General features: G+C 50.5%; 1 protein-coding gene across 2 annotated transcripts; it reads left to right on the forward strand.

Moving 5' to 3' along the window:
* The first annotated feature begins 117,585 nt into the window (after positions 1-117,585).
* MAMLD1 (mastermind like domain containing 1) lies at positions 117,586-236,370 on the forward strand. Of its 2 annotated transcripts, XM_055338493.1 has the most exons (6): positions 117,586-117,794; positions 178,396-178,554; positions 197,535-199,382; positions 226,715-226,958; positions 233,182-233,266; positions 234,436-234,574. In XM_055338493.1, exons 2-5 carry the CDS (start codon positions 178,459-178,461, stop codon positions 233,220-233,222), a joined length of 2,229 nt encoding a protein of 742 aa, XP_055194468.1. In that variant the 5' UTR covers positions 117,586-117,794; positions 178,396-178,458; the 3' UTR covers positions 233,223-233,266; positions 234,436-234,574. The 2 variants fall into 2 exon arrangements, with proteins under 2 accessions (XP_055194468.1, XP_055194467.1); XM_055338492.1 differs by lacking the exon at positions 226,715-226,958 and having other exon boundaries at positions 234,436-236,370.
* Positions 236,371-268,444: the final 32,074 nt, after the last annotated feature.

A 268,444-nucleotide genomic window follows, 5' to 3' on the forward strand; every position in this document is an offset into this window, starting at 1 on the left:
GGGTCCCCACCCTGGCCTCAGGATGAAAGACCCCGGAGGAGTACTACCCTGTCACTTCAGGCCACTTTACTGAGATCTGCGCGAGGTGTGCCTGAGCCAGTGCGAAGCGGCACAGAGCGGGATGTGGAGGCGTTCTGCGACCTGCAAAGGGCCCTGCAGGAGGCATTCATTGAAATGCGGGGCCATTCCTCCCACCTGTGTGGCCAAGGGGCCAGGACTGATCTGTCTCAGGCCTAGGATGGGGCTAACCGCCGCCCCTCCTGCTGGGAGGGCTGGAGGTGGAAGGCACTGGGAGGGGAGCCCATGCGAAGCTTGGCCCCCTCAACTCATTTCTGAGAAGTAGTGATGGAACAGAACAGGAGAAAGACCATGTCTTTCACCAGAGGGGGGAGGGGACAACCCAGTGACCAATTTCGGTGATTAGCTGCAAGAAGAGGGCCCTTTATTCCAGGCGTGTGTATGCCTTTTAATTTCCTCTTGTGGGCTCCTGAGGGGGCCTGGTAACCATGCAATTGGTATTCCTCGCAGGCCTCAGAGGATGCGGGCACTCTCTCGGAGACGGCTCCAGGTGGTACCGAGTGCCACCTGCACTCCCCGCTTCCCCATTAAGTGCTCCGCACAAACCTGCCCTGGGCAGGGGAGGAGAGGTGGCGGGCGGGGACTGGGTCTGCCCAGGGGCTCGAGCGGGTCTCCTCCCGGTCTGGAGGCAGCGGCGGCAGCAGCAGCAGCAGCAGCAGCAGCAGCGAGGTCCGAGTTGAAGTTGGCACCTTCTAGCTTTGTGGGAAACAACATAAAAACGTACTATTAGTGGTAAAGGGACCTGGTCCCCTTAAGCAATTGAAGGCACACAAGTTACAAAGCAGACCAATTAAGGGCTGGTGATTTGCATTACAAGGAGACCCTTTGCTCCAGAAAAGGAGTTCTCCGGGGGCTGCAGTAGACGGAGCCCCAGGGGGCTTGAAGATGCCATTCGCTGAACCGGGTTTCTGCCCACAACTGGGCCGCTGGCTCCGCACTCTGTGGTGTCCACCCCGCGCCTCTGTATGACTTCTGACCAGCCTCCCGGGTCCAAGATGTGCCCCACGGCCTGGGCCCCGCCAGCCCCCTGGCCAGCATACTGGCCAGCATGCACACACCCCTTCTTCGCCAGGCCCTGGCAGTTTCTCCAAAACAGACAGTGTGGTTCCTCCCCGGGCTGGCACCTGGCTTTGCAGATGAACAGAGTGGCCAAGCGTCGGGGGGCCTGAGCAGGTAGGGGGCTGGGGGGCTGCAGGAGTGGGGCAGGGGACACCTGAATTTCTGTGCCCCTGAGCCACCTGCAAGTGGCAGGGCATGTTCCCTCTTTGAAGCCTTAGTGTCCACCTCTGTAGAACGAGGGCACTTGCAGCTTCTCCATTTCAGAAACTCCACCCCTGAGCTGGTGGGGTGGCCCTGGGGATGTCCTTGGCCTACTAAGTGGGAGAGGGACATTGCCCTGGGTCATGCCTGGACTAACAGTGACGGGGAAACATGAAATGCATCTGGAAAGTCATTTCGAAATTGTGATGTTTACAGACGCTGGAGACATGGAGGGAGGGTGGTGGCCCGTGTCCTCCTAGAAAGGGCATCTTAAAAGTTACCTGTGCGCCATCTAAGCACTCAGATGGTCTGAAATCTAAAAGCCGGTCTGAAAGCTCAGTGGGTGAGGTGGTTCACCGATCAGCTTGGCGGGCTCCGAGCTGTTTCCAGTCCAGTCACTGCTCTGTGAAGAAAGCTCCTTGCCCTGCGGGGTAAAATTCAGGAACCAGTAGATTCCCAACATGCAAAGCTTGAGTGTCACAGAGCTTGAATGGACTGGAGATCAGAATGTAGTAGGGGCTTAAGAGAATGACTTGGAAGTGCCACTAGAAATAGAATTTTCGAATAAGAGTTAATTTTGGGGGGCGCCTGGGTGGCTCAGTCGGTGAAGCTTCCAGCTCTTGATTTCCGCTCAGGTCAGGATGTCAGGGTCATGGGACTGAGCCCCGCGCTGGGGGCTCCATGCAGCACATGGAGGCTCCTTAGGACGCTGCTTAGGACTCTCCTTCCACCGCTGCCCACACCCCCCCTGCTTGTGCATGTGTGCTCTAGCTCTCTCTCTCTAAAAAAATGGATTATTCAAACTTGCCCATGTTCTGGGACTCACAAAGTAAAGATGCTGGGGTTACTGGGGGTGGCGGTGGTAGCAGTGTTTTCTTTGTCCCTGCTCCCCCTCACCATTGCTGAAACTGAGCAGTTCGTAGACACTCTAAGGATGCAGACACCTGTCAAAGTTGTTCTGGCAAGTTCTGAAATCCAGGTGTCAACCAGGGGGTTGTCGGAGCTAGGAATGTGAGGGCTAAAAAATGGGCCAGGAAAAAAAGGCCAAGGAGGAAAAACAAGAACAGAGAAAGAAGCTCAGAGGAGGGGAGACCGGGAGGTGAGAGTGGAGAAGGAATGCCGTCAGTTCCTGGTGATTTTAATTTTCACATCGCCAAGTGCCACCCGGCTGTCTCCCATGACACTTTCCCGTGCCACTTACTGTGGCTCCTGGGAAGGACCTCAGGGAGGGAAAAGTGAGTTAGGGAAGAGTGTGGAACTCATAGGGAAGACTCTTCCCTCCCAGCCCGATCTGCCGATGTGCCTCTGTTAGGCCACAGAGGAAGGAAGAGCCTCCAAGAGTTGCCAAAGGTCTCCTCTCTCCGAGGGCAGTGGCTGATTTCCACGGCCACCAGAGCGAGAACGCTGTCCCTAGCTGCCCTCCTGGACCGTGCTCACCTCAGTGCCACGGGGCCCGGAGTCAGACGGAAGCTGCCTTGGGTTGGTGGGGACACCCAGGCAGGGTTCGAGGAAGAAGGCAGTGCCGGAGTCCAGAAGTCACTGGTCCTGTCTGGGTCAGCAAGGGCCTGACTCTCCCAACTCCTCGTGCCAAAGGACATGCCACGGCCTCCAGGCTTCTAGTCCCTTCCTTGAAGGATCGGCAAGTCACACGCGGAGCCTCAAGCAAGGGACTTCCAGCCGGTGGCTTCCAGCAGCTTCCTGCTCCTGAACCACCATCGTCTCCCCCTGAAGTCCCGCCATCCTTCGCCCCTGACCCACGCAGGCCCTGGGGAGGCTCTGCCTCCATGTGTGGGGGGAGCCCTGGCCTCTGCCAGCTTTGCCACTAGGCAGCCCTATTGGTTTCCCTCGGCCGCTGTAACAAATTACCACCCGCCTGGTGGCTTCCCACAAGGCAGATTTACTCGCGGACAGTTCTGGAGGGTGGAAGGCCACAGTTGGTCCCACTTGGCTAAAGTCCAGGTGTCAGCTGGGCTGCTTGCCTCTGAAGCCCATCAGGAGAGAATCAGTCTCCTCGCCCTTTGTGGCTTCATGGATGTGCGTCCCCGCTGTCTCCGCTTTTGGCATCACAGGCTCTTTCCCTGTCCTCTCTGCCCCTCCCCATGAGGATGCTTGTGATGGCATTTAGGGCCCACCCAGAGAGTCCAGGGGGATCTCTCCTTCTCGGGATCCTTCGTCATATCCACAGGGTCCCCTTTGCTGTATAGTATCCGTGGCTTCCAGAGACCGGGACACAGACCTTTGCGGAGGCCAGCCTGCCACACCAGGTGTGGGTCTCTGGGCAACTGAGTCAGCTCGCCTCTCTGACCCAGGCTTGTTTGCGGACCTCTTGGTTCAGGGAAGACAGCAGATGTTGGCACTTTAGAGACCTTCGAGTGAAGACTCCTGTAACTGGGGGCTGCTTCTTCTATGAAGCTGAGGGCCACTCAGTTGGGCCACCCCCGGCCTCCCCAGGTTTGCCTTGATGAGTGCACTCCAGGTGGAACTCAGCCCCCCGACGACTGACTCCTTCTGCCCTGTCCCAACGAGTGACAGTGCAGACTGGAAGGTCCTTGGGTGGGTGGCAGCCATTCTGGCTGTGATCCCAGGCACTGGCAAGTGATCATCTCGGTTGTCCAAACTTTCTCTTCCCAATGTGCCGTGGGGTGGTTCCAGGGAGATCCACATGGATATAAATAGGATCAGGAGTGCCAAGCCCTGTTTGTCCTCTGAGTAGCACTCAAAGCAGTCTGTGCTTGTCACCCCTTTGCTGCCTTGGGACCCGGCCACAGCAGCAAGGCACAAGTGCCCCTTGGCATTGGTGCTATCCCGAGCCTCTGCCAGTTTCTGGTGGATGGGACCCAACCATCAGCCCCAGGGACCAGGCTGCTGGTGTGGGGTGGGGGGAAGGTCACAGTTTGTCCCGCAGCTGATAGGAGGTAGGCGAGGGGTGACAAAGGCTCCGAATGGAGACATTGGTAAAAAGCCCCTGGGTGTGTGGCCACAGCTGGCTCCCAGAGCTTAGCGGAGGCCATGGAGATTACCAGCAAGCTTTTCAAGGGAAACAGTTTTCTCTTGAACCAAACCCAGGGAAGTCATGTCTACTGCCACCTTGGTGGTGGTGGGGGGGAGGGATTGGGTGCTTCAGCTAAGCCTATGAAAAACTGGGAACAGAAAGACCCACTCTGAACTTGGCCTTCCCACCCGCTCATTGTACCAGCATGGACACGGGACCCTTGGGGAGTGGGTGGCAAGGAGGAGGATCGGTGGGGGGAATGTGGCCGCTATTCCCCAAGGCAGCCTGGCTTCCAAGGAGGTGGCTTCCACTTGGTGTGCTGCCCTGCCTGGTTCAAGTCTGCAGCCTCTTCCCGAAGGGCTGTGATGTCTTCGGAGCATCCCACGATTTCCCAGGGCCTTCTCCAGCCATCTGCGTGGCTGGGACGCCTGAAAGCCCCAAGGAAGGGCAGGATGGTGACACTCTTTCTATTTTATAGATGAGAGGATGGAGCCAGGGGGAACTAACTTGCCCAGGTCTCTCTCTCTCTCTCTCTCTCTCTCTCTCTCTCTCTCAGACACACACACACACACACACACACACACACACATATGGGGAACTGGAAGCAGAAGCCCCCCTGCCCAAACTCAAGTCTTGGGATTGCAGGCTCTGCACTCGAGGTACCTCTACCCTCTCTCTGAATGCAGGAGGCTACACAGCAGTGTTGGCCAGGCATTATCGGATTATTCTCCTGTGTCCTTCTGAACACAGTTCCACGGCAGACCCTTAGGCACTCCACAGAGGCCCCGCTGCTTAGAAAGCCCACTCCACGTGCCATGCCAAATGACCTTGATGTAGGAATTGGTCACTCTGTTTCTCTAACAAGAATCCGAATGCACATTTTGCGTACCTATTTGCCTGTTTCCTTTGGCTCTTGCTTTGTTTTTTCTTTGTGAACTATATAAGGCCCATCTGCACCAGTTACAGAACCTGAGCTGGTAGATAGACACGGTCATGTCTCATGTTGGTGGCCTGACCCCCAAGGCAGGTAAGGATGCTGGAAATAAAATGACCCACTTCCCTCAGGATTTGGGGGTGAGAAAGCAGCCCCCTCCCGAAGCAAGTTTAAGCATCAGTGTCCAGACACACCTTGAGGGATGCCAGGACACCTGGTCTGGGACCTGATCTAGTTAATTCCAGAGCAGCAGTTTACGCACTGTAGGCAGGGACCCCTAAGGGCAGCTGCCTTTTCTATTCGCCTTCAACAACTGCACGGTCAGCTTTTTCTAGAGGCAGCACAGGGAATATCACAGCAGCCTGGATGCACAAGCAGATACAAGAATGCAGCCGTCTTCTGTTGAGCATGACATTGAAGAGATTTGCAAAAATGTAAAATGATGTCACTTTCCTCAGTGGTCATTTTCCTTTTTGGATAATATAATATTTATGTTAACATTCAATGGGTACATTATTGTTTTTTTAAAATGAGTTAATAGATAATTTAAAGTTTGCTCAATCTAAATTCTGAAATTCATAAATATCGAGAGAGAGAAAGAAAGAATCGTCATAACCAAGAGTCCTGTGAAGTCCTTGATAATTGTTGGAATGTAAAGGGACCCTGAGGCCAATAAGTTTGAGAACTGCTCTCCTTGAAATCAAGTGACACTCTCATTGGACATTTGGGGACACTATGTGGAGCAGGAAATATCCGAAGGCCTCCTGGTGCCTTATTGACAGAAACAGGATTCAATCCAGGTCTTTTGAGTGCCCAAGCCTTGATTTCCAGGGCATTTTTGTCAAAAGCTTCAGCAACTTGGCTTGAGGGCAAAGGCCTAGCTAAACCAAGGTTTCCAGGTATTTGAATCTCCAGTGAGTCTAAGCTCTCTAGCCACACACACCACCTTGAAGAGTTAAGGTAAGGAGAGAAACTCGCTTAAACCATGCGACGAGCCAGGGGCCTCGTAGAACCAGGATCGAGGCTTCAATTGCTCTTATACCAGGGACTCTGGCCAAGCAGAAGAGAGCCTTCCCAGGCCAACAAAAAGTATTAAAGTTAGCCAAGGCTCATCATTGAACTTTGCAGATTCTTGAAAAGGTTGAGTGCCCAGACATCGGCCAGCTCCCCAACCCTGTCCACAAGAGATTTCAGTTCCAGCTTACCTCCCATCTTCAAGTTGCTCCTGCACCTGCACAGAGTACCTCATGGTACTCAGAGTGTCTGAAACCCAGGTAGTTCCCCTAACCACCCTTGTTCTTTCATCACCATCCAGGCCACCGCGATGCAACCCGTGTGCACAGACTATTAAAAAGTGCTGTCTTCATGCTCCATGGGCCCTTCAATCAAACCCCATTTTTTTATTTTAGTAGCACTGGTGCCCTTGTGTTATTCCAGACATCAGATTGTCTGAGCTATGGAATTGACATTCGTTCTCTATGAATTGATACTGGAAAGTGAGAGGGGAGGGGCTGTGACTTGGGTGCTGTTGGTGGGTGTTAGTAATGAAACCCCAGCCCCGCACTCGTTACACACAGTGGCTTTCAAACAAGCTTGACATTGCTCGCTGGTGCTCTTCCAACCCATTTGCAAACTGAGAAGGGAGCTGTTGAATCTTGCTTTGCAATAGACTTCTGCAGCATCCTTTTCGGGGAGTCTCCAATTTCCCAGTCCTGGCAGTGGGTCAGGTAGAGGGCTCAGCACTGCTGGGAGGGCTAGCCAAGGAAGGAAGGAGAGCAGGCTCTGGAGGAGGAGGGCCCCACAACTCTGCTCTTCACCCTCTCCCCGACACGTATCATTAACTATTAACCAAGAACCATCATTTTTGTGGATTTGTCACAATTGCCTTCTACAACTGGCTTCCTTGGTGCTGTGCTAATTATCCATATGTGCTCTGAGGCACATTTGTGAATGCCAATCATTTATTTTCAATTTACATAATCACGGAGGGCTGTTGATAACATAGAAATACTTTGGAGTCAATGCATTAGCATTTGCCTCCAGATCATTTTACGCTCTGGCTTGACAAGTTCATTCCTCTCATAAATGAATTTAACCTTTTGCATCCCTGGAGCAGCCAGGGAAACTGCCCGTGTCTCTTCAAGGGCCATTTGTCTCACATGACGTCTCAAGTTAGGTGCTCCCTTGTGCTTAGAGGTTTTTTTGCTTATATTCAACCCCCCCCCAAAAAAAAACAAAAAAGTGACAACTTCCAAAGCTGACAGAAGAAGAAACAGAAAATTTGAGTAGTCCAATATCTATCAATGAAGTTGCAAATTAGTTAAAAACCATCCTGCAAAGAACCCCCACTTGTGTATCCTTCTAAGCACTTAAGGATGAAATAACTCTAGTTTTACATAAGCTCTTGCAGAGTATAGAAAAGGGGGAGGACCTCCTTTCCTGATGAGATCACTGTGACCTTGACTCCAAGGTTAGAGTGGCACCCAGCCAGAGGCACCTGGCTGGTTCAGTCACTAGAGCATGTAAGTCTTAGTTTCAAGGTCATAATTTCAAGCCCCATGTTGGGCGTGGGGCCTACTTAAAAAAAAAAGAAGAGGAAAAAAATGTTAGCTCATCAAATCCAATATATATATATATATATATACACATATAATATGAATCAATATATGTGTTTATATACACACATAAATATATACATATAGATATATCCCCATTTAAATTACACTTGTGTATATATATGTCCATGCATATGTATTCATATATATTTATTGTCCCATTTGTGTGTGTGTGTGTGTGTTTGTGTAGACAGAAAAAAAGGAAAAGAGGGAGCACTTCATATTCATGATGTTTTCAGGAATCACCTCCTTGTACTCCAATACTTAACCCTGTGTCTGCTTCTAGGGAAAAATATTTTAATTCAACAACCAATTGAGTTTTATTCTAGGTATGCAAGGGTGGCTTAATATTAGAAACTCAATCCATCTGATTAATCATATTAACAGGAAAAAGGGAGAAAATCATAGAATTATTTAAATAGACCCAGAAAAGCATTTGACAACATTCACAGGTGTCCATGGTCAAGCAAATGAACAAACAAAAATCTCTTCACAAATGAGGAATAGAAGAGAACTTTCTAGTCAGATAAAGGGAAGCTACAAAAACTATAGCAACCATCATAATCAACAGTGAAATGTTAGAATCTTTACCCATAGATTGGGAATGAGAAAAAGTTGTCCACTATCCTCACTTCCATTCTACATTGTACCAGGGGTCCAATCTTGTTTAATAGAAAATAAATAAATCGGGCAAAAGACATGAAGAGAAATCTCACAGAGGAAGACATAGACATGGCCAACATGCACATGAGAAAATGCTCTGCATCACTTGCCATCAGGGAAATACAAATCAAAACCACAATGAGATCCCACCTCACACCAGTGAGAACGGGGAAAATTAACAAGGCAGGAAACCACAAATGTTGGAGAGGATGCGGAGAAAAGGGAACCCTCTTACACTGTTGGTGGGAATGTGAAATGGTGCAGCCACTCTAGAAAACTGTGTGGAGGTTCCTCAAAGACTTAAAAATAGACCTGCCCTATGACCCAGCAATTGCACTGCTGGGGATTTACCCCAAAGATTCAGATGCAATGAAACGCCGGGACACCTGCACCCCGATGTTTCTAGCAGCCATGTCCACAATAGCCAAACTGTGGAAGGAGCCTCGGTGTCCATCGAAAGATGACTGGATAAAGGAGATGTGGTCTATGTATACGATGGAATATTCCTCAGCCATTAGAAATGACAAATACCCACCATTTGCTTCAACGTGGATGGAACTGGAGGGTATTATGCTGAGTGAAGTAAGTCAATCGGAGAAGGACAAACATCATATGTTCTCATTCATTTGGGGAATATAAATAATAGTGAAAGGGAATATAAGGGAAGGGAGAGGAAATGTGTGGGAAATGTCAGAAAGGGAGACAGAACATAAAGACTTCTAACTCTGGGAAATGAACTAGGGGTGGTGGAAGGGGAGGAGGGCGGGGGGTGGGGGTGAATGGGTGACGGGCACTGAGGGGGACACTTGACGGGATGAGCACTGAGTGTTATTCTGTATGTTGGTAAATTGAACACCAATAAAAATTAATTTATTAAAAAAAAGAAAATAAATCTATTCACAAGCTACATGATTGCACACATAATAAATCCAATAAAATCTATAAACTATTAGAATTTGTAAAATAGCAGGATACAAAGTCTATATATAGGACTTTCCTTGATAGGAATCAGTTACATTTTCATATATCAGCAACAAGTAAATAGCAGATAAAATGAGAAAAGAGGGCAGCCTGGGTGGCTCAGCAGTTTAGCGCTGCCTTCAATCCAGAGCCTGATCGTGGAGACCTGGGATCGAGTCCCACATTGGGCTCCCCGCATGGAGCCTGCTTCTCCCTCTGCCTGTGTCTCTGCCTCTCTCTCTCTCTCTCTCTCTCTCTGTCTCTCATGAATAAATAAATAAAATCTTCTAAAAAATTGAGAAAAGATGCCACTTACAATATCAAAAAGCATCAAATACCTAAGAATAAACCCTAGAAATAAATGAAAGATGTCTGAAACTTCTCCACAGAAAATAAGAAAACATCATTGAAAGACATTAAGAAAATCTAGGGATCCCTGGGTGGCGCAGCGGTTTGGCGCCTGCCTTTGGCCCAGGGCGTGATCCTGGAGACCCGGGATCGAGTCCCACATCGGGCTCCCGGTGCATGGAGCCTGCTTATGTCTCTGCCTCTCTCTCTTTCTCTCTCTGTGACTATCATAAATAAATAAAAATTTAAAAAAAAAGAAAATCTAAATAAAAGGAGGGATATGCTATTGGTAAGGGGCTGGAACACCAAATACGGTAAATATATACACTTTCCTCACATTACCTCATAGATTTGACTCAATTCTAATAAAGATCCAAGCCCACTTAAAAGTTCTTTTTAACATTGCTAGATATCAAAAATTCTATAATAATAAGACAATGTAACATTGATGCAAGGACAGTTAGAAGTCAATTTGAAAATGGAACAGAATGGAGTCCAGAAACAGACCCACACATAGATCATTAGTTGATTACGAAGAAGAGCGTCTCTTCAATAAATGATTATGGGCCAATTGAATGTCATATGGAAAAAGTACAGTGTGACTCCTTCTTCATGTTACGTACCCAAACCAATTCTAGGTGAAGTGTAAACAGTAGCTCACATGGGACACTGAATGCACAAACCATATTAAATATATAATACATTAGACTGCATTAAAATTATCAACTTTTGTTTATCAAAACAAAACATTTAGAGTGGAAAAGCGGTGAGAAGGTATTTGTAATATATATATATTTAGGTTCTTTGCCAATTTTTCTATTTAAGTGTCTGTCTTGAGGTGCCTGGGTGGCTCAGTAGGTTAGGCATCTGCCTTAGGCTCAGGTCCTGATCCCAGGGTGCTGGGATCGGTAGCCCTTCATTGTCAGGCTCCCTGCTTAGCGGGGAGTATGCTTCTCCCACTCCCTCTCTTGTTCATCCCTCCCACCCATCCCCCTGCCACTTGTGCTCTCTAGCTCTCTCTCCTTCTCTGTTAAATAAATAAATAAAATCTTCTTTAAAAAATAAAGCAAAATTTTTTAAAAAAAGAAGTGTCCGTATTTTTCATATTGATTTATAGGCATTCTTTATATATTATACATTTTTTATTTATCAATGAGAGACAGAGAGAGAGAGAGAGAGAGAGAGAGAGGCAGAGACACAGGCAGAGGGAGAAGCAGACTCAATGCAGGGACCCTGATGAGGGACTCAATTTTGGGACTCCAGGATCATGCCCCGGCCCAAAGGCAGGTGCTAAACCACTGATCCACCCAGGGATCCCCTATATTATACATTTTGGAGAGTTCTCTGAGCTATATGTCCAGAATATATATCCAAACAACTTTCTAAAATATATAAAGAGATCCTACAAAGTAATAAGAAAACAGAGATACCCCAATAGAAAATGTGGCGAAGGACCTGAATCAACATTTCACAAAAGAGCCAATCCAAACGACCACAGGATGTGCAACCTCTGGATCCAACAGAAAATGCAAATTACAGCTCCCGTAGGATACCAGTAGTAGACTCTGTAGTGTGCTTCCCAGATTCCCCTTCAGGACTGAAGCACTCAATCAGAGTGTTGACAGTTGGCGGCTCTCAGATGAGGTTCCCCCTCCCAGTGATTGCTTTCAGCTGAAAAGAGCCACCAGGCCTGAGACCACCTCATCTCCCCAGGAGAAGTGTGCATCAGATGACTGGTTGCGATGAATTGCAAGACTCCACCCCTGGCCCCAATTTGGGACAATTCTGAAGGGTTATCCTGGCTACATATGTAGACCAATCGGGCCACTCATATTCTGCTGGTGGAAATGTAAATTGTAGAACCACTTTGGAAAACACTATGGCGATACAGCCATGTCTGCTACAGCTGGACATACACGGTGCACCAATTCCACCAACAGTAATGCGTATGTGCGCTCACCAGGAGACATGGACACAAATGTTCATAAACAATGTTCATACCACCCAAACTGGGAATGACCTAAATATTCATCAGGTGCAGAATGGGTAAGTAATCCATGAGGTATGCATGGACAAATCTCACAAACATAAGGTTGAGTCAAATAAACCAGGCACAAAAAAAGCAAGTTCTTTCTGATTCCATTTAAGTGAAGTACAAAAATAAGCAGACGCTGGTAGGATTCGCATAGGGGTTACCACTGGGGGGGGGTGGAGTGGGATTAGTGATCATGAGGGGGTACCACGGGGGCTTGGGAGGAGCACCCGCGTTCCACTTCGCAATCTGGTCTTGGTTCCACAACTGTGCTTACGTTGTAAAATGTATCTAATACACACCCGCTATGGGCACTTTTCTGTTTATAGTACTTTAAGAAAACAATCTTGGCCTTCTCCGATTGACTTATTTCACTCAGCATAATACCTTCCAAACATTATATGGTCTCATTCATTTGGGGAATATAAATAATAGTGAAAGGGAATAAAGGAGAAAGGAGGAAAAATAAGTGGGAAATATCAGAAAGGGAGACAGAACATGACAGACCCCTATCTCTGGGAAACGAACTAGGGGTGGTGGAAGGGGAGGTGGGGGAGGTGGGGGTGACTGGGTGGCAGGCACTGAGGTGGGCACTTGACGGGATGAGCACTGGGTGTTATTCTATATGTTGGCAAATTGAACACCAATAGAAAATAAATTTATTAAAAAAAACAATCTTGGAAAACATAAGGAGCACATGTATATGCACACACGTGTAGCAACTGGCAGAGGCACAGGTTCCCCGAAGTGGCCTTTCGCCTGTTAACATTCAGTCTTCATTCATGGAGCCCCATGAGCCGCGTCCAGGTCAATGTTGGAAGCCCACCATGGTTCAAGGCAGGCCAGCGTCAACAGTTGAGATTGTTCGGGCTCCCTCCCCTATGCACCCTGACTCCTGAGGCCTGGGCTGAGCTCTGGCAGTCGGAGTGCTTGGCTGGCTGGGGGTTAGGAGAGATACTTGAACCAAATCAGAGGTTATCTATTTACCTGCCTTGGCCTTTTGGTGGGCGACATGGTGGAGGGCAGGGTGGGGGCAGGCATGGTTTTGTCGGTACTGAGTGGGTGTTAGCTTGGGAGGGGAGACAATTGTCCCTGATGAGTCAGTCGAGATACAAGCTGGGCACTTGGTGTTGATGAAAATAAAAAGCCTTCTTCTCTGCCTATTGGAAAGGTTCAGCAGGTACGCTCTTTGATAAATGGTCACAGTAATGAAATTCACACTCTTTAATCACAAAGGGCTATAACTTAATTAAAAACACATCGAGGATTGATTTGGGTTGGAGAGCTCTCCCAGTTCCTGGGCTTTATTAAATTTGGTGTTTCTTTGCTCAGCCTCATATGACATGCTTAAGTACGGAAGTCGATGGCTGAGGAACTGCCACTGTCCTGATGGGATGAACCCAGCTCTGGGTCCTCGGCAGACCAGGCTGAAAGGAGAGGGGGCCTGGCTACCCAGTAAAGGGGGGTCCAGCCTTGCAGCCTCTCCCTGCCTTTGCCTGCAGAGTGCTCCATGCAGGCTAGAAGAAACTGAAGTGGTCACTAATCTGAGTCCAAAGACGAGGCTCTCCTTGAACCCGCTGACTTGGGGCCCTCAGGAGAGCTCTGATGCTGGGGAAGCCAATGCTCAGAGCCATCTTGTGAGATAAGAACTGTTGCTGTTCCCATTTTACAGCTGGGAAAACTGAGGGAGAAGAAGAATGAGTAATGACTTGTCCAGAGGGCTGTGGGTGCAAGGGCCCAAGCCGACACTGTCCAGACTCCACCCCCAGGCAGACACTCCCCCGAACACACACATACACACAGATGGACTGCCCTCATCTCTACACCTCTGCAGGTATGCCTGGATATAGGCATGTCTACACACCCATGTGCACTCCCAACACACACACACCCCTGTGCAGATAAATCCCCATGTGGACACACATTCACACATTCAACTGCACTCCCAACAGACATGCACTGAAATGCATGCACCTTCACACACCCAAACATACATGCACATACCTGTGCACATCCACCTGGATAGGACACGTGTCCATACACCCACGCATATCCATTCTCCCCTGACCCCATGAACGCCCTCCCCACACTCATATTGTACAGATATGCTTAGTCACAGACATACATCTACAGACTGTATGTGTTCACTGCCCCCCACACATGTGTATACAAACATCAGCACCCATGCAGATGGATGAACACACACATACTGTGCATCCCCTACCCACACCCATAAAGATATATTTGATACAGACACGCAATCAGCTACTCATCCACATCCACATCACACACACATCCATACTCAGACATGCAGATGCCACCTGCTCTACACATCACGCAGATGACACCCAGATACAAATACAAACCCATCTGCGTATCCATACCCATCCACATACCTGCAATGCATTCATTTACATAAACTTTTACACACACACACATTCACACCCAGGCAGATGCACCCAAATATAGACACATACCCACACAACCGTATACATCTGTACCCCTCACATACATACATTCATATACTACATACACCTAAACACATACACACACATACATACACACCTGTGCAGATCAACTCAGACACACATCCACACACCCATGGACATGCGTAGCCATGCATACACACCATGTGTAAATGTCCATCTATGCCCAGATACGAACACACACGTACACACATATACATGCACATGTGGCATATATACACACTTCACACACACATATTGATACACTCAGGTAAAGAGAAGCACATACATATACACCCATGCACCCACACATATACATGCGCATACACAACAAGCACATGTATGCGTGTGGAGGGTGTCTGTGCATATATGCAGTCACTCACATATCTAGACACACACACGTACAACAAACACATATGTGCTCGAGAACATGTACACACTCACACTCTTGCTTCCTGGGGCCATCTGTTAATGCCAAGCCCTCACTGTGCTTGCACTTTCTAGAAATCTGTGACTGAAGGAGTGAACTAGAAGCCAAGTCTAATTAGCATAATACATGCTCCCTGCCTACCTCATCCCTAGAAACCTTGCTCATGCCCTGGCACAGCCAGCTGGCTGAGGGGGGCCCTCTCACTGCTCCCCTGAGAAAGCAGGGGGAACAGGGGCTTCCTTGGGCTACCAGCCCACTCGTCACACCAGCGGCGCTTCCTCCCGCAGAACCCATGTCACCATTCCAGGGGGGCCTGGGAGCTTTCCCGGATCAATGACATCAAGTGACAGGAGGCCAGAAGAGAACACTGGAGAAGGTGAAGCAGCTTTGGTCACACAGGGTCTTGTGGCCTTGGGATTCAGAGCCATCAGATGCCACCCAAATGTGGCAAGTAGAGGAAATCTGCAGTCAGATGTGTGCTTGTAAAGGACCCCTCTGGGGCCCCATGGAGAACGGTGAGGGGGTGCCAGCTGGAAGTGAAGAGGCCAGGACAGACGCTGGCACAGTCATCCAGGCAGGAATGGGGAGCTTAGGCCAGAGTGGACGTAGAGCAACAAGCAGTGAGCTGGCTGAGTCGCCAGTGGGATGGGGCCTGAAGGGTGGGTATGAAGGGTAACATCCAGTTTCCTGGGGTGGGGGATAGGGTAGGGGCGGTAGAGATGGGCAGGCCCCTCTGGCCTTGGAGATGCAAGGGGTTGGGCTTTATTTGGAGACTGAGGAGCCATGGCATGGGCTGTGGAAGGCCTTGTATTGCATTTATGGACATCAGAAGGTTCCTGGGAGGGGCCAGATGGTTGACTCAGAGAGGCAGGTGGGCCCTCAGGGACACTTCCCACCAGCCTGAGCAAGGGACAGGGCTACAGGACCCAAGACTGCAAAGCCAGCGCTCGCCTAGCACCTCAAGGCAGCTCACCAGGGGTGGAACAGCCCTGCCAGTTCTGCAAGCTAGAAGTTCGAAATCAAGGTGTGAGCAGAGCTGGTTCCTTTTGGGCGCTGGGAGGGGCTCTCGGTGCCAGGCCTCTGTCGTGCCCTTGAGCAGCTCCAGGAGCTCCTTGGTGTGTGGATGGTGCTCTGCTCACGTCTTCATGTAATCTTTTCTCTCTGTGGATCTCTGTGTCCAAAGTCCCCCCCTTATAGGGACGCCAGTCATAGGCTAATGACCTCATCTGAACTTGATCACCTCCATAAGGATCCTATGTCCAAATCAGGTCACATTCACAGGTCCTGGTGACTCGGATTTCCACATCTTGTGGAGGATACACGATTCAAGCCATAACCCATGAAGGCTCAACTGCAGGAGAGAGCTCCTGGAGCGCACCCAAGGGCAGGACAGCAGCAGCGGGTGGGAAGCCACCTGCTCCAACCAGGCCTTCCTGTGGAAGAGGGGACCCGGTTCCTAGGAGCAATGGTCTGGGACTGCCCTTCCCCTGAGGACCGGGCATGTCAGCGCAGGGCAGGAGGTGTGGAGGGAGAGCAGGGGTTCTGGGCAGGCAGGCCTGCAGGAGGGAGGGAAGGATGAGAGAGAGGCAGCGGGATCACCTCTGACTCGGCCTTCTCAGGAGGGAACGGGGTGTGCTCTATGATTGGGGATTTCTGGGCCAGTGGGCTAGGGACACTGGCAGAGGGAAGCCCAGGTCATCGGGGTGCTGGGGTGCACACGAGTATGTGTGCGGGTCCAAGGGTCCGTGTGCGTATCCCGGCATACAGAACCATCCAGAACTGCGAGCGAGTGTCTGTGTGCGAGGAGGGGTGCAGGTGGTCAGGGAAGGTTTGCTGGGGAGCTGTTACCTGAGCTCCAGCTAAGCTTGGCTTTTGAGCCCTCATCAAAGTATCAGGTGGCCTCCCGTGTCGCCCCTCAGCCCCCTTAATCCATCTCCACCTGTCCCAGGCCCCCCGCACTCCGTCTCCCCCAGAACCGTCTCTCCGCAGGCTGCTGCGGCGGGCGGCGGAAGGCCTGCTGGGTCCAGCCGGCCGGGCGTGTGGTTGCTAAGCCTTCGAAGGACACATTTCAATCGGGCACATGCTAGCAGCTTATTTGCTATTTGTTTTCTCACTCATAATCCAGAAAGAGTCTGGCTGCTAAACTGTCCATGCTCATCGGGAGTAGAGGTTACCTGGGGTCTGGGCAAGATGCGGCCGGGGGCAGCGCCACTTGCTTTCTCAGCGAAGGGAGCAGGTTGGGGCGGCGTGCCTGTCAGCCCAGGTCTGGGTGCAGACAGTGAGAGTTCAGAGACACACAGACACTGACAGAGACAGAGAGACACAGAGACAGAGACAGAGGGAAAGAGACAAGAAGCACCATGAGTTGGCATCAGTGAGATTTTGGATTCGGCCTGGAGCCTGCCTTTGGGGAAATTCCTGCAACTTCCTCCTACCTTTCCTCTTTTTAGGAAGCACTGGGGAAGGGGGGGGTCAAAGCTTCCCGGATTCCCAGCCCCAGCCTCCCCTCAGAGGGCTTTGTGAGTCTCCTGGGGATAGGGATTCCCCATTTCCTGAGCATGACCATCCCGCAGCCCTGGGACTCCTGCGGCACCCCCCATAAAATCCTGGCTCTTGAGGCTCCAGGCTAGGGCATCTGCCTCTCTTTCCTCCACAGGGCTTCCTACCACCGGCTGCAAATCCCAGGTTTGTCTCCTCTGCGGTCCCTGGTCCCTGCAAAAGCAGGGGGAAGCTGAGCTCGTGCCTGTTGATGACACTTCAGTGTGGACAGGGGCCGGGTGGTTAAAGCCACCATCAGTCTCTCTAATGTGGGCTTTACCTGTGAGTCAAAGTCCGTTAAGGCTCAGTGCTAGGGGACAAGTACCGTGGGGACCAAGAAAAGAGAGTAGCCCTGGGTTCAAGGCCCTTCTCAGGGGCCTGTTTCCCATCCACAGGGCCAGCCAACTTCCATGGTGTTGGGGGGTGGCGGGGGGCTGAGAGGGCAGACCACAAGGGCTTGAGAAGCACTTTGCAAAGCTCTCAGCCCTGGGAGCATAGAAGGACTCTTCGGGTTTTTAAAGGAAATATCAGTGCTGGAGAAGAAAGCCGAAGCCCAAATAAGCAAGTATTTATAAGTTTACAGCAAGGTTCACACTTTCCTTCTCCAGCGACACTCTGAAAGCCCCTTATGTTGTCCAGAAGGTCAGAGAGAAGCAGCCACTTTGAATGCTTAGTAACAGTTATTTACCAGGTTGCTAGCAAAATTGTGGCCCTATGGCACCACTGCAAACGGTTACATCGCTATCTCCATTTGGAAACGTTTTATCAACCTTCAGACTGTGTATATGCCTGATTGGAATGCTCCATGGGTTCTGGGTTCTCTTTGTACGTGTGTATTTATATGTATGTGGAGATAGATTAGATAGATGATAGATAGATAGATAGATAGATAGATAGATAGATAGATAGATAGATGATAGAGAATCCATCAGAAAGGAGAGCTCTCTTGGGCTGGGGTGCCTTGGGAGTAGCTTTCAGGGGTCCATGCTTTTTGCCCCACACTTCTCCTGCCTGCCATCAGAAGTGACAGGACAGAGCCACAGGCTCACAGGGAATCAGGCTATGCCTCTAGAGGTAAGATTGATGGGAAAAAAGCCAAAAGTCAGTGTTGGGGCATGGTCTCCACCATCTGTAATAGTGATTATCTGAGAGCAGAGATTCTCAAATATTCTGACCTCTGGATCCCCTTTACATGATATCTATTGATATTCAGTATGTCAGAAGTTAAAACTACAATAATCTAAAATATGATTCAGTTCATTTAAATGTGACAAAATAATAAATCCATTTGTGATGGTTGATTTTCTGTGTCAACTTGACTAGGCCTTTGAATACCCAGATATCCAGTCAAACATGACTCTGGGTGTTTCTGGGATGATGATTTTGGATGAGATGAACATGTATTTCTTTATTTTTTAAAGATTCTATTTATTTATTCATGAGAGACACACAGAAAGAAGCAGAGACACAGGCAGAGGGAGAAGCAGGCTCCCTACAGGGAGCCCGATGTGGGACTCGATCCAAGGACCCTGGAATCATGACTTGAGCCAAAGGCAGACTCTCAACTCCTGAGCCGCCCAGGTGCTCAGATGAGATGAACATTTAAATCAACAGACTGAGTCAAGCAGATTGTCCACCCTAAGGTAGGTGGGCCTCATCCAAACAGTTGAAGGCCTGACTAGACCAAAAGTCTGACCCTCCCCCAAGTAAGAGAGTTCTTCCTGCCAGATTGCCTTCCAATCACAAGATAGGCTTTTTCCTTTCTTCAAACTTGTACCGAAGCATCAGCAACCACTAGTACTAATACATAACTATAACCACCAACTGACAAGGATGGAGGCGAGAGAGAATAGAGTGATAAAAAACCATCTAAGAGAAGGAAGAAAGAGAAGGACTTGTAAGACTTCTTTATATGTCTTAGACATAAGTGATTTGCCAATATTTTCTCCCATTTTGTAACTTGTCTTTAGTTTTCTTGCAGTGTCTCTTGAAAAGTAGAGCTTTTTAGCCTTCGGACTGGAGCTGCCACTATATGTTCTGGTTCTCAAGCCTCCAGACTCGGACTGCAGCTACACCTATACCTCCAGCTTGCCGACTCATCCCACAGATCTTGGGCTTGATCAGCCTTCATAATCACGTGAGCCAATTCCTTGTGATAACTCTACCTCCCTCCCTCCGTACACACGTGTGTGTGTGTGTGTGTGTGTGTGTGTGTGTGTGCGTGTGTCTTGTTGGTTCTTGGCTCTATTTGTCTGGAGAACCCTAATACATACTACGTGTCAACACAAATCACATTTGTTTTATGAAAAATGACTATATCCTTCTAAATCAGAAAATGTAACAAGAAGCGTGGGACTGTTTTACAATTTCTTAAACCTCTTTAATGTCCAGCTTAAGAGACGACAGCTGGATTCTCACATCTGTCCCTGCATTCCATCTGTTGTGATGTCACATGTCACGTAGCCTCTGGAAACCTCTGCCGTATACGTGTGAAAAAGAGAGTGGCAAAGTCAACTCTCATATTAGTGTTATGAAAATAGTTTGCCTCCTTCAGATGGGCTGAAAGGTTCTCGGAGACTCCAGGGGTCCCCAGAGAGTATAACACTCATCCTTGACTTAGCAAAGTCTAATGTTAATTTTTACCTTGAGTCTCTTCCTGGGCAATGCAACGTCTTTATGCTTTAATTCTACTTCCCTTCTTCCAACACGTATGCCTTTGTACTAGCGCGTTTCAATTCTACATATACTCTGAAGCTCCCAGAAGATAGCATTCTTAGTCTTTTCTGCAGCCTGTGTTCACTCAGCTTCACCCAAAACTTTACCATTTCATATACCTTTTCAAGTTTTCCTTGAGAATGATCCAGATCACCCTAGTTCATGATCACAAACAGAAATCAGTAGCTCTTGGAAGCTGTTTACCCCCTTCACTATTTACCAGAGTCTTAGCCTTCAAAGTCCTTTTGTTCCTTCCACATTCAGAAGACACAGGTGCCCACCACGTACCAGGCACTATTCTCGAGCTGTGCTGCCCAACAGAAACTTCTGTGGTTGGTGGACGCGTCTGATGTCTGAGCTGCCCCAGAGAGTAGCCATCATGCAGCTCTTGAGCACGTGACATGTGGCTAGTACAACAGAGGAGCTAAATTTTCAACTTTATTTCTTTTTAATGAATTTACATTTAAATGGCCACACACGACTAGTAAGTAGCTACCCCACTGAGCAGCACAGTTTTAGCTACTGCAGTGAAAATGGCTCAAACTGGAAAAACTCCCTGTCATCAGGGGGCTGATGCTCTAGCAGAGGCAAGTGGCAGGGAACAGGTTCTAGTCTAACGCTGAGCCCCCACCCTTGGCTTGTGCAGCCCGGAGGCGGGGGTGGGGGGTGGGGGGTGGGAGGGGGCCTCAATAAGCAGGGCTTGAACTGAATGAAGGATGAGGAGGAGGGGGAGGAGGAGGAAGAGGAGGGGGCGGAAGGGTCTGATGAGAGGGTTTGTTATCCAACAGGAATTGGAACAAACAGTGCCCTTTTTTTAAGATTTTATTTTATTCATGAAAGACACACAGAGAGAGGCAGAGACACAGGCAGAGGGAGAAGCAGGCTCCCTGCAGGGATGCGGGACTCAATCTTGGGTCTCCTGGGACCATGACCTGAGCTGAAAGCAGACGCTCTATCACAGGAACAGGGGCTTTTAAGGTTACAGTTCTGGTTAGAACTTACTATCTCGGTGATGTGGGGCAAGTCGCTGGATGTCTGGGAGCTTCAGAAACCCCATTTAGAAAGGAGCTGTGCAGCGGGGGGGGGGGGGGGGGGGCTAGAACGACTGCCTGCTGGCACTCCCAAGGGGCCCCAGTGTTCCTCTGCCTCCCCCCGCCCCAGGCCGTTCACTACTTGTGATTGCCCGATGCCCCCGGGCTGTAAACCTGCAGGCCATTAACTGGACCAGGGAAATTACACTGGCTGCTTCAAAGTCACAGAGGAGATGGGGCCCAGTAGGGACAGAGGGGTGCAAATGACAATGAGAGGAATGTGGCTTTTTTTCTGCACTGACCTCTTGCCTCAGAGTGTGAAGGGCCCAGGCACTTGCCCCCTTGACCCGGTCTCCGAATGCGGCTCAGAGCGCACACAACCAGCCGGGCAGGAAGCAAGCCAGGGCCCAGGGCCTTCCTGCTGGCATCTGTGTGGACAGGTGTGGGCAGGAGGTACCTTTTCGTGGACACTCCTTTCCTTCTCTCCTAGCACAGGGATCTTTAGGGAAAGAAGAGTCTCAGTCTTTCTTGTGGGTATAGCCTGGGGCCTCGGAAAGTACTCTGTGATCTGAGGGTGCAGCCCCAGGCTGTGGGAGCTGACCTGGCTCTTCCCTGAGGCCCTCCTCTGGCTGTTTCAGGGGAGTCCCAGGGCTGAGTCAGGCCAGGCTCGCAGAGAAGGCAGTGAGCTAGGTGGTGGGCATTCCCAAGCCCCTGGAGGGAGTGCAGCCCAAAGCATTCTGGGAGGGGGAGAGGTCAGGCTGTAGTGGAAAACAGAAAAACTGGTTTCAAAATCCGAGTCCATAAAACAAAAAGGAACAGCTTGCATTTGAGTGGGGCTTATGGCAGTGACCTCTTCCCACCTCTGTACCCCTTGATCAGAATGCCTTGATCCCCCACCTACTGCAGCCCCCAGTGCTTCCCTACCCCCACCCCACCCCTGCTTTGCTGGCACTCCACTGGGGCTACCCCTGGTGGGCCCTCCCTTGTATCTGCACCCTCCCTCCACCCCAAGAGCTTGCCACCTGGAGATGGACAGCCCATGTGCCTTCCAGGGTTTGCATCCTGGAGCCCATGCCAGGTGCCCAGCCCGACACTGGCAAGAGCCGGGGTTCGGTGGCTGATGGCTAAGTGTCCCCAGATATCTGCCTTCCAAAAAGGAGAGCTGTGGGCTTGATGTCCTACAGATTAGATCCAAGGGAAGGGAGAAGAAATGTGTGGGAAATATCAGAAAGGGAGACAGAACATAGAGACTCCTAACTCTGGGAAACGAACTAGGGGTGGTGGAAGGGGAGGAGGGCGGGGGGTGGGGTGAATGGGTGACGGGCACTGAGGGGGGCACTTGACGGGATGAGCACTGGGTGTTATTCTGTATGTTGGCAAATTGAACACCAATAAAAAATAAATGTATTAAAAAAAAAAAAGATTCGAGGTGGGGAGCTCCCAGGTAATGCGGCTGCCCCAGCCCAGGAGCCCCTGGCCTGGAAGCGCCGTGAAGGAAGAGCCTAGGTCTGCTCCACTTCTCACCGGATCTCCGGTGCAAGGCAAACTGTCACTTGGGCGACATCTGGCAAGAGCAGGTAAAATCGCCAACAGGGGTGGGCCTCCCACATCAAGATGTGAGACTCCAACAAGGTCATGGGCACTCAGGGGTGTGGGGTGTGGGGGGGGGAGTTGCTATTTGAGGCCTGCCTGGGCTCTCTGGCCTTCTCCCCTCCCCCAGTGCTTCTTGCTGGTTCTGCTGAAGGGCCTGACACCCCAGCCACGTACCCCAGTGCTCAGGACACCCTGGCCAGCTGCAGGGCTCCACCAGCTGCTCACGCTGCTGGGCAGCAGGTGTCCCTGGCACTTTCCACAGGAGGGAATGGAGGGTCAGAGAGCTTCCAGCCCTCATCCCAGGTCCCCGCCCCCGGTCCCCCCCCACAGGGAAGTGGGGGGCTGAGCCCTGTTTGGAAGTGGGGGGCTGAGCCCTGCTTGGCCAAGTCCAGAGCAGTGCCTGAGTCAGAGGGCACACAGAGGACCTGACGGAAATGGCACAGGGAGCCAGGCAGACCCCAAACCGGACTCGAACACGTGCCTATGGGCCCTGCAAATGGGCAAAGAGCTTGGCAAGGCTCCAGGAGGGAGCACAGCGGGACGGGCCGTAGAATTAACCTCGCAGTCACTCCCTGAGACAAGAAACCAAGCCCGGCCAGGCCTCTCCTGACTCAGGGGAGAATGAGGCTCTGTGACCCCCCACCTCCTGCCTCCACTCCACCCCCCTCCACCTGCAGTTTATTCATGGAAGTCCAGGGCGAGATCCAGATGGGAGCCTCGTGTCATGTGGGGTCACACACTGGGCAGGGCAGGCCAGGATCTCAGGGAGGCAGAAAGCCCAGGTCTAAATCGGGGTCCTCCTCCTCCCAGCGGGGTGGCCCTTGGGCAAGCTGCTTCAGACTCACAGAATCTTCTTAGTCCCAGCCCAGTCGCCCTCTGCTTCCTGGAGAATGCTGAGTTCCTTCTGGGTAAGTTCTTGCTATAAGAAGAAGCCGATCCGGCTTGCGATGATGCCAGAGAGAAGAGGGCAGAGTAGGGTGGGTGTTCCCCGCCAGCCCGCAGGCACCCTTGCCCACGACAAACTTGCAGCCACCCACCGTGCCCAAACCCGTGGGCACCCCCCGGGTCCGTGGCGAAGGCCAAACTGGCTTTGGGTCTCCGAGGTAGGGTCGTAGGGCAGAGGTTGTGCCCCTTGGGCAGAGGGATTATTTTGAGCTCTTATTTTTAAGAAGCAGCAGACATAGTCCTAGAAGCTTGGTAAAGGAAGCCGGAGTCACCCTTTTGCAAGACACATTTACATGGATAAAGCAAATCTCCATTTGTAAGGGTGTCCCTCCCCGTCAGAGGAAGTGGGGGAGGCTCTAATATCTAGAAACTCCGACCAATGGAGAGGAGAAGGCCTCCAGTTTATCTGCATAACAACCTTCGCCTTGTTTACCAGGCTTTCCCCCATCACCTCCTGGGACTGGCTCCCCCCACCCATCCCCTGCACCTTTACTATATATAAACTTCAATAAAAATATATTATATATTTTATATAATATTTATAATATTTTATATATATTTTAAAAATATATTTTATTGAAGTTCGATTTGCCAACATAAAGTCTAACACCCAGTGCTCATCACCTTCTTTTGTCTTCAGCTGGAGATGCTATTCTAGGTGGTGGCCGGGGCCACTTCAGAGAGTGGTTCCGTTTTCCTGGGTCTCTCCCTCGGATTACAGGAGGGATCCAGGTTCTGAAGCTGCTGTTGGGTTTTCTCCTATTAATCTCTCCTTTTATTGCCAGAGGGTCTCAGCCAAAAGCCTGGAAGGGTAGAGGGAAAATGCACTTTCCACTCTGACTGCCAAGCAGCACCCGGGCCTTTGGTTAAGGGCTGGAGCCTCCCTTCCTCTCTCGGGCCTGGCCTGCCTCCGCGGTGCTCCCTGCACGACCTGCCTCGGATCAAGTGCTCCTCTCCTCTCGTTGTCAGCTGGTGGGGCAATCTGGCTTTCCCACCGCTCATGTGATTTGTGTTGTGAATGTTTCTTTGACATGACCTGATGTGGAACTGGGGGTGACGAGACTGCAAGCTGACATCTGATTTCTCGGCAGGGAGCGGGAGGCACCAGATGACGGATCCCGGGTACTGGGGCCTGCTGGCCTGCGCTGCCCGTGGGGGAGTGGGTGGCTGGTGGTCCAAAGTCACTAAGCAAGGGGCTGTTAATTGAAAAGTGTCTGACACACGGCACTTGCACTTCCACGGGGCTTCATCCTTCCAACTGTGGCATGATGAGTGTGTTGGCACAGGAATCCAGCCAGCCCTGGGTGGCTTCCACTGCCTCTGGACCAAGGCAGATTTCCTCAAGCAGGGCAAAGCACGTCCTTGCCACCCTTGACTTTAATCAGTTGCAGGATGGGAACCGATGGTAAAGGGACTAATGTTCATTTACAGACGCCGTATTGATTTCTGAGACCGGATCTTCCGCTTCCTTAGCTGGGATTGCGGCAAAGAAGTGGTTCCCTCTAAGACCCAGCTGGGTCAGTGTGTGTTTCAGTGGTACCTGGTGACAATTCGAAGTGTGCCTGTCCCATCTCCCATCTGTGCACATCACCCCTGATGTCCCTGCGGCGTGGACACCGAGCTGACCAGGCCGGGAGCCTCACGAACTGATGAGATACCAAATACTTTCAGTCACTTTGGAAGGAAATCACTTAAAAGACTACAACTGTTGGGACGCCTGGGTGCCTCAGTGGTTGAGCGTCTGCCTTCAGCTCAGGTCGTGATCCCAGGGTCCTGAGATCAAGTCCCGCATCAGACTCCCCACAGGGAGCCTGCTTATGTCTCTGCCTCTCTCTGTGTCTCTCATGAATAAATAAATAAATAAATAAATAAATAAATAAATAAATAAATAAAATCTAAAAAAAAAAGACTGCAATTGTTGCCTCTTCTGCTTGGCCTCAAGTTGCTTTATATGTCAACTTGGTGATCTTTATTTGCCACGGATAAGTGGTGACTGTGGCTACCTTGGGGACCCCCTCTCACCTAAGCCTGGGTGGAGAGGTGAGGTAAGATGATGGCTCATGGGCTTTCCTAACTTTTAACCCAAGTGGGAGCTCAACCAAGCCTTTCCTGAGGAAGAGGGGGCCCACCAGGTTCCAGGCAGAGTTAGAAGCCCCTAGGTTGCTCTGTGCTGTGAGATTCCCAGGCAAGTAGAGGTGGAGACATTGGGGTAGAACTTAAAGCAACCCAAATGGGGGCAAGAGGTGGACACTCGGGGCCCACCACACATACCCAGACACCAGGGCCAATGAGGAGAACCACAAGTGGGCTTGTGACACAACGGGGAAAGCCAAGAGGAGCAACCCAGCGTCTTTGAGTGGGGGCGCATTGCAGGCATCAGAAGGGGGTGAGAAGTGGCTGCTGCAGAAGTCCAAGGTGGAGCAGAGTGGCCTTTTTGGCAAGAGGAGACATGGACACTGGAATTGCCTTTTGCTTTTTTCCTTCTAGCTTAGCTTGCCAAAGAGATTTCTAAAACATGTGAGAGGGACGCCAGGGTGGCTCAGTGGTTGAGCATCTGCCATGGCCTCAGGGAATGATCCTGGGGTTCTGGGATCGAATCCCACATCGGGCTCCCCGCAGAGAGCTTGCTTCTCCCTCTGCCTATGTCTCTGCCTCTCTCTCTGGGTCTCTCATGAATAAATAAATAAGATCTTAAAAAAATGTAAGTAACTAGCAACCGTAGTCAAGAGCTTTATTCTGTCTAGGGAATCCATGTCCTCTTCTAGCTGGTTGTCCCCGAGGTCCCCCCAGATTTCTCATGTTACTAGTTGAGGTTGTGGAACCGATTTACATGGGAACCTCATGGCTGGGAGCCAGAGTGTGGCCACCTCTGGGGCCACTCTTATTTCTGAGCACCCAAACTGTGTGCTCTGTTGGGGCACAGCTTTGGAGGCTGAGAGGCAACATATGTGTGAGCAGTGCTAGAAATTTCCGAAGGAAATAAGAGTACCTTTCCAAGCATTAGTGCACTTAAGTCTACAATCCATTTTCCCCACTTTCAATATGGACTTTGACAAGAGAGATTTGTTTATGCTCTCATGACTCAATCTCAGTAAATTAGACTTGTCAAAATGACTTTTTTCAGCACAATAGAGTTTGCTGTATTTTTGACACCTGTTTTGTGGGGGGACTGTTGTATGTAAATAGCTGGGAAAACCAGTTATAAAGCAATATGATCACTGCTTTCTTTGAGATGGCATTTGCCTTTATAGGCACAGGGTTTCTTGTGGGAATTGGAGCCTGGATTTTCCCTACAGCCCCTGGGGCCAGCCCCACCACTCTAGCCTCCTCTCTGGTCCCCCTGGGTCCAGACTGGCATTCAGAGAGCAAGGTGCCTTGACCCCCACATTTGCCTGTGCTACTTCCCTACCTAGAACCCTTCCATTTATTTCCACTGTTTATGGGTTAAAGGCTGAGCCCTGCCCCCCACGGAGAGTCATCCCTAACCCAGTTCCACCCAGCCAGTCTGGCCATACCATCCTGCTTCCTCTATTGTTAATCGCAGCAGAGCTGGGTCTCTCAGGTGCCTTGGTCACAACAGCTCATTAGGCTGTCTCAACTGAGCACCACCTGTCACCACGCACTCCACAGGGGCACTGGGACCCTGAGTGTTCTCCACCTCATCCTCCAGGAAGGGAACCCGATCAGATCACAGCAGGCCAGAAGCAAAGAGCTCATTTTGCTCAGAAGTGTGTCATAGTCCCAAAGAGGTGGGTATTGACAAAAGAGCCGTGGTGTAGAAGCCAGAAGTCTGGGGTTCTAGCCACCGTCTTCTGCAAGTAACTCCTGGGGAGTTGGGATTGGGGGTTACTGGGATACCCCTCAAGGTAATTCCCTTCTCAGTGCCTGTTTCCTCATCTGTGAAATCAGAATATAATAACAGCACTTACCTACAGGGGTGTTGCCCTCTCCTCTTCCTGGACGGGTTGGATGAGTAGTCACGGAGGCTCAAGGATTCTTTTCCCTTCACTTTATGCTATATTTTGGAAAGGGGAACCTAAGCAAGGGGTTCCTGGAGGAATATTAATAACACATACACACAAATGTGCACAAGCATGCACACACACAGACCCATGTCCGCATGTGCACACACTTGCACACCCACACTCTGGCACACATGCACGTGTGTCCACGTGCACATAGACTCACAGATGCTCTTGCACACAGCCGTTATCATCTCTGCATTTCTGGTCTCCGCAGGCTGGCGGCTACCTCCCTGCCCACCTTCCAGTCCACCATGCCCCATGGCAGGCCCCAGCCTGCAAGGGGAGACCAGTGTGACGGCCTCCTCTGCCTCTTTGCGGGGGCCCCAGTCCTAAAAAGCCTGGCCTGGGGCTTGATTCTTCTCCACTGTTCCTTCAGTTATTTCTCTTGTTCTACTTCTGCCGTCAGGCGGGGCCCCATTGGGCAGAATCAGGGGACTGCTGGGATAGCCCAATGTCGTCATGCAGCCATTTGGTGCCACATTGGAGCGTGGGCCCCTGGAGCTGCTGCTGGAAAGGCTCAGGGCGGCACCCCCAGCCCTGTCACTTGCCGCCCAGGTGATCGGCTGGAAACGGCGCCTGCTCCCTCCTCCCTGGTGCCCACCAAGGGAAGCCAAGAAGAGGAACAGTCCAGCCATTCCTAAACCATTGTGTCACTCTTGGAAATGTAGTCAATATGCCCATTTGAACCTCTGACTCTTGGTCTTTTCCTTTTTGTAGCTTGGAAAAACATTTTGGGTTCCAAGCCAAACACTTCTCCCACAGCCGTCTTTGTGAAGCATACATGGGCTTGGGTTTTTTTGGTTTTGTTTGATTCGTTTGTTCTAGCTTTTATTCCAACCTCACAGCAGCCTCTTCCACTTTGGTGGGGCTTTGGGGGCAAGCGTCACTGGTGGCCTGGGCATCGTGAAGAGCACTGGGTTTGAGTCCTGACTCTGCCACAAATCTTACGACCTGAGGCAAGCAAGGAGGCAGATGCTCAGGGTGCCCGGGGGACTGGGTAACAGAATGCAGGTGCAAGAATGCTATAAACCCTGTCACCACCTTTTCGGTTGTCATTATCACTCTTTTGGTGTTCACTGTGTTTGGGGTCTAGTCCTCTGGGATCCATCAGGAGAAGCCTTCCACCATCCCATGGGCAGGGGGAACGTTTTTGGCTGAAGAGATCGCTGCCCCCAGACCGTGGTCTCCTTTGAGCGGCCTGCCCCAGGCACCCTGATTGGGCTCAGCCCAGTGTGGTTCTGACTCTTAGAGCTGAGCTTCCACCAGGGGCTTTTGCTCTGTTCTCTGAGTTCATGCGCTAGTTGCACCTAATCGTCAGCCCCATCCCCTCAGAGCCCACGGGGCCCTCACCGGGAGCACTGGTGTCAGCACCCACAAAGAGGCTGGGCTCCCGTTCCTTGCCTGCCTCGGCCTTCAGTCCAGCTTGCTATCTGCCTCGATGGGTCCACAGCCCTCAGTTTCCCTTATTTCTTTTTTGAAAAAAGCAACAAATGGTTTCAAGTGCTTTCACAAGAGAATATAGGAGGGACATTAGGTTGTACTAGTATTATGTATTTGAGAGGCATTTTAACATTGAGTCCAGAAAATTCCTCCGGATGTTTATTTTTTTATTTTTATTATTTTTTAAAGATTTTATTTATTTATTCATGAGAGACCCAGAGAGAGAGGGAGAGGTATAGCCAGAGGGAGAAGCAGGGTCCCTGCAGGGAGCCCGGTGTGGGACTCGATCCCACGACCCCAGGATCATGCCCTGAGCCAAAGGTAGACGCTCAACCACTGAGCCACCCAGGCGTCCCTACAAAGAGAGTTTCAATGTAATCCCTTCAGATCAAAATGCTTTGCACACATTTGAAGAGAAGCTCTAAACAGCTTGTCAGCCTTCCTGTCCTCTCTGACCAAGGTGGCTGGATTTGGCTGAGATGCTCAGTGCAGTGTCTGCTGGGAAACAATTCTCTGATACCTGCTCATCCGCCTGCTTTCCCACGAAAGAAGCCATTGTCCACAGCCTGCTAATATCAAGCGAACACCAGGAAACACAAGCTCTCCAAGATGGGTGCAGGCCTGGCTGGCTCTACTGCCTTGGATAAAATAGCTCTTTCTGGAACTTGAGCAGTTTCTGAGTGAGATTTGGAAATGGTTCCTCCAAACCATTCTAAGGTGGTCAGGATGATGGTGTTTTGTTCTTCTTTTTTACGACTAACAGAGCTGAGATGGCCTTGCTGGCAAAACTTTGGTCTGAGCTCGGAAGACAGCCAGCACTGGCTCCGCTCTCACACTAATGGTGCTCGTGGTGGCATTTCTCCTTCCCCTGGGACAGACTCAGGAAGAAGGTCTCCTCATCCTCTCAACGGTGGGACTGAATTTGCTCAGTCCCTGTCCCTCCTGACCCATTCTGGCCATTTGGCACGGTGCAGGATGAACAAGACACCTACAAGTCATCTCAGAACCAAACCAGCAAGTGTAATCTCTCTGTGACAGAGGTATGGCTCTGGAAGGAGGCTCTAGGGGGCATCTTTGGCAAGACACCAGCCCTACTGTGCCCTCGATTCTGGCTGAGATGGGATGGCCCTACACCCTTCAAAGCACAAACACATACCGTTGCACTCTACAGGGGCCAGTCCAGGCCATGGCAAGGTCTGTGGCAGCAAAAGGCCCAAGTCTCTGGCTGATGTGAACTCCGGCCTTTCAATCTTTGCATTAACCAGGGAGGTCTGGCTAGAGGTGAGCGTGTGCCAGGATGCAGAAGTGACTTTGGTGGACAGGTATTACCCAGGTACTCCAAGTGTTTTACAGGTTGCAGCACAAGGCTGAGAGAAATATGCTCATATCTGGTGCCATTTGCCATCAAGCTCGATACTGACCAGAGTCTGGGCTCTGGGCACAGTCAGTGGGATCTTCTTATCATCAGGGTACTACTGTGCTTACTCTGCTTGGAGGCTTGTCTGGCAGCTCATGTTCAATGCAAGTGCCTCTACCCTCAAATAGGCCCCCTTAGAGCCTGACCATTCTTGTAACAAGCTACCGAGTGGCCCTGCCAGAAGCCACCTGCCCTCTTGATTCTAAACTCAGCCATTCACTAAACTCAACCTGTGGGGACGAACTCCCAACTCCGGGCCGACTCCCATCCAGCTGGAGCCAACCCACTGTCGAAACAGGCTAAGCCAATTTGTTGAGGCTTTGCTGTGACTGAACACGCCTATTTTGAATGAGATTTAATTTAAATTTAAATCTCATTTGTAATGTCTCGGGGAGTAAGATTTTTCCAAACTGAGGAGATAAACGAGGTAGCCATACCCTGTATGACAAATGGAATCACTGCTCTGAGTGATGCAGACTTGGCTGGGTGGACTGTTTGTTTGTTGAAGGTGGCTGTCTCTGGATGATTGCTTGCTTTGTTTTAATCTCTTTTCCATAGCAGACTGGGGAGAGGTTACTTTTGACTCAAAATGTTTTTTTTTTTTTTGAGAGCAAATTGCTATTACCATCAGTCTATACCCTGCGTCTACCTGGTTGCCATGACAGCAGCTGGTACTCTGGAAGGGACGTTCTTCAAGTACAGGGGGATCAAGAGATCCAAGTGATCCCAGAAGATCGTCCAAGCTCCGGTGTTTCTGAACTGTCTGAACCAAAATCAGTTTGTGGGAGAAAATGTTTGCAAATTATAAATTTGATAGGCACTTGTATCCAGCATACGTAAAGAATCTGACAATAAAAAGACAAATAATCCAATTAAAAATGAGCAAGAGATCTGAATAGACATGGCTCCAAAGAAGATATGCCTGTGACCAATGAGCATACAAAGAGATGCAACTCAAAACCACAGGGAAAGAACACTTCACACCCACTGGGCTGGCTCGAAGTTTTTAAAAAGGAAAACAAGTAGCATGAGGATGTGCAGAAACTGGAACCCTCATCTGTTGATGGTGGCAATATAAAATGGTGCAGTCACGTTGGTAAAAGGTCTGGTGGTTCCTCCAAATTTACATGTCAAGTGACCGGATGGCCTAGCAATTCCACTCCAGGGCATAGACCCCAAAAGAACTGAAAACCTATGGCCACGCAAAAAGCTGTATGCAAATGTTCATGGCAACGGGATTCATAACAGTAAAGAGTAAAAGCAACTGAAATATCCATCAGCCGAGGAGTGTATAAACAAAATGTGGCTTATCCGTACTACAGAATATGAGTCAGCCATGAAAAGAATGAAGTGCTGGCACAGGCCGCAGAAGCTGAATGAGTCCCTTTATGCAAAATGTCAACCGTGGGGAATGCGCGGAGACACGAAGCAGACAGGCGAGTGGTTGCCCAGGCGCTGGGGGTAGGGAACACGGGGAGTACCTGATAATGGGTGCAGAGTTTCTTTTAGGGGTGACGGAGATATTCTGGAATGAGACAGTGGAGATGGTCCCACCACCTTGTGGACAGAGTAAAAAAAACTGGGTACACTGCAAAGGGTGAGTTTTGCGGTATGTGAATTCTATTTCGATCTTTAAAAATTGAATAAGCAAAGCAGAAAAAAGGAAAAAGACCAGTTAGGGACTCCTCACCGCCTATTGAAAACAAAAAATGCATGTTTGCTATTAACCTTGGTGACATCTGGGGCTCTGTGCCCTTTGGCCTCTGTTCTTTTCCACCTTCTAAACCTTGCTTTCTAAGGCCTTTTTGACCTTGATCTTTGCCTTCATCTGGGGGTGGAGGAAGGAATAATATACAGGACTGTGCCTCCGATAACTCGGGTGGGGCCACAGGGAGCAGTAAACCAGAGGGCTTGGTTGAGGAGGTTCCAGTCATTTCTGTCACTCACTAGCTGTGACCCTGGTCAATCATCTCCCCTCACTGATCCTCGGTTTCTCCTGTGCAACACTGGATACTCGTCCTGCTTTGTCACCTTATCATGCTGCCTCTGGACCCTTTTTACTGAAAAAGGGGAGGTGGTTTGGGTTTCCTATGGCTCAAATTGTCCTTCCCGGGCCAGCATCTGCCTTCTTGTCTGGCTACTCTGTTCCAGTGGAGCCTGGCCTGGCCCAAATGCCCAAGGAAGGGCACTCTAGCCAAGCAATCCTGCAGCCCCGTGGTGTAGACGGGGTTCTGTCCACACCTTGCCACCGACTCTGTGGTCTTGGGCCTGGCCTCCTGCTTTCCCACTCCTCCCAGCTTGGGGAGGGCCGGGCTGGGGTACAGCTGAGCCTGGAGCGCCAGCGGCTTGTTTGTTTGGCTCCCCTATGGGGATGGGTGATGAGGAGCTCACTTGTACCACTCTCCTGTGAGCACCCCCGTCCCGCCCAGCCCCCAGCGCCCGGCCCACTGAAGAGTACTTGCAGAAAAGTGAGTGTGCTAGGGGTTGACCTAAATACAAGCTAATTTTCCAGTCCCTCTTTCGTGCCTACAAGCAGATCCAAGTGGGGCTCTTTCTTGAAAATGTTGTCTTGTTGCAAAATATACCTAACATACCATTTAACATTTTACCCACTTTAAATGTCCACTTCACGGGTATTAAGTCCATTCCACGGCTGTACAACCATCCTCACCGTCATCTCCACAACTCGTTTCAATTTCCCAAACTGAAATTCTGTGCCCATCGAACAACAAATCCACCTCCCCCTGCCCCAGCACCTGGCCCCCACCATTCTACTTCCTGCCTCTGTGAAGCTGATGGCTCTAAGTACTTCATCCAAGTAGGATCTTCAGCATTTCTTCTTTGGGGGACTGCTTATTTTACCGCGGCGCTGAGTATAATGTTCTCAAGCTTCATCCGTGTTGAAGCACGTGTTAGAACTTCCCATTTTTCAGGCCGAATAACATTCCATATATATAGATATATCACATCTGGTTTATCCGTTCAAGCTGCCGTGACATTGGGGTGGTTTCCAAAGTAGGTCTTTTTATAGAAAGAGTGCAATGGTGGGGGGAGAAGACACAAGGAAAATGGAGGGACCTAGGGCATCAGCCTATCCCGGGGCCCATCCCCTTCCCCTGCCTCTCTGTCTCCTTGCAAAGATGGGCCTTTGCTGAGGAAGAGGGAAATTGGGAGAGAAGAAAGAGAAGGATGTGAGGGACTCTCTCACATCTGTCCCTAGCCAGGCAGCAGTCACAGAGGCGAGCCTCCCTCTGGTGATCCTTGCAGAAAGAGGCCTGCTGTGATCCCCTCTATTCTGGAAGCAATGCCCCCCAAACCTACCCTTCTAACCCTCCGTCACAGAAGCTTCGAGGCAAGGCAAGTGGCCTGCCTGCCAATCAGAGAGCAATTTGGGAGGACAGGAAAGTTTCCCTCTGCATCTGACTCTACAAAGGTCTGTAGTATTAGCCCACTGCTGGGCTGATGCTGAGGTTCAGAGGATGAGAACAAAGCTTCCCAGGTCGGTCTGTGTTAATACATCACAGCCATTACACAATTGGCGATGGACTTTGAAAGTAGCCCATTGGCCAAATCAGAAACATCCAATTATATCCACTGTTGTCAAAGGGCAGCCTCCTCTAAAACTATCAGCCCAGGGTGCCGAATGTACACATACTTGTGGTGTCGCAACCCCACCCCTCTTCTTCAATCTCAGCCCACTTCCAGCACTGCGCGTTGACCCCCACCTCCACATCCACAACTGATGGCCTTCCTGAAACACTTGCTGACCATTCCTGAGCCAGAGGACTCTGCCCTCAGTGGGTCCGTCCTGTGTCCTAGGGCCCCCTTTCCCATGTTCAAGACAGATGGGGAAGTGGTGGCTCCAAGGTCCCAGTGTCACAGCTCGCGTGTTCATAAAGCACAGTTATTCTGCCCTGGGGGGTATTTCAGTTCATCTGGGAAGACTTTCTATCATGGACTGTGAGTGGCATGAGCACTCTGCCTGACGGGCCCAAATCCAGACGCGAGCTGCTAATTTTCTGATGAAGCCATCAGAGTCGAGAGCTCTCGTAGCTCCCCTAGTTCCTCAAGTTAATCATGCTTGAAAAAAGAGGGTTCGAGACACAAATTTGACAAATCTGCACGTGGCCAGGCCTCTGGGTAAAAAAAGCAAAATGCTTCTCTTCTTCAGAGTAACGGTTTGATGGAAATGCCCATCAGCGGCTCCCATGGCTAGTGATTCAGATGGTTCAGCCTCCCCACCGGGAAGGACCAGAAGGAGGAGGATGCACTTTAAAGGTCAGAAAGCAGAGATCCAGGTCTCAGGAGGTGCTTCTGAGGGGGACCACTTAACTCAGTACCATTTCCTAAGACCCTGGTGTGGACCCAGCACCATGGTGGAATGGTGAGAGGCAAGACCAACTCGATGTATTGGGTGAAGACTTGGAAGCAGACTGGGGGATGAGCAAGTGGGAGAGGCACCCCTATGCTCTAGCTGGCCAGGGACGCTGAAGAGGGCCTCAGATAGCCCAAGCTGGGGACAAGAGCCCTGGAGATTTCATTGGGGCTCGCCCTTTGAAGACAGCCACTTTTATTCTTCCTGGCCTGGTGCTGGCCCAGGACACAGATGGTGACAAGATGTGGGTTGCCACTGGGAGTCTCCTCCAGAGATGGAGGATCCTAATGCCCACACCTCCCCTGCTGTCTCCCCACCTCCCGCCCAGGACCTTGTTTCTAGGAGCCAGAAATGAGATAGCATTAGAGAACAAATCTCCAAAGTGGGAGCTTTCTCCGGCCCCTCTCTGGGGATGCTGATGGGGTAAGAGAAGAGGAAATGCAAGTTCAAGGGTCCCTCGGAACCTTTTTAAAAAATAAATAAATAAATAACAAACTATTGAGAAGTACTGGGGAGGGGGCTAGTAGTTGCAGGAGAACCAGATAAGGGGACCCCTAAAAGGAGTACAAAATCACCCCGTTAGGCTAAAATGTAAATATAAGCCTCCACATTAATAAAACACTCAGTGAAATGAATAATTCAGTCTAGCCACGCCTTTTGTTTTGATCCTAAGTGGGAAGACTGTGGCAGCTCTTACCAAATGGCCCCCAGTGACTTCCTCTGTGGCCAGGACGTGCCCCGAGTGGTGGCCTCGGCCCCCGCCCAAGCCAACTGCATTCCCAATTAACACTTTTCAAAATGAAATTTAGGGTGCTTTTTTTCCTTCTTCCTAATGAGGTTTCTTCCTTCCCTGCTGTCTTGCTACAAAGCTTGATGCTGTCTGAGTGTGTTCATATGGTGCTCGAGTGCGTTATCTGACCTTGATTGGTGTTTGGGGAGCCAGTTAAATAGATTACATGGGGGTTACCTTGGCAACTGTCTTCGCTGATTTAGCAATGCAGTTCATTCTTGGACACAGGACTCTCAGGCAACTCTGCGATCCCACCGCTGTGCGTTAATCATTAACACAGAGTTGGACATCGGCTCTGCCAGCCAGCAGCCAGGACGGGGCTGGGGAAGGGCTGGACAAGTCTATTTAGCTATGAGTGAGGTGGTCACCGAGGGGGCCCCCAGAAGAAGGAGGGGGCCAGGAGCTCTCCTTAGATCTCTCTATCCCTTTGCCCATAGTTCTCAAGGGTGTTGAGGAAGATCACACAGATCCATCCATCGGGCTGTAGATAGGTTGGTCAGGGAGAGGCTGCCCAGGCTTACTTCCTCCCTAAACCAGCAGGGTGGCTGTGCTGGTTCTGGTTGTGACCTGTGGCCAGTATGTGCCTCTGGCCCCACAGGGCTGTGCAGAAGCAGCGACCGAAGCTCCGAAGCATTGGGGCACTGGTGCCGCTCTGCTCCTCACACATGGTATGACTTTGGACAAGTCACCTCACTCACTGGAGCCTCGGTTTCCTTTTCTGTGTATAATGTGGGACTGCAGTAGTGCCTCCCTCCTAACACTGGTGAAGACACATGAAGCACCTGGCACCTGACCAATGCTAGTGATGATTATTACCTGGCTCTGTGGCTCACAGAGTGGATATCCAGTCATTGTATGCTGAAATAATTTTAATTATTTCATCTGAAGCCAAAACTCACCCTGTGCCAAAGTAATTATTAAGTCTATTTTATGTTTGAGGCTAAGGCTCTGAGTGGCTACCTTGTCCAGGTCGTACAGCTGGTAAACTGGGATTAGAACTCCAGTCAATCTGATCCCTATCTTGGGCTCCAGAGGGGTGTCTGCCCAGGAGTAGTCAGGTTGCAGAGCCAGAGGGGCCCGCTGCTCCCCCCGGAAGGTGCATTAGGAAAGTGGCCCCTCCTAGAGCTGATGGTTTGAGGCCCAGGGTGGAAAGCGACTAGAGAACTAGCCCCCCAGCATACAACCTGTCTAAGCTAATAGACTTAGATCACAAGGGAGACATCACCACCCAGGCAGAGACCTTCACCACCCCAAATGCTCTGGCTGCTGGGACTGTTCCTTGTCTTCTCAGCCCCAAAAGGAAAACGAGAAGATTATGCTCAATAAACCCACATATCTGTAACGCACTTTGTGGTTTGCTAAAAGGTTCATATCCACTTTTTCCTTGACCAATCCAAAGCCTCAGGAGGGAACAGAGCAGAGAATCATCCTCCCATGTCATTAGCGAGGGGCTGAGGGCAAGCAAAGTTACCTCTTTGGGCACCACCCGTGCATGCAACTTACATTTCATTATGAGTAGTAGATGCCTCAGTGTTAGTGGAGCTGAAAATGGGCTTCAAGGACAAATCGGCAGACCAATGGCTTCCTAAGTGTTGGAGTTTGTGCCTGTCCAAGCTAGGAGCATCCTTGGAGAGTCCCCATCTGAGCCCTGGATTCTCTTCCTTGCTTACCTCCATGTCAGGGCAGCCGGGGAATGAGCTAGATTGAATGCGGTTTAGGAAAGAGCTTGCATTGCTTTGGCAAAACTCACATGCCTGCTGCCCCCTTAACCCATGTGGTACGGGTAAAGAGCATGGGCTTTAGATCCACGCAATGCTGAATTCAAACTCTGACTTTGCTCTGCACTCACTGTATTGTTTCCTCCCTGTGAATCAGTTTCCTGGGATAATAGCTACTTTCCTAGGTTGTTAGAAAGAATGGAGGTAATGTATGCAAATTACTTTATAATGTAGGTAATGGAATACTCTTGAACATTTTTTTCAGTAAAAGTAGCATGAGATGTGTGTGTTAAGAGCACATGAATTGCTACAAAGAGCATAGAATGCATGGGGGAAGGGAGGTTTGGAATAATCCTGGTAAAAAAAGATGATGGCTTGGACCAAGTCAGTAGCAGTGGGCCTGGAGAGAAGTGGGTGTCTTCTGTATTTTTAGGATGTAGAATGGAAAGGACCAGATGAGGAAGGGAGAGGAATCAACGGTGACAGCTTTCTGCTGACCTGACCCACGGTGGGGGTTGTGGCGTGATGGTGCCGGGTACCAGGATGGGAAGACCTGGGGAAGAGGCAGGTTTGAGGAAGGGGAAGGGAGGTGATGAGTTCCACTTGGGACAAGTTGGTTTGAAGGCTCTGTAGTATGTCCAGGAGAGATGTCTAGGGGACAATTGATTACGTAGACACTGAGGCTTAGAGTTGTGGATAAATTGTTCAGAGAGAGTGGGAACATCAGGGACCCCCAGAAGCGTTCCAGGCCGGGGCATAACATGATTTTATGTGCAACTCAGAAAGGTCATGTCATGAAATGTGGAGGATGGATCAGAGGGAGAGACTGCAGGCAGGGAACCAGTCAGGATTTATTGTAGACCCAAGATGGTGCTGGCTGAGGGCCCAGGAAAGATGAGATGGCTCCCCGACATGGAAGAGTAGAATGGTCGAGACTTGGTAACTGGTTGACTATGGGAAATCAGAGAGAAGGTATCCATCTTGGGTGATAGGGAAGAGGAGGGGCTGTTTACTAAGATGTTGAGCACTGGAGGAGGGGCAGTTCTCAGGGGATGCTGCTAGTGTGAGAGGACCTCCTGGAGGAAATGTCCATAGCCAACACCCAGTACCCAGGAGAGGAGGGCTGGTGGTAGGCATGAGGGTAGCCTGCAGCATCAGCATCCACCCTCATCTGGGGACTTGAAAATGAGGCACCACCAAGAGAGAGGCTTGCCCATGGCAGGTGTTGGCAGCATTGAGCCCATGGTCCAGGATACCCCTCCAGTGACCCACAATGCTTTGCCATCTTGAGATCCCAGTTCTCCCAAGGAAGAGGAGACAGTCTGTTGGGATGTCCATGTCGCTTTCTGGTCAAAGACCAAGTGAATTGGTGGGTCGGTTACCAAAAGTGAAAGTGTGAGAGCCCTGCTTTAGGTAACATTGAGAGAGGCCCAAGAAGTTGAACCCCTGAGCCCTGTACCTCCCCTCCAGAGGTACCTGCTATGTTCAGAAACAATTCTTCAAAACTTCCAGCAGGTTATGAGGCCTTCATGGCCAAGTAGCTTGTGGTTGCTTCCCAGAACAGCCATGTTTTAAATATTGGGGCAGCCAGAAAATGCCACAAAGAAGTTTGGCTGGCAAGAGAGTGAAGCAGGTTGTCACCGGCAAACATAGGCAGGTTTAAGGAAGAACACAGGGAGGTGTTGTGAGCACTTAACATGGAGGCAGGGGGAAGGCAAGGAGCCTCCCTCATGTGCAGAGCACCCATGTTTTCTGTACACTTCCCTGGCCATTGGCTCTTGACATCCCAATGCCTTTGAAGCAGGCCCAAGGCAAGGACTATTCTCATCATTTGACAGCTGGGGAAATTGAAGCTCAGGGTAGAAAATGTACATTCACAAGGACAATCCAATGAATCCCGTCCCATGAACTAGTCTTGGATCCAGAACTCCTGCCTCTCAGCCGGGTGGAGGTTCCATTTCATCATTTGGCTGCATCCATTTTCGGAAAACTTAGAGCCAGCTGACAGATGACATCACATTGGTAGTTTGAAATCAGCTATGATATGAATATTTACACCATAGGAATCAACAAATACTACCAGCACATAACTTCCTCAAGATCACTGCAGACCCATCTTCCAACACCTATGGCTGTACCTACTGCCAGGGGTTGTGAGTTATGGTTTGGTAGCTGTGTGCTAAGAATGTCCACCCTGGAATTAGATGACAAAGGGATTTGGGGTCAGCACTCAGTCCTGGGCCTTACAAAGTGTTTCTAGCACCTGCCCCAGGGATATCCAACTAGTCATGCTGATTTACTGCTGAGATCAATAACCAAATGAGAATTTCCACTCCCTCTACTTGCCACTCTGAGTCCTATTATGAGTCAGAGCAAAGGGGTCTCATTTCACTTCCACTGTATTATTTTGAATATTGAACACATCTGTCTTGGCCTCTTAGCCTGGCTTAGATCATTACGGAAAAGGAGAAACATGTCAACACCAAATCCCAAGGAGGAAGATTCAGGGATGTAAGAATCTCAAGCGATGAAAGACACCATTTAAGAAGGAAATCAGAGCTCCACAAAAATAGGTATATTATTCGCCATACATCATCTTATTTCATATGGGAAAGCAAAATGAATTGGAGGGTTTGCAGGCGCTTGGAGTAAAAGGAGTTACAGAGAAGACAGTTTCTGCTGTTCACCCTTAAATAAATAGCTGCTGTTCTTGCTTGTTAAAATGTAAAATTTCCAGATCTAAATGTCAGAGAATTCTAGGAAAAATTGCAAAACCATTACTTCATAAACATGTAATTGTGCTATTACTGCTAAATGCGATGACATTCTATAAATATCACAGTTCAGGCCTCATAGTCTATAAATAGACCCAGTTAATCACCGGAAATAGATTTTATTTCTTGAATTATAATGGAGTAAATTACAGAGTCTCCATTTTCCAGTGGCAGAGTCCACTCCCAGTTTTGGTGGTATCTTTCCCTCTGCTTGGGCTCCTCCACAAGCTATAAATATTCTCCAGTGAATATCAGGACAAGGACAATGGGAGGAGGGGATCGGTTCCACTTGCCAGAGCCCTGGTCTAGAACCCTAGGAAGTGTTTAGGCTACCCTGCTGAAGCCTGTCACCCAACGCTGGGATAGATGAGTCTTGGCAGGACTGAGTGCCCAGCTCAGGGTGCCATTGTTAGGGGTGCCTGCAGCTGATTAGATAAGCATGGGATGCTGTGGACTCAGAAGTGGATGGAAGGGTAACCTGGAATTCTTTCTATTCAGCACCAAGATAGGCTGGAGGATCCCAAGTGGTTGAAACCAAAGGCCTACATCTGTTGTTGATGCTTTCCCAGAATCCCCTGCTTATATCTGGCTGCTAGAAACCCTCACTAGGCCACAGATTTGGCTATTTTGTAGCTTATACCATGCCCCTACTTACACAGTGAAGACTGATGTATGGTTCACTACAAAAAATAATGTGTTCTCTCTTTTCCCCTTGCAATACACACATCAACGCCATAATGGGATTAGGACAAGAAGTTGGATATGCTTTGCGGTCTCTAGGATTCTGCGGCCAAGTGGAGTTACTATCAACTACTTGCCTTTTCTGGAGCTCAGTTTCCCCTTTTGTTAAACTGGAGGGCGAGATGAATGTAGCAAGATATGGCAGTAACTAAGTCAGGAGATATTTGTTCCAATTCTGACTTCACCTTGGGCCATGGCCTTGGGCAAATCTTCTCTCTTCTCTTGGATTCAATTTCCAACTGTATTATGGAAAGGAAGAGAGAGAATCTTGGCCGTTTGGTCAATGCTTCAGGCCTGCACATTGGCTCAGTCAACCCCCTCTTCTAAGGGAGCCCCTGTTCTCTGAGCACACAGCTGGGTTACAATTATTATTACAGAAAGACTCTCCTGAAAGTATGATTTGTATATCGGTACCCCGACTCTATAAAGGATTGAGAGTAGGGTGGGCATTGTCCAAGTTAATAAATCAGGAATACTGAGAAAAAATAATCAGGGGGAAAGGAAAGAAACAAACCTGATATTTCCAAGAGTTAACATAATTTGGGGACTAATCATAACATTTAACCAGGAGCTTACTGGCAGCCAGAGCAAAAAAGAAAAGAAACAAAACAAAACAAAACAAAACATGTGGAACTCCAGAGTTTTCATCGTCAGAAAAAAGAAAGCATATTTTTATCCTCAGAGGGGCATATGTTTCACCAATGGCCCCAAATTCAGAAAGAGAAGAAATGTTTTAAACTTGAAGATTTAGACTTGAGATACTCAGTGGAACACTAGTCAAGAGTTTCAAAGTAAATTCAGAAGATATTCATAAGGTTGTTTCTTTTTTTTCTTTTTTTTTTATAAATTAATTTTTATTGGTGTTCAATTTACCAACATACAGAATAACACCCAGTGCTCATCCCGTCAAGTGTACCCCTCAGTGCCCGTCACCCATTCACCCCCACCCCCCACCCTCCTCCCCCTCCACCACCCCCAGTTCATTTCCCAGAGTTAGGAGGTTGTTTCTAAGGCCCATTTTTAACCAAGCCTTAGGTTTAGTATTCAAGCAGAGCTTCATGGGTGCATGGCCTTTTGGGCTTGGGGTCAGATGTGTTGAGGAATGACTATCTTTGTATGGCGCCCTCAAGTAGGCAATTATTTCCCCTTGAACAATGTAGCCCCTTCACTTTGGGTTGGTGACTTGTAGCAGTTTGTTTCAATGACTGGAGTCAGTCTGCATTTGAAAGGGTCAGCACCTGGCCAGGTCCTATGGGCTGAGAAGGGGAAGGAGACACAGGATCAAACCTCAGGGAGGTTTATGCTCAAGGCAGAAGACTTCTTCCAGGGAGCCGTCCCATGGTGTCCTGAGGGAAGTACCTGCCTCCCTCTGCCCGGTGCTGACCAAAGCCAGAGGGGAAAGGAAAGGCTGTCAGAAGTGTCAGTAGTACTCAGCATTCCACACAGCACGAGGATGAGCAAGGACTTGGCCGAGGATCTCACTCATGATGGACAGCAACCAATGTCCACAGGTTTCACTCCGCTGCCTTCGATTGGCACCATCTTGCAGGGCACGATAGTCGTCCTTGTACACAGGGCGCTCAAGGGCTCAGGGAGTCCAGGCTCCAGGGGTCTGAATTTCTTGTGTGTCAATGATGTCCCAAGCCCATGGGGCTGGAGAGGTGATAGGAACAGCAGCCCTTCAGTGACACGACCCTGTACTGGGCTCTTTTCTTGTGTCACTCAATCTGTGTCCACAGGGAGACATGGTCCCTGAGATTCATTCCACAAAGCTGTTCTGAGCACCAACTCCATCTCTGTGCTGGGCAAAGAAGGGTCCAAGCGTAAATGAGGCCAGTCAGTGCCATCAGACTTCACAGTCTAGTGGGGAAGACAGCTGCAGGAATGGTGTGGGAAGAAACGTGAGAAGAATCCTAAAGAAAGAGGGGCAGCCAGATGACGAGGTGGGCTTGGTGGCCAGGTAGTGGCAGACCATCAGGGCCAAGCTGTTGCAGGGCCAGATCCTACAGGGCCATGCAGGTCATTCCAACGGACTTTGAATTTATCCCAATGACAAAGGGAACCAATGGACGTGGGGGGGGGGCGTGTTGGAGCAAAGAAGGGACATGTGCAGGATGTACCTCAGCTGCAGTGTGCAGGATGAGCTGGAGGGACAAGACTTCCTGAGGAAGAATACGGAAGGGGACCCTAAGAGATCCTGCAGGGGATGTGGCTCTTCTGTTGGTTGAATGGGTAGGAAGTAAGAAGGCACCACTGGTCTTGTATGGACTTGAACCATACTTCGCTGGGTGCCCTCAGGCAGCCATTGATGGTCCTGAAATTCCTGTATCCCATTGGCCCAGCCTTTAGGGCTCCCCAAATGTGTCATGAGCCCCTGTCCCTCTGCTCCTTACCAAAGCCCCAGGAATCTGACTGTACAGAGTTCAAAGCAGACATCAAAGGCCCTACCAAAATCACACAGCTAATCAGGACAAGGGAAGGGATGGTGGAGCCAGGCAAAGTTCACTTCCAGGTCGTCAGACACCCCAGCCAAGCCTCTGGGCCATTTTGCCCTGCCAATAGGTGTCAGCCTTCTCCTCACTGGGTGTGCCTGTGTGTGTGAACCCAGAAGAGCTGTGAAGCAATTATTTAGAAAATATTTAGAGGATAGTTTTTAAAGTCAAGGAGCAGGGTGCACCCACTACTGACAATGTCCTCCCTCCTTGTCCTCCCCCATCCCTCCCCGTAGCCTGCCTGCCCTTCTCATGCCCTGCTCATGGAGGATGGTGCTGTGGGCGTGGGTCTGCTCACTTTCATCCAACCTGATGCACTTCTCAGTTAGAAAATATGAGTGTCCCTGGAGGCCCAGCTGGCTCTTTGTTCTCTTTGTTTGGAAATTAGCTTAGAGATATCAGCTAGCAGATTAAAAAGCCCATATCAGATCTGCTAAAATCTCTTCCCTTCCAGATTTCATTTCTGCTCCTTCAGGAAATTTCTGCTGTTCTTTTAGAATGATGGATTTTCTTTCTGTTTGACTTCAGGAGAAGATGGCTCTTCTTCCAGAGAGGGTCTGGTGAGGCTCTGTGCTGGGGGTGGTGCAGGGCTGCAGCAGGACTCACTGTGCTCCCCAGATCTGGTGCCTCAGTGGGCCTGATCTCTGAAATGTGCAGTCCCCCATCCTCCATCTCCCTCCTCAGTTGGCTCTGCTTCCCAGCAAGGCTGTCCCGGGTAGCAACCCCTTCCTCTCACCTCCCCTATCCCTGCCTACCCCTATAAAGTCCTCCAGGGCTGGTACAGGGTCTCAATGTCTTTGCCCCCAAGGATCTGACAGGCAATCTGGACCTCTGCTGGAACCACCGTCCATGGTGCGGGGAGTGAGAAATGGCTGGGCATGATGCATGCTACTTTCTAAGCCTTTCAGCAAACTCACTTCATAATGTCCCAAGCACTGGAGTGTCTTGCTAGCTGGACAAATGTCCTTCCTCTCAGCCGATTTCTGGGGATGGTGATGGAACAAGGTTTTACTGGCCACAGCTGTTTCTTCCATCAACTGTCCCCTCTACCGAGTGGCTCCAGCCAGGTATGGGGTTCATAGGAGAGACCTAGATGCCTTGAAGTTTGCCGTTCTGTCTGAGAACCATACTTAGAGGGATGGGGTATATTGATTGACCAAGAACTCAGAGCAGGTAAGATGTCAAGCTGTGATTCACACCCAGGTCTGCCTGGTACCAAAACCTGGCCTTGTTCCATTATTACCACAGCTGGACCCTGGTAACCATGGGATGGGTGCCAGGGTCTGTTTGCAGACTGGGTGGGCCTTCTGAAAATTCAGCATTGAGGAACACCTAATGCCAAGGAATAGTAAGGATTTGTGGATGAAGTCCCCTTGTGGACTAGATGCATGAATCTCCCCAGAGATCAGGGGGCCAGTGGGGAAGCTGGGTGCAGAGAAGCCCCGAGTTTGTAAGTTTGCTAAGAAAGGTGCTGATGGAAACTGGTTACTTTTTCCAAGGAGATTCGGAAGTGGGAGATAGCAGAGGTTGGGGACCTTGTGGGGGAGGTGAGGGAAGGTGCCCAGTGGAGAGCCAGTCAGAAAGGGGTGGGAGAGCCTACTGGGCAGACACATAAGCCAAAGGTCTGAAGTTCAACTGCACCCAGTGCATCACCTTCCTACTGAACGGCTTTGGCTTGCTCACCTGTAGAGGGGAACTGGAAGCCCTGACTGGCAGGCTGTGGGAAGGTTCAGATTATAGAGAAATATACCAAACGTGGGAATACATGCTGCCAGTTTGCAAGGCAACTAGCCAATCAGTCACTCAAGGAATCTATTTTTGAGCCCCTGCTACACACCCTAGGCTGGGCTTGGGGGACACTTACAGCTCTTGGTCCTCCATTCTCTCTGTAAAAGAAGATATGCCCCTTGGCCAGGGACATTGAACAATGCAGGCAGAAGTAACCAAAGGCTGCGGCAGGGATTTGGGGTTCTTTGGAGGCTCCTTCTCCCCCTCCCTTGGAGTGGCAGCATGTAAGGGATTGGCGCTGGAGTGGTGCTGAATCCAGGCCCACTTCTGCATGGGCTCTGAGCTGAGTAACCTGGATGTCCCCCACCCCGACTCCCCCATCAGCTTTGCAGTTCTTTTCCCCCTTTTCTTTCCAGGAATTATGCCTTTCCCAGTGTTCAGGCCTGTTCTTTCAGTAATCTGAAATTATCAGATCTAGTCCAAGGTTTAATATTATGTATTCAGGAACTAAATTCTTCAGCTTATACAAAATTGCATTTCTCAGAAGCCGCAGGCAAGAAGACAGGCATGCAGCTACCCACAGGGCCATCTTGACCTTGCATCTGACCAGGACACATCGTCCTTGCCTTCCCATTGTCCAGGTGCACTCAGTCTAAGCACCTATGCCTGGCACTCAAGGCCCTCTGCGACTTTGTCTTGCTTCACTTCTCCAACTGCATTTCCCCATGTTCCAAATGCTCTAGGATGGTCTTCATTCCCTGAGTTCTTCCAGTGCTTTCCAGACTCTCTGACTTGGCTCATGCCGTTCCATCTACCTCTAATTTCTTTCACTTCTTTCTTTGCCTGTAAGAATCCCACTTATCTTTTAAGGCCCAGTGCAGTGTCAACTCTTCTGGACAGCCTTCCCTGATGGCATGACATGCAAACTGATTAATACAGTGCTTAAGCTAAAGTAGATGCCCAAGAAATGTTTGTGCCCACCCCCTTTGCTGACTGCTGCTCTTTCCCTAGGAATTATTCATCTTACTTTCCTCTCTGTTCCTGCTGCAATTTGCTTGTTGTTGGATCTAAGAAGGCTTTCATTGTAGAGGTTAATGACAGGGCTCAGGAATCAGATAACTCTGGATCACCAACTAGCTGTGTAACCTTAGGCAAGTAATCTCAACCCTGAGACTCAGTTTTCTCATCTGTCAATGAAAACGCTAATACCTGCTTCACAGGCATTGCATATGAATGGAATGAGAGAATATACAGAAAGCTTTCAGATGACAGAGTACCTGGTCTATAGTAAGTATTTAGTATGGGTTTGTCATTATTATTACTGTGATAAAATATAGGGACTTCCGGATCCAGCAAAGATGGAATAGTGCCATTCCTCCCAGCTGTTCTCTGTGACAACTAGTGAACTTTGGCCATAATGCAATAAAAAGCATAGGAAGACCTCAGAAGCAGAAAGAAGATAGAGGACTGTCTAGGGACCTCAGGACTTGAGGAATGGTATGGTGGTGAATTCCCTGGGTTTCCTGACTGCTTCTCATGTATCCCTGATAGCACTCTATAGATACTTCCAACCTGCAACTGGTAATAGGCATGGATGAAATGACCCAAGAAAGGTCTTCTTCATCTAGCCAAAGAACTGGGAAAAGGTGACCCAGTGGAACAGAAACATTTTTTATGTTACCTGTCTTACTTGAGCCAAACAAGAAAGAATAAACCTACTCCCTCCCTGTGGTATCAGCAAGGTCAAATGGGAAACAGAATTTCTGGCCCCACCTCAATAGAAAAGAGGTGAAATGAGACAATGAGAGGTGGTGCTAGTTAGCACTAAACTGTTTTAGACATGGTAGTGTTGGTGGAGTCCAGCAAGAAGATGGACTTCTACTTCTACCCTATGGCAACAAGACAATGCCAAGTGGTATAATTTGGCACTGAACTTTTGCAGGGATGGTATTATTATGGCCCATTGGTGAGTAGAGCATCCACCACAAGCTAGACCCACATACTACACCTCAACAGGGTGACTCTGCAAAAATGAAGATTAAATAGATCCAAAGTCTCACATTATGATAACTAAAATATCTGGAATACACTTGAAAATCAGTTGTCATACCTAAAACTAGGAAAATCCCAACTTGAATGAGAAGAGACCATTGGCCAATGTCAACACCTAGATGACAAAGATGTTGGAATGGTCTGACAAGGATTTTAGAGCAATCATAGTAAAAATGCTTCAATGAGAAGTTATGAATATTCTTGGAGCAGATGAAAACTAGAAAGTCTTAGTAAAGAAACAGAAGACCAAATATGAACAAAATTAAAAATTTAAAACTATAAAATACAATAACTGAAGTTTAAAAAAATCCCCTCAGTAGATGGGCTTAACAGAAAAATGGAGAGCACAGATGAAAGAAACAGTGAATTTGAAGATAGAACAATAGAAATTACCTAATCTGAACAACAGAGAGAAATAGATTCCCCCCCAAAAATACACAAATGAACAACACCTTAGGGATATGTGGGAAAAGACAAAAATGAAACACTTTTATCATCCAAGTCCCAGAAGGAGAGGGGAGAGAGAGTGGGACTGAAAATATTGGAAGAAATAGTGGATGAGAAATTCCCAGATTTGGTGAAAGATATAATCCTCCAGATTCAAGGAGCTGGACAAAACCCAAGCAAGATGAACTCAAAGATATCCACACTGACACATCATAGCCAAACTTCAGAAAACTAAAGGCAAATGAAAAAGAACTTTAAAAATAGAGAGATGATTCATGACCTATAAAGGTATGTCTTAGGCTGCTCGGTTTGCTATAACAGAATACCATAGGCTGCATTGCTTAAATAACAGAAATGCATTTCTCACAGTTCTGGAGGCTGGGAAATCTGAGATAAGGGTTCCAGTATGGTCAAGTGGGGCCCTTGTCCTGGTTTGCAGATGGCTGTCTTCTTGCTGTTTTCTCACATGGGGAAGAAAGAGATCATCACTCTCATGTCTTCTCCTATAAAGGCACTAATCTTATTTCAGAAGGCTCCAACCTTATGACATGATTACCTCATAAAGGCCCCACCTCCTAATATCATCACCTTGGGGATTAGGATTTCAACATATGAATGCAGGTGCACATAATCAGCCTGAAGCAAGGTACACGGATGTGAATGGCAGTGTATTTCTTTTCCAAAATTGTGAAGGTGCAAAGAAGGTGGCACAACATTTTTCCAGTGCTAAAAGAAAAGAACCATCAACCTAGAATTTCATACTCAGAGAAAATAACCTTAAGGACTTGAAGGCAAAAAGAAAAAATTCTCAGATGAAGGAAAACTAAGAATGTATCACGAGCACACTTACCCCTAAGAAATGGCTAAAGGAAGTTTTCTAAACAGGAAGTAAATGTTAAAAATAAGAAAGCTTCGAACTCAGGAAGGAAGAACAACAAAAAGAATAAGAAAGTTTAGGTTTTCTAAATGATGTTAGATGATTGAAGCAGAAATTATGACACTTACTGATGGGCATCTAAACATATATAGAGAAAATATTTAAGACAAGTATACTATAAAGTGAGAGAAGGCAAAGGGACATAAACAGGGGTCAGATTTCTATACTTTACTCAGATTGTTCAAGTGTTGATATCAGTAGATGGAAATACAGCCACTAAGAAAACTCTACAAATAGATACCCTCAAAAACACTATAGATAAATCAAAATGGAACTCCAAAAAGACAGATATTGGCAGAGTGGATTGAAAACCATGACCCAACTCTATGAGGTCTACAAGAAAATCATGTCAATACAACGATATAGGCACATTGAAAATAAAAGGACAGAAAAATAATATCATGCAAACATTTATCAAAGGAGAGCAAGTGACTATGTTAATATCAGATAAAGTGGATTTCAGAGCAAAGAAAATTACCAGAGACAGAAAGGAACATTATATAATAATAAAAGGGTCAACCCACCAAAAAGACATCACAATCCTAAATATGTAGACACCAAACAATAGCACTTCGAAATATGTGAAGCAAAAACTAATAGAACTGAAAAGAGAAATAGACAAATCCACAATTATAGTTGAAGACCTCAATAGCTCTCTCTCAGTAATTGTTAGAATGACTAAACACAAAATCAGCAAGGGTCTTGGAGAACTCAACAATACCATTGTGCAGCAGGATCTAATTGACAGTTATAGAACCCTTCACACAACAATAGCGGAACAGGCATTCTTTTCAAGTGCCTACAGAATATTCACCAACATAGACCATATTCTGGGCTATAAAACAAACCTAAACAAATCTAAAAGAATGGAAAATATACAGAAGGTGCCCTGTGACCACAATGATATTCAAGTAAGAACCAAAATAAAACATCTTGAAATTTGTGAGACATGGCTAAAGCAGTGCCCAGAAGGAAATTTATAGCACTAAATGCATACCCTAGACAAAAGGAAGACTCTCAAATAAATACTCTAAGTTCCTACTTTAAAAGCCTAGAACAGAAGAACAAAATAAACCCAAAGCAAGCAGAAGGGAGAAATAATAAATAACAGAAATCGATGAAATTGAAAACAGAAAACAAGATAAAAATCAATGAAGCAAGGAGCTAGTTTTCTGAAAAGATCAGTAAGTTTGACAAACATCTAGCAATACTGACAAAGAAAAAGATAAGAAATAGGGGATATCGCTGTAAATCCCACAGGTGTCAAAAGAATAACAAGGGAATAATACTGTGAACAAGTTCACACACTTATATTTGATGATTTAAATATAATGGACCAAGTCTTTGAAAAGCACAAACTACCAAAGGTCACCTAATATGAAAAAGAGAGAATGAATATGATCATTAAAGAGACTGAATGCACAGTTTAAAAAAAAAAGCATTCCTAAGAAAGAGATCTCCAGACCCAGATGGTTTAATTGGCACATTCTACCAAAGGTTTAAAGAAGAATTAACACCAATTTTACACAGTCTCTTCCAGAAAATAAAAGAGGAAATAAACTTCAAACTCATTTTATGAGGTCAGTCTTACCTTGATACCAAAGCCAGATAAAGACAGTACAAAAAAATGAAAACCACACACTGATACCCCTCATGAATGTAGTGAGAAACATTCTTGAAACATATATTAGCAATAGAATTCAGCAGCGTATAAAAATAGCTATGTACCATGACTGAGTAGGGTTTATTACAGGTATGTAAAGTTGGTTCAATATTTGCAATCAATGTAATCTGTTAGATCAACATGCTAAAGAAGAAAAGTCACATTGAGCAATGCAAAAACATGTGGCAAAATCCAACAGTCCCTCATGGCAAAAAAAAGAAAAAAAAAAACAACTCATAGCAATTCAGGAATAGAGGATATTAGGGACTGAATTATGTCCCCCTAAAGTTTCTTCATTGACATCCTCACCAGCAATGTGACTGTATTTGGAGATGGGGCTTGTAAGGAGATAATTAAGGTTAAATGAGATCATAAAAGTGGGACCCTAATTCAATAGGATTGGTGTCCTCATAAAAAAAGAGACACCAGAGATCTATCTCTGTCTCTGTCTCTCTGTCTCCCTACCCTACATGTGCATAGAAGAAAGTCCATGTGAGGACCCATTGAGAAGGTGGCATCTACAAGCCAAGGAGAGAGCTTTCACTAGACACTAACCCTGCTGGCACCTAGACCTTGGACTTTCAGCCTCCAGAACTGTGAGAAAATACATTTTTGTTGGTTAAGCCATCCAGCCTATGGTATTTCTGTTATGGCTGCTCAAGCACACTGATACAGAGGGAAGCTTTCTCAACTTGATAAAGAATATCTATGAAAAACCTACAGATAAGATCATCATTAATGGTGAAGGAATGAGGATTTTCCATCTAAGATCAGGAACAGTTAAACTTTTATTCAACATAGTACTGGAAGTCCTAGCCAGCTCAATAAGACAAGAAAAGGAGGGACCAGGACTATAGGTAAGTAAGTAAGAAATAGAACTGTCCCTATTTGTAGGTGATTGTCTACACACACAAAAATCCTAAGGCATTTACAGAATGAGGAATCAGTAGGTTCAGCAGTATTGCAGGATACAAGAGCAAGACATAAAAATAAATCCTAGTTTGACATATTAGCACCAAGCACGTGACAACTATAATTAAAAACACAATACTGGGCATCTGGGTGGCTCAGTTGGTTAAGCATCTGCCTTCAACTCAGGTCATGTACCCAGGGTCCTGGGATGGAGCCCTGCATTAGGGGGGGTTCCCTGATCAATGGGGGGTCTGCTTCTACTTCTCCTCTGCTACTCCCTCTGCTTATGCTCGCTCTCTCTCTGTCAAATAAATAAAATCTTTAAAATAAAAAAAAAACCACAATGCCATTTATAGTCACTCCTAAAAAAGAAAGAAATACTTAGCTATAAACCCAACAACAGAAGTGCAGGACTTTTATGCTGAAAACTAAGATCCAAATAAGTGGAGAGACATACCATGTTCAGAGACTAAAGGACTCAACGTCTTAAAGATGTCAATTCTTTCCAAGTTGATATGCGGGTTAAATGCAAGTCCAATCAGAATATAAGCAGGACTTTTTTGTAAATATAGACAATATTATCCTCAAATTTATATGCAAAAACAAAGGAACTAAAATAGTTAAAACAGTTTTGAAAAAGAATAAAGTTAGCAGGACTTGCTCTTCTTGTTATTAAGGCCTGTTGTATAACTTCAGTAATCAGGACAGTGTGGTTTGGGAATAGACACATGGATCAGTGGAACAGAACAGGGAACGCAGAAATAGACCCACTCAAATATGCCCAACAGATTTTTGACTAACTTGCAAAAGCAATTCAACGGAGAAAGGTTAGTCTTAAAAAATGGTACTGGAGCAATTGGACATCCATGGGCAAAAAAAAAAGTAAGAGAAGAAATCTTGATATAATCTGCATAACGTACAAAAATGAACTCAAAATGGATCACAGACTTAAATGCAAAATATATAACTATGTAAAATGTTCAGAAAAGAAGATAGAAGAAAATCTTCAGGACCTAAGGCTTGGTGATGAATACCATGCTATACATATCAGAAGCACAACTCATAAAAGAAAAAACAGATCAATTGAATTGCATCAAAATGAAACACTTAGTTTATGAAAAACCCCATTAAGAGTATGAAAAGACACATTACAGAGTGGGGGAAAAACATTTTCAAGCTATATATTTAGCCAAAGACTTTTATCTAGAACATATAAAGAGCTCGAAAAATATCAACTAACCACTGCCATTCAAAATATATAAAGAGTGATTCCATGGAGGAGAAGCCGCAGGTGGCCAATAAACACATAAAGAGATGCTCAATATCATTAAGCATCAGGAAGTCCTAATTAAAACCACAGTCGGATATCTTTGCACACCTATCTGAATAGCTAAAGCAAAAAACAGCGATCACACCAAGTGCTGGAGATGATACTAAGAAACTGGATCACTCATACATTCTTGGTGAGAATGCCGAGTGGAACTGCCACTCTGGAAAATAGTTTGGCAGTTCCTTTTAAAACTAAATAAGAAACTACTGCATGACTCATTTGGCCATTAATCCCAGAGGAATGAAAACTTATTTCACACACACAAAAATCTATACACAAATATTTGCAGCAGCTTTGTTTCTTTTTAAGATTTTTAAAAGTAATCTCTACACCCTACATGGGACTCAAACTTAACAACCCAGAGATCAAGAGTCATATGCCTTGACTGAGCCAGCCAGGTGCCCCATAACAGCCTTGTGTATCATGGCTGGGAAACAACCCAGCTATCCTTCAATGAGTGAATGGTTAAACAAACTTTGTCCATCCGCACCATGGGGTACTGCTCAGCAAGAAGCAAAAATGAACTAATGATACATGCAGCAATTTGGAGAGATCTCAAGGGCATTACTCTGAGTGAAAAGACTCAATATATTTACATAAAATTCTCAAAATGAAAAAATTATGGAGATGAAGAACAGATTAGTGGTTAGGGATGGTAGGGTGGAGAGGAAGAGAGAGAAAGGGAGAGAGTGGGGGGGCACTCATGTGTACGTGAAGGAGAAGCACAAGAAAGATGTTCGTAGGGAGAAATAGCTCTGTGTCTGGATTGCAGTGGCAGTTACAGGAGTCTACACGTGTGACACGATGACCCCAACTATACACAATCTGTAGCAATACCAACCTCCTGATTTGGTTACACAAAATGTAACAACAATCGGGGAAACTGGGTAAAGCATCTAAAGGATCTCTCTGTGGGTAGCATCTTTGTGGCTTCCTGTGAATCCATAATTATGGCCAAAATCAAGGTGAAAAAGAAAAAAATGTAGGCTCCAAGGTATGCTATTGTAGGAAGAGCATGGACTTTGAAGTTAGCCACGCCTGGTTGGAAGCCTGTGTGGATTTCTTTCAAGTTGGCTGTGAATTTGAAAAAGGTACTTCATTTCTCTGAGCCTTGCTTTTCTCCTCTGCAAAATAGGGCTGATACTAGGACCCACTCGACAGGATTTTTGAGGGGACCCTAGTGGATGTGAAAGTGCTCTGCTCAAGGCCTGACCCTCATGGGAGCCTGATTTATTGTGACTTGCATTTGTTTCGTTTGTCTTGGCTTGAAGAGATTGGATGTCTGGGCCACCCCTTGCCACCAGACAGAAAGCGCCTTAGATGTTCAGTGGGCACTGATTGGTTTTGTGTGCTGCCACCCAGGCCATTGGCCAGGCCCTGCCCAAGGCACCCGCACCAGGGACCCTAATCCTGTGGCGTGGCCAGGTGGCAACGAGTATGGAGCCATGGGACAGGAGACATGGCCCACTCAGAGACATGGACAAGACCTGGTGTGGAATGTCCGCTTCCACAGATTCCCTCGGGATCTGCATCCCGGACTTTCTCAGGCCCTTGAATCGTGGCAGGGTTTCAGATGGCTTGTGTAGAAATATACAGTGATCACAGATGCTATCGAAGTGTTTTCATGCGGAATGACGGGAAGTAGCAAATAATCCCACTGTCTGCTTACTCTGGTGACATTGCCCCCCCCAACCCTGATACCCACTTTTGCTCAAAAATGCCACCTTTCCCAGAAGACCCCTTCACCCAGCCTTGGCCTTGCAGATCTTCTCCATTGAGGCACCAGCCTCTGCCCACCACTGCACCCCTCACATGACTACTCTCTCACTAGGTTCTGCGCCTGTCCCTCCCCCAAGTGTCCCCAGCCAACTGAGTTGTGCTTCTAGATGCTCACGTGTCCCTGGGTCCCCCTCCCCACCCCAAGCTGGTAAGCTCCTGGGCACCTAGTGGCTTGTCAGTAAATGTTTGCAAAGCGAGTGCCCGATGCCCACAGCTTGTGCACAATGAAGAGTGGCTTGGGCCCTGCCAGCCAGCAACTATGCTTGCAGTGTCCCCACTTACGTTGTGGAAGATGGAGACTTTCCAGTCAACGTGAAGGGGGAAGCAAAGGCCGGAGAGTGTGAACTCTGTCATTGGCTTGGCAGCTACCCAGCATGCCCCTGGCCAGGAGGTGGCTGGGCAGCCCTGGGCTCACAGACGGCCATTGAGCAAGCCTCATAAAGGGGGTCTGTGTCCACAGGCCTGACACATCTGGACCGGGTACTTGCAAAGCCAGTTGATATGCTGGATGGCACAGGGAGTTTCCTGTGAGTTGTTATGGCCAAAGACCTCTCCCTGCCCCCACCCCTGCAAGCTTCAGGCAGACTCACAGATATTCCATCAGGCTGCCTCAGGCCAAGAGGCAGCAGCTGGAGAAAGAGCACTAGATGGAAGAGTCCAAAAATTCCATTCTGTAGGCAGCTCGGACTTTTCTAGAAGCCATGTATCGTTCATATCTGTGAGTGCCATTCAGCTGAGTCCTTTCACCTTGGGGCATTTATCTCAGGAGTAAAAGCGGACCTTCACACTTGTGTTCTGTGGTTGTATTTGTAACAACCCAAGACTGGAGCATCCCTCAGTGGCAATGGTTAAACGAGCTGTGGTACGTCCATCCATATCATGGAATACTACTCAGCCATAAAGAGAAACTAAGCACTGATACAGACAATTCAGAAGTCTCTCTGGTGAGAAAGACATGGTGAGAAAAGCTCCCCAGGCTGGGGCGTGGATCAAAGGCTCTGATCCTGCCCCGGAGATAGCACGTCCTGTCCAGTGGGAAGACCCTGGCTCAGTGGCCCATCCATGCCCCGTGGAGGGAGAATGAGGTGGTTTCAGGTCGGATGACCCACTCAGCGTCACTCTACTTAAGTGGCGAGATTGAAGGCCATCAAGGGCTTCCCCGCCAAGGTTCCCTGTTCTTTAGCCGGGCTAAAGAATACCAAATAATACCAGAACGTATTATTTATCCTGAAAAGTCTTCTTTTCCCTCCCACAGGGACTGCACATGTAGGTGTGGAGCTGTAGTCAGGGAAATTAAAATATGCAAATGAAAAATGCAAATGCAAAAAGCTAGGCATTGCTCGCCCTGGTGTTCCCAGGGTTTTCTTGAATAGCAACAAATTAAAGAAATGCTATGTAATCAAAGTTTATATCAGGCCTTAAGAAAGAAAAATTCCATTATCTCTAAATATAGCGACATGTTTCAATGTGTGCCGTTGCGTCCTGAAATTGTGTACGCCTCGCCTCGCCGAGCCAGTGCACACACAGCATTGGGTTTCTGGGAGTGTTGGGGGTGGGGAGTCTCCCCCCCCTTTCCACTCTTTTTTGAATGTAATTAACAGATTACAATTAGCAGAGAAATGTAATTTGCACTACAAACCCTCTTTGGCCCAGATTTGGTCCCAGTTTTTCTCCCATGCAACTGGGTTTGCCAATTCCCACTTGAAATTTCTGATCTAAGGGAGGGGCTGCAGCAGGAGCAGGGAGAGGGAGTTCTCCACGAGCTTGTCTTCCTCGGTTTGGTCCTTGCCTGGCACAAGTGGGTCTTCCCTGCCACCCTCCCGGGTGCACCGGGGCCACCCGGACTGCCCCGGGCATTGGCGCAATATCATGTTGACTTGGAATTTGCAGGTGTTACACTGAACGAGCCCTGTGTTTTGCTTCACACTGCACAGCCAAGTTAACCCAGATTTTCACCTCCAGTATCTCTTATCAGGGAACCTGCACCCCGAAGGCTGAGCCACAGAATAGCTCAGCCACCAGTTCACCCTGCCTCCCTGGAACATTTGCTTTGGGCATTTATTTGGTGAGGCCCGATCTAAACAAAGTTGATGTTTTGACTAGGGCTTGAAGTGTCAGCAGCTCAGGAGAGGACTTTCCATGCTGCACTGGCAGGAGTAGCTTTGGGTGCAAGAGGATGGAGAAGTGATGGAAGGCTGGAGAACAGCCACCATTGCCAAGCATCTTTCCACTTACCCAAAATAGACAACACAGCCCTTCTGGAAGGGTTTGTACAGCTTCCTGATTGTCGGAGCAAACTTGGGTGATCTGTCTGCAAGTCCTTTTATTTGTTTGTTTGTTTGTTTGTTTATTTATTTAGCTGCTTCTCCACATCCACGGCAAAACTCTTAACTCATTTATGTTTTGCTTAACCCAGGCTCACATAGCAATCAGTGTGTGCACAGTGCTACTCCAAAAGCTTTCCAAGTATTAACTCATTTAATCCTCGCGGTGACTGTACGAGATGAGCCTTGTCATCACCTAGGTCTGCGACGCGAGGCCCTGCTGAACAGTACAAAGTGTAGTCCCTCTGGCCCATGGAATACTACGAAAAGGAATAAGTGATTGACACTCAACAAACTTGATGGAGTTCTGGAGAATTCTGCTGAATGAAAAGAGTCCATCGCTAAACATCACCTACCCTGGGATTCCACCAATGTAATAATATTGTTGAGGCAGCAAACTGACAGAAGCGAGGAAGGAGCATGTTAGTGGTTGCCAGGGGTTAAGGAAGCCAGGGAAGGGGGGGAGCAGGGGAAGTAGGTGTGGTGACAAGAGGATCCTTGCAGTGGTGGAAGTGCTCTGTGTCCTGACTGCAGGCACACGGGTAGATGTGTGAACCTACCATTCTCTCAAAATAAAAAGTTTACTTTAAAAATTCATCTCAAAATGAGTGAAAATATCAGTGAGGGTGACAAAACATGAGAGACTCCTAACTCTGGGAAATGAACAAGGGGTAGTGGAAGGGGAGGTGGGCGGGGGGTTGCGGTGACTGGGTGATGGGCAATGAGGGGGGCACTTGATGGGATGAGCTCTGGATGTTATGCTATATGTTGGCAAATTGAACTCCAATAAAAAATGAAAAAAATGAAAATTCATCTTGTGTGTTGTCTCTTCCATAAATCTTATCTGTGAATGCTCGGTCCACTTTCACTCATTGCTTGATGCTTAATCCCTCTGTGCCTCAATGGCCTCATCTGCAAAATGGGAATATTAGTAGGATCTACCTCAGAGGAATGGCCGTGAAGCCCTGTGGGATACGGCTTCTTCCTCAAGTGCCAAGAGCTGGTGACAGGACTGTGCTCATGCAAGGGTGAGTGGAGAGCAAAGATCTGCTCCACTGCCCTTTCAGCCTTTGCTAGAGTATGCTCATGGTGGGACCATGGACAAACCCCTTCCTCTCTCTGGGCCACAGATTCTCCCTCTGTAACAGGAACACAAGGGCATTGGGCGAGTCACTAGCATGGAAAGGAAACTGCTTTGCCCAGAGCAGTGCTTGTCCAGGGCTCATGCCGGTCGTCTCATCTGTCTACCATCTTGCCAGAGGACTGCCCCCTAGCCTGGAAGGGTTGGCTATGTCTAGGCACTTGAATTGTTCATCTGGCTCAAGTGACCCTTATAAAGATTACTTACGTTTTTATTTTTATCAGTGCAACACTTGCAAATGGTTTAAAAGGCCAAATAGATCACCACGTTGATATAAAAAATGCCCCCCCAGCCTCCTATCGCCAATTTCTACTCCACAGGGGCAGCCACTCCCCACCCTTGTCGCTCTTCACCTTCTAGTGTGTAGTTCAATAGCTCTGTATAACATGTTTACACTGTAGTTTCTTGATTCTACCATTTTAGAAAATTATTTGACGCCCTACTATGGAAAATAAGGATTTATATCTCTTGGCCCATCCCTACATACATACTCTAACTTTGCCTACCCCAAACTCCCAGTATAAGCGTATCACCGTCTTTACTTAAATCAGGGTTTGGGATTCTCATCATGGAACTGGCCAGTTCCCTCTACCTGGCAATTGGCCTTCTGGAGTCCAAGCAGGGAAGAGGCTGGGGGTCTTCTCACCACCAGTTACCGTGCCCTCTGACTAACCTCAGTTCTCATTTGAGCTCCTTCGCCTGCGTGCTCAATGATATGCCTCTCCAGCAAGTCAGTCTCCCGTCCCCTGTCGGAATGGCTGTGCCCTAGTTCAGGGAGGAGATTCGAGGGCCGGCTACTCTTGGTACCCATTCTGAACCAGTCTTCTCATCCTCAGCCCCATCTCATGCTCTGCATTTACAAAGACCCTGGTGCCTGCAATCCCTGAGTCCTCACAGCTTGCCTTCCCACTCTCCTCACTCTGCAAATTCACGCAGCACTCATCCATTCACTTTCCAGAAGCACCTCTGGCTTGTAGTTGCCTACGTTCCCCCTTTTCTGCCCCTTTGGGTGTAGGCCCCTCTTTATATCTTTCCTGTCATCTGAGTGGGCTTTGGGGAGGGAACAAGATAAATGTGGGTTTTAAGATTCTTGAGGTCTAGAGTTTGGCTAGAAAGGGGAAAAATTTTACCTTTTGGTCTCAACAGCTGCTCCTGCCTCCACACACCACACGCCCCCCCGCACCACCACCCCCCCCAAGGTCCTACACTGGCATCCCCTTTCGGTCGAATGTAATGCATTCAGGCCAGACTGGTCACTTGGCCTTTGGGACGTCCTAGGCCACAAACCTGGCTGATCACAGCAGAATCACCAGGCTAGGGGTCAGCAGGGGCAGCCACTGAGAGGCTTTTGATCAGGAAAAACAATGGTTTCAATCAAGGGATAATGATCCTCTTTCAATTCTAAGAAATAACTTTGACCTCAGTTGCTACAGAAGACGGAGGCCACAGGGGGATATGGGAAGAAGCATCTTATTGTGATAACTCAGTTTTCTTCCCTGCAGAAAAATGCCAACCCTCTTGCCTGGTGTCACTGTGCCTTTGGGGCCTAGAGCCACCGCTACCATAGAGATGAAAACGCAGACCCATCTGGCATTTTTGGAAGCAAGGATTGCTGGTAAACACCTGTCTCCCATTTGCTTCCACCACAGAATGACTATGGCTTGGGAAGTGGTACTGGGGGGCCCAGGCAGCCTGGCCTAAGAAGGCTAATGAGATTTTTAAGCAAAACCTGTACCATCCTCCTCTTTTCCCTCCTTGCCATTACTGCACATCCCTATGAACTCCCCTGACTGGGGATGGCAAAAACCCAAAACACATGCCCTCACCCCTTTCCTGCTGGCATGCCAGACATTGTTAATCAATCATGGTGTTCGTCCCACTGAGCCTGGACCCAGTCACTTCCAGCCTGTCAATGCTGGAACACAAACAGAAATCCATGTGCCATTCTTGTCCCAGAGTCTACCAGTCCTAGTCGCTGAGAGGACCTGCCCCAGTTGGCAGGTGAAGTGCCTCCGGAATGTGTGGGGGCTGCACATGTCTGCCATGTGGTCTGTCTGCCCTCCGCTCCTTCAAGGCTGAGCCACACCAGGGCCAGATCATCGTTGAAGTCAAATGGGAGTGGATTCCTCTATCATCTCAGCCTCTTGGACAACATGGGTCCTGAACCCCCAAATCTGGGTGGGGTGGAGTGACGAAACACACTCTCTGATACCAGCTCTATGCCCTCAAGGACTTAAGAGGTAAGTTAGAGATACACACCACGTCCATATAAAAACACCCATCTGGGATGCCTGGGTGACTCAGCAGTTGAGTCCTGGGATCAAGTCCTGCCTTGGGTTCCCCGCAGGGAGCCTGCTTCTCCCTCTGCCTGTGTCTCTGCCTCTCTCTCTGTGTGTTTGTCATGAATAAGTAAATAAAATCTTTTTTTTAAAAAAAAGACCCATCTGTGCCCTGACCAAGCTTGTCAATCTCTGGGGGCTATTTTTTGTCAAGAGTACAGCCAAGACCTCTCCATGTCACTGTGTGGCCCTAAGATAGTCACCAGCAATTCCCCAGGCTGCTGTGGTCAACTTTCTTTCTTTCTTTCTTTCTTTCTTTTCTTTCTTTCTTTCTTTCTTTCTTTCTTTCTTTCTTTCTTTCTTTCTCTTTCTTTCTTTCTTTCTTTCTTTCTTTCTTTCTTTCTTCTTTTTCTTTTATTTCTCTCTCTCTTTCTCTTTCTTTCTTTCTTTCTTTCTCTTTCTTTCTTTCTTTCTTATGTATTTATTGTAGAGAGAGACAGCGCTCATGCTCAAGCTGGGGGGAGAGGCAGAGGGAGAGAGAGAGAGAGAGAGAGAGAAGCAGATTCCCCACTGAGTATGGAGCCTGATGCAGGGATGTGGGATTCGACCCCACAACCCCAAGATCATGACCTGAGCCAAAACCAAGAGTTGGACGCCTAAGTGACTGAGACCCAGATCCCCCAGTGGGTTCCTTCTGAAACAAAAATCTTACCTCTGAGTCCCAGATGGTATTCCTGCCTCCGTGGGTGTTTGTTGTTTTTCTTCTGAGACACAAGTGGGAGCCTACCTGCCAAGCATGAGAGGGTTCCTAGCTGGAGGACCGGAGCCAGAAACAAGATGAGAAGAGTGGCATGTTGCTTCCCACATTCTCTCTCATCCTCTCTGCTTCCCAGGGCACCTGAATGCAGGTGCATGGAGGGATCCTGCAGCACTGGGCATGTGCCTGCCTCCCCACAGACAGTGGGCTCCAGCAGGCAGGGGCCCCAGGGACCAGGAGGCCTGGCCTCTGTCACAGCTACAGGCACCAGGCCAGAAGTGCGAAACTGCCAGCTAGTGAGTCGGCCCCACGCCAGGGGGCATTAGCAAGCTGGCCAGCCAGGCCACCCAAGCTTCCCCCTGTGTCGGGAGCCAGGGACACAGCCCAACAGAGCCTAGGGCTGGCAAATGGGCATCCCAAGGCCAGACACAGGCCAAGAGCTAGCCCAGAGCCCTGAGGTTTCTTTGGTGGCATGGCTTCTCAGCCTGGTCCCCAGCTCCTTCTGGGCACCCATCCTTGATCCGAGGGTGCAGCAGCGAGAAGACTTCTGATGGGTCTTGGCTCCTTCCCTCAGTGCAAGCTCATGGCCCACACAGGGCCGGGCCCAGGAGAAGCCCCACATTCCTCGAGGCTCCTCAGCCATGGCGGGCTTCGCCCTCGGGGTTTGGCCAAGGCTGCCAAGGGAGCCAGGGGTGGCCTGGTTGCTGGGGCTCCATGCCCTCAGCAATCCTGTCAGGTTAGCCTCTTCTTGGAGTCAGCCCCGAAAAGGAGAGAAGCTGTCAGCGGATCAGGCAGGATTCAGGCATTGGGAAGGTAAGGTGGGGCAGAAGCTCCAATTTCTTTTCCATTTCCTGTATATTCTGCGCTGCTTTCAGTGTTTTAATTGATTACATCAACTGTGCTCATTTCCCTGGACAAATTGGTCTTTACACAGAAGAGGCAATTACCTGGGCTTGTTCCATCCCAATCAGCAGAGCAGGCAGGAGCCTCTTTGGGGCCCCACAAGATTATATTATCTGAAAAGACTCTGAGATTCAAAATGAGGGCAATCATTTCAGCCTTATAACCTTTTTTCGCTCAGTTTTGTTTACCTAAAAATATCTGGTTGCCGCTGTGGGTCCTCCAGAGCGGGAGGAGCAGTGGCCTAGGTCTACCTGAAGGCCCCGCGCTCTAGGGGCCTTACCTAGCGGCTGTGGGCAACGTGGGCAGATGGCAGCGCTGGCAAGGACAGGGACGGAGGACGAGGGAACAGGGCAGAGCGAAGGGCTGGCGTGGCCTTGGACCAGCTGCTGGCTGTCTCGGAACCTCCCCTGCCCAATCTAGGACCGGGTGCTAAGATTCTCTGCCTTGCGATCATGGGGGTCAATGCATTTTGTCGACTCCCAGTGCTCTGCCCCGGGGAGGGTAGCCCAGGCACCCAGAAGCACCTGTGGGAGCAGGAGGCCCCAGGTCTGATGGAGGAGCCCTCAGAACAGACATGGAGGCCACTGGCACTTGGGTCTGGGGTGGGGCTAAGGAGGCCTCACCTCAGGGTTGTACAAGTACAGGGTCAGCACCCAAGCCTTGAGAAACTGCACTCCACACACCTCACTGGCCTCACCTTGCTCCCAGCACTTTCCATCATCTTAGCCAGGCTGGGCTTGAGCTGAGGCAGATATGGACCATTTGCTTTGGATCCTGATTGATTTTTATTTTTATTTGTCTTTTTAAAGGTTTATATTTGAGAGAGAGGAAGAGCAGGAGGGGCAGAGGGAGAGAATCTTCAAGCAGACTCCCTGCTGAGCATGGAGCCTGAGGTGGGGTTCAGTCTCACGACCCTGAGATCATGACCTGAGTCGAAGTCAAGAGTTGGATACTCAACCGACTGAGCCACCCAGGTGCCCCAAGATCGTGATGGTTCTAGAAAGACTTCTGGGGGTCCATCAGTGCCTCCATGGTAAGCAGATACGGCCCTTGGGAAATGAAGCAGGGACTAGCAAGAACACAGAGGGAGCACTAGGCTGGGAGGAGGGGGCTGGCTTCCAGGTGACCTTTTCCCATGGGTTCACATCATGACCGTGGTCAAGTACACACCTTCTCTGGGACCCAGTATGCCCATAGTACTGTTAGGAGCCTCACTTGGGTCATCTCTAAGACCAGTTCTAACTCTGACATTCTCTAGAAGGATGACCTTGAGGGTTGCAAAAAATCCCAACTTGAGCCACGGCCCCAGTCTGATGCAAACTGGTTAACAGGCAGCACACCCCTTCTCTGACCACTGGCTGTACTTCTCTGAGTAAAGTGCTGTGCCCATGGCTGGGTGGGATTGATTGTTTTGTTCAGATCAAACTGAGTCCAAAGCAGATGCTGAGTTTGGGGTCTGGGATTTTCAGATTCTTAAAAGAAACAAGGCCATCTTAGGTATGACTCATTGCCCAATTTTCTTTGTGAAAAGAAAGGCTTTCTTATTAAAAAAAAAAAAGAGATACTATTTAATGCAGACTTTAATGCAAATGAACATGTGGAATTTGGAAATTATTTTATGGAGTTTATTTTTAAAAGGTTTTTGTGACCACACCAACGTGTTACAGGTCAGGGCCCTTCGAACCACACTTCACATGAAAGTTAGAAATCTTGGAAAAGCAAGATCTCGAAACCAAGTCTCCAGCATTGCTTGCCCAGACAATGGCCACATCTTCCTATTTCCTGCTTCCCCACTTACTCCTTCAAATGTACTTCCCTTCCTGCAACTCCAGTGGATGTCTGAATCCTCGAATCTGACCCCTGCATGCCTCTGCTTATAACCCTGCCATAGCTCTCCCATTGCCTTCAGGACCATGTCAAAGCTTCTAATGGTGGCCAGCAAAGCTTGTCCTGCTTCTCTAGTCTCCTCTCCCACTGCTCCCTCTGGTCACCCCCACACAGCCATCCTCAACCACTCCAGGCTCTGTTGGTACTTCAGCCCTATCATGTCTGTAGACCATTGCCAAAACTGGTTCCTCTGCTGGCAAGGATGTGTGTCTGAAGACACTGCTCTTCCTTCACAGCCCAGCTCCACTCGGCCATACTTTGGAGCCTCCACAGGTCACAGTGGGTAGGCTCCATTAATGTCATCCTCCCAGCTCTAGGATAACTTGAACCCAGAGCTAACATAATACACCCAGCTGAACTGTTGGTGGCAGTGCCTGGGTCTGCCTCCCACATTAGCTTATGATGAACATTGCAGATCGGGTCTGGTTCATCTTGAGTTGCTAGCTATGGCCATGTCACTGGCCCAGGGTCTCAGCTCGATGGTTAATAGTACTTGGGAGGACCCAACCACAATTGTCTTTAGCCCTGGGCCTGACACCATGGAAACCCTTGTGAATGCAAGCCACCATCACTGTGAAATCCTAGGAAATAGAACGGGTGCCACTTGTCTACTTCACAGATGAGGAAACAAGGCTGAAGAGGTGAAGTTGCATGTCCAAAGTCACTGTCTTAGTCTGCTCGAGCCACTGTCACACAATAGCATGGGCCAGGGGCCTTGCAAGCCGACTGTATCTCCCACAGTTGTAGAGGTTGGACGTCTGAGATCAGGGTGCTGGCACAGTTAGCTCTAGTGAGAGCTCACTTCCGGCTTGCAGATGGCTATCTTCTTGCTGTGTTCTCACATGGCAAAGAGCAAAGCTCCCTCAAGCTCTTGTGTCTCTTCTTCTAGGGGCACTAATCCCATTTATGGGAGCTCCACCCTCATGACCTGTGGTCCTCCCGCAGGGACACTTCCAAATACCATCACCCTGAGGGTTAAGTTTCAATATGTGAATTTGGGGTGACTCAAACATTCAGCCTGCAGCAGTCCCACAGCTAGTAAGAGGTCTCACCTCATCCCTATGCTGTGAGCCTCACACTTCCCACCCAGGGTTCCCTGTGGGCCCAGAGGCATGGCATTCTGTGGGACTTTGCTTGGCATCTACTCACATACAGCCTCAGAAAAGGGGGTGGGGGAAAAGCCCTGTAGGATGAGCCCCTGACCAGTGGGAATAGGGGGTCTGTAGGCACACTCTTTCCCTTCCTGCTCTGAGACACGAGGCCCTGAGATGCCACTTACACAGGGTTGAGTGGCAGTCACAAACAGCAGCAAGCACCTACGTCTGATTTCGGGGATACCCGGAGGAAGGCACCTGGCATCTGGCACAGAACCCAGCACACAGTAGGTGCTCGCTAAACGTCAGGAGGAGGTCAGGTATACCAGGAAGGTGACCTTGCAGAAAGCCCTCCATGGGGCTTGCATGGTCAGGGGTCAGCCAGAGAACTGGGCCGCGTTCCTCACAAGGTCTGGGACTGGCCTTGGCCCTTCTGCCGTATGGTATCCTGCCAAGTTGCGGCAGCTGGGAGCACCCTGACCTCAGGCCTATGGTGGTTTGGACCAGAAAGATCGGGAGTTAGGCCGCCTGCAAAGCGCAGCAAGTGTGAGAACGGGAAGCTCACCTAGAGCTTTCTTCCTCTTGCTCACGCGCTTCCTGTCGGCCTGCTTCGGGCAGCTCTCCAGTGCCTGCGGGTGTGTGTTTTTTGGTTTCTGCTTTGGTCCAGAATCTACAGTTGTTGTCTGTGGGAGAGTTGGTACCAAAGGAGCTTACCAAGCATGAGTAGAAGTAGAATCCCCACCAACCGCGCCCTCCCAGGCCCTGGATGGTTTAGAGTCTGTCTTCTCTGGACCCAGGCCTAAAGCAGAGTGAGGAATAGTCCCCATGAGGAGGGCATGGCCAATAGAGGGTCTGGGCCAGGGACTCTGTCTCACAGGCGATTCTGGGTACCTGCCCCCTGTTGGTTTGTCCACAGTTGACAATGCTGCCCATACCCTGTGCTGCCCCTGCCACGGATGCTTGGCTTCCAGTCCCTTCTTGGTGAGTGCTTCTGGCCACAGGTTGGCTGACCACTAGCTCCCTGCAGTCCCTGAGGCTTGGAGAGCATGACTGGCCTGCCTGCTAAGTGGCCTAGGCTCACCTTCCTTTGGAGATCTTTGGCACTGACCAGCATCCATCCTCACCTGGTTTCTAGAAGTCCTTCTATGGGTGCACTGCTCTCTTCTCCCCCTCAGCTCTACACGTCTTCTTGGGAGGATGTTTCTCTCCTTGTGGGCCCTTGACTTATAAGCAGAGTGGGGAAGGATGGGAATTGGTGGCTGGGGCTTGCCCCTCGCCTTTGGGGTAGAAGACACCCAGTCACAGGGTGGAGGCAGGGCTGAAAGGGGGAATCTTGCACTAGGTGGGGACAACTTGGGGTGTGGCCGATACAGGTGCTGGCCAGGGACAGAGCCTGACACTATCTCTGGAAAAGGGGCAGGTCGAGCCAGCCCCAGAGGGCAGCATGGACGTGGAACTGTGTGTTAGTCTCCTGTGGCTGTGGTAACAAGTCACCACAGCCTTGGTGGCTTCAAACAATGCACATCTGTTCTCTTACAGATCTAGAGGTCAGAAGTCTAAAATCAAGGTGTCACTAAGCTGGTTCCTTTTGGAAGCTCGAGGGGACAATCTGTTTACTTGCCTTGTTCAGCTTCTAGAAGCTCATGGCCCTTCCCCCATCTTCATAGCAAGCAGTGGAGTGTCTTCAAATCCCTCTTTGCTGCCTCTCTCTTTCTCTGATAAGGATCATTGGGATCACATTGAGCCCCTTGGTTACTGCGGGATGATCTTCCCATGTCAAAATCCTTAACTGAATGGCACCTGCAAAGTCTCTTTTGCCATGAAAGGTCACCTTCAAAGACTTCAGGGATTAGGATGTGGACATCTTTGGGGGAAAAGGGTATTATTTATTCAGTCTGCCACAGGCTGGGAGAGGCTGGGGCCATAGAGCTGAGGCCCCGTCTTAGTCTTCTTGGGCTGCCATAATGAAACAACACAGATTGGGTGGTTTTAAATAATCGAACTTTATTTCTCATAGTTCTGGAGGCTAGAAATCTGACATCAAGGTGCCAGCATGCTCAGGTTCTGGTGAGAGCTCTTTCTAGCTCCTGGCAGCCTTATGTGGCACAGAGCCAGAACAAGCTCTCTGTGCCTCTTCTGATAAGGACACTAATCCCAGTGCAGGGGGGCCCCATCCTCATCATCTCATCTAACCTGAATCACATCCCAAAGGCCTCATGCGCCAATACCATCACATTGGAGGTTAGGACTTTAACATGGGAATTTGCCAGAGAGGGACCCATTCAGTCCACAGTAGCCCCCCAGCAAGCCACCTATGGGCCCAAAGAGGCCCAGCAGGGTAGGAGCAGAGGCTGAACCCATTGCAACAGGTGGGTAAAGAGAGGCCAGCAGCAGCTCATGAGCAGGTCACATGCCAATATCTGGACATCGGTCAGCAGGGCTGGACCTCCAGCACCTGGGTCAAGATAGAATGAGCTGGGCTGGGCTTCTATGAACTCCAGGCCCCGGGGATGCTCACAGGTTCCTGAGGTTGAGCCTGCAGGTTGGGGGCAAGCTGCTCCAGATGTGGGGAGAGGAGGAAACCAGCTGGGAGCCAGGCTGGGCCTGACCCCAAGCCTCATCCTCATTCCAAGAGAACTGCAGCTGTGTCTAATTGGGGCATGATTTGATTTGAGAAAGGTCACTCGATCCCTCAGTCAAGTCCATTTTGCCATCACTTATTGAATACCTGCTGCATTCTAGGCCTCAAGCTGGGAGGGCAATGCAGTGAGGAGCAAAGCTTGGTCTCTGTCCTCAAGCTTGCAGGAGAACCAGCACACACACACACACACACACACACACACACACACACACACACTTACCATGCAGGGGTGGTTAGAGGGCCAAAATGAATTAAAACAAGTTCTAAAGGAATCAGGAAAGGCTTCCTGGGTAAGGCAGCTCTCAGAAAGACAGGAAAGATTTGACTCAACAGAGCAGAAGGCATCCCCATGTGAGAGGTCATCAGGTGCAAAGGCTCCAAGGTAGAACCAGCATGGCATTGTCTAGAAGACCTTCAACTACCAGTCTGGCCAGTGTGGAAGATTGGGGTGGGGGTGAACCTAGGAAAATCACACTGATTAGCCGCAGCAGGCAGAGACAACACCCCTTCCATAGGGCTTTCTGTTCCTCTGTGAGGATTCAGGACTGCAAAGGACTGGCGCCTCCTCAGTGGTGCCTGGGTGCTGTGGCTGGAGTCTGTGGCCAACTGGTACACCAGCACGGCCTTGAGAGCCAGTGCCCCGTTTGATAGCTCAGACACTCTTCTGTGTCTGCGTAGCCTCTGCTGCCGCCAGCTCTGGTCACTGTCTAGGTGACCCACACATCTAAAAGTTTGAGAAGGACCCCTTTCCATAATGAGGAACGGAGTGAAAAGAGTCCGAGAGTAAAGAAATAAGCTACCAAAAGGTTTTTCTAGTATGCTGGTAGTGGGGTGGGGGGATCCTGGAAACCCAACAGGAGGGTCTCCCACTGATCCAAGGTAAGGAGTGTGAGTGAGGGTTCAGAGCAGCTGGCTTCAGAAGGGAGCGAAAGACAAGACCAGAGTCTTGATTCCTTGTCTGCATAATGGGACAGAGTTCTACAGGAGGCAAGCCCCTGTAGGCCAAGTTCAACGCCATCTATATCTTTCTTTTAAAATATTTTATTTAAAAATAAAAATAAAATATTTTATTTATTTATTCATGAGAACACAGAGAGAGGCAGAGACACAGGCAGAGGGAGAAGTAGGCTCCCTGCGGGGACCCCAATGTGGGACTCAATCCCAGGACCCCGGGATCAAGCCCTGAGCCAAAGACAGGCTCAACCGCTGAGCCACCCAGGTGCCCCAATGCCATCTATATCTGAAGAGTTGCTTAACTTCATGTGCTGTACGGACTATTATTATGGCCTCCAGTTCTTGGGTGTGATGCTTTGGGGGCAGCACTCCGAATGCCTTGAGTCTTCTGCTGCTGTATCACGTTGCAGCCCATGCTGCATTCCCTCTTGCTTTTAGAGCTTACGTGTCCATTAATAAACTCATGTTCTTTTCCAGCCTTGGGCCAGTTGTCATTTAAAGATGGACAGTCACTAATGCATGCCTCTCAGACAGACATCCTCCTGTTGACTGTACTGGACCTATACCACATTCCCTCCTGGCCCATCCACCTGGCAGCCCAGCAGATGCCAACCAGCCCATGGCAGTGTCATGCTATAGTCTCAGTTTGGGTGGTGGTAGGCCCCTTCTGGAAGCCGTGTATTTGGCAAGTGGAACCAGGGCTTTCCCAGCATTGCAGCCAGGGCCTGGGGCCACTGGGTGAGCCTGGAAGTATGCAGTGGGCTGAATGGTGGCCTCTAGAACACGCCCAAGTACTAATCACTGGAACTTGTAAATACTGTGTTATATGGCAAAAGATGTGATTTAGTTAAGGATTTTGAGATGAAGAGAATACCCTGAATGACCTGGAGGGGCCCTGAATGTAATCATGTATGATTGTAATATGTATCTTTGTAAAACAGACACGCAGAGGGAGACAGGCATGTGAAGACAGAGGCAGAGACCTGAGTGACGGGGCCACAAGCCAAGGAAGCCTGGGGCCAGCAGAAGCTGGAAGAGGCAAGGAAGGATCCTCCCCTGGAGCCCGCAGAGGGAGCACAGCCCTGGCTGCAGCTTGATCTCACATTTCTGGTGTCCAGAACTGGGAGAGAATACGTTTCTGTCATTCTAAGCTCCCTGGTTTGCAGCACAGTGTTACAGGAGCTCCAGGAAACTAATAAAAGGTGGAAAGTTCATGCCGACGAGATACAGACCTGTCCCCGGTCCCAGAACGAGGTCCCCTGGGACAAGAGCCCCACCCTCCCCCAATCCTGACCAAAAAAGGGCTTTCAGTTTCGACAACTAGAAATGGGGCAGCCAGACAAGCCATGGTGTGCATGAGAGAGGTGGAACCTCCACGGTGGAGAAGTCAAAGTCCCGACATCCCTTGGTCTCTTGGCTCCGCTCACCCCAGGTCCCCTGCTGTAGGAGGCCTGGGAACAAACACTGGTGTTTGGGGGGAGCAGACTCCAGATGGGAAGGAGACATGAGCCCACAGCAGCTGAAGTGGGCACGGGGGGTCATGTCCGAAGCTCTCCGGAGGGTGAGCCTGAGGGACCCAGGGCCCAGGGCGGGACCACGAGGCCTCAGAGGCTAGAAGAGCTGTGGAAGTGCCCAGAAGCAGAAGAGCACTCCCCACATGGAAGCACTTGATGGCAGCAGAGCTACCAAAAGGTGAAAGGTTCTGCAGTCTTGTGAGTCATTTTTGAGGACAAGGTGAGCCTGAGGTTTCATCACCTTCATTTCTGGGGGTCCGGGCTGTGTTATCTAAAATCCCAAGAAGCGGGATGCCAATCCTTAACAGGACGGTTGATACCTTACTTAGGAAATGGCACTTATTTTCAAATGAGCGGTGGTCCCCTTTCTATCTATTCTTGGGGGTAAATATAGAAAAGGTCAGGTGTGGACCCCTGAGTGGCTCAGTGGTTAAGCGCCTGCCTTCAGCTCAGGGCATGATCCGGGGGTTCCAGGATCGAGTCCCACATCGGGCTCCCTGCAGGGAGCCTGCTTCTCCCCCTGCCTGTGTCTCTGCCTCTTTCTGTGCCTCTCATGAATAAATAAATAAAATCTTAAAAAAAGAAAAGAAGGGCCTGGTGCTGGCATGCTGGTGGCTGAGGGTGCCAGTGCTGAGTACCTGGAGGCTGAACCGTGTTAAGAGGGTCCAGCTCTGGATCTCCAGCGACTGCTGTCTGCGGAAGGCCTGCTGCCTGGCACGCTGCCTGGGAGCTGGAGAGGCCACCTGGTGGCGAGGGGGCAGACAGAGTGCCAGCCTGCCTGCCAGTCTGCTCTCTGGGTATTCGGGGGGGGGCGGTACTAGAAGGCCCACAGCCTACAGACTGTGAGGCTGGCCTCTGCAGAGGCTCAGGAGCGCCACACACTCCTCGAGGCTGCAGACAGGAGCTGTCTTCTGGGGATGTCAATGCTGGTGTCATGAAAGTGCCTTCTGGTGTCAGCGAGACATTGCCTGTGAGGAAGGCATGCAGCCTGGGGCTCGGGGAGTGTTGGGCAACCTGGAGTCAGGCAGAAAGAAGTCTGGAGGCCAAGGGAGTCAGTGAGCCCTGGAGAAACGAAAGGATCAGAGACAGAGGAGGTGGAAAGCCAAATCTCTTGAGAGGAACAACAGACCAGTGACAAGGACACCACCCCAGGAAGCAGGAGACTGGGGTCCATGTCAGCTGGTGGCCACCACTCCACCATGGACGGGGCCTCAGTTTCCCCATCATCAAGCAGCCTGATCCAGAAGATTGTTCTCCTCCCATCCCACCTGGCCAATTTGTGATCTTTCCTCCTTTTCCCACAAAAGGGCACTCACGTCAGTTTTCTAGGGCTGCCATAAGAAAGGAGCATAAACTTGGCACTTAAAATTTCAGAAATGCATTCTCTCATGGTTCTGGAGGCCAGAAGTTCAAAACCAGGATCACTGGGATGAGATAAAGGTGTCGGCAAAGTCATGCTCCCTCCAGATGCTCTAGGGGAGGCTCTGTGCCTCTTCCAGCCTCTACCGCCATCCTTACCTGGCCTTCTCATCTGTATCCGTGCAAAATCTCCCTCTGCCTGTCTCCACTAAGGACATTTGTGGCTATATTTACAGCACACCTGACTAATCCAGGGAAATCTCTCATCTCATTATTCTTAATCCCATCTACAAAGTCCTTTCCCCACCATATAAGGTAACACAGGTTCAAGGGATCATGACTTGGATCTTTCAGAGGACATTGTTCAGCCTACCATACCACCATTTGGGCCTTTCTTGTTTTTTTTTTTTTTTCTACAACCTTCCCATATTGACTCAAATGTTTTCATAGGATTTACTTATTCTGAGCCATCAAGATTGATGGAAAAACGGCCAGAACTCCCTCTCTCCACCCAACACTCAGCCATGTCCTGGTATATGAAAACATAAGTCTCCTGTGGCCCACTTCAGACCTCGCCCTTCAGCTGGAACCCAGCTGCACCTGTCACAGAATCCAAGTCCAAACACTCTGAGGGCCTCCACACATTCTTTATAGCATCTGGCAAGGCTTCGTGCGTGTGTGTGTGTATGTGTGTGTGTGTATGTGTGTGTGTGCCTGGGATGGGTGGGGGCAATGAACTGCAGAGAAAGTTTTGAAAACTCTGAGGTTCTGGATGTCCATTGGCCTCTTGATCTGCAAGGAGCCCTCCAGATCTCAGGTCTGGGACCGAAGGCTGACACATTCTGAAGCCAAGCAATGCCGGATCACATGGCTGTGGCACCGACAGTCTGCACTGGAGCCACGTGAAAGAAAGAGGATAAATCCAACACGTGTTACCTGAGAGCAGGAGGCTGAGAGATGTCAGAAAGTGCCTCCCAGGTTAAGGAGTGAAAGGGGGTTGCCAATAAGGAAAAGATGGGGAGCCTAAGAGCCCAACACTCATGCCTGCCTGTGCCCCCACCACCACCACTTAGGGAAAGCGTGCCCAGGAAGGCAGAGTTTAGAGTGTGAATGGAAATTCACCCTCCACCTTCTGCCCACCTTGTGGCCATGTGACTTCAGCGTCACCAAACATACTGGCATAATCTCACTTCAGAAAAGCAGCACCCAGGCTCCTGGGATTTGCTTCTCTGATCCTAAAGTTGGCCTTGACCAAAGGTTGAGGGCAGCAGGGGACACTGCAGAGTAGCCAAAATCGAGATGTTTGTGATGGTTAATTATATGTGCCAACCTGGCTAGCCCACGGTGCCCAGTTGTTTGGCCAAACACCAGACTAGATATCACTGTGTAGGTATTCTTAAGAAGTGATGAACATTTATTTATTTATTTTTAATTAATTGCTTAACGTTTAAATCAACTGACTCTGAGTAAAGCAAATGACCCTCCATAGTGTGGGTGGGCCTCATCTAATCAGTTGAAGGCCTTCAGCGCAAAGACTGAGGTTTCCTAAAGAGAAAGGAATTCAGCCTCCAGACTGCAGCATAGAAACCCTGTCCGAGTGTCCAGCCTTCAGCCCTGAGGCAGCAACATCAACTCTCACCTTCGTGTCCAGCCTGCCAGCCATCGCAACCGTGTAAGACGATTTCTTAAAACAGATTAGATACATGATGGTGGTGGGGAGGGAGGGAGGGATGGAGAGAGAGAGAGATGAGAGAGAGATTTTCTCCTATTGCTTCTGCTCCTCTGGAGGGCCCTGTGGTCCCGAAAGGCTTCTGAATTCCCAAGGGGAAGCGAGTGGGTCTTGGACACAATGTGCACAACCCACTCTGTAGGGAGAGGAGGGGTCCTTCTCCGCCTTGGCCCTGCGAGCAACCCACCTGCTCCCTGGCTCGGCCCCCCCTCGTGAACACACCTGTCCTGCCCTTGAAGACTCCCTCCCCCAGGCAGCTCACACCCGTGTTGGGACACGTCCTCCACTGCCAGCCCCAAGGTTCTCCCTGGAGGGCCCCCGTCCTGGGGAGCCCACCCTCCTGGCTCACTTCCAAGAGCTGGAGGTCCAGTTCCAGCCACGCCCGGATCTAAGGTCCGACGGGGGACCACTCCACCCAGGCTGCCCGGCGAAGAATACGGGAGCCCTGGAGGTTGGGTGGCTTGCCTGCAGTCACACAGCTGGGATGGAGGTGGCTGAGAGCCCAGCGCCTTTCTGCTACCCCTGCCACCCACGATCACCGTGCTCTGCAAACGTGGCTTGGCAGTTAGGCAGGCTCAGAGAGAGGCTGCTCCAGAAAGGAGCTGCCTTCCAAGTCATGTGGGGGCCCAGGCTCCACCAGGGGTGTCATCGATGGGCGGCGGTCACCTGCGTGCCGCTGAAGGATGCTGCTGGTGGGAGTTTGAGACTCCTGAAACACAGAAATCGCTTTCAGAAGTGGGACCTGCCATCGGGAGGGACGGATTACCACTGCTCAGACTGACCAAGTTGAGGACGAGTCTACATAGAATGGAGCATCTGAGGAAGAGAGAGAGAGAGAGAGAGAGAGAGAGAGAGAGAGAGACTTTCTTCCAGGGACAGTGTTGTCATTGAGCTTGAATTTCAATAGGGGTGGTGAGGGGGAAGAAAAGCCTGAATTCAGCTCCGGCCAGGACATCAGCCACGCTGGAGGGGAGATCGGGAGAGGCCTCCCCACCGGGGCTGCGGGGGGAAGCACAGAAGCCTGGCCAGTGCGGAGTGGGGGGAGATGGGGGGACGGGGCGCCCGTGAAGCTGGGCCCCGGGGCCGTGTGGAGAGACGAGGGCGGCTGCCCAGCTGGCATCTGATCTCCATCCTCGCCAGGCTGGTGAGCGGAGCTGAAGAGAGTGTTGATTGTCCTTCCAAAGGCATTTCGGCTCTGAATCAGAATCAACAAGCAGAGCAAATGAGAAACATTGGGACGGAGGGGAGCCTGACCTTGGCTGAAGGGACAAAGCGCTCCAGGAGAAATGCAGCTGTCCCGATTCCGGGGACAGGCAGACAGACAGGACAAGGGGCTCGAGGGCGCTGTGGTGAGGCCCATCGGCCCCCCATTGGTCCAGTGATCCACCCATCCCGCTGTCTCGCTCTGTTCCTCCCGCCTGAACACCACTCAGGGCTCAGGCCCGGGGCTGGGCTCTTCAGTGGGAAGCATGGAGAGGACTCCAACATGCGGCCTGATTCCAGGGCAGGACACTCTGTCCCTGCAACCCCTGTCCTGACCTGGCCCCTCCACACCAGTGATGTCCAGGTGCTCGCAGCTCTATCCTGCCTCTAGCTAGAAGCCAGGTGGGAAATGTCACCCTAAAGCTATCAGGCCCTAATCCCCAGAACCTGTGAATGTTCCTTTAATCTGGCCCAGAAAAATACAATTACTTTTAGGATCTTGAGATGGGGGTAATGATTCTGGATTATCCAACTGAGCCATAAATGTAATCACAAGTGTCTTTATAAAAGGGTGATCTGATATACAGAGAAGACCAGGTGATGTGTCCACAGAGGCAGAGCGGGGAATGATGTGGCCACAAGCCAGGGAGAGCCTGGAACCACCAGAAGCTGGAAGGGCCAAGGAACAGATCTCTCCCACTAGAGCTTTGGAGAGAATGTGTCCCCTTTGGACACCTTGATTTAGCCCCAGTAATAATGGCCTTGGGAATTCTGGCCTTCAGACTGTGAGAGAAGAAATTTCTGTTGTCTCGAACCACCAAGGTTGTGGCCATTTGTTAGAGGAAACTAATACACCCTGGCAGCTTGGGTGTAAAGGTTCAAGAAGAGCCCATGTTTACGTGCAGGCTCTGGCATGTGGTATTTGCTCAGTGAATGGTCACTTCACTGAGCATTAACAGAACATGCCGGGCCAAGGGGTTACGCATTAAGAGTCCAGTTGAGAATTGTAAGCTCTCCAGCCTCCACAGGCCTGGTTACGTGGAAATCCTCACTGTTCTCTGAGGAGAATTAAGAAACATGGTTGATTTGATTCATAAGTAGAAGACTTTCTTCTGTCTCAGGGCGCCTTTGCCACCAAGCCTAAAAATGTCTCAGGGTTCAGGAAGTAGCAGTACTGGATTTGGGTCACATTCGGTATCTTTGGGGAGGTACCTCCCAGGACATAGTGAGGCTCCATTGGAAAGATAGTGGCCAGGACGTGATGCAGATTTGGGTCACTGGGACCCAGCCAGCCTTGCCCCCCCGGCCCCCACCACCTCTGTAGGCTTCCCACTGCCCAGGCTCCCAAAGGAAGGGGCTCTCTGAACCCACAAGCCTGTAGGCCTAGCCAGTTTATCCCAACCTGCCAGGTGGCAAGCCCAGAGCCTCAGGGTGAGTAGGCTGTAAGGATGGTCTCAGTTTCCCATGTGGCCATGCCAGCCTGGCTAGCCCCCTCTCCCGAGCACGGTTCCACCCAGGCCCTGCTTCTGGAGCCCTGACCCTGGCTCTGGTAACTGGAGTGCAAGGAGAGAATGAGGGCTTTGTCCTCCCTGGGACTTCAGGCCAGGTTAGCAGGCCTTGGTCAGTGGGAAGCACCTGCCAGGGCCTGTCCCACTCAAGACAAGCCTCAATGGCCTCTCATTGAGGTCACCCACTGCCCTTCGTGTGGTAGCACTCACCAAACCAAGTCACTGCGGGTCCCATCACCACACAGCCATTGTATGATGCAGCAAAATAGCTCCTCTCTTCCCCGATCACAGAGAAAACCTACGTCAGAGAGCTGATATGTGTGTGTGTGTATGTGTGTGTGTGTGTGTGCGCACGCGCATGTGTGGCCATGCACAACAAATTGCTGGGGTTATGAGATGCTACCAAGAGCCTCATTGTGGAGAAGCCAGATGAATCTTCTGCCCCAGTCTCCTAAGCAGCTTCCTGCTCAGTCTAAGCAGCAGTTTATTATGAATCTTATCCGATAGCAATATTTCTATTTAGCAGCACATATATAAGCTTGGCTTGGTCCACAAAGATGTAACATGAGATATGTCTGCTCAGCCACTGTCTGGGGCCTTGTAATTGAAGCCTTATAATTAGCATGAAGTCACCAGCTTGGTCCTGCTGAAAGGGCACAGGGTGGGGTGTGAAAGGAGGATGGCTAAGGGCTCGTCCACAGGAAACATTTTCTAAACACTAGAGAGGAGGCAGCCAAAGAGCTCCTTTCCCCATCGCCCATGGACCCCACTGCTATGCTGGCCATTCCCCTTTTGGTTAATATCAAGCCTTGGGTTGTCCATGCCCTGGTCTTTCTGGAATGAGAGGTCAGGTGTCAACAAGCCCCAAGGCCATACGGGCTGGTTAGAATGGGCTATCCCCTTATTTTTGCCTTCTACTCACACCCCCAGCCAGGCTTTCTGCGTAGGAGTGACAGTGGGGACTGCCTGGTGAGTGCCAGCCCCCAACTGGACCCCATCCACAACAGAGCCAGGGTAGGAGGAAATCAAAGGAAGTTCAGAGTCACCTCTGTGCCGGGCACTAAACTAGATGCTGGTGACTATCTGAATCAGGTAAAGGATCCCCACTCAAGGGGCTTCTCAATCATGAGGGAGTCAGATGCACAAGCATTTAGAAGCTACAGAACTTTCAGCAAGTCACTTCACCTCTCTGGGCCTCAGTGCCCACACCTGTAAACTGGGGCTAATACGAGTAACAGAAGTTGAGTCTCTAAAGAGATAAGACATGGGCAAGTGCTTCCAAGACCATAAAGAGGCAGTGAGAGTTACAGTGAGCCCCTGGCCCACCATGCCCACCATGCCCACCATGCCCAAGGAGCAAGGGGAGGGTCTGGGAATGTTGCCACACATCTGGTTTGTAGAAATCCCTGTTGGGCTTTCTCTTGGCTTTCAACCAGATGTTCTCATGGCCTGTTCATCTTTGTCCTTCTGGCTTGTGACCCAGGACTTTCTGCTGAGAAATCCAAACAGGAGCCACACTGTCCACAAAGGTGGGTGTGAGAGAGGTTCCCATTCCCTATCCTAAGAAGGCATGGGAAAGCAGAGCCAGGGCCTCCTCCAAACTGGCACCAGAAAATACGATGTTTTGTGTCATAGAATAAATTCTGAGCCAGGAACTCACAGCCCTGGCTCTAGCACGTGGTATCTGTATGATCTCCTCAGGCCTCACTTGCCTCATCTGTAAAATGGAAATAAATTAGTACCTGCCTTACAAGGTTGTTATGAGGATTGAGAGAAATTGCAGCTGGCATACAATGGTGTGGACGTACTTGTCCTTATTCCTCTCACTAAATGTAGCAAACTTCCCAAGCATTACATATAAAACAAATATAAGTAGACTTTGAAAGGTAGAAGAAGCAGACCAGCTGGGGACCAGGGGACTGGGGAATGACACAGTAGAGAGGTCCCTGGGGTTTTGTTTTGTTTTGTTTTGTTTTGTTTTTTTCATTATAGTTTCCAGACTTGGAGTTGAAGAAGTAGAGTGCGAACCCTGTACTTCCACCCTCACCAGGCTATAACAAGGCATCTCTACCTCCCTCTGCTTCAGGAGAGTATTGGCAAAGGCCAAGGAGGGAGCTGAGGTCTTCATTCCCCTCAGCACTAAGGAGATCTCTACCCTTTGTGCCATGGAGGCCACATGAGGAGCGGTAAGAAGCTGTCCCACCTCCCTTTCAGCCAGGCAGGTGGCACCGGAGGCCCACTGGACAGCGAGAATTCCTACTCCCACTCAGCAGTAACAAGGCATCCCTTCCTCCTTCTCTCACCCCAGGGCATCAAAGGAGTCTAAGCACAGAGGCTGGACTTCCAACCCCACCTGGCGATAACAAGGCAGCACTCTCCTTCACCCACCGGACAGTGTCAGGTGAGGCCTGCTGTAACAGATTTCAGTGAAACCCAGAGCCTCACAACATAATACCTAAAATGTACAGGATATGTTCAAAATTGCCCGTCATCCCCAAAACCAGAAAAGTCATAACTCGAATGACAAAAGACAACCAACGGACACCAACACTGAGACAAATCAAGAAGTTGGCATGATCTGACGAGAATTTTGAAGCAGCTGTCGTAAAAATGCTTCATCCCTCAATTACAAACATGCCAGAAACAAATAAAAATATAAAAACCTTAGCAAAGAGATAGAAGATATAAAAAAGAGCTAAATGAAATTTGAGACCTGAAAAATGTAATAACTGAAGTGAACTTCTTTCTGGATGGACTCGGAAGTAGATTAGAAATGACAGGAGATCATCAGTGAACTGGAAGCTAGAACAATAGAATTTCCTCAATCTGAACAACAGAGAAAATTGACTGGAAAGAAAGTGAGCAGAGCCCAAGGGACCTATGAGAGTATGATGAAAGATCATTATAATGAAAGATCACTAAAGATTCCTGTCATTGAAGTCCCAGGAGGAGAGAAAAAAGAGTGTGGGTCTGAAAAAGTATTTGAAGAAATAACAACTGAAAATGTCCCAAATTTGTCAAAAGACACAAACCTACAGATTCAAGAAGCTAAGTAAGACCCGAATGGAATAAATTCAAAGAAATATATGCTGAGACACACCCCAGACATGAAAAATCTTGAATGTAGTGATGCGTTCCTTCCCTCTAGGGGAAGAAGAAGATTCTACCTTCCCTCTAGGGGAAACATTTGAACGATGGGTGGATTGTTCCACAGAAACCACGGACGCCAGAAGAAAGTGACGCAATATTTTTCAAAGGACTGTCAATCCAGAGATCTAAATTCAGAATATATCTCATTTGTAGGGAAAACTAAGAGGCTTCGTCACCAAAGGACCTGCTCCTAAAGAATGGCTGAAGGAAGGTCTCTAGAGCACAAATGATAAAAGGAGTCTTGGGACATTAGGAAGGAAGGAAGGACAACAGAAAGAGTAAGATCACGGGCAAATACGCCCAACTTCCCTTCTCTTGGGTTTTCTGAGTTACGTGGATGGTCGCAGCAAAATTGATAATGTGAAGAGGGCTCTGCTTTAGGGCACCCCAACAAATGGAAAATGCAGCAAGCAGGATACGAACGTGCATCTACAGCAAGGAAACTATGTGTGGGAATCTAACTGGAAAGAAATATGGCAACGTCTTAATAGTAGTTGTTCCTGGGAGAGGGAATTATGGGTGGGTTTCCCCCTTTGGCTTTTTTCTCTGGATGCTTTTCTATTTTTGCCTGAATTGTTTCCATAAGCATAAGCTAATCAGAAAAAGAGAAAGCATACAGCAGAATGACAGTCACATTTGATAAAAGCATGTTGCTTCTGTAGAGTTGAGAGGAGTGTGAGTCATTGCCCTCGGGAGAATTTAAGAGGACTTCACGAAAGAGGTGGCATTTGATTTGCCACTGGAAAGACGCCCAGGGTGGAGAGGGCTGGGGAGGATGCGCCAAGTTGGAGAAATAGCACGAGGAAAATCACAAAGATCAGAAAGTGGAGGACACATCAACAAGGATGGAGTCGTCCAGTGTGACCAGCCCTGAAGGACACAGGTGAGTCACTCCAGTTCCTGAAAGGGGGCCCCCAAGAGGGCCTTCTCTACTTGGCGGGTCCCCCAGAGTGAAAGGCAGAGCGTGGATTCAGCTTGTGGGCTGGGAAACCCTAGGACCAGGGGGCTTCTGATGAGTCTGGGCACCCACCACTGGGGCAGGAACTTAATGCTCCCCTAACCCATCTTCGTTCCCAAAAGGAAACACGGAGGCTGAGTCCCAGCCCGTGCATGTCCTCCTTCCTTCCTTCCTCTTCTCCTGAGAGTGTCGCTTCCCTCTGGGGAAGGATGAAAAACGACTCGATTGTTCTCCCCATCTGCCCCCCGACCTGCAAACCAACACACATCTTCTCTCCACCACCCCCTCCCCACCACCACCAACATTCTTTCCCACACTCAGGCACACTCATTCTCAAATCTGTGTCCTCTTCTCCTGGTTCACTTGTGTGTTTGTGTGCACGTGTGTGAGCCCCTCTCTCTGTCTCTCTCTGTCTCTGTCTCTCCCTCTCTCTCAATTTTGAGATCAACAGCTAAATCAGGTTTGGGCCTTACAGCATAATGAATGCCATTTGTCTTCAGGCGCTGAGGTTTCCAGTGGGATCACCCCTGAGTAATCCTTCTCTGCCAGCAGAACTCTGGCCTCAAAGCCAGGGTGAGGCTGTCAGTGGCAGCGACAGGGGCAAGGCCCCGAGGCCGGGCATCCCTGACCCCAGCCTCCGTCCAGCCTTTGGGGCCACCAGGGCCTCTCACAGGCCATGCTCCTAAGCCATCCTGCGGGGGACTTGGGGGCTTCCCAGGCCTGAAGCCCAGCCCCTTCCTTCTCCAACGGTGCCTCAGGGGAACCAGCTTCCCCGGCCATCAATCTTCCCAAACTTGCGACTGAAGTGGTCATCTTGGGGATCTAGGCAGGGTTTCCTGTTTCCAGCCATTGTCAGGGACCGGGGAGGCTGGATGAGATGGGGAGCTGGCTCCTCTGGCTTCCCGCTCTCGGCTCCTGAGGCCTGGAGCGGCCTCGGGGTGCCAGTCACCCAGCCCCAAGGACCTGGGAGGTGGGGTTCCCTACCCCCGACCACCCACCCCCACCCCTGGCCAAGTCGTCCCCCATCCTCCTCCACCCTGTTATCAACCTGGCAATTTGTATACTTAATAGTATGACTAAGTGACAATTACATAACACGCCGGCCTGCAGTCGAGATAGAGAATGTTGTGGCTGAGGTATTTTTGTTTCTTACTTTCCAAGCTTGCCAGGATGTCCACATGTAAGAGCTCTCACTCTATTTCGGGTCGGTGCTTCATGAATAAAACAGGAGATTCTTCCAAATCCAGAACGCACCTTTCCTCAAGCCCTGGGAGGGCAGGTGGGCCTGCCTGTCGCCTCCCGACCTCCCGCGTCGGCAGGAAGGCCCTGCGCTACCCGACTTGCCTCGTGGCACCAAACACACTTCCGTCGATGACAGGCGACCTGGATGCTGATAACAGGGGCTTCCTGCCTGCTTGGCTTCCAGGCTCCTCCTTGGGCGCTGACTGCAGAGCAGAGCCGGGGCTGTGGGGTGGTGCCCACAGCCCCCACCCCTGGCTCCTCTGCCTTGTCCTGTGGCCAAGGGTGCCAAACCCGGGGCTCCTCTTCCTTCTGACACCCCGTGTTTCTGAGACCCTGGGGTAGCTTTGCCACGAGATAGTTGGGTGGCTTCAGACAGAATCCTTTGCCTCACTTGTTTCCATCTGCTCTCTGTGAAAGGGAGGAAACGCCTACCTCACGGGCCTCTGTACAATAACAAAGAGACGCCCTAGGCGCATGGACCCCGATCCGCCTCTACGGGCTCTAAATCGGAATGCTTCATTGTGCTTGGTTCCATCTACTATAAACCCAGAGCTGAGACCTGAGCTTTCTTGTTGGCAAGGGTCACCCCTCGTTGGGATCCCTACCTTGTGTTTTTCTGCCTTGAGTGGTTGGATGTCATTCCCCAAGTTTGGGTTCCAGCAAAAGTCCTTGGCTGAACACACTTGCCTTATTGATCCTCAAAGTTGGACCTCAGGAATTTCGAGGGAGGCCCATTCCTTTTCCCAACAGTCAGGCCTCTTTGCAAAGGGTCCAGGACCAGAGATTGGCCATCCAACCCTCATACCAACCATGGCCATGTGGAACACTCCACCAGTATGGAAGCAAGCCCTGGGGGCTCCTCCCTGAGGAGCTGACATGGAAGAGACCACACGGGGCAGGGCACTTACAGCTTCAATCGGTATCATTTTGTTGGTAGAAAGTCTCAGGCTTCTTCCAGAACCACTGAGCTCTGTCATGAGGATGGAAATTGGTGCGAGAAGTAGGCTGTGTTTTTCCCGGCTGCAGGCTGTAGGGTAAACGAGGTGTGGTTAAGTGCTGCAGCAGGTATGGGTGAGAACAGAAAAGAAGACTAGATATTTCTGTAGAGAGGTAAGTATGTCTATGAAGCCTCAGTGCAGAATAAATTAGAGGTTTATTAAAGGCTGCTGTCAGGAGGAGTTTTGAATAATTAATTCGTACGGAAGCCCGAGATGGTTCCAGGTCCTGAGTCCACAGAAGGCAGGTGTGGGCCTGAAGACCTCTGCGCCCTCCCACCTCCCCCAGGTCTTCCCACATGTCTATTCAGCAGGATCCTCCTAAGACCCATACTGTTTTGCTTGCTGCCCTGCAGAGAGACTTCAAGGCTCCCACGGCCTTCAGAGGCCCATCCCAAGAGTCTAGAGAAAAGTCAACAAGGATTCACAGATAAAGGAGTTCTGAGGTCCAAGCAGTTGTAAAACGTTGCATATCCTATCCCCATCTTGGAGGATCCTAACACACTTAACACAGAAAAGGCCCTGAGAAGTTCCGTGGTTTAACTTTGAAGAAGGTAGCATTTCTCAAACATATCTGAGTGGAAACACTTTGGTGCGACACCCTTATTAACAAAGGGTCCGTGGTCTGTGCTGTGGGAAGCAGAGATAGACGCCGCTTGCAGGGGCACCAGAAGGAGCATGGAGCGAGGAGTCAAGAGACTTCGAGTCCCATCCTGGCCTCATCACTGCCTTGTGGGGTGCCCTTGAGTGAGTCCTCACCTGTGTGGGCCTCTGTTGGATCTCATGGCCCTGAGCATCTCTGCCAAAGAGGGAAAGGAAAGAGACATTCAGCCATGGAGCAGCCATGGCGGCCCAGAGTACCCAGTCCCAGGCCCACCTGCCACCAACTTGTTCTGTGACCCCAGGCAAAGCCTTTGCCCTCCTTGGGCCTGAGCTTGGTCTCTAAAAAAGAAGGGGCTAAGCTATCTGGGCTCGAATCTGTGCTCCTTTGGTCTTGCTGGGTGTCATGCCCTGGAGGGGGCCTGTGGTGACCTGGTGGCCTGAGGACCCTGGCGCAGGCCCTGCAGGCTGGGGCAAGCTCCACCCCACACCCACTTCCACGTAGCGACTACTGGTCTACCTGTAGTGTCCTAAGAGCTTCTGGGGCTGTGGTTTGAAAAAGAGTCCTTGCCTTGTTCCTATTGATTCTATGGAGGCGCAGAGCCTCAGGTAGGGCCTCCTGTGTGGCCTATGATCCCACTGTTAGTACTGAATTTTGTCCCCTCCAAAGTCCTAACCATCAGTACCTCGGAGTGTGGTTTTAGTTAGAAACTGTGTCATTGCCGCTGTGATTAGTTACTATGAGGTCATACTGGAGTAAGGTGTGCCCATCATCCAGTGTTTCTGGTGTTCTAACGTAAAGGAGAAATTTGGAGACTTGGACACACATACAGGAGATGCCATGTGAGCATGAAGGCAGAGGTCAAGGTGATGCTCCTATGAGCCAAGGAGCACCAGAGATGGCCAGCAAGCCAAAAAAAAAAAAAAAATCAAGGTGGGAGGCCAGGAATGGATTCTCTCTTATGGCCCTCAGAAGGAGTGTGCCCGGCCAACACCTTGACCTCTGACTTCCAGCCTCTAGGACCTTGAGACAATAGATTTCTGTTGTGGAAGCCCTCTGGTGTGTGGGACTTTCTGATGACAGCCACAGGAAGCTCATGCTTTCATGTTCCCATCCCCTGCCTCTGACTCGGCCCACCGCTAACTCAGTGGGTGGTATCCAGGCCATGCTTCCTTCGCCTTTAAGCCAAGAGAGGCTATCCATTGGTCGCATGCCATTGGCCTGACCAGCCAGAAGCTGATCTGTTCTCCTTTAGACAAGTGCAGGATTAAGAGCCCTGAAAAGGCTCACCATTTTGACTCGTTGATTCTATCTCTGAGATTCTGTCCTGGGAAATTCACCTGCGTGCAGAAAAGTTTCACACCAAAGAGAGACCCACCTCGGTGTAAAATGGAGGAAAACCAGGAGCCAACCCACAAGTAAGAGTGGTTAAGCCAATAGTGCTCCATCCGCTTAATTGGAAGAGTATTATCTTAGCTTGTGTTCGCCCCAAAAGGAGAATCTGACACGTTTCCTCTGGGAAGTGGTCCCAGGGAATCAGACGGAGGGGCTGGGAGGAATGGAATAGGTATGCTTTGAGTTGGTCACTGCTGTGGGCCACTGGGGTTCAGACTTACTGAGGACACTCCGAAGACCCGACGGAGCATGCCTCCAATTGTCTTGAGTGTCCAGATTTGCACACGTGCCAAGAAAGGTGAAGTAGACCGCTGTGGTAAGGTAGTTGTGGGCAGAAAGTAGGCACGCCACCGCCACAGAGCAGACAGGTGGGGGACAAGGCCTCCGAAGCTGCGGGCCAGCTGACACAGGTGGGGAGCCGTTCCAGATGCCACGGCCAACCAAGTGGTTACGTGGACGATGCTTACAGTAGCACATTAGAGAAGAGAATGCTCAGGGGTGTATATATAAAGATCCAGAAACTGCACTCTGAAAGAAGGCAGGAGGAAATACGAAAAGTTAACAGTTGATTATCTCTGGGTAGCAAGATCATTTGTGGTTCTTTTTAATTTTCTTCTTGGCCTCTTTCTCTATTTCCTACAGTCTCTTGAACTCGTAGGTATTACTCTTAAAATGAAAATGCATTGGGATGCCTGGGTGGCTCAGTGGTTGAGCATCTGCCTTCAGCTTGGGTTGTGATCCCAGGGTCCTGGCATCGAGTCCCACACAGGGAGCCTGCTTCTCCCTCTGCCTCTGTCTCTGCATCTCTCATGAATACATAAATAAAATCTTTTTTAAAAAATGAAACGCATTAGAGCAGTGGTTCTCACAGGGGAACAGGCATTGAAGGATTTGAGAAAACAGAGTCTATGGGCCCAAGGCCAGGTTCATGGGCACGTGACCTGGGCAGTGGCCTGGGGCCCCATGTTCAGAGAGGCCCGGTGCTTGCTTTAATGAGTCGCTGTCACCGTCCTGAAATTCTTAAGAAATTTGAAAGAAAGGATCCAGCATTTTCGTCTTGCGCCAAGCTCCACAAATTATGTAGCCAGTCCTTGCTGAGCTGTACTCCCAGAACGTCTGCTCCGATCAGGGACAGGGCCCGAGAATTTGCATTTCTAAGAAGCTCCAGGTGATATTATTACTACTGGTTTGTGAACTGCACTCTGGGACAAAATAGCTCCCAGGTGCACTTAAGAAACCGTTTACAGACCATTAATTCCTTTGGAATAGAGAAAATATATTGAAGATCAACCAGAAATGAAGATATGGCAGCTCCCAAGTGAGAGTGCGAGTCAATGAGAAATCGCAAAATGGGATTCCGGGACAATGGGACCCCCTGGAGACGCGTGGCCTGTCCAGCACGTGGCTTGGCACTGGCTCAGATCCACTGTCTGTGGGTTCCCATCTGTGGTCAGCGCCTTTCCCAGCGGCAGCAGTGGGCAGGCCGCTTAACCGGGCTCGGTCTTCTATCCTTTGTGAAGTGAGATAGTAAGAGGTGCTTCATAGTGTTTCCAGGAGTGGCTGAGGCCTTGAGGCCCTAACTTAAGGTTCTTGGGGACATATAGCCCTGGGGAGGACCTTGGCTCCCCTGTCTCTCCTCCACTAGATCATGAGTTCTCCCTGGGGGTGAGTCCCCCGGTCTGACCTTCTGGGGTCCACTGGTCTGGATTGCTCAGAGGCTCCAGAGGACAGAGCTAGGACCTCGGAGGAGAGGAGGGGGCTGGGGGTGCAGAGGTACCTGGCACAAGGCCAGGGCTTCCTGTAGTTAGAATCTGAGGAAGACCCCGTGGAGTCCCCAATGGGCCCGAGCCAAGAAAAAGTGACCGCTCCCGTCTTCTAGTGTTACTGTCCCAAATATGAATCCACCTCTGACATCTCCCAAAAGGGGGTCCTGGTAGCAAGAGGAGAGGACAGGACACAGGTGTGTGTGTGGGGGGGTCTGTCCCCCATCCCATTCCCTGGTCTGCTCCCCCCCCAGACTCGAGTCTGGTGCCATGGGATCCCACGCATCTCTCCTCTGCTCTGGCTGCTGTCCCCATGGGGGTGTCACGCAAAGGTGAAGATGGCATGGTCGGCCACGTAAGCCAGGCTGCCTCGCAGCCACTGCTGTTGTCACAGGCTGGACAATCATCAGTGCTAATCCAAGCAGCTGGGAAGTGAGGCTTCCTGGATCGATGTTAACACCTTCTTGTGCTATTCAGACAGGTCTTACAAGGGCGAGTGAAGAAATTCACTTTGCCACGCCAGCTACCATGCCAGCGGGCTAATTGCTCATTGCTTGCGTCTGCTATTGAATCGGCCCATAAATCAGGGCCAATGATGTCACACGACAGAAAGAGTGAGCTGCTGGCAATCAGGAGCATCAGGCTCTGCCGCCACCTGACTCTAACCCAACTGGGTGACCTTCGGCAAAGGCCCTGTCCCTCTCTGAGGCTCGGTGTCCAGCCTGCCAGAGCAGGGGTGTTCAAGAGCCCCCTTGGTTTCACGGGATATGACTGGGCACAGAAGCTGCTCAGGCAGAGCCGTGGTTGCCTCCCAGCTCCTTGAGGTGGCTGTTCCTGCAAGCATTCAAAAAGCTCGGGGTCAGCGCTCAGGCACCAGAAAGGGCATCACTTCTGCAACCGGAGGCCACCAGAGGACCCTGATGACCAGCCAGCCCCAGGCTTCCAGAAGGCAAGTCTGGCAGGACCCAGAACGGCTCCTCCCTTCCCCAGTGCTGGAATCCACCTCATTCTTGGTGGGTCCTTCCCCCCAGAGGCAGTCAGAGAGCAGAGGGCTCAGAGCCCAGCGGGGTGCCCAGCAGGCCTGGGGCCAGTCCTTGTGCTACACCACCTCTCCACTGGGTGAGCATGGGCCAGCCATTCCCCCATGAGCCCCGTCTGTAAAATGGGTGTTACGGGAAGAGCTTTCCGCGCACGCAGGGAGCATTCTATGAAGCCAATGACACAATCAGTGTGAATCCCTGAGCATAGCGCCTGGCACGTGGTGAGGATGTAGGAGCCAGCTCCTTTTGTATGAATTTCCTGCGGCTGCTGTGACAAATTACCCAACTTGGTGGCTTCAAACAGCACACATCTATGCACTTTCTCTCCTGGAGGTCAGAAGTCTGAAGCGGGTGTCGTGGGGCTGAACTCTGGGTGTGGGCAGGCTGCGTTCTTTTGGAGCCTCTAGGGGAGAATCTGTTTCCTTGCCTTTTCCACTTTCCAGAGAGGACCACGTGCCTGGCTCAGGACCCTTCCTCACATCGCTCTGCCTCTTGCTTCCATAGTCACATGTCCTTCTACTGACCCTCACCTATTTTTTTTAATAAATTAATTTTTATTGGTGTTCATTTACCAACATACAGAATAACACCCAGTGCTCATCCCGTCAAGTGTCCCCCTCAGTGCCCGTCACCCATTCACCCCCACCCCCCGCCCTCCTCCCCCTCCACCACCCCTAGTTCGTTTCCCAGAGTTAGGAGTCTTTATGTTCTGTCTCCCTTTCTGATATTTCCCACACATTTCTTCTCCCTTCCCTTATATTCCCTTTCACTATTATTCATATTCCCCAAATGAATGAGAACATACACTGTTTGTCCTTCCCCGATTGACTTACTTCACTCAGCATAATACCCTCCAGTTCCATCCACGTTGAAGCAAATGGTGTGACCCTCACCTTCTTATAGAAGAAGGCGATTACATTTAGGGTCCACCAAAATAATCTGGGAAATCTCCCCAGTTTAAGGTCCTTGATTTAATTCCACCTGCAAATCTCCTTGACCACGGAAAGTAACACAATCCCAGGTTCTGAGAATTAAAGTGTTGACACATTTGGGGGAGGCACTGTTCTGCCGACCACATCTCTTACTCTCTCTGGGACCTTCTGTGTTCCAGCGGGACTTCTGTTCCTGACCAGGCCACTTAGGAGCCAGCTCAGGGGTCTCAGAGCTGGGGGGGGGTTGCTTAGAGACCACCCATCGCATCCAGCTCTATTCCAGCTCCCTGGCTCAAATGTCAACCCCTGAAAGCAGAGACACAGCTAGTCATGTTCACTGCCAAATGTTACCCTGAACACGTTCCTGCCCCAGTACGGAGCCTGCACAAAGTTGGCCCTTGATCCAACTGTGCTGGTTGCATGTCATGGACTGAACCTGCAGACACCACAGAGGGAGGTCTCTTGGTTCTCAAAATCTGCTTTCCTCTAACAGGGGTAGCAACTCTAAGTTTACCTATTTCTTTTCCACAAGTTCTTAGATGGGAAAACTGAGGCCTAGAGAGGGAATGGACTCTGCCCAAAGCCACACAGGGGTGGAGCTGGCATTCAACTGGGTGTGCAGCTTTCTAGGCCCAGCCATGCTTCCAGTGACTGTGACCCACCCCCCAAGCCCACCTTGACCCTCGGCCCCTCTAACGGCCACTGAGGATCCAGGACATTGTCATTGCCTCTGGGCGGCTCACAGCCATCCTGCCATGCCCACATCGGCACGGACCCGGGTGGCAAGTGTCAACAGCTCGGCATTTCTAGGGGGGCCAAGCAAGGGCTGCCGTCTGCAGTTCACACATTCGCACACATCCGCACCGGTCCACACTGGCGTGCATGTGCACACACACACACACACACACACACACACACACACACAGAGGCCAGCTGCCTCCAGGCTCCAGGCTGCCTGCCCTCCCCCACCCTAGAACGGCAGCCTCAGCCTCCCCGGCCCCCACCACGTGGCCCTCTCCCAGCGCGGCAGGGATGGTGGCAGTGGGGGCGGGAAAGCGCAAGCAGAGATGGCCGAATGGACTTTGATCCATCCCGTTGGGGAGCAGCCCATCCAGGGGGCCCGGGACAGGATCCTCCATGCCTTTCTGAAAGGGCCACTCAGAGTCTCAGCCTGCGCAATGAATGGGACACTGAGGGTCTGTTCCAGATTTGGCTTCCATTCACAGAACGGAGCCTTTTGATTGGCTGCCCAAGAGCAGAGGTCTGGGGTGCTGTGGAGGGGGGGGCAGTGTGTATATGTTGTGTGCACGCACGTGTGGGCTCGTGCCTGTGGGGGGTGTGCCCTCGAGCATGTTTCTGGGGGCTAGCACTCAGCTCCAGGTAGACAAGTGAGCGCTTCTCTGGGTGTGCGGGCCCACCTGCAGGTCATGTGCACATGTGTGTGCCCATGAGTACGTGCATGTGTCTATGTATGTGCCTGTGTTCCTCAGCCCAGGGCCACTGTAACAGGACCACAGGCTGGGAGGCTGAAGCAGCTGACACCTCTCTGGCACAGTTTGAGAGGCCGAAGGTAGGAGATCAAGACGCTGGTGGATCTGGTTCCTGGTCCTCAGCTCTCTTCCTGCCTAAGGGCAGACACCTTCTCACTGTGTCCTTACGTGGTGGGGAGAGAACACTCTGGTCTGTCTTCTTATTAGAAGGACACTAATCCTTAGTCCCGTAAGGGAAGCTCTACCTTCATGACGTCATCTAAACCCAAGCACCTCCTAAGGGCCCCGCCTCCCATGCCTCCCCGGTGGGAGGGAGGGCTTCGGCATAGGTCCCCAAGGGCACACGGGTGTTCCCTCCGTAACAGTGCCCGTGCGCATGCCTCCCTGTGTGTGCATACGTGTTCCTGCGTGCTCGTGCTTGTGTGCGATGGCACCTGCAGCTCTGCACTTGTCCAGCCCAAGCATGGCCCTTCAGTGGCCCCTCTGGAGGACACCAGGCCTAAGGCACCCCAGGGCCCAGCGGGGGCTTCTGTGCCCTTCCAGGGAGTCCCTGCCCTTTACTTTCTTTGCATCCCCTCCTGGTAAATCCCTTAAAGCCAAGTCCCATGCCCCCTCCCTGGGAAGCCTCGCTTGTCTGGCAGCTTGCACCCCAGAAGGCTTAGTCACTCCCTTGCCTGGATTCCCACAGTGCTTTGCATGCTTCCCTCTCACAGCACTTGCCAAGTGGTACTTTAGATATTTCTGTCTCCACAGCTACCGAGGCAGCACCTGGCACCAGCTCACTTTGTCATACTCAGCGCCCATTTGTCGGGTGACAGAGCATGCCTCCTATTGTCCCGTGGAGACCCTCGGGCCGTGCCCAGGGGGACACAGTCCTCTGGCCAGGTTGTAGTCTCACAGGTTACAAACCCCTGGTGCCACTGGACCATGGCGGGCAGAACTGCTCAGGAAACACTGTGCTGTGGTTTGTCTGTCCATCGAGGCCAGCCTGCTCCACCAGCAACACAGAGCATGGAGGTAAGCCTGCCGGGGTCGAGGCTGGGCACCCTCCAGGCCTCCCTAAACAGAGCCCTTCGGCACCCAGCCAGGAGGCCTGTAGCCCCAGAAGCACGACAGTGACCAAGGGCCCAAAGACCACTGCCCCTCCCAAGATTGATGGGGACGCCGAGGCTCACGGGGACAAGACCTGACTAGAGTGTGTGAGCGGGGCCTCAGATTCACGAGTAACCCATGCCTTGGGTGGCATAAGAAATGCCAGGGAGCCGAGGCTGTAGGCACTTCCTTTCCTGCCAGACACGTGGGCAGCACATGGACAAGGCAGCCCCATCTGAGGTTCTGGAAGGACCGTGGCAGCTCCCGCTAAGGCAGCCCTCCAAGGAGATGAGGCTAAGGAGCTGTGCAGGCCAGAACCCCGGAGTTCTCTGAATGGAATCCTGGAGAATGAGCTGCATAACACCCATCACCGGCTGTGTCCCCTGTCACCTTACTGAGCCCTCAAACTGCCAATTGCAGCAAGCATAGGGACTTCCAAATCTCCACCACTGGACAGGGAGAGAACCCCAAGTGGTCCCACCTGAGCTCGCGGCCCAGGGGGCCCGGCCCAGATGGCCTGACCAGCAATGGCAGGGCGGTGCTGGGGCTGGGGGAAGGGGTCTTGGGAGGTTTTATTCCTTTTTGCTTTGTGATGACTGGCTTGGAGCCCACACACATCTTGAATACATAATAGGAATAAACGTTATTAACACACAATCACTGCAGTCCCAGATAGGGCCTTCTTCCTCCAGGTCGGGTCAATTAGCAGAATAATGCCAGGCAGCTTTTCGTTTTAAAGGGTTTAATTAAAGTTTGGGTACAATGAACATGCAAGCCACCAATCTGTCTTTCAAGGCATGTATTATCTGGAAATTGATTGTAACTTATGCTCCTTTCTAGAAGTGTAATTCCTTGGAAGTCATTGAAGGCATCCCCCACCCCCAGCCCATCCTCTCCCCGCCCACCCTGCCCTGCCCCTCCCTCCAGAATTCCGTTAGCCTTACCCAGTCTTGTGCGGCCTTCGGTGGGTTCGGGGTTCCTTTGGGGGAAGAGTGCGGCCCTTGGGATCTAATGTGTACTTGGGTTCATGCTGGGAACCCGCCTTGGCTTCCTCCCACACTCACAGAGCAACAGGCCACTGAGCCAGCTTTCCTCGCCCTGTGACAACAGAGGTTACTAAGGGCTCCTCCAAGCAGCCCCTGTTGCCTGGTCCCGTGGCTCAGGACAGGCCTGGACAGGGTACTGGCCCTGTTTAGCGGGCAGGTGGCTCCTTTAGCCAGGTGGTCATTCCAGAAATACCAAGTGGATGTCTCTCTCTTGTGTGTGTGCTTGAGTGAGATGAGGGCCAGACAGGGTTTCAGCTCCCAGAAAGCAGCAGTCTCAAGACTCTGGGATTGCCCAAGCCTGGGTTGGAATTCTAGCTCCTGGAGTCACCCGTGTTGGGTACTGTGTGGCTTTGGACCACCAATTCCTCAACTGGATGATGGACACAGCAGGACTGCCTCCCAGGGCTGTTGAATGGACTCCAGGGAATGATGACTGGGGCGAGCCTCGGCCCAATCCTGGGAGAGCCCTACCAGCTTTTGTCTCTGTTGCCTCTTTCACATCTGTAGCTTCAAGTCCCCATCCCATGAAGATTGCTCCATGAGGACTACATTGCGGAGGACGGCTGTACAGAGTGGAGGGAGCACTCCGTTCCGGGAGCGGTGACAGGACTGGAGAGGTGGTGACGGGGGCCCAGGGCTGGCCTGGCCTCCCATCCCCGTGCATCAATCAGCCAGCCAGAGCTGCCCCGGGGTGGTTCAGGGGGACTGGCATGCCTGGAGCCTGGAGCCCTGAGCCGGCCGGTCCCTCAGAGGGATAGGCAGGGCCCTTCAGGTCAGCCAGGTCCCCAGGCCAAGCCGCTGACAGGTGGGGAGACCAGGCCCCCAGGGGGCAGGGGCTGTGGCCAAGGCGACAGGCAAGTCGGGGCCAGCCCGGGTCCCTGCGTCCTTGGCCAGGGCTCTCTGCAGGGTCTCCCCAGGCACCTGCGGTCCTAGAGGACCCAGAAGCCCCATCCGAGACCCCCAGGAACAACCGTCCAAGGCTGGGGCCACTGGGAGATTCTCTCATCGGGAACTCGGTTGGCCTGGTCTGCTGACCTGGGGCACCTGCTGAAGATGGCATGTGTCGAGCACATGGCCCTCCAGAGCGCAGGACACGTCTCCGAAGTAGCTACCCCCGTCCCGAGTTGGCCCTGGTGCTGGCTGAGGGGGCTTCTTCCAGCGGGTGCCCAGGAAAGCCGGGGTGCCCTCCCACCTCCCCTGTTTCCCTGCCTCTTGCCTCCCTCCCCCTCGCCCCTTTCCCTCCCAGGCTGTCGGGGGGGTTAGGGACAGGGCTTCAGCCCCGGGGCCCCATCCCTACCGAGCCCTCCCCTGGGCCTCCTCGGACGGCCAGCAGGTGCCACGGGGCAGAGGGCCGGCCCCAGAGAGTGAGACCTCCACAGGACGAGCCTGGGGATGAAGGCCTGGGGTGGGGGGTGGGAGGGCAGGGAGAGGCCGGCCCAGCACAGGGCCCTGGGCTCCACTCGAGGCAGGTAGCGAGGCCCCGCAGGACCCCAGCCCCAAGCCAGCGCAGGGGCCTGAAGGCCCAGACGGGGGCCGCGGGGCTCCACAGGGGTTTGCTTGAACCCCAAACCCCCTGGGGGACCTGGTGGCCGAGGCAACCAAGGAGGAGGTGGAGGGTGGGTGAGGGGTCGTCACCCCTGGGCTCCCAGCGGAGCTCCCCACCCGCTTGTCCCTCAGCCCAGAGCTGGAGCTAAGGATACAGTTTCATAGCTGCTGCTCCATCTTTCCTCCACCCCACCAGAGAGAAAGGTGGAATCTGAGAGCCTACAGAATTCCTGGGATTCCTCCCCTGCCACATTTAGCCCTGGAATGGGCTGGACATGTCCCGGGGAGCTGCGCGCATATGCTGCGCGACGACAATGGGTTCAGAGCATCAGGTTTATGACAGGAAGGTAGGCGCGCGCACCAGGCGTCGGGGGACTGCCCGTCGGCCCCACCCCGAGGAGGCAAGAAAGCTGACCGGTCTAGTCATAGGGACAGGGGGCAAGGTTTCCTGTCCCTGGCAGACGGTGAGCAAAACGCTATCTGTGTGGCGGCAGAGGGAACTGGTGTTTTAGAGGGAGGGGGCTGTCACAGGATTCCAGATTCTTCTGTGAAATTTTAGGAACGCGGCTCAGCTAGCATGACGCAAGTCCATACTCTACAGAAAGGCATGGCCGGGGACACTTCCATATGGGCCACAGAGGCACAAGAACACAACTGGGGGGTCAGGTGGCCTTGGGCATGTCTCTTCCACGCCGTGCCTCTGGGTTTAGTGTCGTCCAATGGGACTGCCCCCTGGACTTCCCACCCTGGCCAGGCTTCTGGATGACCTCAGACAACTGGGCAAGCGTTGAGCCCAGAGCTGGGGCGAGGGGTGGGTATGATGCCAACTCTTGAAAAGCCTTGAGTGTGTTCTCTTGCTGCACGTTTGCCCTTTGAAAACCTCATGCAAACGTGCAGCAATGGAAGGGGTCATGGCACCCAGCCCCAGAGGACCCTGCAGGCAATCCCCTGGAACAGGGCTACCTAAGCCAGGGCCAGAAGACCACATGCCACCCAGCCAGCCTTCCCTTCTGCCCCTTTCTGACATTCTGGTGTCCTCTGGACTCTGTTCTGCTGGGGACAGTCAATAGTAGGTCCTCTTCCCTTGCAAACCCTCCAGAGCAGTACGGCATGGTGCAGGTAAGATAGACGCTGGAGCCCTGTGGTGTGGGGTCTGATCCCAGCCTTGTTGCTTACTAGCCAAGTGACACTGGACAAGTCACACTCCTCTCCATGCTAATCCTCAGCTTCTGTGCCTGTCAAGCGCGGGATTATTGCCCTGAGGAGAGGTCCAAAGTTGGTTGGTTCCCTCTACATGCTAAACGCAGCCACAGCCACAGCATCCCTCACCAAAGCGGCTTGCTCTCTCCCCAGATGCAGCCTGAGAGCCCCCCACTTCAGGTCCCTGGCCCCCTGCATCCCCCAGGTGTCAGGAGCCTCAGGGCTGAGCCTGGGCCTGCCAGTGAGGATGGGATACCGAGGCAGGCTGATGAGGTGTCCTGGTGTCCTGTGTCCTGGCCTTCTCTCCACCTCGCTGACAGCCTTGGTTTTATTACCAGATTTGGCAAGAGGCAGCCAGTGCAGGACCTTGTCATCGGCTAAGCTCACTGGATGACAGTGAATGACAACCCAATTGGCAGCCGCTGGGAGTGGGTGGGTGAACTGAAAGAGGGTGGCGAGGAGAGATAGAGAGAGCCCTGAGCTGGGAGGGAGGGTCCCTGGGTTCGAAAGGCACCACCCCGCCTTATTCTAACCACCTAGACTTGAGCATGGTGCTCCCTGCCCCCCTTCCAGAGCTGCGGTAGACCCCCTGTAGCCTTTTTTTTCTTTTAAAGATTTTATTTATTTATTCATGAGACACACACACACACACAGACAGAGAGAGGCAGAGACACAGGCAGAGGGAGAAGCAGGCTCCTCACAGGGAGCCCAATGTGGGACTCGATCCCGGGTCTCCAGGATCATACCCTGGACTGAAGGCGGCGCTAAACCGCTGAGCCGCTGGGGCTGCCCTTCCTGTAGCCTTTCCTGTACCCTTTGAAACAAATTTGTGTTCTTTGTCTATCTTCCCTGCAAGATGACAAGCATCAGGAGGGCAGGGATGAGGTAGATCTCAGTTACCACTCTGCCTGCAGCGCTAGCACGCGAGCAGCACCTGCTACGTACATAGTGGGCAAGAGGCTCCACAGATGAATGGATGAATGGAACGGACAGGAACATGCTTGGCAATCTGTAAAGAAGTCAAGGGAGTCCTCTTATGGAAGCCCAGTGGGCCAAAGGCAAGAACAGAACTCGGCCTTCTAGACTCTTCTTCCTGAGACAGCTCAGCCAAGGGTGGCTCCCCAGAGTGCCTTGGCTGGGCCAGCCCTTTCTTCTCAACTGGGTTTGGGTCAGGGCTGCTGCCCTATGATCGTCGTTGAGGCCCAAAGATCAGCCAAAGAAGGGCCCGGAAGGAAAGAGAGGCTGAAGCCCACAGCACACACATCTGTGGTCGCCTTCCGGGAGGATCTGAGGCTCCAAGGCCAGCACACGTTTTACTGCTTCCCAGAATCCTGGCATTTTTTCTTTCAGAGTAAGAGGGGAGCGTGTGTTAAATGTGAGGGGAGGCGGGGGAAGAATGCAGCTCCGGGCCCCCCGCCCCCATGATGCAAGGGCGCGGGCCTGCTGTCCTTGCTCAGCTGTTGGCGCTGACCTGTGGCCGGGGTCAGATGACAGGCAGTGAGGAACAGAGGGAGGGAAGGAAAGAGAAAAGCAGAAAGGAGGAAGGAAGGAGGGAGTCATCTTCAAGGCTGCATCTCCTAAAATTCCTGATTCCTCCTAAGTTCAATTTGTCTCAACTGCCGTCCTTTGCCCCTAGAACGGTGTCCCCTACTAGAGGTTTTGGGGGGTTTTGCTTGTTTGTTTTATGCAAGTGTGTGAAGGAGCACTGCCTAGCTGGGAGCTGTCTAGAGCCAGCTCTGTCTATACCCGAGTCCAGAAAAAGAGTCCTCCACAGAGCCCTCTGGGAAGTGGCTCCAAACTCTGTCATCCAAGACCAGTTTGAAGACAGAGCGCACACTAAGGATCATTCTGGTCTTGCCCTCTCATCATACAGATGGGATTGCCAAGGCCAGAGCAGGGAAGGCCTCTCCCAAAGTCACTATGTCAGGTCCTATCCAAGGGACAGTCCTCTCACCAGCCTCCAGTCCCAGCCTCATCTGAGCGCACATCCTCACCAGAGCACAAGGCCCGCAGTATAGCCCTATGGCCAGCATGGGAGGCCCTTCTGGACATTTCACAGAAGCATGTCCCTTGGGAAAATTTTTCCCCCACGGTCCTGGCTTGGGGCACTAGCTGGGCATGGCCTGGGGCCTGAGCCTGCAGTTTCAGACTTTGGGACAGCTTGTGAGCAGTGCTCAAAGGACAGAGATATGGAGCCCCATAGTCCGGCCAGGCAGCAAGCCTGCACCCCCTGGCCCTGCAGGCCTGAGCACACATGCCCAGGAAACACAACCGGAGACACTTCCAAACAAACACGCAGGCAAATAAAGCCCTGCAGGCCTGGCCCAGACAGGTGCCAAGTTTCTGCTGCCTTTGTGAGAACGTCTCCTGTCAGCGGAAAATCCTGGGGAGGGGGTGCATTACAGCCCCCTCAGCCCATGACTGGGGCTGGCCTCGGGCCTTCGGCCCCCAAAGGCTGACCCGGAGCCAGGGGGCCGCTGCCCAGAGAAACAGACTTTTGGTGGGCAGACCCCTCTGAGGTGTGGCCCGCGGTAGTGGGCAGGGCCCAGCTGCAATCAGGCTACCTGTGTTCGGATCCTGCCTTGGTCACTGGCTGGCTGCCTGCCCTGATCTGTGGAAAGGCCTTACGGACAAAAGTGTGGTTTACCTCGAGATGGCAACATCAGCTCCTGCCTGAGCTTCCAGCCTGCTGGCCTGTCCTGCAAATTCTGGACTTGCCAGCCCCCACAATCGCGTGAGCCAACTCCTTAATATATTCCTTATATATTTATATCCTACTGGCCCAGTTTCCCTGGCGAACCTTGCCTGATAGAGTGAGTAACTGTAAAGTGCCTGGGCTGGCATCTGGGACATAAGGAAGCACTACACCAGGGATTGTAGAAGAGACATGTGGCAGCTCCGGCTGAGGGCGGGGGTGGGGAGCGACAGCGCAAGCAGGGCCCGGGCACTTACACTTGCCCCCAGCGTCCGCTCATCCGCAAGGAAGCTCATGTGCCCAGTGGACTTCTCCAGCTAAGCAGGGGGTGAACGTCACTCCCGGAAACTCATGAAATGGTTTCCCACCCCAGCTGGGTCAGTGGAAGACTCTTGTGCTACCATAACTATGTGGCTCTTCTGAAGAGGAAGAAGTGTACCCCCCAGTTGGGATACACTCTTGCCTCCCTCCTGAAAATCCAAAGCCTCTGTTACTTAATGAAGATTCTCATTAGTCTGACTGGAAACAGTAAATGTTGTTTAACCCAGGATCCCCCAAACTTTTCTGATCTGGAATACTTTTTCCTGGGGCACCTGGTTGGCTCAGTGGTTGAGTGTCTGCCTTCGGCTCAGGTCGTGGTCCCAGGGTCCCAGGATCAGGTCCCATATGGGCCTCCCTGCAGGGAGCCTGCTTATCCCTCTGCCTGTGTCTCTTATGAATAAATAAACACAGTCTTTTAAAAAAAGAATCCTTTTTTACTTAGAAAACGGCTATTCTGTTCACACCTGGCAAAAACCCATGGTCTAGCTCCACCAGGTTAGGATCTTCTAAATTTCTACAAGACCATAAACCTGATTGGTTCTCTATTAATTGTCATCCATTCATGGGGATGTCGGGGGTGTTGGGACTCACAGACTGCCTTCTGTCTGAGTGCAAATATCTGTGGCCATGACACCCTTGGCCATGGCCCAGGGGCTTGAGAGTAGTGAGTATTTGACTGCCTGGATGTGACACAATGCAGATGAGTTGTGCAGTGTGGTGTAGGCCCGCTGCATGGAGTGTCCACCAAGAAAGGTTCACAGCCTTGGTTCTGGGCTGTTAGGGGGTTAGCCTTTTGGAAAGGCTGAGGAGTTATGAAACTTCTCTCCAGAAAAACACTCAGAACCTCATACATATGCACACACCATGTACTGCATCCAAATCCAAGGGTCTAGTCAATGATCTCCCTGGGCTTCCTACAGGTGCTTGAACTTGGCTTAAGAGTCTATGGAATGGTCTCGGGGCTCTTGGACAGGGCTTACCTCTGACAACCTTTGACCCCCAAGGAAGTCCAGAGACTTCTTACTTGTGTGTGTGTGCAGGGTGGGGTGGGGACAGGCAGGGACACTCAGCCCCCTCCCTTCAGAGTTGTCATTCTAACACGGGTCCTGAGATAGGTGCTTGTCATCTCCTGGCCCTGGCTAAATTCGGAAAGCAACAGGAATTATAGGAGCGCATCGGACAAGAGGGCCGGTCTGGGGTTTTTGCCCAGGGGTTCGAGAATGGTTGGTATTAATCACAAAGATAGCTTCTTAGAGGTGGGGCTTTGAACTGCGATTTGAAGAATGTGGGTTGTGGCTTGGGGGGGATCTAGGACCAGTTGTTGCCTGCATGAGGGACAACTCAGGCAGAGGCTTGGGGATGGGGAGGGGGGTGCAAGGGAGAGAGTGGGAGTGGCAGTAAGGACAACCAAGCACGGGTCAAGTGGAGGGTAGGCAGGAACTCACGGTGATTTAGGCCACAAATGACAAACCCACCCTATGTTCAGCAAACATCCCAAGGCCCTCCTCTTTGCGAAGTTCCATCTGCCTGGCAAGCAGGTAGGGCAGGAGGCGCTCCCTCCGTCAACTCAATCCCTCTGGAATTCCCCACAGCAGCTGTCCAGAGCCTCGCCACCAGCCTCCTCCAGCCCTGGCCCCACCCTGACTCTGCCAGCAGCAGGCTCAGCTCAGGCTTCGCAGAGAAGACCGGAGTCATCCAACCGGAAGCTTCCATAGTCCTCTCTACCTCAAAATCACTGCCCACTTCCCTTCCCTCTCCTCCTTCTTTCTGTTCAGTCTCAAAGGAACAAGGACTGCTCCTTCCCTGTGGATGGATGACCCATTCCCCTGGGTCCTGGACCCCGTCCTGTCCCATCTCCTCTGGGGCCTCATTTCTTCTAGAAAGTGTGCTCATCTCTGGCTGGCCCCACCTCCCCTGAATCCCCCAAACCACCCCTACTTCTAAGGCTGAAACAGCCAGCAATCTTTGATGTAGCCTCTCCTCCCCTCACCCCTGCAAAAACACTTCTCCCCCAAAAGCACTGGCTCACATCCCTTTTTTTTCTGATGAGCCTTCTACTCAGGCTTCCTATATCAGCTAAGCCATCACAATTTAGGGATGCCCTCCTAAGCAACCCCCCCAGATTACTTAGGGCTCCCCTGATTTCTCACACTCCTGCTGCACTGGGTACAGCCCCTGCATGAGACACGCTACACCAGGTATATAAATGTCCTGTATCTGTCTCCGCAACCAGTCTGGAAACTTGGTGAGGATGGGCATGTGCCTTCTCTCTTACCCTGCACTCTCCAGAAAGTTGAATCCGAGACAAAGTCTTATGTATGAATATTATTCAGGGGAGAGTGACCCCAGGGAGCAGAAGTGAGGGGCAGGGGGTGAAATGCAAGGAAGGGAAGAAAGGCAACATGAGAACACATTTTTCAGGTTGGCCGGTGAAAGGCAACTGGCTGCTTGTATTTATGGGACCATCTAAGAAGCCACATGAAATGTATCTCAAGATCATCTGTGATGGAAGAAAAAGGAAAGCAGTTATCTCACGGGGTGCTAATACCCCTGAATGCCAGGGTGCACATGTGTGGGTGCTGAGTGAGTTCCCCAAATCTCATCCCTTGATGTCAGAGAAAACTCAAGGTACGAGAGGAGAAGCATCCATTCTAGGCATTGCAAGGAACTGGCAGGTTGCACCAGCATGAAGATGGTCAGAACCTCCACAGAAATGGTCACCACAACAGTGGCTGGAATGAGGGACCGGTGAGGCTGAGAGAATCTGAAATGTCTGCTACAATCCCATCCCTGTACCAATCAGATTTGCTTGTCCCCTCCATTATGCCCAACTCTCATATTACGACCTCCACTTTTGAGAACATAAAACATTCTCACCTTCTTCTTGAGATACTCAAAAGTCCAAGACCAAGCCATCCCAGAGGTTCCTTCAAGATGATGGCCAGCTGCAATCTTAGCAAAGACTTGAGGCAAGAGGGTTGGTGAAAAAGTGACAGTCCGTGGTGCCCCTGGTTGATCCCTAGGCCCTAATTAATATCCATCATCTTTCTTCTCCACCCTCTCTTCCAGAAATGTTCTTCCTTGGGCCCTCACTTTAGCTGGTCTGTGTTGCTTGCTGCTGGGGATAACTCAGGCCTGTATTTACAAAGACTCCAAGCTTTAGCTGTCTTTGTGGGCCGTGAGTCCTGCAATCGTCCATTCACCTCTATTACTGGACGTAGAAGCATAAAGAAAATGGCCCCGTTGAATTCCCTGGGTTCTAAGCACATTGCTCCCTGCAACCATTGTATGGCAGCAACTCTAACCCCTCCTTTTTTTCCTGTTGGTTTGCTAGCATGAGAAACCCAAACTGACCAGATGGTCACTGCAGCTTCAAGTTCAGTGGAATCCTTTCTGTGACCCTTGGTGGAAACACTCTGTTCCATCAAACCAGAACTTCTAATCCGGCAGAGACTAAAGCTTCAGGGACAGGAAGCACAAGTTCACCAGTGGATCTCTGGGAATGATGGTGATAAGGCCTACGCCTAGACCCATCCCTTGCTTTCCGGATCTGTGGGTTCTAACTACTGGGGACCACACATCAGCCATCGGATCCATGTATATACTGCCTACTGAAGGATTGTGTCTCAACCCCATAGTGTGTTGTCCCCAAGCTGGCATCTTAGATAAGCCTCCAATAGGCTATTCTATTACACCTACTACTACTGAGTGATTTGGGTACACGGTAATCCCAGTGAATCCTGTGCCCATTGCTGTGACTCCTTTGCCATGAACATGGTTTTCGAAGCATGTTCTTTCCAGGCCCCTAGCTAGCTAGACTATTAAATTTGCTAGGGCAGCTGTAACAAAGCCGCATAACTGGGTGGCTTAAAGGACAGAAGTGTATTGTCTCTCAGTTCAAGGAGTAAGCAGGGTGGTTCCTTCTGAGGCCTCTCCTTGGTTTATGGATGGGCATCTCTCCCTGTGTCTCTTCACGTGCGCTTCCCTCTGGGTGTGGTCAGTGTTCTAATCTCCCCTTCTTACAAGGACATCAGTCATTTTAGATGAGGGGCCCACCACACTCCAGTATAACCTCATCTTAACTAATCCCATCTGCAATGACCCTGTTTCTGAATAAGGTCACACTCTGAGGTCCTGGGGTTAGTTAGGTCTGCAACATATGAATTTGGAAGGCGGACAAAATTCAACCCATGACAACTAGCTAAGCCAGCTGCCACTACTCAGTGGTTCACCCTTTCATAGGCCACTTCTCCCTCCACACCAAGTTGATGACCAGCTCTACCACTTGCAACTCCACCCACTTAGAATATTTCCCATTTCTCTGAGTGGGATGGGAAGGTAGCAACAGCCCATCTCTTTTTTGGCTCTCACCAATACTTTGTGCAATCCATCTGAGGACAAGGCCTAAATTACTTTATCCACCATCAGTTGGTCATAAGGAAACTCCATAAAGCCACAGATATGAGCTGAGTTCGGAAAGGTGTGGTCAATGCAACTGATGCAGTTGACACAAAACCTAGACCGTCTATTTGTGTCATTTAGTTGAGTCTATGGGCCTTCTTGGATCCAAAGTCAAATTACTATTTTCATCATATAAAGGATGTGCTTGCCTGGCCTTATAAGGTAACGGATCTAATAATACCCAGCTCGTGGTGGACAACTGCAGTCCTATAGTTATTAGGGGTTCCATGGCCAAGCGCTATTTCTCTACCAAAGCCCAGTAGCACTCCAGGAGCTGTTTTCTAAAAGGAGAACAATTCTCTGCCACAGAAGGCATGACCTTGCTCTAAAACCTTGGGAGTCTGCACCGTGACTCTGCTATTAGAGCTTGCCGAAGCCTGTACACAGCATTCTCATCTACCGCAGACACATCTAGCACCATTGGATCTGATGAGTCATTAGGCTCAAGAGGTAAAATAGCATGTACTCCAGTCTGGGCCCACTGCGGAGCCCTCTCTTGTTCTTAAACCCACTCGAAACTGGCTGTCTCTGAGCAACCAAAGACATACCTCAGAGAAAAATTTCCAGCTATGTTCTAAGCTGCCTCTCAAATCCAAAAAAGACCCACCAAGTTCTGGGTCTCTTTCTTAGTGGTAGTCCATTCAAGGAAAAAGAATTTATTCTTTTTTTCTAACGGAGACATCATGGCATGTTCAGATCACTAGACCCCTACCAATTTCACTGACAGGCAGCGTATGCATCTTCTTGGGGCCTATTTCCTACCCTTTTAATTGCATGTGTCCTACAAGGACATCTGATGTACTTGCCACTTGATGCTCACCCCAGATCCAATTAGTATGATTCAGCAGTTCCATCAATATGTTGGACAAGTGTGGTGTTCTATGAAATGTCAAGAAGACTAAGAACCCCCACCCCCACCCCCGCCCACTGACTACATTAGGAGAGAGCTAAGAACAGAGAATTCACCTAGCCCCAGAGTGACATGCTGAATATGTACCGCTGGTCTGCTTGTATAAAGGCAAACTGCTTTTAATTCCACTTATTGATGGGGATTAAGATAGTGCATTCTCTGGGTGCCACAGGATGCTCTGGTCTGCTTTAGCAAAGATAGTACAAGCAGCGCTGCAACCACCTGGTGAAGTTTGCAATAAGTGGTCGCCACCGTCTGCCACAATCCATCTGGTTTTTGCTGGAGCCGTACAGGTGAAGTGGATAAGGATATGATGGGAGCCATCACCCTTGCATCCTTTAAGTCTTTGAAAGTGGAGCTAATTTTTGCAGGTGTTGCTTCTGATTTACTATCTTGGCTGAGGGAGCGGACAGTTTCAGTGCTTTTTACTTGCTTCTTCCTATCAAAATAAGATTTACTCCACAAATCAGGATACTGATACAAGGGTTCTTCTAGCTGCTAAAAATATCTATCCCAATTATATACTTGGGATGCAGGGAAATGACCACAGGATGGGTCCACAGATCCATCAAACCACTGAGCCAGAACTCCACTTATCAGCTGACTTCCACCCGTCCCCACTCTAATGAGAAAACCAGGGTGGTGTCTTGGGTTTCCTGATGCTAATGTAAGCTCAGACCCTGCCTCCAACAGTTCTTGAAAAGGAGAAGCTGTTCCCCATCCCTAGCACAGTTACCTTCACGAGCATCCTTAGTTCTCTTTGGGGAGGGTTGGGGGAATGTCTGTCGTATGTGATTGTGGTGACCCTATAGGGCTTTTTCACAGAGAGACCAGTCTCCCCTCCCATCTGGGCTCTGGGCTTGGGAAGTGATATAGATCTGGAAACTGGGTAAGGAACTGAGTTTTTCATTGCAGTGGTTAGCATGTACCCTCTGCTCATGAGATCTAGATTTTCTTTTTATTGTACTAATCAAGGGACACCTCAGCTATCTCCCTATCTCTCTGTCCTAGGATCACAATGGTGTGTTGGTTATCATACAGATCCCTACAGGTATGGCACCCCGGTTGCTACTCTGACCTTGCTCCTCACTCCAACAATGGCTAAGTGTTGCCATGTGGCCTCTGCTATTTAAGAGTCTCGCCACGTCTACTGATATCAGGGAGCCTGCTTCCATGGTGGTGTCTCATACTGTAAAACTCAACCTAAAGAGGACAGCTGCCTACCACGCTTCTCAAATGTGCTAGTGTCCTTCTCCCTTATTGCTTGGTAAAGGAAATGTTCTTTGTCCCATGCAAGGAACACAATCAAAATGTAGGTGTTCTGGTGCTACATAATAAATCTAACATCTCAACACTGCACCATCCAAGTTATAGTTATAACAAGTTCCCCATCTCATTTATTATAGACTATGGTCATGTCCAAGTTTCAAGGAGCCATCCCAACAGAATATTAGCACCCATTCCCAAAGTTTTTGAACACCGGATGCCACTATGTCACTATGCCACAAAATCTCCCTCATTTCTACTCTCGGGGTCCAGCACATTCAATACCCAAATTCCACAAGCTCTCTCACAATTCTAGCCTGCAGACCTTAGCCAGTCTCTGCAGTTCTTTCACATGCAAGCTGCTTTCTGCTGGAACAAGAACTGTACTTCCAAGCTTGGGCTATACTGAGATCTGACCCTGGCTCTCAGCCCAGAGTCCATGAGAGATAGTGGAGGTGAGTTTTGAAAAGGACAAATATCATCTTGCAGAGCACCTATATCAGGTGAGGTCATTGCAGGGTCTCCACACGGCAGGAGGCTACTCTCCTCTGGCAGAAGAAAAGAGGCTGCCAGCATGGAGGGTTCTGGAGAATATGGGGTTCAAGATTCTCAGGCTTATCCATCCAGAGGTCTCTATCTCAGGTCTCAAGTCCCCACCATTTTCTTCTCTGGGACCCTCTGTTCTTACAATTTGATGTTGGGTCTGAGCTTCATTATGGTCTGCCCTAAAGCTGAAGGAGACAGGGATGCCTTTAAATGCTTCCACGGAGGCCCTCTCCCTTTCACGGGGTTTTGGAGTTGATGGTCGGCTGGCCCAAGCCTGTCATTGTCTTTATTGCAAGTTTCTCAAAGTAACACAAGCCAGACACCCCCAAATCCTTCCGAGTGCTGCTGTCCTCATGCTGTTTGAGTGCTACAAGCACCACATGACTCCATGCTTCACAGGCGAGAATCTGAATGACCGTGATGCCACCACATGTCAGGGGCTGTCACCATCCCCTTTTCCACTGGGAAAGGGGTCCTTGTTGCCATCCAGCTCCAGAATTGCATCCTCACAATTTCGGAGGCCCTTCCTCCTGCTAAACTCTGTGCTTTTCCAGAAAGTAGAGCATAAGAAAAGGGCTTATATGCAAGTATCTTTTTTTGGAAAATATGATCCCAGAGAGCAGGAGTGAGAACTGGAGGGGGCAGAGGTGAAATGGGGAAGGGGGAGGGAAGAGCCCAAATAGGGGTATGGTATCTCATCATGTACCATCATGTGTGACGATGCCATAGAGCCCTCTGCGAAGCCAAATGAAATACATCTCAGGATCAGGGAGAGAGGAGGGCAGTGATCATCCCTCATCTCCTTCCCCCATTTGGCCAAAATTCTCTCCACGGAACTTACCACCCCTGCACGTGTGCATACCAATAAGTTCCCCCAATATCCCATGCTACGATGTCAAGAGCAAAGGCTCAGGATAGAGACATACGATGTTAGCCTGAGGTGGGGTGCTGTCAAGCTTACCCACGTGAAGTTTCTTGGACCCCACACAGAAAGATCTGGTTGCTTTAGAGGTGGGAGGAATGAGAGCCAGGTGAAGTCACGCAGATCTGAGATGGTAGCTAAGAGGTGTCAGTAGCTCTCCCCACTTTTTCTTTTCTATTTTTTTTCCAGATCTTTCTTCCAGGACCTGTGTAGTGGTGGAGCAAGGTGCTCAGGACACACTTGGAAGGGAGTGTTGAGTGGCTGCTCCTTCCCAGGCTGGAGGCCAGGGCTGGGAGTCACAGGCGGGGTCAGGGAAGGGGCTGCATCACCTGGCTTAGGATTCTTTCCAGGCCCAAGAGCCTGGTGGTAGGAAGGCCCAAGGCCACAGGCAACAGAGGCTACTGGCCCAGAGGCATCGGCTTCCTTTCTGCCAGGGGATGGAGGCCACCATTTGCCAAACTGAGGGACACTGGACCATTCTAAGGAGTAGGACTTAGAGGAGTAGGACTCCTTTAAGAAGGAGGTCTCAGAGGAGCAAGGGGGCAGCAGCAGGGTTCTGAGACCAGGGAGCAGGATCCAGTCAGAGCCATGAAAAAAACAATGAAAGCATCCACTTAGAGTCCTGTCTCTTTCCATCTGTAGCTGGGGCTTTAGAGGAAGTGGGATGGAGGGTCCTTCAGGAGACAGTGAGTGGAAACTGAGCAGCAAACAGCAGCACTGGCTGGCTCTCTGGGTGATTCTGGCGAGGGATGAGCTGCTTGCATCTGAGCCCATAGCCTCAAGCAAATAGATGGACATCCATAGGCAGGGTGCCTTCGATCTGCACCATCCCACAGTCCCAGGAAACCACAGTTGAAAATCAATAATCACTAATAAATCGCTAAGTAATGTTACACTGGTGAAATGGCCATTTCATTAGCAGGAACAAGCCTGAGTGCAGAACAAGAGTTGGCATGGAGTTTGGCACGGGACAGCCAGTTCTGGCCTCGGTCAGGGGCAGGAAATGTTCTCTGCTTGCTGTTCATCCAACTGCAGAGTAACATGGTCCCTCGTGGCTGTAGGGTTTTAGGGCTACAGAAGTTTCTCGGGGCTTCTGCTCTGGCTCCCCCAGCCTCACTGAGCCCATGGAGAGGCCTTGGGGGTGTGTGTGTGTATGAAGTGATGCATTTGAGGAGCACGGTGTGACTTCACAGACAGGGAAGTGGAGTGGACTATGACACATCCTGGGAAGGAGGGTTTCTGTGGGATGGGCTTAGTGAAGGAGCCAGGGTGGGGAGGAAGCTGACTCCCACACGGCCACCTGTCAGCAGTTTCTAGATACCTGTTTGTGAGGGTCAGGGCAGTGCTATGGCCAGCTTGCTTAGCTCTGAAGTGGGGCACCGTGGCCCTCCTAGCCAGTCAGGCACCTGCCACCAGGTCCAGGCGATCTGATTCCTAAAAGTGGTTGTTTTTGCGCTGATGCAACATGACTCCGGCCTGTGTGATCTGCCTCTGAGCATCACGTTGCCGGCACACAGCAATAAGATGGAAATTTGGCTGCTGCAAAAGGCGCCGCTTTTGCCTTCTTCTCTGAATCTCCTTTCTCTGAACAGCAGGGACATTTCAGTCCCATGTAAAGCACACACTCTTCCTCCTGGCAAATTCCCAGTACCGTAATTCCCTATATAGTGCCACCTCAGAAGTACCTTGGGCAGTGTCTCAGGGGCAAGAAATCTGCTCTGCGTCCTAGGTCCTGACACATGGTGGGGGGGGGGGGAGTGGGGTGCCCAGGGAGAAGGCACTCGGGGAGCAAAGCATCTTCTCGGCCTCATTTGCCTCCATGCTTGGGAGAAAGGGCTGTGGAGACAAAGGGCCCAGCTCCCAGGGAAGAGCAGAAGTCACCAGATGCCATCCATGCTCACTCCTCAAGGCAGCATGGCTTCCCTGCTGGCAGAAACATTTTGCCACTGGCAGGATGGTGGTGGCATATAGTCACGGCTCCGACACAGCCAGTGGCCACTCGCAGCCCAGGATTGGCCTCTTGATCACCGAGGCAGGTGAGGTGGGGTCGGCAGGGGGAGCTTCCTGCAAGATGCCTCTCCCCACATTTATTTGTCCATGTTGCCTATTGGTTGCACTACAATCATTTCGTATATAGTTGACAGATGTCCTGTACTTGAGAGCTGGAGGGGCCTGTGGGACACACCTGACACAGCTCTGTCACTGGGCAGATGCCCAGGCTTTGCCCTCAGCAGGTATTTTGCAGCAGCAGCAGGTAGACACTGCCTCTACATGAATAACAGCTAATATCCGAAAGATACTAACTCACTAAATCCTCACTCCAACCAGGTGAGGTAGGTACCACAATTAGCCCCATTTTACAGATGAAGAAACAGAGGCACAGACAGAGCAAGCAAGCTGCCCAAAGTCACACAGCTGGTGAGTGGCAGAGCCAGGACTGCGACAGGCTGGCTCCTGTTTGCGTGCTTCCACACTCCGCCGTTTGAGCTCTCACGGGATCGGTGTGGGGTCCAGTGAGGTAGTATGTGTCAGGCATCGGCACCTGCTGCTAAGGGCCGTCCCGGCTCTCCAGCAAGGTTTGTTTATCATCTCCGATGAGTGTGAGGTGGTGTGCCCTTGGCCCCCGTCCCAGGAGCGCCCAGCCCACGTCCTGCACTGTGCACGCAGGAGGTGTTCGGAAAAGGCTCCTTTGTGCGGTCACTCAGACATGCAGGCATCTGTACACCGTGTGCCAGCTCGGTGCTTGCCCCTGTGCTGGGAAGGCATGACGAACCCGAGCTGCAGGACCCGGTCTACTGGGGAGAGAGCCGGAGCCGCAGTCACAGGCAAGGCAGCCAAGAGGACGCTAGAGTCAGCTCAGCCACCAGTGGCACTTTTCGTTTTTTGTTAAGATTTTATTCGTTCATTCATGAGAGACACACAGAGAGAGGCAGAGACACAGGCAGAGGGAGAAGCAGGCTCCCCGCGGGGAGCCCCACGTGGGACTCGATCCCAGGACCCTGAGATCACGCCTTGAGCCAAAGGCAGACAGACGCTCAACCACTGAGCCACCCAGGCGACTCTAGTGGTGCTTTCTGTAAAGGGACAGCTCCTTCTCCTGGGCCTCAGGGAGGTGGTGGGTCAGCAAGTCTGCCCAGAAGAGAGCTAAGGCTTCAGCTGAGGCCTGGCGGCTGCGGAGGAGTGCCCCAAGCGAGCTGGGAAAGGAGGGCTCTCTGCTGCCTGCAGGGAACACCATGCGCCCAGCGTGGAGGTGTGAAAGAACAATGTGTTTTGCAACAACCAGTTGTTTGCTGTGTCCATCACATGTGTTGTCTTTGAGGAGGCTGGGGGCCAACCCGGAGGACAGGCCATTGAGCCAAAGGATTATTCTCAAGCGTTCAGTTCGAATGTAATCGGCCTTGCTAGGGTTCAGACTTTCTTGGGACTCGGGATCCCCCTTTTCCTTCTGATCCCCCCTTTTGGAATGGGAGTGTCTACCCTATGCCTGCCCCACTGTATTAGTTGGGGTTCCCCAGAGAAACAGAACAACAGGATACTGATATCAATTGATATCAGGATATTGATATCGTTTGATCAATCGATCAATCAAGGGGTACCTTGATTTCCACAAGAGTGGGCTCGCAAGAACAGAGGCCGAGAAGGCCCAGGATCTGCTGTCTGCAAGGTGAAGACCCAGGCAAGGCAGAGGTGTCAGTCTGAGCACAGAGGCCTGAGAGCGAGGGGGCCACTGGTGTAACTCTGGGAGTCTGACGGTTCGAGAACAAGTTGCTCCAAAGCCCAAGGGCAGGAAAAGATGGATGGCCCAGCTCAAGAGGAGAGAGGGGATTTGCCCATCCTTCGCCTTTCAGTTCCATCTGGGCTCTCAACAGATTGGATGGTGCTTGCCCACACTGGAAATGGTGGTTCTCTTTACTCGATCTACTGATTCTTACATACCTCTTCACAGACAAACCCAGTAATGAGGTGGGGGTTTTTTCCAGCCATCTGAGCATTTCAGAGCCCAGTCAAGATGACACCTAAAAATAGCCATTATAGCTATCATTACATTTTGGAGGCAGATGATGCGCTACCTGGCTCCAGAGGCTCGCAAATGGTGAGGGATTTTGGCCCGGGATGAATTATATCCTGAGTCCCACCTGTATCTGATTTTCATGACGTTTGGATGAGATTTTGAACTGAGAGTCGGTGCTGGAATGGGTCAAGATTTTGGGGGATGTTGGGATGGGATGTTGAATGTATTTTGTATATGAGAAAGGCACACGAATTTTGGGGGCCAGAGGGCAGACCGTGATGGGTTGAATTGTTTCCCCCCAACCCAGATTTGCATGTTGATGTCCTAACCACCAGCAGCACCTCAGAAGGGGACCTTATTTGGAACCACAGTCATTGCAGATGTCATTACACTGGCCTAAGGTGGGACCCTAATCGGATCCCACTGTGTCCTTATAGAATGGGGAGAATTTGGACACAAAGGTATATGTTGAAAGAAGACAATGTGAAGAGACACAGGGAGAAGCCGGCCACCTACAGACCAAGGAGAGAGGCCTGGAGGAGGCCCTTCGCTCACAGCACTCGGAAGGAACCAGTCTTACGGACCCCTGGATTGGAGATTCCGGCCTCCAGAGCTGGGAGGCAGTACATTTCTACTGTTAAAGGCCCCAGTTTCTGGCTCTTGGTTACGGTAGCCTGAGCAGGCTAAGGAATTTCAGTATTTTGGAGCAGAGACCTTTCCTCGAGGGCAATTGGAAGCCATGGATATATTTTAAGCAGGGGAAGAATGAGGTAAGCTCTGTATTCTAGTAATTTCCCCTAGCAGCTGTGAGGAAGATGCATTGGATGGGGCAAAAGGCAGGAGGCAGGGTGACTAGTTAGGACATGTTGCTGTACTCTAGAGGAAAGTGGATAGCTGCCAAATATAATACTAGTAATAATAGTAATAATAATAACAACTAGAGGTAGGCGCAGTGCACTTATTTATGCAACTAACGCTGACTGATCACTTGTACTGTGCTAGGTACTTCACGGGGATTCTTATTTACAAAACTTGCAACAACCCGATGGGGTGGGCACTGTTGTTATGTCCATTTTGCAAGCTGGAAAACTTGCCCCGGGCCACGTGGTAAGTGCAGGGGGCCAGGATTTGAACCAGGCCGTCCAGCTGTAGCGGCTGCATGCAATGGTCTGTTGGTAAATGTTTAACAAGCAGCCCTGATTTGCAGCATTTGCCCATTTCTGTAGGTACTCCTGCCCCGGCCAAGTCCAAGCTACCAATGAGTCATCAACAAGTTCACAACATTTCTGAAAATGTAGCAATCCTTTCTTATGAGCTGGTGCAAACTAGCCAAACGCCAGGCATGGAGCTAGTAAGCTAGGGAAGCACAGGTTACCTCCCTCCTCCCTGGTGAGCTTTATTTTAACAGGATCCTATAGAGGTTGCTGAGCTCTAGACCGCCCAGGACACTCAGATCTTTGTTCTGCTGGTGAGTAACCGTGTGATCTCAGACAAGGTGCCAAACCCCTCTGAGCCTGTTTGCTCAGCTCTGAAATTAGGTTTCTTTTTAAATTTTTAAAAATGTATTTATTCATGAGACACACACAGAGAGAGGCAGAGACATAAGCAGGCTCCCTGCAGAGAGCCCAATGTGGGACTCGATCCCAGGACCCCGGGATCATGCACTGAGCCAAAGGCGGATGCTCAACCACTGGGCCACCCAAGTGCCCCTGAAATTAGTTTTTATAGGGCTTCATCGAGCTCATGGTGGGAAGCATAGGGCCGGGCGCATAGTAGGTGTGCCCTACGCTCTAGCTGCTTTTATTGTTAATGTGATTGTATGTTCCAAACCCACAACAGCAGGAGCACACTGTTTGGTTTTTCTCTAAACGTCTGCCTGGACAGTGCGCCTGCCCAAGGCCAGGCCCTGGCCAGTTCCCTGGTGTTAGGGCATATTAACCTTCCGAATGGTCCTGATGCTGGTGCAGCCACAGCCTAGCTGGTTGCTAGGACAGCCACAGGCCAGGGTTTTGTTGTATGTGTGGTTTTTTTAATCACAAAATTGCAAATGGTCTGAAGGGTCCTAGAACAGTGGATGGAGCCTCTTCCCATGTGGGGCCTGAGTCGTGCCTGTGCTGTTGTAAAAAAAATGTCATTGCATAAAGAGTAATAATTAGCAAGCCATCTGCATACTTTTTTCTATATAAATGCTTTGACAATGTCTTTCAGCTGTATGTACGGTACAAGAGGAGAACTGACAGCCATCTGGATTTACATTAATTCCCTAAATTATTTATCCATTTTTGTTTAAATAACCAATGCCCATCCTTACTTGTGCTTTGATGGTATCACCTATGGCATTCTGGAAGCGGCATTCATGGTATGCAAGGAGCTGGGGGCCATTGACTTGTAGCCACAGTTTTCTGGCTTCACGGTAAAATCGATGCAAGCCATTCTACAGCCCCTTAATTAACTGCTCGCTTGCTAATGAGGGCCTTTTTTCTTAAAGGTTCCTGTTTTTTGTAAGTCAGTGAAGCTGCCAGGAAATTACAATCAATGTTTTAACAATTTCCCATTTGTTTCCATTGTGATTTTTAAAAAAATGCTTACCACCACCGAAGTCCCCAAAAAAATTAGAATTATGTAAGAACACGGTGAGAAATAATTCAACTCATTTCCCAGCAGCTCTCCTGGACCCCAGCAGGGCAGAAATGGCCACGTGTCCTCTGCAAATGCCCCAATCTGGCTTCCTACGTGGCACAGACTTACCTTTTGTCAGGCATATCAAAATGCTCCCAGTTTTGCCCAATATCACAGGGTGTTGGTACCTGTGTGTGGGACCCGAGCTCTCCTCCTACCGTGTGCCATCTTAGATTCAACACCTGTCTCCTGTCTTTGGGGGTTTGGGGACAAGAATCATAATAGTAGCTTCCTCTCTGAGGACCGATGACCTACGACGTGCCAGCCACTCCGCCAAGGGTGGCTATAATAAAAAAGACAGATTACAGATGTTGGTGGGGATGCGGAACCCTTATATATTGTTGGGGAGATAGTGAAACGATGGTGCAACTACTTGGCAAAACATTTTGTCAGCTCCTCAAAATCTTTTTTAAAGATTTTTAAAATTTATTCGTGAGATACAGAGAGAGGCAGAGACATAAGCAGGCTTCCTGCAGGAGCCCGATGCTGGACTCGATCCCAGGACCCTGGGATCATGCCCTGAGCTGAAGGCAGATGCTCAACCACTGAGCCACCCAGGTGTCCAGCTCCTCAAAATCTTAAGCATGGAGTTACCATATGACCCAGAAATTCCACTTGTAGGTATAGACTCCACTGCAGTAAGGCAGGTACTACCGTGACCCCGTTTTACTCAGGAGACAGCTGGGGCATTTGTCTGTCCTGGTTCCTATTGGTGCGGCCTCCAGTCTGCTGTGGCCACCAGGGTCAGGAATATCAGAGGAGTCACCAGGCCCTGAGGGAGTGCTTTCGGAACCTAGAACTCAGAGCCCAGGCTGCGGGGCAGAGCCTCTGCATGGGCGGAGTGTGGCTACAGGGGGCTGGGAAGCAGGGGAGAGGCGGGGGAGCAGGAGAAAGCGGTGACCTCCGGATGGGCACAGCTGACAACCTCTATATATGGATAGTGGGGGGGGGGGTGCTGGTGAGAAGGAAGATGCCATGTCCATTACCTCTCTCCTTCCCTCTGGATCTGGATTCTCTCATGCAGAGGGCATCTCGAACCCCCTCTAGCATGAGTTCATCACATAGGCTTTGGGGGGAATCCTCAAAGTCCCTGGTAAGCCAGGGAAGTGGGCAGAGCCGGGGGTAGGGTCCTGTAGAACCAGCGAGATACAAAGGGGCTATATGGATGGCCGAGGGAGGGAGGGCACCTACACGGCACTCTGGTGGGTCTCAGGCCGGGCTTCACGGAGGAGGAGACTTCTGAGGTAAGCCCCGAAGGTCAGGTGGGAATTGGACAGGAGAGCTGGAATTCTAGGGAGGGGAAATGCATGGGCAAATATGCAGAGGTAGGAAAAACCAGGAATTGTTTGGTGTCCAGTTAACAGTCCAGCCAGGCAGGAGGCCCAGGGGCACCTGGGAAAGCAATAGGTGAGAAATCTGGAATGGGAGGCCGTGGCCCACCAGGGGAGGGCATTGAATGCCGGCCTGAGGAGCTGGGATGGAGTGCCATGGGCAGTAGGGAGCCACAGAATGCTTTGGAGCAGAGGAGTAATGAAGAACAGAGCAACCGGATGTTTGTTTATTTGCAGTCAGTACTCCTGTTTTCCAAATTCTAGGCCCACTTACGCCCCCAGCATTTGTCACAAAAACTCAGGAAAACTTAGTATGTGTTCATAGGAATAGGACAGATGGCCACTGACTGTTTTCATAACCCTTGAGCTCCAGGTTTGGGGCAGATCAAAGGCAGGACCCACATCAGCCTTGGCATGATGCCCCTGGACCCGCATAGCCCAAGCTATGGCGATGTCCTGGCGGCCTCTCGGCAGCAAGGCCAGGAGGTTCTCCCAGGAAAAGAGCAGCGCCTCGAGAGCCCTGTGAGATTCCTTTTGTCACCTGGACCCAGGACTGCACATGCTGAATGCGGATGGCCACACTGCAGGTGGACGCAGCCTAAGCTCTGAGGCCCAGTTGTTTACTGCTCTGCAGCTCTCAAGCTGTGACCCTGCACATGGCCCTTCACCTCTCTGAGCCTCCCGATTCCTCATCTAGAACGTGGGGATGATGATGGCTTAAACCGCGTTGTGTGCAGGGATTCTTGCGGACGAAACACAGACTGAGCCTCAGTAATTGTAGGGAGCTGTTAGCTCCGGACTTGGTCTGCATTTTGGGTGACAAAAGACTCTCATCGCCAGTCTCTTCAGTGTGGAGAAGGCCCTCATCCAGCCAATGTCTCTGGCCTCCTCTCCTACTTCCCCCATCAATCTTGCACCAACCCAAGGTGGCAACCACAGGGAACCTGTTTCCAACCGTCACTGAAAGCCATGGCACACCTGGACCACAGTGCCACTCGCCGACCTGACCTGAGGCTGGTGTCGTGGCTAATGCAAAGCTCTTTGCCTGACCTCCATCCTTTGCTCAGGTCAGGAAACCAAAGACGTTCCACAGCTATGGACCCCTTTCCCCGTGTGTGTGTACAAGTCCAGGACCCCCAGGGTCTCCTGAAGAGTTCCAAGAAAATAGAATCCAACCAACATTCGTATCTGCTGCCAGGCACTGTGCTAGGAGCTGCAAGGACAGCAGAGGGTAGAGCAGGCCCTGGCGGTAGCCCTCCTGGTTTCAAACCTATAGAGGTCAGCTGGTGCTAAGTGCTAAAGAGAAAACAAAGCAGGGAAGGCGAGAGGAAGTGCCACGGATGGGTGTGGGGCTTTGAAATGTTACATAGGGAGGCCAGGTGACATTTGTGTCGATATTAAAGGAAATGAGGGGGCCAGCCCCAGAGATTTCTGGGAAAATGCACTCCAGTAGAGGGAACAGTGGGTGCAAAGGACCTGAGGGATGTGCCTGGTGTGTTAAGGAAGAGTTGGGAAGCCTGGAGCTTGCTAGCTGAGCAAGGGAAGAGGATATCATCCAGACTGGGGGACCAGGACGTGTCGTGCAGGCCCTTCTAGGCTGCCAGAAGCAATTCACTTTTACCTAGTGAACTGGGGAGCCACTGCAGGGGTGTAGACATCAGGGACTGGACGGGGATTGAGGGAGGAGGTGACTGGGGGAGGTAGGAAACAGAGCCCCCTGTTAGGTGGCTATTGGGGTAACCCAGGTGGGAGATGCTGGTGGTAGGGCCCTAGGGGAGTAGTGGATGGAGAAGAAGGGAAGGCTGGGATTGTGGGTGCCCTTTGAAGATGGAACCAGAGTCGTCTGCCCCTCTGGATGTGGGCTGTGAGTGTCAGAGAAGAAATCAAGAAAGGTTCCAGGGAACCCAGCTGGGGCAACCTGAATGATGGAGCTGTCATTAGCTGAGGTTGGCTTGGGGATGACCAGGAGCTCCGCTCAGGCCACATGCAATTTGAGATATCTAGTGGCCATCCAGGTGGCAGTGCCAAGCAGGCAACTGGCCATCTGACACAGGTGCAGTTGTCACCTTACAGGCTCCCAGGACACTCGGGGGTATGGACATCACCCACCCTGCTGTTTCCCCCACACACACACCCCCGGTCTGCTGTGTTTAATGAGATTCTCTTCAAGACACACGGGAGCTCTCTTTCGCTGAAGGGGACATGGTGTCTCTCGGATGATGCTCCCTCCTTGCAGGAAGGGACAGGCCAGAGGTGTCTGGGGTGAAGGTAGGGGGTGCGATGGGTTCCTTCAGCAGAGAGGGGTAACTTCTCCAGGCCGCTGGCCCTCTCCAGAGCAGCCTCCTCTGGACCCGGCCAAGGTGGATTCCTATCCAACAGCCGGGCTTGAGCCCTGCAGCCGCAAGGCGCCTGGTGGGGCCACGCTCGCCCTGGCGCACCGGGGGCTTCAGAGAGGGAGTCTGACACCTGTGCCTGGCGGTAGGCGCCGACGCCGCTGCTCAGCCTGGGAACTTTGGGAAACGCTCGCAGGCAGGCGCCCAGCTCCATCTCGCCTACGTAGCCCACGAAGGGACTTTGGTTGGTTCTCATAGGGGGCCCCAGCGCTTTCCGAGGGCCGAGGGCGTGGGCGCAGGGAGAAGGAGGGGCCGAGTGGGCGGCGGGCCCACCCCTTTATTCCTGGCCCGCGGCTCGGCCCAGTGCGACCAGATGTGGTGGAGACAGGTCGCTAGCTACTCCGAGGTGCGGCCAGGAGCTGTGATTGGGCTCTGGGGCTTCGCGGGTGCTGCTGCTGTCGGACCAGACGCGGCCGGCGTCCGTGGGCCGAGCTCAGCCCCAGCGGCGGCTACCAGCCAGGAAGTCCAGGTTAGGAAACGGACCCCGGCCGGGGATCCCGGAGAAGGGGCGCAGGCCAGTCCCCGGGTGTGGGGGGAGGGGAGCCGCCGGCCTCCGCACGAGGGCAGAGGGCGGAGAGCGCGCTCCTGCCGGCGGGCGGTTCACAAGGAACTCATGTTCCTGCAGAAGCCGCAGGTGTCTGCCCCGGGGTAACCCCTGGCAGAGAGCGGACCGCTGCGCCCAGCTCGGGAAGGGGCTTCCACCTCCGGGCCGGTGGGGCGGGAGCCTGGCTGGCGCGCCTAGGCTCCTGGCTGGGCATAGTGGCGGGCAGCACAGACAAGGTCTGCGCGGAGGTGGGGTGGGGGTGCTGGTGGGGGTGCTGACGGGCAGCGGAGGAGGGGATGAGGGAGAGGGCGGGGGACGGGAGGGGGAAGGAGGACACTAGGCTGGGGGGTGCAGTTCTGTAGCTGCCACCTGAGAGCACTGGTCCCCACTGCCGTCACAGCAGGTCGGCTTGGCTGTCCGGGCGAGAGCCAGCTAGCAGACGCGGCGCCAGTGGGACAGGCGCTACCTACCCAACAGCCACCACTGAAGGTGAGCGCCCCCCCCTAGGACGAGGGAGGAGGGGGTTCCAGCCCCCAGCCCTGGGGTCAGTCTCCGCTCAGAATGGGAAAGGGGTGTGTGTGTGCCGCGGGTGGGAGTGGATTGGACAGGCTAGTTTACGGTGAGACTCCCTGCCCTGTGCCGCTCCGGTGTCTCCCAGGGACCTGCTGTCGTTCTGTGTCCCCCCACTCTCTCCCCGGTGTCCCTCTAGCCCCCTGTCTCCGTCCTTTTCTGTCGGTCTGCCGGTGCCTCTCTCGATTTCCGTCTTTCCCTCTGCCCCTCTCGGTGTCTGCCAGTCTCGCGCGCTGTCTCGCCCTGTCGCTGGTGAGAGCTGGCGCTCCCGCTCTCCCCGCTGCTCTCCGTCTGTCAGGGGCGCGCACGGCTCTCCAGCCTGCTCTGCCCAGACGCGGGAAGGCTACCTGCCGCGTGCGGGTTTCCCGAGCGCGCAGGGCTCTTCCTGCTGCCCTCGGGCGAGCTCCATCCGCTCGTGTCCAGGGGCTCTCGGTCACCCCGCTGTCGCTCCTCCCCATCAGCGCACCGTCTAGACGGGCCACCTGCCGCCGAGGGCGCCGACCGCCTCCTGCTGCGCGCGGAGCCTCCGAGGTAAGTGCGGCGGCGGCCCCCGTCCTCCCCTCCCGCCCTCCCCGGCTGCCCCGGCTCCAGTGGACCGGAGGACCGAGGCGACCGCAGGGAAGCCAGCCCGCGGCCGCTTTCCCTTTCGAAGAGTGGCAGGAGGGCCGGGGAGGCCCCTGGGGCGGCCGCCGCGCTTCCGCTGCCCCGGCCCCATCCGGCCTGGAAACTCGGCGTTTCGGGGGCTCGGGGCTGCCGGGGTCGCGGGCGGGGCAGCGCAGCTTCCCCTTTAAGGCCGGGGCCGCTCGTCGCCGTGAGTGTGAGGGTGTGTGAGTGTGCGGCGTGCGTGTCTCCTCCTCCCCGAGTGACACAGCAGTGAGAAATGCCTATCAGTAACTTAAACCCCCGAAACTCCACCTTCCGGGCGCGCGGCGCGGAGCCGGGCGGTGGGAATGGAGCGAGCAGATTGAGGCCGCCACTGCAGCGCCGCCGGCATGAACTTGGCCGCGAGCTGAAGCAGCCGGCGGCGGGCGGGCGCGGGGGCACCGGCCGCTAGCCAGGGGGTGATCCGCAACCGGGCCGGGCCGCTCCGCTCGGCGGGTGCCCGAGGCCAGGCTGCCTGCGCCGGCGGCCGCCCGCCCCTCGGGCACTGCCCCCGCCGCCGCCGAGGGAGCTCCGCAGCACGGTAAGGCTGAGGGCGGGAGCGGGAGGTCCGGCCGCTCTGGGGGCTCCGGGGTGCACTTGTGGCCCACACTGGTGGTTCCCGTCGCGGAGGATCTGAGGGACCCCAAAGTTTGCTGCGAGCACACGGCCCACCTGGCGCTCCGCGCGGCCGGCCCCCCTCTCGAACTGGCCGGGGCCGGCCTGAGCGCAGCTCCCGTCGCCCGGGACTTCGGCCTCTGCCCGCTCCCCGGCGCCCATCGGGTGTCTGGAACCGGGCGGGGGCGGTGAAGTGCCGGGGGCGGCGGGGCGGGCGGGGGGTGGGAGCGGAAGGCAGAGGGGCGCGAGCCACCCGGGCTTCTCTGGCCCCGCCGGGCTCACCGGGAGGCTCTCACTCCGTTCCGGCGCCCCCCCGGGCCGCTGGCGCCCGGATGCCACCGGCGACGCTCCCATCGCATGCCAGCTCCCTGAGCCTGGGCCGGTGGACAGTGGGCGCTGGGCAAAGGATTCCACCGCCCCCTACACACACACACCCCAACCCGCTTTGCCGCCACTGAGCGGGAGTGTGGAGTGTGCGTGCGCCGAGCCCGCTGCCTGGCGCTCCCTCCCCTGCCAAATCCTCCTCTGGAGAGCAGCCCCGAGCGAAGCTGGCGGCTCAAGGCAGCCCCGACTGGGCTCCTGCCCGGAGCTCCCGGCGCCCCCGCGCTCGGAGCTCCCAGGCCTCGGAGCGGCGGCAGAGCCCGGCGCCCGGCGCCGGCAAGGGCGGGCGGGAAGCCCCCCGGAGCGCCGCCAAATACTTTTCTGGGCCAGTTGGCTCGGCTAGGCTCTGTCCCGATGCAGTGTGTCCGAAGGCACTTGGAAAGCTGGCCGTACCGTCTGATTTTGATCCGTGATTAAACGCGGACTGAGCAGACGCTAATAGGATTAGCCTGCCAGAAAACTGCCCTGAAGTCGTCGGAACCCGAGGAAACTGACGCCCTTCGGGCCGGGGGCTCAGCCCCACGGTGCTCGCGCAGCTCAGTGCGGCTGAGCCGGGCACCCCGAGTGTGGCTGTGAGTGTGTGCGCGGGAGGGAGCACAGGATGCCTGGGGGACGTGGGGAGCAGGGACTCCACTTGCTTGGGTGGCTTGTCGTCGTTGTTTGGCAGCAGAAGGAATCCCCCCGGGGTGCCGTCCCCACCGCGAACGTGTCGCTTGCGGGTAGGCTACCGAGGCCGGCCCCGGGACATTGTCTGTAAGGGCGAGCGAGCCGATCGTACGAGAGGCGGCCGCGCTGGAACAAAGACGCAAAGTCTCCCCGAGCCCAAGCAATTTCGAAAGAGTTGGCGGGGAGAGGGCCCGGGTCTCCCCGGGGAGAACCCCGCGGGAGCCGTGCGGTCTCCACCGCCTCTGCCCCGCGGCCCCGGCGATCGTGTTCCCTCCCGGGCAGCTGCGGCGAGCCGGCGGGCAGCATCGCAGCGGCGCAGCCCAACCCTTGGCAGACGCGGGCCGCCGCCCGAGTGCCCACGGGCCGGGCGGGGTGGGCCGCGCACCCGCGGGGGCTTCCCGGCCGCCGGGCCGCTTGGGGCTCCCGGAGGCCGCGCAGCTTCTCCCCCCACCCCACCTCTTCTTGTCTTTATAGATCCCCCCTCCCTCCTACCCCCGCCGCCGCAGCCGCCAACAATCCGCTTTATAAAAAGCCCCTTTGTTTCCCAGGAGGCTAGAGAGAGGGAAGGGGGAAAGGGACGCAGAGACAGGGGGCGGGGGCGGCTGCCTCCCAGTGGCCTCGAGTCGCTCGGGACAGGAGGGCAAGTGTAGGCGGTGGGGGAGGGGCTGTGTTGCGAAGACCTTCGCCGGGCACCCAGCAGGCGTGGGGAGCCCTCGAGCTCCTGGCGCCCACCGCGCGCCCCGCCTGCCCGCGGCGGATCCTCAGGGTTCCAGCGGCCGGGACGGCCCGGCGGGCTGCGCGGCGAGCGGGAGGACGCAGAGGCCGAGCACGCTCCGCGGGAAGGGCAGATGCGGCTCGCCGCTGCGCTCGCCGGGCGCGGGCATAGGGGGCGCCCTTTCCTCGGTTTCGCTTTGCAGCCCGGGCCCCTCACCTCCCGGCTCCGGGCGGCTGTCGCGCCCGCGGGTGGCTGAGACGACGGCCGTGACTGTGAGGCTTTCGCCACCCTGCGGCTACGCTCCTCACTCCTTCCTGCGCCCTCCCGCCGGCCACCCTCCCCGCAGCCCCCCTTCCCCCCCACTCCGGGGCTTAAATGGTCCGCGGTCCCCCTTTGTTTGGAGGCCCGGAGGGAGTCGGAACCGCCGCCTCGGAGGTTCGCGCAGCCTAGGCGGGCCGCGGGGACGGGGAAGCACCTCCGGACCGTGGGTCGCTGTGTCGCCTCTGCGCGGACCCAGCGCGGGATGGTTGGGGGTGTCCAGGACGCGTGGGCTACCGGCATTAGTTGGATTGAGAATTTAGCGGGGCCGTATCCCCTACACCTGCCCTCCCTGCCCCCCCAACTCGTGGGCACTCGGACTGCAGCGAGGAATGTTAACCTGTTAGAAGTAACCTTTCGCCACCCGTCGGCCTGCCGCGCCTCCGCCCCCACCGCCCTCGCCAAAGCCGTCCGCTCCACTCGTAAAGTTTGTTCTGTTGGGGAAAGGGACACTGACAATAAGAAAAATTGACAAATAAGGAGAAGGGGGCGGGGTCCAAAGAGCGAAGTCAGATTTCTCCCGATCTGATCTCGATCTCTGGATCTCTCGCTGCCTTCGACCCCCTTCCCATTTAATCTCACGGGCGGCAAATTATTTGTGCCTTTTTGCCTGTTTCCCCCCATCCACTCCACTCCCATCTCTGGACGTTATGCGACAGTGTTGGTCAGACATTTGTTCTCTCATTTTTGGAATCGAAGGTGAAGCCCTAACGTCCCGTCCCCCTCACCGCCACCCCCCCCACACACATCCCAACTGCACCTACAACCACGAGAAAGTACTCAAAGGGTAAACCGCGGCTTCTACCTTCTCCTCCCCCTTTTGTGCTTCCCTTCTGGAGCAAGATCATTGGAAAATAAAGCTGCTGATGTGCGAGATGGAACATATGGTGCCTCCATAAGAGAGTAGCTGAAATGGCCTTGAACCTGCCGGACAGACCAGCTGTTTGCTGCCAGCCAGAGCAGCTAATCAGCTTCTTTGCCTTAAAGTAACATCCCTCTTTTCTCTAGATGACCAGTTGGCATATTAAAATGGGATGGTCTCCAGACCGGAGAGGGCATGGGCTCCTCCATGGCTTTGTGCTTTGCTGGTCCTCCACCCGCCTGTCCGCTACTCTGGGTGCTGCCCTGCCCTCTGTCCCCCGGGTCCCCACGCGAGCAGACCGTGCGTGTGTCTCCTTTAATACTGATAAAAGAATGTTGCTCAAAGTGGAACTTGGGAAGAGGGAGGCAGGAGAGGGGTTGAGATATTCCCAGATGCCTGGGAGAAAAATCTCTCCGTTTTGTTCACATTGGCTTTAGAAAAACTAGCAGCTCTCCCCCACCCCACCCCCCCAACGCACACACATTAAAAATATCACAAAGATCTGCAGCGCTTCCTTATAAGATCTCCTTAGAAATCATCCCTTCCGGCCGTGACCATTTTAGTTTTCCTGCAGTACAGTGTGTTTGAGAGGGGGGGGAAACAGTTTGGCTTTAGAAGAAGAAAGGCTTGAGGAGATACAAGGAAATTCCATGTTAGGAAATCATTAGCAAAGGGTGACTTCGTCTGTTTTCCTGCCACTGACGCTGACAGTGACACAGATGTGTGGGTTGAAACAGGAACGTCATTGAATTTTTAAACTCAACCAGGAAATAGCCTGTTGCTGGGGTGGGGGTGGGGGCTACACATTCAGGGCACCCTTGAGGTAAGAGATTGACTATTGTTGATCCTTTTCAATAAGGAAAGGGACTTTTTTTCAAGCCTGGCCAGCATGTTTCATATCATCCCCCCCCCCCAATTTTAAGCAAATCACCTAAGGCTTAAAATGCACCTGTTAATAGATCATCCCTAGGAAACTCAGTGACTCTCCAGGCTTCGAATTGGGCAGAAACTGATCTTAGACCAGTGGTTCTGTCAATGGTTGGACGACGCTTCTTCTTTAAAGGGGCTTCCTCTATGCAGTTAACCTTTTCTTTCTTTTTTATTTTTTTAAAGAGTCGGATTTTCTTTTTCTCCCCCCCCCCTTTTTTTTTTCCTGCAGCGGTGCATTGGAGAGATAATTAGCCCAGGAGCTGGCAAACTTGTATTCTAGAATACTTTCTCCACTAATTAGCTGAGTGATCTTGGGCAAGTCCATCCCGGCTCCTTGCTTCTCCTGCCTACCCCACCGCCCCCTCATGACCTGAGAGTCTGAGTTCCTTCCAGCTCGAACACAATGCAATTTGTAAATGAAATAGTCATTTTTCGGGGAAAGAAAAACACCTTTGGGGAAAGTGGCCACACAGACAAAGAGATGGGGCTGAGCTTTGGAGGGACAGCAAAAAGAGGAGTAAAAAAAAAAAATGGCAGAAGGCCAAGCAAAACAATATGAAAGTGAGAAGTGCTCCTTCTCTGTGTCTTTTGCTGGTGGTGTGAACTTCTCCCCCAGAAGCAGAGAGGGTGGAGGCTGGGAGGCATTCTGGAAGGCTTCTGGTCCCGTACCTGTAATCTGGGGATCTCAGGTCTCCTAATCATTGAGTTGGTTTACAGATAACAGGATCTAAACTCTTTGAAATTAGACTGGCATGTTTCCAAAGGACTCATCTAATAGAGAGCAGATTTGCTGCTTTGCAGTTATTTAGCAAAGGTTTCAAGGACAAAAAGGCCTTCCGTCTGCACTCACGCCACCCTCTCTGGAGTTGGGCTCTGAACTCACCGTTGAACCTTTTCTTTTCTTCCTCTTCCAGCTGGGTGTTTGTTCGTCTTTTTTAAATCACATTTCCAACTTTGAGGACACAGCGGCCATGCAAGAATCTGCCACTGTCCTGCTTGATTTTAATATTGATTTTTTTTAAACGTGGGGGGTGGGTGCGAACATTATGAAGAAGGACCTTTTATCCTCTGAGCTCTTTGGCAATTATCTCGCTGCCATAAATGTTGATACACATATAATGGATGTAACTAGAAAATCTCCTTATCCAAGCAGAAAAGGCTGAGTGTTTGTTGGAGCAGACAGATGTGGCCAGGGAGGGAGATAGATGGCGGGGAGCAGGAGCCCGTTACTATGCACCAGCACAATAAAACTGATTCCCATCAGCCCCCTCCCAGCGCCGCCACCCAGGGTAACCTAGGCAGCATCAGTCAGCTGTATGGCAGGAAAGAAGCCTCTCGAAGCTCACTTGGAAGCAGTCTGATTTTGCAGACACTGAGTCCTGAAACATCTTCAGGTCTCGAGCAGGGAAGCTTCCTGAATCTGCATGCACCTGATGGGATTGTCTGGCAAGGCTTATTACTTGTTGCTGTTGTCACTGTTGTCACTTGGCTGAAACAGTAGCAAAGGAAGAAAGGGCCCCACAGAGCCATTGGGCAGTTGGTCAGGGGTCCCGTGGAGGCGAGGAACAGTAGCATGTGGTATACAGTCTTTACCTGCGAGCACTGGGGACGCATGGTCCCAGGGGTGTCCTGCTCCGAATGACCAGCCCTTGCATTTTGTGCAAGGGGAGGGTTGGAAGCAAGAGAGTTGTGTTTCTTCCCTCCCCCACCCTGTTGCTTTCTTTATTCCCCCTGTTTACAGAGCCTCCCTGATTTCCTTTGGGCCTCAAGTCCCCCCCCCCACCACCACCACCAGAGGATCTGACCTCTTCAGATTTTCCAAAGCAATCACATTTGTCACAACCCCAAAACATCTCCCAGGTTGAGGCATAGTGAGGGACTTTGCTGACGATGGGCTCCCCAGAGTAAAAGCCTCCAGAGACAGGGCCTAAGGAGCACCAGAAAGAAAAAGCCCTTTGCAAAGTCTGCGAGAACTTTCCTTGCCTAGAAGAGTTCCTCGGGTCCTCCCAGGAACCGCAGCTTCAGAGCCCCCTTCCCTCCCTGGCCCACACCATGGGGGGGGGGGCTCTTCTGTACCGTGGTGGAGGAGGAGCTCACCCATAGCAACCCAGACCTGCTCTGACCCCGGGGGGCAGCCAGCACCCCTTTCTCTACCACCTGGGTCTCAGCCTGGAAATCCCCTCACTTCCTCCGGTGGGGGGCTCAGCTGCCTTCCCCTCCCGGGGTGCCCTACTTCTTGCTCTGCCCAGTAAATAGCCATTAAGTGGGGGTTTGGGTGATGCTGTTTTCTGAGCACAGAACTCTTCCATGAGGCCCAGAGGAGGATGGGGCTGAGCGCAGGATTCCATCATGCTACAAGGGGGCCTGGCCAGCTGGCCATTGTGTCTCCCCCTTCCCTCCACCTGTCCGAGCACCTGGACCCCAGGCCATCAGGACACATTTCTCTCCATTCCAGGAAAGGCCGCTGGATGCCATGGGGCATGAGTTAGCGAGTGGCACCTGCTTTCGTATTTTGCCCCGTGTTTGAACTTGAAACTCCCTACCCCTAGCTTCTTCTAGAGGCTCAGTGACACAAGAGGGGAGGAGGTGGAAGCCCTTCTGCCTTCCTTTGTATGGCCCCATTAGTCTATTGAGTACAGTTCCTGCCCACGGTTGGCATGGATGCCCCAACTCACCTACAAACTCCTGCACTGAAAGATGGAGAACTTTCTAGCTGGAAGAGTTAAACCTTGTGACTTTACAGAAGACAAATATGAGGCCCAGGGTGGGGTCCAACTTTCCCGAGGGGACACTGACTCTTGAGTCAACCATCTGAGTCCGGAACATGCACTTTGCACCCCTCCTGTGGGCACACAGACCTCTCCTTTTGAGGAAGAGCAGAAGAGGTGGGCTCGTGGCGTGCATGGCTTATGGGTCTCGTCAGGGCGCCTTGCAATCAGGCTAAACTGGTGAAGCCAGCAGGTTATAAGTTAAGGAGCAATCTGGGGCCTGGGACTTTGGGGAGAGGCGCTCAGAAAGGAGTGTGTCTGGTCTTGTTTTCCAGCTGCTGATGGAGAGTCGGGCAGCCGGGCCCTTGGAGGGCTTGGCTGGGTGGGCTTTGTTGACAGTTTTGGGGATTGTTTGGGTTTTGTTCTTAATGAGATCTCAGTGTTAATATCTGCCTCTGGAAGTTCCAGCGCCGACCTCGGAATTTTAAGTGGGACGGTAGTTTGTGGTGTGGTTGCCAGCGTCACGTGAAGGCCTGGCACGCGTTATGCTAGGTTTGGGGAGGAGGCCACAGTGTTACTAAAACGCTTGTCTGTCAAGGATTAATTTAACCTCTAATTACTACATTTTCTTCGCAGTTTGGTGCGTGAACATGTTGTCACAAAAGCTCAAGGAAGTGTATGCCATTTCATTTAGCTGCCACTCTAAAGTTCATTTTAGGGATAAGGAGTCAAAGTTGACACACTTGGTGTTCAAATCTTGGTGCTGCTATTTGAATGAAAGTGAACACGATCTGGTTGTTTCCAGGCACACCCCAGCACCGGGGTAAAGAGCGGGACTGGGTTAGTGGCAGCCACAGCCCTGACAATACGGAGGAGGGTCACGGTGCTCCTGTCACCCCGCCTGTGGCCTGTGCGTCGCCCTGGAGCGTGACAGGGGCCCTGCTTGGCGTTCTCCAAGGCTGGGTGGTGGGCCTGCAGCCCCGGGGAGGTCAAGCTGGAGCCCCCCACGGTCTACTCCCCAGGCGACACCAAGAAAGTCTAAACCCAAGGGCTCCCCTCACTGGGAGCCTCCCCAAGGGCTTCCCTCCCTCCTCCTCCCTGCATCCCCCCAGAGTGACAGCCCCTTGGCAGCCCTACAAACCTCGTCTGTCCTCTCTGGCTGAACAGCAGCAGTGGGTGTGGGAGCCCGAGGCCCGTGCCCTCTCTGGGGTGGTGGGGAGGTCTGGCTCCTCGGACCCGGACCCGGGGCTGGAGGCCCTCAGAGCATCCTTTGCTCCCCCTGCCCGGTGCTATTCGGAGTCCACAGCAGGAGGCTGAGCCCCAGGTCAGCAGGTTGTGCAGGAGAGCCAGACTTTTCCTCTCATGTGTGCACCTGTCTCAGGGGCAGAGAAGCGCGGTGGCTCTTCCTTTCGTCTCAGGAAGGAGAAGCACTTTGCCTTCGAGAGTCCGTGTCACTCCAGAAGTTGAGGACTAGAAGCTGATGTTGTCTCTCTCATCCTCACCACATCCTTTCAGGAAGGTGGTGCCCAGACAGAGGGCTGGCTCTGGAGCCCTTGTTCTCCACAATGCCGGGGACAGGCTTTTTGGCCTCTTCGGTCACATCTATGGGTTGGCTCTTGGCAAAATCCTGAGCAGAGCATATATGGGTTCAGTGCCCCCACCTTGCACTTGCTGGGTCCTGGGCAACCCCTGCCCTCCTCAGCCCTGTTGGTCTTTAGTGTGATTCCCTTTCTTGGGAGAATCTGGAACCTCTGACTTGAATTATGGGATGCTGGGGTTGCCACGCCTTGGAGAGCATCTGCTCTGTAGGACACCGGTGGGAGGTGTTCAGGGCTTGGGGAGGTCCTTTTGGACACCCCCTACCCACCAAAGTGGCCACCAAAGTGGCACTGTGCCCTGCGTAAAGCTGTTCTGTTCATGAGATTGGAGAACAGCCAGGACCACCTGGCTGCCAGGGCTCTCCTGAGCTTGCCCCCAGGGAGGCCGACTCCAGCCCGTCTCCTGAGCCCCAAATCATACCAAAAATTATTCCTGTCTCGCTGGAGCTGGGATGGCTCCCTGCCTTTTGTGGGTCACACACTTCTTTAGGAATCTGATGAAAGTTGTGGTCTAAGGACCACCACACAAGAATATGCAATGTTGCTTTTAATTTCCAGGGTTCATGGATCTTTCTGGAAGCCTATCCATGATTCCCTCAGGGATCTTTGAGATGGGTTAAGAAACCTCGATGTAGTGCCTGGGGCTATGCAGATTGTTCGGTCATCCCTGTTACCACATGGCTATAGAAACACCATGATGTGGTGGGAAGAATAATGAGGTTTGCCTTCTAGCAAAGGTCACTGAACAGCTGTGGGATTCTTGGCAAATCCCTGAACCTACCTGAGCTGCAGTGTCTTCGGTGGACAGATGGGGATGCAGGAATGCCAGTCCTGCCCAGCCTAATGGCATCGTGGGAGATTCAAAAGAGCTGGCATCGGTGAGATGGTCTTGTAGACATCAGGCTCAGGACACGCTCTTGGGTTGCTCTCTTTAGGGTCACTGGTCACTCTTCATGTTGCTTTCTCATTTGACCTGAGAAATTTAACAAAGGAAAATCAGGTCTAAAGTCCTTTTTTCCCTTTGTTTGATCATTGTGTGAGTTACACCCAAGCAAACTAGCACAAAAGAGTCTCTCTGGCTTGGGAAGGCAGGCAGTGTTTATGCGATCTCGACAGTTCTGCAGGCCTTGCATGCTTAGAGATCCTGCTTGTGCAGCTGCTGAGTGGGGCCTGGCTGTGTGTGTCTGGCCTAGGGCCCTGGAGGAGATTCCATATCTGCCTGCCACAGAGGTTAGCAAATGGGATCTGAGAAGGCCAATGATTTGGTTTGGTTTTCTACATTCCCACTGTCACACCTGGCATCAGGAGGTCAAAGTGGGTCTGTGGCTCCCCCTGAAATAACTAAAAAGGTCTGGCCAGCTCCTTGTGAGAACTAGGTGGTGGGTCTGGCTGGGGTCCTGGCCAGGACCCTGTCCTGAGGGTTGGGAGCCTCATGTTCTCTTTGGAGAGAAGCCTCAGGAGGAGGGGAGGGGTCTGCCGGGTGTGATTCTGAGAACCCCCTCCGTCATCCACGTCCAACCCTACAAATGCAGAAAGCCTTCTCATGGCAAAGCCAGGAGGGCTCATGACTCACAGATGGGTAAACTAAGGCTCTGAGCGGGGATGTGCAGGAGCACAGATGAGCATGAGGGCATGTCCTTGGCTCCTGCTGGGCCTGTGCTCTTCCAGGCCCTCTGGCTCCTTACAATAAGGGCTTTTTACTTCTCTTAAAGATAACCCTGTCATTGGATTAACCTGGCCCAAATGGATGCTCAGGTCCTGAAAATCAGCCGAGAGGGTGGAGAGCAGGTTTGGGAAGGCATTTGAACCCTCAGAGGATGTCCTGGCCTTGCCGGGCCACTTGCTGTGCAGTACCACACACTTGCAGATCTGGTTATGCCCATCCCCCCCACCCTCAAGGTAGAACCTTTTGGAAAGGAGTATGTTGCTGGGAGCTTGGGCTGTCCCTCTACTTTATGGAGAGATGAGTGCTGGTTTGCTTCGAACTGGCTTACACACCGATTGAGGTGTCCCCCCATCCCCTGTTCCTTTTGTTGAGGAAAGCCAGATTTGCCAGGGGTGGTTACATAAGGATCTCGTTGAGGATGAGTATTCAGTACTGGGTCCTTATGCCCAGCGGCGCCGTCTCTGTCCTTCGCTGGAATGTTCCTGCCTCTGCTTCGTTATTCATCTGGGTGGGGAGGAGAGGTGCAAGTAGGTGCCCGCAGCATTTGTAGGAATGGTCAAGTAATCAACCCAATATCGGAAATCATGGCAGTTAGCGCTTGCCCTTTGGAAGGTTCACTGTTTAGAACCAGCTTTGAGTCTGGGCGGGGGTCCCTAGGGCTGCAGTGGGAAGAACAGCCACCTGGGGGGTCAGCCAACGTGCGCTCCAGATCTAGCTCTGAGCCTGTTTCCCCATCTGTACAATGAAGGACTCAGCTGGGGAAATCTGAAGGGCCTCTTGAGCCCTGACACTGCATGATTCTGTGAGTTGCAAACTAAACTCTAAGTTACTTAAAATATTTGAAAAGGGGACTCCTGGGTGGCTCAGACACTCCTTGAGTGTCTGCCTTCGGCTCAGGGTGTGATCCTGGAGTCCTGGGATCAAGTCTCACATCGGGCTCCCTGCGAGGAGCCTGCTTCTCCCTCTGCCTGTGTCTGTGATTCTCTCTGTCTCTCATGAATGAATAAATACAATCTTAAAAAAATATATTTGAAGAGGACACATTATAATTTGCTCTTTTTGAAATGACCAGACTTGACAATGTGTGGGGGGTGCATGTTAGTTTGGTAGGTGGGGGATGTGACTATTATATGGCCAAGAATAGTTCTGGAAGTTTGGGTGAAGACAAAAGGAATTGATATGTATTTATGTAGGACCAAAGAATGGTTAAATCGAAAGTTCCCTTAGAAACCCCTGGTCTTACCCACGAGGATGCTGGGGCCAAGCTAGTCCGGGACTCAGGCATTCCCACTCTCAGCCCACCCTGGAGCTGTTTGCTCCACCCCCTGGCTCACAGGCCCTTACAGAGCACCATCTGGGCCTTCAGCGTGTGGGCCACAGAAGGGAGATAGGGGTGATTTTGATTTGCAGCTCTCAAATGGTAGCTTATCAAAAAGGAATTTCTGTCCTCCATCCTTGCCCCCAGTAACAAAGAGTTGTTCTCAGCAAAAGTAAATATTTAATTCTGTTGGTACCAACGCCTAATTTAGGATAGAACAGATTTTTTAAAAGAAATTATGGGGTGGGGGCAGAGATGTAGTCCTCGGGGACTTGTTATTTGGAATTATTTTAATTTAAACATATGGGCTGTTTTATGTTTGACTTCATATTTGCCAATTTTCATTATGGAAAAAAAAAACTGCAGGCCACCCCACCCTTATTTTTGTAATGAGTAACAGTTTGTCTTGTCTAGAAGAAGCTTTAAGTTTCTCAACTGTTTGCACCCACAGTACTTGGCATGTTTGCTTGTTGTTAGTTTGTTTTGAAAATGACTTTGAGCTCCAGGTTTATACTGACCCTCGACCTGTCCAAATTAGAGAGGAGGAGCAGCCCAGTGTGCCCTGCCACCTGCGAGCATCCACAGTAGAGCAAAGGGTCTGCGTTGGTCACCCATAGCTCATGGCGCCCTTACAGATCTGCCCAGCTCATCCCCACACAGCCACTAGCTCTGAGACTGTTTCTCTGGGTTGTAGCCCAAGCACCTCTTGTCAGTGCCTTGCCACACCCACTCCCCTGGCCTGAAACAGGGCCCATGTCTGGGAGGAGGCGGCCTCAATGTGTGGGCAAGCCCCTTTCTCTCTCTGGGCCCTCTGGGCCCTATCACTCCAATGAAGGGGCTGGCTAAGAAGAGTAGAGGGCTCTCTGAGATTTCTTTTCTTTTTGGGTAGGATTATTCTATTTGGAGGCTATGATTGGGCCAGGGGAGTATATGACCTTTAAATCCTTCCTAGAGGTAAAACTCAGGGATTGCTCGAATCGCTGAAAGAGGTAGGTCTACATGAGTCCAAGAAAACTGAAACGGACTAGCACTTTTTAAATATATGTGCTTCTTGGGGCACCTGGGTGGCTAAGTGGGTTGAGCATCTGCCTTTGGCTCAGGTCATGATCCCAAGGTCCTGGCATCGAGCCCTGCATTGGGCTCCCCGCTCAGCGGGGAGTCTGCTTCTCCCTCTGCCCATCCCTTTGCTTGTGCTCATGCTCTCTCTCTCAAATACACACAGACATACATACATAAATGTGCCTCTCTGCCCACATAGTTCCTGATGGCTGTCTGCCTTTTGGGAACCTGTATCTATCCCCTCCCCTCACTCAGATTTGTTAGGAGCTTTGGCCTTGAATCCAAGGCCGAAAGGGAGGAGGGAGAGGAGGGCCATGCCCAAGACCTTGCTCTCTACTGTGGACCCTCGCAGGTGCTGGGGCACATTGGAGAAGCATCTCCTCTCCAATTTGGGAAAGTCAGGGGTCCTTGTGAAACTGGAGCCCCAAATAATCCAAAACTGGGTGCCGGTCAGTTCAGGAACAGGTCAAAAGTCATTCTGAAAAATTGATCCAATCAATGAAGATGTTTTGTGTATCTACTATGTGCCTGGTGCTGTGGATGGATGGAAGGGGGGACGGATGGATGGGTGAATGGATGGACAGACAGACGGATGGACAGAAGTAAGGAAGGCTGGGCAGATATGTAAGAGTTAAGATGTGAAAAGCTACTAAGTCTCCAAGGTGAAAGGACTTATGCAAAGTAATGCTTTGTCAGGGTGATGACCCAAGAGTGAACGAAGCAGACAAAAATCGCTCATGGAGGGTAGTCCAGTAGGGGAGACCGAAGGGACACAAGATTAGTAAGTAAAAAATGCAGCATGTCTGAGGTGATAAGTAACTTGCAGCAAAATCAAAGACGGAAGTTGGGGAGTGGCAGGCACGGGGGCGCTTCTCCATAGGCCAAGCAGCAACGACCTCGCTGAGAAGGTGAAATTTGTATGAAACCTTGCAAACCCGTGAATCCACTAGGCCAGTGCTAATAGCCACATTGAAAAAGCTAAAAAGAAGATGAAATTAATTAACAGTAGCTCTCATTTTGCCCAATCTATTTCAAACGTGATTTCAACAGGTGATCAACTTAACAATTGTCGAGGTGTTTCTACATTTTTTATCACGTGAAATCTTTGTATTCCACCGTGTAGTTTGCAGTCACCACACATCTCAGTTCAGACTAGCCACCATACAAGTGCTCAACAGCCATATCCTAACTCTCTACCTACCCGTCCACCTGTCCATCCATCCATTTGTCCATCCGTCCATCTATCCGTCCATCTATTCTCCCAAATGACTCCACCTGAAAAGAGTTTTGATTCTCAGAGTTGCTGCCTTGTGGGCTGGCTTAGGAGTGCAGACCCACAGGGAGTTCAGTGAACCAACTGGTGTCCACCACAGTGAGCAGGGCCTTGCAGACCGTTGGCACCACGTCTTTTGTCCAAGGAAGGCTCCAGTTTTGACCTGAAACTTACCAAAACGACAGTAACCGTTCCCTGGATGCCCACATGTGCCTAGAGACTCCTGTCCTGTTGTGTCCTGGAAATGCTCCCGTCAACTTTGAGCCTGTCTAATGGCCCTCAGGCCTCTCCTCTGCTCTCTACACCCTCCCTTCATCCTGGGGGTTAATTGGTCACTTGTAAGCTTTTTTAAAAATTTATTTAATGTTTTAGCTTGACATGAATTCAGATTCAAGAAAAATTGCAAGAGTAATATGAAGAATTTCTAAATACTTTTCACTTCATTCCCTAAAAGTTGACATTTTACCACATTTTCTTTGAGCTACTCCCCTTTACACACACACACACACACACACACACACACTACACTTTGTTTTTCTGAATTGTGTGAGAATAAACTGCAGACATGATGCTCCCATTCCTAAGTAAGTGAAGGTATGTTTCCTAAAAAGGAGGCATCCTCTTACACGCACAGGATCTTGATCAAAGTCAGGAAGCTAGCATGGTTTCCAATACAGTCTAAAGACCTCATTCAGATTTTGCTGCTTGTCCCAATAATGTATTTTATAGCAAAAAAAAAAAAGTTCAGGATCATACGGTGCATTGAGTCATTACGTCCCTTTAGTCTCCTTTAATCCAGAACAGTTCTTCAACCAGTCTTTGTGGTTTTGTAGCATTGATATTTGTGAAAAGTATAGGCCAGTTGTTTTGCAGAGTGCCCATCATGTTGGGTTTGTCTGACGTTTCCTCGTGATCAGATTCAGGCTCTGCACTTCTGGCAGGAATGCCCCAGAAGTGATGCTGGGTCCTTGTCCATGCATCAGACCATGAGGTCTGCGGTAACTAGATGTCTCATTACTGGTGATGTTAACCTTGATCACTTGGTTCATGTAGCGTCTGCCAGGTTTCTCCACTGCCGAGGTACTAGTTTTCCTGTTGTGATTATCTTATGGGGATATATTTGAAGAAATGCTAATATCGTATTGCTCTGAAAACTTTCACTCACTACCTTAGCATCCATTGATGATCCTTGCCTGAGGCAAGTTTATTATGCTGGTTGCCAAATAATGAATTTCTAATTTCATCATCCCTTCTATATGTATTGTTTGTTTCTACTGGAAGACAGAGCTCTCCTCCCCCCCTTGATTTGCTTATGTATTTATTTATATCAGGTAAACTCATGGGTTATTTTTTTCTATTCAGTGAGTTATAATCCTTTACTATCATTATTTATTTTGAGGCTCAAATTGTCCCAGACTTGGCCAGTGGGAGCCCCTTTATGCCAACTCTTAAGTCTTTTTGGCATGTCCCTAATCATTCTCTGAACATGGCCTTAGTTTCTGGCACAACAAGATGCTCCAGGCTCATCTTGTACATTTTCTGCCTCAGCCCTAAAAATCAGGCATTTTTCCAAGGAGCCCTAGTTTCTTTTGGTGAATTTAGAAACCAAGATCTGGGTTCTAGATATATGCTCATTTCTACAAGGGGTGTCATTGCTAATAGACTATCTCAGTCCACAAAAGTAGGAAAATCATTACTTAACCCACATCTATATTTCATTTTATTATCTTAGTAATTTTTATTATTGTGTTAATTTCTCTATCTACCCATCTATCCCTCTGTCTCCTCTCTCTCTATCTATCATCTATCTATCTAGCTAGCTGTCTCTATCATCCATGAGTTTACACTGATACCTCTAAATTCTAATCCAACAACGAAGTTAATTCTCTTTCTCTGTTCATATTTTTAACTCCCTTTTATGACAGTGAGAAATCTTCCTATTATTATCCATGATGTAGTTACTCATTTATTGAATCCTGGAATACGCAGAAGGTAGTTTCATAATTGCTAACCCGTAACTCTGCGAGCAGAAGCCCATTAACTAGAGTGCAATATTTGTTTAGAATTCTCTTTGTCTTTTGCTTGAGGTTATATCATACAAAGACTGTGTTAAAAAATTAGCTGGGCTAGTTTTCCACACCCTGCCCCCAGTGTGGTCATTTGAGTATGGTTCCGTTGACTTATTTCTGTTTAGATTCCTTGTGGGGTTCTTGTTTCCCCATATTTGTTCATTTTAATTCTCTTTTTTTTTGAGCATATGAAAAATATAACATACTTCTGTAAGTTAAAAGTGTACAAAAAGTGACACCTCCCATTATTTCTATCCTTCTCACCTTATTCCATTCATCTTCACTAAGTAACCAACCCCATTCGTTTTCCTGTGTTTCTTTTTGCACAAATGAGCAGATGTCTGGGTATTTTCCCACAGACCTTTTTTTCTTACGTGAAGAGTAGCATCCTACAGATCCTTTCTTGGGTTTTGCTTTTTAATGTGACGGTCCATCCTAGCAATCACCTCTTCTCATTTCCTAGAGCTCTTTCTCATTCTTTTATTACAGCTGCCTAATTAACAGCAATGTGGGGAAGTACCATAGATTATCCAACCACCTTCCTATGGATGAGCTTTGGGTTGTTTCCAGTATTTTGCAATTATAAACAACCCTACAGTGAGCAACCTGGTGCATTTGTATTTTCATTTTGCTGAAGCTATGTGTTCAGGGAAGATTCCTAGAAGAGGAATGGGTGTATCAAAAATTAAACCCCTATTGGTTGAGTTAGGCAATGCCAAATTCTCCTCCTGAAAGATTTGTACCAATTTGCATTGCTATCAATACTGTATGAGAGGGTCTCTTTTCCTAAAACCTTGCCAACAAAGTGTTTGCTATACTTTTTAATTTTTGTAAATCTAATAGGTGAGAAATAGTATCTCAGTAATTTTAATTGGCATTTTTCTAATTATGAGTAACTTGGAGCATGTTTTTGGTGTGTGTGCGTGCATGTGTGTCTTATCTGTTTATGTCTTTTTCCCTTTCTCTATTGAGTTTTTGGTTTTTTAATCTTCAATTTTAAGAGTTTCTATATTGAGGTTATTAGTTTTCTAACCTGAGATATATGTTGTAATTTCTCCCAATTTGTTGTTTGCTGGTGTTGTTGTTGTTTTCTTTGCCATGTAAAAGCACTTTTTAAAAAAAGATTTTATTTTTAAGTCATCTTGACACCCAACGTGGGGCTCAAACTCACAACCCTAAGATCAAGCGTTGCATGCTCCACCAGCTGAGCCAGCCAGGCACACTGCAAAAGCATTTTTATGTGGTCAAATATCAACCTTTTCTTTTATGAGTCACAGTTAGAAAGCCTTTCCTCACACTCAGGTTAAAGAAAAACTCACCCAATTTTCTTTCACTATTTGTAGGGTTTCAGGCTTTACATTTAGATTATCCATTTGGAGTTTATCCTTATGAGGGGATATAGGATTTGGATCTCTGCCTATTTTCAAATGGATACCTGGTTATCACAACCCCAGTTTTTAAAAACATCTATCTTTGCCCCAGTGATTTGAAATGTCACCTTTATCGTATATTCAATTTCCACATATACTGGAATATATTTCTAGATGTATGCTCTATTTCACCGGTCAATCTGTCTGTTATTCTAATACCACACTGTTTTAATTATAGAAAACTTACAGTATGACTCTTAAAACCTTTTTATTTTGAGGGCGCCTGGGGGAGCTCAGTCAGCTAAGTGTCTAGCTTTGGCTCAGGTCATGATCCTGGGGTCCTGGAATCGAACTCTGTGACTGGCTTCCTGCTCGGCGAGGAGTCTGCTTTTCCTTCTGCCCCTCCCTCTACCTGTGCTCCCTCAAGCTCTCCCTCAAACAAATAAATAAAATCTTTAAGAAAAACTTTTTATTTTGAGAGAAGTGTAGGTTCACATACAGTTTTAGGAAATTATGCAAGAGAGATCCCATACACCCTTCACTCTGTTTCCTATAACAGTAAGGTCTTACATAACTGTAGTTCAGGATCACCACCAGGACATGGGCATTGATACAATCCATCCACCTTATTCAGATTTTACCGATTTTACATGCATTTACTTATGTACGTGGGTATGCATTTAATTCAAAGCAGTTCTATCAGATGATTGCATCCCTGTGATCACTACCATGGTCAAGATTAAGAGCAATTCCATCACCTCAGGGATCCTCAGTGTTGTCCTTTTGCAACCAAAGCCACCTCTTTCTTACTCTGCCCTACCCCAAGTCCCAAACTTGAGGCAACCACTCACTTGTTCTCCACTTCTGTAATTTTTTACATTTCAAGAATGTAATATAAACGTAACTAAACAGTATGTAACCTTTGAGATGGGCTTTTTCAGTCAGTATAATTTTGGTAATGGTGTAGGACAGTGTACGAGGGGTCCTTTCTGATCCCTGTGTAGTGCTCTCTCGTTGTTTTCATTTGCATCTCTCTCACACCTAGTGCTATTGAACATCTCTTCTTGAACAGTGTAAATTACCATCCGTATATTCTCTTCAGTGAAATTCCTGTTCATGACTTGAGCCCTCTTTCTAATTGGATTATTTGTGGGATTTTCATTTTGTTTTGTTTTGACCATTGAGTTTTAAGAGTTCTTTATATATTTTACATACTTGTCCATTATCCAGTGTGTGATTTGAAAATATTTTCTCCCCATCTGCAGCTTGTCTTTTCATCCTCTTAGCAGATTCTTTCGCAGAAAGACTATTTTACAGACCATGCATTTGTGTTGAGTCTAAGAAATTTCATCAAGCCCTAGGTCCCAAAGATTTTCTCCTATTGAGTTTCATGGTTATGTATTTTACATGAAGTTTGTGATCTGTTTTGAGTTGATTTTTATATAAGGTATAAGGTTGAGGTCTTTCTTTCTTTCTTTCTTTCTTTCTTTCTTTCACCCATAGATGTTCACTTGTTCTAGCATCATTTGTTGAAAAGGCTCACCCTCCTGCACTGAATTAATTTTACACTTTTGTCAAAAAATGAGTGGGGCATATTTGTGCAGGTCTATTTCTGCTTGGTTGATCTATGTGCCTATCCCTCGGCCAATGTCACACAGTCCTGATTAATATTGCTACATAATAAGCTTTTATACCAGGTAGAGTGACTCCTCCCATTGTATTCTAGTTTTTCAAAATTGTTTTATCCTAGGACCTGAAGCTTCCATATAGATTTTAAAACAAGCTTGTCTATGTCTGCGGAAAGCCTTGCTGAGATTTTCATAGGAATTGCATTAAAACCATAGAACAGTTTGAATTGAAATGTTTACTATGTTGTGTCTTATAATCAATAAACACAGTAAGTCTCTTCATTTATTGAGATCTTTCTTTCATAAGTATTTTGTAATCTTCTAGATACAGATCCTATGCATATTTTCTTAGATTTTAATATCTAAGTATTGCATTTCCTCTGGAGCAATTGTAAATGGTATTGTGCTTTTAAAACATGGGCTTTTTTTAGTATCATTCACATACCATAAAATTCATTTAAAGTGTGTGGGTTTTTTTTAGTATATTCACAGAGTTGTGCAACCATCCACCCATATCTAATTTCAGAACATTTTAGTTACCCCAAAAAGAAACCACATACTCATTAGCAGCCACTTCCCATCCCCCTTTACCCTCAGCCTCTGGCAACTATTAATCTGCTTTCAATCTCTATGGATTTGTCTATTCTGGGCATTGCTATAAATGGAAGTGTACAATGGGTAGCCTTTTGTGACTGACTTCTTTCCCTTAGCATAATATTTTCAAGTTTCATCCATGTTCAAGCATGCCTTAGTGCTTCATTCCTTTTTTTTGGCAAATAACATTCAATTGTATGGATATACCACAGTCTGTTTATCCATCCACCAGTTGGTAGCATTTGGGTTGCTATCACTTCTTTACTGCTATGAATAATGCTGCTATGAACATTCATGTGCAAGTTTTTTTGTAGATGTAGCTTCCAGTTCTCTTGAGTCTATACCTACAAGTGGAATTTCTGGATCATATGGTAACTCCATGCTTAAGATTTTTGAGGAGCTGGACACCTGGGTGGCTCAGTGGTTGAGCATCTGCCTTTGGCTCAGGGCATGATCCCAGGGTGCTGGGATCGAGTCTGGCATCCAGTTCCTGCAGGAAGCCTGCTTATATCTCTGCCTCTATCTCTCATGAATAAATTTTAAAAATATTTAAATAAAGAAGATTTTGAGGAGCTGACAAAATGTTTTGCCAAGCAGTTGCACCATTGTTTCACTATCTCTCCAACAATATATAAGGGTTCCGCATTCCCACCCACATCTGTAATCTTTTTTTATTACAGCCACTGATGTTGAGCATTGTTTTGTGTGTTTATTGGCCATTTGTATATCTTCTTTGGTGAAATGATTATTTGGGCCCTTTGCTCATTTTTAAGTTGGGTTATTTGTCTTCCTGTTGTTGATTTGTAACTGCTCTTTATCTATTCTGGATATTAAATCCTTATCAGATACATGAATTGCAAATATTTTCTCCCATTCTCTGGGTCACTTTTCCACTTTCCAGATGACATTTTTAGAAAAGATATCTATCTATCTGAGAGAGAAACAGAGAGATCAAAACCACAATGAGATACCACCTCACACCAGTGAGAATGGGGAAAATTAACAAGGCAGGAAACCACAAATGTTGGAGAGGATGCGGAGAAAAGGGAACCCTCTTACACTGTTGGTGGGAATGTGAAATGGTGCAGCCACTCTAGAAAACTGTGTGGAGGTTCCTCAAAGACTTAAAAATAGACCTGCCCTATGACCCAGCAATTGCACTGCTGGGGATTTACTCCAAGGATACAGATGCAATGAAACGCCGGGACACCTTCACCCCGATGTTTCTAGCAGCCATGTCCACAATAGCCAAACTGTGGAAGGAGCCTCGGTGTCCATCGAAAGATGAATGGATAAAGAAGATGTGGTTTATGTATACAATGGAATATTACTCGGCCATTAGAAATGACAAATACCCACCATTTGCTTCAACATGGATGGTACTGGAGGGTATTATACTGAGTGAAATGAGTCAATTGGAGAAGGACAAACATTATATGTTCTCATTCATTTGGGGAATATAAATAATAGTGAAAGGGAATAGAAGGGAAGGGAGAAGAAATGGGTAGGAAATATCAGAAAGGGAGACAGAACATAAAGACTCCTAACTCTGGGAAATGAACTAGGGGTGGTGGAAGGGGAGGAGGGCGGGGGGTGGGGGTGAATGGGTGACGGGCACTGAGGGGGGCACTTGACAGGATGAGCACTGGGTGTTATTCTGTATGTTGGCAAATTGAACACCAATAAAAAATAAATTTATTATTTAAAAAAAGAGAGAGAGCACAAGCAGGGGCAGGAGCAGAGTGAGAGGCAAAGGGACAAGCAGACTCCCTACTGAGTGGGAAGCCTAATGAGGGATATGATCTCAGGACCCACGATCATGACCTGAGATGAAGTCAGATGCTCAACCGACTGAACCACCCAGGTGCCCCTTTTCTCCTGATGGTATTATCTGTAGCACACAAGTTACAATTTTATGAAATCTAATTTATCTAGTTTTTTAAAATCATGTGCTTTTGATGCCATATCTAAGAAACTCCTGTCTAATTCAAGGTCACAAAGATTTACTGCTATGTTTGATAAGAGTTTGGTAGTTTTCGTTGTTACATTTAGGTCTGGCTTCCATTTTGAGTTAATTTTTATGTATAGCGAAAAGGGGGTTATGAATATCCAGTGGTCACAACACCATTTGTTGAAAAGACTATTGTTTTGTCTTGGCACTCTTGTCAAAAATCAATTGAACATAAGTGTAAGATTTATTTCTTGACCTTCACTTCTTTTTTTAAAGATTTTATTTATTTATTCATGAGGGACACATACACAGAGCCAGAAACATAGGCAGAGGGAAAAGCAGGCTCCCTGCGAAGGTTCTGTTGTAGGACTTGATCCCAGGACCCCAGATCACGACCTGAGCCAAAGGCAGATGTTCAACCACTGAGCCACCCAAGTGCCCCACTTGACCCTCATTTCTGTGTCATTAATCTATACATCTATCCTTATGCCAATATGGTATTGTATTTTTTATTTCAGTTTCCAAATGTTTGTTATTAGTATATGAACATGTGATGCTTTTGTGTGCCAGTCTTGTATTCTGTGACCTTGCTGACCTCACTTATTAGTTCTAGGAGCTACTTTGTCAAGTGTTTTGAGATTTTCCATGTAGACAATCATGTCATCTACAGATATGGACAGATGTAGTTCCTCCTTCCTGACCTGTATGACTTTTATTTTCTTGCCTTATTACACCAGCTAGAAATTAAGTATTTTTTTGAATAACAATGGTGACAGCAGATGTCCTTGCCTTGTTTTTTCTTAAGATTTTATCTATTTATTTGAGAGAGAGAGAGAGAGAGGAGAGTGCGTACACACACGAGTCAGAAGAGGGGCAGAGGGAGAGGGACAAGCAGACTCCCTGCTGAGCACAGAGACCAGTGCAAGGCTCAATCCCAGGACCCTGAGATCTTGACCTGAGCTGAAACCAAGAGTCAGACACTCAACTAACTGAGCCACCCAGGCTACCCCCATGCCTTGTTTCTGATCTAAGAGGAAAAACATTCAGTCTCTCATCATTAAGTATAATGCTAGCTGCAGAGTTTTTGAAGATGCTCATTATCATATTGAGGAAGTTCTCTGTTTCTAATTTTATGAGAGGTGGGGTTTTTAAAATAATGAATGGGTGTTGAATCTGTCAAATGCTTTTTTTTTGCATCAATTGATATGATTATGTGCTTTTTCTTTTTTAGCCTGTTAATATTGTGGATAACATGAATTAGTTTCCATGATCCAACCTTGCAATCCCACTATAAATCCCACTTGGTCATTATATATATTTTTAATATATTTCCCAATTTTATTTGCTAATGTCTGGTTGATTTTTTTTTATTTTTTAAAATTTAAATTCATGAAAGATAACGGTTTCACATTTTTTTGTACTGTGTTTGTCTGGTTTTGGTATCAGAGTCATGAAATGAATTGGGAAGTTTTCCTGCCTTTTCTGTTTTCTGAAAGAGATTATGTAAAAGTGGTACAATTCTTTAAATATCTGGTAAAATTCTCTTGTGGAAGCATCTAGGTCTGAAGATTTCTCTTTGGAAAAGTTTTAAACTACAGATTCATCGCCTGAATAGTTATAGGGTGATTTGGGTTATATATTTTATATTGTAGAAGTTGTGGTCATTTGCTAATAATTTCTTTTTTAAAAGATTTATTTATTTGAGAGAGAGAGAGAAGCTAGGGCAGGGACAGAATGGGAGAGACAAGCAGGCTCCCTGCTGAGCAGGGAGCCCGACATGGGACTCGATCCTAGGACCCTGAAATCATGACCTGAGCTGAAATCAAGAGTCAGACGCTTAACTGATCCACCCAGATGCCCTGTTTGCTAATAATTTCTTAAGGATTTTTGCATCTTTATTCATGATGGGTTTTAGTCTCTGGTTTTCTTTCTTCTACTGTTTTTGCCTGGTTTTCATATCAGGGTAATATTAATTTTATAAAATGAGTTGGAAAGGTTCCCTCCTCTTAATTTCCTGTAAGAAAATGTGTAGAGTTGGTATTAATTTTTCTTTAATGTTTGGTACAATTCTCCAATGGAGCCATCTGGGTCTGGTGTTTTGTGGGGGCAAGTTTTAAAATTATGAATTCAATTTCCTTAGTAGGATAGGGCTATCCAAATAGTCTATTTTGGTAGCATGTGTTTTGCAAGGGGTTGGTCCGTTTCATTTAAGTTGTCAAATTTGTGCATGTAAAGTTTTTCATAATACTCCCTTATTAGTCTTTTGATGTCTGCCAGGTCAGTTAGCAATAGCTCTCTGCCTCATTTCTGATTCTGGTAATTGGTGTCTTCTCTCTTCCTTTTCAGCCTTGCTAGAGGTCAAGTTTGCTGATCTTTTCAAAGAAATCAGCTTTTTTGTCTCACTGATTTTTCTCTATCATTTTTCTGTTTTTCAATTTCATTGATTCCTCGTCTTTATCACTCCCTACCTTCTGCTGCCTTGGGTTTATTTTGCTCTTCTCTTCCTAGGTTCTTGAGCTTAGATTGTTGATTAATCTTACGTACTAATTTGAAACCTTTCCACTTTTCTAATGTATGCATTTAGTGTTATATGTTTCCCTCTCAGCACTGCTTTAGCTGTGCCCCACACATTTTAATAAATTGTGTCCTCATTTTCATTCAGCTAAGTGCATTTTTTATTTCCTTTGGAACTTCCTCTTTGACTTATGAACTGTTTAAAAGTGTGTTGCTTAATTTTCAAGTATTTGGAGATTTTCCTGATTTCTTTCTGTTATTGATTTCTACTCTGATTAAGAAATACTGTAATTAAAGAGCACACTCTGTGTGATTTCAGTGCTTTTAAATTTGTTGAGTTGTGTTTTAGGACCCAGGATCTGATTTATCTTGTATGTTCTATGGGCCCTTGAAATGAATGTGTAATCTGCTGTCATTGGGTGGAGTATTCCATAAATGTCACCTAGAGCCTGTTAGTCAACAAAGTATTGTTGAGTTCTTCATTTTTGTTAATTGTGACTAATTGTTGTATCTATTGCTGAACATGGGGTGTTGGAAGTCTCCAAGTATCAGGTGGATGTGTCTATGTCTCCCTTTAGTTCTCTCGGTTTTTGCTTCATGTGTTTTGAGACTGCTGTTTGGTGTGTACACATTTAGGATCATTATGTCTTCCTAGTGGATTGATTCTTTTATCATTTTGTAATATCTGTCTGTCTCCCATAATATGCTTTGCTCTCAAGTCTTTTTCTGATGCTAATACAGCCAATACTGCTTTTTTAAAAATCAGTGTTTGCATGGTATATCTTTCTACCTTTTTACTTTCAACCTACCTGTACTATTGTATTTGGAATATCTTGTAGGTAGAGTATAGTTGGGCCTTTTTTTGGTAATCTACTGTGCCAATCTCTGTCTTTTCATTGGTGTGTTTATGCCATCTAAATGTAAGATAATTGTTGATGTGTTCCAGCTTACATGTGCTATTTTATTCTTTATGGTTTGCTTCCTCTAGTTTTTGTTCCGATGTTTCTCTTTCCTTGCATCCATGTGGGTTACTTAGGCATATTTTAGGATTACATCTTGATTTATACTTAGTGTTTTGGAGTATCATATTGTGTAATCTTTCTTAGTCATTACTCTAGCAACCACTTAATGTAACTCTAATAGCAGTATACATAAGTAATTTATCTCATTCTACATTCTACACTTTATCACTTTGAGTGAACTGTAGAAGTCCTACTTCCATTTAGATCCTGTTTCCCTCCCCTGCTTTTTAAATATAATTGTCTTACCAATTTCTTCTGTACATACTGAAAATTCGATGAGATGGTGTTATAATTTTTGCTTCACCCATCAAATATATTTAAGAATCTCATCAGGAGAAGGTTTTATTATACTTATCACTGTTCTTACATATTCTGAATTTCTTCTTTCCTTTATAAAGTTTCTTTTTTTTCCTGTTATCATTTCTTTTCTGCTCGGAGAACTTCCTTTAGCCATTCTTGGATGATGGGAGTATCATCAACAACATATCTTACTTTTCCTTCATCCAAGAATGTCTTGATTTCCCCAAGTTCCTGAAGGAGATATAGACATAGGCATAGACATAGACATAGACATAGATATTTTTTGCCAGAGACCCAGTTTGGAGTTGACAGTTCTTTTCTTTCAGCACTTGAAAAATGTTATGCCACTTCCTTTTGCACCCTCATGGTTCCTGAAAAGAAATCCCCTATCTTTTGAACTAATAGTTCTCTATGATTTGTTTGTCTTTTTGTTTTCAGAAGTTTAATTATGAAGTGTTTTGGCATGGATCTCTTTGAATTTTTCCCGTTTGGGATTATCTCAGATTCTTGAGTGGCTTTATGGATTTGCCAAATTTTGAAGATTTTAAGCTATTATTTCTCTGATTTTTCAATCTCACTCTCTCCTCTTTCAGGCCTCCAATAATACACATGTTGGATCTTCTGTTGTTGTCACAGGTCCCTGAAGGTCTCCTTTAATCTCTATCTTAATAATTAGCCCATTCAGTGAGTTATTTTATTTTTGTTACTAGACTTTTCAGTTTTATAATTTCTATTTGGTCCTTTTTTTATATAACTCCTATTTCTTTGCTGAGATTTTCTATTTTGTTGATTTGTTTCAGAAGTATTTGTGATTTCTTGTTGAGCTGACACTATCCCGGGGCGGGGGGGAATAAATGGGAGCATACTTGGACTTACAACATCTCTGGACAGAGTATGACCATCTGCTTACATAGGGTTGGGGGTGGGGTGAGGTGGGGTATCAGCTTCCCACTTTGCCTGGCTGAAACCACAGAATGAGGATGGCTTTTCTGTTGGATGTTGGCTGGAGCAGGATAGGGAATGTTAAGAGAGTTTTCTGTCATTTAGGCTACCTTTCCAACAGTCTTTTGCCTAGTGGGAGGAGACTGTTTACTATTATTATTATTTTTTTTTTTTTTTTACTGTTATTGCCCGTACCTGTTGGCAGTTACAGGTTGTAGGTTTCTGCAGCAGCCTGTTCAGAATCTATGGCAGTCAATAAAGAAACCCATTGAACTCCCTGATGTGTTGTTCATCAAGTCTCTAAGTCCCTAGGCTGACCACCTTCTCTTTCTGCTTTCTAGAGGTTTCTTATACTTGTTTGTTATATTATTTGCAGGTTTTGTTTGTTTCTGCTGTTTTCTTTTTAAAAAATTTCTGATTATGGCAAAATACACATAATGTGAAATGTATCATCTTAATAATTTTTAAGCTTACATTCGGTATTGTTAAATTCATTCACATTGTTGAGCAATGTGCAGGGGTTTTAATTGTAAGAGGGAGGACCTGGGAGAAATGGGACTATTCCATCTTGGTTGGAACCAAAAGTGTCCTATAATATGTCTTCCTGGCTATCCTTGTGTATTTATTTTCCCAGATTAAATTTAGTGTCAATTGTCTAGCAGCATTAAAAAGCTTGTTGATGCTTTTTATTAGGATTGCATTTCATATTTATAAACTAGGTTAGAGGGAACTGATGATGTCTTTATGAGTTGAGTCATCCTATTCAAGAGCAAAGAGTATCTTTCCATTTGTTCGGGTCTACTTTCAAGTCTTTCAGGAGTGTTTTAACATTTTCTTCATAGAGGTTTTGTACCTGCTTGTTTTGTTTCTGCCTAAGAATGTTATTTTCTTTGTTGTTTCTGTAAATGGGGTTTTCTTTCCAATTGTGTGTGTCCCCTCCTTGGTTGTTTGGGTACACGAAGTAAACGAGTGACCCTCAAATTTAGATCTATGGCCTGTCACCTGAGCTTCAGACCCAGGGAGGCTGCTCACTGGCTGGCCCTCTCACACCTTCAGGTCAGTGTGCACAAGGATTGCTTGCTCCTCTTTCCTGCTCACTCCAAGAATAGTAACAACACTCACCAGAAACTGTGCAGTTGTTTCCAAGTCCTCCTTTTACACCTCCTCACCAGCTAATTTGTCATTCAGTCTGGATTCTCTAGCAGTTTAGAAGCCATGATCATGAAATGACCATGTTAGATGGAATCATAAAGTCATCTAGCATAACTCCACTTCTGATGCCTAAATTCTCTATTCATTTTCTTCATTATGTTGTTTCCTATCCTATGCTGGAGCATGCATTTCCAGGAGGCAGAAATCTTACTCCCTTATGTCCATTTCTGACTCTTTCATTATATAATACATATAATACAATATTTATATATTTTATAGAATTATAATAGTAATATATTTTAATATATATTTTATTATGTATTATTATATTATATATATTAAGAAATTTTCTGAGCTGACCCCAGCCTTTCTCTCCCACATCATCTCTAACTAGTCTGGAGGTGGGAAGGGAGGAGAAAAGAAGGAAGAAAAGGAGGAAGAGAAGGAGAATGAGGCATAAGGAATGAGATCACACTAGCTTTCCAAAGGCCTCTATCAACATTAGTTGTGGGTGTTCTTCTTTCCTCCTCTGCCCTATCATGCAGGTAAAGAGAACTGGCAGCTTGGGCATCTGTAGTAGGAAGGCTGTCAGTGATCATTATACCAGGACATTTTTTAGGTGAATTCAATAAAAGATGTTCATCAGCCATTCCCTACTCCCTTGACGTAGTTGGGGTGTCATGATGCACATACGTTACCATCAGGGAGCTTCCAGACTAGTGGAGGAGCCAGGCCAACAAAGAATTATAACGTCAGTGACTGTATATACAATGTGAACTATAGAATGCTGTCTCCTGCATGAGCCTCCAAAGAACGTTTGTGTTTTGTGAAGGTATTGGTTGCTTGCTACCTTGTAGTATAATTATTTCTAGATAGTTCCTTGAGGGCAGGAACTGTCAATGGTCTATCTCAGTGTATCTTCCACTCTGTCTTGTTTCCCTGTCGGAGTCCCATTCACTCACCAGAGTCCCCGTCAAATGTCACTCCTCCCAGAAACCTTTCTCTGGTCTCCATAGTCAGAATTCATTCCGCAGACATTTCTTAAGCACCTATTCTGTGCCAGGTACTGTGTTGAGCACTCAGTATGAAATGCTGCCGTGGTGTGCTTTCTGCCTTGCAGGAACGTACACTCTGGTCGGGCTTTATTACCCTCAAAGCCTTCTGTCTTAGTGTGTAGCACCTTCTGGCATGTGTCACAGGTCAACTTCTCCCACTGGAATCGAAGCTCAATGCCCAGTCCAGAGGGGTGGATGAATGGATGCCACAAGGCTCCAAATGAAGTGATATTTGGGTTCAGGCAAGAGAAGGGGATGTATGGCTCAGAGGTCACAGGCAGGGAGGAAGAGGTCAGGCAGGGCAGAAGCTGGCACCCAAGCAGCTAGGCCTTTGCTTAGGCCCTTAAGTGGTCAGTTGGGAGGCAGTGGGGGCTCCAGGGGGCTGAAGGCAGGACATAGGGGCTGACACATGTAGAGCCATGCTTTGGAACTTTCCCTGGAGGGACTATGGCACCACCCATATTTTTGAGAAGGAAGATGGTCAGATCAGAGTTTTGGAAAGATCCCTCTGACTGCAGTACAGAAGACAAATTGGAAAGAAGAGATTAGAGGCAGAGGGGGTCCCCTGAGAGGAGGCTGTGGCAGGAGTCCAGGGGGAAAATTATGAGGATAAGCCAGGGCAGTGGAAGGAGACAGGCCTGACAGACGGCTGAGAGGCAGAATCAGCAGATGGCTATTACTCCAAAGGCAAGCTTGACCGATGTTTCACCCACACGGGGATGTCGGCTAGAATTTGTGGTAAAAATATGTTATTAACAAGCGCGGAAGGTGTTCAACTCAGAGACTTGCATGGTATTGTGGATGGAATTGTGTCCCCGAAAAAACTACGGTGGAGCCCTGATCCCCACTACTTATGAAGGTGACTGTACTGGGAAATGGGGTCCATACAGAGGTACTCAAAGTCAGAGGGAGTCATTAGAGTGGGCCTAGTTCAACCTGACTGGGGTCTTTTCAAGGAGAGGGGAAGGTAGACCCAGAGACCCATAGAAGGCCCTGTGAAGATAGAGGAGTGACACAGCTACAGACCAAGGAATGCCAAGGACTGCCGACAACACCAGAAGCTAGGGCAGAGCCATGAAACAGATTCTCTGTTTCAGAGAAGCCTTCCAAAAGGAACAGACCCTGCCCACATCTGGATTCCAGAAGTATGAGAGAATGAATTTCTGTTGTTTTAAGCTACCTGTGTGTGGTAATTTCTTACAGTCACCATAGAAAACTAATACAAGCAGTATCAAAGATAACTGAGGAGGCTCTCAGGAACTAGTGAGGGGGCTTATGAGGGGACATTTGTTACATATAAGTCTGGCAGTGGCTGTGGTGAGTTGGGAAGAGATTGTCTTTTATTTTGGATCCAGCTTCAGCCTCATTGCTCTCTAAAGGGAGGCTCAATAAGAAAAGAAAAAAAATTCTGGGTGTTGGTCAGAAGTTGTCACAGGCTACTGTCAGGGAAACAAGATGGTGGCCTACAAATCCATTCTGTTCTGTGGCTTAAATGCTTACTCCTGGTCACAGACTGGAAGTCCCCTGAGGAGGTTAGGACTCGGACCTCCCAGGGGACTGTTCTTTCTGCACTACCTCAGCATACCTCATCTCATCCTTGATTTGTGACAGCTACAGAGACTGCAGCTGGTATGTGTTCCAGCCAGGGATTTTGATTCAGAAAGTGAAGAAGAAGCAAAGATGCTAAAAGTCATTGTAGCCCATGCGCTGGAATATTCTTCAGCCATGAACAGGAATGAAGTCCTTTATCTGCTCTGTCATTTGCAGATATCTTCTCCCATTCTGTAGGTTGTCCTTTAGTTTTGTTGACTGTTTCCTATGCTGTGCAGAAGCTTCTTATCTTGAGGAAGTCCCAGGAGTTCATTATTGCTTTTGTTTCCCTTGCCTTCACAGATGTGTCTTGCAAGAAGTCGCTGTGGCCAAGTTCAAAAAGGGTGTTGCCTGTGTTCTCCTCTAGGATTTTGATGGATTCTGGGTCTCACATTTAGATCTTTCAACCATTTTGTGTTATCTTTGCGTGTGGTATAGGAACAGTTTCATTCTTCTACATGTGGCTAAGGAGGGGACGCTTGATGGGTTGAGCACTGGGTGTTATACTATATGTTGGCAAATTGAATTTAAATTTAAAAAATCCAAAAATAAGGAATGAAGTTCTAATCTATGCTACAACATGGATGAACCTCCCAAACACATTAAGGAAAAGAAGCCCGACACAGATGATCACATATTGTATGATCCCCTTTATTTTTTTTAAGATTTTGTTTATTCTTGAGAGACACAGAGAGGCAGAGACACAGGCAGAGGGAGAAGCAGGCTCCCTACAGGGAGCCCGATGTGGGACTCGATCCCAGGACTCCAGGATCATGCCCTGAGCCGAAGGCAGATGCTTAACCACTGAGCCACCCAGGCATCCCTATGATCCCCTTTATATGAAATGTCCAAAAGAGCAAAATCCATAGTGACAGGAAGCAGATTAATAGGTGTCAGGGGTTGGGGTGGGGAGTAGGACGTGGGCAGTGACTGTTAATGGGTACAAAGTTTGCTTTTGGGGGATGAAAATGTTTTGGAACCACATACAACCCATGATTGCACAGAACTGCCCTGAATTATACACTTTAAAATGGCTAGCTTCAGGATGCCTGGGTGGTTCAGTGGTTTAGCGCTGCCTTTGGCCCAGGTCATGATCCTGGAGTCCCAGGATCAAGTCCCACATCGGGCTCCCGGCAGGGAGCCTACTTCTCCTTCTGCCTGTCTCTGCCTCTCTCTCTGTGTGTCTGTCATGAATACATAAATAAAATCTTTTAAAAATAAATAAATAAATGAAAATAAAATGGCTAGCTTCATGTTATATGATTTTTTACCTCAATAAACAAAGTCATTGCAGGTTTGACACCAGATTTTATTATTTGGTTTCTGAAAGTTGGGAGGTCAGTAACCCTCTCTGCAGCCCTGCAGACACCTTCAGCTGAGCAGCGGGCAGCACAGAGCTCCCATTTGTCCACATGGGATAAAGAGCAAGGTAGCTCACCCTCCTGAGAGCCATCCCAGGGCCACCGTGTGGTGGGACACTCCCTGCACCGTCTGGTGTCTGGGTAAATCAGCTGTACCTTTTGGTAGAAAAGAGCAAAACACAGGCATACTCACTCCCCTGCTGCTAAAGGATCTCCACAAATGGTTGTGATTTTTAAAGAGTGATTTCCTTCACTAGCAGCCTCTCCCTAGGCTGGGGCCTCCTGGAACCCTCTAGAAAATTCAAGTGAAAATACACTGGAGACTCTCATCCACAGAGCTAGGAAAGCTCAGGCATCAGAACAATGAGAAAGTGCATTGATGCAGCATATGAAATGTCAAAAATCACCCAAGGCCGGCAACTGAGCAGCGATCGGATCGTTTCGTTGCATCGTTGAGGTATAACTGGCATAGCACAAACTGCATGTAGTCGATCAGTTTTGACACATGCGTGTCCCATCACTCCAGCCCAGACACTGATACACCACACCCCCAAAGTTTCCTTATGCTGCTAGGTAGTCGCTCCCTCTTGACCCCCCTTCGTCGTCCCCGGACAGCCGCTCATCTGCTTGCTGTCAAAGTCAAGCAGTTTGCATTTTCTAGAGTTTTGCCTAAGTGGAATCACAGAATAGGGGCTCCTTTTTGTTCTGGCTTCTTTCATTCAGTGTAATGACGGAGATCCAGTCATGCTGTGTGTATCCATTGTCCATTCCGTTTTATTGCCAACTAATGCTCTCTTGTACAGCTTAGGCCGCAGTGGTTCATCCGTCCACCTGTTGGGGGGCATTTGTGTTGCTTCTAGTTTGGGGTTACTATAAATACAACTGGTGTCAACGTCCAGGTGAAAGTGTTTGTGTAGACACCGCCTTTCATTCTCCTAGGTAAATACCCAGCAGTGGAATGCTCGGGTTATAAGGTATATGTTTAACTTTTAGAGAAACTCCCAAAGTGTTTTCTTCAAAGTAGTTGTACATTCCACACAGGCATGATTTTTCAAATCCAGGCCTTCCTGTGAGGTTGGCAGAGGTTCGTGGTTTTTCGACCGGTTCTGCAGCAAGCCAGACATGGGGCTGTGTCCAGAAATCACCTTCGGTCTAGTCCTGGGGGCTGTGTTATGAAATGAGACGGGAAGGAGGGGCAAGTGGCAAAGAGTAAACTGGGTGTGGGGGGCCAGAGGCATGCGGGGCGTAGGGGCACATCAATGGTGGAGTCAAACTGGCCCATTCGGAGGAAGCCTGAGAGCTGCCAAGGGCTGAAGGAAGGGAGGGGGAACGATTGACGTGTGTTCAGAGCTTTTCTCCTGGCTGCCCGCCAGAGAGATGGAAACTCTCTGAGGAACTAATGGAACCTTCCATGGCCACCCATTTCCAAGCCCTGGAGCCCCACTTTGTAACCACATTAAGGCCCGGGCCTGGTTGCCCATTGCCACGGGGCAGGACACATGTGGCTTATGACTTGGAATAAGTCAGACCGGGAGGGCACCTGTGAGGCTACCTGTTTCCCACCAACAGGTTGTGCATAGCCCCTCATTCTCCGATTACCTCTTTAGAGACTGCCTGGAGAGAGGCAAGGTGGAGAAGGGGCTCAGGGTGAGGTCCTCGCTCCCTGTCAAGTGGCCAAGGAAGATGAAATCCAAGCACGTGGGTCAGGAGGGAAAGGCACCCTGCCCTCGGACCTCCGTCACCTCACAAAACCTGGGTAGCAAACGAGCAAAATCCAGTGCCGCCCAAATGAAAGTACTCCGAATCCCACCCAGACTGCAGCCTTGCTTCATTGCCATTTAGAATGCAAGTGCCCCTGGGTTCCCCTGGGTACCTGTGGAAGCTCTCGATGCCCAAGCCAAGAGGAGGTGGGTGTCCTACTCCCTGGAAGACCCACCCTGTTAGTATTTTTCCATTAAGATAGTAGCATGCTCATTCTAGAATTTCTCTGTGACAGATGTCAGCTGGGTTTGGGGCCCCACCAGGGGAGACACAAGACAGAGTTGCCGAGCTGCCCTGGAGTGATTTGGCCCCGGGAGGGCAGGCCAGTCAGTGCCATCGTCTATGGAGCAGGGCTTCTAGGAGAGCCTAGAAGAGTGGCTGGGGTCTGACTCAGCCTCTCCCCTACCCCTCCCTCAGTCGCCCCTTCCACTTTGTTCTTGTCTCTGAAAGCTGCTTCTCAGCCATTTCCCAGGAAGGACTGACTCATGATCCCAAGCTCTGTCTCACCAGGGAAAAATGCTGGAGTGCCCGTCGACGATTACAAGCCCTGGGCATGGCCTCTATCCGAGTGGACCCAGCCATCCTAAACAAACAAGCATGCCTGTTTCTGGAAACCAGACTCAGAGCTCTCAGGAGAACCTCTCTAACCAGCAATCAAAAGGCTCATTATACCTGGCAATGGGGTAGGGGAGACTGTAGATTCTAGGATTCTTAGAACAGTTGTGATGGAGTGGCTTTGGAGCATTCTGGGACCGAGCTGGTCCTCAAGCCTTCTGGAAGGGAAGGGAAGAAAATCAGTACTGGGTGCTCATGAAAGTACTGTCAAAGCCTGGGCTTCTTAAGCCTTTCCATGCTATGGATGCCCTTGACTTTCTGGTGAACCTTACAGATCTTAAAAAAAAAAAAAAAAAAAAAAACCTGTTCTTAAATACAAAACAATGGGATCACAAAAGCTACCAATTGGACCGAAACAGTTATCCAAGTAGCAAACATATATATAAATAGATGAAAAATTTGCTTTGTTAATAACTGCTTCCTAACACACTGAAGAATATCTAGCAGTAGGTCTCATAACTATTGTAATTTTGAGGTAGCGATATTTGGAGATTCCTGCCATGACCATAATGTGAAATAAAAATGTCTGCGATTTCTCTTGGTGACGAAGTCACAGGTTCCATAAATATTACACTGGTATGTTGCCAACACTCATAATTGAAAGGAATGCTAACTTTCAGTTAGAGGTCAGTGAAAATAGAAATGTAATTTTTTTCCTGCCTTCAACTTTCCTGACTCTCTGAATCATATCCATGAACCCTAGGTTAAGAGCCCTCTGCTAAGGCAACACCGAAACCTAGTTAATTGGTTGTGGTTGTTGTTGTTTCCCGTTTCTTCAGCTAAGCCAAACGGTTGACCTTACAACTTCTTCTGATGCAGTACCGTACTTGGTTCTTACTGCCAAAGCACCACCAGGGAACGTAGGTTCCAGTCCTCACTCCCCACTTGTGAGCTGTGTGACGTTGGGTGACCTGCTAAACCTCTCTGAGTTGAGTTTTCTCCTCTCTGAGATGGGAATAACAAGAGTACCTACCTCCTAGTGTTGACATGAGGATTAAGTGAGGTAATGCTTGTAGAACAACCCGGCACTGTGTTGGCCCTTACTAAAGACTCGCTGTGAGAACTGTCATCAGGGAAAGAGTTCATAAGCCAAAAGACTGCATGTGTGTGACCATCACAGTAATCCACATTCCCCCCTTGGTGATCTGTCTCTTTGCCATCTTTGCAATCCAAGAGTAGAAGGCATAGGACACACACATGCAGGCAGGGGAGGGGCAGCGAGGTGCTAGAGCTGGTGCGCACCCGCTCCCAAAAGCCAGTTGTTACATTTGCAGGAATTTTGTTGGTGGCCAGAAATCAGCCCAAGTGAGATCTTTTCCCCCTGGAGAGCTGCATGTTAATTATTTACCAGCACACCACTGGGAGAGGGGGGTGAGGGGCTCCTTTCCCCACAGGGATGGTGGGAAGCCTCTGCTGTATCTGGGGAAGGTACAAAACATCAGATGGGTTTCGGAGGAGAAAACTAACTGTCCCTCGTGGTGTAAGTGAATTTCATTTTTAGTCCATTGATTCTTCTATCTACAGAGTTTGGGATCAAGGAAAGAACAGGTTTTTCTTGATCAATGTTCTCAGTTCTTGATAATTACTTCCATTTCAGCAATTCTGCAAATGGATCTGTTTTGAGATAAGGTGGGGGGGGGGGAATCTCTGTTCTCTTTATCCGCAGAGTACAGTATTTTTTACTTAAAATCCAATATTTTCATGTATTGGTAACTTACTTCCATGTCAACTTTTATCTGTAAGATTCCAGTGCCTTCTTCCCGGAGAGTATTGCAAAGGCACACAGCAGAAAAGGGAGTTTACTGATTATGCAGCCCTGTTAGCATTACTTGAGTCCAAATGTTGGCTTAGATGGTGTTTTCAGAACCCGTAAGTGGATGTTTATGTCTGCAAATGGAAGCGCTGAGTAGCTAAACTTGCAGGGCCAATGCGGGGGAGGCAGGCCTGGGGTGGTGGTTTGCTCAAACATTGGCATTTGGTTGCATGAGCTGTTTTCCAGTGCTTCTCGGCTACTTTGCCACAGTCTCTAAGCCGGTGGTAGTCGCTGCTTCCCACCTAGGGTGGGAACTAACACATGGTGGAGAAAGGAAACGTGGGGGCTGTGGCAGGCGACAGGACTCAGGACTGCGGAGAAGTGGGGTCTGGCTGAGGGGGGCGGCCACGGCCTCTTGTGTGGGATGCTGTGGGGTGCTCCGCCACGGAAAGTGTGCAGCGAAACTCCCTCTGGCCTTGAGGAGCTCCGCAGAGACGGGGCGGCCTGCCGAGCTGTTGGTCCGACACTCTCCCCACCTGGACGCAGGTGCTCTTGGGTTGTATGCGTTCTCGTGAAATGTGGGTGCCATCAGTCAGTTGGGTGCTTCAGGGCGTGCCACTCCTCCTTTGCCTGTAGTCAGCATTATTGTGAGCCACACACTAGTAGTCCGTGTCTCTGGCTTTCCTCTTGTTAAAGCCTCACTCAATTGGATAATACCTCTGGCTGGCTGCTTGGCAGGAGGTAGATGAGCCGGCCTCATCATCCAGACTGGATATTGATATTGTCATTACCCAAAGATGACAAGGACTTAGGGATGGGGGCCATCGCTGCCAAGATGGGTTCTGGCTTCTGGAAGCGAAGGTCGTAAGCTGACGACCTAAAGATAACGCGAGCCCCTCGACTGGTCCGGGTTCAGCCTTTCTCTCTCGTATATGCCACGGTGTGTGCACTTGGGAGAAACTGGGCAGCCCAGTAGCCTCTCCACAGAATATGTGGCTCTCAGCAGTAAACTAAACAGTGGTCTCTATGCATGTGTGTTCACACCTGTGGCAATTTCAAGTCGTTCCTGTCAAAATGTACCTGCTTTTCAGAACGTGTCTTTTAAATCTAAGTTTCACACTTAGGAATGGAGGTCGGGGGGGGGGAGATGAACTTAATATAAAGTAAGCCAGATAAATTGGCTCCTGTAGTTGACATAGAAATGGGCTGTGGCTAGTGCTGTCAGAAATTGAACCTGGCCTTGAACTTGATGGTAGTGAGCGCAAGCCTCGGAACTGGGCGTGTCCCTTCCCTTCTTGTTTTGCTAGTGCCCTGCGTGTTCTGGGCCCTGATGGGAAAGGAACTTCCCGGAGGGCACGGACCACGGTCCCACCTCACATTGTTTGTCATCCAGAGAGGACACTGAGGCCCAGAAAGGGGCCAGCCTCCCGACCCTTAGGCCAGCTCTTAGCTCTGGAGACCGTCTGAAGCCTGCTTAGGTCTCTTCTACTGTCACCCTTCACCCTGTGTGACACCCAACTGTGTTTGGACCCAAGTTAGGAATTTTCAAATGTTGGGACCTTCTCCAGGGGGGATTCCTGCACCTGCTCTTTTGCTGCATGCCAGATTCTCTTCCAGGAACCAGATATTCAGCATGGGGCTCACATTCTAGTGGTGGCGAGACTGGACATAAAAACAGTCAGCGTTGCTTTGTGAGTGTGATAACGTTTCAGTCCACCCGGCATTATTGCTAAGGTGGCCAGGCTCCCGTCCGCCAGGACCCAGATGGGGGCCTAGAGGAAGGCAGGGCCACTAGCTAACATTCGGTAAGGGCTTACCCCGTGGCAGCACCTGTTCAGAGTGTAGTACAGGTGTGGTACTTTGATCTTTATCACAACCCTATGGGCAGAGGCAGTCATCACCATCTCTCTTTCGCAGAGAAGGAAACACACATGAGGAGGTTAAGTTCCCCAAGGTCACATAACTAATTAGCAGCAAAGCTGGGATTCAAACCCAGACTGTGGCGTGCCCAAGTCCAAGTTTTCACTGCTCGGCTACTATACTGCCTCTCAGGATGGCACATCATGTGACATCCAGACCCTTCCGAGTCCCAGGAAGCCCCAACAGTCAGTCCGGGGTCCACCCTAGGTCCTCCCCACTAAGGGTCAGTGTTCCCCAAGGAACTCAGAGGCCAGCCCTGTGCTGCCTGGCTCTGGCAAGGCCTGGCCAGTGCCCCATTCCCCTTCCTCAGTCCAAAGCACCGTCCTCTGGGATAGGAACCCCAAATCTGTTTGCCTCACAGAATGGTTGTGTGGTTCGGAGGAGCCGGCTTTAGATCATACAGTTCCCACCCCCACAAACTGTTTAGTAGCACTGACCCTCCCCAACCCTAGTCTGGCTCCAAGCTGGGACAGCAGGTTTTGCAGAGAACCATGGACTGTTGTCTTGCTGGACCAGCTGGGCACCACCACAGCCTGTGCTCTGGAGCAGTCTTGCCAGCTGCAAGGCCATTTCAGCCTTTATCATGCACAGTGCCCCTTGGATGTGTCCTCCAAACCAGCTGGAGAAGCTGTAGCCGAGGCCACTATGGTGAGCAGAGGAGACATGTACAGGTTAGACCAGCGGCTGCCTAGAGGCGGCCTTGTCAATTTGCCTGGGACCCTGTCACCACACCCCACGCTGCCCAGTCTCAGGATTGCCCTACAAACTTGCTCAACGGGACCCTTTGCTGCCAGGGTGGCTTTCTCTGGCCCATTTCCCTCTTTCCTGGGTCCCAGCGAGCCAGCTGCTAGAGCTGTCAGAGGCCTAGGAGCAAAAACTGCGCTTACTGGCGGGAGAGGCCGGCAGATGGCCAGCGAATTGAATCCACTTTATTTAACTGGCCTGTGCGCTTTGCAAATCATTGTTTTTGGTCAAATTTAGGGAATCGACATTTAGTACCCAAAACCATGTGATCTACAACTATATGAAAGTTAAGGATTTGCAAGCGCCCCATGGAATGTTCTAAAGCTAGATAAAATGGGGTTAGTATGGCTGTACGGATTTTCCCTGAAGGAACCGCATTCGCTCCGTAGGAAGAAAAAAGTTTACGTGTCAGCAGATCAACGACACTGGGATTCTATTTTGTACTTTGAGCTGCAGACAGTAATGTGGGGGCCCTGTGATGCATGACCCAACGTCAGAACACATCAACCCGTCATGAGCGTGAGAGGGAAGGAGTTCAGTTCTCCTCATAGTCCCATCATCAAGTGAGAAACATGTGAAGTTGTCCCCACTTCTCATGGCATTGTACCCTCACCCAGCACCCCTCCGCTGCCAGGTAGCTGCTAACTCGCAACCATCCACGCAGCTGGAGGAACCACCCACTGCTTTCAAAAACCCACCTCTCCTGCTCCTGCTCAGGCTCTTCTTGGGGGGTGGACTCCCCTTCTCAGCCATTCCCTGCGGGCCTGAAACCCTTCATGTTCCCTGGCCAGTCCTGCACTTGGTCCCGCCGTACGTCTTGGCAACTCTAGCCCAACCCAGTGGACCAATGGACTTGGCCTCCGGCCTATAGGGACTTGCGACCACCTTCCCCCTGCTAGTTTAATTTCACAGCCACTTTTCATCTCCCTACCGATTCAGGGATCTTGAGACCTCATCTGAGATGTCTTTTTGTTCAGCGACCACTCAGTTGCCCCCGCTCGGCTTCTCTCACACGGTGTTTCTCAGATCCCTCCCTTTTGCACAAGTGTCGTGTGCTCCCTGTTCGGGAAATCCAGTGACTGCCACTCAGCCATCACCGGAAGGTGGGCAGGGGACAGTCCAGGGCAATGCCTAACAAGCTCCCCTGGACATTTATGAGTTTATTCTGGAGGTGCGCTTTCCGACAGAAGACTGGGTCAGGAATGAGAAGAAAGGCATGAGACAGGGGAAGACCAGAGGAAACCCTCTTCCACATGCAAGAAACAATTGTTTAGAGCTCATCGCACCAAGGATAAGACTCCAGATCGCCTGGAGAGGCAGCAGCATCTGATGGAAGCAGCCGAGATGCATCGAAGTCAAGGGTGGAGGGCCGGGGTAGGGGTGTGCCCTCAAAATAGAGGTGATGGCGAAGAAACACCACAGCCTGGAGTTCCTGGACCGCGAATAGACTCATCCCGCAGAGATCCATGGGTTCTGCTAGACTTGGAGACCAGGACAGATGAGGGGATTGTGAGCCGGGGGGCCGACTGGCCAGGTGCAGAGGGGAGAACACTTGCTAACAAGCCCGTGAACCCTCATCACGGACCTTTAAGGACACACACTCAACTGCAAAGAGGAACCATAAACCACCAGATGGGCACAGGCTTCCAAACTGCCAGAAAAGAAGTTCCCCATGCTGGATCTCTTGTGCAGCTATAGTTAGCGTGGTGTGGCTTCCTGGAAAAACCGTAGAACGTGCTATTAGGGAAAGTGAGTGAGGAAAGGAAGCCAACAAAAAAGTGAGTGTGAGACAAAAGCAGAAGGAGTGGGGACCCCCACACACACTGCCTCGGAGCCACATGGGTTTATTAGGAGCAGCTCGTTGTGTTAGAATAGGCTCCTTTTCCGTTGGAATTGCTTACTGGGCAGGTAGGTCAGAGAAAAGCAAGCGTTTTTAAACCTCAGCAAAGCATTTGGCAGCGTCTGTTGTGAAATCCTTGTTTACAGCCCAGTTATGTGATTGTGTAACCAATTAAAGGCCTGAATCCCAAGGCCAGGGGTAATGGATGAATGTACTCCCTCGGGGAAGGAAGTCTAGAGGCAAGTCCCCAGGCTCTCCATTGGCCAGTTTCACTTATTCTTCAGTGAACCCCAGATCTGCCCTTTGCCCCTGCCATCATCCCAGAGGGTGATGAAGTCCCCGTAGCATGAACTTGGGATCTCAAGAGACCTTCACAAGCCTGAAATTGTCATGGGAAATTTAACAGACAAATAGCAGGTCCAACGTTTGAGTTGTGGATCCATCTGCCCAAGTGTAGGATGAGGAAACCGAGGCTTGCAAAAAACTAGGGACTTTTTAATTGACCATGACCTCAGCGTAATTAGCAGTGAGCTGGGCCTGCCAGCAGTGTCACCAGGATCTTGGCTGCGGTGCCCACGTTGGCCCATCAGGTGCGATGGTGGAGGTGCTGCCAACATTGGCCCCTGGAGCTTGGAATTCAGTTCACATTGGGGGTATAGACAAGCAGGGTGGCCAGCACGGTGGCTGGAGAGACAGATGGATAACGGGGCTCACAGTTAGATGCATGCAGCCAGCAACGTCCGAATCTGGGACTTGAACCCAGGGCTCCAGATTCCAACTTCTGAGCTTTTGCATAAACACCCAGGCAGGACTCTGACTACCGAGCCTTGGGTTCATTTCGTTCCCATTCTTCTGAGTATGTTGACAGATGCTTCAAGAGTTGGAAAATAATAATAATAATAATAATAATAATAATAATAATAAAGAGTTAGAAAACATTTTATTGGGAAGCAGAGACCCCATCAGCCTTTGTAGATGGACGGGCTCCTCCCTCTCTAACTTCGGATACACCAGAGAAACTCAGCAGAGATACTCTCATAAAAAGCAATTTCTTCAGGGCACCTGAGTGACTCTGTGGGTTGAGCGTCTGAGTCTAAGTTTTGGCTCAGTCGTGATCTCCTGGGTTGTGGGATGCAGCCCCCACGTTGTGTTCTGCCTCAGTGGGGAGTCTGCTTGACGATTCTCTCCCTCTGCCCCCCCCTTTTTTCTCTCTGTCTCTGAAATAAATAAATCTTTTTTTTTTAAAAAAAAAGCAAAAAGCAGAGAAAAGCAGCAATTCTGAAATGGATATGAAATGAATTTCAGAAACCACCAGAGGCTTCTTAACCATTTTAAAAGGCAAATATTATTAAGACAATGCCTTTTGGACACACCAAGGTTATATGGCTACCTGGACTTTACTGTACCTTAACTTTGTTGCAGTAGAAAACGAAGTTTGTCTCTTTTCATCTACCTTCTGATCAACTCCCCCATCCTTTTTTTTTTTTTGTATAAGAAAAAAGAGGAAGGATAAATCAGGATGACATAGGCAGCTTGCTTAGATGAATAAATGGACAGCTGATGGGATGAATGAACTGCAAAGTCTTGGCACAGAAGTGCTTGTTTGGCATGTTTCTGAATTCCTAACCAACTACATGCACACTTGAAGGACCGAACTTGGTGACACACCACTGAAGAGCCTGGGGCTCTGTGGCTCTGTACTGTGCCCTAGCGGCATGCCTTCCAAGCTCTAACCGTTTGAACCCATTAAACTCCAGAAACACACATTTGCGTTTGATCCCAAACTGCACTTAATATCTCCCCTTGAAGGAATTAGAGCAAGGACTTCATGAAGCTGTGGAGGTGGTGCTGATTCGGGTTGGGAAGAGGTCAGTCCAGAAGGAACAAATGCAGGGGGTAGAGTGGGGTTCAGAAGAAGCTAGAGCTGCATGCCTCCTGGCTGGCTCAGGATGCCTCCTCCGGTGAGCGGAGCAGCTGGGGCCCCTGAGCAGGGTAGCCTAAGCCTGAAGCAGGGCTCGAGTCATTATCCTGAAACTTGGTCCTCCTGGGGAACTAGCGCACAGCGGCGCGTGCGGCCTCCACAGTTTTAAGCCCCAGCCGACGGCACGGGTTTGTTTTTTTCTGTCTCAGGCAAGACAGTTTTGATCAAGAAAAGATGCTTTATGCGCTCAGGTCTCAGCATTTGGGCTTCTGGGATGTGTCAAGGGCCTTGCATCTGAGGTCTGCTCGGGGCTCTCCTCTCCATCGCCCGTGGCAGGTCACGGTGGTGCGGCTTCGTGTTGGCTAAGGCAGCAATCGTGGCATGGGACTGGCAACAGAAATCAACTTGGGGAGCCTGGACTGGGGGGATTCACTCTTGTGATCGAGCAGGGCAGCCCACGAAAGCGATTTTCCCCCTCAGCTCTCTGGGAGGCCAGAAGCTGGCTTGGGTGGACGTTGCCCTTGCCTGCTTATCACGCCGTCTGGCGAGTGGCTGCTGACTGCATGCATCCGTCACGCCGGCTCCTATGCGTCTTGGTGACCGTGTCCTCGGAGGGAAGTGTCTGGGAACCATTTCCGAAATGCACAGCAATTTTCCCACTTTCTTTGGAAACCAGAGCCATTGTTGCCAAGTCGTGATAAGTATCTTGAAAATTAGATTGTTTCCTCCAACGCCGGGGGTAGCAGCCTTGCCTGTTTTCTTTCATTTGTGAAATAATATCAAAAATATTTGCAAAGAAGCATTTCCAAGAACAGAGAGAATTCATTTCATCATCATAAGTCCTGAAAGCACATTTTTCTCCCACCAAATGAGATTTCTACATGTGGTCTGTGAGTGCAACACTGTGGGGGGTTTTTCTGTCCTATTCTTCAATCTATCTGAAGAGTGGAATGTGGGGGCGCCTGGGTGGCTCAGCGGTTGAGCGTCTGCCCCCAGCTCAGGTCATGATCCCGGGGTCCTGGGATCGAGTCCCACATTGGGCTCCCTGCATGGAGCCTGCTTCTCCCTCTGCCTGTGTCTCTGCCCCTCTCTCGGCATCTCTCATGAATAAATAAATAAAATCTTAAAAAAAAAAAGAGTGGAATGTGTTAACGAAGACAACTTAAGCGTGAGCTCTCCACAGATCTTTTCTGGCCTAATAATAGTCTTTATTTTGAAAGAAATGACTGTTCTCTTTCTTCTTTTAACTCTCACTGTTCCTACAGGCCACTGACTAAGTCCCCTTCCCTCCTATCATCTATCCACCTCCTGAGGTAGGTTTCTCAGCTGGACCCACCACAGTAGAAATGGAGCTGGACCGTGGGTGCAGGTGTACAGGGACACCTCCTCACCATGCCCGATGACAAGTGCCCATGTTTCCTCTTAGCTGTGGCCTTGTCTCCTCCCACTTTCTCTTTAGAGCACTTCGGGCTCTGAAGGGGATGAAGAATTCTCGAGCATTGTCCTAATTAGTGGTCTAAGGCTCTGATCCCCACATTGCCTTGCCTAGAATTAGGGGGGTGTTGGTGGGGATTCCACAGTCTTGGGTTTAATGCAGAAAGAGAGGACCCCAAGCTCCTCCCAGCCCCGCTGGGAGTCTGGAGCCGACGTGGGGTGTCTCCCGTAGCTCTGGCTGGGAAGTCAGAACAGGTGGACGGCCGTAGAGGAAAGTGGATATAGATAAAGGTGGTGCCGGCTGCCCAGCCTCATAGGGTCCTCAGGCCAGACTCATTAGGGTGTCGAGAGCTGGTGAAACCCAGAGGCGTGAAGAGGCCTGCCCATCGGCCTTGGCTGGCAGGGTCACACTCGGGAGAGAGACAGGGTCGTGGATGGCCTGGGAGGCTGCCGTGGTGCCCTGACTTGGGATTCAGTGTCTGCTCCCCCTGCTTGTCGATCCCGTGATCCTGGACAAAGCTCTGCCTCGGTTTCCCTCTCTGTAACTATAATCTCTAGCTTCCCCTCTCAGTGCTAACATTCTAGGATTGCAGCCGAGCTCTACTATAGAAGAGGGGGCACAAAAAGACACGGCTTCTCTCAGCACAGTGGCTTGCTCTATTTCCTGCATCGTACAAAGGGGCTGCCTGGCCCCCGTCCCCGGTCCCTCCATCCCCCGGGCTCTCATCTGAAGAGCAAAGAGCATCAGTCCCATTTTGCAGATGAGGAGCCTGAGGCTCACGGAGGTCCAGCAATTTTTGTAGGAAGAACGTGGAACCCGGGTCCCCCGGCTCCCCTGTTCCGCCTGTGATGTCTCCTGGGCCACCAGCTCACAGCATGCTGCATACCTTCACGTGCCGGGTTTGGCTGTGGTTACGGCTGGCACCTAGGCCAGTTACACTTGGAGGACAAGTCCACGGACAGCACTGTTTTTGCTGTCATTTCAGGGGGAAAGGAACCTTGCTTGAGTGTGTGCCTTCAGGCAAGTGGCAGGCAGGGCCGGGGCCGGGGGGCGGGGGTGGCAGCCGCGCTTCTCTTCCCTCCGCCGGCCACTGCTGGAAGCACCACTGCTGGACACAGCTGGCAGGTGGAAGGGCCAGGCACCCGCCAGTACTGCCGGGGGGCATCCGCAGCTTAGAGACGGAGCACTTTCCCTGGGCCAGGGATGGGGGGAAATCTGTGTGTGTGTACATATGTGTGTGTGCATGTGTATCTATGTGTTTCTGTGCACATGTGTCTGTGTCTGCGTATCTCTGCTCCATATGCACATGCGGCTGTGTGCACCTGTGCCTGTGTGTGTTTCTGTATGTATAGGTGCCAGCATCCCTATGTGTGTGTGCGCATGTGTGACCACGTGTGTGTGTGTCGGTGTGTTCTGTGCGCATGTACAACTGTGTGCAGCTGTGTCTGCGTGTGCACATGTTCGCTTAACAACCTAGAAGCGGGATGGTCTGGCCTCTCGGACGACACCGGAGCGGTTTCCCATCACCCTCCAACACCCACCCCAGATTTAGTGGTCGACTATGGAGAAGCTTAGGGAAACTTGGCTTTCTAGGTGTTCAACACATGGAAGAGCCAGCATGTAGTGAGCCTGGCCTCTGGACCACTGTGTTAAATCCCAGGGCTTCTTTCAGTTCTCAAAGTGTGCAATGTGTGCAACAGGAAAAGATAATGCCGAACAAGTCCAGTAAAAAAAAAAAAAAATGAGGCCTTGACAAAACTTGGCCTCATATCAACTCTCAGGCTAGTCCTGCTGCAGCCAGTCATGTGACAAGATCAGCATTGTCATCACGGCCGTTAAGACTGTCTTGGTCTGCCCTAATTTCTTGGTGTCCTCATGTTCCAGAAAACTCGGTTCTCCATTTGCCGTGATGGGTGGCTCTCATGCACTGCTCAGTCTCAGAGTCAAATCCACTGCAGGGAGGGTTTCTCCAATGGAGAAACAGGGCTCTCAGCTAACTGGTTGGTCTGAACAAGTCTTAGCTCCTTGAAGCAGGACTTTGCCATCTGGGCCCTCCATGTAGGACCTCAGGACATTTGTACCTGCCAGGAAGCCCCAGCCCCAAGCAGATTTGTCACTGAGTGGCACATGACACCCAGACGTGGGGTGAGGGGCAGATTTATGGTCGAGGAGGGCATTTTTAACATCAGTGGCATGATATCCCAAAGCCAAAAGGAGGCAGAGTGGGGAGTTCCTGGGGAGCAGCAGGGTCGTGTCAAAAGTATAATCAGCCAGAGGTTGAGAGATCACTTCCAAATCAACTTGGCTAATTTTTTGTTTTTGTTTTTGTTTTTGTTTTTTACTAATGATGTGGGTCACTGGGGAAAGGTCACCAGCAACAGGAGAAAAGGCCCATTGACATCACATTCCACAAGGAGCCAGTCTTACTAGGAGTAGAGGATAGAAGAAGGGACAAAGAAGAGGTGGTGTGTATATGCAGTGGGATGTTACTCAGCCATAACAAAGGACGAAAGCTTGCCATTTGCAGCGACATGGATGGAGCTAGAAGGTATCGTGTGAAGTGAAATCAGAGAAAGACAAATTCCATGTGATTTCACAATATGTGGAATTTAAGAAACAAAACAAATGACCAAAGGGAAAAAAGAGACAGACAGACAGACAGACAGACAAAGAAACACTCTTAACTCTAGAGAACACACTGATGGGCACAAGAGGGGAAGTGACTGGGGGTGGGGATGGGTGAAACAGGTGGTGGGGATTAAGAAGCACGCATGTTGTGATGAGCACGGGGTGGGGTGAGGTGAGGAAGTGTTGACTCACCATATCGTACACCTGAAACAAATATTACAGTTAAAATAAAAACTTAAAAAAAAAGAGAAGATATAAAGTTTCTTTCCTCCACACACTTAGCAAGATGATTCATCCTTTGTCTAAGAGGAACATCGTTCTAAAACCCCAAGTTAGATTAAGGAGTGATAACATTTTGGGCTTTATATATAGAAAAAAAGCTTGATTGTATATAATTCACACAGCTTATAATTCATTCTGAAAGTGTACAAGTGCATGAGTTTTAGTGTATTCACAGACACGTGTAACCGTCCTCACCATTAATTCTAGAACTTTTTTGTCACCCTCAAAAGAAACCTGGTGTCCCTCACTCCACATCCTCTCCTCTCCCCACAGCCCTGGGCACGCACACATCTACTTTCTTTCTCTGCGGACTTGTCTATTTTGGACATTTCGTATAAACGGAATCATAGGCTACGCGGTGGTCTCTTGCTCCTGGCATCTTTCACTTAGCATCAGGACTTCACGGTTCCTCCGTGTTATATAACATGTGTCACACTTTGCTCCTTTCTGTGATTGGATAACATCCCATCTAACAAATGGACCACATTCTCCATTCACCAGTTGGTGGACACTGGGGTTGCGTAGACCTCTTGGCTAATATGAATAGTGCTACGGTGAACATTCCTGTGCAGGTTATTGTGTGGCCATGTTTTCAGTTCTCTTGGATATACACCCAAGAGCGGAATTGCTGGATCCTGTAGCTACTTTGTGTTTAACTTGCTCAGCAACCGCCAAGCCCTTTGCCAGAGTGGCTGCACTATTTTGCATTCCCACCGGCAGTATTTGAGGATCCCAGTTTTTCCACATCACTTGGGGCTTTTGAAAATCAACTTTGAAAAAGTAAAAGTGGTGTTTTGGAATATTGATCTATTTATTAGCACGGGCCTATAATTACCTGCCTTGCAGCTCTTCATGCTGTCAAAGCAGTCCTTTTAAATGCACAGAATAAAGAATGTGCTAGGCGTTCCTGAGGACACGTGGGCTCCAACGCACGGAGTTTTCAAGGCTCTCATGCTGTCGAGGGTTGTAGTCCAGCCTTCCACCCAGGCTTGAACCCACTTTGTGGATCCATCCAACAGATTCATCCACCCTGTGTGTGCTCTGACCTCGAGAGCTGCAGCCACATGTAAGGCCTGCTCCCTGCCCTCGGAGAGCTCACAGACCACAGGGGAGCCTGATGTTAGACAAATACTCCCTGCCGTGGGTGATGGGGACACAAAGGGAGTTCCTCATGTGTATCTTGTAGGGATGTTGGAGATAGCCATGAGATGCTGTGTAAATTGCCAAGCCTGATGTCTGGCTCATGGTGGGTGCTCATGGGTAGCTGTTATATTTCTGTAGAGAACTTTGCATATTACATATGAGGAACCTGAGTCCTAAAGGTTAAACAGCTTTTCCAGAGCCCCAGAACTCATGACTGAGGAGCTGGCCTTCCTGCTCCAGGGCCTGTCCATGGGCTCCGAAGTCCTGCCTGTACTAATATTGAAAACTGGTGTTAAACACTATATGTTGGGATCCCTGGGTGGCGCAGCGGTTTGGCGCCTGCCTTTGGCCCAGGGCGCGATCCTGGAGACCCGGGATCGAATCCCACGTCAGGCTCCCGGTGCATGGAACCTGCTTCTCCCTCTGCCTATGTCTCTGCCTCTCTCTCTCTCACTGTGTGACTATCATAAATAAATAAAAAATAAAAAAAATAAACACTATATGTTGCCAAATTGAATTAAATAAATAAATAAATAAATAAATAAAAGTCTGGTCTCTAACCCTTGATCTGCCTGTCCCTAGCCCAGGTTCTGCTGCCCCTGCCAGGTCTGAATCCTGCTGGACCAGGGCATCCGACTTGACTGACGCACAGCTTAACACCAAGATTGTTAGTGGAAGATAGTAATTATGAACAGTTAGCAGTACCTTCCAGATCAGGGTGACCTGCTGTGATCAGCGCCCGAGGTGGCCGTGACTAATGGCAGTGAGCCCCTAGATCTGTTCTTCGTGCGGTGTTCTCCGCCTACCAGCAGCCCCACACTTCTTCCCACCGTCCATCCGGCCTGGAAATCTGGAGGGGACGAGTGGCCTTAGCTCCCTGGTCCGTATGCAGCCAGCCGTCCAGCCACGGGACTCTTCACCCGAGGAGCTTCCTTCTCTTCCGGTCCTTGCTTCTTTTCCATTCCCACCTGCGCTCCCCACCCTGCTCACCCGCCACAATTTGTCTACAAAATTGTACAAACTGTTTGCCATGAGCAAAGCATGGGATCAGGTGCTCCGGTTCAGAGCCACCTGGGAGAGGTAGGATGACCTCTGGCTTCAGATTAGGCAGGTGGGCAGAGAAATAAGGGTCCAGAACTGGGGGTTCTCCAAGGGCCGAGAGCCAAAGACTGTCCTGGGCTCTGTACACTCCAGCACTTAGTCATCCTAATGAGAGATCACCTTTTACCCAGTGAGCCGAGAAGCTCAGAGTAACCAGTGACTGTACTCTGCTGGGGACCCAGGCCTGTCCTTGCCGGCACTTGCACCCTCCCGCACAAACATTTTTGTCCCTGGTGTCCAAGCTTGTTGGCTGCCATAGCAAAATTCCACAGATGGGGTGGCTTCAACCACACACGCCTGTTCCTTCACTGCCCTGGAAGGTAGAAGTCTGAGATCAAGGTGTCAGGAGTGCTGCACTCCCTCTGAGGGGGCCACAGAAGGACCTGTTCCTGCTTTTACGTGTAGAGCTTGGTGGTTCCTTGGCTCGTGGCAGTGTCACTGCAGTCTGCACATGACATTCTCCCTCCCCTTTCTATAAGGACACCAGTCACCCCGAATTAGGGGCCCACCGCACTCCAGGATAACCTCACCTTAAGTCCTGACACCTGCAATGACCCTGTCTGCGAACAAAGCCTCCTTCTGAAATACAGGAGGGAGGCACCATTCAACCTATAGCACTAGCGCACATGTTTGAAAACAGATTTGAATCCGTTTACCCATCAACCTTGCAGATGTGTTCACCCGCAGGCCCATTTGAAACCTGGAGGTCTCTTGGCTCTTTCTTTGCTTTGGGGGCTGAACTGCACCCTTGAAAACCGAGGGCTCTCCTAGTGAATGTCTTCAATCCTGACCAAAAATCAGCCCAACACCCTGAAGCCTCTCAGTGGGGTGTCATGGCCTCAGTGGTCACCTTGGGAATGGCTGAGCAGTGCCTATCTCCTCACCCTCACCCCACTCACCCCACCCAGGGGACACAGAGGAAGAAGCAGTTCGGATGAGACACATTCAGGTCTGTCGCTACGCCTGAGAAGTAGGCACCCAACTGGGCTTCGTAGTTCAGCACGCTGGGGACCTTTGGGTCCCAAGCCCAAGGCTGCTCCTGACCAGACTGGCAGGGATTGTGGGGGTGAAGGGAGCAGAACTCCTTTGTGCTTTTCTTTTTTTTTTCTTTTTTTATATTGTATTTATTTATTCATGAGAGACACAGAAAGAGGCAGATACATAAGCAGAGGGAGAAGCAGGCTCGCTGCGGGGAGCCTGATACGGGACTCGATCCCAGGACCCCTGGGTCATGCCCTGAGCCAAAGGCAGACACTCAACTGGACCCACCCAGGCGTCCCTTCATCATGCTTTTCAAGAAGATTTTAGGCCTGCGAGTTTGCTCCAGCAATATCCTCGCACTCCCCTTCCTTCCTTGCCAAGTGCCTTTAACTTGGCTCCTGGTTTCCTTCCTCTGTCATGCCTGCAGCCAGGTAGCCACAAGGGAAAGCTGGCTGCAACTGTCACTTGGAGGTGGACATCAGGCATCTGGCTGAGTCCGCAGGCCTGGGAAGCAAGAGATCAGGTGCTTGAGGCATGGCTAAGGTGGGGAGGAGTGAGCCAGCAATAACCCCAGAGGTACCAGTGTGCCCTCGGAGCTCTGGATGTGGGGGGCCAGGGGCTCCCAGGTATGTGCTTAGAGCCCAGGGGGGAAAGAGAGACTGCCCACAGGCCTCTGCTCTGAAGCTGAGGACTGAGGACCCCTCTTGCCCCACGCTCATCCCCACGGGCACAGGCTACAAAGTCAGAGAGCGACGCATCTCCCTGGCGCAGCCACGTATTGGAGGATGGGGAGCGTTTTCTTCCTGTATGAGAGCCAAACATAGATGTGCACGAAACACAAAGTTGAATGTACCTGGATTTGTGGGAATGAAATGCAAAGTGGGTGTGGCACATGGCTCTGGGGTTCACCTACAGTCCTGGAGGTGCTTGGGTAAGAACAATTGCTGGGAGTTGGTTTCTTTCTACTTGAGGTGGGTAGGCTTCCCCAGCAGGTGCTCCTGGGCACTGCCGGGGAGGAAGAACCTAGGCAAGGGTGGAAAGGCAGCGGAGCCCTGCTGGAGACAGAGACGTCTGCCCAAGGGCTGTTTCCCAGGCCCAGGTTCATCTAGAGGGAAAGGGGAACTGAGACCATGGCCCGAAGCTGGTATGCTGGGTGGCGAGGGAGACCCCTTCTGACTTGGCCCAATTTCCAGGCAGGGACCAGCTGCCAGTGCCTCCTCCGTGGGCTGCGCTCCCCAGCCCTGGGTCCAGCCAATACCCAAGTGTGCTGATGTGCTGCTGGGCCAGTAAGCTGCTACTGCAGCCCAGAGAATCAAGCCTTTGTTCTGGAAGCTCCGGCCATCGCCCCTTCTTGTCCCCTTTACGTTGGCTGCTGGGAGCCACAAAGGGGCAGGACAAGAAATCAGTGGAGTGGAGACTTTAAAAGCAAAAGCGGCATTTTTTTTTTTTTTTGCCTTTTTTCTTTAGAGCTGAATGGGTAGCTTGTCTGATGTTGATAGGTTTTGTGTTGCCAGCCCTGCAATAAGATCCGGGCCTCCGTCCCCCGCACGGGCTCCAGATGCCGGGCCAGGGAGTTAGTGGTGGCCTCTACGGTAAATGGGGTCTCTCTCTCTCTTTTTTAATTCCAGTTTTCTTTGGGTGCATTGTACATCGTATGCCATTTTGTCCCCAAACCCTAATATTTGAGTGAGGTCACAGCCAAGGCCTCGGGCACGGCCCCCAAAACACTCAAGAAAGATTTGGGTGGGGATTGTTTTTGAAAGAATAAAAAACATCTGTACAAACTTCTGTACGTTGCTTTAAAAAGTATCGCTACTTAGGACATGTCCCAGAAGCAAGGAGAAGATTCAGTGTCCCCCTAGATCTGGACATTGACATCCGTTTTGAATAGCAGTTTACTTCCTATTTTGAAGTAATTACAGATTCAGGGGAAATTGGAAGCATAGTAGAGAGGCCGCGGTGGTCATACCTTATATCACAGTTGTATAATATCAAAACCAGGAAATTGTTATTGCCACGGGTTTGTTGTTGTTGGGTTTTTGTTTTGTTTTGTTTTGTTTTGAGTCTCACTACAGCTCTTTTGTGTGGACATACATTTTCATTTCTTTGGGATAAAAGCCCAATTGCTGGGTCCTGTGACACTTGCATGCTTACTTTTAGAAGAGAGTCTCTGCCATTTGACATTCCTGCCAGCAGCTTCTCCACATCCTCACCTGTTTTTGCTATTGTGATCGTTTTTTTTTTTTTTTAGATTAGCTGTTCTGATAGGTAGGTAGTGGTATCGCGTTGCGGTTTTAATTTGTAATTCTCTAACGGTTAATGATATTGAACATGTTTGAATGTGCTTTTTTGCCATCCACAGAAACTTGACAGTAAAATGTCTTTTCATGTATTTCGCTCATTTTCTCTTGGGTAGTGGTTTGTCTTCCTGCCATTGAGTGTTGAGATTCTTTATATATTCTAGATACTAGTCCTTTATCAGAAGTTGTACATCTTTACTCCCAGTCCGTAGCTTGTTTTTTCATCCTATTCACAGAGCCTTTCACAGAAAAAAAGATTTTATTTTCAATAAGGTCGGACTTGTCGATATTTCTTCTTATGGGTCATGCTTTTGATATCAAATTTGAGAAAGAACATTTTGCCAGCTTTACATCCTACAGATTTTCTCCTTTTTCCTGGAAACTTGTATAGTTTGACATCTTAAATTTAACTCCATGGTCCATCCATTTTGAGTTAATTTTTGTGTAAGGGATAAAGTTGAGGTTGATGTTCTTTTTTTTTTTCTTGGCCTACAGTTGTTCACTTGCTCCAGAACGCTTCGTTAAAAATGCTATTATCCAAAAAAAAAAAAAAAAAAAAAAAGCTATTATCCCTGTACCGGATTGCTTTTGCACTTTTGCCAAAAATCAGTTAGACATATTTGTGTAGGTCTTTTTCTAGGTTCTCTGATCTATTTCAATTCTCTGTGTGTCTGTCCCTCTGCCAATACCATTGTAATCTTGATTAATGCAGCCATATTATAAGTCTTAAAACCGGGTAGATTGATTCTTTCCACTTTACTCTTCTTTTTCAAAATGGTTTCCACCCTTCTACTTCCTTTGCCTTTCCATTTATTTTTGGCATATTATTCCATCTATTTTAGAATAATCCTATCTGTATTTACAAAAAATCTTGCTGAGATTTTGGGCCACATAGGTGGCTCGGGCAATTAATTGTCAGACTTCGAATCAGGTCTTGATCTCAGGGTCCTGGGATGGGGCCCTGAGTCAGGCTCCGTAAAGCAGGGAGTCTACTTCTCCCTCTCCTTCTCCTTCTGCCCTTCCCCTTGCTCATGTTCTATCTCTATCTCTTTCCCATATAAATAAGTAAAATCTTTAAAAAAATAAACTTTCTGGGATTTTGATAGGAATTGGTTAAAGCTGTACATTAACTGGGGAAAAATTGACATCTTTACTATTTTGGGTCTTCCAGTCTATGAACACAGAATATTCTTCTATTCATTTAGCTTTTCTCTGATTTCTTTCATCAGTGTTGCATAGTTTTCAGCGTAGAAGAAACAGCATGTATGTTTTGCTTGGTTTTCACCTGGCAAGTTTTTGGGCAATAGTAAATGGTATTATATTTTGCGGGGAAGGGGGAGGGGCAGGAGGAGAGGGAGAGAGAATCCCAAGCAGGCTCTCACGATCCTGAGATCACATCCTGAGCTGAAAGTAAGAGTCAGAGCTTAACCGACCGACTGAGCCACCCAGGCACCCCAATGATACTGTATTTTTAATCCCAATGTCCATTTATTCATTGATGGTACATATAAATGCTGTTGATTTTTATTCACTCATCTTGTATCCTGAGACTTTCCTGAACTCTCTTCTTGGTTCTAGGAGTTTCTTTGTAATTTTCTTAAGGTTTTCCATGTAGAGAATTGTGTCAAGCGCAAATAGAGATAGTTTTACTTCTTTTTTTAAAAAACATGTATGCCTTTCATTTCATTTTCTTATTTTAATGGCCTACCTAGAACTTCCCAGTACTGTTTTTGTTTTGTTTTGTTTTGTTTTTATTTTTAAATTGAGATATATTTGACACTCAACATTGTTTAAATTTAAGATGTACAATGTATAGATTTGATATAAGAGGCGAGAAGAGTAGACATCCTTGCCTTGTTGGTAACAGTCTTGTAGGAAGGCATTTATTCTTTAATCATTAAGTGTGATGTTAGCCGCAGGTTTTTTATAGACATTCTTTATCAAGTTGAGGGAATTCTCCTCTACTCCTGGTTTTCTGAGAGTTTTTATCATGAACGGATGTTGAATTTTGTGAAGTGCTTTCTCTGCATCAAATTATACGATTGTATGATTTTAATAGAAGTTTTTTGTTTTGAGATCATTGTAAATGAAGATGTAGTTGTAAGAAATAATCCAAATAGGGCACCTGGGTGGCTCAGCGGTTGAGCATCTGCCTTTGGCTCAGGGCGTGATCCCAGGGTCTGGGATCAAGTCCCACATCAGGCTCCCTGAATGAAGCCTGCTTTTCCCTCTGCCTGTGTCTCTGCCTCTCGATCTGTGTCTCCCATGAATAAATAAATAAAATCTTATTTTTTTTAGAAAAAGAAATAATCCAAATAGATCCCATGTATCCTTTAGCCAACTTCCCCTAATGATAACATCTTGCAAAACTATAGTACGATATTATAACCAGGAGGCTGACATTGGTACAGTCAAGGTACAGAACATTTCCATCACCACATGTATCCCTCATCTTACTCACTTGTGGATACATCCACTTCCTTCCCACACCCACTCCTTCCTTAACCATTGGCAACCACTAATCAGTCCATTGCTATAGTTTTGTCATTTTGATATTGTTACATAAATGAAATTACACAGGATGTAAATATGGGAGGTTGACTTTTTTCACTCAGCATAATTCTCTGCAGATTCATCCAGGCTGTTGTATAAATCAACAGTCATATCTACACGTACCAGTTTGTCTGACCATTCATCCATTGAAGGACTTCTGGGTTGTTTCCCTTGTTTGGCTATTAGGAATAAAGCTACTCTAAACACTCATTTGCAAATTTTTATATGGACACAAGTCTTCATTCCTCAAGGATAAATACCCGGGAGTTCAATTGCTGGGTCATCTAATGGTTGTGTGTTTAGTTGTTAAATCGCCAAACAGTTTTGCAGTAACTTTTTTTGCAGAGTGACTTTTTCATTGCCACCAGCAATGCATGGGTGATCCGGTTTCTCCCATCGTTGCCAGTATTTACTGTTGTTCCTGTTTTTTTAAAGGTGAAAGTTGCATAACAATTTAGTGTTGTTTAATCCATTCACAACTTACTAAAGCATCACCTCAATCTAGGTCCTAAACATTTACATCACCCTAAAATAAAATTCCATATGCATTAAGCAGTCATTTGCCATCCTCCCCTCCCTCCAGCCCCTAGCAAACACCAATCTGATTTCTGTCTCCTTGCTTTATCTATCCTGGATATTTCATATAATTTCATACAATACGAGACTACGTACGACAGGATTCTTTTAAGTGTAATGTTGTCAAGGTTCATCCATGTCACAGCTTTGTCAGTACTTCATTCCTTTGTATGGCAGAGTAACGGTCCATGGTATGGTCATACCAAAATTTGCTTATCCATTTATACATTGATGGACATTTGGGTTATTTCCACCTTTTGGTTATCATGAATGATGCACATAAGAACGTTGTGTAAAAGTGTTTGAGTCTCTATTTTTGATTCTTTTGGATATATACCTAGGAGTGGATTTGCAAAGTCAGATGGTAATTCTACATTTTACTTTTTGAGGAACTGCCAAACTGTTTTCCACAGCACCTGTAACATTTAAATTCTCATCAGGAATGTATAAGGGTTCCGATTTCGCCACATTCTTGCCAGCACTTGTTATTTTCCTTTCTTTAATTATGCTAATGAATGGGAGGTGGTATATCATGGTTTTGATTTGCATTTCCCTAAAGCCTAATGGTATTGAGCATCCTTACATGAGCTTCTTGGCCATAAATATATGTTCTTTGGAAAAATCCCTATTCGAGTCTTTTGTCCATTTTTTAGATCATGTTGTTTGTCTTTTCATTGTTGAGTTATAAGAGTTCTTTATACATTCTAATTAATATTAGTTCCTTATCAGATATATGATTTTCAATAGTTTTCTCTCATTCTGTGGGCTGTCTTTTTATTTTCTTGATAATGTTCTTTGATGTGCAAACGTTTTTTATTTTGTTGAAGTCCAATTTATTTTTTTCTTTCGTTGCTCATGCTTTTGGTGTCATGTCTAAGACTCCATTGCCAAATCCAATGTTATAAAGATTTTTTCTTATATTTTCTACTACATGTTTTATAGTTTTAGCTCCTATGTTTAGGTTGATCTCTTTAGAGCTGATTTTTGTATGTTGTGTGAGGTAGGGGGTCCAACTTCATTCCTTTGCATGGGACTATCCATTTGTCACAGCACCATTTGCTAAAGAGACTATCCTTTCCTTCACTGAATAGTCTTAACACCCTTTTAGAAAATCAATTGGCCATAGACTTATGGATTTATTTCTGGATTCTCAAGTCTATTACATTGGCATATATTTCTGTCCTTATGCCAGTAGCACTGTTTTGATTACTGTAGTTTTGCGATAAGTTTTATTTTTATTTTGTAAAAATATTTTAAAAATATTTTATTTATTTATATTATTTATTTTATTTATTTATTTATTCATGAGACAGAGAGACAGAGAGAGGAAGAGAGAGAGAAAGAGGCAGAGACACAGGCAGAGGTAGAAGCAGGCTCCATGCAGGGAGCCTGACGTGGAACTTGATCCCAGGTCTCCAGGATCAGGCCCTGGGCTGAAGGCAGCGCTAAACCGCTGAGCCACCCGGGCTGCCCTGCTATAAGTTTTAAAATTGGAAAGTATGACTCCTCGAATTTTGTTCTTTTTCAACATTGTTTTGAGGTGATCATATGATTTTTTTTTTATTTTGCTTGTTGATATGATGGATAATGTGTGTTGACTTTTGAATGCCAAATCAGCCATGCATCCTTAGAATAAACCTGACTTGATCATAATGTATAATTCTTCTCATAAACTGCTAAAACTTTGTTACAGATTTTTGTTTATGTGCATGAGAAATATTAGTCTGTAGTCTTCTTTGTACATTTTTTCATTTTTACTGTCAGGGTAACACAGTGAGTAGGGAAGTATCCCTTCCTCTTCTATTTTCTGAAGAGATTATGTGGGATTGGTGCTAATTCTTCTCTAAACAATTGGTATAATTCTAGTGAAACTGTCTGAGCCTGGAATTCTCATTTTCTGGAGTTTTTTAAAATTATACATTTAATTTCTTTAATAATTATATTGGGTAAATTTTGGTAGTTTGTGCTTTTAGAATAATTGGCCCATTTCACCTAATTTTCAAATTAAAATGGATACTTGTAGTATTTCCTTATTATTCTTTACATGTCTACAGAATCATTAGTTATTTATTCCAATGTTGGTAATTTGTGTCTTCCCTTTTTCCTCTTTGTCAGTCTTTCTAGGTGCTTATTAATTTTATTATTTTGCCTAAGAACCACCTTTCCTCCATTGGGTTTCACTATTTTTTTTCTGTTTTCGATATAATTCCAGCATCAAAATCTATTCTTTATATTTCCTTCCTTCTTTTTGTTTTGGGTTTATTTTACTCTTCTTTTACATGGTTCCTTAATTAGAAACTTACTGTTTTTAGACTTCTCCCACATTTCTATTGTAAGCATTTAGTACTATAAATTTCCCTCTCAGCTTTACCTGTGTCCTATAAATTTTGATATATTGTATTTTCGTTTTCATTCAGTTTGATGTATTTTTTTTAAGTAGGCTCCATGCTGGGCATGGAGCTCAACGTGGGTATTGAACAAATGACTCTGACATCAAGACCTGAGCTGAGGTTGAGTCAGATGCCTAACCAACTGAGCTACCCAGGTTCCCCCAGTTCAATGTATTTTAAAATTTCTATTGAGACCTCCTTTTTGACTCAGAAAGTTTTTTTAAGTGTGTTGTTTAGTTTCCAAGTGTTTAGAGATTTTCTGTTGTTGTTTCCTAATTTGATCTCACTATGGTCAGAGAAAACACCACATACTATCTCAATTCTTTAACTGTAGATTGTTTTATTGTCTAGAATATATCTATCTTGGTATATATCCTTGAGTGCTTGAAAAAATGCATATTTTACTGTTTTTTTTTTTGGTGAAGTGTTCCATAAAAGTCAATTAGACCCTGTTTAGATGATGATGTTGAGTTCTTTGTATTGATTTTCTGTCTAGTTCTATCCATGGTTGGGAGAGGAAGTTGAAGTCTCCACTCTAAATGTGAGTTTTTCTATTTCTCCTTTCAGTTCTTTTGATTTTTGCTTCATATGTCATGCAACTTTGTTGTTTGATGTGTGCACAATTAGGATTATTGTGTCTTCTTGGTGGATTGACTCTTTTATCATTATGTGATGCCCTTCTCTGTCTCTAGTGATTTTCTTTGTTCTGAAGTTTACTCTGTCTACTAATACCAGAGCTACCTCATTACTATTTTTTATTAACATTGGCATGATATATATATTTTTTCATCTTTTTTACTTTCAAACTATTCATATCATTATATTTGAGATGAGCATCTCATAGACAGCATATAGTTGGATCATGTTTTTTATTCACTATGCTAATGTCTGTCTTTTAATTGGTAGATTTAAATCATTTTCATATTTTTAAGATTTTATTTATTGATTTGAGAGAGAGAGAGTGCATAAGTGGGAGAAAGGGAAGAGAGATAGGGACAAGCAGACTTGCTGCTGAGCAGGGATTCCAATGCAGGGCTCAAACCCAGGACCCCAAGATCATGACCTTTGCTAAAGTCAGTTGCTTAATCAACTGAGCCACCCAGGTGCCCTAGATCATGTTCATTTTAGTAAACCTACTGGTAGTTAGTGCTTAATGCTACCCATTTATTTTTATTTTGTTTGTTCTAATTTTATTTATTTATTCATGAGGGACACAGGAAGAGAGGCAGAGACCCAGGCAGAGGGAAAAGCAGGCTCCTAATGGGGAGCCTATTGTGGGACTCAATCCTGGGCCCCCAGGATCATGCCCTGAGCCGAAGGCAGATGCCCAACCACTGAGCCACCCAGGAGTCCCTACTTGAACATTTTTTGAAATTCTGTTTGCTGATTCGTGTATAGTGTCCTTGCAAGCATCTTTTTGTATGCAATTTTTAGTGGTTATTCTAGGTATTGTGTCTTATATAAATAACTTGTAATAGTCTACTAATGTCAATATTTTACCAGTTTGAGTGAAGTATGGAAATTAACTCTCTTTCCACCTCTTTAGCCTCCCCTATTTATAATGTAATTGTGTTAAGTGTTTCTTCCACATAACATTTAGAACTGCAGCATGCAATGTTATAATTGGTGCTTCAGCCATCAGACATTATTTAGAAAGCTTGAGAGAAAGAAAGTCTATTTGATTTACCCATATTTTTTCTCTCCATTGTTCATTCTTCCTTGGTGGTGTCCAAAATTCCCTCTTTGATCACTTCCTTTCTGGTTAGAGAATGTCCTTTATCCATCCTCTTACGAGGGGTCTGTTACTAACAAATCCGCTTAGTTTTCCTTTATCTCAGAATCTCTTGATTCCCCTTCCATACCTGAAGCATATTTTCACTAGGTATAAGATTCTGGATTGACAGTTCCCGTATTTCAGCACTTATTTAGATCTTCGGTTTTAACTGACTTCCTCTGGCAATGCTTTGACAGGGAATGGAGCACCATCTCATTTCTGCCAGGTTCTCCACTTAGCCTTTAATGACACCAAGGAGGTTGGGGTGCTTCATTACTGCCGAGCAGTTCTAGCTCCCTACTAGGCTTTCATTGATACCATTCCTGGCTGGGATCGGTAAGAGTGCATCATTACTGTTCCCCATGTGATCTCCACTGACATGGACAATGATGGTATCTGGACTCATTACCACTGTTCAGAGGCAAAGGTCCTGAACCTCTATTAGGTCTCCTCTGATACCACCCTGGGTGGGAGGGGGCAGGGAGAAAGAAATCATTACTGCCAGGTGGGGGTGGAGTCTAGGCCCCCAATTGGCCTCTGATGTTGGGACTTGTTGGGACCACACTTTTTTCTGTGGTGTTTAGCTGGGTTAGAGCAGTTCTTATATAAAAGTTTTCTGCCTCGGTTGACTGCCCCTTTCCTGGTCCTTTGGCTAAAGAGAGTAGGGTTTTATTGGAGACTTTTTGTCAGTGTCCATTGGCATTTTGGGGTTGCCAGCTTCTTCAGGTCCATGTCTAAGGTCTATGAGGCATAAACCCAAAGAACTCATTACAACATTGTTCCTCAGGTCCCAAAATCCCTTGTTCTCTCCACTTTTTTGGGGTCATCTTATGTTGGTTTTAAATGTAATGCCCAGAGGTTTTAGTTGTACTCAGTGGGAAAATGGGAAGAGTACATTTCCATTTTCCCAGAGGCGGAAGTCTGGACATTGACATTTTAGTGCCCAATTTTGTGCAGCCAAGGGGATTTCCAAGAAGGAGAGCTTCCCTCCTATGTGAATGCCTTAGCAGAGCTCTCATTTCATGTCTACACCATGAAAGACAAAAAGAAATGAAAAAAAAAAACTTTACTTGGTTTAGCACAGGTCTGCTCATTTGTCACAGAGGGCTTACACTGGGGTAGACATGGTCACCATCTACTTGGTTAGCTTTTTGTAAACTAGTACACCAGGGTTCCATGAGCCCCTTCCAACACCATTGCTTCCCCCCACTGACTGTCAGGCTATAAACTGTTAGTGAGCTCACTTGGCTGGGTGTTTATGGGGCCAAGAGTTGGGAGCTGCTTCTTCAGTGGGCCTTAAGGCTTACCTCTAGCAGAGTGGAGGGGTCCTTAAGCCATCACCTGATCCAACCACCATGGTTTTCACATAGGAAATTTGTGTCAGAGAACAGAAGAGTCTTTCCCCCGATCTCACTGCATACCACAAAAAAGCCAGACCTAAGTTCCACATTCCCTGCCTTTAAGCCTAGTGTTATTTTAGTTACATCAGGTTTCTTCTCCACCCCTCCTTCAGCTCTCCAGCAGTAAATTCTACTCTGCCCTATGGCCAGGGACTGCCATCTCATCCCAGCCAACTGCTTCACAGAAGTGCTCCTCATCCCTGGGGGTGGGAAGGGGCTCAATGAGGGTGGTGGGGTGGGGAGAGAGACATAAAAGGGAATGTGGCTGACTCCATCCAAACCTGTGCTCAGAGTGAAAGTCTGTGATTCACGGGGTCAATGGTCTCATCTTCATATCTGAAAGACAGTGTACTTTTTGTCTCCCTAAGCCCTGTGTCTAGGTCGTTTGGGAAGCGCCTTGGAGAGTCAAGAATAAAATTGCAGGTCAAACAATGGATGACTGGAAAAGTCGGCTTGTAATCAAGAGCATGGTTCCCCATTACGCCGTGGTGGGAAATCGTCAGGAGCCCAGAAAGCTCCAGGAATCGGTCAGACAATGGGCTATTGGGGGGAGGGGGGTGTTGAATGCTTCTAATCTTAAACTTGAACATAAGATGTGTTGTTGAAATTCTCTGTGCAAACTTGTTGGCAGGGAACCAACCCAAAATGTAAGGAACTAGAAGCTGACCTAGAAAAGATGTAGGAGATGAGCTAACCTTACCCCTTACGAATTTCTGGAAGAGCAGGAAATATAGTCCAAGGATCTATCTGGAATCCCAGCCTAGTGATCTCTGCACTGCCCCCCTTCAACTAGAAAGAAAGAAGAGTGTGAGGGAAGAAAAGCCTTTTTTTTTCTTTTACCAGAAACCAGGACTGTAGGACTGACGGGCACTAGACATATTGCATTAGCTTCCTAGTGCCACTGAGAAGAGGAAACCAGCGAGTAGGGCACAGAAAGAGATTCCCATTCAACTCTCTGGCTCTGGTGTCCTTTTAAAACCCCGCTCAACAAATTTCTCCTTTTCTCCCTTGGAGCCCAGACATCATCTATGTGTCTGAAACTAAGGGTTAGGGCTTCCAGTAGTAGTTCTAGGAGCCAGGACGACAGAAGGGACCATGAGAGCCACTGGTTAGTTGAATTTGACATAAAAAGCCTGCAATATCACCAGTCTACCGAGATTAGCTCTGTTAGTAGGAGTTGCAGCAAACACAATGGCTGTTATCTCAGTGTATTGGGTCCACAGAGGAGTGGCTTACTTAATCTCTGAAATTAATACAGCAGAGAGGAAATGGCTCTTATAGAGCCGTGGGTCTGCTTCCTTCCTGTTCAGAGAACTGGGAGCTCGGGGCTCTGAGGTAATGTCATTTCACATAACTAGAGGGCCTTGGCCTCTCCGATTGATTCCAAGGGCGAGCCACTTTCAGTAAGTCAACTTTCTATTTAGTTTAGGATTCTGAGATGTGCACAGGTGTGTGTGGGGGGGTGGGGGTTGGGGGTGGGGGGATTGTTGAAATCTGGCTTCTCTGTTTCTCCTCGCTGTCTCCCACCAACAGTGTATTGAGAATGTGGCATCCAGTTGAGTACGTAGATGTTTGCAGACTTTGACTGCCAGCGTTCCTGCTCACAGAGATGGCAGACGGGATGGCAGACATGGAGCAGTCAGTTGGCCAGCCGCCTGTCCTCCAGATCGCCAGCCCTTCAGGCAGGCATCTCGTAGAAGGCAATCTCTAATGTCCAGCCTCATCACCCTTTAGATTTCTTGCTTCTCTTTTATGGTCAACAACTGAGTCAGTGAAGGAAAACCTCTTGGTGAGGCATCCAGAGTCCAGATTCAGTTGGGCATGACTTTCAATTTCTCTCCGTTTCACACTTGTTTGTGTTCCTGGGAGGGAGGGAGAGGGGGGTTGTAGTTGCAAGTGTCTTCCTCCCCTTCTCCTCAGGAGCCCTACCAACATCCTTTAAAAGAGTGTGACTAGCGAGTAACTGCTTTGGTTTTAATCAGTGTAGACCTCGATGCCAAAAGGCTTTTTCTTAGGATAGACCTTTGGAGCAGCCACCTGTGCCCTCACTTGGGAGAAGTTGCCATTGCTCACGCCATTTCTGGGCTTGGCATCTCTTTGCAGATGGCCGTTTAGAGCCCTTTGTAAGTCTTGCCAAAAATTCACATTGATTGCTTTAGAGTCACACCTTGGGCTTGATCAAAATCAGTCCTCCTTCCTCTGTGGCACATCTTGTTCTTTGCCCTTAGCTCTGAGTGACGTGACTGTTTCCAAAATTCCACGCTGTCCCAGAAGATGAAGGGTTTGCCCCAGTTGAGGGGATCTGAAAAAATATGTCCCAGGCTCCAGAAACGACTCTCCCAGATGAGTCCTCTTCGCAGTAAAGAACGCATGTATCCTCTGGGAAGATGCATGTGGTCTCTGAAGGGGATGATGCGGAAGGAGCCCACTCCTCCGGTGGGGCCTGCTGGGTGTGCATAGAGTCTGGCCAAGCTGGGTGCCACTGCTGCCAGCAGCCAACAGTCAGCACAGTTCTTCTTCTTCTTCTTCTTCTTCTTCTTCTTCTTCTTCTTCTTCTTCTTCTTCTTCTTCTTCTTCTCTTTTAGATTATTTATTCATTCATTCATTCATTCATTCACGAGAGACAGAGAGAGAGGCAGAGACACAGGCAGAGTGAGAAGCAGCTCCTCACAGGGAGCCCTATGTGGAACTTGATCCCAGGACCCCAGTATCATGCCCTGAGCCAAAGGCAGATGCTCAACCATTGAGCCACCCAGGTGTCCTTCCAGGGCACTTCTTGAGCACAGCTGGATTTTCATGGTCATGAAATCTCTGCAGCCTCAGGACAATACCCGCTGCTAACATGGAGCTCTGCTGCATACACTGAGGATCTCAGCAACCCGGGTGTTTGTGGTCTGAGGGACAGAGATGGACAGATTAAATGCAGAAGGGCCTGTTGGTTCACCATGAAACCTGCCGTGCAGACAAGTTATTGCAGGGCCCAGAAAGTGAGTGGCAGGGGGTGGTCCTTTGCAGGAGCTGGGCTTGCCGGTCCCAAGTGTGGCCTGAACTGCACCTCCCGTGTCCGCTGTTTGCTCTGTCCCTGCTGCTCCCTAGCATTCAGGGATGGCACCCCAGCCCCAGCCCCAGGAGGCTGTGGGCACCACCTCTCCCTCATCCTGCAAGCGTCTTTAACGTGGGGATCTGATTGAGACGCTCAGCTTACCTGCTTCTCTCATCCTTGGCCAAAAAACAAACAGCAACGACAACAAAAACATGTTTCAAGGAAAGGTCTGTTTAAAAAAATGCTATCAGTCTCAAAGGAGAAGTGTTTTAAATAGGCCTGGGCTTTCCATGTGAATAACCGAGAGCCACCTTGTAGGAAGATGTACGTCCCAAGACCATCCTAAGGGCTCGGGACACCTGGATTCTAGTCTTGCTTCTGCTACTAAACAGCTCTGGGACTTTGTCCATCCTTTGCGCTCCCCGAGGACAAAAGTCAAACGAGCCAGGAGTAAGAATAGCTCCCCCTTTAACTGAGCACTGACTGGGTCCCAGGCACTTGGGGAGCCTTATCTCCCGTAATCCATAGGATAATCCTGAGACGAAGGCGATCCCCAGGAAACTGAGGCTCAAAGAGGCTAGGCAGCTTGGCCAAAGTCATAGAGCACGTTGAAAATCCCCAAACACTGAGCACACATCATGCAGGAGTAGCCACTGTGAGGGTTCTCAGTGGCACAAGGACCATTTCAGAATTTATTCATTCATTCAGCAGCATGATTGCTTACTGAGTCTTGTGATCTGCAGAAAAGTAGAGTTTTACCTTTTGGGCCTTTGGGCACCCACCCAAGGTTGATAAGGCATCTATCTCTGCCGTCAGTGTACGGAGTTTTAATAGGAGGCAGAACGTTTTGTCCTTCCCTTTGAAGTTAAGCTCTCCGTTCCTCCCCCAGATCCCAGATCGGTGGGTTGATTGATTCCTAGTGTGAGAATCTCTCAAACATTATTAGCACGGCAGGAGGGAGTGCTCTGGAGCCTGCATGGAACTGGAACTCGGTGTACATGTCACCTGTCACCTCTGTCTCAGTCTACACCCACCACAAGTGCAGAGGTACCCTGGCTCTGAGCAGCCACCTAGTCCATTCTTAGAGCAGCTCCAGACCAAGTGGGGGTGTTAAGGGCACACAGTTGGAGAAGGAAGGAGACGCTTCTGGTTACTCATCTGTGTTTTGTCATTTAATACCACTAAGTGGCTTCCTGTAGGTGACAGTGAATTGGCATGCCCAGGATTCCTTCTGAATTTTCCAACCATTCTCCCTTTATGGACAAAGATGCTAAAGCCTGAGAAAACCAGTGACTTGCAGGAAGGTGCCCCCCAAGAAGGTGGGGAGATACACCAAGAACCCTCATTTGGGTGGCCCCAAGGGCAGCCTGCTTTCCACCCACAAGCTGGCCTAAACCAACTACTACTACTACTACTACTACTACTATTCTTCTTCTTCTTCTTCTTCTTCTTCTTCTTCTTCTTCTTCTTCTTCTTCTCTCTCCTCCTCACCTCTAAATGAAAGTGGGGTTGAGCAAGGGGGAGAGAGGAGAATATTGAGATTGGGATGGCTGCAAAAATACTGGCCCTCTTTTGTCACCCCCTCCTCTTTAGACGGATGACCCTAGAAACACCCAGTGGGAGGGAGGCTGGTTCACCTCCCGCTGTGGAGTGTGATCAGGTTCAGGATTTGTATGCATCATCCCTGGAGGCACCTGCACTAGACTCAGTAAGGAGACCTGAAATTAGTGCTGTGTGAGGCCCTGAGAATTTCCCTTTACTCCTGAGCTCGGAGGGCCTGTCTGTCTCTGGCCCTCCCACCACATTCCCAGGGTCTGCAGGCCTGGGAACAAATCGATCCTACTCTGTAGTTTTACTTATCCTACCCCAAAACCGGGAGGAGAGAATTGAGTGACTCTTTTGTGCGGGCTACTTTGTATACATTAGCTCATCTGCTCCCGTGACCTGGGGATAGGGATTTGTATTTCATCCCATCTCACCGACCTGGAGACTGGGGCTCATGGAGGACCGTACTTGCCCAGTGTTAGAGTCAGTAGGTTGGAAATTCAGATCTCAAATCCAGGTGCCCTGACCCCGATGTTCCTCCCCCTTTCCTGCTTCCCATTCCTTGGTTAGGGACCCAGAGCGTTAGGGCCTTTTGCAGGCTGGGCATGACTCTCGGGAGGCTCAGGCTCAGGCAGCGGACCAGAGTCCCAGGTGGCCTGGAGATTTCATCCCAGAGGCAGAAACAGCCCGTAAACAGAGGTAGAGTGGAAGCATCCTTATATCACCCTGGTGGCTCCCTGGAACCTTCTGACCAGCACAGTCTACAGCCCGGCATGTGTGCCAGCTGGCTAAAAATCTTACAGGGAGGTAGGGAGAGCCAGCCTGGACCTGGGCTGAGTTGGAAGCCTAGAGAGGAAGCCCAGTGTCCCCCACTTCATGCAGGGCTGGCCCCAGGAGAGGAGAGCTATGTGTATGGCCCCACTTCCAGGAACCAGGTGGTCCGGGCACCAGCTCATCGGGCTGGCAGCTGTCTCTGACGCTTAGTGAGATCTTGTGTGAGTGTCTGGGCTTCCATCCACACCAGGAAAATAGGGTGAATAATCTGCCCCTGCCCACGTCAGGGTTTGTGAGATAACGATGACCAAGACGTGGATATGAATGCAGTCTAAAGCCCACAAGGTACTGTTGCTGTTCGCACTTTTTTTTTTAAATGATCAGAGATTGGCACTGGCTCAGAAGGCAGTGGGAAGCATGTCCTTGGAGCTCAGGTGGAGACACACAGGACCCCTGAGGACGCGCCAGTTTCAGCAGCAGCCTCTCTGCGCTGAGGAGGGCTGCATTTGCGCTGTCGCTCTGAGCATTCTGGGTCAAGGCCTGTGGTGCGTATGCGCCTTTCTATTTTGGGGATCCTCCCCACGGAGCACGCAGCTGCTCGCTCCCTTTCTCCCCTCCTCCTCTTCTTGCAGGAAGGGCCCTTTCCTGCCTCACACATGCAGCCAGGGCGGCCACCGGGCAGAGGCCTGGCCTTTCGGACAGGTCTCTCCTGCCAGGCCCTAGCGCTGCTCAGTTGGTACGACACCGCCGGGTTCCGCATCTGGGTCCTGCCTGGGTAGCCCAGTTCAGCAAACTGGTGACCTGAAAATTGCCGTCTGTTTGAAAGAGAGGGCGCCGGGAGAGTGTGCCGTTTGGCAGCTGGCTTCTGCTGGCATCTGGGAGCTCGTGCTCCTGCTCCTGCCCGCATTCCTGCTGGGCCCTGCCCCCCCCACCCACTTCCTCGACGTTAGGCCTGAGGTAACAGGTGTCTGGAGGGTGAGCTTCCTGAGGAGAGAGTAGACTCTGTTGGACCCCAGGTAGGGGCAATGGAAGAGCCCAGCTGAGCTGAAGCTCGGGCATCCCCCCATCCCCCCCATCTAGGGTATATGCAAAGTGGGGGCAAGCCCTGGAAATGAGGGCCTGGGGCTCCCCAAACTCTGGGCTGGCCTGTGCTGGCTGAGGCCTCTTGCTTTTGCTGGAAATCCCCAGCTAGAGAACTCAATAGAACTCCACTTGCAGACAGATATTTGGGTCATCAGCTGCCCCTGGGGTGCCAAGTTCCAGACCTCACGCAGAGTGGGGGAAGCAGGCGCTTCTGAGGTTTGGGCTACAGATTTTAATTTCTGCAGTGGCCGGAGAATAATTTGTCAGCACACTCCCTTCTCTCCTTTGCCTTTCCTTCTCCTCCTCTTCCTTCCTGCCTTTTCTTTCTCCTTCCTCATCTCCCTCCTCCCTTCTCACCAGATTTCCAACCCCCTAAATACCAAAGTTAGAAAAGCAGCCATGAGCCACAGGTTGCTGGACTTGACCACCGTGGGCCCAGGTGTGGCCACCCCAGCCACCACCTCCCACCCTCTTGCCAGCCTGCCCCTCCACACAGATGTGTGATACGGGGTCCAGTGACTCTCCGCACTCCCCTGCCCCAGCTGCTCGTCCAGTGTCAGCTGGCTCTGGTGCCCCTGTGACCCCCAGGTCTCCCATTCTACCCCAGGCTCAGGCCTGGGCACATAGTAAATAATCAATGAGCAGCAGCTGTTGTCCCTCTTGGTCAGAAGGTCCTTTAGAGATCATTCAGCCTAGCCCCTGGGCTGAACATAGGAGGTCAAGGATACACAAAGGAGAAGGAGTGTGTCCAAGATCATTGGGCCAGTTAGTGAATTTAATCACACTTTCTGAAAAACAGTTGTCTCTTGGCCTTGTGCTTAGAAACAGAAAGAGCAGGATAATTTGTAGGAAACCCTTTTGCTCCAATGGTTAATTCAAACCTGCAGATGCCAGCTGAGCCCTGTCACAAGGCTAGGTGCTCTGGGGGTACAGAGATGAGGAGGAAATGGTCCTTGCTTTCAGAGAACTGTGGACCTAACATGGGGCCTTGAGGTTGGCCAGAGCACCAGGCTGCGGAGGGAACGGGGTAGGAGGTGGAGCTGTACTATCATAGAGACCCTTGAAGGCCCGAGGGAAGGAAGAGGGTGTGCTTGAACCTGATAGACAAGATGTGAACTGTTCAAGGGCGCACAGAGGCTGCAAGAGCAGGGCAGATGGGCACCCTGGAGGAGGCAGTGTTCCCCACGTGCTGGCATCAGAGACTGCTGCCTGCCTTGCCCAGTCCAGGCCTGGTTCAGGGGTGGTCCCCCAACTCAGGCGACAATAGACATACTGAAGCACCCCCAGCCCTGAAAACGTCACCTGCTGCACTTGTCAACTGGAGCCCCCTGCAGGCCCCTGCAGCGGAGGGAGGGCAATTTGGAAGGAAGGGATTTCCCTTGGGGAAGATGCTCAGCTCAGGCTCTAGGGCAAGGGTTGGCAGACTCCAGCCCGCAGCCTCAGGGCAGCTTGTGTTTGGGTAAAGTTTTATTAGCACATCCCGCCCATGACAGACTGCTCCGGAACTGCCCCGGACGCCGCATGGCCTGCAGCAGAGCCCAAGATGTCACCTGTGTGGGCCTCTGCGGAGGAGGCTCGCCATCCTCCCTTCCAGGATGCTGGCCGCTGGTGCATCCCAGCAGGCGGGTCCTCCTCTGAACCCCTGAGGGCCAACCCCGGGTCCTCAGGCCTCCCGGTGTTCTGCTGGGGCCGCAGCTGGCCTGCTGGCCTGCTCCGGGGCACCCCCTGCCCCAGTGACTGCTCCCTGTTCTCCTTGCACCTCCCATTGCTCCCTGTCCTGTCGGCCTCCAGAGAGGCCCTTCAGACAAGGAGCTGATCGTCCCAGTGCAGACAACTTCTAACCCAGCGCCCTCCGCGGTGCCCGGCCTGCTGGCCACCTGCACACCCTGGGGGACACGCCCGAGCTTCCCCCTGGGGCCTTCTCGCTCCTGCTCTCCTACCTGCAGGCCCGCATCGAGATGTGCACCTAAAAGGCTCCATTCAGAGGAGCCACGTAGGCTTTGTCACGTCACTATTTCCTCAGGCCCCTGAAGAGTACAGCTAATGCTCTGTCCTTGTCACCATCCTGTCTGTGCCACTAGAATGCCAGCTTCTTCCAGGCCGCTCCAGCGCTTCTGTCCCTGGTGCATGCTCATTCGAAGGGGTTTCTCTCTGGGACCCCCTCGACGGCCTTGCTTCATCTGCAGAGTTAGTGGATGGAAGCCAGGGGCCGTGCTCTCTAGGCTGCCTCTTCTTCTAGAATGAGCTTTTGGTGCTAAGGTTGTCTAGTGGTAGGACTGCCTGTGGGACACTGTCGGGAAAGCTGAACATTCTCTTGCTTCACTTTTGTCCTTTAAGTCAAGCCTTTGGGGTTTAGAACAATTAACTTGGCCAATATAAAATATCTCCAGGAAGCCAGCCCCCAAACACCAACACCCAACATCTGCTTTCTGAATATATGGCTTCAAAGAGCTAAGTGTACAGTGGCTAACTGCTGTCCATCCTATTTATTTTAGCCACATGACAGCTAAGGAACTGAGAAATGCCTTGCCCTTTCCTGTAGTTAAATCTGACATAAAATTATTTTATTGGCAGCATTATAACAAACAAAAATCTCCCATGTTTCCACCAGTAATTCAGCTTCAGTTTTCTGGGTGAGAATAAGATCTTTATAAATGATGGCAAGGACCCAGTTTTGAGGTGCCTGCTAGTTCAGAGTGGAGTCTTCTTCCTCAGGCCCAGCCCACGGCTCTTCTAACAGAGAGGTAGAGCCAGAAGGATATATCCTTAGGGACCCCCTCCCTGCGCCATCGCACCACCGCCACCACCACCACCTCTACCACCACCACACCACATCATGACCACCTCCATCATCACCACCACCCCTACCACTACAACCATTACCAACACCATCATCTATACCAGAGGCAGCAGCACCACCATGACCCACAGGTGTGCACATGTGCACACACTGAGGCGGGGGATATCTTTCAGTTATGTGACACATTCCATGATGTGATCATGGACACCGTCCATACATAGTGAAGGAAGTGAATATTTGAAATGGTCATTATTTTCCATTTGTAACCCACTCCTCTTGCTCTGTGCTTTGGAGCTATAGCATATGAGCATGCATTTGTGGGCAAAAGAAAAATAGGATTCATCGCCCCCCAAGAAAGCCTATATCCCCAAGTGCATACCTTTACAAAACGTAAGTTTGGATAACAGCTCTTTCACTTCGTAAAAGAGGATTTTTCTTTCAATGGCAGATCCCCCTCCCCCAACGGCAAATTCTTGTTGCGTTTCATTATGATTTGGTTTACAGAAGTGAGCCTCGCATACAGCTCCTCAGAAGTACAACCAATGAGTAAAGGCAGATCTCCCTCGAATGACAAATGCTGCTGAGTAAACCATGTTAAAGGCTATTTTAGGACCACCAAGAATGTGTTTGCATTTTCAAGAGTGGAAAGAGAGAGAATATTTATTTGGCATGTACACCATCCCGGGCACTGTGCTCACTTTACATTTCTAAACTCATGTGATCCTATAACCAATCTGTGACGTGGGCCCTACTATCCCCGTTTTGGTCGCTCAGCATTGTGAGCGAGTGAAATGCCGCTGAATGATACACTTAAGAAAGGCTCATTTAATGCTCTGTGAATTTAACCTCAATTCAAAAAAGAAAGAACACCTAAATTGTTTCACAGTGCATATATATATGAAATCAGCACACTATACATCTTAAAAATCTCATCGTATCACCTGAATATATTCAATTTTTATTTGTCGATCATGCCTCACTTTATAAATCTTGAAAAAAAAGGAGGACCTAAGCATGGGGAGGGTCTCTGGCCTGATCTGATGCCCCTTATCCCACATCCCCTCCCAGCCTCTGCATCTAAGGTGTCAGGGCTCAAACAGCCTGGTTGTAAACTCTCCTAACTGGGGTTGGTGTATCTGCAGACAGTTAGTAGATCTTAGAGTCAGAAGTTGGCACTCAGCTGCTAAAATGTGCTTATTCACAAGCATGTGACCTTCAGAAGGCACGAGACTAACCAGGTGGCTCTGGATTCTTCTCCCACCTACACAGCTGTTGAGTTTCTCATGCAAGGAAATTCCTGCCATGTTTGAAAGCCTGTTGCCATTTGACTTAGCCCATAACTGGGCTACAGGCAGAAGGGAAGCCTCATTGTGCCTAAGCTTCAAGACTTATCCTCAAAACCTTCCAAGACCCGGCACCTAATTTTGTTCTTTTTTTTTTTTTAAGTCATCTCTACACCCAACATGGGGCTCAAACTCACAGCCCCGAGATCAGCAGTTGCATGCTCGACTGACTGAGCCAGCCAGGAGCCCCTAATTTTAATTTTGCTCTCTTCATGTAATATTCTCTTTTATAAAGAGGGGCCCCCAAACTGTGTAAAGTAGAGATCTGAGGCTGGGAACAGAGAGGGAGGGACTGAGCAATAAGCAACCACTTTTCTCTTTGCCCCATTAAACCACTCAAGTTGCTGTCCCAGCAACGGGGAGGGGCGCCTCCCACAAAATCAGGACTGTCACCATAGCCTTGACAGGGCCACTGCAATCCAGCGGGGCCTTGCTGCAAGGGGAGAGATGCTCCTGCGCTCACCCGCGCAGGCAGAAGAAGCCTCTAGGGTTTCCTGGATGGAGCGCCATGACTGGATTTCCAGTCATGTGGTGGTGCGTGATTTCCACACGGCTCAAAATGACCCAGGACTTGTTTCCAGTCCTGGGATGATCAATGGCCAGTTGTTACCCCAGCTTAGCTCAGCCAGAAGCCACGTCCCTAAAATGCACCAAGTGCTCTAAAAACTCACTTGGCCCATTAGGGCCCAGATGGAGGGCTTCCCCACTGACCCCACTCCTAATCCCATCAGCATCCCAACCACTGCCTGAGGGAGCCCACATCTGGAGTCCCAGCCAATCTAGGGGTGCTCGTGAAAGGAAGGCCCGGGGAGCCGGGAGCCAGGCAGCAAGGGAGAGGGGATAAGAGCCTCCCATCCAATGTGTGGTCATCAGCCAAACTGAGGGCCTCACTGGGGGCTCTGTGGTATGGAGGCAGAGCCTACCGAATGAGAGTCCAGAGCCACCAGTGTGGCTGCATTCCACCTTCCTGGGTGGCTCTGACTGCTAGTCCCCCTGTGTAGGTGCTCTGCTTAGAGATGTGGAAAGCTAGGGACAGGGTCAGTCACAGCCCAGGGCAACAGACACATTAACAACCTGACAGCCAGACTTGACGGCCCGCCGCCCTAAGGGGTGTCGAGACCCCGCTGGGTGACAGGGTGTCTGAGGGTTACTGCTCGAGGGTATTTTCCATTGGCGTTGTCACCCTCCGGATGAAGGGAAGTTTGGCTTTTATGGAAACTGCCAAGCCTCCTGGGTGGGGACTTTCCTTCCTCACCTCTGAAATCTTCTACCTCTCTGGAGCATTCTAGAAAAAGTGTTTTCTCGGGAGCTGCCTCCATGGATTCAACTACAATTTCTTTTAGCCATGAGGTAGACCAAGAGCTGACCTAGGCCACAGGGAACGAGAGCTCTGTGACCACAATGTCACACTGCCCATACCTAAGAGTCCATGGATGGGCCGGCCTGGTGGCGGGGCAGGGTGGGGGGAAGCTGCAGGCCGGAGGGGGTGTCCGGCCCCGGGGATAGAGGCATTGCCTGGCAGCCAGGATGGTGCCTCCAGGGGCTGGGGAAGCAGTTAAGGGCAGGCAGGTGGGGGACGGAGGCCCAGACGACTGTCATGGCACATTGGCGAGTTCTCCTTCTGGATCCATCTCCGGAACAGGCTTTCACACAGCCTCACTGGTTTTCCCACGCCCCTTGAGGTGTCTGGGGGGCTGGCAGCCTTCCTGGGGACTGGTGACTTGGTAGGACTCTCATAGAATATACAAGTGAACAGGGCTCATTTGACCAAAATCGCAGGCCGCCTTTCTTGATTCAACTAGCTCAGACCGGCTGCGCTCAGGACTAGCACTGCTAGTCCACACAGACACAGACATGCACAGACACACACACACATTGAAAGAATTATTGTTAAAAAGTCATAGATATTTGGGGAGGACCATAATTTGACACCCCAGCCCTGCCCGGATTGGGGAAGGTTGTGCTTTCTGTAAGAGTGTCTGCAGTTGGCAATGGTGTGTATATCCTGCTTGTGGCAAGGGCACTTATAGGTCATTGGGCTGTCCCTGACCTCGTGTCACCCCAGGGAGAGAGACACCCTCTTGGTTCGGGGGGAGAGAATTCACCATTTCCCTACAGGAGCAGTCCAGGAAGAAAGTCACAGCATTACCTTACCATAACTGGGACCCATTCCCTGTACAACTAGGGAAACTGAGGCCCAGAGTGGGGTAGGGACCTAGGAGAGGTCACACGGCAGGGTCCTTAAAAGCACTGTCCGGAGAGAAGTGAGGAGGTGAGGCTTGAGTGACTGTCTTCATCCACCGACACCCAGGTCTGCCCAGAGGCCCTGGTGACCTCCACCATCGGGCATGTGGCCTCCAGCCTTGGCTCTGCCTCTGCTTTTCCCCTTCTTTGCAGGGTTCTGGGCTCATCATCCCAATTCTGGGGAAACACAGATGAAGCTTATTAGCCTGGGTCCTGCACAGACAGGATTGTCTAGACTGGGGCAGGGCCTTTGCCTTCCACCCCCTGGTGACACTACATGGGAATGTGTTGGGAGGAAAGCAGGTCAGGGTTTCTTGCTGCATAGAAAGGCCAACCTGAGGGTAAGAGAAGCTGGCCCATGGGTGCATCCCTCCAGTCCTAACATGCGTGGGAGGCACCAGCCTGCCTCTAAGGGTCTGGAGGTTCTGACAAGCTAAGAGTGCAAGGCTAGTGCTCAAGAAACCCGTGTTCGGTGGCAGGATACTTCAAGTCTTCTCGGGGCGGGGGGGGCAGTATGAGTTGTGAGCTCATGGAAGCTCTATGAGCCTAGAGGCGTGGGGGCCATTCCTAAGAGTTGCCAACTCTTCCAACTGGTGTGTGTACACTACAGAAAAGGGGAGTGCAGTTCTGGAAGATGCATTTGCTGGGGCTGCTGCTTAGATGGCCCTGGTCGATGCTTGCCACAAGTGCTCAGGTTGGGACAGTGGAGGGCCACAGCAGGGTGGCAGCACCCAGGGAGAGTCGGGAGCAGTGGTGCAGGAGGTGGGGTTCTACAGGCAGCACCGCTGGCTGTCAGGACTAGGCTGCTCGCCCCCCCACCCCTCCCTCCAGGCCTAGTGGGCATGCCCTCATCTGTCAGGGCCCATGCTGGAGGGCAGTGGGGCAGCATGGGGATCCAGGGCCCGCAGAACGAGATCACTAACAATTATCGCTCCCCATGTGCATGCTCTAATGAGGCTGTGAGGCCCACAGTGCTGAGTGCCCACTTTACAGAAGATACTGAGGCTCAGAGAGGGGGAGTGACCTGCCCACAGTCACACAGCAAATGGAGGAGCCAGGACTTAAACTCAGGCCTCCTGGTGCCCACCCGAGGCTCTGTGCCACACACCCCTGCCTGCCTCTGCCTGTGTCGGGCGCTGAGGTTGCAGCATCTGCTGGCTCAGGGCAAGACAGGGGCACCGACCAATCCCCTATCTGTAGGCTGAGACTCTTGCTCCAAATCACCTAGTAGCAGACATAAGTTCTTGAGTCAAATCGACTCCTCCTGAAGTTCGTTGGCATTCAGGGTTCCCTGCATTCCCAGCTATCCTGGGGTCGTCCAGAACCTCATGCCCTGCAATTCTGGAAACACCGAAAATCCTGTTTGATCTACCAAAAGGTCAGTTTTGGCTTGTGAGCAGATTTTATTGAAACATAAACATGCAAATGAAATCTATACTATACACATGGATACACCTCCCCTGCGTATATCCAGGTATATTCTTTCCCTCGCTCCCTTCCATCCCCTCTCTGCTTCCGCAAGCCCAATCCTGCTCCATCATTGTCTTAGCTACTCTGGGGCTGCCTCCACCATGCCCCACCATGTCTCTATTCCATCCTTCTGAGCAAGTCTACTAGGGGCCATCCTGAAGCTGGTCTAATCTAGTTGGCCAACATCAGGTTCTTGGACACTCAAGGAATGTAGAACTAGTACCGAAGAAAGATTTGAGAGAGAGGCTGAGAGAAGTAGCAAGCAGATTGGCCTAAGCTGACCTGCGGGAGGCACCAGGGCAGGAGAAGGTGAAAGCTAATAGTGAACACGTTTCTGACACCTCTGGCCTCCTACGTTCTTACCCAGCAGGAACGGTGCATATTTCTGCTGGCCTGTTGGTGTCCATGTTAAAGCTCCGGCTAGAGTTTCCATAATTAAGTGTTTATAACAGGCTGCTAGATTTCTTTCAGAAGAGTGATGTATTTATGTATTTTACATGTATATATATATTTAGAATATGTTTTATATATATACATGTACGTAAATCATATGCTTTTTCCTCCTTATGCCCACTTTATGAGCCTAGACTGTACTCTTATCATCTAGACCTTTGCCAAGAAATCCCTTTTCGTCCTTCTGGACTAAAAATGTAGAAAGGCAAGAATCACCATGGCATTGTTCAGACAGAACCAGAAATAATATTGACTTCAGAGCTGAACTCAGCCCCTGTCAGAAGGGTTGCCTTACTTTTCTCATATTGAGGGGGCGGGGAAGCCACCACATGCTCTCAAGTACATTTTAATGAGTGTTCATACGGTTGTGGGGATCACATCAGTGGCTCTCTGCCTGCTTATGAAATGGGACTCCGCAGGCATTCGGGATTGGAGATGGCTGTTCCTTTCTAGAAGAAGCCAGGGAACCTCCTCACCTTCCCGCGCCCCCCCCCTCCTCCGCCCCCAAACACCTGTGAGCGCTGAGGCTGGGAGTTGGGACACCTGGGGTCTAGTGCCTTGTCCACTAACTAGCTGTGTGACCACAAGCAAGTCACATCCCATTCCGTTTTCTGTAAAAGGAGAAAATGGAGATGTGCCCTCTAGAAATCCTGCCACTGTCTACTGATTTACTTAATTTTTTTCTTCTGATTTGCTTATTATCTAAAAGCCATCTCCCAGCGAGTGGGCAGGATCATGTGCAATACGTGGCCTAAGGAAGCAGGTAGCTGATATCAATAGTTTGCCATCCGAGTCCACAGAGACTACACAATGGCACACGTGCAAGGCTGGAAGGTTTGTTTAGAAGGGTCTGGAAGCCTAGTGAGGAATGTTTTCCAGTTGCTTGAGAGGGAAATCATTCCAGAGTAGCAGCTTCTGTTGCACTTGCTCTGAAATGGTGACCTTGGGATTAGTCAGCACCACGCAGCCTGGCCCGGCAGGCCTCGGCCCGGCACCCACTGGCCCAGGTGACCTGGCGAAGGTGCCAGTGTGGGGATGAGGGAAAGCCCAGGCGGCTGCGAGAAATAGAGACGAGCAGCACATCCCAGGCCGGCCCAACAGAAGGCATGACAGCCGGCCTGTATCCAGGGACCGAAGTTGGGAGACCTGGTCCGCAGACCTCCTTACTGTGAACACAGCCACCTTCCCCCAGCTTGGCTGGGGTTCTGGCCGTGTAGCCGGGGTGCTTCAGGCTGGCTGTCGAAAGCTCTCAGCATAAAACCCGAAACCCAGAGCCAAGATCTCCCACAAAGCCAAGGCTCCCTGAAGTCCATTGAAAGAGGGAAGCGCACATGAGGGTCCCGGCTGCCCTGCTGAAGCCATCCTCAGCCAGCATCCACACCCCCTGCCACTGCGCCCCTAGGGACAGCAAGGCCACCCTGGCCCCTGATTAGACATCCTCCCCAAGTGTCCAGTGGGGCATTGAGCTGCCAACTTGGCGCAGCAAGGGTGGCATCCACTCGGGCAAATTGGATTCACTGGTACCAGTTAGCCCTCCGACACCCTGCAGGGGCACCCTGGGGTCTGCTTCACTGTTGAGGAGCCGGCTGGCTTCCAGAATTGGAACTGAGTGGGGAGCATTGGCTTGGGGGCCTGGAAATTTGTATGCATGGGCCCCCTCATTTGGGAGACTTAGAGAGTGCTTTCCCTTGCCAGGGGTTCCTCATGCGAGATGTGGGATCTCGTGGTGGTGCCAGGTCTCTCCCCATGCCCTGCTACCTAGGTCCCAACCAGGTCATGGCAGACTGACAATTAAAGAAAGGTCCAGGAAACTGCAGAGTCCACCAGGGATTCCAGGCTGCTGCAGCTCACAGCCCCTGCCCTCCCTTCCATCCCACTCCTCACACCCCATCCACACCCCCTGCCTGGTGCCACGGGGACTTCAGTGTCATCAGGCCTGTGCCGTGGTCCACGACCTCCCCAGCAGCACGCTGGGCCTGGCCACTGCCAGCTCGGGCTCCCTGCAGGGGATCCAGGGTCAAACCCACCCTCACTCATCCCTTATTCATCCATTCCATCACTTTCTACTCTCAATATATTGGAATTCTTTGAACTCCCTTGGGAGAATGTCAAGGAAACGAAATTTCAGTTTGGGATTCCGTGACTTGTTTGCGGGCTGCCCCTCTAGTTGATTGAATGAATGGCCAGGAAACATGTAGCAGAGGTCCCTGTGTGCCAGGTCATCCGGATTCATTTGTCCGTTGATTCATTCAGCTGCTATTTACTGAACACCTGCTGTGGACTGATACAGACTCCACTGCCCCTGGAAGGAAGAGTGGGCGCAGATGACCGGATAGGCCTCTTCTTAGCCCGCTCCACCCTCCACGGCCCGTTCTTGCCGGCCCTGCGGCCTTCAGCCCCAGATGGATTGGACACCAGAGCTGCCCCTCAAAGTCCCGTTGTCTGTGTTGCAAAGAAGAGGCAAATAAGGAAGCAGGTTCCCTCACTCCAGCTAGTAGAGCCCCTTCCGTGGAAGTGAGACAGTGTCCTGTCACCAGGGTGGACAAAGGCAGTGGCTTGTGAGGCAGCCAAGGGGTCAAGGAGAGGGCCCAGGATGCCCGGGCCCTGTTACCCTCCAGCCAAGTAGCTCTGGGCAAGCCCTTCCCCTTCTCTGGGTGTCAGGGCCCCTGCCTCTCCCAGGACAGCATCAGACTTCCAAGGCCCTTGCGTGGCTGCCCTTGGTAATGGCAGTGACCAGTTAGGGAGGATTTACTAGGTGCCATCGAATCTGCCTCATTTTACTTACTACTCAGAGCAGCATCATGAGACAAGGACTAAAATCATGCTCCTTTTACAAAGGAAGAATCCAGAACCAGGGCCTTTTGCCACACTGCCCCCACTCGTGCTCTGGGCCAGTGCTCCTCAACTTGGCTGTGCATTTAGAACCAGGAGCTTTGAAAAACCTCAGATCCCTGGGCCCTGCTCTGGGTGAGACTGAAGCAGTTCATTTGTAGGGGGAGACCCTGGGAATCCGGATGTTTCTAAGTGAATCTGATGAGCACCGGGCCTGGGATGTCCAGCCCCAGGAGATATCTTTTGATGTTCACTGTGTCGTGAGAGTTGTGGCCAGTGTGGTGCTAGCAGGTTGCCTCCCCATGCACATTGACCCTACCGCCACCCCCCACCTTACTACCCCCCACCCCCCCGCCACTCCAATGAGCCGAACATGACAGATGTCTAAGGACTGACAACGAATGTCCCAGTCAGCCTTCTAAAGCTAAACAGGGATTTCTTACTGAAAAATAGCATCCAGAGAAATACAGTTGACCCTTAAACAATGCAGGTGTGAGCTGCATGGGTCTGCTGATAGGCAGTTTTCTTCTATAGAAGCAAGACCGTGCTGTAAATCTATGTCATGATTTCCCTAATGACATTTTCTTTTTTTCTAGCTTACTCGGTTATAAGAATCCAGTACATGATACATATAACACCCCAAACACCCTGTGTTAACCGACTGTTACTGTGAGGCTCCCAGTCCACAGAGGGCTATTAGTAGTTAAGTTTTGGGAGGAGTCCAAAGATACAGTCGGATTTTTGACCATGGGGCATTTTGCAAGGGTCCACAGTGCATCTGTTCTGCTGAGGGTATGTAGGTGACTTCCAGAGCCCCACTCTTCCCACACAGTCCCCCAGTCCACCCCACTCTACTTGCAGGTCACGGTCATGAACATGACAGCCACAGATGACTGTATGAAGCCTTGAACGAGTAGGAAGCACTGCATCACTAACTGCTTTGTTCCCAAAGGCTATGCTTTTGTAAATGGTGAGCAGCTCCCCCAAGGTGCAGATCGCAGATTGGGTCCTTTTCCTGTTGCTCCGTATCTCCCCGACCTGAGGATGCATCTGCAGAGAGGAATTTCTTATTTAGATAGCTTTATACTTTGACGGGGGGCGGTGGTTAGGAGGCATTCTCACTAAAAACAAACAAGCAATTCCAAACTGCAGAGAATAGAAAGGGACTCGCCAGTCACCCCCAAGAGCTGACTACTCCACGTGGTCGCATGTATGTTCTTCCAAGTGATTTTTGTATGCACCGAGCGAGCTGTGTGTGTGTGTGTGTGTGTGTGCACAAAAATAAAGGAGCCCGTGCACCCCCTGACTGTTCTGCACTTGTGTTTCCGCTGAACAGTATAGCCCAGACAGCTGCCCGAAAGCACACACCCAGATCCCCTTTGCTCTAGAGGCTCTGCTGTGTTCCATTGTTTTGCCACAGTCTGCCGGGTTTAACCAAGACAGGGAGGCAACCTAAAAGTTCAATGTCTGTGTCCTGCTTTTCCTTTTTAGAAACGGGGGTATCTGTAGACAGGTAGGAATTGGAAGTACCTGAAGTTCTTCCAGCGTGCCCTCAAATGCCTGTCTGGGGCACAGTGCGTTCTGTGGCTTCCGCATAGTTGAGCTGAGCTCCCCCCTTACGTGGGCAGAGAAGATCCTTTGTGGGACTTCCTGTGGCGTTTAGTACACAGACAGCATAATGCCTAATTTGAAGTGTAACAAGACAGTTTAAGTGAAACACAGCAACAAAGAAGCAAGCATTAAGGTTCCCAAAATAGGCTGTATTGTATAGTTTTGACAACTATAAGTCTTGAAACTGAGAGATGTTTTATCTTGCAAGTTTCCTGTTCATTAGCTTTAATGTGCCAAGGCTTTATACAAATTTTCTCTCCCTCTCTCTCCTGCTCTCTCTCTCTCTCTCTCTCTCTCTCTCTGCCACAGGGAACCTTTAAAAGGAGACAGGAAGCAGATAATTTCCAGTTTCCAGGCATGGCTGACGGGGGTTACCCTAATAAAATCAAGAGGCCCTGCCTGGAAGATGTCACCCTTTCTATGGGCCCCAGTGCCCACCCCAGCACGTCGTGCGCAGAGCTGCAGGTCCCTCCGCTGACAATGAACCCTAGTCCCGCAGCTGTGGGAGTAGCAAGCCACTCGTTACCGCTCGAGACTAATCCCCTGAACGGCAGCGTCATGGGCTCGCCATTCGTGGTGCCACCCGCTGCAGAGCTGGGAGTCAAAGGGCCTGCCGGTCCCTACTACGACAAAGCCGGCAGCGTGCCAGCCGTGGACCAGGAACTTCAAGATCTCCTGGAGGAGCTAACAAAGATTCAAGAACCTTCTCCAAATGACCTGGATCTTGAGAAGATACTGGGGAGCAAGCCAGAAGAACCACTGGTCCTAGAGCACCCGCAGGCGACCCTTGGTGCACCTGCCAAGCCTTCGGCTGCGATGCCTCACCTGGAGAGCCTGGCCACCAGCAAGGAGTTCGCCTCCAGCTGCAGCCAGCTGCCCGGCGCCGCCACGTCGCTTCACGTCCCACCCTCCCCAGGGGGGCTCAACTACGTGATCCCCTCGGCCAGTAAGCAGGTAGCCTCCCCGGGCTCTTCGGCGGCGGCGGCGGCGGCGGCGGCGGCGGCGGCAGCGGCGGCAGCAGCATCGCAGGCCAAGAGCCAGGTCCAGGGGATGCTCCCCATCACCGTGCCCGCCCTCCCGGTGCATCAGTGGCATCACGCCCACCAGCTGAAGGCACTGGCGGCCAGCAAGCAGGGGGCCACTGCCAGGCAGCCGGGGACCACCCCCAGCTGGTCGAGCCTGCCGCCGCCCGGCCTGTCCCCATCCTACCGCCCGGTGCCATCGCCACACCCGCCACCACCGCCACCACCGCCGCCGCCGCCGCCGCCGCCGCCGCCGCCGCAGTTCAGCCCGCAGAGCCTCATGGTGTCCTGCATGGCGTCCAGCAACCTGCCGGGGAGCTCGTTCCAAGCCTCCCCCAACGCCTTACTCGCCAGCATGGCCTCGGCCAGCAGCGCCAGCCTCGGGCCCCCCATGCTCTACACTCCCGACAAGCTCCCCAGCCCTGCGCTCAGCCAGCAGCCGCCCTTCAGCCCGCAGAGCTCCATCCTGGCCAACCTGGTGTCCTCGGGCGTCAAGAGCCCCCCGAGCCACCTGCTGTCCGCTCTGCCCACCAGCAACCCGGGGCCGTCGCCGCCCTACCGGCCCGAGAAGCTGTCCAGCCCGGGCCTGCCGCAGCAGTCCTTCACCCCACAGTGCTCCCTGATCCGGAGCCTCACCCCCTCCTCCAGCAACCCGCTCGCGCAGCCGCCGCCGCCGCCGCCCCCACCGCCCCAGCAGCCGGCGAATGCCATCTTCAAGTCCATGACCACCAACTCACCCAAGACCCTGAGCATGATCATGCAGCAGGGGCTGGCCAGCCCCGGCCCGGGAGCCCCGGAGCCCTTTACTTTTGGCAACACCAAGCCCCTGTCGCATTTCGTGTCCGAGCCGGGCCCCCAGAAGATGCCCTCCGTGCCCGCCGCCTCTCGGCAGCCGTCCCTGCTCCACTACCTGCAGCAGCCGCCGCCGACCTCTTCGGCCACCGCCTCGTCCACCACCACGGCCACCTTGCAGCTGCAGCAGCAGCAGCAGCAACAGCAGCAGCAACAGCAACAGCAGCAGCAGCAGCAGCAGCAGCCCGACCACTCCTCGTTCCTCCTGCAGCAGATGATGCAGCAGCCCCAGCGCTTTCAGCGGTCAGTGGCCCCGGACTCCATGCCTTCTCTGCCCAGACAGGTAAGACGACTCGCGTCCGCTCACGTTCCTTGGTTTTGGAAATGAGATCCGTGTCTTGTGCCGTTGGTAACCTGGCCTTGGAGGCAAATTTGGCTGCAGTCCTCTCCAAGATGGGACTTGACTCTGGAAAAGTCTATTTAAGCCAGCTGATTCCGCATGGTCCAAATGCAGTATTAACGAGGCCAGGGTATGGTTTCGGTTCCTGTGCAGGCTGCTAAACTCCCCTGGGAGGAAAAATGCACCCAGAAGGTGCTGGCAGGGGAAGGAACCAGGGGAGACAAGTCCCCGCACCGGGCTGCATGGTGGGTTCCCTCACACAGGACTAGTGGAGGCTTCGCAGGATGCAAGGAAATTGCACCGAAGCCTTCCAGTCTTGTTACTGCTGGCATAAGGCTGCACACTGAGCCTTCTAGAAATGGCACAGCACACTTCTGCTGAGCAGCTGCAGCGTGCCCTTCCAGCACTGCGCTGGACACTGAGGCAGGTCCTAAATGGAAAGGGCAGATACTTAGAAAGGACTTACTCTTAGCATCTCTGTTCTACAAAGAAACTGAGGCTCGCAGAGTTGGAATGACTTGCCCAGAGTCACATAGGTAGCCAGGGGCAGAGCAGGCACTGGAAACCAGGAAGTCCTAGTCCAGAGCCGGTGCTCCTCTCAAAATCACTGTGACTTCTCCCTCTCCCTCATCTCCTGCAATCTGATCGATCGATCACTGGACTCAGCTGATCCTTCCCCGGGGGGTGTCGACCATGGTTTTCCCTTGCCATTGCTCTGACCCCTGCCTGTATTGGTTATCTCTTGCCCGGTGGCAAATTACTCTAAAACATCCGCTTAAAACAACACATGTGCATTAAGTCGCAGTTTCTGTGGGCAGGGAGTCCTGGCATCACCTTGCTGGGTCTTCTGGCCTTGAGTCACTCTTAAGGTTGTGGTCACCTCGAGCTCCACCGGGAAGGTTCTGCTTCCAGGCTCACTCCCGAGCTTGTTGGCAGGAAGTGGTTCCTTGCAGGTGGTTGGACCAAGGCCTCAGTTCCTCATGAGCTGTTGGCTAGTGGCCTCCTTTGGTTCCTTGCCATGTGGCCCTCTTCGTAGAGCATCTCACAACATGGCAGCCGACTTCATCTGAGTAAGCAAGACAGAATGTGCCAGCAAGAGAGACAGAGGGAGTGCCAGCTAGTCAGAGGTCACAGTCTTTAGAACCTCATCTTGACAGCGACATCCCATCACTTCTGCTGTGTTCTGTTCATTAGACACGAGCATGAAGGTGTGAACACCAGGAGGCGGGGGTTGTTGGGGACCATGTCAGTTACCTGCCTGCCCGGGGCACTGTCCATTCTGGTCCCTCCTTTCCATTGCCTTCAGCCATCCCTGAGTTCAGGTCCTCTTGCTTCTTTGTCTGAACTCAGAGTTGACTCTTACAGTGGTTTCCCCCAGTAAACCAGCCATCACTCAAGCCATCACCTTCAAGAGACCAGATATAATAGAGAACTGATCATGTTTCACAATTGCTCAGAAGATTCCAGAGGCCCATCACCTGGCTCCCTCTACCTTCTTAGACTTGGTGTTCATCGGGCTCCGTCCAGCGCTTCACTTGTATCATCCGAAGTGCTTATAGTTCCTGGCCCACTCTGCATTCTCGATCCTACTGCTACCATTCCCTGGGCCTGGCTCTCCCTTCCCACCTTCTCCCTCCTGTCCCACTCCTTTGGCTCTCAAGTCTCAGGCACCATCTGCTCCAGGAAGCTTCTCCATGACCATCGTCGGTACTTCTGTCTCCCACGCTGCCTCCATCTTCTGTAGAGCAGCCAAGGAGGACAGCCTGGCCAGGGACCTGGCCTAAGAGAAGCACCCGTCAGGGCTGACCTCTTTTCTGAGGGCCCTGGGTGAGTGTGACTGGGGCTGCCCCTGGAGGATAGAGACCGTGTCTTTCCCCTCCATGCCTCATGAAGCATAAGCAGGCAGAGAGCTCCGCACCGGGGAACTGGTGCAGTTCGGCAGCACTTGTGTCTGAGTATGTGGTGGGCTTCCTGCCATCTCTTTTCAGGGAGCACCAGCCCCAGTGCTGGAACTCTCCCCCTAGCAGGCAAGGTCCTCGGCCTGGAGACATGTCACCATCTCACGCTATGAGCCATGAGCCACGCTATGAGCCATGTCACCATCTCACGCTATGAGCCCAGTGGGGTACATTTGTAGCCTGACAGTGTGGCCTCAGAACCAGATCTGCTGGCTCAGAAGCAGAATCTTTAATGACTGGAGGCATGAAAATCACACCCAACTGATTACCTAGGTGAGCCAGAGAAAGTGCTCAGGAGAAAGAGGGAGCAGCCAAGCTCCCTGAGGCTAGGAGGAGCTCAGGTGACCACCATCAGCCAAGGGGAGGGCGGGAGGGGGCGCAAATGGGAGGCTACCACTGCCAACAGCTGCCTTCCCTGCCAGCACTGGCCAGTGCCCACAGGCCATGCATGCAACTCAGTACTTCACCTGCCTTTTTCCACTTGAGTTCCCAGAGATAGAGATAGTGTACCCTTAAAAGCCGAGAAGACCGAGGCGGTCAGCAGAATCACCCACGCTCACAGAGCAGCTCAGGGCCAGAGAAGGGAGTCTGGCCTTAGAGCCCATGCTTGTAACCCCGGCCATGGGGCGCTGCCTCCGGAGCTTTCTGCTCCCGCCTTGATCTCCTAACTATTGCCTCTTCTGCAAAATGGGCAATAGGTGATGATAGGTGGGTTGAGGATTAAACGCATTATTACATCTAAGGCATTTTTTTAAGATTTTATTTTTTAAGAGTTTATTTATTTAGTCAAGAGAGATCCAGAGAGAGAAGCAGAGACACAGGCAGAGGGAGAGAGAAGCAGGATCCCTGCGGGGAGCCCGATGCAGGACTCGATCCCAGGACCCCGGGATCATGCCCTGAGCCAAAGGCAGACACTCAACCACTGAGCCACACAGGCACCCCTATGTCTAAAGCATTTTGAACAGGGCTTGGCAGCACAAAGTACCACTGAAGGTTTGCTATCACTAACTCCTGGTCCTGAGTCTCCAGGTCCATTTTCTAGGGGTTAAGATGTGGCCCTCAAAACCAATGGTGAATAGGACAGAATAGGAGCAGTGCTCTCTCCCAACCCCATGGCCACCACAAGATTGGCGGCACTTGCGGGGCCTACTAGCGTCTTGGGCTCTCCCTTTGCCAGGCTTTGTCCCCTTGACACAACTCCAGGCCTGCTGGAAAAGGGGAAAGGCCATCTTTGACCAGCTGGCGGGGGTCTCTTTCACTCCCCCTCGCCCAGGCTCCCCCATTCTGTCCATGGCACTCCTCTAGGCAAAACACAGAGTGGGCTTCCAGGCTGGGCATGTCAGCCACTCCACTCTTCCTTCTCTTGGCCTTTCTCCATATTTGTGAAGGACTAAGAAGTCAGCCCTGCTCGCTCTTGCAGGGGAGAGAAGACAGGAGATCCGTGCTTCTCCCTCCCAGCAGGGCCACCCTGTTCGGCTTTTACTGAAGGCCAAATCGAGCCTCAGAAAATTCTCCTCACCCAGCACATGGTGATGTGGACTAGTTCGTGGTATCTCCAAGTGTGATCATGGTGACCACAGAAGTACTGGGCCTTCACTGTAATCCCGGTTCTGGTTTTTGAAAAGAGTACTTTCTAAACGCAAGCTGACAAACGAACTCTTGAGTATGCAGAAAGGCTGAGTCCAGTCATCTATAGAAGCTTTTAATTTGTTGACTTGTATTGCTCAGCTCTGGCAAGTTCACTTGACCAGTTAACGTGAATGATCTGACTGCAGTGGACCATGTGTTTGCACTGAAGGGAAAAGGCAAATGCCATCTGGCTTCAGGGCGGCAGTTGAGTGTGGCAGCTGAAGCGTGGGCATGGGGGTTCAAGAGCAGGCACGACCCCTGGCCGGGCCTTGTGCTGGGAGCAACGTCACTGAGCCCCTCTGAGCCTCGGCTGCAAGTGAGGAAAGCGCTGGGCCAGGGCTAGCGTGGGCCCTGGGCTGGGATTCACCGCCTCCTAGGTCAGATGTGTTTCCCAATTCAGAACATTAGGGCGTTCTGAAAGGTAATACGGGGTGTCTACCAAATATCACACAAGCCGCCGGTGGAACATGGGGTAGCGTTTCTTGATTCTTGCAGAGAAACGTGATTATCTAACTAAGTGCACACCAACTTTTGTCCCCAAATCAATGTCGATGCCAAGTTTACCCAAATAAAATAGGCTTTCAGAGCCTTTTGGGTTTGAAATTACAGATGAGGAATGTGGACCTGGCATTATTAAGGGAGGGACTCCTTGGAGTCGGGACACCCAGCCCTGGTGTGTGGGATGGAAGTGACCCCAAATCTCCTCAACCGCAACCCCCACCCTACTCCCACGGGCTGGGCGACAACTCTCTGTCCTCAGTCAAGGTGCAATGTGTAACCTGGGGCTCCTTCTCCCTGGACACTTACTGGGAGTCCTCGCACAGGTCGCCTGGGACTTCCATTCTACCAGCAGCCACTGGGGAAGGGACCCGTCATTTGCTCGGACAGGAAGACAGGTCCGTGGAGGGGACGGGACCCGGAAGAGTGGGGCTGGCAGGTGGCAGCGAGGGCCTGCGGGCCACATGGCGTGCAGAGCTGGAGGGCCGCGTCCTGGGGAGCAGGGATGTGGCCGCTGGCCAGTTGGAAGAAGAACAAAAAGGCCTGAAATGTGATCTGTGAGGCCGGCCGGCCGAGGCACCGGGGAAGGGGCGCTGCGGAGACACGGAGCCACGAGGCGCATGACACTGTTTGCACAGATACTGAAGGGGCTCGAGGGCGGTAGCTGCCAGGCGGGGCCTCGGGGAAGCCTTCTGGCCCCCTCAGCCTTGGGTCCGCCGGCTCGAGGGCCGCCCTCCCAGTGCCCGGGTCGCAGGGCGACGGCGCGGGGCAGGGGACGCGCCCCGGGGCTGGGCTCCAGGCCAGCTTCCGGAGAGCCCAGGCTTAGGACCCCTTGGCTCCAAACCGCAGGCCCGCCGCGTTTCACCCAGCCAGCCCCCTTTCCCTCTCCGGCCTTAGCCTCCCCGCCCGTGAGCTGGACGCCCTCGGATCCTCGTCTCATGGCGTTGCCGGAAGGATTCGATGAGGTGAGGGACAGCCGAGGCCTGGCTCACGGAATGGTCCCTCGATGTCAGCTGCCACTATTTCTAGGGAGTCCCTGCCACTTGGAACACCAGTCACCCGATGGCATTAGGTTAGAGAGCCTCAGTGGCCAGGCCCCTCTCCAGATGTTGGCAGGGAGTGGGTCAGGGAGGACATTTGTCAGGTGGCTGGAGAGAAGTCATGTGGAGGGTGCACGTCGTGACCCCTGAAAGGACCAGAGCAGCTGAGCCAGGCCATAGCTTTCTGAGCCCCCCTGGCCCGGGGGGGAAGGGGAGGACGGCGGCTGCTCCTCCCTCCCAGCACGGACAGCAGAGGTGCGGGGAGCCCCGTGGGGGCTGCAGTGGATGCTGAGTAAGAAATGGGCCCCTGGACTGCTGCTGACAGGCCGAGAGAGCCGACGGTGGGCCACCTCGCTGGCCACCCAGCACCAGTGCCGCAGGAGCTCTGCTTCTGCTTAGTCACTGGCCTTGGGGGATGGGTGTCCCTTGTGTGCATTGTGTTTTCCGAGCCTTGCTCAGGGCCCTAGATGGATGCCAGCACTCAGAGCGCCGGCGCTGGACCTGCAGGGATGCCTTCCCCTCCCCCCTCCCCTCCCCTCCCCCACTCACACCCATTCGCAAAGCCTCCCACAAAAACCTCGCAAAAACTCAAGGTTTCTCTTGGTTGGAATTTCCAAGGCTGTACTCACCTGCTCAGCAGAGCAGAACCGTTCATTACTGCTGTCTCAGTTAGCACTGCAAATTAAAATCTTTACATTCGCACCCTGACCTCTCATGGAACACAGAAATGATAAAACCAGGGCTAGACCAAGAGAATTATCTATTCTTGTCAAAGTTATCTCAGCTCCTCTTTCCACCAGAGAAACATTCAGGACGTATACTGTGTAATGATTCAATGATTCTACACAGTAATTCGGTGCCCATCACATTAAGGGTACTTTTGAGACTAAGGGGATGCTGTGTGTTGATTATACTTGAAGAAAAAAGCTTTCAAATATAAAGAAAAAATTTAAATATAGAGAAAGAGAGGCAGAGTCAAGAGAGATGGTGGCCCTGGGCGAACCTTCTTCTAGTCTCAAACTGTTCATGAGCATTTAAAAGCAGGTGGCAGCCCTCTTGCCAACATACTTGACCCCCACCACCACCCTGAATCAGAAGCACCACATATTGTTCGGGAGAGTCTGTGACCCTGGACTTGCGAGTCCTTTCACTGGCTCCCCTTAATTCTTCCCTTGTTTAGAAGGGGAGAGTTGGGGGAGAACAGCACTTTGCTCCTGTTATGAGAAAAGCTTCGCTGCATTTGTCTTTTGCCAAATCTGACAAGAAGCATCACAGATTGCATCTCAAAGGTTAGTCCTGCTGAAATGCAAGAGTAGGCCTCTGGGCAAGCTCTCCCCACACCGGGGAGCATGGGGGAAGATGGGGTGGTGAGGCAGGTTCCCCGTGCCCGGGACCGGAGCGGGGGCCGCTCTGCACACATCTCTGCCAGATGGGGCAGCAGTTTCCTGAATAACTGTCTTTATTTTGTCTGTGAGCACGACTGTACGCACAAGCTTACTTTTCCCTTTCTTTCTAAATTGGGCCACAAAATGCTATTTAGCTTGAGGAAACCTTTTTTTAGCTGCTTTGGGAGGAAATATAATCAGTCACAGTGTAACATACATTTTTGAAAATTTAGGGGCCGGTTTCTCCGTGTTGACCAGGTTTCGTTTTAACCACTCTCAATTGCCATGAAACGAAACTCTGTAGGGCGTCGAATTTGGGAAATGCAGTCTCAGAACTTGGTTCTAATATTACCAAGAATCGGTTTTTCTTTCTGTTTCTCTTCTGGTTTTCTGAGAATCATTAATGATCTTCCACCTCAAAGCTATGTCCCTTTTTCAAAAAGCAGGAATTTAAAATTCACTGCTTGTCAGGTGCTAACCTTTTCAACATCAGCAGTAGTTTCTGCCTCTGGAGTAATAATCCATCACTCAGTGAGGTCCACACCAAAACTGATGGGGGTGCCAAAAGCCCCCCAGTACAGAGGCCTCGATAATAGAGACCCGTAGATAGATAGAATCCTATCATTGCTTATTAATTGCATTATGAAGACTCAAAGGGCAGCCATTTTCAGAAACCCCCTCTCAGGTATTTGTGGGTTTTTTTGTCTGTTCGTTTTGTTTTGCCATAGCATACTTGAAGAGAAACCATAAACTTTGTTGAAGTTGGGGTGCTCAAAATGAGATGTTTAGAAACAACATGTAGAAATCATTTGAGTTTTCAGCATTCGCAGAAACAACCTGCTTATTTGTCACTGTAATGCGAGGGAAGGTTGGCAGAGTAGAAGCAGACACACAGAAATGTGTATGTTGTGCTCCTTTAAGCCATAACTCCTCATGACTATGTACAAACCCAAAGCACAGAACAGCACACGGAGAGGCAGTACAGTTCTAGAAGTGCAGCGGATTTGAGAGTGAAGCGCCCTATGCTGCTGTTATGACCTCAAGTGAAGAGTGAGCAAAACCTACAAAATGTCTAGGGTGAGCGGAAAGTCACAGTGGGCCTGCTCCACTCAGCGGTGGCTCTAACACCCCCCCCCCCAGCCAGCATTGTCACTGCGTGCAGGGCTGGATGGCGATCAGGGCATGCGTAACCTTCCCTCCCACATCCCCCCACCCAGCCACCCCCTGTCAAACTCATTAATGGCCCCATAGCACGGATTTAGGAAACCTCTCCCGAGTCCATTTGTACTTTTAGCCTCATCTGTCCCTTCGGGGTTGATAAATCCCAACATCTAGGCCTGTGGCATGATGCAGCCGAGTGTGTACCAGCTACTTGGGAGCTTGAGGAGGGCAGCAGAGGGTGGGACACTGTTTATGGTTAAAGCAAAACCCCCCTCCCGCTCCCCCCAAAGAAAAGTTTCTGCTTTTTCATAAGGAGTTGAAAAAGTTCAGATTTTTTTTTTTATTTGATCCCATTAGTTTTGCCTGGGGTGACAAATGATACTTTGTTTTATTGCATTGTTGTTAGATGAGAGCTTATTGTGTGAGTTCCTCCCCTCGAGAGGAGTGAGGTTGTTGCAAGCTAGAAGCCCCACACAGGTCCAAAGAGATCACACTTCCATCCCAGACCCATGTGTGCCCCCAGCACAGCCTTCCCTGACTTCTGCCTCCCAGTGAACTAAACAAGCTTCCAAGACAAAGCAGAGTGAGTGGAGAGGCAACATTGATCTCTTTCTTGCACATTTTGGTCCTTCTCCCATGTTAACAAAGTTTTCTGGCTCCCCCCTCCCGCCCCGCGCCCCGTAGCATGCTACCGTGTTTAGCCATCCTCTATTTTTGAGCAGAGGAAGTGAGCATAGTTGTGGGGAGCTAGATTTTGTGGGCCCACAGCTGGATGACACATGAAGAGAATTTGCCAGAGCCAACTAACTCCGTAGGCCTATAGATGAAGGTGGACTCCTCGTTTAGTTTTGAATAATGATTGTTTACTTCCAGGTGACAAAACTTTGTAGGATGTGGGAGGCCCCCAACCATCCCTACGTGAGAATAAGCGGGAATAATTCCATGACCCTTTTGCTCTATCAGGCAACACTTTCAAAAACGAGCTTGGAAAATGTAAATGGACAAGATTTTGACCCCCATTAGAGTGACTGTTATTAAAAAAAAAAAACAGAAAATAACAAGCATTGGTGAGGGTGTGGAGAAATTGGAAATCATGTGCACCATTAGTGGGAATGTAAAATGGTGCGGCTGCTGTAGAAAATAGTTATGACAGTTCCTCAGAATTAAAACATGGAATTACTCTATGACCCAGTGATTCCATTCCTAAGTATAGACCCCAAAGAACTGAAAGCAGAGCCTTGAACAGTTACCTGCTCACCAGTGTTCACAGCAGCTCCATTTATAGCAGCCCAAAGGTGGAAAGAACCCAAATGCCCGTCAACTGCCAAGTGGATAAGCAAAATCCATCGGTCCATATCATGGATATTATTCAGTCTTAAAGAGGAAGGGAATTCGGACACCCGCTACTATGTGAATGAGCCTTAAAGACATTATGCTCAGTGGAAGAAACCAGACATAAAAGGACAAATACTGTGTGAGTCCGCTTCTCTGAGTAGGAGTAAGCAAATCTAGAGACAGAACCAGCTCTATAGTGTGCCTGGGGCTGGGGGCGAGAGGCAGACAAAAGGCAAAGTTAGTGTTTAACAGGGAATAGAGTTTCAGTTTGGGATGATAGACAAGTTCTGGAGTCAGATGGCGGGGTGGTTGCACAATATTGCCAATGTACCTGAAGCCGCCGAGCTGTGCACGTAAAATGGTTAAAAGGGCGACTTTTACCACAATAGGAAAAGAAAGGCTTAAGTTTTAAAATACTTGCCAATCCTCTCCTAATCAAGAGCAGTATTTTCTTTCCAATTAATATTAGCGTGCCATGCAAAAGTGGCAGCAAGCCTGTTTTGTGTCATAGGCACGTGGTCGTGACTATGCGCACACGCATCGTCTTGTGGGAGCCAGCTGGGATTTCTGGCTGTCCTGGTGAGGTGCATGCATGTTAAACACATGGGATAGAGTTCTTAGGCATAGCCAGCACTGAGAAATCACTTCCCTGGTAAATGGAACACAATTTCTGCCCTTTCTGGGCATTTTGGTGGCACTACAACACATGGGTCAGGGAACAGAGAAGTACTATAGACAGAAAGGGACATTACCCCATTTTGCTTCATTGGTCCTCTGGTGCATCTGGAAGTCTAGAAATTCTCCGATAACTCACAGTTTGCTGATTAATACAATAGCCAACAGAATGATGCTAGGGACTCACTGCGCATGACTAGCTTTCTGTGCAAAGTATCCCGCTGGAGCAAGTGCTAGGCCCTGGGGTAGAGTTCTGGAAAAAGTTAAGGATCTCAACCTCAATGTGAACCAGCTCCAAAGGCCTTGATACTGGCACACAAAGTCGGAAGCGAGAGCCTCTGATTGATGCCCAAATGACTTTTGAAAAGTCGACATACCTGCTTCTTGTGTCCCCACTCACATCCACAGCTCCCAAGACCTTTGGTGTCTGCATTTCAGGGCTTGGTGGTGTTCACTTTTTAATCAGAGTTATTTGTGTCTTATCTGCGCTGCCACTTAATAACAAAAAGGAAGAAGTCTTCTCTGACTCTGTCGAAGTGAGCTGAAGGACCCTTTGGAGGAATGAATGGAAGCTGGCTGGAAGGGGTGACACGACAGATGAATTGCATCTGCTGGTGTTGCCGAATTAAGCTCTTGAGACTATTTTTGAGTGTTTCTGAGTAATTATTGGTAGAAACTCCCAGACTTCAAGGCCGATGAACTCAGGCTCTCATGCGGGGCCACCCCCCCCCGCCCCGGACCGTGCTGCCTTTTTCTGGTCCAGCTGGGGCTCTGGTCTCCCTCCAGCATGGGGCAAACAGTGCCTGACATTCCCCAAGTGTGAGATCTGGGAACACAAGGCCTCTCCAACCTCTAACGAACCCCCAGTTTAGCGCCTCCAGTGGTAATTTGCAGTGGCGATTCTGTGGTGGTGGTGGTGATCGTTTCATGCATTTTGGAAAGACAAAACAGGACCTCTGGCTGCCATTTCACATACCACAGTGACAGCAGCGCATGAGAACCAAGCCCTCCGCCCCCCTCCCCCCCAAAAAAAAAGTTGGCTTAGAAAATCAGGCCACTCTTCCCACTGCTTTTTTCCCAGTTAAGATCCATTCATGGCACTCTGAGACGGCCCCAATATTCCTAGCATAAACCAATACATTTCGATCCATCCTGAGAGAGCAGTGAGTGGTCTTCACTTACCCACGGCGTATTTCTAAGTCTGATGTTTTTCTTTGACCAGCACAGTGTCAAGTAAGCACATTCTGAAGGCTCTTCAGCATATGTTTTCTTTTCAGGCTTAAAGTATAACTTGAAAGTTCTTATATGTTCTGGTTGTATTTGAATAAGCTCCCACCCTTGGTTTAAAATTTTCAAAGAAACATTAAGAGGTTTCCTTTACTAGCTCTCAAGCCTAGATTTGCACATTCTTTGTGGAAATGATAGGTTGAGGGTTTGGTTTTTGTTTGTTTTTTGTCATTTTGACAGCTATATTGTTTGTGTCTTTTATTTGCTTCATTACCTTTTCATTTGGAAGTGTCTTCTTTGGCAGACTAATTACATTACAAGGAGGTTCCCTCCCACTACCCCCTAGAAAGGTCTCCTGACTTCAGAGTCCTTGAGAGATTTGAAGACAACTGTGATGTTCCCACCGAGTCTTCTCTTCCCTCCTGGCAGCCTGCCTCTAAACTGAGCACAAGGCATAGGGGTGTGGCTGGATGGGTAAGGCTCCGCAGACTGACCAAAATGCTCCAGGCGCATCGGTCCTGTGCAGAGGAGAGCAGGAGGCTCACGCTTCGTTCCTGCCCCCCTAAATCGCACTTGCTGTGGTGGTAGCCATATCCCCCATCTGCCCTGCCTGAGCTCATTTTCCAGGCAAACTCCAACCTATATACCTCCCCACTCCCAGAAGACGTTCCTGAAGGCAAAGCGTTTCTCTGTAAACTTGCACTTGACTTGTGTCTATTTCCCACTCTCCTGGTAAATAAAGTTTGTGAGAGAAGATCGGACTAGGGATTGAGAACGAGAACGAGCCCTCATGATTGTTTCTAGAGCCATCGGCTTCCTACTTGGCAGCACCTCTTATGGGCTTTTAATATTTTGTTTGCAGTTATTACCTCTGAAATCTCTACTTTCTGGTATGTTCTCGGACTTTTCAAGGGATTTAAAAATTCACGAGCTTGATGCCAATAATTGCTTTTAGGAGCTTGCCCTGCCTATTTTCTATAGATGACTTCCAGTTTGGGCCATCAATTATTTTCCTCACAGAAACCCACAAAGTACATATTCGAGTTATTCGGAATTGAATATGAACTAGAAATCCTTAATGTTGTTAAGCTTCTAAAATGTGTATCGCACTTGACTAATGCAAAATAGAGTATTTAAGAGCTTGAGTACTGCACTTGAGATTTGAATGAAGTACCCAAGCCTGCCATAGTTGGTCCGCACCAGACGTGTTTGCAGGAGCAGGTAATGCAGGTGGTTCGCGTGTGCTGGATTTCTCTGTAAACCGATCTGGGGATGCAGGAACAAGACCTGAGGCTGAACCGGGTCCGACAAGCCCTGTGCTTCATCTTTGGAAGTGGGACACTCTCCAGCGTGAGGCTGGAGGCATAATGCAGACCTTGTGAACTAGGAGGTCTGGGGGCCAGGCTAGATTCCCTATCAGTTAGGGTGTTTTGAGTCACGAGTAACAGGAAAACCAGCTCACACTGGCTTGGCCCATGAAAGGAACTGACTGAGTCTGGTAAGTGGAAGCCCAGTGGTTGGGTCCACTTCAGGGGTGATTTGAATCAGTAGTTCAGCTGGCACAGGAGGATGTTGTTTCTTTCCAGCTCTGTTCCTATTCCTTCATCCTAAAGCTGGCTCCCCCTTGTGGGCACACACAGCTGCCAGCAGCTCCAGGGGTTACAAGCTTCCTCTTCCCTCATCTAGCGGAGCAGGAGAGTCGTTTCTAGAAGCTCTGTCAGAAAAACAAGGAGATTTCTTTCCCAGAACCTCCTGGGAAGCATAGTGGCCTGAACTGAGCGCGTGTCTACTATGCTGCTTCATGTGAGTCGAGTTAAGTGCCCCACTTCTAGAACCCACAGGGCGCCAGGTTTCCCCAAAGCGCAGAGGCAGCACGGGGGCAAGCAAAGCTGCCTGAGCAAAAACCGGGGCAGGTGCCAATAGAAGGAAGAAGCGACTAGCTATGTTGTTAGAATTGACCTCTCCGGCCGTCCACATCCATCTGCTCCCTCTTTCCCAAGCACGCCCCTACAGAAAGCCTATTTGCTCCCTCCCCAAAGGGATTCAGCTCTGATCTAGAAGCTGCAGGTGATGCCATCCCCATGTCCCAGACCCCTGGCCACTGCTCGCTGTGGCAGAGAAGGAGCAGGAGTACAGGACACCCTAGGGCTTCAGGAAGGTTAGCAAGTTTCTGGAATTTAGCAAGTTAGGAGCAGAAACGTAAAGATTGTTCATCCCTCCCCTGGCATGGCATGGTGTTCTTTGGATGACCATGTGACTCCTGAAAGAAGCCCCTTCTTTATCTGGGAGAACCCATATCCTCAGGCTTCATTTTGCAAGGCTTCATTCCCCCAACTATCCACAACCTGGGTATTAGGTGTTCAGAGAGGAGTGGCACTGGGTACAGCCATGACACAGGTAAAGTTGATTTTCCCGGGACCCCTCACCTGGCCAATGTCTCATTGTTCTTCAGGTCACACCTTAAAGCTCAGTTTTGCCTTGAGACCTGCTCTAACTAACCCCCTCCCAGAATAGGTTGGGTTCTCCTGTTTGTTCTCTAGCACTCCTCGGTGTTCCTGTATGGCACTTGTCAACCTGTACTACAAATCCTTGCCTAAGTGCTTCATCACATGAATGTGCTAGCTCTAAAAGGGCAAAAACCACATCCGCCTTGTCCACCAAAGTTGTGGCAGCACTGGCCCTAGATCATGGTAGATGCTCAGTAAATATGTGTCGCACAAATTTATACAAGGCAGACTGAACAGATGTCAGCCATAGTACTTGACTACAGCACAGAACTATTGGACGACCTACAGTACACATTGTACAGTGTACGATGACAGCTATTCCGAAGCAAGCAAAATAGTCAAGCCCTCAGAAGAAACGCACACTCATGGAGAACCCCAGGGGTCCCTGGCAACTTCAGGGACAGTTTCATAGCCTCTCCCTCCTTCTCTCCGGCAGCCTGGTACCTTGGGGGCCCAGAATACCTCCCTACCTACTGGGCAGCAGCTCCTTGGGCACCCAGCTCCCTCCTGTCCCACATCCATACGGTCTGTAGACGGGCAGTTGGGGGAAGGAAGGCGGTAGAGGCCCCTCAGCTCACCGTATGCCCCAGCCAGCAGGGCCCAGATTGCTGATCTGTGTGAACCCCGCACTTCCCCTCTGGAGTATGGGAGTCCCGCTAGGCCATGAAATGATTGGCTCTGAGTAATAGCTAGAGTCCCCTGACTTCTGATGCAGACCCTGAGCTCATAAATTCTGCATCTTGAAGCAGGCACGTAGCTTCAAATCTGGGAACAGGATATGAACTTCGTACACTCTTGACAGTTTATCACCATTGCTGTAATCCCCTGCAATTAAATATAATTTTATAATCAAATCAAACTGAACCCTTAAACTAATTTATTAGGAGAAGACCAATTTTATTAAAGTCCACAAGCTAACTAGAAGTATATCCTGCACATATTGACTTTGAAGATTGTGCCTAAGTTTAGTGTAACTGATGGATCCGTTTTCATTGGATGTTCACACGTCAAAGAAGATATCTGTTCGCCCAGCTGTAGTGGCAGGTTATGCATGTTTGCCTTTCTGGTTCCCAGAGCTAGACCTTATTGTTTCAAAACAGCCCCATAATCCACTTATTTACTGGGTGGCAAAGCTTCGGTGAGGGAGAGAGAGCAGTATGGTAGATACCAGAACTTTCTCTGCAAGGCCATGTACTGTGTTTGCTGAGGGCTGCTAGACGTGTCTGGGGTTTCCCTACGACCTGTATTGCCCATTTCATGACAGCTATAGAAGGAGAATAACAGAAAAAGATATCTGGCCCAGAAAATCACAGAAACTCCAGTAAAATTCAGACAGAAATTAAATCTCTGAGCTGCAAACCAAGTGCTTAAGGGAAGAGACAGAGGAGTGCTCCTTGCATTGCTCACTGCTCACCGTGGTACTTCACGGGCAGTGTGGGGAGTGGCAGGGGAGGAGGAAAGAAGGGTTTCCTCTGTATTCTGGGCAGAAAGAATTGCTAAGTAGCCCAGTGCTCCTTTGTGTCTGTTCAGGTCTGCTGTAAGGCAGACACCAATATGGGGTTAGAAGTCTAAGGTATGTATCGGGGTGAGGGAAGCCTGCAAAAGCTACAGGGAAAGGGAGCCAGAGAAGGTACGGGGAGCCTCAGCCCACAGTGCAGGTGATCTGTGATGACTGGGGGACAGAGGAAGATTGGGTAAGAACCATCTTGGACCACAGTGCAGCTCCAGGAAAGTTCCAACAAGGCCAATGGAAACTTCTCAAGCCAGAGTTGCCATTGGAAGAGTCTCATACCTCACAAGAGTGGGCCTGCATTAGTGCACCTGCCATGTTCTGTCAGTGATTGGGAGTGGGGCCAGGGCCACATATGGTGACAGAGCCAAAAGGACGGCTCATGGAGGCCACCAGGCAATTATAGCCCCCAAGGAAGGAGATCCAAGCAGTCGTTAGCATAGCCACCACATCCTTCCTTTGGTAGCTAGGGCTGGGCAGGCCCTTCACTGACACCCCGGCAGACAAGACAGCTGCAGAAACAGATGCAGGAGTAGCATTGGACTGACTACTTTGGAGAACAAGGTCAAGACTGGTTTGCTTGGTTGGTAGAGAGACTGTGCTTCTTCGTTGCCTTCCTATTCTGCGTTTGGATTCTTGGGTTTCTCCCCTTTCCTCTTGTTTGTTCAATTTGTCCTTTGACCCCAGGTCTAGGAAAATATAACCACACACATTTGAAAGAAGTTAAAATGAGCTAGCTGGCTGGTTTTAGTTTCCATCCTAAACATCTAAAGACTCCTAGGACTTGGATGTGAGGCAGACGGAAACTAAAGTTGAGAAATTGGCCTCTTGATTACACAGGAATGAGTCTAAGTATTGTTTGTCTAATGCCTAAGAATCATTGTTTTTTAGTTTTCCTTTGTACCACAATGTCAGAGTACACGAATATTGAAGGAAACCATGGAGGTTGTCTAGTCCAATGACATCATTTTACAGATGAGGACACGAGGAAGCCCCAACAGGACAAAGCAGACCAATACCCTTTAGGAACAGAGATGCAAAGATCCTCAACAAAACCCTAGCAAACCAAACCCAGTAACATATAAAACAGGATTATTGGGATGCCTGAGTGGCTCAGTGTTTGACTGTCTGCCTTCAGCTCAGGGCATGATCCCAGGGTCCTGGGATTGAGTCCCACATCGGGCTGCACACAGGGAGCCTGCTTCTCCCTCTGCCTGTGTCTCTGCCTCTCTCTCCATGTCTCTCATTAATAAATAAATAAAAATTTTTTAAAAAAGGATTATATACCAGGACCAAGTGGCTCGATCCCCAGAATGCAAGGCTGATTCAACCTCTGAAAATCATTCAATGTAATGAACCATATTAACAGAAGAAAGAATGACAACAACAAGGACATCATCTCACCCGAAAAGGAAAGGGACTTTTTCGAGCTTAGAAAGTTAATAGCAAACCTGGGCTAAACCCAAGTCACCCGACTTCCAAGCCAGAGCTCTTCACAGTAGCGGGAGCAGGGATGGCGGGTGGAACTAGCCCCTTCCATGTGTATGCTCTGCACTCAGCCCATATCGAGGAATTTCCCCCTTGTCCTTCCCTCCTATTCTCACAACAGCCCCTGGCAGTGGGCACTGTTGTGACCCCTACTTTCTGCATGAGAAAGCAGGCTTAGAGAGGCAACGGAACTTCCCTGAGTCTACCCAGCTGCCAAGCACAAGCAGGAGCTAGGGCTAGAGCCCAGGTCTCCTGTCTCCCCTGCCTGGCACTTTCCCTTGCCCTTCACTGATTGGTGCCATTGGACCAACTTGGTTCCATTAGTTCTCCGATCGTCTACTACCAAGCCAAGTAGATGGGCTTTTTGCTGTGAGTGGGTAGGAGTGTCCTCCAAATTCTCTGGGGGAAGAGTCCCTCCCCTGTGCCAATGTGTGACAACTCTCAGAGCTCAGGCTGTTGACTTACACTGGTGTAATCTGGACCAAGTGGCCATCTCTATATGCGAATGGCTAGAACATATGGGCAAGGACCAGGGAAGCCAAAGGCCAGAAGGCTGGGAGGTGGAGATGAGTGGGGAAAAGAGAGGAATGAGACTGTTCCTTTGTTCCTGGAGAATCTAAGGGCCAGGCTGGCCTGGCTTTTGGCAGAACCCAGCCCAGTGAGAGCTCTTGCCACTGAGTCCTGGCTCTTCCTGGTAGGACAAGAAAAAGAAGGCAGACATTTCAGAGAGTCAGGGAGAGAGACACAGCAGGGCCAAAATGCAGTGAAGTGTGTCTTCTTTTTGGCCTCACATCTGGCCATCTCAGATGGAGATGTACTAGAAGGCCTAGTTGGCCAAGCTTCCTCTGGATACGTTCACCATGGCCTCAAAAGCTGCTTGTCTTCAAAATGCATTTGGAGAGCCCCCACCCACCACCCCAGAGCCAGGCACTGAGGCTTTAGGCCATTTCCAGGCCTCAGGCCTGCAGGCTACAGGGGTGAGGGTGTGCTAGCTGTCAGCAGTGTACAGAGAAGGGCTTTCCCAGCACTGCTCTGCCTTTTTAACTCAGAAACACGGGGTGCCCTTTGCTCTTCCTCTCACTGAGAATCACACAGGGGTTGAAAGAGGTTGCCTTCGGATGGTCTACTCGCTTCTCTTCCTCCCTGTGCCATCTGCCTTGCATATAGATATGTTTCCACCCAGCCACGCACCAATGCTGCATACTCTACCCGCCACCCTTCTCTTCTCCTGTCCTGGCATTTAGCGCAGGGGAAGTGGCTTCATTTGAGATAAAGGGCTTGCAAGAAGGCACCCCAGACTGGGAACCAGGAGAGCTGAGTTCCAGTCTCCTCTGACTTGGGGCAAAGCCCAAGTAGGGAGTTAGTAGCAACAAGTGTTTCTCAGAAGGTGGCACTGCAGGGTGCAACTCCTAGAGACTGAGTCCCTGCAAAACAGTGGAGATAGGTGCTTTCTATGTGTCTCGCAGACTCTCTGACTGTCTGTCTTTAACTTGTTTGGCTGCCTTTTTTTTCCTCTGATTTTTTTATTGTGCTAAAATACACATGACATAAAAGTGGTAATTTTTAGTGTACAGCTCAGTGGGATTAAGTACATTCACACTGTTGTGCAGCCATCTCCACCACCCACCTCCAGAACTCTTTTTATTTTGCAAGACTGAAACTCTGTCCCCATTAAACAATAACTCTTCATGACACACTCCCCACAGTCCTTGGCAACCACTATATTTACCTGGCAGGAGAGATACCATGATCACCAAGGTGGTTTTCTCAGAGCAAGACTTATCCATTGCTTGGCAATCTTGAGCAAACCACAGACCTCTCCATCTCCAGAGAAGGGTGACTCACATAGGGGACCTCTCATTTCCTTTCAAGTTCTGGGGTAATAGGATGAAGAGTCAGCCCCAGGGAGACAGAATGGGTCAGAAAAAGACAGAAGATGAGGCTTTCAGTAAAGGGAAAGTAGAGAATGATGCCCCGCCACCACAAAGATTTGAGAAGGAAAGAGACCAGCTAGGGAGTCATATGAGAAACTGGCGTCGTAGGAAAACATGAGTTCATTTGTAGTTAGAATACCTACTTACACATCCATGTGGACAAAATCTGGGAAAGGAATCCTGAGCCCTGGAAGTACTGGCATTCTTGCCAGAGCTCAGAGACCCGCCATCAGGCCAACCCTAAATGTCTTGTAAAGTGTGCTGTACTAGGTCCTTCTAGGCTTGACCCCACCCTAAACCTGTCTGACTGGAGCATCCCAGAGAGCTGGGATTGGTAACAGAAAAGAAAATAAGATGAAAATTCCAAAGTGACTTTTTTCTTAACCTGTAACTGATGACTTTTTTATGAATCTGAGTTGTTCCATTGACATAGCACCATATTTTCTATTTACATGATTCCTGGTTTTTTCTAATCATGGTCTTGAATCCATGCGACATGTTCAGAGGAGCATATAAAGCATATGACAAGAAGACCCAACACCATGTACCCACCAGCCAGGTTAAGAAATGAAACATTCAAAATATCTTAGAAGCCTTCTATGTACTCTTCCCACTTCCCAAGAGATAACGACTCTCCTGACTTCCAAGAGCCAACTCTCGGATTGCACCCCAGGCCTCTTGGTGAGCTTCATTGAGCCCTTTCTAGTCAATCAGGCAGTCACCAATCTCTTCAGGTAGTTACTGTCTGCACAGATTTCCACAGATGAGTTCTCCCATCTGTTTTGTATTGCTCCTCATTAGTTTCAATTTTGGATGGGGACTTTGTCATTTTCTGATACATTTTACCATCTCTTGATTACAAGAGCAATCTTTGTAGGAAACTTAGAAAGAGCAGGCAAGTATAGAGAAAACACCAACTCCATGAGATGTTAAAATATATGAATGTATAATATATAAATAAGCCAGGAGCAACTACTGTTAATATGTTGCATACAGCACTTCATTATTTTTTGCTTTTTAAAGAAGATTTTATTTCTTTGAGACAGAGAGAGTGCATGTGCGAGCAGGGGGAGGGGCAGAGGGAGAGGGAGAGAAAGAATCCCAAGAATCCCAAGCAGGCTCCACGCCTGGCACGGAGATCCTGACCTGAGCCCAAACCAAGAGTCAGATGCTTAACCAACTGAGCCATCCAGGTGCCCCTCATTGGTTTTTCTATGCAGAAACATGTATTTCATGTTATTGGCATCCATCTGTGTATGTAGGTTTTTCTTTTGTTGTGAAATACAGCATAGATGCAGAAAGGCATGCAAGGCCTATATGTCCAGCTTAAAGTAGAAGTGTAAAGTGAAACCCTGTGTCACCACCGATTAGGCTGAGAAATAGAATCTTGCCCCCCTCCCCGAGTCAGCTGCCATGTGCCTCTTGTGATCCCAGCCTCTCCTCCCTGCAGAGGCAACCACTCTCTTGATCCCAACGGAATCATTCTCTTGCGTTGCTATATAGTTCCATTGCTTGGGAATATACTCTAAAAAGGCAGTCGCTTCATTTTGAAGAACTGAACAGTGAGTACAAGCTCGATGCATAAGCAGCAAAGAGCCTTGGTGCCACTATTGGCTGAAGGCTTCCAGAAGAGAAGCTGGGTGGTCCTGGTCATTGTCTGCCCCCAGCTCCCCTTTTAGGGAAGTCAGTGGTCCAGCGCATGGTGGACCTGGGCACCTATAGAGCCCATCACCATCAGGACGCCTGACAGAGTCATGGGCATGGTACTGGATACCCAGAAGTAATATGGCAGGAGGGATTGGGCTGCTCTGTGTTCTGCTTTCAAGCTTGCCACAGCCTGCCTCCAATTCCTCCAGGTGTAGGTCAACACAGGACACCTTTGTGGGGTGAACTTAGTGTCCTGAGCTGACCCAGGCAGCACAACCTAGAAGGTAGAGCAGGAATTCAGCAGCAGATGATCAAGCCAGATCTCTGGCAGGGATGGGGAGAGGCAGATACTCATGGATAAAGAGTGGGGGAGGAGATTCAGGATCTACCCCACTAGGTTGGCCACCTCTGTCATCTCCCACCCTCTTCCAGAGGTAACCTGGTCCTCTTATTCCTGAGCCCAATGAAGCTTTGGCCATCCAGGCCAAGCTACTTTTCCACCTTCCCCTCTGACACCTTGTGATTCAGTTTCCTCGGGCTGTGTAGACCATTCACCTTGGTTCTAGCTCTTCTTTAACTTGGGAACTATTGTGCTGTTGTCCTCCCCCCCCCCCCCGTCCTCCTTATCTTTGAGGGATTGTGTCTTTAAAAACAAAACCAAGCCCATACTACACTTTGAGTGGGGCTCTGGGAGGGAGCGGAGTTAGATGCTCGTGTTAAATCGGCTGTCTAAATCCGGAAGTCTCCAAAGGAAATCCTGCCGCTCCCTTCCTCGGTTGCCCGAATGTGATGGTGAGTTGGATGGCTCCTCTGGCACCCTGGGGCCTGTCAGCAGTGCTCACTGTAGCCAGCAGAGAGGCACTATAGGGGGAAGAATGTGGATATGCGTAAGCATAAGGGTTAGGCTTCAAACATTGCGTTGTTGGTATTTGTAATTATGAGCCTGGATTTGGGAGCTGGTCGGACCCACGTTTGGCTTCCAGCTCTAACCCTTACCTACTGTGTGACTTGGAGCAACTGGCTTTGTTTCTCTGAACCTTATTTTCCTCCCTATAAAGTAAGGAATAGTAATGGTACCCGTCTTTCAGAGTTGCCTTGGGAATGAAATGGGATTAAATGAAACTGCAGCATGTAATTCAGTGCCTGGCACATTTGTACGCATTCAGCACACAGTAGGCGTTACCATCACTGTCTTGATCATGAGACATGGAGGACATCAAGGGCTGGGTAAGGGGAGGGCCTCAAAGCCATCTGGAATCCAGAGCCTCGGCAGCCAAGAGAGGCCTGGGGCACTAGTTGCTCTGACAGCTTCTGGAAGGTTTCTACGGTCTCATGATCAAGCAGTGCCATTGACCTCATCTTGCTCCTGGGATGATTCCCCGGGGCCCACCCAGCCTGACCAGCCACAGCTTTCCTAGCTCATCACCCAGCATGACTGACAGCAGGCACTGCACTGGCCCCGCTACAAGAGCACCCCATAGGAAATGGCCAGCCCCAATATCAGAAGAGTATTGCAGACATCCTCTGAACCCAGCACTGTGGGAGATACCGAGGAGTATGCGTCTCTAGCCTCAGCGGTTACTGGGCCACCTGCCTACTCATTAGAATTCATGCTGCAGAAAGGATATTTATTCCTTCATTCCTTAATTGATGTATACATTATTGATTTTGCCTTCTTGTGTTCTCTCACCAAGGTAGCAGTTTACCAGTTGAACTTCATTCTGTGATTAAATCCCAAGTCTGGGAACTTGATTTGACTAAGTGAATTTGATTCGAGGCCCCATCAATTTTAGTCAGCTCTAGACTTTTAAACTTTGAAAAATTAAAGTTAGATTATATACATTTATAAAGGGAGAAAATCCAGAAACGCTCAAACTCTCCCAGCTCCTGCATCCAGAATCCAAGGACACTTTAACAAAATGCAAATTTCTGGGAAAGCTCCACCCAGTGGGTGGGATTGGCACTACCCTAGAGTTCTTGGAAGAATCTCTTCAGTGAACCCTAGCTCCCTCCCACCCCCTCTACCATATGGATCATAACAGAAATGCCCCAACTTGGAGTTCTCCTAATTTTAGGATACAGTTGTTGCGAAAAGAACACATGGATCACACAACAGCCAACCCAGCAGCCATTCCACCGCCGTGGAACCCTAGCGGCCTTCCAGATTCCTCTCACTGCTGGTCTGCTTATTATAATAGTGAAGGTTTCAGTTGGGCAATCTGATCAAGAAAAACCAGGGTGTGGGCTTTGAGGTTAGACAATATCTGGGTTCTAGTCCGAGCTCTGGCATCTACTAAGGAGTGACCTTGGGCGAAGTGCTGCATACATGGCAGAGGTGTTATGGGTAATGAAGACCCCCACTAGCTTAATTTCAGAGAGTGCATGCAACAGGAAGGCACTTGCATTAGTGTTCATCCAAGTAATCTTCATAACCCCTGCCATGCTATGAATAAAGTACAACCATGACCCCTCTTTTACAGATGAGCAAGTTGAGGCACAGAAAAGTTAGTAACTTCCTCACAATGACATGGCCGAGAAGTGGCAAGTCCATGATTCCAGCCCAGACCTTCTCCCTCCACAGCCTGCATGCACTCTTAGCCACTATGCCAAAGAGCTCTGCTCTCCAGTACTGTAACCAGCAACCCCACGTGACTATTTAAATCAATTTAAATTGATTAAACATAAATAAAATTAAGAATTCAGTTTTCCATTTGCACTAGCCACATTTCAAGTGCTCGTCTGCCACGTGTGGCCAATGGCTCCTATACTGGACAGCGTAGGTATAGAGCATTCTTTTCTTGCTGGGAGGATGATTCAACACTATCAGAAAGTTCTGTTGGACCATGCTGTTTATAGAGCTTCTGTGATTTTATTCCTTACAACATCCTAGACTTGAGTTGTATAGCTTTCTTGTATTTCTATTAATAGACACATGGTTGTGATATATTGAAATCCCTTTTGCACTTGGCCAAGTGGGAAAACGGCAAGCAAAAAGCCAAGAAGTCTAACTCACATCACATTTTTCCAGTTTTCCCAAAGCATTACTTCACATTTATAAAAAAAATTATAAATTTATTATAATAAATTTATAAAATTCATAAAATTGTCTCCTGTCACTTGTTTGACATGCAGGGGCATTGCCCAAAGATTCAGCTTCTTCCACAGCTCTGCCTTGACCTCTTTGGGCTATCTGGATAACATTTAGTACCCTAGTACATTCATCTCACCAGTGACTTGAACAACTGGAGCTGGCTTCTGAAGTCGGCTCAGCCCTGAAGGACCCGAGGCTTAGAGAGTCTCTGGCATATGTGCCAAGACTCCAGCTCCTTCTCTTGAGCTTTCTCTGCTCACCTCTGTTACATGGTTAGCAAAGGCCAGAAAAAGGAAAGAAAGGAGTTCAAGACTCATTGCCTTAACTCCTGGATGATTTGGTCTAGAACTCTGCAAGGCTCCAGAAGTTGGTAGAATTATAGAACACAGCTAGAACCTTGTGAATACACATAGACCTCCATCTGAATCTTCTGGTGTGGAAGACTGGACCAATATCTAATCTAGTCCATCATTTATAGAGTTAGAACAACCATCCATATCCAGTGTCAATGAAAGAGGACACCTTGGACTCTCCTCTTTACGTGCAGAAAGGAGCCTCTGTACTTCCAAGCCCAGGAGTTGCTTGGGTCTTGGCCACTCTATAAATCAGATGCAGGTCTGTACCACTCGCCACTGTGTGTCCTGGGTAAACCTCTCTACTTCCTTGTTAGCTGATGTTATTTTTACAGTGTGGTTATGATCCCACTCTGTTCTATCAATGGGTTTTATTAACACAACAGTGTTGAAAAGGGCTGAATAGATGTGCTTATTAAATGAGAGGTAAGGCTCCATTTATCATTAACGTTCATCCCAGAAAGAGGCCAGCACGGTCCTCACCAGATTACCATCTCCCAAGAGCCCGGGACATCACACCAAGCTCCTAACAGAGTAAGGTCAGTTGAATTCTCTGAGTATCTTCTGAGCCCCTTGCCTGTGCCAGGCACTGTCTGGGCACTAGAGGGATTCAGAGATGATTAAGACCTGGCCCAGCATGGGTGTTCAGTCAGCCACAGATGCAGGGCCAAAGGAGACGCAGAGTTTCCAGAGTAGAGGAGCTGGATCTCAAAGGATATGCAGAAGTCCCAGAGTGAAAACTTGAAGAAAGGGTATTCTAGGCTAAGTGAAGCAAGGGGCACCAGCTCAGAGGGCTGGACACACATGATAGCCTGTCTGGAGAGCTCTGTTGGGCTCAAAGGAGACTGGCATGACTGGAGGACAGAGCACATGACACAATGGAACATGAAACCTGGTTCTTAGGGCTGCCGAGAGGACAGGAGGCCAAGGTCATGGACAGCCCTAAGAGCAGAACTTAGCAGGATGTGCTTGCATCCCTAGGCAGCTACAAACCATTGGAGGATTCTCCAGGAGGAAGGACCCTTGGCCAACCTCAGTCCAGCAAGCTCTCTGGCAATCATGGAAAGCCCAGGATCCAGAGAACTGGGTGGATGGGAGTTCTGTGAAATTAGGCACGAATACTACCAGACACCATCCATGCCATGGCCTACTTCTACAAAATTTGGAGTCACATGGAACCAGGCAGTCTAAGAGCTAGTGACCATGCCCACCAATAATTGTTCATTGACTTGCTTTCCTGAGATTTTCAGTGATTCCAAAGAAAGAGATGGGTTGACTTTACATTTGAAAACCTCAAGGAGTTGAAATGTCCCTGGCAGTCTCTTCTTTGAAAGTAGGGCCTCATATTTATAGGGTGTGTGATAAGCAAGGGCTTTTTTATTTCCCTCACCTTAAATAAAACCGGGAAGATGCATGAGCATCAGTTATAAAGCTCCTAGTCAGTCAGAGTCAAGATTGAATCTCATCTATTTTATTTATTTCGTTTTTCAACTGGGGATTGCATTGGCCCGCCAAGTGCTGTTCCCAGTCTACTCCCCTTAATAGCTTGAATGAGTAGCTCTGGGCCCACTCCCAATCGCTGCTCAAATAGAAGTGCCCACACTGTTGGGGCATCTTCCACCCCTGGTAATGTCCATGTGCCATCTGCAGATTTTTCTGCCCGATGAACCACTGAGGCGCTGCAATCATACTGTTAATGCTGATTGGGGGGGGGGTCCTGTTTCTTGACCCATCACTAATACCCTACAAGTCACATGAAGCTACCAGGGATTCCTGAGCAAAAGCTTAAAATGCTTCAGCTCCCTACAAATAAGCCATATTCATGGCTTTGAGGTTGTGTCATCATGGAGTGGGCTGGCAAGCAGAACTCTAGTAGTATTTGCATTTGGGGATCGAAAAAACTCTAAAAACTCTAGTGTGGCTATCAGATAGCATCTAAAATGATCAAGGAGCCGGGAATGCAGGCACGAAGAATTGTCAATTGTAGAAAGCAACGTTTCTGCTAACGTCCTGGATGAGCTTGCTCCAAGGACAGACGAGGAAGCTGTAGGCGGCCAGTGGGCTCAGCTCTGTAGGAATGAACCACCCCAAGAGGAAGGGCACTGGGCCCCCGCGCAGTCACTATACCGTCCGACTGGCGAACAAGTATCCTTTCCTGAGTGCGTTGAGTTGACTTGCTAGGGATATTTTGTGTTTTTTTCTGCTTTTGTATCTGTGTGGAGGCTGGGTGTACTCTCTGAAGCTCCCTGGGTAGATAGATTGTCTTCCCAATCCCCTCTTTAAGTATTTGTAATTTGTTCTTAAGAATTTGTCTGGAGCCCCCGTTGGAACAATTTGCCTAAACTTTTCTAAATGGTGTGTCTCAATGGTTTCTACGTTTCAGGACTCGTTTTGTGATCTGGTAAGTTCCTGACTCAACACACACATACACCGTGGCAAACCATGTGCGGGGCGGGGGAACTGGGCAAACCTCACGTTTGCATCCTGCTCTGCTACTAACTAGCTGTGTGACTTTGGGCAACTTAGCTAACCTCTCCGGGCCTCAGTGTCTTCATTTGTAAAATATGGACAATAATAGCTTCTGCCTCATAGTCAGCTGCATAAAGAACTGACGGAGACCAAATGTTGAAAGCACTTGGGTCAGCGCCTGGCGCAGAGCAAATGCTCCATAAATTCAGTGGTGGCGATTTTTACTGCTATTTCGGACGGGACATCCAAATATCTGCTGGCCTGTCATCCATTGCAGGGACGTGTGCGCAGGAGGTGCTTAGTAAGTGTTTATTGCAATGAACTGAATTGATTCCAGCCGTTTTAGCTTAGTTTGGGGGAGAAAGATTTCCCTTCCTACTGGGATGATAGGAGACGTGGATGATGACTCGCAACCCTGGTGTTACAGCATGAGAGGGAGGAGGCCATGGCCTGTAGGAGGAAGAGCCCACGGAGGCAGGCTGTCCCCTGGTCCTTTCGGGCACCACTATTGCCAAGCGCTTGGTGTGTCTGTCAGGATGTGAGGGCTAGGTCAGCAGCTCATTTGAGTCTTAAAATTTTCTCTGACACGGTTATCAAGTGTGAGGTCTCTAAATTGCCTTTGGCTGAAAGATTTGGGTCCTATGTTCAATTCTGGAAGAATCCCTGTCATCTAAAACATGATGGCAAGGAAATCCCCCCCGCCCACCCCCCACCGTGAGTCCGAAAGCCTTGGGGCCCTGGTAAGGTGAAGTGCAGTGAGGGCTGCGGTTCAGGACTCGTCTGTCATGGGATTTACACTTGACTGTTTGGTTGTGCACTCACCATTTGGTTTTGCAGATTCCTCAGCATTTCTACACACACAAACCTGCAAACCGGTTTAGAACTGTGTGTTCTGTTGGGCTCTGGGTGGGGGGGGCGGGGAGGGGAAGGGGAGGGATCGGGATTGGTCGAGGTCATTGCCGATGAACCAGCTATCTGACCTAGCTTCCTTCCCGTTTCCAACGAGACAATGACTGATCAGGGCACAGGATCCCTAACTGAGATCCATGGATCTCATGGATGGGTATTAAGTGTCCAGGAAAATCCCTGAAATTATATGTAAAATGTTGGTGGGCTGGGAAAGGGGAACCGCCCCGGGGAGTGCTTTTTTTCTGTGGAGAGAGACCATAGCTTTTATTCTCAAAGAAGTCCGTGACCCAAGACAATTAAGACCACAAAGCTGTTTGGTTTCGTTGCCCCAGACCACTTGGTGTGTATAACCACAACACCCAAACGACCCCGCTAGGCAGGCGGTCATGGCAGTGACAAGATCAGTCAGAAGCATTGTGTGGCCAAGCAGCTGATGGATTGTTCAATCGGTTGTTGTAGACTCATGTAGACAAAGCCTGCAAGCTTGGGGAAGCCAGGCACCCCCAGGTCAGCCTCGGGCGACAGCCCCCATCCTGCCAGGCCCTGGGGAGTGAGTCCTTCCTGCCCGGCAGCTCCTTTGCTCATGAGCTGGCCCGAGTCACCTCCTCGCACAGCACCTCAGAGGCAGCGCCCTGGGGCGGCTGGGATCCGAAGGCCTGGAGGCAGGTGCCTGCTCCACTACTGCCTAGCTGCGACGCTGTAGGTAAGTCACTTCCCCTGAGCCTCGCTTTCTCATCTGTCAACCGGGACGCAGTCCCCTGCTCAGCCTGCCCGCCTGCCTCACAGGGTTGTTGGGAGGAACACAGGAGGTGACAGCCCATAAAGCTCTGTACACCTAGGAGGGCTCTCTAGTGCTTTCTCTACTGTGTCCCGGCCAGTCTTTGGCAAAGAGACCACCCAAGCAAGCTGAGTGCTGCAGGCGCCCCGAGCCTCACCTCCAGGGAAATGAGTGGGGGGTTGGGCCGGGTGCGATTGCTCCCTCCCTGAGGTAAGCCTTCCAGCACCCTGGTTCCTTCCCTGCCTGTGTGTCCCTGCAGCCAGACTGTGAGCCCAAGGGGGGCAGGGGCTGTGCTTCTGCACCTCCGGATCCCCCCACCCCAGTAGCTGCCTTCTCTGTACCCGGCGGGTGCTCGGGAACCACCTCTCCGGCCAGCTCCACTGCGGACTCTGCACCCCCAGTGTGTTCTCTGACCCCACCCAAGACGTGTTCGCCCTAGAGGTGGGAAGCTGGATCACCCCACTGGAGGACTGGCAGCGGGAGGAGAGAGGGCAGAAGGAAGCCCCGTCAAGCCTGTCCACGATGGCCATGACTTTGGCTCATCCCCCAGAGTCTAGAAGGAACAGCTTGACTTGCCCCGGAGAGTCACGTTAGTGGGCATGGGAACAAGAGGGTGGATGCCAGCCAGAGTGGGCCTTCGTGGTGAGCACCGTTTGGATCGTGGAGTTGTTGCTCTGCTGCAAGAAATAGGAGTGTGCACAGGATGCCTGCCCTGTCTGCAGGAAAACCAAAACAAACAAAAAAAAAAAAACTGGAGAAATGAGCATTTGCTAGTGATAGTGATCAGAAGATGGTCATCAAGCTGAAAGGGCCTCTGGGATTCTGGCCTTTAATGGAAATTCTGCTCCGGTATGGACAGCCTTGTTCGCCTTAGGCCGCCAGGCGCAGCCGGGAAGAACGAGCAGTGCCTTCTGCTCAAGGTCTATTGATTCCTCTCTCCTTTCCCCTTTCCTTGCTGTGCTCTCAGAGTCACGATGCTCTTCAGCTGTTCACTCTTCGGCTGAAACCTGAGAAATCGGGTCCGGCACAAAGCTCCCAGGGAACCGGAATTAGCAAAAAACGGATGGGGACATGTGGTCCGCTCGGGGTGTTGTCGTGTCCCACCCTCGTCTTCCCTGCCTCGCCCTCTCCTCACAAGTCACACGTTGACTAGCTCACTTCCCATTAGCATCCCCTACCTTATTGCATCTCTTCCCCAGGCCACACCTTCAGGCCGGCCCTGGACGGGGGCCAGGCAGATGCTTGGCCCTCAAATCTTGCCAAAGAGGCTTTGGAAGCTGGGCCCTCCTTGGGGGCTCTGGGGGCCATGGTGACTCAGGAAGCCCAGACTCAGTGTGAGACGGGGGATGCAGGCACCACGTGGGAAAGAAGAAAGGCGAGCTGCAAAGACATTTGTTTCCTCGGCCCCGGGATCATTCCCAGCATTTAGACCAAGCCCTTCCGGGATCGGGCTGCCCTGAAAGCACCAAGACACGGGAGGAGTGAGGATAGAGTTCACGCAGTTGGAGATCAAGTAGAAAGAAAATGGAGAGTAAAACAGCTGACCTCCAGCTCTCTGCTGTTTGCTGTTGATGGCACCGACTTTGTGAAGCCCCAGCTACAGCCGCAGACTGGCCCAGAGCCGAGGGCAGCACCACCTCTGTGGGGGAGGTCCCCGGGCCCAGGGACCGAAGGGGCCCAGAAAGACCTCTTGATCCCTTCACCCTGTTGTGATTTTCTTTAGAAAATGTGTCACCATCTCAAGTGGTCTTCTTGGATAATTTCCCCTCCGCTGTAAGCTCCACAGGAGTGAGAAGCCCAGTGCTATCCCGTGAGAAACGTGTGTCCACTGGCTGACAGAGGGAATTACGGGGCTGCTAAGGAAACCCAATCTGCCCATCCGGTATTTGGGCAGGTTCATTCTAGGGGCTCCAGAGCCACTGCAACCCCGTCTCAGTAGGTGCACTCCCGGCCCAGGAAGGCCACTGAGCAGAGGCAACCTAAAAAGGCCATATCTTGGCCTCAGCAGTCTACAGAGAGGAGAGGTGGTTTGATGGAACACTCCTCAATCCCATCATTCTGGTGGCCTTCTGGAGAAACTGAGTCACAGGCTCTGAGAGTTGGGAGGGACCAGGATACAAGGAAGCTCACCTGTCATTCACTGTAGGAAGCACCCATGGCTTCCAAAGGACACTTGTGGAGAATTGTAGCCCCAGAGCATCAGCACCTCCCCCCCAAACAGGGCTCCCGGGGGAAGTGTCTGCACTGCCTTCATCCTTAGGCTACCGGCCAGCCAGAGCCCCTGGGCCTCAGGTGTCCCCATCCATATGGATGTGAGAGCCCCCAGAATTCCGATCTTGATTTCACGGTCTCTGGTGAGAACGCTGTCATTTCAAAGGCTAAAGTCAGAAAGGTGGGTGAATCGAGCTTCCAGAAACTACAGAAGAAGGTGCTTCTTGGAGTAGAGTGATAAGGGAAGGAGCATACACAGTAGAGCTCATTAACCTTTGAACCTTTAAAGTGGCTGAGTGCCTTCTTCTGGATGGCAGGCTGTCGCCACTCGAGTGGGACACTCGAGTGGGGGCAGGTGGGCTTGGAAAGGAGGCCGGGTTACCCTAGTTACATAAAGGTAGAAAACAAGCTCCCCCTCCCCCTCCCCTCCCCCCCACTCCTTCCCACCCTCCTTGTGCTGTATGAAACAAGGCTTTGGATCCATTCCCTGCCATCCCCAGGAGCTGTTCCTTTGGAATCCCCTTCTGAGTCAGAATGCTCTCCTCCTGAGGGTCATGGGGGAAATAACTTCAGTCTGAATCTGGCAGAAATCCAGGAACCCTTTGTAGGCTTCTGTGTGTGAGTCCTGCCAGTCATCCGCCCCTGTGCCCATCTCCCACCTCCCATCTAATTAGAGCCCCTCTGCTTGATTTAGTGGTTGAATCTGTAAGGAGTCGCTTCTCCCCCTGCAGTGGAGAGGAAGCATCCAGGGGATCCACCGGGGCTTACAGGGGGCACTGGCCTGTGGTGGCTGAGGGTGCAGCCGGCACAGCATCGGCCCTGGCCTGCTGGTGGGGGGGTGGGGGGTTACCATGTAAGGCTCAGCTGTGTCAGGGGACAGTGGGGGGCGGTGGGCAGGCCTAGCACACCCAGATGAAGCACTAGCCCTTCCACGAGCCCCCAGAGTTGGGCGAGGGCTTTGCAGCTGCCCGGGCATCAGCATGAAGCTTCTAGAAAGGCAGCCCCAGAACATCCAGGGTCGCTGTCCTGCCTGAGGCCTGTCTGTGAATGTGGCAGCTTGGCCCTGCAAGGACTGGGAGGAGGGGGTGACAGGGAAGAAGCGGGGCCCCAGCCCTGCAGCAGTGACCAGCATGGGAGCAGCCCCCCCAGGCTCACACAACACTCAGGTGACGCTGCGCCGTTGATGTCACCCGGCGCAATGGGACCGAGCGCCATGACAACCGCAGCCCTAGAGAAATGAGTCATTTGACGCCCTGCTCCCTGACCATGCTTCTGAAAAGCCACAGGTTGCCTGGGCCATCCTTCACAAGCGCCCATCGCGAAGCAGCGACTTCGGCCATCACTTCCTCCTGGTCACCGAAAACATTTGTCATTTCCTGTTTGCTCCATTTTCCAGCGATTCTAATTGTCAGTGTCAAAAGGCAACAACTGTTTTCTTGGGGCTTATCTTTGGAGCACATTGATTCAGAACAAAGGATGGGGGCCTCCGTCTGCAAAACAAAGGAAGCAGCCTCCTGGGGAGGCCTCCTCTGCCAGGGCTGAGGACGCGGAGCAGAGAGGGCTGCAGAGCCTCTGGGCGCCCTGGCCCAGTGAAGGGGCTCCTGCCTGGTGGCCGTGGCCCAGGATGCCGGAGGCCCAGCGCGGCCCGGGTGGCAACGTGCTGTCTGAACTTGGGAGTGGCTGCGGCCATCCCGCTGACCAGCGTTTCCCTTCAACTCGGGAAGCTCCGGATTCTGTGCTTCCTTGGATGAACACCGGCCAACAGCCCCTGGTCCCCGTAACTCTGCCCTGTTTGAGAAGCGCTCTCTTTCATCTGGCCAGCACCACCCAGTTCCTCCACCCTTTGACCCCTGCCCCAGCCCAGCCTTCCCTTTGATTTCCCGTGCCCTTGCGGGGTCTCTCCTCCCTACTGCCTCCCCTTTGGACTCCTCCGCCCTGCCCTGCTTTTTCTCCGGTTGTGCCCTGTAGCCTCCACTTGACCCCTGACCCTGACCCCCGGCCCTTGCACGACTGCATTGTTGCTGTTGGCCCAGCCAGCCACAGGAGCCCGTCCCCAGAAGCAGCTGGTCCCCAGGAGCAGGGGGCTGAAGAGGCTAGAGAGGCCGGGGCCCTGAGTCTGCAGTTGGGAGACGTTGTACTTCCTAGCTGGGTCACTTCCAGCATGTCATTCAACCTCTCTGAGCCTCAGCTGTCACAGCAGTAAGCAGGGCCCTTGAGCTTCTGCCCCGATCCCCAGGGGCTGGTATAAGGGCCAAAGGGCAGAAGAGAAGTCAAAGGGCTGCCCCAGAGTGAAAGCCCGCTTGTCCCCACTGTCACAGGCAGAGCCTAGCTTCTGTGTCCCATTTCCTGTCTGAAGTGGTCGTGTAACCGCCCCCCCCCCCCGCCCACGGTCCTCAGTGGCCAGATCCCTAACTGGCATGACATAGCTGTGCCGATCGCGAAGATGATGGGAAAGGACAGGGTGCGGGCAGTTCAGTACAGTGAGCATGCCTGGGCTGGCCCTGGGTCCCCAAGCTCCAGCAGGAAGAGGACAGCTCCCCACCACCCCAGGTGTGGCCGGTCCCAGCGCAGGGGAGCAAGGGCCCAGACAGGAAACAGGCTAAGGACGGGACGGTGCAATGGCTTCTGATGTAGTCTGTCCTCTGCCTTTGGCAGGAATAGAGGCCGGGAACTGCCACCAGGCCTGGGAGCCCAGCACTGTCCCAGGTGCCAGTCCTCCACCTGCCCGGCCCACCCCAGCCCCACTGAGGGCAGAAAAGCAGGCCCTGCCAGGCAGCCCATGTTACAGATCAGGTCCTCCAGCATCTGGGGCCCATGGGGCGGTGGGGGGAATGCAGCTCAACAAGGGGCCTAAGGGATGAGGGGTCCTCCCATAGGGAGCTGCCTTGGTTGTCAGCACACTATGCAGCGGGCTTCTCGAGAAGGGGACAGAGATGGCAGTGGGTGAGCACCGCAGCGGGAGTGAGACCGGGGTCCTGGTCACAGCCTGAGGCCGTCCCCTCCTGGCTGAGGGTCTCGGGGCCAGCGGAGCCTCCGGGCCCTCCCCTGGGCCTCTGCCTGCTGTGTCCTCCAGCCACTGCTGGACTCCGTGCTGGCTCCTCCCCCAGCCCACTGGCTGCCCCCGTGATGGAGACAGGAAGCTCGTCCTGATTGCCCCTGCGACAGGCAGGCAGGAGAATGGAGGGAAGTTGGCAGTGGGTGGCTACTCTGGGGGGCAGACAATGCGTTTATCTGACCGTGTGATCGTCCTGCCGTTCATGCCAGGACCACCCAGAACAAGCCTGGGCCCTTTCCCTGTGACAGCCCCACAGAGGCTGGGCTCCCACCACCACGTAGCCCAGGGTCTGCACTGCCCCAGCCACAGCATTCCTGGTTTGCTCAGCCATTCGTGGTCTGGGCCGTTCCGGGGCCGAGCCCTATCCCTCTCACTTAGTGTCCTCGGAATGCAGCCAGTTCCTCTGGGTCTCCCTGAGACTGGCGTGCCCGGACTCTGGCCAGCACTGTAGACATGGTCTGGCCAAGGCAGAGGAGTGCAGGACTGTCACCTCCCTCCTTCTACATACTCTGCTTCTATTAATGCAGCCTAATGTTACATTTGCTCTTTTGGTGACACATCTCACTGCTGACCCATCCTGAGCAGAAGGACATCCAAAATGCCTGAACCTTTTCTCTGTGTGCTCTTGCTGTTAAGCTCTGTCTCTCCTGCCCCATCCTATGCTGTCGCAGTTGATTTTTTAACCCAGGTGCAGAATCTTACTTTTGTTTATACCTGTGGAATCTTGCTCGGGAGGGCGGGGCATGCATGCAAGTGTGTGTTGATGTGTTCACTCATGCTTTCTGCTACACCAAAGCCAAGTCCTGGGCCCCCACGCGGCAATCCCAAGGCCGACTTTCTTGGTAGCCACTATCTAACACGTCTTTCTCATCTTCCGTTTAGCAAGAGAAGCAGAGATCAGGTCTTATGGCAATGACCCCTGAACAGCGGAGAGCGTATATTGCCCAACAGATGAGTCAATTTCAAGGTAAGCTGTTAAGGTCATTGCTTTTAAAGGGGCAGGCCAGGGGCTGTCGGGGGGCGGTCGGCTCAGTTCAACAGCACACTGAAAGCTTCGGTCGGATGCCAACTGAAAGCCGGCTTTTAACGACTCTAAAATCACTGCTTGATTCGAGAGATTGAACTGAGTCCAGCCCCTCAAAGCAGTTACCCTCAAACTGCTACCCACACACCTTCACGGTTCTCAGCGGGTCCGCCCCACCTCCCCAGCCGCCGCCGACTGACCTTCCGTTCGAAAAGTGCCCGAGCCGTCTCTCAGGTGTGGGTAGTGGAACAGGGGTTGGGGACCCTCTTCCTCCAAGAGTCTGCGGCAGGGGCCCCCAGAGCCTCCCCAGGTAGCAGGGGTCCCTATGCCACCCTCCACCGAGGCAGCTCTGAATGTAGTAAACACAGATGGGCCGGGGATAGAGCAGTCAACAAAAATGTCAGGCGCAGCCCCCACTTCGTGGAGCTTCCAGACTAGCCAGGGACAGTTGTGTTAAGCAGTCCCTCCCAGCCAGTGGAGTGACACTGGGCCAGGCCAAGAGTGCTCTAGCGCAGGGCTCTGGGGAGGCTGCTTGCCCTCCAGCGAGCTCTCAGCATCTTCATTTTAGCCCAGTGCCACCTCCATTCTCCTGCAAAAACCCCTGCTCCTTTGGGCCTGACGCCAGCTGAATGTCCCACCTGCCCGAGCTGGAGTGGCACATAGGGCCTGCTTTGGCTGCAGTAACAGGATAGACAAGTTCCAGGAAGGCCAGCGGCAAGGAGTGGACATCCGTCAAGGCGTGTGCAGTGCCAGGCCTGCGGACAGAGTACCAGATATAAAAACGGACCCAGACCCTGGCCTTACAGAGCTTACCATCTACCTGAAAACTCAGACCAATAAGCTGGCAGTTTCAGGACAGTGTGATCTTCTCTTGGTGCGTGTGTTTCGGGGGCGAGCTGGGGCGCAGACCCGGGGAGTCTGGGAGGGCTGCCCAGAAGAACCACAGTCTCAGTGGCGGAGGGGGCGGGGGGAGAAGGGCAGTTTCGAAGAGTCGAGGAGCCAAGGGCAGAAGGCAGGAGGCTGGAGTGGAGCCAGGAGCTCCCTGCCAGCAGCTGTGGCCCACGTTGAGGGTGACTGTGGCACTGACCCCCCCCAATTCTTTCTTTCTGTAGCCGTCCAAGAACAAGTCACCTCCAAGTGTAGCCAGACCAAGGCAAGCCCCCCATCCAGTCAGCCCATGATGCCACCCAGAGGTGGGCTCCTTCTGAAAAACCTGAGTCCAACAATGATCCCACCCACTAGGCACCAGAGCCATGAGGGCAGGGGCCTGGCCTCACCGACTCCGGGCAAGCAGCAAGAAATTTTCCACTGCAGCCCCCCATTTCCCATACCCTCACACGCAGGCCAGAACCCCCTGGGCGGCCTCGGCCCCAGCTGCCGCCGGCTGCAGATTCCCAAGGCCTCCCCCTCAGAAGCGCCCCTGCCTGGGTTCTGCCCCAGACCCCCGGGCAGCCAGTCCCCGAGTCCCCACCAGCTCAGAGAGCCCCGTGTGCCAAGAATGCCCGCAGCGCTTAACAGTGCGGCGTGGGTGGTGGCGGTCGCCAGGGGGCCTCCCCTGGGCCATGTAGATGATAGCGACTCGCAGCACTTTGAGAGCAACTCTGTCTTGGCCCAGGCACCCACTAGAGTCCCCCTGGTAGCCCCCGCATTTCCATCGCAGGCAGGTGGGCCCCCCAATCAGGTGGCCCCAGGAGGCAGGCCTGGCCAGAAGGTGAACGCTGCTCTGCTCAACCCCTGCTTCAGCCTGCTGGGCAACCAGAGCCCCCGCCAGAGCCCTGTGCGGGGTCCTGTGCCTGTGCTCAGTGCCAGCAAGTCCCCCCAGCAGGGCCTGGCCAGCTTTGCTCCCCTGAGTCCCATACAGGGCATCGAGCCGCCCAGCTATGTGGCCGCCGCCGCCACCGCCGCCGCCGCTGCCGCCTCTGCCATGGCCGCCAGCCAGTCCCCAGGTCCCCTTGGCAGAATGGGCGCCCCTCCCGAGCTGCCACCCTACGGCTTTTTGCCCCCGCCCCAGCACCCCTTCGATGGCCTGATCTCACCCCCGGACTGCAGTGAGGCGGATTTCATCGAAGATCTCTTGAAAGGCCCCAGCGTGAGCCTAGAGGAAGGCTGGGTGTGCAACCTGAGGCTGATCGATGACATTCTGGAAGAGCACGCCGCTGCCACTGAGGCCGGCGCCGCCGAGGCCGCCGCCCGGAGCCCCGGGGGATTTTAAGTGCCCGCAGAACCTCCCGCGTCCACGCCGCCTTCGGCCGGGCGCGGAGCCTCCGCAAATTCACAACCGGCCACACGCCCTTTCCTCATCGCAGTGCGCGTGGCATCCGCCTGTGCTCATCCCTCTCTCTACCTGTGACAAAATGGAAAGCTGGTGATTTTTCAAGCTACCTGTACATATTTGAAAATTTTGTAAATGGTTTTCCTAAACGTTAATGACAGAAGTATTTATACTTCATTTTGTGACTTTGTAAATAAAGTGACGGCTTTCGTTTCAGTAGAGTTGTGTTTATTATGCATTGTTTGTGTTTATTATACATTGTCGCAAATAATGCAGGCTGTGTTCTCTGGTCCAGCTCCCTTGTTAAGCTCAGCGCTACCTTCGAAGCCAGGTGGTCGAGTCCGCTTGTGGTTTTGATGCAGTGAGAAGTGGATGTGATCAAGAGGCGGTGTCCGAAGTGACAAACGCCAAATAGAAAACCCTTGGCCAATTATTGCTATTTTCTCTAAAAATTCTATCGTCTTGTGTGATTCTTAAACTCTTTTGCAAGCCCGTCAAGTCTCCGCTGGCTCTTAACTGATGCGCATATTAGGGCAAGCTTTACAAGTGCCCCTCGGAGGAAATTTGCCCCGAGCCTAAGAGTTCTGCAGATTTGGGAGGCGTGGAGAGAGGGCCTGTGAGCTGAACACGGGCCGGGCCGCTGTCCACCTTGAGGATCCAGAGTGTCCTCCTTATCGTTCAGACAGAGAACCCCCAGGCTCGCACTTCTGCAGTGGCACTTTGCAGGGCGGAGGTGAGATGCTCCTGGTTCAAAGCCTCTCAGTATTTGTTTTCATGTAAGGTCTGTGGTTGGGGGGTGGGTGGGGGGGAGTCTGTAAACATTAATAGTTGACTTGGGCTTTGTCTTTGATGGTTTTTATCTGCAATTATTGTCATGTATATTTAAGTGTCTGTTATAGAAAACCCACACCCACTGTCCTGTAAACTTTTCCTCAGTGCCCAGACTTGTGTAATCACGTTTTAATTGCCACCTCCTATTTCGCCTCTAAATTTGAAATCTGGCGTCTGTTTCAAGCCAGCGCGTTTTTTCTTTGTACTGTAATAAACGGCCAGGAGAAAAGTGCCTCTATGTTTTCATTTATCAGGGGGGCATTCGTTGCTTACGAACCCGTGTCAGCTAAGTGTACTGGTTGGTGTCTCTGGTTCTTTCAAGAGGCCACCTGGTGTCCTGTGCATCGGGAAGATGACTCACGGAGGGCCAAGGGGTTAGAAGTGTGTGAGGTGTGAACTGCCCTGGGCTCGCAGCACAGCAGGGAAGCACGTCATTTTGTTTTTAACCCTGTCCCTTCATTTTACAGAGAAGGAACCAGAGGCTGCTGAAGTCACTGCACTGGTGGCAGGGGGCAGGGGGCAGGGGGCGAGTTGTACCACCAATGCAGACTCTCTGCGCCCCACCCTCTTTCCACTGACCGAGTGACAGACCCAATGAAAGATCCCTATCACTCCCATGTAAGGGACACCCATACGGGGCGGGGGGCGGGGTGGGGGGCGCTGGGGCAGGCGGCACGTCAGCTGCAGGGGAGACTCAAGTCCTGTCGATTCGCCACGGCGGTCCGGGAGAGGAGGGACTAGCCGCCTCCCCTCCACCTCCTCTGCCAAAGCCCAGGCTTTACCCAACTCGATTCGTCCTGAGGGCGGAGCGGGAGGGGCGCCGTGGGCCTGGGGCGCCAGGGGCGCGGAGCTCCGCTTCAGGTCCAGGACCGCAGTGTGAGGGGCGTGGCCGCCGCGGGTGCCCCGCCCCCCGACGGCCCCGCCCCTTCCGGAGCCCCGCCTCCTGGAGTCTCGGCGCGGCCCCTTCAGTCCCCACCTGCGGCCCCAGCCCGGGGCCCTCACGTCCCCGCCGGGTGATTGCGCTTTCGACCAACGGGGGCTCGTGTGACTGCACCCTCGGGCCGCCCCCTCACAGCAACAGCGTGGCTTCCCCGGAGCTTCACGGGAGGCTCATTCAGAAGGGGTCCCTTGCGGTAGCCGGGGTGCGGGTGGCACGTCCTCAAAGGCAGCAAGGGCGCTACGGGGGAGGGCCCTGCCGTGCGCGCCAGAAGCGCTGCTTGGGATCCTTTGTGGTGCACAGTGATCCCCGAACTGGCTGGGGGAGCCCGCGCCCTCCTCCTGGGGGCACTGGACGTTCCGCCGCAACGCCATCCTTCGGGGGCCGCCGGAGGCGCCACACTAGGCATCGCGTCCTGCCCAGCGGGGCCGACCCTGCCCCAGGACGGTGCCGCCTGCCACCGTTCCCAAGGGCTGTGACGGGATGGCAGCGGCCTGGGCAGCGAGTGGGCTGGAGGGCGGGCGCTGCGCGCCGCGGTTGCTGGAAGCCCTGCCCTTGGCTCCCACAGCGCCGTCCTGCTTCTCACGGAGCGTTGTCGCCCCGGGACGGGAACGGGCGCGGCCCACACGCGGCCCTCAGCTCCTGCCACGGCCTTTGCCCCTGTTTCCCCTGCTCCACGAGGCGGCACCTCCCCAGGATTGGGGAGCCTCACTGGGGCTCCCGGTGTTACCTCAGCTGCCAGGCTCAGGCAGGCCCCGGCTTCACCTGAGGGCCATGCGGGGGCCCAGGGACCCCTCTCTCCTGTCCCCTCCTCCAATGGGTGCGGGGCCTTCAGGGGTTGGGCCCGGTGCCCTTCCCGATTCTGTTGGACCCACCTGCCCGGTGACTTGCTCACAGCCAGCCAGTTAGGGGGCTGAGCCCCTGGAGATCCCCCAACCCAGCCCTCCCAGTCAGGCCTCCTCAGCCTTCCAGAGGGCCCTGGGGGCCACAGCTGTCGCGGCTCTGCTGGCCCCCGACTGGCTCCACCTTGCCCCCAGAGGGCTCACTGCCCACCCTAGCCAGCCGCCAGGTGGAGGCTGAACCAGCAGGAGCAGCAGTATGGACGGCTCCTGAACACCTCCTGCCACCTGACCCCAGCAAGGTCTCAGGGCACCCAGAGGTCCTTCCCCTGTTCCCCCAGCGTGGCTGTCCCAGGCTTCTCCCTGGAAGTGACAGTTCCCACCATCCGTCACGGCTCACCTGCCCTCTCTTGTGTGCCTTCAGCACCTTCCCGGGGCCTGCCATGTCCAGCCATGTCCTCAGCCAGTCCCCAGCCCAAATATCACAGCCAGCGAGCTGCCTCCCACTCCTCAGCCCAGAGCCACCCAGCCCCAGCACCCGCTCCTTCCCCTTGGCACACCACGTCCTCCTGGCCATGAGTGCAATGGTGGCTTTTGTTCTTTTTTTTCCTGTGCTTTTGTTCTTTCAGTCCTCATGGATTTGCCCCTCAACAGCACTGGCCTCTCCTTCCTTCCAGAAAAGCACTGCCCCTTGGATTCTGGGAGGCCCAGGCCCCTGGATTCTTCCTCCCCCTGGCCTGCAGCCTAGGCCTCTCCTGCTCTGACGTCTGTTCGGTCGTGCCCCTCTGTGAGGAGACACTGATCCTTCATGACTTCCTCTCACTCGAGTAGGACTTCTTCCCCCTTTCCTGCCCTTCTCCTGGGCAGACACATGAGTTTTGAGCCTGCGTCCCAGCATCCCAGCATCCCAGCATCCCAGCATCTTGATGGCCTGGTGGAGTTGAGGCCCTAAGTTTCTTTTTTTTTTTTTCATTATAAAGATCATATAAGCTTTTATTATTTACAGGCCCTAAGTTTCAATCGCCAGGAGAATGCTATTGGACTGGGTCCCCCATTGGGCTGAAACCCCCCAGGCCCCTTGAAAAAAGAGGGAAATAGTTTAGAGTCCTCTGGATGCCTCCCAAGACAGTTTAGAGTCCTCTGGATGCCTCCCAATAAGACAGTTCTCTCCCTCATCCTGCTTCAGACAACAACAATCTTGGTCGGAGTCCCTCACAGACCACTGGCCTGTGTACATCCTTCCCACAGCAGCACAGAAGGGACGACCATCCCTCCCTCTGCGCCCTATCCCATCACCCCCTCCCAACCCTGAGGCCAACCCCCATAAAAGTCCTAAAAGTCCCCTGGTAGCTTCGTGAGACCCCAGGGCCTCCCTCCTTCCCTAGAACAGGGTGAGGCCCCTGGAGGTCTCAAGACCAACGTCCATCAATAAGGTACTATCTCTCATTTGCCACTCAGCCTTGGATGTCAGAGGAATCTGCCAGTGGACTTGGGGTTCTGAAGGTGTTCGTGGCTTCTCCAGCCTGTGGCCATTCAGCGACTCACGAAGCAGGCTTGTGCTGGGCACAGGGAGGTAGACTGACATGGTCCCCAGCCTCATGCAGTGATTTATTTTTCCCCCAATAAATACAGGGTGTGTCAAGGGGGTAGATCCATCAGGGTTACAGCACAGAACAGGACCAGTGGGAGCTATACGTGTGGTGTGTGTGTGTCCGTGTGCCTGTGTGCGTGTTAGTCAGGGTTCTCCAAAGAAACAGAACCAATAGGATGGAGATAATATCTCTATATATCTATATATAGAGATACATGGATATAGATAGATAGGGATATATATATACACACACACACACAGAGAGAGAGAGAGAGAGAGAGAGAGAGAGAGAGAGAGAGAGAGAGAGAAAGAGAGTTATTACAAGGAATCAGGTCACACGATTCTGGAGGCTGAGCAGTCCCACAATCTGCCATCTGCAAGCTAGAGACCCAGGACAGCCAGTACTGCGGTTCACTCTGAGTCTAAAGTCAGAAGAAGAGGAGACGAGACGTCTCAGCTCAAACAGTGGGGCAGGGAAAAAAAAGGGGGCTAAATCCACCTTTCTGTGGCTTTTGTTCTATTCGGGTCCTCACCAGATTGGAAGATGCCCACCCACGTCGGGGAGGGCCATCTGCTGACTGAGTCCACTGATTCAAATGTTGATGTCATCCAGAAACACCCTCACAGACACACTCAGGAACAAGGCTTAATCCGGGCACCCCATGGCCCAGTCAAGGTGACACGTAGAATTAAACAGCATCTACACCTGTGGCCCTTGAACAGCACCGGCTTGAATCCTGTGGGTCCTCTTATACGTAGATTTTCCCCCAATAAATACAGTATGGTCCTGTAAATATATTTTCTCTTGCTTATGATCTTCTTAATAACATTTCCTTCTCTCTAGCCTACTTCGTGTTAAGAATGCAGCGTAGAATACATACAACATACAGAGCACATGTTAACCCACTTGCTGTTATCAGGAAGGCTTCCAGTTGCTAGTAGGCTATCAGTACTCAAATCTGGGGGAAGTCAAAAGCTATACATGAATTTTTTTAAAAGATTTTATTTATTTATTCATGAGAGACACACAGAGACAGGCAGAGACACAGGCAGAGGGAGAAGCAGTCTCCCTGCCAGGAGCCCAATGCGGGACTCGATCCCAGGACCCTGTCCCAAAGGCAGATGCTCAACCACTGGGCCACCTAGGTGCCCTCCATACATGGATATTTCAACTGCTCAAGGGGTTGCGCCCCCAACCCCTGTGTTGTTCATGGGTCAACCATATCGCATCTACTATTTCTGTCTCTTTGTCTCTCTCAATGTGGCCCTTGATACAGGACAAGACAGATGAGCCAGCAGAAAGGAAATAGAAGAATACATGGGAATTAAGTCAAGGAACAAGGTGACATTTCAAATCAGTGAGGGATACTCGACACGTGGTGTTGGAAAAATCAACTAGCCATTTGAACAATGATAAATCAGGATCCTCTACCTCACTCCTGACATCAAGATAAATTCAGATGACTCAAGGATTATCATAGAAAAAAGAACCCATAAAAGCACTATAAGAAAACAAGGGTGGCTATTTTTACAACATGGGGTAGATCAAGCTGCTTCTCCAATCATGACACAAAACCCAGAATCCACAAAGGAAAAGGCTGATGAAATCGCCCACAGAAAATATAGAAACTTGCATACAGAAAAACACACCACGAAAGTCAAAAGATAAAGGAAGTATTTAAAAAAAATTTTTTTGGGGGGGAGACATGACAGCAAAGGCTGATATACCTACGACTTATATAATAAATAAAGGCAGTAGATTGTCTACAAAAAGAAAAGTGCCAGAATCTCATAACAATTTTATTCACAGTAACCCAAACCTGCCAGCAACCTGGGCACCTACCAATAGGAGGATGGGTAAACAAACTGGTCTGTCAGTACAATTCAAAACTACTCATCTGCACAAATAATAGTCCTCAGCAATAAGAAGCAATAACAGTAACTGATAACAAGCTACGATGTGGATAAATTTCAAATGCATTATGCTGAGAGAGAGAAAGAAGCCAGACGCAGAGCATATGCACTGCATGATTCCATCTGGATGAAGTGCTAAATTAGGGGTGCCCGGGTAGCTCAGTGGGTTAAGCGTCCAACTCCTGATCTCAGAGGCTTGAGAGGGAGCCCCATGTCAGACTGTGCTGTGTGTGGATCCTGCTTGACATTCCCGCTCTCTCCCTCTCCCGCTGCCTCTCCCCCACCCCTGCTGAAAAATATAGAAGTCAATAAAATAAAAAAAATAATAAAGTGCTAAAATACACAAAAGTGATCTATGGTGAAAAAAAAATCAGAACCAGAGGATCCGGGGATCCCTGGGTGGCCCAGTGGTTTAGCGCCCAGGGTGTGATCCTGGAGACCCGGGATCAAATCCCACATCAGGCTCCATGCATGGGGCCTGCTTCTCCCTCTGCCTGTCTCTCTCTCTCTCTCTCTCTCTTTCTCTCTGTGTCTCTCATGAATAAATAAATAAAATCTTAAAAAAAAAAAAGAACCGGGGGATCCTCCAGGGCAGGTATGGGGCTTGGCAGAAGAGGGGCACAAGGGAACTTTCTGGGGTGATGGTAAATTTTTTTTCCTAAATTCTTTTTTTTTCCATTTGAGACAGAGAGAGGGGGCAGAGAAAGGGGGAGAGAGAATCTTAAGCAGGCTCCACACTCAGTGCGGAGCCAGGTCAGATGAAGGGGGTGCGCGGGTGTCCATACCATGACCGTGAGATTCCGACCTGAGTGGAAATCAGGAGTCAGATGCTTAACCGGCTGAGCCCCCCCCCGCAGGCGCCCTGGTAAATTGTCTCTCTTGACGGGGGTGTGGGTGGCATGGCTGTACGCATTGCCAAAACTCAGAAAATGGTGTGTCTGAGATCTGGACATCTCACTGTAAGTGAATTTTACCTAAAGTAGAAAAATCTTAAACAGATATTGGACTCAAATTAATGATCTGCGGGAGTGCTTAGGTGTGAAGTGTACTCATGTCTGGAACTTACTTGGAAACACACACAAAGCGATGATTGATGGACGGATAGAGGGAAGGGTAGAGAGATGTGGTAAAGCAAATAGAGGAGCGTGTTAATAATAGAATCTGGGAGGCGGTCTGTGAAGATTCAATGTACATTTCTTCAGACTTTCCTGATTGCTTGAAAATCTCCACACTAAAAAATTGGGGGGAAAATATTTTTTTAAGTGCAGAGGTGCTTTTCAAGTACAAGCACAGCGATTTTAGGTGGAAGGAGAAGGCCACAGAGACCAAGAGTACGCTTGGGAGGAGGAAGGGGAATGGAGCCTGATTTTCCCACAGCCTCTTTTCCAGAAGCCAGTGTAGCTTAATACAAAACCACAGGGAGCTCATAGCCACTCGCTACGTGCAACGACCAGTCAGCTTGGTCTTATCTCACCCTATTCTGACAACATTTTGCAGAGACTGCTTGCTCAAACCGTGGTTCGCCTGTTTTACTCACCTCCATCGTCTGTTTTCTCAGTATTTTGAAACTGTTCTTTGTAAAATTTTCCACTTGTATCCCTCTTAGTTCTTTGCCTTCTGTAGGTGCTCCAGAAAAAAAATAAAATAAAATGAAAATAGAGCTCTTCCAAATCAGGCAGAAAATAATTAAGTCCCCGATGAGGAGGAAATTAGCATAAGGCATCCAAGTTGCCAGTGATCACCGATGACGCTCTGTCGTTTCTATCGGATTGACCCCAGATGTGCCAGGTGGTGGCAGCCGGTGGAGATGGAGCAGGGGCACGCAGGCCCTCTCTCTCCTTCGCGGGGTGGGGGGCATGTGCACACCATGGCTGTGGGGACACTTGGCGAGTCTCGGGCAGAGTTTCCACTTGGGCCACGAGTCAGCCACCTGGAGGTCTTGAAATACATTGACGTGGGCCCTGACCTCGAGAACAGCATCGAGAGGGGCGAGAGCCCGGGAATCTGCATTTGACGCTCCAGGGTGGAGGTTAACCAGCTGGGCCCTCAACAGGAGGAGACTCTGTTACCGAGAAAACTTGCAAGAGCGTCAAAGATGTGTGCGCAGAATGGCTGATTGCAGCATTGTTTGACCGAACTGAAATTAGAAACGACCCAAGTGTCCAAAATAGAGGCTGGCGAAAGCCAGTCAGTGATGTTGCCGTGGAAAGGCACACAGGCTTCCTATGCATCGCGAGTGTGGACTCCGCTGCCCAAACGAGCCTGGACTCCTTTCCAGGCCAACTTGAGAGCCTCGAGCGTCACTCTCCTGGCCAGCCCCAGTGATCCAAGACGAGCTTCAGGCTGTGACCGGACCTCCAGGGGGTCACCACACACGTGCAACCCAAGCTCAGGTCCTCAGTCTTCCCAGATGCCTTCCAAAGAAAATGCCAGGAAGACACAGCGGCCTTTCATCATTCCTCCCCAGAAATGCGGATAGACGGCTCCAATAAGTTGCCCCTCGGTCCTGGTACCAACTACCCAGTGCCCCCACCACCACCAGACTGCCCCCCCCACCAAGCACAGGATGGTAAAGAAGAGACCCAACGAGAAGGGCCGTGAAAGCCAAAACAGTTGCTTTGGATGTCGAAAAACTAATGAGACAGACAGCCCTTGCTCAGCCTTGGCTCTCCCTCGGCGTTTTTGGTGCTTCCTCAGTTGCAGATAACACCCAGTGCTCGGCACATCCCGTGCCTTCCTCGGTGCTCACCACCCGGTTACCCCAGCCGCCCGCCCGCCTCCCCTCCAGCAACCCTCAGCTTGTTCCTTATAGTTCAGTCTCTTATGGTTTGTCTCCCCCTCTATTTTGATCTTATTTTATTTTTCTTTCCCTTCCACTGTGTTCATCTGTTTAGTTGCTTAAATTCCACATGTGAGTCAAGACATATGGTATTTATCTTTCTCTGCCTGACTTACCTCACTTAGCATTACACCCTCTAGTTCCCTCCACATCATTGTAAATGGCAAGATTTCATTCTTTTTGATGGTCGAGTAATATTCCATCATATATATACACACACCACCACTTCTTTACCCGTTCCTCTGTCGATGGACATCTCAACTCTTTCCAGTTTGCCTATTGCGGACACTGCTGCCATAAACATTGGGGTTCGTGTGCCCTTTTGAATCACTGTGTTTGAATCCTTAGGATAAATACCCGGTAGTGTAATTGCTGGACCACAGGGTAGCTTCTGGAGGAACCTCCGTACTGCTTTCCAGAGTGGCTGCACCAGCTGGCATTCCCACCAACAGTGCAAGGGGGTTCCCCTTTCTCTGCATCCTCGCCAACATCTCTTGTTTCCTCAGTTGTTCATTTTAGCCATTCTGACCAGTGTGAGGTAGCATCTCACTGTGGTTTTGAGTCATATTTCCCTGATGCCAAGGGACATGAAACATTTCTTCACGGGTCTGTTGGCCATGTGTACGTCAACTTTGAAGAAATGTCTGCTCATGTCTTCTGCTCATTTCTTGACTAGATTTTCTGTTTTTTGGGTGTTGAGTTTGATAAGTTCTTTATAGGTTTTGGATACTAGCCCTTTATCTGATAAGACATTTGTAAATAATCTTCTCCCATTCTGTAGGTTGCCTTTTGGCTTTGTTGACTGTTTGCTGTGCAAAAGCTTTTTATCTTGACGGAGTCCCAACAGTTCATTCTTGCCTTTGTTTCCCTTGCCTTGGGAGACGTGTCTAGCAAGTAGTTGCTGTGGCTGAGGTCACAGAGGTTGCTGCCTGTGTTCTCCTCTAGGATTTTGATAGATTCTAGTCTCGCGTTTAGGTCTTTCATCCATTTTGAGCTTATTTTTGTGTCTGGTGTGAGAAAGTGGTCCAGTTTTATTCTTTAGCATGTTGCTGTCCAGTTTCCCCAACACCATTGGTTGAAGAGACTGTCTCTTTTCCAGTGGATAGTCTTTCCTACTCTGTCAAAGATCAGTTGACCATAGACTCTAGGGAACATTTCTGGGTTCTCTATTCTGTTCCACGGATCTATGTGTCTGGTTTTGTGCCAAGACCATACTGTCTTGATGATCACAGCTTTGTAATAAAGCTTGAAGACGGGCATTGTGATGTTTCCAGCTTTGGTTTCCTTTTTCAACATTCCCCTGGCTATTTGGGATCTTTTCTGGTTCCACACAAATTTTAGGATTCTTTGTTCCAGCTCTGCTAAAAATGCTGATGGTATTTTGATAGGGATGGCATTGAAGTGTAGATTGCTGTGGGGAGCATAGACATTTTAACAAAATTTGTTCTTCCAATCCACGAGCATGGAATGTTTTTCCATTTCTTTGTCTCTTCCTCAATTTCTTTCACAAGCATTCTATAGTTTTCAGAGGACAGATCTTTTACTTCTTTGGTTAAGTTTATTCACATTTAAAAGCTTATCTTGGGGCACCTGGGTGGCTTGGTCGGTTAAGTGTCTGACTTTTGATTTCAGGTCAGGATCTCAGGGTCATAAGGTCAAGCCCAGCATCAGGCTCCATGATGAGTGTGGAGCCTGCTTAAAATTCTCTCTCTCCCTCTCCCTCTGTCCCTCCCCACTCTACTCACACACTGTCGCTCTCTCTCTAAAATAATAATAATAATAATAATAATAATAATAATAATAATAAAGGCTTTTCTTACATGGGATGGAATCCAGTTGGGTACAGGTGTGAATGTCCATGTTGCCTTGCAGAGAGCCTTTCTGGTAGTTGAAAACAGAGGGAAATGGACGGGTAGCAACAAGATGCAGAATTATACTAAGGAATCATGATTATCAGCATAATAGGACCTTCCTTTGGCGCATCGCATGTGCATGTGTGTCTTCAGCTTCTAAAGTCGATAACAAGATGCAACCCAGTATTAAAGGTTTGAAGGAAGCCAAAGGCTGTTGGGGCAAAGGACGTGGAAGTAGACACTGGTGGTTTTACATTGTGTTGTTTTGGCAAAACACAATTGCAATAGGGTAAATATTTTTCTGCTCCACACCAATTATCTCAATTTTCAGTGCCAAATCAATGTGCTTAAAAGAGACTACTGTCAAAATTCAGTTTTGCTTTTAAAAAGTGTGCAGCAGGCCAGACCCACCCCCCTTCGCATGCCTGACACTCAGGGCAGTAAAGCTGTCTCCCGGACTCCTCTCCCCACTCTATCTGCCCCCATATCTTGCACCAGCTCCTCACTTTGGTTCTTTTTTCTTTTTTTCTTTTCTTTCTTTCTTTCTTTCTTTCTTTCTTTCTTTCTTTCTTTTTTCTTTTTTTCTTTCTTTCTTTCTTTCTTTCCTTTAAGTAAGCTCAACGCCCCACATGGGGCTCAGTCTCATGACCCTGAGACCAAGAGTCAGTCACACGCTCCACCCACTGAGCCAGCCAGGGCCCCTGTTGCTTTTCAAATGATAGGAAGGAAAGTGGGCTTCACAGGACTACTGCCTGTCCTCTAGCCTCCCCTAGGTGGGGTGCCTGATGAAGCCAGGCCAGGGTCCTGCTGGGGATAGAAGCATTGTAAGAACACACACACACACACACGCATGCACAGTGATATTTTCATGAGAGTTCTTGCCACCTGCAGTAGCCCTGTCTGCCCATCGGAGGAAGGCACTCAAAGATGTTGCCAGAGGCCGTCCAGGGACAGGGACAAGGGGGGCATCCTGCTTTTTGCTGCTGTGGTTTCTGATGTGGGGGAGGTCTGCCCCCAGCAGGTTGAATGTGTCCCTGAGTCACCGAGCCCACACTTGAAAGGGGTTCAGCCTGAGACAGCACTGGGCTGTTGATTCAGGCACAAGTCTTTCCCAATTTCAGATCACAGAAGGCTCTTTCTCCGGCCCCATCTGCCCTGCTTGGGCTCCAGCCCCCAGGCCACCTCTGTGGGCATGGGCAAGCCCCATTTCTTTTCTTCTAAACTTGGATTTTCCTTCTCTTTGCAACGCCCTCCTCCAGGGTGGCCATAGGTGGAGGCTTCTCCTTTACAAGATCTGGAGCCTCATCATGGCCACTGAAGCATCTGTTGGTTGTCCATAAACAGAATTCTTCCGGTCATTAAAGATGCAAGGTATGGGGCATGGAGCCTTCGTGGAAGCACAGCATCCTCATTCCTGTTCTCTGGATTGCTTTGCCTTCGGATTTGATAAATTAATCTCCTTGGGCTTAATAGCATGGCCCACAGTCAGCAAAAATGAGGAAATGTGTGGGCTTTTCACAGCACTGCCCAGAAGCCGGCCTCCTTCTGAGTGGCCGTGGCTGCAAAGCTCCTCTGGGAACAAAGGGAACAGGCTTGGCACACTGACCACCCTGGCCTGCAAGCAGCAGTGGGAGGACTTGGCAAGAACGGATGCCGGCCAAAGTCAAAGACTGGCTGCCCGAGAGCCTCATGGGACTTGGACATAGTCTGTGAGCCAAGGGGCAGCAAAGGGCAGCCATCAGCCCCGCAACTCTGGCGCCAGAGCCCCTGGGCTCAAATCACGGCTCTACCACTTGCTAGTTATGGGGCCCCGGGCAGTTCAGCAAACCACTTAGCCACTCGGTACCTCAGTTTCTCCATCTGCCACATGAAGATAGCAATAATACCCACACTCCCATAGGGCTGTCATGGAGAGTAAAAGAAGCAATACGCCTCTCAAAGATTAAACTTAGAGTTACCCCATGACACTCCCGGGCAACAGCCAAGAGAAATGAAAACAAATGTCCACACAAAAACTTGTCCATAGCAGCATTATTCACCAGGGCCAAAAAGTGGAAACAACCCAGATGTCCATTGACAGGCGAATGGATAAATGAGACATGGTCTCTCCGTACGATGGAATATTAGTCAGCCATAAAAAGGAATCCAATTTGGATCAGTGCCACAACTTGGATGGACCTTGAAAACATTGTCACGTGAAAGAGGTTAAACAGCAAAGGTCCTATTTTTATAGGATTTAAGTCATTTGGAAGTTCAGAATAGGCAAATCCATAGAGACAGAAGGTAGATGAGTGTTTGTTAGGGATTGTGGCCATGGGGGACGATAGCTCAAAGCATGGGATTTCTCTTCCTGGTGATGAGAATGCCCTGGAACTGCCCGTAGAGATGACGTGTGGATCTGTGACTAGGCTACAAGCCATCGCACACTGTACGTGGGTAAAATGTGTGTCATATGAATTATATCTCAACAAAACTGGTGGGTTTTTTTAAGATTTTATGTATTTATTTGCGAGAGCGAGCGTAAGCGCATGCGTGCAAGAGAGCACGAGCAAGAAGACAGGCAGAGGGAGAGGGAGAGGGAGAAGCAGACTCCATGCTGAGCGGGGAGCCCGACACAGAGCTCGATCCCAGGACTCCAGGATCATGACCTGAGTGGAAAGCAGACACTCAACCAACTGAGCCACCCAGGCGTCCCTCAAAAAAACTGGTTTTTAAAACACCAAAAATGTTACTTAAACTATTCATCAGAGTAAAATAAGCTGTCCTTTCCCATTGGATTCTATTGAAAGATGAAGCAACAGTGTCTGTGGGGCCTGAGCGCAGTGCTCGGGATCCCGGCCGCACAGCTCACCTAGTATCCTCACTGCCTCCCAGGAGGGGTTTTGAATGCAGCCCAAGTACCTACCACCCCCGTACCTCGCCCCTGGGCATGGTCTGGCATTAGCTGGGCTTCGAGAGTCAAGAGAAGAGAAGGTTGTGTAGGTCCAGGGTTGGGAAAACCTCTGTGACGTTTTCTGGAATCAAACACAAGTTTGCTGTGCCCAGATTGGCCTTCTTCCCTCTTGCTTCCTCCTCAAGTCTTCCGGGAGCACAGGGGCAGGAGCCAGGACTGGGCTGAGTCTGGAATCAGAAGTCCCTGCAGGAAGTGGGGAGGGGCTGCCACCCATCCCTCTTTCTCAGGTGGCCCACACCAGGCTGGCAACAGTGTCAACCGGGCCCCTTGTGGTGTGAGATCATGTCTTGGATGAGAAGTAAATTAGGAACTGAGTTGTTCTCACTGCTTCTAGCCACTGATGCTATTAACCCTGCCTCCTAAGGCAAGAGGCCCATCCCTTCTGGGCTTACCATGTACCAGGCACCCCCTGGCTGTGTCCTTGGCACCTCCCCTGCCTTTTGCATCCTTAGCTTTGGCCTTCCTGGTGCCTTTCCTTTAAAAAAAATTACTTATTTATTCCTGAGAGATGCAGAGAGAGGCAGACACAGGCAGAGGGAGAAGCAGGCTCCCTGCAGGGAGCCCAATGTGGGACTCGGTCCCAGGATCCCAGGATCATGCCCTGAGCCAAAGGCAGATGCTCAACCACTGAGCCACCCAGGCATCCACCTGGTGCCCACCACGTCCAGGGACAAGCCCCACCACCCGCTCTGTCCATGCCCTTTTCAAATGGGCGCTTCCTGGTTTCATTAGTCGCTACTTGTTCTCCGATGAGATGATTTGTGGCTGTAAAGACAAAATGTCCTTCCTTGGGCAAGACGCTAAAAATTTATTAATGTGTTTTTCTCATTCACATTTCCTGTGGGCGATATCCTACCCACAATATTCCAAACACAGGAAGAACGTAACAAGAAATATAACAAGAAAGATAAAGTCAGCTTTGGATACCCAAAATAGGATTTTTGTGTTCACGACTAGACAATGGTCTTGAAAGCCAGGCTTTATCTATGGAGGAAAAATGTTTCTTCTACATTCCTTTATTTCTCTGGGGGTCGGTTTTCTGGGTCACCTTGGCTACCCTATAGTCCCCATTTCTTTCATCGAACACTATTTTGGGTGTTGCTGTGAAAGTATTTGCTGCTGTAGTTAATATCTGTAATGAGTTGACTCAAGGTCCATGAGATGACTTTTTAGCCTGCAGCTCACCCTACAATGTTTGGAGCTGCCTAGCCACAACCCCCACCACATAAACCCATTCTTTTTAACACACACACACACGCATGCACTTATGCGTGTGCACACACACTCCCACACATCCTATATCCTACTGATTCTGTTTCTCTGGTTGGAACCCTGACTAACAAGTTCCCACTATCATCCTATCAAGAACCAAGCCCATATTATTATATGCTAGAGGGAACAGAAACTCAGGCTGAGATGAGAAAGTGGTGGGAAGGGGCGCCCGGAGGGCTCAGTCAGTTGGGCTTCCAACTCTTGGTTTCGGCTCTGGTCATGCTCTCTGATCGTGGGATCCAGCCCCATGTCAGGCTCTGCGCTCAGCGAGGAGTCAGCTTGGGATTCTTTCTCTCCTCTCTCCCTCCATCCCTACCCTCACCCCCACTGTCTCTTTAAAATAAACAAATAAATCTTATATTAAAAAAAAAGGTGGAAAGTGCACACACACACACTGCAGGCCAAAGAGATGGCGAGGAAAGAAAAGCAAAGGGAGACATAGGCACATGGGTCTCATCTCTCTCCTTGGGACTAGTGTCCCGAGAGGGATGTATGTGCACCAGGAGCCCATTGGAAGGTGGTTCTGGGAAGCTGAAAGCTAAGATCCCAGTCCCATTCATGCTCTCTGAGAGCCTGGGAGGAGCCCATGGTAGTAAAGGGTAGTGAGGGTGGAGGGGGTGATACCTGGGCCTGCCTGAGACGCCATCTTGGAAAGCAGCCCCAGGAAGGAGTACAGGATGCAGTTCCTGGTAAGGGCCCCCTTCCTGACCTGCAGACGGCTGCCATCTTGTTGCGTCTTGATATGATGGAGAGAGCCCTGGCATCTCTTCCTCTCCTTATCAGGGCACCAGCCCTATCACATTAGGGTCCCACCCTTAAGACCTCATTTAACCTCTATCTTTATCTCCATATACAGTCATATTGGGGGTTAGGGCTTCAACACGTGAATTTGGGGGAACACAAGAATTCTGTTCATAGCAGCCCTTCTGTAATATCCACCTACCATTGGGATGGTCCCAGCGTGTCAGCATTCCTGTTGGAGGCCACCCACGTAGAACACAAAGCATGGTGTGGGGTCAGGGAGATAGGGTTGCCAAGTTCCAGCAGTCCAGCTCAATCCGTTCTGTTAAATGTCTCTGCTCAAGGACATTGTTGTTGAACAGAAATTAAACCTATCTGCATGGCCAGTGTTGATGGAGATTTGAGTCCTGTTCTAACCCTAGCAGGCATGTCCGATTGTGCCCACCATGCAGTGTGGGGAGTGTGCTCGTAAATGTCAGCTGAACAGAATCGTCACCATCAAAACGGGCTGCTACAGACCCAAAAGGTGGGCAGCAACCAGAACCTCAAAAAGACTCCAGACAGTCTCCCCAAATGCTCCTCAATGAAGCAAATCTTCAATTCACCAGTGAAGCCAACTGGACCCCTCTGTGATGACTTTGGGTTCCATGAATGCCTTAAAGATGTGGTGGCCATATTTTCCCATCGACCAACAAGACTCATGTTATGCTAGGAAGAAGCTGTGACAAGGACAAGGTCCTGGGACACTTGATGATGTGTTCCTGGCTTGATTTGATGGCCAACATTTTTTTAAATGGAATTTTACCCTAAAATTCTGAGAGATTTCGTCTTCGGCCCCAAATATCTTTGCCTCTAAAGTTCCTTTTAACACCAGCCATAGTGCCTGCTATGTTTTCCCTGTGAACTGCTGGACCCAGGCCGAGCATTTATAAAGGGTGCCTGGTGGGGTGGAACTAGGGAGCCTTGCCCCTCTGCCAGTCTCTTCGAGATCCTCAGAGCATTTGTTGTGCTGCTGCTGCCATTGCTGCTGCTGTTTAATCATCAGAGGGTTCCAGCCCCAGGTCCTCTTAGTTCTGGGAAAGTGAGAGAACGATCCCACAGAGCCTGACAAAGCCTGCCTCTCTTCAAAACTCTTGATGCACAGAGCTGAGCTGGACTGGGCGAAGCTCCAGGCCCTGAGAGAGGGGCTCGTAGGTGCCAGGGACCAGCTGCCCACGGGTTGGGGAGAGGAGAGAGGCAGAGCCTGGGAACCTGGCAGGCGGGGGCAGCCCATGGAACATTCCATGGGCTCTCAAACCCCAGCTGGAATGACCAGAAATGAGCATGCAGCAAACTTCAGGGCCCCCCAAATCACACCTTCCCAAACAATACCTGATCGGCAAAAGGGTTTGGGCTATTTTTCTCTGGTGAACAGAAGCCATATCACACAGGAGGAAGGCTGGCAGCTCTGGGTCAGAACCATAACTTTATCAGCCTTCGGCCGTGCCATCCTGGGCGACTTTAGTGACTCAGTAAAATTTCCCCAGCTAGGAAGGGCCAATCCAAGGAGCAAAGGTTCAAAGTCGGTGCTCTTACCCACGATACCACTTGTCAAGCAGTGATGCCTAGACGTGCTATTATCTCAGTCTGCTGAATTATAATAGTAACAATACCTATCACGTGGGCGCTCAATGTAGTATCCTACTACGTTCCCCGACTACAGGTGTTTTTCTACGTCCCTAAACAGCTATTTCACATTTTTTCCTCCTTCCCATCCAAAAACAGAAACAATACCATACCTACCAAGGACTCACATCTGTCACCACAGAGGATACGTCCCTGTGCCCTTGTACGTGGGCCCCAGGATTTTACGTGGGGCTCACATACTTTACCTTAGCAAAGCTTTCACTCCTACAGTTGTCCCTTTTCGCCACCCTTGCATCCACATCACCCTTCTCTGGATCATCCTTTTTTAAAATTTTTATTTAAATTTGTATTTGTCAACATATAGTCTAGCCCCCAGTGCTTATCCCATCAAGTGCCCTCCTCAGTGCTCATCACCCAGGCACCCCATCCCTCACCCACCTCCCCTTCCGCAACCCTTTGTTTGTTTCTCAGAGTTAGGAGTCTCTCATGGTTTGTCACCCTCTCTAATGTTTCCCCACTCAGTTTCTCTCCTTTCCCCTTTAATCCCTTTCACTATTTCTTATATTCCCCATATGAGTAAAACCATATGATGATTGTCCTTCTCCAATTGGCTTATTTCACTCAGCATAATACCCTCCAGTTCCATTCACGTCGAAGCAAATGCTGCATATTTGTCCTTTCTGATTGGATCATCCTTTAAAAAAAAAGATTTTATTTATTTGAAAGAGAGACCATGAGTTGGAGGAGGGACAGAGAGAGAATCTCAAGCAGATGCCCCACTGAATGAGGAGCCTGACATGGGGCTTGATCTCACCTACCATGAGATCATGACTTAGCCAACACCAAGAGTCAGACGCTTAAGTGACTGCACCACCCAGGCGCCCAGTTCTCTGGATCATTCCTTTTTCTTTTTTCTGTGAGAGACACAGAGAGAGGTAGAGACACAGGCAGAAGGAGAAGCAGGGAGGGGAGCCTGATGCAGGACTCGATCCCAGGACCCCACGCCCTGAGCCAAAGGCAGATGCTCAACCGCTGAGCCACCCAAGTGCCCCCAAAATATCCTTTATCCAAATTAGATCACATTCATGTGAACCAGGCAGACATGGCAGGGAGGAGGAGGGAAGGGAACACCACTTAACCCACTACAGCCTCCAAACTGGTCTCCCTGCTTCTACTGCTGCCCGCTTCTAGCCCCTTGTCCCCTGGCAATCTGCGTGACCCTTCCTCGAGTCACAAAGCCCCCACACCTCGCTGTGTTCATCATGGGGTAGCCACATGGCCTTCTTTGCATCCCTCAACACACTGAGCTCATCTCCACTCGGGACCTTGCAGCCGCTGGTCCCTCTGCCTGGAATGTTCCTCTGTAGCCTCCCATAGCTACCTTGTGCTCAGCACTCAGCTCTCAGTCCACATGGCCCCCGGGTGAGGCCAGTCTTGCTCGCCCCACCTGTTGCTCTTCTTCCCTATCACGGCAGGTTGGTTCTCCATCCGGGTCTCCTATGTTTTCCCAGCTTGTTGTTGTCTCCCTACCAGCATGTAAACTCTACGAGGGCGGAAGTTTGTGCCCGTCTCGCTCACATAAAGCCATGGCTGGCACTTTACTAGGTATGTACTAAATACTTGAAGGGGTGCAGAAATGCACAGCCATAAAGATTGCAAGGTTGTCATTCCTGAGTAGGCCCGGGATTGATTTTTCTGAGGTTGTCTCACTTTCGAAGAAACCAAGGACCGACCTTTGAGGGGTGATTCACAAGATTCGGGACGGCTTCAAGGGCAGACAGCTCTGAGGCCAATGGGCTCTCCTTCCCATCTCTGTGGAGCTTGCCCCATGCCTCCCCCATACCCCCATTATGATGACTACTGAAATCACACTGGTCCGTGTCTCCAGCTGGTTCTATTGAACTTGGGCAGGTGCCTCTCCCTCCCCGAGTATCCATCTCTCCCCCTACAGATGAAGTGGTTGAATCAAATCCTCAAATTCTTCCTAAGCCAACAACACTCCGCTCAGCAGAGTGAGTCTATCTACAGCCCTGGCGTCAGACACCGTGGGTCCTAACCCAGCCACCACCACTTACTAACTACATTCTCCCAAAGCTGCTCCCCTCTCCTGAGCCCTGATAAACTCAATCAAGCAAGTGGGTGTCATAAGAAGACCTGCCCCAGAGGGTGGCGGTGAGAAGCAGGTGGCCCGGCGCCAGACACATGGTCACTGCTCCGCGAGCACTAGCTATAAGCATCTTATTACCACGAACACTTGGCTGTCCTTGAGTGCACCTGCTGCCAACGTAAAACCCAGAGCTGCGGTGCAGGAGGGGCGGCCTCCCTCAGTCCATCCTTTGAGGAGGACATGACCAGAATTGATTCCTTTCTTGCCGCGGCAGGCCCCAGGGACTGGCGAGCCCACCACACACAGTTCTCCCGAGGTCCAGGGGAACGTGGCTGCAGAGGCAGGACTCTTGGTTTGTTTTTGTTTTGGGTTTTTTTTTTCTCAGCATCTGGACACCTGGCTGGATCCAGCATTCCCGGGGAGGCTGTGCCTTGACACAGACTTGATTATTCTAATCAATGCCCTTTGGTGTTCACACTGTGCGATGGAAACAGGTTTGAGCAGCGTGAAACTGGGGCTGAAGGGGATTAAACGGGAGCGTGCTTTCCTGAGATGAGTCGGAAATAAATGTGCGGCCAGCATGCCGAAGTGGCCATCGGGGAAGCCCCGTGTTTGCCAAGCCCGCGGCAAGTGAGGGACCCCACTTCCAGGGAAGGCCCCACTTGGTCCCCCAAGCAAGTGCTCTTCAAGATGCAACCTAGAGGCCTTCGACAACCCTGGGAGCCTGGGCCCTAACACCATCCCTCCCAGTCTAGAGATTGCTGGAAAAGGTAGGGACGATGAAATGCAGGGAGTGCGCCCTGGAGGCCTCACCTGGGAGCCACTAGGCAAGTCCTCTGGGTGGTAGAACAACAGAAATCCACCCTGCCTGGAAGCCCCAGGTCTCCCCTCTGGAGGAAAGATTGGAATACGAAGATTAGGAGCCCAGAACAAATGGGGGAGTTTAAATCAACCCTGGACAGGCACCGGGAGACCAAGGTGGGTGAAACATTAGTAGGTGGCCCTGAGCAAAGATATCCTGGGAGTGCAGTGCCGGGGGTGATCACTCAAAATCCCTCTCCCCATTTCCTCCAGAAGATGCTAAGTGACACACTGCTTCTCATCCTCCTCAGCTATTAGGGGGACTTGGTGGCCATAATCCAGAAGCACCAGCATGTAGAGATAAAAGGTGGCCTTGGGCATCAGACGAACTCAAGTTTCCATTTCGCTTTTGCTGTGGGTTGACTTCTGTCCCTCCCTTCAGGTTTGTCTATGGAAGCCCCCCCACCCCCACCCCGCCACTGCCGCTGTCCAGGTCCTCAGAATGTGATCTGACTTGGAATGGAATCAGCTAAGCTAGGCAGAGGTCACCCTGGAGCCGGGTGGGCTCCTAACCCAATATGACTGGGTCCTCATAAGAAGGAGACATTTGGACTCAGACACGCTCACAGGGAGAAAATGACCATGTGAAGGTGAAGGCGAGATGGAGGGATGCTTCTCAGAGCCAAAGAACACCAAAGAGGGCCAGCAAAACAGCATATGTCAGGGCAGAGCCACTGAACAGATTCCCCCCAGCCCCCGCACAGCCCTCAGGGGGAACCAGCCTTACTCACCACCCCCCATTTCCCACATCTGATCTCCAGAACTGGGAGACGGGACATGCCCATCATTTACAGTTTGTGCTATTTTGCTTTACCTCCCTGCCTAGCCCGACTCCACCCCTCCCCCATGAGATTGCTGGCACCTTGAGCAGGTGATGCGAATACCTGGGCGCTAGGAAAGGGGGCCCTGCTCAGACCCCCGAGGGGCCCAGCCATGGGTGATCTCCCCCCGTGGGGCCCCCACAGCGGCCACAGCCAAGTGAGCAGAGTGAGCTGACCGGCTGAGTCCATCTACCTCTTGGGGCCAAGGAGAGGCCAGACCAGGGAAGGCCGCCACAGAACCTGAGATGGTCATGGAGAGGAGGAGGGTGCCCCTCCAAGGGTGGGGGCAGTGAATCGGCCCTCGGTGTGTGAGCTAGAACCTTCCTGGGCCACACTGTCTCTTCTCCTCCCCAGAGCCCCAGAGGCCCGTCTTCTCGTGTGGCTGGCAGGAAGGTGGCAGGAATTGTGAGGCTGTTGCCCAGTCCAGTGCCTGCCAGAGCGGACCCTACACACCCGCCAACGAGAGCAGCAGGGGCTTCCAATCCACCTCTGTCTCTGCAGGCGTCGGGTTCACAGCCCCAGGCAGGGGTCTGAGCAGGCCGGCCTCCCCATCTTGGGCTCTGGGCCTCACGCCAGTCCCTGCAGCAGGTGTCATCATCCCCAGCTATCAGAATTGCTAGCTCAGATGCCATCAACCTTATCAACAGGGAGGGCAGCCTATGGAAGGAAGTGGGATGGGATTCAAGTCCATCCAATGCCAAAGGCCACCACTTTTGGCTTCCCGACATGCTGGGTCTCTTGAGTTTTTCCAATGGGTCTTCGGAACAACCGAAGGGAATGAGGTGCAGCCCCCGAGGGTGGTCTGGGGGCACAGTGCAAAGTTGCCCTTTCCATACCTTGTGTTAAAGGTATCAAAAATCTGTAGGAAGGTTGCATTCCACGGCGTCCTACAGGGGCACTGGGTGGCTCAGTGCGTTAAGCATCTGCTCTAGGCTCAGGTCATGATCCCAGGGTGCTGGGATCAAGCCTCAGGTTGGGGTCCCTGCTCAGTGGAAAGCCTGCCTCTTCCTCTCCCCCTACCACTCCCTGCAGCTCTTGCTCTCCCTCTCGCTCTGCTGTCTCTGTCTCTGTCTCTCTCTCTCTCAAATTAATAAATAAAATTGTAAAAAAAAGGGCATACTATGTCCATGTTTGTTTACACATGATAAAATGATAACCTACATGACTTACCGGTTAAACTGATTACTTGTCCCCAGTTTGAGAGTAAAATGGACCCTCCGGGAAGAGGTCATGTGCAGTGGGGAGCTGAGAGGCCAGCTGGAAAGGCCTGATGCCCTTCCAGGTTGCCATTGGCTGCACACAGATGTCCATGTTCTCCCTTTCCCCAGGGAGCAGGAGGTGCCTCCTTGCACCCTGCCCTCAGGACACAGGTCAAGAGGGTCACGGGCCCCCCAGCCCCCCTGGCCTGGGTCACTCCCCCTCCCGGAGCTGGTGCCTATTCCTCCAGCCAGCCCTATGCGCCCCCCACCCCGGCAGGCCTGGTATATGCTCTCTGCCCCTGGGAGGGGTGTAGGCCTTACACACCTCACCTGGCAACAGCCCGGCCTCCTACCCGCTCCCGATTCCTGGCAACAAGCTCAGCCTGCCACCACTTAGATGCTGGGGATGACTAGGGGATCAGAGGCATTTGGTGGGATGTATATGGCTCGCCTCTCCTGCCCTCAAAGATATTCTTGATGGAAGATCGCTAACTCATTCATCTTCTAGAATATTCTCTGTATGGCAGCTACCTGGCCAAGAGCTGGGGTGTAAGTGACAACAGGAAAAGGTCACAGAGCCATGGGGGAAAAGGACATGATAGTCTAGGATGGTAGGTCTCTTGGGCAAGGTAAGCTCAGAGGCAGTGAAACCACAAAGGAAGAGGCCAAGGCTGGCCAGGCTTGGGGGCAGGAGGTGTCACTCCTGGAGGAAATGAGGCCCGTGACGGGACATGAAAGACCCTCCTGGGCGTCTGGGGAAGGAAGAGCATTCCAGGTGACGCCAACAGCATGTGCTCCTGCCAGGGTGCTGACCCTCTGACCGTCAGAGAACCCACTGGCCCTTTCAGCATAGCTAACGGTCTCTAAGTGCCTCCAGAGTGTTCTGATGCTCCCGGGGCAGCCAGGCCCGGCTTGCTGGGATTAGCACTTGGCAGCACATGCCCCCACCCAGCTGCCCAGCTCGTAGCAGCAGGGCCCCACTGGCCCAGCTGGAGGGGTCCGTGGGAAGAGGAGAGGCTGCGGCCGTCTCACTGGGGGACACTCCCATGCCCGTGGCAGGGGCAGGTGGCTGTTACGGACCGAATGCTCATGTCCTCCCGACTGGTATGAGGAAGCAAGGCCTTTGGGAAGTGGTTCGGGTTTGGTGAGGTCTTGAGAGTGGAGCCTCACAAGGGGATGAGTGCCCTTCTCGGAGTCAGAAGAGAGCTTCTAGAACTACAAGAAAGAAGTTTCGGGTAGTTTATAAGCCCCATGCTGTGGTGCTTTGTCACAGCAGCCCGAAGGGCCTGGAACAGTGGCACAGCACCGAGGGCCCAGGAAGGCTCTGTTTATATGTGAGATTTGGGGAGATCACGCGCTCTCTTCCCCTCAGTCGCTGCCACTGTGATTCCAAGGGATTCTAGGCTCACAGCAGAGGGAGGGCTTCTGCGGCTGCCTGAATTGAGCCCCAAAGGGTTTACCCAGAGTGGCCCCAAGAGGGCCTCCCGGGCTTGGGACTGTCCAGCACAAGTGTCCTCTCTGTGACCACACTGCTTAGGGCACCAGCTTAGCAAGTGAGGGGCAGAGACCGGCACAATTTGCCCCCTCCCAGCAGCACCCGGAGGCACCCCTGCATCCGTCCCATGGCACCAGGGGAAGGACGGTTCCCTCATCCAGCTCTCCTTTTTGTTATGTTTTGTTTTGTTTTGTTTTGAACTCAAAAAAGTCATTTAATGATTTACTTTTTTATTCTTTTTCATCCTCCTCTCCTGACTCCCAATGATCGCCACTGTCCTCGGGCCCGGCTCAGGGCTGCTATGGAGCTGGGGACCACCAGACATTTGTCAGGCAAATGAATGGCTTGCTGGATGCCAGGATGGGGGGAGCACTGAGGGTGACAAAAGCCAGGTTGGGGAGCGGTAGGAAAAGCTCCAGGAAGAGTGGGCTCCAGTGGAGGGAAGAGCACCTGTGCGGAGCACGGGGCAGTCCCCGCTGCCTGACGGGTGCCAAGCCCGACCGGCGCTCATGCTCCTTCACCTCTCAGCAACTCGTCCTCAAGGCCAGGACTATCCCCGCCCTCCCCCTCCTTGCTGCAGACAAGACACTTGAGGCTCCGAGAGGCCACTCACTCAGGGCACCAAGCTTCTGAGCGCCAGAGCTCGGATCTGAGCCCCGGCTGAGTCTCGGAGTCCGCAGAGCACGAGATGGGGAGCTGCGCAAGGGGGGCTCCCGTCCCCACCGCCCAGCCCCAGGGGTTCCATTCCGATCCATCTTTTACAGGCCCCCCCCTGGGGCTTCCCTTGAAAGAGGCCACTACCCCTTTCACCCCACACTGTACCCTGACGCTGGCCTCAGCGAAGGTTCTTTGTCTCCCTGCAAGCCTTCAGGCAGCACCCCGAGCCCGGGCCCTGTGGGGATCAGGGGGGTGAGGCCTAATTCCCCGCGTGGTTGGTTGGAGACCAATGCCCTATGCAGCCCCTTGCGCAGGGCCTGGCGCTGAGAAAGTCCGGGAGCGGGCACAGTTAGCATGGCCCTTGGGTGTCACTCACAAGCAGACAGAGGGCACCGGTGTGTGTGTGTGTGTGTGTGTGTGTGTGTGTGTGTGTGTGTGTATCAGATCCAGAGGGTGAGACAAGGACAGGCAGGAGGAGAAAGAGGGGTGAAGTCAGTGGCCAGGATAGGCCCGGGTGGGGGAGGAAGGAGGCGCCGGGCCTGGTGTTGGCCCAGCTACTTAAAGGAGCCACAGCAGGCCCGGCCCTGGTCAGCCAGGCCTCCCGGGGCCGTAGCTCCTGGCTTCCAGGTGGGAGCACAGCGCCCAGGAGCGCCAAGCTTCCCCATCCCACACACGCCCTGCTCGGGCACCGTCCCCATCCACCCACTCTTCTCTCCTTCACTCAGCAAATGAGGCAAAGCGGCTCTCCTCAGACAGGCCCCGGGGCCCCAGAGCACCCCGAGCCAGCCCTCTGCACCCCATCCTCTCAGAGCTAACAGTCAAAACACCTCGTTGACCACACAGTGGCAGCAGTGCCGTGACAAAGGAGGTCTGGGGGCTGGGGTGGCCCTGACAAGGGACTGCCTGACTCTGCCTGGGAGGACGGGGCGGGGACCGGGTGGGGCCTGGTGACACATGCAGTCCCCCAGCTCCGGGTGACAGGCGAGAACCTAGGTTTCAGCCAAAAAGCACAGGGCATTTCCTCCCGGGACAGCCACTGATCCAGGGGTGGGCCTGTGAACAAAGTGAGCCCGTCGAGACCTTCCTGGCTCTCGCCCAGTGGCCGCACACAAGGAATCCCACAGGCCAGAACTGCTATTGGCAGCCGTACGAGGGACCCGGGGAACCGGCCTTTGGATGAGTGCTGAGGGTGGCAGCGGAGAGAGGCAGACAAAATCTGAGCGCTTGACCATCATGGGGCCTGTTCCACCTTTGGACTTCCTGTTATGAGTTAATCATTTCCCTTATTGTTTAAAAATTTAAAAGTGGGTGTAAGGACATTGCAAGCCGAGGCGATGGATGCCAGCCAGGAAGCCGTGGTCCGGAAGGTTCCACGGGGTGGAGTTGTTAGCCGTGTGACAGGGCCTGGGTGGCAAGTTGGAGATGCTACAAAGCAAAAGCCAGGAGGCCTCTTCCCAGTCCACCGAGGGCAGCTCGAGGCAGAACTGGAGTCCCCGGCTGCGGCTTCGGGGACCCAGGGCGTTGTCCTGGGCTCCAGGCGATGTTTCCGCGTGACCAGCAGCCTCTGCCAGAAGCCTCGTGCCTTCCTGCCCCGCTGGACTCCAGCACCGGGCTCGCTGAAGCCCCCTCCAGGCCCCCCTCCACTCCAGATGTGCACATCTGGCTAGACCACTGTCTAGCTTGAGGCCGGGGAGGCGGTGGAAAAGAGGAGCGAGGCAAGGGTGTCCGGCCGGCGGTAGGGGAGGAGGCTGGAGCCCACACGAGCCTGGCATCTACAGATGTTCTGCAGCACCGGCTACGGAGCCTGCCTTTGATCCAGAGGCGTCGGGGGCGGCCTAAGAGAATTTTAGGCAAGAGCTGGGCTGTTCAGATCTGTACTTTCCGAGGCTCTCTCTGGCAGCAGGAGGTAATGATTGAAGGCTTTGTTAATCAGTGTGTAAACTCATCCCTATGCGCCTCCAAAGGGGATTCCTAGCAGCGTTCCAGATTCACAGCAGACCTGGGCTGAGGAGGGCCGGGCAGGTGGGCAGCAGCGGCCCGGCCTTGAGACATCCCAGCTCGGGGCCGACCTGAGGATTCAGCTGGGCCTGTGGGTTGGCCTTGTGAGGTCTGCAGCAGCCTATATACCCTGGGGCCTTCCCTGGGGAGGGCAGGTGGCCCCCCAAAAGCCTAACTGTTCTTTCTGAGGCTTTCTCCAGGCTCCCTGCACTTCAGGAAGCATTAGGGAGAGGCAAGGCCCAGCACAGCGGCACTGCGCCTCTGAACACTTGCCCACTAGTCAAGACCATGCTTCTGGACAATTCCACATGCTGCAGGCCTGGAGCCGAGTTTGTTCTCAAAGTGACTATATTCACCGCCCCACCCCGCCCCAGCAGTTGCCTTTGGCTATTCTCCTTTGCCAAATTGAGTGTGAGCCTTTCTACACTTTGTGTGACAGTGCCAGAGATCCCTGGGGGGTTACCCAGATGGGACAAGCCACAGGAGTCCCTAATCTCATATTTTCTGGACCCTGGCCCATGAGGGGTGCAAACGATTGTACTGATTTGATCACCTCTCTCCCAGAGGGGGACTATCAAGGAGAAGTCACCAAAGCAGAACAGAGGGCTCTCCCGTGAACCAAGTGACACCAATGGCCCAGTGATTCCTGGCAGCAAGACACCTACCTTCTTCTTGCTTTTGCCTGAAACTGAACCCTGAGAGGAACTCGCAGTCCTGAGGCCTAAAGGGACGTCAGGCAGAGATGGCGGCTTTTTGGTTTTAAAAGAGGCGAAGTTTGCATGACATATAATTAACCGTTGAAAGTGCACGATTCAGGGGCACCGAGCTTATTCACAGTGCTGTACAACTAACATCTTGACCTATTCCCAAATCGCTTCCATCAACCCAAAAGGAAACCCTGTGCCCGTCAAGCCATTAACGCCCCAGCCCCTGGCAGCTGGTAATCTGCTTCTTATCTCAATGGGTTTCCCTATTCTTAATATTTCATATAAATGGAATCGTACAATACGTGGCTTTTGTATCTCATTTCTTTCATTTAGCAGAACACTTTCAAGGTTCATCAGCACCGCAGTACATATCAGTACTTGATTATTATTTTTTTTTTTTAGACACGACTGACCTATAGCAGCACATTAGTTCCGGTGGACAATACAATGATTCAACACTTCGTTCCTTTTTATAATTGAATAATATCCCACTGTATGACAATGTCACATTCTCTGCATCCGCCCATTGATGGACATCCAGAGTGTTTCCACCTTTTGGCTACTGTGAAGAATGGTGCTAGGAGCATTCGAGCATCTGTTTTTAATTCTCTGGGGGTTCAGACCCAGGAGTGGAATTGCCGGGTCATGTGGTGATGCTGTGCGCTTAACTTTTGGAGAAACCACCAGAGTGTTTCGCGAGGACTGCCTTGGGAAGAGCCCACTGGGTGCCTGTGCCCGTGGCTGTGTCCAGGGAGCAGAGCCTCTGCAGAGTCTGTGGGTGGTGAGGGGGCAAGCGGCCCAGGATCGGCATCCTAGAGCATGTGAGAGTCAGGCCAGGCAGGATGGAAGGTGCCCCAGCAATGCCAGCTCCTTCTAAGCATCTCCCTCCCCACCAGGTTGTGCGAGGACCCCCATACCCTCACCCCTGTGGTGGCCACTGAGGGACCGTTACTAGGAACTGCATCTGAAGATGTTTAGCCGTCAGGCCATTACCCCAGAGCCTGGGCTCCAAATACCAAAGGGGCGGCATGAAATGGGGAAGGCGAGCTGAAAGGAAGCTCCCAGGGGGCTGCGGCTGGAGGGGTTGCAAAGGGGGACTGCAGAGGAGCTGTCGGTTTGCGGGTCGGTGCTCCTGGCGGTGCTCCTGGGGCGCACCTTGGCCTTGCTTGCTCACCTCCATCTACATTCCCACCAGAAGCAGGTGCCCCTGTTCTGTTACTGCAGATCCTGTGAGGGCAGGACTGCTGCTCTGAGCCCCAACCCATGTAGCTGGGTTCCTTCGGTCTGCATGGTCCTGAGAGCCTCTTCCCCTGCAGGCCAGGCCACATCCTTGGGCCATTGGGTCATGACATGTGACACACGGCCCCTCCAGGTCTTTGCCAGGCCAGGCCCGGGCTAGGGGCCAAGGATTCAGGAAGACAAATTCATTCATGCATTGACTCGACCTCCACGTGTTGAGAACCTACCCCATGCCAAAGGTAGGCGCTCGACACAGCAGAGAACAGGCCAGACATGATCCCCTGGCCTCCTGGGACCCACATTCAGGGAGGAAGGACAAGAAGAAATAAGAACAAATACCACAATGAGATACCACTCACACCTGCTAGGATGGCTGTAATCAGAACGACGAATAAGAACGATTGTTGGGAAGGACGTGGAAAACGAACCGTTGCGCATTGCTGGTGGGAACGTGAGAGGGTGTGGCTGCCGTAGAGAAGATTCTGGCCGTTTTTCAAAAAGATAGACATAAAGTCATCGTTTGATCTAGCAAGTGCCCTCCTAGGTATATAACCGAGAGAAATGAAGACAACATATGCTCACACAAAAACTCGAACATGTGTGTTTTCAGCAGCATGATTCGCAACAGCCAAAAAGTGAAAACAACCCAAATGTCCGTCACCTGACAAATGAACAAATAAAATGTGGTCTATCCACACAATGGAGTACCGGTCAGCCACAAGATACGACGAAGTACTGACACCCTGCCACAACGTCAATGAACCTCGACCACGTGACTCAGAGCGAAAGACCAGACACCAAAGGCCCCGGACTGTAGGATTCCATTTGTGTGTCATGTCCACAAGAGGCAAATCCAGGAAGCTGATTAGTGGGGTGCCAGGGGGTGACTGCTAACAGCTACGGGGTTTCCTCTAGGGGTGATGAAAATATTTCCAAACCAGATAGAGATGACGGTTGTACAGCATCATGAATGTACTAAATGTCACTGCATTGTACACTTTAATAATTTTTTTAAATTTATTTATGATAGTCACACAGAGAGAGAGAGAGAGAGAGAGGCAGAGACACAGGCAGAGGGAGAAGCAGGCTCCATGCACTGGGAGCCCGACGTGGGATTCGATCCCGGGTCTCCAGGATCGCGCCCTGGGTCAAAGGCAGGCGCCAAACCGCTGTGCCACCCAGGGATCCCTGCATTGTACACTTTAAAACAGTGATTTCATATTATGTGAATTTCGTCCAGTGAAAAAACAAATATATAACTTGATTTCTGCAGTGATGAATGCTGTGTAGACACCGAAAGGGAATAACTCGGTGGTGGCAGGTGGGGGGGGTTGGGGGGTTGTTAGCCAGGCAGGTTGATAAAGGCCTCTGAGGAGGTGACATTTAAGCTGAGACTCGAAAGTAATGAGCCTGTCCAGCAAGAGCTGGGACAAGACCTCCAGGGTGACAAGATGAAAAGGACCCGGCCTCCATCTTCACAGCCCAGTGGGGGAGACAGAGGCCGAGAGGGTACCAGGTGCCGGTGTGGTGGTACTCACAGGAGGGCACTGAGCCTCCGGGGGAGCAGCCGAGGACAGGGGACCAGAAGGGGGAAACTACAAAACACGGAAGCTAGGATGCCACCCCCGCTCGGAAAGAGCATCACCTCTAGGTCCTCCATCCTGGTCCCCGCCAGCTCCCGTCATGCCACCACTGAGTTGTGCTGGGCAGGTTCTCGGTGGTATCCGTGGGGACCCTTGGCCGCCTGCTGGGTGGCTGCAGGCCTGGGAGGGGAGAGCAGAGCAAGCCTTCCAGTCTGCCTCTTCCTCTGCTCTCCCGACGTCTGGGGGAGTGTCGGGTCTGTATGCAGAGGCCGGGCCTGTGTTTCATGACTTACCAATGCATCACGTGTATTTCTGGCACGTAGCTGATCCTAACGCCCCATTCCTGCTTGGGCCTGGGGACCAAGAGCTGCACGCAGCAGCCCTTGACCCGCACAGAAAGTGCTGGAAGCCCCTGACCTCCAGTGCTTCTGTACAGCCACCAGGCACACGCTCGGGGGAAGGGGCAGCCCACACGCTGCAGGCCAAGCTTTGCAATTTAGATGTTGGCCAGCCGTTCGCTTTGAGGCAAAGAACATCCTCAGAAGTCTCTGTGCTTGCAACAAGCACATGCACGAAAACGGTGAGTGAGTTCATCGCTGTCAGAAGAGAATCACTGGGGAGCACCTGGCTGGCTCGGTCAGCAGGTAGGTCGCGAGGGCACGCGGCTCTTGATCTCAGGTTTGTGAGTTTGAGCTCTATGTTGGGAGGAGAGTTTATTTAACTGGAAAGCTATTTTTTAAAAAAGAGAATCACTGGGAGAGATCTCAGGGATCACAGCGTCTATCCCTTCCCCCGATTGAATGACTGGGGAAACCGAGGCCCACCAGAGCAAGGGATTGAGCAAGCTGGTGGCCACAAGGGTCACACAGCAGGACAAGAGGGACGAGCAGAGGCCCTGGATTCAGAGAGCACGGAGTGCGAACCACGGTCTCGCCACTCTCCACTCACCCAATCTTTTTCTCTGCCTCGGCCTCAGTTTGGCCATCTGTAAAGTGGGACTAAGGCGTCCTCTCCGAGTCGGGAGGATTAAACGTTGTGCCCTGCAAAGGGCCCAAGGCTTCCAAGGGGTTCCGGAAACTGGACAACCCTTCCTTTTTCATATGCGTTGCTTAGTCTTGCAGTTCGGGCCTCACCCGATGCAGCGGCCTTTGTACTCGGAGCATCAGAGGAGCCCAGCAGAACAGGGACCTCCGGAGAGGCAAAGGGCCACTGCGCATCCCACCCCGAGTGTGTGCCAAACGGGCCACAGGGGAGTGGGCACCAGCCCCTGGAAGGAGCGTTGCAGACACAAATGAAAGGGCCGCTTGTCTACCAGTCAATATCCCTTTCAGAGTCCAGGCATGTTCCCGGTCAACGTCAATAGAGCAAGGCAGAGAGCTGAAATTCACCGTTCTGTTTTCTTTTGAGTGACATGGAATGCTCTTTTTCTCTGCAAAGAAAAACAGAACAACCCATGCCATTGTTCTGACATCGATTCAAAGTGCCTTCGGTGGGAGCTGTCCCCTCCCACTCCATCCCCCCCCAGCCCCCCCAAGGCTGAGTCCCTTCCAATGCCCAGCGGCTGGCCAAGCTCCAGCTAGGTTTGCCAGGGAAAATGCAGGGAGTCCAGTTACACGGGATTTGCAGATAAACAACAAATAATTTCGTAGTGTAAGTGGGTCCTAAGGATTGCGTGCAACGTAACTTCTACTACTACAGAACTATTCATTGTCGATCTGACATGGACATTGAACTGGGCGTCCTGTATTTTGGTTTGCTAAAACTGGAAACCCTCGCGCCAGCCAAACCAGGCCGGAGTTGAGGCCGGCGCCTGGCCACAAATCTAGGTCACTAGGCAAATTGCAGCGGGGGATCAAGCCCGCCTGAGATCCAGGCCCGGCTGCCCAGGCCTCCAGAAGCAGCCATGCTGTGGACAGCCCCGCAATAGGGACGCCGAAGCCCTGCTTCCAGGCCTGTCCTGTCCGGGCTGGGCCCCGGAGGCGGCTGGAGGGAGCTCAGCTCCCAGGACGGGAGCCCTCGGCACCCAGTTCCAAGAGCACTTGGTCTCGGTGCTGGGGGCTTTTGGAGCCACTGAGTCAGACTGCTCAGCCTCCGGGTCCGAGCCCCCGCAGCAAGCCTGCGAACTTGGCCCTGCCCAGTTTGGGAGCCAGTCCTGGCCAGACGAGGCGGTGCAACAGCAGACTTCCTGGGGTGTCGGCTCGCCCCAGGCTGTCTGGGGGGCTGCAGAGCTAGAGAGGGCGGGGAGCCAAGAGGACACAGCCCCCACCCTCCAGGAGCCTGAAGGCCGCTGGTGGCCGAGGACCACTCCTGTGCTAGACACTCCACGGGAGGTTCTGCACCCGGGGACTGGAATTATCCTAGGGCTGTTATGGTCATCCCATTTTACAGATACAGATGAAGAGGCTCCAAGACAAGTGAGCAAGTGGGGGTGCCAGGATATCAGCCCGGGTTTCTCAGACTCCAGGACACAGGACTGTGCCCAGAGCAGGGAACCACAGTGCAATATCTGGGGGGCCTCCTGGGGATGGAGGGGTCCGTGGTCCTGGGTAGTAGGAGACAAGAGGCTTGGAAATGAGGAGGCCCGTTGATGCTGGCCTTGCAGGACTGGAAGCCCTTGAGGGCTCCATGGAGATGGGGACCCAAGGCAGCCACCCAGGGCAGGGGGACAGTGATGCTGGATGGAGTGGACATCGAGATCTGTTTTATCACATTGCTCGGGCCTACGATATCCTCCCAAAGCGGGCACCGTAGGTATCGGCTCAAGGTCACCCCTCCTTGGCAGGACA

Source organism: Nyctereutes procyonoides, unplaced genomic scaffold (assembly GCF_905146905.1).
Source record: "Nyctereutes procyonoides isolate TBG_1078 unplaced genomic scaffold, NYPRO_anot_genome, whole genome shotgun sequence".
Taxonomy (NCBI): Eukaryota; Metazoa; Chordata; class Mammalia; order Carnivora; family Canidae; genus Nyctereutes; species Nyctereutes procyonoides.

What these genes read in the sequence shown, in the direction of transcription:
- MAMLD1 (XM_055338492.1), top strand. Translation starts at nt 178,459, where the DNA reads ATGGATGACTGGAAAAGTCGGCTTGTAATCAAGAGCATGGTTCCCCAT. An exon ending in CCAGAAAGCTCCAGGAATCG is followed by an intron (nt 178,555 to 197,534) that starts GTCAGACAATGG and finishes TCTCTGCCACAG; the next exon opens with GGAACCTTTAAAAGGAGACA. An exon ending in TGCCTTCTCTGCCCAGACAG is followed by an intron (nt 199,383 to 233,181) that starts GTAAGACGACTC and finishes TCTTCCGTTTAG; the next exon opens with CAAGAGAAGCAGAGATCAGG.